This window comes from Dendrobates tinctorius, unplaced genomic scaffold, assembly GCF_039654945.1.
Source record: "Dendrobates tinctorius isolate UK_male_01 unplaced genomic scaffold, ASM3965494v1 ptg000005l, whole genome shotgun sequence".
Lineage (NCBI taxonomy): Eukaryota > Metazoa > Chordata > Amphibia > Anura > Dendrobatidae > Dendrobates > Dendrobates tinctorius.
The window spans coordinates 36,052,183-36,340,540 of NW_027361673.1; the positions used below are offsets into that span (position 1 = coordinate 36,052,183).

A 288,358-nucleotide genomic window follows, 5' to 3' on the forward strand; every position below is an offset into this window, starting at 1 on the left:
CTGAGCATGTACATAACGTACAGCACAGATTCATCTCTGCCAATAGGACATTTCATAACTTTCCCAAATTATTATGAAAAAATTTACAGCAAATCCTGCATTGTACTTCTGTACCCAATTTATTATATATTATAGGAGTCTGTCCATTTTATACTGACTCCACCAAAATAAACACAGCCTCATGACTCCACAGCCTTAAGCACCATAGTGTAGGGGCAGAGAATCTGATTCTAGGGATGTCACATACTGAGTTGTGTGCTGCTGTTTGACTACAGTAAGTGTTTTTTCAGCAGATTATCACTAAAGGACAACTGTCCTCGTGCCTCCTAGTCTAACCCTGCCCCCCAGCACTGACTAGCCGCTCTGTCACTATACAGTGTACACACAAAGCTGTGGCGTCGGCACGGTTACAAACAGCTCAAGAATTGAGCTCTGCTAGATCTGTGGCAGAAAACTGTTTCTATCACAACTGCTGCACCCAGTAAACTGATACATCCTTAGAATCAGATTAAATGGCAATAACTTGCTGACAGATTCCCTTTAAATGTTTGCATTGTTGTTTGCTTTGTTGTTTGCTTTGTTTTTACTGTTTCAACTATATGCGTTTTAAAAATAATCCAAAATGGTTTTTGTCTTCTCTAGTTGCCTGATGATTTCAGTGTCGCATTTGGAGAGGCACAAGGGGAATTATCAATCGGCGGTGTTTTCCTAAGGATTTTTATTGCTCAGCCCGCTTGGGTTCTGCGGAAGCCGAGAGAGTTCCTGGTGGCTCTGCTGGAGAAATTTACTGAACTGCTGGAAAAAAATAATGTCCATGTAAGATTGCTGGGCCGTGAATATCCGTTTCAGATATAAATGTTTTATATAGATCTATATTCTGCAGCATTGCTTGTTGGCAATACATTTCTTCCATAGGTTAAGTGAAATAAAACAGTAATTCTACACAATGATGGTGTTCCCATTGTTTAAATCCTCAAAGATCAGAGATTGATTGTGAAACAGGTAAAGAGGGATTTTTTGCTGTTCTACAATCAGCTGCTGATGCTGCAGCCGGGGTCCATAGCTCTGAAATCTTGTCAAGCTGATTAGCCCACTATGTTGAGGATGTGCTTTGTTTGTCCGACAAGATTTTGGAAGTACGGACTAGCACCAATATATAGAGAATTGCGTATTTCGTCACCCCCACATTATTACAATGCCAGAAGTTGATTTAACAAATGGGCCATTTTCTGATTACCTTTCTCTTTAAATAATACAAGTAAAAGTTTTAAATATTTATTTTTTTCCCATAGGGTGAAACCTTAGAAACTGTAACTACAGCAACAGTCTGTCTGTTCAATGCTCAGCCCCAGTTATTGGACCAAGTCCCACCTTTGGGTCACCTGCCGAAGATCCTCCAGGCATTGAACCACAAGAACAATGCTGTTCCAAAGTGTGCAATACGGGTCATCCACACCATGACGGATAATGAGGTATGGTATTACTTCAAAGAATAGTTTTCATTCCTTGTCACTTGACCTCCATGGAAGTAAACGTCCCTTTTGGTTTATCTCAGTTATGTGTTCGGGCAATGGCTTCGCTGGAAACAATTGGACCCTTCATGTGTGGGATGAAGAAACGTTCGGACATGATTGGAATAGCTTGTGAGGCTCTCAATAGGATGTTCCAGAAAGAGCAAACGGAGTTGGTGGCACAAGTGAGAACACGCCTGTCTTATAGATGCTTGTTGTGACTATGAGCTCCGTAATTGTCCATTTGTTTAATAGTGTGTTTGTGTCAACGTTTCATAGTATTGCTAGCCTTTGCTTCATAAACACTAGACATGTTACCACTTGATCAGGTGAGACTAGCATAGTATGGGATTCTAACCGCTAATAAGTCCTTTTTGGGGGCAAAATGAAAGGAGAAAAAGTGAATCCTTGAATGTAATAACTTGTAGATTTCCCTTTAGCAGCCATCACCTTCACCAGATATTTTCTGTAGCTGGAGAAAAAGAACGCCAATCTGAGCAGAAGAGGTAGCAGGAGGCAAAAGCAGGGCTCCAGCTATGGTGACAATGCACAAGAAATATATTTGTCATCTTTCAATCTCGAGGAGTGTTGGTTTAATAAATTTATTTCTATAGCGCAAAGTTATATTTGGTAGTTTATAAACTGGGGGTTAGGGTTTTTTCTGTCCATGTAAATACAAAAAAATTTCATGTCAAGACTGACAGTAAGTATATAATATCATTTATGTCTTCCAGGCACTTAAAGCTGATCTAGTTTCATATTTACTAAGGTTGCTTGAAGGACAAGGCCTTGAGAACCTAGAAAGTCCTGCGGCCACAAAGGCTCAGATAGTTAAAGCATTGAAGTCAATGACTCGTAGCCTACAGTATGGGGAACAAGTGAGTAATCTCCCACAGTAATGTAATTTATGCACCTACCTGTATTTAGAAGAAAAGTAAATGACTGTGTGTTTTCTAGGTAAATGAAATTCTGTCTCGATCCTCTGTATGGAGTGCCTTTAAAGATCAGAAACATGACTTGTTCATTTCTGAATCACAAACCGCAGGATACCTCACTGGTAAGCAGTCCTCTTTCACTGGGGAATCGGCTTCTTTTCATATGTATTGTTTTTATTCACAGAAAATGTCGCCTATCTTTGTAAATACAGGGCGACATGTATTGTCACAGATGTATTGCCTGCTCTGTAGATCAAAGCTACATTCACAAGTTACCTCACCTCTACATGCCCTATTAAGGGATATGGACACCTTGGAGGGATATTCCCCACTGAAGACCTCCTCCATTAGACTGATCAGAGATCTGCTGTAAGGAGCTGTTTTCTTTCAAAAAAAAAAAGCCAAAAACATGCAGATGAAAATACCACAAGGATGTGAAACAATCTATTACTCCAGCGAGTGTAATATGCCCCTACAATTAACAGGATTACACCTTGGTTATGTTGCCTGCATGGCTGCTACTCCCTTTTCATAATTTTATATGCATGGTTTTCTTCTCGGTTCTGGAGAAAAAAATGATAAACTGTGCATTTTTGTTTTAGACTAACATATTTTTAAAACTGAAGCTGTCACTCTGACCAACCTTCTTTAAAGGTGTATTCTCAAGTTATAAAATTGCTTTAATTCCTTAGAGAGCATGAAAATTAAGCAAGTTTGCAATTGACTTGCTTTTTCTATATGCTGTCATTATCCGACAATAAGAGCTTTTTCTTTCATTATATACAGCTGGTTTCCATGCTCGGCACCTACAGCCTGCCCAGACCCTGGCCGAGTGTGCACATTATTTATGTTCGAGGAGAGGGGTAAAATCCTAATATACCTGCCACCTTTCTCCTGCACATTGCACATTGATTTCTACGCAGCAGTTGCCCGCTCACCTCCCTCTCTGCTTCTGAGGAGCTGCTGTTACACATCTTGCAAAATCACATGCCCCACAGTTTTCAGAGCAGGTCTCTTAATCATGGCTCTCACTGTCTGGAGCTGTGTGTTTGTTGAAATGCCCTGTTCTCTCTATATGTAGATATAATTATAACAGTGTAGACTCCACAACCAACCATTGATGGCTGAATGTGTTCTAGCAGAACTTTTATTTCTACTAATGTTACAGTTCTGCTACTCACCAGAACTGTCACTCAAGGAGGAGAGCCCACATTGTCAGAAACTAGGGAGTAAAGCCCCCGTCACACACAGAGATCGCTGCTGAGTCACAAGCTTTGTGACGCAACAGCGATCTCATCAGCGAGATCGCTGTGTGTGACACTTATCAGCGACTGGCCCCCCTGCCGGGTATCGCTGATCGTGCTCGAATGGCCTGGACCTTTTTTTGATCGTTGGTCTCCCGCTGGCCAGCACGCATGCTGCGTGTGACAGGCTGGAGATCAGCGAGCTGGAGCTGGTAACCAAGGTAAATATCGGGTTTCTAAGCGCTGTGCAGCACTTAGAAACCCAATGTTTACCTTGGTTACCAGCTCCCTGCACCAGCGCGCTGGTATCTTAACGTACACTGCGGGTAACCAAGCGATGTGCGTCGCTTGTTACCCGCATGTCGCTGTCCTGATCGCTGGTGAAGCTGTCTGTTTGGCAGCTCACCAGCGATCATGTAGCGACACACCAGCGATCCTGACAAGTTCATATCGTTGTCAGGATCGCTGGTGAGTCGCTATGTGTGACGGGGCCCTAAGGAGACTGCATAACTCTGAGCTGTTCAAGAGATAACTTGAGACTACCCCTTTTTATCATAGCATCAGCTATGGGTAGCTTATCTACGGGTGAGTCCACACATGCCAACATTTGACGTTTTTCTGGCTAGTATCTCAACACTAAGCTGCCATAACAGCAGCAAGATCCACTTGTCACATTCAGATTGTGCTAAGAATTAACATTGTATTTTAGTTCTACACATTAATATGTCCACAGCAGAATGAGCACACCCTGGATTTAGAAACCCAAAGCAATGTCAATTTATCTTTTGTAAAAGCCTATGGCGTATCCAATAAACAGCTGGTTAATGAATGCCACAGGTAGGCATTCATCACTGCATCCGTTTCTCATGGAAGTTGGGAACTTTTCGTGCTTATATGTTTAAAAGGGTTATTTCCACAATCTGTCTATTGTTCACAAAGTACGTTTATCGTTAATATACAGCCCAAGCCCAACGAAAGATTCTTTTTTTTTTTCATCTTGATATTGCCCCTCTATATGTGCGAAACAGGACAGATTTAACAATAAGTTATATTGGCACAAATGAATAACTATTAGTGATGGGCGAGTAACATCGTTGCTTGGATCTCCCGGAGCATGCTCGGGTGTCCTCCGAGTATTTTGGCGTGCTCAGAGATTGTTTTTCGTCTCATCTGCATGATTTGCGACTTGTAGACAGCCAGAATACATGTGGGAATTCCCTAACAAACAGGCATTCCACACATGTATTCAAGCTGTCCAGCAGTCGCAAATCCTGTATCTGAGGCGACAAAAACTAAATCTCCGTGCATGCCAAAATACTCGGGGAGACCCGAGCAACGAGTATACTCACTCATCAATAATAACTATACATGTACATTATTATATGACCTGCATTGTGATTTTGGGAATAACCCTATAAATGGAGACATATGGGCTGTGCATTGCCATAGAGCTTTTGTACAATTATAAACATCCTTAACACAAATCCAGGCAGATCACTGTCAAGAAGAATCTACTCCTGATGAAGCTTCTCTCAGATTGGATGCATGACAGCTGTGTTAGGTTACTGTTGGATGAAGCACTATATCATATCATGGTTAATAGAAAAAAATTGGAGTCAGGCTCAACAGGACTCGATTTTCCTTTTCCTTTTATTTTTCAAAAGAAATTATATTGCATACAAAAGAAAAATGTACATGGTCGACATGACCCAGTCGACGCGTTTCGACTGCACTAAGCAGTCTTACTCATGACTGGGTGAGCTGGAATTAATATTTCACTATATCATATTTCACTACATCCCAAAGCTGTAGCAAACCATCACTTTTGGCCAAAAGTTACGGTAATAGATGTAAGAAAAAAAACAAAGTAGTAGTAGACCGTAGATAAGAAGGCACCGCTAAAGTTTCTGTATATGAAGTATTAATATTGGTTATTGAAAGCTGTACATGGTAATCTTCAAGAATGTCTACAGCTGAAATACAGAGCACGTGCATGGCATGCTGACATAACCCACTATGTGAATGTTTTGCAATTGTTCAATCTCTCAGTTTAATGAATGTTTGGATAGTTCTGGCATAAAAACTTGCTGCTATAAAGTGGTTTTCCTGGAAATAGGTATGTCCTCAAGGTTAGGAGGGTATTAGATATAATAGAAATGTTGACTTTGGTCATGTTCATATTAGTGGGCCTCTGTACCTCATGGGAGGAGATTTATACAGGGACAGAGAGGAGGCGTTGTCCATTGTAACCAATCGTATCCCAGCTCTCTAGTCCTTTATAAAGCTCATTGGAGGCAGAGTTGTTAAAGGGAATCTGTATGATTAATCCTCACCCAAAGAAAATCAAAACATTGACCTGCAGGTCTATGAAACCTTTATATCTTCTATCTTTTGCTGCATTCCCGAGTAATTAGCATTTTAATTCATATGAAAATTAGTTAAGTGGCACTTAAGTGGCCACTGCCTCTAGAGCTGGTTACCCAGCACGAACCTGTTTAGTATGGTTTAGTATGACGGATACAGTGGCTCACTGCCTGATCTCCTTGCCTGCCTTATGACGTCGCACAGTGAGCTATAAAGCAAATTAACCCCTTAACGACCGCCAACACACCTTTTATTAGCGGCAGTTAAGGGTACTTAAACCTCGGTGCCACTTTTTAACGGCACTGAGGAATAAGGGTATATCGCCCGCCGGAGTTGGAATTTTACCGGGGGTAGCTGAGACCCCCAGAGAACATATTCGGGTCAGTTTTTACCGACTCGCATGATGCGATCGTCGTTATTAACGATATAACAGCGACCGTAAAAAAGTCAGACTTTCCATTTAACTTCTCTCTCGCACATCAGAGGAGAGAGAAATAGGGTCCCCCGATACCTCCGTTGTCCCTGGATCTTTCTGCATTCCCCCCCCCCCCATGAAGACCCTATCACAGTGATCAAAAAAAAAATAGTAAATCAAACCCCCCTTTATCACTCCCTTAGTTAGGGGAAAATAGAATAAAATAAAAGTGTTTATTTCCATTTTCCCATTAGGGTTAGGGTTGGGGATTAAGTTAGGGTTGGGGCTAAAGTTAGGGTTGGGGCTAAAGTTAGGGTTGGGGCTAAAGTTAGGGTTGGGGCTAAAGTTAGGGTTGGGGCTAAAGTTAGGGTTGGGGCTAAAGTTAGGGTTGGGGCTAAAGTTAGGGTTGGGGCTAAAGTTAGGGTTGGGGCTAAAGTTAGGGTTGGGGCTAAAGTTAGGGTTGGGGCTAAAGTTAGGGTTGGGGCTAAAGTTAGGGTTGGGGCTAAAGTTAGGGTTGGGGCTAAAGTTAGGGTTGGGGCTAAAGTTAGGGTTGGGGCTAAAGTTAGGGTTGGGGCTAAAGTTAGGGTTGGGGCTAAAGTTAGGGTTGGGGCTAAAGTTAGGGTTGGGGCTAAAGTTAGGGTTGGGGCTAAAGTTAGGGTTGGGGCTAAAGTTAGGGTTGGGGCTAAAGTTAGGGTTGGGGCTAAAGTTAGGGTTGGGGCTAAAGTTAGGGTTGGGGCTAAAGTTAGGGTTGGGGCTAAAGTTAGGGTTGGGGCTAAAGTTAGGGTTGGGGCTAAAGTTAGGGTTGGGGCTAAAGTTAGGGTTGGGGCTAAAGTTAGGGTTGGGGCTAAAGTTAGGGTTGGGGCTAAAGTTAGGGTTGGGGCTAAAGTTAGGGTTGGGGCTAAAGTTAGGGTTGGGGCTAAAGTTAGGGTTGGGGCTAAAGTTAGGGTTGGGGCTAAAGTTAGGGTTGGGGCTAAAGTTAGGGTTGGGGCTAAAGTTAGGGTTGGGGCTAAAGTTAGGGTTGGGGCTAAAGTTAGGGTTGGGGCTAAAGTTAGGGTTGGGGCTAAAGTTAGGGTTGGGGCTAAAGTTAGGGTTGGGGCTAAAGTTAGGGTTGGGGCTAAAGTTAGGGTTGGGGCTAAAGTTAGGGTTGGGGCTAAAGTTAGGGTTGGGGCTAAAGTTAGGGTTGGGGCTAAAGTTAGGGTTGGGGCTAAAGTTAGGGTTGGGGCTAAAGTTAGGGTTGGGGCTAAAGTTAGGGTTAGGGATATGTTGTGGTTAGAGTTAGGGTTGGAATTAGGGCTGGGGTGTGTTAGGGTTGGAGTTAGAATTGGGCGGTTTCCACTGTTTAGGTACATCGGGGGTCTCCAAACGCGACATGGCGCCACCATTGATTTCAGCCAATTTTGTGTTCAAAAAGTCAGATGGTGATCCCTCCCTTCTGAGCTCTGCCATGCACCCAAACAGTGGCTTTTCCCAACATATTGGGTATCGGCGCACTCAGGAGAAATTGTACAACAAATTTTGTCGTACATTTTCTCCTGATACCCTTGTGAAAATAAAAAAAAATTTGTTCCAAAGTAAATTTTTTGTGAAAAAGGTAAAATGTTCATTTTTTCCTTCCACATTGCTTTAGATCTCGTGAAGCACTGAAGGGTTAATAAGCTTCTTGAATGTGGTTTTGCGCACATTGAGGGCTGCAGTTTTTAGAATGGTGTCACTTTTGGGTATTTTCTGTTATATTGACCTCCTCCCAAACTCACTTCAAATGTGAGGTGTCCCTAAAAAAGAAATGGTTTTGTAAATTTTGTTGGAAAAATAAGAAATTGCTGGTCAACTTTTCACCCTTATAACGCCCTAACAAAAAAAGTTTCCAAAATTGTGTTGATGTAAAGTAGACATGTGGGAAATGTTGTTTATTAACTATTTTGTGTGACATCACTTTCTGATTTAAGGGTACAAAAATTAAAAGTTTGAAAAATGCAAAATTTTCAAAATGTGTGCCAAATTTCCATTTCTTTCATAAATAAATGCAAGTTGTATCAAAGAAATGTTACCACTATCATGAAGTACAATATGTCACAAAAAAAATCTCAATCAGTGGGATCTGTTGACGCATTCCAGAGCTATAACCTCATAAACTGACAGAAGTGTAAAAATTGGCTTGGTCATTGAGTACCAAATTGGCTCTGTAGCTAACAGGTTAAATAGACTGGTGCTGGGAGGCTAAAGCCCCCGTCTCACATAGCGAGTTCGCTGAAGCGTCACGGATTTTGTGACGCAACAGCGATCTTGCTACATGTGACACGCAATGGCGACCCCCCTGCCGGAGATCACTCATAGTGCTCGAATGTCCTGGGCCATTTTTTCATCGTCGGTGTCCCGCTGGCCAGCACGCATTGCTGTGTTTGACCCGCCGAGCGACCTCATTGGCGACGCAGGCTGGAATCGTTCAGAAAATCTGCTGTGTGACAAGGTACCAACGCCCGCCGAGGATCGCTGGATGGTTGCTGCGTTGCTGAAGAGCTTGCCTGTTTGGCAGCTTCCTAGCGACCATTTAGCGACGCACCAGCGATCCTTACAGGTCGTATCGTTGTCGGGATCGCTGGTGAAACGGGACACTTAGGCTCTTAAAGTGCTGTGTTACACCTAGAGCACTTAACATGTCATTTTCATATGAATTACAATGTTAATTACTTGGTAATGCAGCAACAAGTTATAAAGATGTCATTGCATTTTGCTTTCATTTTCCTTTTAAAAGAGCAGGAAAACCACTTTAAACAACTATTTCTTTGTTTACCTGTGCAAACCCTGTATTTCATTCTTATTAGGGCTTTCGTACACTTTTCTGACATTTTTAGGACATATTACCCGTTACTGTTGTGAAAATGAGCTGCTGGACCAGTGGGCTTGTTTTGTTTTTAAAACAAAGCGGGCAGCTCCGTCCGTATGTGTGCAGATAACGACCAGGTCTTCAGCTATGGCTGTGTGTGGACAGGCATTATCAAAAAGACTTTTAGTAAGGAACAACTGCCAGAATTTGAGAGTGTCATGAAAAGTTTACTTGCGAGTGTCCATTAAGATGAGCATGGGACTTGTACTCCCTTATGCTTGTTGCTGTCTGCTTCCTTCCTAACCTCTTCTCCCTTGCCTTTTACTTTTCTTTTCTTCCTTCAGGTGTCTCTCCTTCCCTTCTTACTGGTAGCAGCCCCCTTCATCTCAGAAGTGGGCTTTAGATGCTTTCTTCCAGGCAGCTTGCTATCTGCTGTGTAGCTCTCTAACACAGGTACAATGCTTGTTGCACCTGCTGCATTCTTGCATCTTGTGCTCAGTCATGACTGTATATAAATTATTCCACCACCACTGCCCTCCTTTCTGTTGTGTGTCAAGTCTCCATCATTTACATTATTACGTTGGTCTATTCAATGTTTCTCAAATCTAGTCCTCCAGAAACTCCGAGCTGCTGATCTTCAGCAACAATTTAAAGCCCCCAGTGTGTTACCAGCATCCTGAATTCTGGTTTTCACTTATATCAGCTGTCGGGGTACAGTTCCCGTACACATTAGATTGACATTAAAAGGATTTTGTCAGCAGAAAATGACAGTTCAAACAAAGCACAGCACCTTATAGGGAACATAGCCGTAATAAAAAAAAATGTACCTTGGGTGTCCAAATCCGTTGCTATGTTTGCGAGAAATTGTTCTGATATGCTGATGAGGTGCTTGATACCCCCTTTTCGAGGCCAAGCATGTCCCCCACAAGGTAAAGTGCTTTGTTTGAATAGTCTTTCTGTACTGATAGACTCCCTTCAATGTAATGTGGTTGAGCAGCTTAAAGAGCATCTGGAACATCCTGGAAAAATTCCAGAGGTTAAAGGAGATCAAAATATGACCCTTTCTGAAATATATACAATTACCCGTAGGTGAATTTTAAAAATGTTGTCTTTAATTTTGTAACAAAAGCTTTGCCCATTTAATGGAGGGAAACTTAAGTTTGGCTCCTTTCTGTCTTACTATTGTGACAGATTGTAAGACTTCCCGCCTCAGAGCTGGGGGATGCCACAGTGTGTGGGTAGACTCTGCACACGTCATGCTTCATGTGATTATAGAAGAGTAGGGGAGAAGGAGTGTAGAAGCCACTACATCTCCCCAATAGTAGATTAATCCTTCACTAGCTCCTATCCTCTTGTAGTAGAGTAACCCTTTAGTGAGTAGCCATGTACTTTTCCAGCAGGTTAACCCTTTAGAAGCAGCTCTGCCCTCTTTCTTTAACTGTGCTGCAAATACACAGCTTATTACACAGCTCAAATACCGGTATATGAATATTTTATATGAAGTAAAGTTCAGATTCATGGGAGGAGGGAAGGTGAAATTTTTTGTCTGATTTTTCTTTTGGCTAATTTTCAGGGCATTGGAATGCATTGGTGACTTATTTCACCACATTTCTACTTTTGCATTTGGCCAAAAGCAAAATTAATTTGTTCACCCTTAATCCTGAACAGATCTGAGCACACGGCTCCATTTACCCTAAAGGGTCCTATATAAAAGAAATTATCAAAATGTATGGAGTTCGAATTGAGGGACACTCATCTACTCATGCAATATTGAATATCTACCATATATTGCTGTGATGCATCTGTCACCAGTATCTTATACCATGTAAAGCAGGCTATTTACATGAACGTCTGCTTTAGGCGTCTCAATTTGCTCTCAGTTTTCATGTGCAACTTGCATCAACATTTCCCAATGTCATTCATGAGTTTCTCAAATCCCTACATGTGCCCTAAATTTATCATGTTTTACCTTCATAGAGCTGCCACTTTCCTGTATGATTACCGATGAAACGAGTTGCCACTGGCATAAGCCATCATATCTTAAGTAAAGTTGTGTCCCTATCAACTATGATTGGTTTCCATGGTTGCACCCAGTGATGCTCATACGCTCAATTTTAGGGGGTTTTATCTTAAAAAAAAAAAAAAAAAAAAGCTTTGATTGTTTTTTATACTACTGTCCTTATCCATGCTATAAATAATATTTACAATTAGGTCCATATATATTTGGACAGACAACATTTTTCTAATTTTGATTCTAGACATTACCACAATGAATTTTAAACAAAACAATTCAGATGCAGTTGAAGTTCAGACTTTCAGCTTTCATTTGAGGGTATCCACATTAAAATTGGATGAAGGGTTTAGGAGTTTCAGCTCCTTAACATGTGCCACCCTGTTTTTAAGGGGACCAAAAGTAATTGGACAGATTAAATAATTGTAAATAAAATGTTCATTTCTAGTACTTGGTTGAAAACCCTTTGTTGGCAATGACTGCCTGAAGTCTTGAACTCATGGACATCACCAGACGCTGTGTTTCCTCCTTTTTGATGCTCTGCCAGGCCTTCACTGCGGTGGTTTTCAGTTGCTGTTTGTTTGTGGGCCTTTCTGTCGGAAGTTTAGTCTTTAACAAGTGAAATGCATGCTCAATTGGGTTGAGATCAGGTGACTGACTTGGCCATTCAAGAATATTCCACTTCTTTGCTTTAATAAACTCCTTGGGTTGCTTTGGCTTTATGTTTTGGGTCATTGTCCATCTGTAGTATGAAACGACGACCAATCAGTTTGGCTGGATCTGAGCACACAGTATGGCTCTGAACACCTCAGAATTCATTTGACTGCTTCTCTCCTGTGTCACATCAATAACCACCAGTGACCCAGTGCCAATGGCAGCCATGCATGCCCAAGCCATCACACTGCCTCCGCCGTGTTTTACAGATGATGTGGTATGCTTTGGATCATGAGCTGTACCACGCCTTCGCCATACTTTTCTCTTTCCATCATTCTGGTAGAGGTTGATCTTGGTTTCATCTATCCAAAGAATGTTCTTCCAGAACTGTGCTGGCTTTTTTAGATGTTTTTTTTTAGCAAAGTCCAGTCTAGCCTTTTTATTCTTGATGCTTATGAGTGGTTTGCACCGTGCAGTGAACCCTCTGTATTTACTTTCATGCAGTCTTCTCTTTATGGTAGATTGGATATTGATACGCCTACCTCCTGGAGAGTGTTGTTCACTTGGTTGGCTGTTGTGAAGGGGTTTCTCTTCACCATGGAGACTATTCTGCGATCATCCACCACTGTTGTCTTTCGTGGGCTCCCAGGTCTTTTTGCATTGAGTTCACCAGTGCTTTCTTTCTTTCTCACGATGTGCCAAACTGTAGATTTTGCCACTCCTAATGTTGTAGCAATTTCTCGGATGGGTTTTTCTGTTTTTGCAGCTTAAGGATGGCTTGTTTCACCTGCATGGAGAGCTCCTTTGACCACATGTTTCCTTCACAGCAAAACCTTCCAAATGCAAGCACCACACCTCAAATCAACTCCAGGCTTATCTGCTTAATTGAGAATGACATAACGAAGGGATTGCCCACACCTGTCCATGAAATAGCCTTGGAGTCAATTGTCCAATTACTTTTAGTCTCTTTAAAAACAGGGTGGCACATGTTAAGAAGCTGAAACTCCTAAACCCTTCATCCAATTTTAATGTGGATACCCTCAAATGAAAGCTGAAAGTCTGAACTTCAACTGCATCTGAATTGTTTTGTTTAAAATTCATTGTGGTAATGTCTAGAACCAAAATTAGAAAAATGTTGTCTCTGTCCAAATATATATGGACCTAACTGTATATTTAGATCACCATCGCTTCCATTGTGCTGTACATGTCAAATAGGGTAACATACAAAATACAAATATCAATTACAGTGAAAAAACTAACAATAACAGACCGGTACAGAGGGGACAGGGCCCGGACGTCTTGGGGCACAGAATTCCAGTGGTCTGGGGGATATTCGGGAGATATCTGGGAGAAGAGAAAGATCTTTAGAGGACCAGAGATTACACGTGGAAAGAGATTGGGAGATTAATTTGGTGATATGTGGAAGAGACAGATTATGGACGGCTTTGTAGGTCAATGTTAGTTTGAACTGGATACGTTGGGGAATTGGGTGCCAGTAAACGGATTTGCAGAGGGCAGAAACGCGGGAGGAGAGGTGTGGATAAGCCGGATAGCAAAGATAAAGGGGTATTCTCATAACCATGATTGTATCCTTATATGTGGTAGGTGTAATAATATTAGCAAATACCTCCAATTTGAAATGTATTATAGTTCTGCTGATTCGCTATTTCGCTTACCTCACATGCAGGACATTGCAGCAGCTTAGGTATCCATGGTATCACCACGAGCAACTAACTGTCATCATATGAGTGGTTGTAACCATGGATACCTAACCAACTGCAAGGTCCTTAAAAATCACAAAATTTAAAATGGGCAGATGCAAAATTTTGGGCACCCTGCATGGTTCTTGTTTGAGTGATACAGACAAGGAGTGCACTTTTCAATGCAAAGAATTTTTTTATTGAAGACACCACAGGGGATAGTGCGTTGAGGTAACGTTTCGACCCTATGTCGGGTTTTTTTCAAACCTCACTTAAAGCACAAGAGAAAAAGAAGCAATCACGGCAGTATGAATGTGCAGGAGGGGCTAAAGTGCCGTATGTAGAAGTCCGGTCTGGCAGGGACCAGGCAGAGGTCCTAAGATGAGCAGGAAATGTGGGGCAGCAAGCGCCGTTTGACCCTACACCACAGACGGCGCTTACTGCCCCACGCTTCCAGCTCATCTTAGGACCTCTGCCTGGTCCCTGCCAGACCGGACTTCTACATATGGCACTTTAGCCCCTCCTGCACATTCATACTGCCGTGATTGCTTCTTTTTCTCTTGTGCTTTAAGTGAGGTTTGAAAAAGACCCGACATAAGGTCGAAACGTTACCTCAACGCACTATTCCCCTGTGGTGTCTTCAATAAAAAAATTATTTGCATTGAAAATCAAAATTTCCCAGAGTACAGCTGTTTTCTCTTCACTGGTTCTTGTTTGAGGCATTTTCATCCATTCTTACAGTCCTGTGAGATTCCTGGATCGTCTTGCATGCACTGCTATTTTGAGGTGTAGTCGCAAATTTTAAATGATGTTCAGATCAGGGGACTGTGAGGGCCATTGTAAAACCTTCAGCTTGCGCCTTTTGAGGTAATCTATTGTGGACTTTGACGTGTGCTTAGGATCATTATCCATTTGTAGAAGCCATCTTCTTTTCAACTTCAGCTTTTTTACAGATGGTGTTATGTTTGCATCAATAATTTGTTGAAATTTCATTGAATCCATTCTTCCCTCTACAAGTGAAATGTTCCCAATGCCACTGGCTGCAACACAACCACAAAGAATGATTGATCCAACGCTATGCTTAATGGTAGGCGAGCTGCTCTTTTCCTGAAATTCTGTGCTTTTTTTTTTCTCCAGACATATTTTTTATAATTTTGGCAAGAGAGTTCTATTTTAACCTCATTAGTCCACATGACTTGTTTCAAAAGTCCATTAGGATTGTTTAGATGTCTTTTGCATACTTCTGATGCTGATTTTTATGGTGAGAATGCAGAAGAGATTTTCTTCTGATGACTCTTCCATGAAGGCCATATTTGTGCAGGTGTCATTTCTTAATTACATTTTCAAACTGAGGAAAGGACAACTTGAAAACCATTTACTATCTTCTTATAGTCTTCTTCTTTGTGGGCCTCCACCATTTTCAGAGTGCTAGGCAGCAGCTTAGAAGAATCCATGACTGCTGTTTTTGGCGCAAGTTTAGAGGAGGCTTGGTTTTTATAAAGCTGGGAAATTTCCATCACCTGGCCCTTCCTAACGATGATGGTGAACAAGCCATAACCCAAACAGTCTAATGTCTGAAACCTTGGTTAAAGTTATCTGAGCACACACACCTCCAAGAGTGCCCAAATTTTTGCATCTGACCATTTTCCTTTTTGTAATTTTTTTAAATGTAAAAACAAATATAGTGTAATTTATTCCATGTACAACAAGTACAATAATCTTGAGCAAGGAGACTAGGTCACGGATGTATGGAGGAGACAGGTTGTGGATGGTTTTGTATGCCAAGGTTTGGGTTTTGAACTTGAGTCTCTGGGCAATGGGAAGCTAGTGAAGGGATTGACAGAGAGGAGAGGCTGGGAAATAGCGGTGGGATGGGTGGATTAGTTGGACAGCAGAGTTTAGGATAGCTGAAGTGGTGCAAGAGAGGGAGGGTAGGCCAGAAAGCAGGAGGTTGGTTAGTCAAGGCTGGAGATGATGAGTGCATGCACTAGGGTTTTTGCAGATTCTTGGTTGAGGAATGTGCGGATCCAGGAGATATTTTTTAGTTGGAGTTTGCAGCAAGTGGATAGGGCTTGGATGTGTGAATTGAAGGCGAGATCAGCGTTAAGGGTTACCCTGAGGCAGCGAGCTTGTGGATCTGGGGAGAGTAGGCAGCCATTGATTTTAATGAATAGGACTAGTCTAGAGTTTATATGACAAAAATATATTGGGTTTTCTCCTTCGCCTCATTGGGGGGGGGACACAGATACTGTGGGTGTATGTTTCTGCCGCTTGGAGGCTGACACGAAGTGAAAAAAGGTTAGCTCCTCCTCCGCTGTAAACACCCTCGCCCTCATTGCGGGCGGAGTTCAGTTTTTTGCTTAGTGTCCTTTGGAGGCACACACGTCTGTTTTTCTCCAGACTTTTTATTTTCCTTTTTTCCACGAAGATGAGACAAGGGGCAACGGATCCTATTGAAAGGGTCCGATTTCCCCAAACCAGCAACGGGCGAGCACGTGTGAGTATCACCTCCACGTATCCTTTCCTGCACCGTGGGACATATCTGGGCCGTTTTCCCCACACATTTTTTTTTCTATGAAGATAAGATAGGGGCAACGGATCCTATTGAAAGGGTCCGATTTCCCCAAACAATCAACGGGCGAGCACGTGCGAGTGTCCCTCCACGTATCCTCTCCCGCGACGTAGGACATGATGCCGGACTTAGCCCTGACCACCCCTAGGTATTGAAACCATGGGCTGTACAGAGGCACAAGACAGTCCGAGCGGCCCCCACTGTTCCACCAACGCAAGACGGCGGTGCTGTAAGGCGGCGGACGGTCCCTCTCCTCACCCCCTGAAGGGGTTAGATGGAGCTAGGGTGCCTGCATCGTCCTATGGTTTGAGTCCCCCCTCACATACCTGAGCAAGAAGCTGAAGAGGATCGTCAGAGGAAGATGGCTTGGGCTTCTGGGCTCTGCGTGCCTGCTCCCATCAGGTGTGCAATTGCTAGCAGCTTAAAGCGCCGGGACCAGAATGGACACAAGCGGGCAAATCAACAGGTGGAGCCCTTAGCCGGCGGGCACACTGTGGGTAGTGCACGCCAGTTTTCGGCACCATGGAAGGTCCGCGCGCCCTACCAGTCGGGGGCAGTGGGTAAATTGAGGCCACGGCTTTAGCCGGAGCTAGGCCGCGGCCGGAAGTCCCGCCTCTGGGCCGCACGTCACTTCCGGGGGCCCGCCTCTCAGGCCTGGGCGGCGCTGAATAAATTTTGTCCCCGGCTTCGGAGCGCAGCTAGGCCGCAAAGCTGGAAGTACCGCCCTGGAGCGGTCCATATACTGGCAGGCCCGCCCCACAGCCGGGGCGTGCAATTTTGAGGTGAAGAGGCGTCCAGGATGCGTGGGGGCACAGGACTGGGGTAAGTGCTGCGGAACGCCATGCTACAGGAAAGACTAGGTGCTACCCCCTCCCCCTCCCCAGCAGCGGACAGATACAGCAGGTACGAAAAAGCAAAGATGCACACTTTTAATTTTTTTTTTACGCTGCATGCATCTCTGGTCGGGCTGCGTTTCCGCAGGCACAGAGCAAGCGATTATGCGAGGCCTGCGAGTCCGAATGCGCCCAGGAGCCCTCCCCTATGACCGCGACCGAGGTCCCGAACCCCCCCCCCCCCCCGAAGTGGGCCCTATCACTATCACAGTCCATGGCGTCGCTTACGAGGGCAACAGAGTCCCTTCAGGCCCCAGATAGGGGCAGGGACAGTGGGTGGCTCGCCGGCCTTAGAGGGAACCTCCACCTCACAAGATCCTTCGGCCTGCAGGGGCCGCTTTCATTCCAGTCAGACCCGAGGGGAAAGGAATCCACACGGTGTCGCCCAGCCCATCCGGTGCGTTGGCATCCGTAAGTTCTGCTTCCTGCTCCCCGTCACCAGTGGTTGATAGCGAGCAGACCTTAGATTTCGACTCAGTCGAGCCCCTTGACCCGGATACTCCAGGGTCACGTGAAACCGTGGACAACCTCCATAGAAGCCGTCAATCAGACCTTGGTGATTGGGGATGATCCCTCAGTGGCTACGGGGCATAAGGTGGCGTTTAAGCGAGTGAAGCGGCCACTTAGAATTTTTAGCCACTCATTCTGAGTTTGAGGACATAGTGCAGCGACACAGGAAACAACCGGACAGGCGTTTTTCGGGTCAAAAGGGTACTCGAAGCAAGGTATCCATTTGCCCTGGACCTTCATAGAAAATAGACGCAATCTCCGATGGTGGATCCACCGGTTTCGTGCCTAGCCACTAAAACCCTGTTACCCGTACCTAGTGGTTCCTCTATTAAGGATCCCACGGATCACCTCATAGAGAGCTTGGCTCGCTCAGTATAGGAGGCGTCAGGATCAGCGCTCTCTCCCTAGTTCGCAGCAACTTGGGAACAGGGTCGTGCAGGGGCAAGATCTACCGGCAGAGATATCTGAGATCACGATATCCGAAGACTACATAATCAATGCATCTGTGGATGCAGCCAATTGCGCGGCACTTGCTGCCGCTAACGCAATTTTCTATCAGAAGCGCTCTATGGTTAAGGACATGGCGGGCTGATTCTACATCCAAGAAGTCCTTGAATTCCCTGCCTTATCAGTACGGCCGTCTATTTGGAGAAAAGTTAGATCAACTTATCTCCAACTCCACAGGAGGAAAGAGCGGTTTTCTCCCTCAACAAAAGGTTAAACCGCCTTTTCACCACCCATTTCTGGCACGTTTCCGGGCCTTTCGCAACCCCGGGTGGACCACAGCGGCCAATTTGCCACTTCAAGCCGCCCCAACCAGGATAGGGAGCGGCAGGTCTCTTGTACAACCAACCTATTGGGGAGAATGCAAGCTCAGCAGCTCAGATCGAGGGGATCCAGATCCCAAAGATAGTCAGCCAAATGACTCAAGGCGTTTGCCAGATGACACCAGCAAGGGGGCGGCCGACTACTCTGGTTTCGCCATGTCTAGTTCAGGGTCGCACGTGACACATGGGTAAAGGAGTTGGTGGCCTCAGGTTACAAAATAATAATAATAAATTTTATTTTTATAGCGCCGACATATTCCGCAGCACTTTACATTTCAGAGGGGATTTGTACAGACAATAGACATTACAGCATAACAATAATCACATACAGTAGATTATAACAAATACCAAGAGGAGTGAGGGCCCTGCTCGCAAGCTTACAGTCTATGAGGAAAGAGGTAGACACGAAAGGTGGGTGGTAACAGTTGCCCTGATTGTATGGACCAGCCATAATGTTAAGTGTGTAACAGTACAGACACAGAGGGCTAATGGATGCATAAAGCATGTGGGAACATGATGCTGGGAACCTGGTTATGGTAAAATTTTTGGCTCTGCCACACAGGGATAGGTTAGGTTAATGTGTTGAGGCGATAGGCCAGTCTGAATAAATGCGTTTTCAGGACACGCTTAAAATAAGATTTGTCAGATACCCTCCAAGACGTTTTTTCCTTTCTCGTCTTCCCAGGGTGGATACCCAGGCAATAGCTCTGTTAGGAGCCATCGAATCACTCCAGGACAACGGGGTCATTGTTCCCGTGCCAGAGCACAAAAGGGCTCTGGGTGTTTATTCCGACCTGTTTGCGGTTCCCAAAAAGGATGGGCCTGGCGGATCGGTTTTTGGACCTGAGGTTTTTGAATAGATTCATCAGGATCAGGCTCTTTCCGGATGGCGTCTCTCCATTCAGTCATATCGGCCATGAAGCAGGGAGAATACTTGGTCTTCATTGAAATCCAGGATGCTTTATCTGCATTCCAATTGGTCCTCCTCATCAAAGGTTTCTAAGTTTCGCCATCAACGGTCGTCATTGTCAGTTCGTAGCGCCACCCTTCGGGCTAGCCACGACTCCCGGAGGTTCACAAAAGTTATGGCAGTTGTCATGGCCCTACTGCATGCTCAAGGCATAGTCATCTTGCCTTACTTGGATGACCTCTTGGTCAAGGGCCCTTCATTACGGGCGTGTGGGGAAGAATGTCAACATCACGCTAGATACTCTTGCCCGCTTAGGGTGGTTGGTCAATGCGAAGAAGTTGTCACTTGTGCCAGCTCAGAGGAGATCCTTCTCAAGAATTATCTTTGACACTTGTCGAGGGTCGGTAATTCTCTCTCAGGACAAAGCGCTAGTTCTCCAGCAGGGAGTCCGGACGCTTCACCAACCAGTCCCTCATGCCATCTGGTTCGGGATGAGGATTCTAGGAAAAATGGTGTCAGCAATGGAAGCGATACCGTTCACCCAGTTCCATTTTCGCCCTCTGTAGCACGCCCTCTTGTCTGCCTGGGACGAGAATCCTTTCACACTCGATCGTCAGTGCCGATTGTCCCCTCAAGTCAGGCGGTCACTCGGGTGGTGGAGAACCAGTTCCTCTCTGACCCAGGAGAAACCCTTCCCCCCCCCCCAGACTATTGGTTGGCTATGTCAACAGACGCCGGTCTCCTCGGCTGGGGAGCGGTGTTTCGCCACCACACGGCCCAGGGGCGATGGGCTCCGCAGGAAGCCCGCCTCCCGATCAACTTACTGGAAATACGAGCAATTTGGCTGGTTCTGCGACAGTTTCATCACTTCTTAACAGGCCGCCCCATCCGAATTCATTCGGATAACGCCACGGCGGTGGTTTACATAGATCACCAAGGGGGCACCCGCAGCAGAGCAACCATGCGCGAAGGGGGACATGTGCTTCAGTGGGCCGAAGCAAACCACGCAGTGAGTTTGGCAGTCTGTATCCCGAGCGTGGAAAATTGGGCGGCAGACTTTCTCAGCCAGCAGGGTCTTGCATCCGGAGAGGGGTGATTGTATTCCGAGGTCTTCCAGCAGAGTTGTCAACTGTGGAGAACTCCAGATGTGGACCTGATGGCTTCCAGAGGAACGCCAAGGTGCTCACATATGTTGCGCGGGCAGGGACCTGCAGGCAATCACTGTGGATGCATTGGTTCTGCTATGGAACCAATTCCGCCTCCCATATATATATTTCCCCTGCTGCCACTACTTCCGAGAGTCATCAAAGGGATAAGGACGAAAGGGGTTCCGACGATTCTGCTGGCCCTAGACTGGCCCCGTCGAGCGGGGTACGCAGATTTAATGCAGCTACTCGCCGACGTCTCTTGGCGTCGACCAGAGCGCCCAGATCTACTTTCTCAAGAGCCAATTTGCCACCCGAACTCAGGGGCCCTGTGTTTGACGGCATGGCCGTTGAATCTTGGATTCTAACCCAGGTGGGGTTTGGGCGCGAGGTGGTCGCTACAATGGTTAGCGCCCGGAAGCCTGCCTCGGCACGTTTTTATCGCACCTGGAAGGTGTTCTTTGCTTGGTGTCGGGTCCGTGTTTGTTCTCCACTGAGATTCTCTATCCCCAACATCTTGGCCTTTCTCCGGTCTGGCCTAGACTCAGGGTTAGCCCCAAGCTCCCTCAGGAGACAAATATCTGCTCTGTCCGTCCTGTTCCAGCGCAGAATTGCTACCAATTTGCAGGCGAAGGCTTTCATCCAGGGAGTCTCCCAATTGGTACTTCCCTATAAGGCGCCTATGGACGCCTGGTACCTTAACCTGGTCCTAAGTGTTCTGCAGGAACCTCCTTTTGAACCACTACAAGATGTCTCTTTGTGGTACCTTTCCTGGAAAGGGTGTTCCTAGTGGCCATAACTTCCATCAGGTGGGTCTCGGAGCTGGTGGTCCTATCCGGCCGAGCCCCGTTTCTCACTTTCCATAAGGAAAAGGTGGTGCTCAGACCAGCCCCTCCGTTTCTGCCGAAGGTCATTTCCTCATTTCACATTAATGAAGATGTTGTCTTGCCCTCTTTTTTTCCAGCACCGATATACCGTATGGAAAATGCTCTTCACATGTTAGATCTGGTAAGAGCCCTCCGGAGGTACGTGTCGAGGACGGCACCTTTTCGTCAGACGGATACGCAGTTCGTGCTTCCCGAAGAGCGCAGGAAGGGACTCGCTGCCTCGAAATCGACCATAGCCAGATGGATTCGTTTGCCTATTCAGGAGTCCTACCACATTGGAGGCGTGCCGATTCCAGCAGGGATCAGAGTGCCTTCTACTCGGGCAGTGGGCGCTTCGGCACTAGGCTTCGACGGAACAGGTTTGCAAGGCAGCAACCTGGTCCAGCCTGCATACATTTGCCAAGCATTATAATATCCATACTCAGGCCTCAGCGGATGCGAGCCTGGGTAGAAGGATTCTCCAAGCAGCAGTGGCGCACCTTTAAACAGGAGGTGCGTGTAGCTTGGATCGGTGAGTCAATCTCCCACCCAGGGACTGCTTTAGGACGTCCCACAGTATCTGTCCCCAATGAGGTGAAGGAGAAACATGGATTTTTGTGATAAACTCACCGTAAAATCCTTTTCTCAGAGACGCTCATTGGGGGTCACAGCACCCACCCTGATAGCCAAGTTGGCTTGTTTTAATTAATGCGCATTTATTTGTGATATGAGGGTGGTCTTTTTCTGGACAGGTGGTACCTGTATTAAAGGGGGTTTTACACTAAGCGATATCGCTAGCAATATCGCTAAAATGTCACTGGTTTTGTGACGTTATAGCGATATTGCTATGTGTGATACTTACCTCCGACCGGCTCCCCCGCTGTCTGTCGCTGATCGCGCGGCTCCATTTCTTGTCGGGCACTTCCTGCTGGGCTTCCTGCTGTGTGAGACGAGCGATGCGTCGAGGCAGGCGGGAGGACGTCAGGATCGCTGTGTGTGAAAGGTAAGTATCGTGCGCTGCGTCGCTGCTGCATCGCTGTGAGATCTTTCTGTGTGAAAGCTCACTAGCGATCATTTAGCGATGCACCAGCGATCCTGACCGGGTCATATTGCTGGTCGGATCGCTGGTGCATCGCTAAATGTAAAAGGGCCTTAAGGCTGATTTTGTTGTCCTCCTACTGCTTTGGCAGCAAACTGATTTCCGCCCGCAATGGGGGCGAGGGTGTTTACGGCGGAGGAGGAGCTAACCTTTTTTTTTTTAGTGTCAGCCTCCAAGCGGCAGAAGCATACACCCACAGTATCTGTGTCCCCCAATAAGCGTCTCAGAGAAAAGGATTTTACTGTGAGTTTATCACAAAAATCCATGTTTCTGGCCTTGGCAAGGACCAAAAAACAAAGGACTTTTGTTTTTAGCCCTTGCAGAACTGTTCACAAAAAGAGTAATTTTCACCAGGGGTACCTAAACTTTTACATGCCACTGTGTATGTGTGTGTATATATATATAAAGAGATTCAGATAGGCAAAGAATATGCAGATTATTTAAATATGGTGTACGTCTCTTGCTGAGCAGCAATTACAAGCAGCTTCTAAAGGAAAATGGATTGGGCAATGAAACAGCACTGTAGCATAGTATGTATGTTGTATGTACCCAAAGATGATGCCATTGGAAAACTCAATCTGTCCCACCAAAAGATAAGCCACATGTGGCTGCATCAGTAGAAAAATAGCTTTCAGAAAATGACTAAAAAGAAAAATCGCTTTGCCTTAAATATACAAAATAGATTGTTCCTCAAGGATTTAAGGAGGATTTAATGGCTCCCTGGAATGAAACACACTCTTGAGAAGTGCTACATGTAAGTGATTATTGAGTTTAATCTACTCATTCATTACTCGTTATTGTCAGCTTATTTTGGACATGTAAAAGTGCTTCTCAAGCTGCGTTCAAATGTTGCTGTGACTTTAAAAAAAATGATGTCCACGATGTTTGGACGCGGCTTAAGCTGTCTTTGAGTGTGCTGGCATTTTGATTATCTACTTCTATAAGGGAGGACTTTTAAGGAGTTTCCATTTTCAGGAAAGCGGATTCCAGACACACTCTAAAATACCTAAATTAACATAAAGAGCAAATGCTCGCCCTTCCCCAGTCCATCACCAGCTTTCGGCAGCTGCTTGGCTCTTAGTGTGTTGGCTGCAGCAGTAATGTCACCTTGACAGTGTGTTTCACCACTTTAGCCAGTGACTAAGCTTGGCAGGTATTCCGTTGTAGTGGGCACCATCCGCCAAGCTCAGTCATTGGCTATAATGTTGTCTCTTCTGCAGCCAAAACATGACAGTGTTTACGCGCGATATTAGGAAGGTGAGTACCTGCTTTATTTTTTGGGTGTTATACAGTGTTTGGGATCTGCTTTCCTGGAAGTGGAACACCCCTTTAAGTTTTCTGTGGAATTAGACTTTTGGCTAGGACTGCATACATATTGGCAAATGCTGATTGTTGGTTTTTTTTTTTGCAGTTTTACAATGTCACTTTCATCTTTCTTTCTCATTAGGAAATACTGAAATAGTGACTACCTTTTAATTTTACAATGAGTCACTATGGAGATCGTTTCAATCATAAATAATTTCTATAAGTCAGATGAATATTTTTGTATAATGTTTGTTATAACTAATCATAAGTAAAACTAACCTATTCTTTGTAATTTGTTCAGGGCCTGGCGTTGCTGGCTACCTTACTGCAGGGTCTTCATCCACAGTTATGCCCAACATGCCACCGCCGGTGGACCATGAAGTTGGAGATCTTGGTTAGTCAACACAGATGTTTCACCAATTAAGTCTCAAAAGGAAGAACTGCTTTTTGTTGCACGAGGAAAAGTGCTGTAACCCTTTTCCTTCCCCCCAGGGTTGATTCAAAGGACTTTACTTTCTGCCTTCCTTGTTTTAAAACAAAGTGTTATTCCTTTTTGTAATAAATATATTTTTATTTAGGGATAAAAAAAAAAGAAATACATGGATTTGTGATCTTGACAAAGCATCACTAAGTAAAATACACATAAAAGCACTCTGTGAATCAGCCGTCTGGTTCCACAACCTGTTCTGTTGTCTTTCCTTTTGTATGTAAGCACATTCTGTTCCGTTGTATTTGTTTACAAGACTGTGAATCAAAGTAATAATCTCCCTATTCTAAGTTTTATATTCCAAGAATCGGCAAAGCCGTGGTCTAGAATGAATGGGCATTGCCGTTCTCTGCCATCTTGGAAGTGGTTGGGCGTACAAAGTATGAAATCCCAATAGTGTTCAGTCTGTGAACTGTGTCCCTTACGAATCGTTAACACTATCCTCTCGGAAAAGAAGAGAAGATGATATTCCCATGTACAGCATAGCTTTACCAAATAATAAATAAAAGTGAATATCAAAATGTCAGCTTGTTATGTAAGAACCTAATGTATTAGTGACTTGATTCCTACATTATTCCCAATATATACAGCTTTCTATGAATGTACATTATACAGATCATTCATCCCTGTACAGAAAATTTTAAGAAAATAAAGGGAAATGATGACCTTACTAGAATTTCTGTCAGATGCTGCCATGTTGCCTACAAATTTTTATATTAAAACTATGATTCTGTTGTACATAGTATTTATTGCCACATATGAAAATCCCTTACCATATAAAAGCTTAAAGAATTAATTTTTTTTACATAATTTTGTGACACCTTATACATACCATTGATGGTTATCAATATTCAGAACTTAAAGCTTATCTGTTTTTTACAGAAAATTTGTAGAAAAGCATGGTCTCGCTGCAGTTATCCCCTACAAATTAAAGGGGTTCTTCGGCTTTAGTCTACAAGTCTGCAGTCTATGACTTCTCACATCATGTGTTTTGCGCACTGTTAGAATTCTCCAGAGCCGGGAGCGGCGATTGTGACTGTAAGTATGTGATTTACATACATGCGATCACGTGCCTACTAGATTCATGCAGCCTCGCTCAATACAAGTGTATTGGGCGAGGCTGGACATGTCTAGTCTTATTGTGGCCAAAAGTATGCAAATCGCATATTTGTAGTCATATGACCTCTGTTCCTATCACCTGAGTGTCCTCACAGCACGCAGTGCGCGTGATGTGGTGATTCAGATGTCTGTAGTCACATAGTGACTGTAGACTTGTATACTAAGGCTGGATAACGCCTTTAAAACTGGTTTGGGCGCATATACTGGTCTAATACACACGTGGTCAAAATTGTTGGTACCCCTCGTTTAATAACAGAAAAACCCACAATGGTCACAGAAATAACTTGTCAGAGTAATAATAAATCAAAAATCTATGAAAATGAACAAACGAAAGTCAGACATTGCTTTTCAACCATGCTTCCACAGAAAAAAATAAAATAAATAAAACTCAGGAAATAGGCCTAGACAGAAATGATGGTACCCTTAACTTAATATTTTGTTGCACAACCTTTTGAGGCAATCACTGCAATCAAACGATTCCTGTAACTGTCAATGAGACTTCTGCACCTCTCGACAGGTGTCTTAACCCACTCCTCAAGGGAAAACTGTTCCAGTTGTCTCGTGTTTGAAGGTTGCCTTTTCCAGACGACATGTTTCACCTCTTTCCAAAGATGCTCAATAGGATTTAGGTCAGGGCTCATAGAAAGCCACTTCAGAATAGTCCAGTGTTTTTCTCTTAGCCGTTATTGGGTGTTTTTAGCTGTGTTTTGGGTCATTATCCTGTTGCAAGACCCATGACCTGCGACTGAGACCAATCTTTCTGACACTGGACAGAACATTTCTCTCTAGAATCCCTTGATAGTCTTCAGATTTCATTGAACCCTGCACAGATTCTAGATACCCTGTGCCAGATGCAGCAAAGCAGCCCCAGAACATGTCTCCTCCATGTTTCACAGTAGGGACAGTGTTCTTTTCTTGATATGCTTCATTTTTTACTCTTCGCCACGACAGCACCCACTTGGAGAGAGGGATCCGCCCATAGGAACAGGAAACCTACAGAGATAAAAGAAGGCGGTCCGCCTCTCCCCCTCAGTTGGTTTCCTGTTCCGAAGGGGAACCGCAGGATACACTACAGTCTTACCTGGGCCAAGGAACCGCCTGTGCAGTGTCTGCGAGAAGGGTTCCGGTCCAGAAGCAACGACGGGGGAGTGCTGGAATCCGGCTCCCTCCTCGGCTGGTATGGATGACGGACAGAAACCCTGGTACCGGGTGGCGCCGACCGGGGTTCTTCTGTGGACAACATGACACCGGGCGGGAGGATCCATTCCGGTCCATGTGGGGGTGCAGGAACCGGAGAAACGGCAGCCTCCGGCGTTCCTAAAGGGCTTGAGCGTCCAGGAGGACGCACAGGCAGCGCGGCAGGAAGTGGTAAGGAGGAACTTCCGGGTTACCGGAGGTTCCTCGGCTCAGAGCGCACGCGCGGCTGGGCGGCGCTGCAAGCAGAGAGGCGCTCCCCACCCCCTCCAGAAGGAAAGGAAAAAAAAAAAGGAGCGATTCAATCTACAGAGCGCGGGCGGCTAGTCTCGGCGCTATAGCGAGGAGCCGCAGATGGGCGCACCTGGAGGGGGAGGTACCAGGATGAAGGGGCTTATAAAAGGCCTGGGGCACAGAAATATGGCATGCAATCATGTCTTCACCAAGGCAGGACATGCATCCCCAGGCAGGCGACGCAGCAGCAGCCAAGGACCACGCAAGACGAGGGTCCTCGGATCGTAGCCACAGAAGCCATGCCAACAAGCCTCCTGAGCCGGTACCTACAGCTTCTCTGGGTGAGTGGACGACGCTCTGCCTATCAAGCTGATAAAATGTCTGTCTCTCTCTCTCTCTCTCCCTCTCCCCTCCGTCATGATGTCTCTATCTCAGACTAAGAGGAAGGAAAAATCAAAAAATAAAGAATGTGCCCTGTGTACACGTCCGCTACCGGACTCGTACACAAAAAGACTGTGCAAAGGATGCATAAACGAAACGGCAAAGCAGGCGTCAACATCAGCCACAGACATAAGGGCTATAATTAGAGAAGAAGTACAGGCCCTAAATCAGTCTAGCAGGCCTACTAATATCGAAACAACTAGGCCAGCAGACGCCGTAGACACCGATGAGGGCGAAATAGCCTCGGATAGTTCTAATGCATCTACATCGGCATCCTCCTCAGAGACGGAGGGCCGTTGCTGTTTTCCATTAGATCATATGGATAATTTAGTAAAATCCGTGAGGAATACAATGGGTTGCACAGATACAAAAGAGCCGCAAACGGCTCAGGAAATTATGTTTGCAGGTCTAACAGACAGAAAGAGGAAAGTTTTTCCGGTTATTCCAGCAATAAAAGCTCTGGTTAAGAAGGAGTGGGAGAGATAGGACCAGAGAGGGTATCTTCCCTCAACTTCAAAGAGAAGGTACCCCTTTAACGACAAAGACTTGTCGACATGGGTTAAAGTCCCGAAGGTAGACGCGGCAGTGGCCTCCGCCTCAAAGCAAACAATCTTACCAGTGGAGGACTCGGGCGTGCTAAAAGACCCTCTGGACCGTAAAGCGGATGCCTCATTAACCCCTTCACCCCCAAGGGTGGTTTGCACGTTCATGACCAGGCGAATTTTTACAATTCTGACCACTGTACCTTTATGAGGTCATAACTCTGGAACGCTTCCATGGATCCCGGTGATTCTGACATTTTCTCGTGACATATTGTACTTCATGTTAGTGGTAAAATTTCATTCAAATAACGCGTTTATTTGTGAGAAAAACGGAAATTTGGCGAAAATTTTGAAAATTTCGCAATTTTCCAACTTTGAATTTTTATGCCCTTAAATCACAGAGATACGGCACACAAAAAACTTGATATCTAACATTTCCCACATGTTTACTTTACATCAGCACAATTTTGGAACCAAAATTATTTTTTTTTGTTAGGAAGTTATAAGGGTTAAAAGTTGACCAGCGATTTCTCATTTTTACAACACCATTTTATTTTTAGGACCACATCACATTTGAAGCCACTTTGAGGGGTCTATATGATAGAAAATACCCAAAAGTGACACCATTCTAAAAACTGCACCCCTTAAAGTGCTCAAAACCACATTCAAGAAGTTTATTAACCCTTTAGGTGCGTCACAGGAATTTTTTTGAATATTTAAAAAAAAATGAACATCTAACTTTTTTTCATAAAAAAAATACTTCAGGTTCAATTTTTTTTATTTTACCAAGGGTAACAGGAGAAATTGGACTGCAAAAGTTATTGTGCAATTTGTCCTGAGTACGCAGATACCTGATATGTGGGGGGGAACCACTGTTTCGGTGCATGGCAGAGCTCAGAATGGAAGGAGCGCCGTTTGACTTTTTCAATGCAAAATTGGCTGGAATTCAGATTGGACGCCATGTCCCGTTTGGAGAGTCCCTGATGTACCTAAACAGTGGAAACCCCCTACAAGTGACCCCATTTTGGAAACTAGACCCCCCAAGGAACTTATCTAGATATGTGGTGAGAACTTTGAACCCACAAGGGCTTTACAGAAGTTTATAACGTACAGCGGTACAATTAAAAAATCATATTTTTTCCACAAAAATGATCTTTTCACCCTCAATTCTTATTTTTCCAAGGGTAACAGGACCGTAAAAGTTATTGTGCAATTTGTTCTGAGTACGCTGATACCCCACATGTGGGGGTAAACCACTATTTGGGTGCATGGCAGAGCTTGGAAGGGAAGCAGCGCCATTTGACGTTTTTGGCTGGAATTGAGATCGGACACCATGTCGCGTTTGGAAAACCCCTGATGTACCAAAACAGTGGAAACCCCCCACAAATGACACCATTTTGGAAACTAGACCCCCTAAGGAACTTATCTAGATGTGTGGTGAGCACTTTGACCCCCCCAGTGCTTCACAGAAGTTTATAATGCCCGGGCGTGAAAATAAAAAATTCGTATTTTTTCCACAAACATGATCTTAATGTTAGGCGTCGGATTCCTGGCACTGCACAGCGGGAATCCAGAGCCAGACATCCTGCGGTCTCCCATTCTCCTCCGACCGCTCGGACTCCTGCTCAGCAATCTCGGCGAACCAGGCATTCCCCGCAGACTCGTTCTGTGAGCCTGGATGTTGCTGCCACCTCTGGTGCAGCAATGATAACGCAACCTGCTTTGCAGGGAACTGCTCTAGAGGCTAAGTCCTATCGCCGTGCGACTGGGCATGCCCGCAACTTGTCGTCTCAGTGGAGAGCAGGGGTCACATGTGAAGGTCCTATGTCGGATCTGATTGGTCCTTCCTATAGTACTGGAAGGTCCCGGAAGCGCATGGCTATAAAAAGCCTGCATGGCGGCTCGGCCATGCGCTAGTGTAGCATATTATGCTGTGTGTGTATGGTGATGGATGCATGGACTGGTGTCTGACTTATTATGAAACCCCTTCCCTCGGATATTACGAATGGTGACAGTATGTTGGGTTAGTCAGCTCCAGATTGTGGCAGGCTACACGCCACTGAGCCTTCCTCACCTACACTAGCGTCCGTCGGTGCCCGGCTCCTCCGGCATCGTTGCTTAGCGGCTTCAGTTAAGGCCGCGCTGCAGTAGTAGCAGCTTTTGGTGTTCGCGGCTGCGACGCCACACGCCGGCTGACCTGTGCAGCTAACAGGTTCAGCCTTTACGTCTAGTTCATACTTTGGCGTCTCTGTGACTAAACAGAGTCCGCTCTCAGGCTCTCGGGTGACGTTAACCCGAGCGCTGTATCGCACTTCTAGCGTATCTGCCATTGTCCAGCAGCGGTCTTGTCATCTACCGCACGGTGGACCCCGGGCGGCGAACGCGCCTTCCATTATTTATATCTGGTGCGTTCCGCCGACCCTAACATTACACTAGCGCCAGGGTCTGGCTGGCAATGGCAGACGTGCAGCAGCTGCAGCGCTACATTCGGCAGCTGGAGAGCAGGTTGGCGGCTATTGAGAGCACCAACTCAGCTGCGAATGCTGCGCTAGCTGCTGCTCAGACAGTCGCTGAGGCTGTCTCACGTGCGCCCACACTTTTGCCCCTGCCGACAATGTCTCGCCTCCCGCTCCCCGATAAGTTTTCGGGTGATAGTACCTCCTGTAGGGGATTCGTTAGTCAGTGCTCCATCCAGCTGGAGTTGCTGGCTGCACGGTTCCCTACGGAGCGGGCTAAGGTGGGATTTATTGTCTCTCTGTTGTCTGGCCGGGCATTACAGTGGGCCACGCCATTGTGGGAACGTGGTGATCCTGTGGTACAGGGGGCTGCTCAGTTCCTCGTGGCTCTGAAGCAAGTCTTCTTGGGACCACGGGTCACCCACGATACGGCTCTCCAACTGTTATCTTTAACACAAGGGTCACTTTCGGTTAGCCATCATGCTGTCCAGTTTCGGACACTGGCTTCCGAGTTAGAGTGGCCGGACAAAGTGTTGGTCCCGGTGTTTTGGAGAGGCCTGGCTGAGCACGTAAAAGATGCTCTAGCTACTAGGGAGATTCCCACCAGTTTGGAGGAGTTGATCGCCGTTTCCACCCGCATTGATCTCCGCTACACGGAGCGCGGGTTGGAACGAGCGCAATCCAAACGTAGGGTTAATTTGGCTCCCACCTTTACTGAGCCGCTGAAATTTCCCGCATAGGAGCACCTCTCCTCTGAGCCTATGGAGGTGTCTCGCACCGGCACTAAGTTGCGTCCGATGCGAACCTCTGTGCGCTGTTATCAGTGCCGACAGTTGGGCCACTCGGCTGGCACATGCCCTCAGCGGCCGAAAAGACGACCACGTTCAGTGGCCGTAGGTGGTGGTCAATCCAAGGTGGGACCCTTTTCACCCAAACCGGTGTTCCAGGGTACATTAGATAGTGGGTCCTCCTCCTGGGAGGCAGAGGTCACCCTGGATTCCGGGGCCGAGGGGAACTTTATGTCCTCGACTTTTGCCCAGAGACACGCTATCCCTCTGGTGATACTCCCCCAACCTCTGACCATCAGGGTGGTAAATGGGGCACCGTTACCATCTCAGGTGACCCATCAGACAGCCCCACTCGGACTCTCTATTTCACCCTCACATCGGGAGACTCTGTCCCTGCTAATTATGCCCAATGGCATCGATCAGGTGCTCCTCGGAGTTCCCTGGCTTCGTTGCCACTCCCCGCATATTGACTGGGCTTCAGGGAGGATACTGGGCTGGGGCAAGGACTGTGAGGGAAGGTGCCTGAGGGGCAGCGTTCAGGTGGCTTCCACAGAAGTGCCTGCGGATCTCTCCTCGCTCCCCAAACCCTACCACCATTACGCGGACGTCTTCTCTAAGAAGTCTGCGGAGACGCTCCCACCGCACCGTTCCTATGATTGCCCGATTGATCTCCTGCCAGGCACAGAGCCTCCCCGAGGCTGTGTTTACCCTTTATCACTCCCTGAGACGGAGGCTATGTCCCAGTATATCCGGGAGAACCTGGCTAGGGGTTTCATCAGAAAATCGGTGTCACCGGCTGGTGCCGGATTCTTCTTCGTACAGAAGAAGAACGGAGAGCTACGCCCCTGCATCGACTACCGAGGTCTCAATGCTATCACAGTTAAAAACAAATACCCCCTACCGTTGATCACGGAGTTATTTGACAGGTTGCGGGGGGCCCGGATCTTTACTAAACGAGATCTGCGGGGTGCATACAACCTGATCCGCATTCGCGAAGGAGACGAATGGAAGACAGCTTTTAATACCAGGGATGGCCATTACGAATACCTGGTTATGCCCTTTGGCCTTTGTAATGCCCCAGCTGTCTTCCAAGATTTTGTCAACGACGTCTTCCGCGACATGCTCTCTACCTCGGTGGTGGTCTATCTGGATGACATACTCATCTTTTCGCCAGATTTGACCACCCACCGGAGAGACGTCTGCAGGGTCTTTGACCGTCTGAGGGCGAACTCGTTATTTGCCAAGCTGGAGAAGTGCCAGTTTGAGCAGGAGTCCTTGCCGTTCCTGGGCTATATCATCTCGGCCCAGGGGCTGGCCATGGATCCGGCCAAACTACAAGCGGTAATGGACTGGCAGGAACCCCATTCCCTCAAAGCGGTGCAGCGCTTTTTGGGGTTCGTGAATTACTACCGCCAGTTCATACCACACTTTTCCACACTGGTGGCTCCTTTGGTTGCGCTCACCAAGAAAGGAGCTAACCCCAATGCTTGGTCAGAACATGTCTCCAAGGCTTTCTCGGCTATAAAATCACATTTTGCTGGCGCTCCCATATTACATCGTCCCGATGTGGATAAGCTGTTTATCCTTGAGGTAGACGCTTCTTCCGTCGGTGCAGGAGCAGTCCTTTATCAAAAGGATGCTCAAGGTCGGAAGCACCCCTGCTTCTTCTATTCCAAGACCTCACCGGCGGAGAAAAATTACTCCATCGGCGACAGGGAGCTGCTAGCCATGAAGTTGGCTTTTTCTGAATGGAGACATCTCCTGGAGGGAGCCCGGTTTCCCTTTCTGGTGTATACGGACCATAAAAACCTGGTCTATCTACAGACGGCCCAACGCCTGAATTCCCGTCAGGCCAGGTGGTCGCTCTTCTCACGATTCCGCTTCACCCTCCACTACCTCTCTTGAGAGAAGAACGTCCGTGCGGATGCTCTCTCACGTTCAGTGGTCTCAGCGGAGGAGGGAGAAGCTGAGCCTCGGTTAATTCTCCCGCCGGAGAGTTTTACGACCGTGGCTCCAGTTGCGCTCGAGTCGGTACCACCGGGCAAGACCTTGGTGCCTCCTCAGCTACGGCCGGAGGTCCTCGCCTGGGCACATGCCTCCAGAGTGGGTGGCCATTTTGGTAAAAAACGGACCGCCGAACTCCTGGCAAGGTCATATTGGTGGCCACATATGGCTCGAGATGTCAAGGAGTACGTGCAGGCATGTGTTTCGTGTGCTCGGAACAGACCCTCTAGACAGAGGCCGGCGGGGCTGTTGTTTCCCCTGCCAGTGGCGGATAGACCCTGGGAGATGGTTGGCATGGACTTCATAGTTGGCCTGCCCAAGTCTGGTGGCAGTACGGTCATCTGGGTGGTCACCGACCATTTTTCCAAAATGGTGCATCTGGTGCCACTCGCACGCCTGCCTTCCGCTCGAGGTCTGGCCACCTTGTTCATTAAACACGTATTCCGTCTACATGGCATGCCGGACAAAATCGTGAGTGACCGTGGTCCCCAGTTTGCGTCTCGGTTTTGGAGGGAGCTCTGCAGTTTACTCAGCATCGAGCTAAATCTATCCTCCGCTTACCATCCCGAGACGAATGGCTTGGTCGAGAGAGCCAATCAGACCTTGGTCACCTATTTACGACATTTTGTCTCTGCCAGGCAGGATGACTGGGCATCCTTGCTACCTTGGGCAGAATTTGCCCTAAACAATGCGGTGGCTGATTCCACTGGTCAGACGCCCTTTCTCCTAAACTATGGCCAACATCCACGTGTCCCTGTCCCGATGCCAGTGTCCTCCACTGACTCCAGGGTGGCAGACTGGGCAGTGGAGGCCCGGGACATTTGGGATCGCACTCAGGATGCTATCCGGGCATCTAAAGAAAGGATGAGGGCGTCCGCCGACATGCATCGGCGGCCTGCGCCAAGCTTCTCCCCTGGCGACATGGTATGGCTCTCCACCCGAAACATTAAACTGCGGGTTGAGTCTCCCAAGTTCGCACCGCGATACATTGGACCATTCAAGGTCCTCGAGCGACTTAGCTCGGTGGTCTACCGCCTGGCTCTACCTCCACATTTGGCCATTTCGGACGTGTTCCATGTGTCCCTCCTCAAACCAGTTCACATGGTCCGGTTTTCTGAGTCATCTGCCGGGTCATCAGACTTATCGTCTGATGAGTTTGAGGTTAACGCCATCGTGGGGCGCAGGTTTGTCCGTGGCAAAAAATTTTATTTGGTGGACTGGAAGGGTCATGGGCCCGAGGCTCGGACCTGGGAGCCGGTGGAAAATATTCACGCACCGCGCCTGATCGCGGCCTTTGAGCGCAGTGAGGCTCAGAGAGGGGGGGGCCCTAGGAGGGGGGGTAATGTTAGGCGTCGGATTCCTGGCACTGCACAGCGGGAATCCAGAGCCAGACATCCTGCGGTCTCCCATTCTCCTCCGACCGCTCGGACTCCTGCTCAGCAATCTCGGCGAACCAGGCATTCCCCGCAGACTCGTTCTGTGAGCCTGGATGTTGCTGCCACCTCTGGTGCAGCAATGATAACGCAACCTGCTTTGCAGGGAACTGCTCTAGAGGCTAAGTCCTATCGCCGTGCGACTGGGCATGCCCGCAACTTGTCGTCTCAGTGGAGAGCAGGGGTCACATGTGAAGGTCCTATGTCGGATCTGATTGGTCCTTCCTATAGTACTGGAAGGTCCCGGAAGCGCATGGCTATAAAAAGCCTGCATGGCGGCTCGGCCATGCGCTAGTGTAGCATATTATGCTGTGTGTGTATGGTGATGGATGCATGGACTGGTGTCTGACTTATTATGAAACCCCTTCCCTCGGATATTACGAATGGTGACAGTATGTTGGGTTAGTCAGCTCCAGATTGTGGCAGGCTACACGCCACTGAGCCTTCCTCACCTACACTAGCGTCCGTCGGTGCCCGGCTCCTCCGGCATCGTCGCTTAGCGGCTTCAGTTAAGGCCGCGCTGCAGTAGTAGCAGCTTTTGGTGTTCGCGGCTGCGACGCCACACGCCGGCTGACCTGTGCAGCTAACAGGTTCAGCCTTTACGTCTAGTTCATACTTTGGCGTCTCTGTGACTAAACAGAGTCCGCTCTCAGGCTCTCGGGTGACGTTAACCCGAGCGCTGTATCGCACTTCTAGCGTATCTGCCATTGTCCAGCAGCGGTCTTGTCATCTACCGCACGGTGGACCCCGGGCGGCGAACGCGCCTTCCATTATTTATATCTGGTGCGTTCCGCCGACCCTAACACTTTTAGTCACCATTTTTTTTATTTTCCCAAGGGTACCAGGAGAAATTGGACCCCAAAAGTTGTTGTCCAATTTTTCCTGAGTATGCTGATACCCCATATGTGGGAGAAAACTACTGTATGGGCACACGTCGGGGCTCGGAAGGGAAGTAGTGACGTTTTGGAATGCAGACTTTGATGGAATGGTCTGCGGGTGTCATGTTGCCTTTGGAGAGCCCCTGATGTACCTAAACAGTGGAAACCCCCCACAAATGACCCCATTTTGAAAACTAGACCCACTAAGGAACTTATCTAGATGTGAGGTGAGCACTTTGAACCCCCAAGGGCTTCACTGAAGTTTATAATGCCAGGGCATGAAAATAAAAAAATCGTATTTTTTCCAGAAACATGATCAATTAGTCCCCAATTTTTTCATTATCCCAAGGGTAACAGGAGAAATTGGACCCCCAAAAGTTGTCCAATTTGGCCTGAGTACGCTGACACCCCATATGTGGGAGAAAACTACTGTATGGACACACGTCGGGGCTCGGAAGGGAAGCAGTGACGTTTTGGAATGCAGACTTTGATGGAATGGTCTGCGGGTGTCATGTGCGTTTGGAGAGCCCCTGATGTACCTAAACTATTGAAACTCCCCACAAGTGACCCCATTTTGGACACTAGACCCCCCACGGAACTTATCTAGATGTGTGGTGAGCACTTTGAACCCCCAAGTGCTTCACAGAAGTTTATAACACTCGGACGTGAAAATAAAAAAATCATTTTTTTCCACAAAAATGATATTTCTGCCCCCAATTTTTTATTTTCCTAAGGGTAACAGGAGAAATTGGACCCCAAAAATTGTTTTGCAATTTGTCCTGAGTAGGCTGACACCCTACATGTGGGGGTAAAACACTGTTTGGACGCATGGCAGAGCATGGAAGGGAAGGAGCACCATTTGACTTTTTCAACTCAGAATTGGCTGGAATTCAGATCAGATGCCATGTTGCATTTGGAGAGCCCTTGATGTGCCCAAACAGTGGAAACCCCCAATTATAACTCCAACCCTAACCCCAACACACCCCTAACCCTAATCTGAGCCCTAACCCTAGCCCTAACCCTAAGGCTGTGTGCACACGCTGCGGATTTTGCTGCGGTTCCGCAGCAGTTTCTGCTGCGGTGTACAGTACCATGATTCCCTATGGGAATCAAAAACCGCAGTGCAGACTTTTCCGCGCGGATTATCTGCGGTTTTCAATCCGCAGAAAGAATTGACATGTCAATTCTTTCTGCGGATTCTCCTGCGGTTTGCCATCTCCTCTATTGAGGAGATGAAAAACCGCAGGACAAAACCGCAGAGCAATCCGCAGGTAAAACCGCAGGTCTTTTGACCTGCGGTTTCACCTGCGGATTTTACAAAATCCGCGCGGATGAATCCGCACCTAATCCGCAGCGTGTGCACACAGCCTTACCCTAACGGGAAAATGGAGATAAATACTTTTTTTTTAATTTTATTATTTTTCCCTACCTAAGGGGGTGATATCGGGGGGTTTGATTTACTATTTATGGCGGTTTTTATGTTTGGCGGCTGTCGCACGCTAAAAGACGCTTTTTATTGTAAAATAGTTTTTGCATCACCACATTTTGAGAGCTATAATTTTTCCGTATTTTGACCCACCGAGTCATGTGAGGTCTTATTTTTTGCGGGACGAGTTGACGTTTTTATTGGTACCATTTTCGGGCACGTGACATTTTTTGATCGCTTTTTATTCCTATTTTTGGGACGCAGAATGAACAAAAACCAGCGTTTCATGAATTTCTTTTGGGGGGGTGCGTTTACACCGTTCCGCGTGCGGTAAAATTGATAAAGCGGTTTTATTCTTCAGGTCAGTACGGTTACAGCGATACCTCATTTAGGTTGTTTTTTTATGTTTTTGTCGGTTTTATGCAATGAAAACTATTTTATATAAAAAATAATTATTTTTGCATCGCTTTATTCTGCGAGATATAACTTTTTTATTTTTTCGCTGATGATGCTGTGTGGCGGCTCATTTTTTGCGGGACAAGATGACGTTTTCAGCGGTACCATGGATATTTATATGCGTCTTTTTGATCGCGCGTTATTACACTTTTTGTTTGGCGGTATGATAATAAATCATTATTTTTTGCTTCGTTTTTTATTTTTATTTTTTAAGGGGTTCGCTAAAAGGGTTAACTAATGGGACAGTTTTATAGGGCGGGTCGTTACGGACGCGGCGATACCTAATATGTGTACTTTTGTTTTTTTTTATTATTATTTCCAAAAAATGGATTTATTGGGGGAATATTTTTTTTTTTTTTTCTAATTTGGCGATTTTTTTTTTTTTTTAATTATTTTTACACTTTTTTTTAATTTTTTTTTTACTTTATTAAATAGTCCCAGGTGGGACATCACTGTCCTGTGACAGATCGCTGATCTGTCACATCACAGATCACTGTGACAGATCAGCGATCTGACACAGGCACTGCAGAAGGCTTCCTCATGCCTGCGCTTTGCAGGCACTGAGGAAGCCAGCTTCCGAAGGCCCCCGTCGCCATCTTGGATTCGGGGGCCTGGAGGAAAGGAGTCCCCCGCAGCAGCGCTGCACATTGCGCTGCCGTGGGGGGCTCAGGGAAGCACGGAGGGAGCCCCCTCCCTGCCGATGCTTCCCTTTAACTCCCGGTACACCGCGATCATGTTTGATCGCGGTGTACAAGGGGTTAACGTGTCGGGGGCGGTCCGTGACCGCCCCTGACACATAGTGCCGGGTGTCAGCTGTGATAATCAGCTGACACCCGGCCACGATCAGCGGCGCTCACCACGTGGGCGCCGCTGATCGCGCCCGACGTACTATCCCGTCCATGGGCATAGGGGCCCAGGTCCCATGGACGGGATATACCGTCGGATGTCGGGAAGGGGTTAAAGAGGGCATGGGAGGCAGCTACCAGCACGTTCAAACCGGCAATAGCTAGTACTTGCACAGCTCGTTCTATGCTAGTCTGGATCGACCAACTAGACCAGCAAATAGACCAGAAGATCTCCAGAGACAAGCTACGTGCCGCCATACCTCTAATCCGCGGCGCAGCGGCATATATAGCTGATGCTTCGGCTGATTCCTTACGTTTGGCAGCCAGAACAGCAGGGTTGGCTAATAACGCTAGACGTAGCCTATGGCTAAAAAGCTGGAGAGAGGGGACACCCAGTCCAAAGCAAAGCTTTGTACCATTCCTTGCGAGGGTGAGTTCTTATTTGGGAAAGCCTTAGATGAAATCCTTACGAAGGCAAAAGAAAGGAAAAAAGGATTCCCTAACCCTCCTCTCCCATTTTATAGGAGGGCGTTTAGGAGAAGACCGTTTGGCTGAGGAAGGCCAGCAGAAAATCAAAACCGCTGGTCCACAAAGGAAGGAAAGGGCAAAGGTGCCATGTTTAGGGGATCCTCCTTCCGCAGGGACAGGAACTGAGGAGCCAGTCCCTCCAGTAGGGGGGAGGCTAAAAAATTTTTTTCGAGAATGGGAGAAAATTACGCTTAGCCCTTGGGTCCTGGGCATTATTAAAGAAGGGTTAAAAATAGAATTTCATCAAGTACCCCATAATTCGTTAATCATAACATCCTTCAGCTCGCCAATTCAACAGCAGACCCTGGAGGCTGAGATTTGGAGCCTTCTGGACAAAAAAGTTTTGGTCCATGTACCTAAAAGGCAGGAAGGGAGAGGATTTTACTCCCCTCTCTTTCTGATACCTAAACCAGACGGGTCATTCCGGACGATAATCAACTTGAAGAAATTAAATTCCTTTATAATAAATCATAAATTTAAGATGGAATCCATAAGATCCACGATTAAGCTCCTCTTCCCTAATTGTATGATGGCAGGCTTGGATCTGAAGGATGCTTATTATCATATTCCCATCCATTGCAGATATCAGAGATACCTCAGAGTGGCGGTCCTCCTCGATGGCACCATACAGCATCTCCAGTTCACAGCAATGCCATTCGGCATTTCCATCGCACCACGAGTATTTACAAAGGTGATGCTGGAAGTGATGGCTTTTTTACGCCAGAAGGACACACTAATAGTACCCCCTATCTGGATGATTTTTTGATAGGGAATTCAATTCGGCAATGTAATGAACGGGTTGCTGATACAATCTTGTCCCTACAGGCCCTAGGGTGGATAATAAACTTCAAGAAGTCCAGAATCGAGCCGCAGTCTGTTCAGTCCTTCCTATGTCTCGAGCTAGACTCCATACACCAAAAGTGTCTACTGTCTCAGGTAAAAATTTCAGCAATTAAAAAGAAAGTGAGGATAGCAATAGATCGGCCACACATATCTTTAAGGGAAGCAATGTCCCTCCTGGGATCCCTTACTGCCTGCATCCCCACAGTTCGCTGGGCCCAGTTCCACACGAGGGAACTACAACACCAAATTCTCTTAGAGGAATCCCGGGATCGGGGTAATCTGACAAAGAAAATCACGCTATCCCAGGAGGTCCTAACCTCCCTTACATGGTGGCTAAGGGATGATAACTTAGCGGGAGGAGTACCTTGGGTTATAACACCCTCCCGTATAATTATCATGGACGCTAGTCCCACAGGATGGGGAGCCCATATGGGAAATAGTTTTGCTCAAGGCCTATGGAATATAGGCGAAGATCAGGATTCGTCAAATTTAAAGGAACTAAAAGCAGTCTATCATGCATTGTCATTTTCTTCCACAGTTACAAGGGGAAAACGTGAGAATCCTTTCGGACAACACCACAGTAGTCGCATATCTGAACAGACAAGGCGGAATTCGATCAGTCACCTTAATGTCTTCCGCAAGAAGGATTTTATCCCTAACAGAAAAACAATTTTTGTCTCTCTCAGCCCTCCACATAAGGGGAAGAGACAATTGGGAGGCAGATTTTCTAAGTCGCCATACACTGCGACAAGGAGAGTGGTGTCTAAGCCGGAAGATATTCACACGCATCGTGGCACTATGGGGTCGTCCCCAAATAGATCTCTTCGCCACCAGAGAGAACAGACAGATGCGAAGATTCGCCTCTCTAAATATGACAGACAATCCGGAAATTCTGGATGCCCTCCAGGCCTCGTGACAATTCAAACTGGCATATGCGTTTCCCCCAATCATACTTCTACCGCAGGTGATCAGGAAAATCAGAGCAGAGGAAGCACGAATAATCTTAGTAGCACCATTCTGGCCCAGGAGGCCTTGGTTTTCTTGCCTGCAAGCAATGTCAGTGACAGACCCGTGGGTGCTTCCCTCAACCCCCAGGCTCCTCTCACAGGGGCCATTCTTCCATCCTCAAGTGGACAATCTCCACTTGACGGCTTGGAACTTGAAAGGGAAATGTTGAGATCAAGAGGTTTCTCGGAGGGATTAATCAATACACTCCTACAAAGTCGAAAAGTGACAACGACAAAAATTTACACCAGAGTATGGAGAAAATTCCTAGAGTCCCACGCAGAGCCGGATTTCGGAGAAATTCCGATTACAGCGATCCTAGAGTTCCTACAGAAAGGGAAGGAATTAGGGTTAGCTGTTAACACACTAAAAGTACAGGTGTCGGCGCTAGGGGCCCTCTATAGTTATAATGTAGCAGGCAATAGATGGGTAAGCAGATTCATCTCGGCCTGTGAGCGGAGTGAGCCAGTGCACATACCTAGAGTTCCTCCTTGGGACTTAAACCTAGTTCTGGAGGCTCTAATACGTCCTCCCTTTGAACCTTTAGATTCAATATCCCTTAAACACCTATCCTTCAAAACAGTACTACTAGTTGCACTAACCTCAGCCAGAAGTTAGCGACATACAAGCCCTTTCAATAGAACCCCCTTTTCTGTTGACATTTCAGGATCAGTTAATATTAAAACCAGACCCCTCATACTTACCAAAGGTAGCAGGGAAGTTTCATAGATCACAAGAGATCCACCTCCCTTCATTTTTTAGTAACCCTTCTACTCCAGAGGAAGAAAAGTTCCATACACTAGACGTTAGAAGAGCGGTATTACAATACATCGAAAGGTCTAGCAGCTGGAGGAAGAGTAGGGCTCTGTTTATTTCCTTCCAGGGCCAAAAGAAGGGACATGAAGTCACAAGGGGTACTTTGTCTCGGTGGATCAGAGACGCAATTGGGCTGGCATACTCCGAGAGCAATGAAAATCCTCCGGAGGGTATCAGAGCACATTCCGCCAGAGCTATGGCTTCCTCCTGGGCAGAGAGGGGAGACGTCGCAATCGAGTCTATATGTAAGGCGGCAGCCTGGTCTACACCCTCTACCTTTTATAATCACTATAGGCTTGATTTATCATGCTCATCCGACCTAGCCTTTGGTAGAGCGGTCCTCAGCACGGTGGCCCTCCCAGGTGAAAGTCTCTGAAAGTCTCTCCAAGTGGGTGCTGTCGTGGCGAAGAGTAAAAAGCCGGATTACTTACCGGTAATGCTCTTTTAATGAGTCCACGACAGCACCCGTTCACTAACCCTCCCTAGAAGTTAACATAATGTATATACACCTTCTTAGTTGTAAAGTTAATAAAATTAGAATATTGGATAATATAATGGCCTAATAATTGGCGGTCCTCCTGGTACTCTGAAATCCAACTGAGGGGGAGAGGCGGACTGCCCTCTTATCTCTGTAGGTTTCCTGTTCCTATGGGCGGATCCCTCTCTCCAAGTGGGTGCTGTCATGGACTCATTAAGAGAGCATTACCGGTAAGTAATCCGGCTTTTCTGTCTGTGAACATAGCGCTGATGTGCTTTGCCAAAAAGTTCCATTTTGTCTCATCTGGCCATAGGACATTCTCCCAAAAGCTTTGTGGCTTGTCAACTTGTAGTTTTTCAAATTCCAGTCTGGCTTTTTTATGATATTTTTTCAACAATGGTGTCCTCCTTGGTCGTCTCCCATGAAGTCCACTTTGGCTCATACAACGATGAATGGTGCGAACTGACACTGATGTTTCTTGAGCTTTATTAAAGTTCACCTTTAATCTGGTTATAAGTTTTTCTGGGCTCTTTTGTTACCTTTCGTATTATCCGTCTCTGATTTGTCATCAATTTTCCTCGTGCGGCCACGTCCGAGGAGGTTGGCTACAGTCCCATGGACCTTAAATTTCTGAATAATATGTGCAACTGTAGTCACAGTAAGGCCCCTTTCACACATCGGGTTTTTGCTGTCAGGCACAATCCGACGGATCCTTTGCAAATTGTGAAAAACGGATGCTTTTTTGATTTTTATTGCCCAGATGTAGTACTTTGCATTTTTCCCTGTTAAAAACCATTCTGTTAGTTGCTGCCCACTGCTCCAGTTTATTTATATCTTTTTGAATCCTCTCTTTTCTAGTATTAGCTATCCCTCCTAGCTTTGTGTCATCAGCAAATTTAATCAGTTTACCCTCAATTCCTTCATCTAAATCGTTGATAAAGATGTTGAACAATACAGGGCCCAGGACAGAGCCCTGTGGTACCCAACTTGAGACATTCTTCCAACTGGATGTGCAGCCATTTATGACCACTCTTTGGGTCCGATCACTAAGCCAGTTATGAATCCACCTAACAGTTGCCTTGTCCAATCCATACTTAGTCATTTTTTCAATAAGGATTGTATGAGAGACTTTGTCAAATGCTTTGCTGAAGTCAAGATATACTATATCTACAGCATTTCCTTGATCCACCCAATCAGTGATTCCATCATAGAAGGAAATTAAGTTAGTCTGACATGACTTATTAGTTACAAACCCATGCTGACTCTGTTTATTCACTTCATTCTTAATAATTTGTTCAAAGATCTTTCCTGGTATAGAAGTCAGACTCACCAGCCTGTAGTTGCCTGGGTCCACCTTCTTCCCCTTTTTGAAGATAGGAACATTTGCTCTTCTCCAGTCTTCTGGGACGTCTCCTGTTCTCCAAGAATTTTCAAAGATTATGGAGAGGGGTTCAAAAATTTCTTCTGCTATCTCCTTCAGTACTCTGGGGTGTAATTCATCTGGACCTGGAGACTTGAATTCATTTAGGTTAGCTAAGTGTTTCCTCACTATCTTTCTGTTTACAGATATCCTAGATTCTTCTATTCCCTTAATAGGACAGTGAAGAAAAGTTGATGTTACATTTCCTTTCTGAGAGAAAACAGACGCAAAATAGGAATTTAAAAGTTCAGCCTTCTCAACATCCTGTTTTACCATTTCATCATTTTCATCCTGTGAAAATCCTATAGCATCTTTGACTTTTCTTTTACTTTTGACATATCCCCAAAATCCTTTATTATTGCTTTTGACATCTCTTGCAAGCCTCAATTCATTTTCAGCTTCAGATAATCTGATTTGTGCCCTGCAGGTTCTGCAGACAGCATTATATTCTTCTTTAGATATGACTCCCTCTTTCCATTTTATTAAATTTTTTTCTTCCTTTTTAGCATGTGCTTAAGTTCTGTGTTCATCCATCCTGGTTTCCTTAAATGCTTCCTATTCTTCCCTCTTTTCGGAATTGTTAACTGTGCTTTGAGAATTTCATTTTTCAAGATTTCCCATCCTTCCTGGACATTTTTGTCTTTAAGGATATCCAGCCATTGGATCCCTCCAATTCTCTTTCTGAATCCCTTAAAATCTGCCTTTCTGAAATCTAACCTTGACGTCTGAGTCTTCACAGGTCTTCCGCCTCTAGTTATCCAAAATTCTAAAATAGCATGGTCGCTACCTCCTAGGGTCCCAGCCACTTTTACCTCCTCAACCATTTCCTCCCTGTTGTTGCTCAGATTCAACATTTGCACTTATTGTTAAATGTTTCCTTTTTTTCTCGTTATATTAGTTACTGTTTTTTGAAGTAAAATTCTTCAAACGGACTTTGGCACAAAGCTAAAAATGGTCTTTTTTTCTTGTCTTGAACTGCTTTTGCAACTTTTGGATGAAGGAAGAAGCGTGTTTTACAAAATGTATCAAATTGTCCCAAATACAGTTGTACTCAAAATTACGCCAGGATGGAACTGAAGTGGAGTTGTGCCACATTTTGTGACTTTTAAAAATTTGCAGTTGATGAATCATCAAAAACATTTGGAACTGCTAAAATCTGCAGATAAAAAAAGGCAAGAATATAAAGGAGACTACAAAAAGGACAAAAATAGAACAATGAATTGGGTGCAAACAAAATAAACCACGATAAATATAAGCTTTTATATGTAAAAATATTTGGTTTGTTGTATCCCTTTTACACAGACTGTCGCTCTGCATCTGACTTCAGGTCTCAGCAGTTTGCTTTGCAGACTTCTTCCTGGTCCTTCTGACCCTAGGACCCAGTGGCAACCTTCCCCCAGCTCAAGTTGCCACACCTGGTCTGGGGTCTTAGTAACTCCCAGCTTGCGGCTGGAATTTGATGGCGTTATTTCCATTTCCTTGTTGAGGCTTGGAGCAACAGTAGTCGGCTATCTTCCTCTTTGGTGTTTGGAGGACGTCTGTGTTTCGGAGTCTACTCAAGCTAATTGTTTGTGTATCCCATCTGCCTTTAGTTATAGTGGGGATTGAATAGTGCATCCTGTCTTTCCCTAAGCAGGACTTATTGCCAGGGTCAGGCAGGGGTTAGGTAACCTGCTCAGCGATAGGTGCAGAACCTATATAGGGACGTTATGGCAGACAGGGTGATGTTAAATCTGCCTAGGGGTCACCACTCCCCCCTTCCCTAGCGTAGGGTTTTCTTCCCCTTATCTCATTGATTTGCACTTAGCCTTTCCTACACTGTGCGTGGCACAGAATGTCTGCAAAATGTGGTTTTAACTTCTGGAAGTCATACCTACCTCCAGAACTAGGCCTAATTGTAGATGGAGAGGTGACCGAGCATGCACAACACTGCTCTCTGAAAGGTCCTACGATTGCAGCACAAGCATGTTGGCAAATTTTCGTTATTTTTATAGCAGCAAAATGGAGAATGATGCGTATGTGGGAAATGATGCTCTGGTCTTTACACTTGTGGGTTCCATGTTTCTTTAGCTCTATTTTTGGGTTCCAGATATGGGTTCAGAAAAGAGCAACAACATCCTGTTCAACAACAGTCTGTTAAATTAACTCCTGAGTGAGATGAAGCTCGTAGTGATATTTAAAAAAAACAAAAAAAAAAAACAAAAAAACAATTGTTCCAGCTCTATTACTTCAGCAACATGCAACTAGTAAAAAACAACACGATTCAAACACAGCGGGTGTTCTTAGTGGGGGACTAATACTAACTAAAAAACACGACACCACATAGGTCGGGGTTGTATGCTCAGTGTGAATGCACAGCAGCCAAACGTAACTTCACAATCAACGTTACATGAATAATAAAATAAGTCATTGACCTAATTAGCCATGATTCTCCAACATAAATGTAAAAACATTATGGCCCTTAATCATCAAAGCTTTTATGCTGGATTAAAGAGATGAAAAAAAACCTTTGAAAAGTTACAACATTTCTGCAGTGAGTGGAGCTGGGATGGAGTGCGCTAAGCCCAGCTGGGCACATTCATGACAAGCGGCAGCGTTCCTTGCATCAGAAATATTATGTAGTGACTGACATTGCTACTGTACTGGGAGAAAATTTGCATATTTATTTTCCCAGAGGAGCAGGCAAGGCGTTCCTGTCTCCCCATACTGGCATGCCACGCTCCTCTAGCAGAAACTTTACCCTGTAGAGCCAAATCGGATCTCATACTTTGCTCTGATGAGGGGGCAACATCACGAAACACAGTGTCTGCAAATTGACGATGATGCAAGGCTCATGAAAGGGATCGCTGGTTCCTATAGGTGGCGCTAGAGGTCTAGTTCTCTTCCTCTCTGAAGAGCCAATTTCCATGTAGTGAAGGAAGTAATTGTGGTAAGGAGCAGGGCTCTTCATGCCTCACCTGAGGAAAACACTGGAGTAATCCGACCGGTCACAACCAGCAGAACATGGTAGCTGAGAAGTGTGTTACTAGGGGCAGGGAACATGCAGGAGTGACACCACAACACCCGGAGGTGAAATAAACCCTGCCACAATAAACGCTCCTATCCGATGAGAGTCACTGCACTTCCATCCACAGCTGCCATGAACACAAGGACACGTGACCTCCAGTCACCGGCTTCTGTACCCAATGCATTTATCGCCTCCGTCCCGAACGCGCATTATATCCGCGCATGCTCGCAAAAAGGAGCAAGCGCCTCCCTCCCGTAACCAATCACAGATCTCCTCCTAAAGAGTAGTCGGGAAGCGTCTGTCAGCGGTGCTGCTATTGGCGGACTCGAGCGCTACGGTGATTGGTCGGCTGCTTGGCGCGTCCGACCGGAGCTGCCGGGCAGTTTGTAGTGGGTTCTGGTGTCCGCCTCCGTCCTGCTACACGTCCCTCGCCGCCCACCACGGGAGGGTGAGTATGGCAACTACCCACTTCCATGCCCGCTATTTGGGGTCACTCTCCTGCCAGCCGTGGTATTAGCGGCTGCTTTGGATTTCTGTGGTAACTTCTGGTCACCTGTTATCGTTGTGGCTGTTACATAAGACATTACAGCGCTATATATGAGTCGTCTCAAAGTGTTATGGGAATTGAGGTGCTCCTGTACAAGGTTCCCATTAAATAAAGGGGCAGTCCACCTGTGTAGTCATTACATAGGGTAGTAGTTGTATTAGCCTTTGTATTGTGCAGGTGTCACTGTCTGTATGGATAGGGACAGATCTGGTTATAATAGTGACCACCATTCCTATAGTATGTGCCCCCCGTACAGGGGTCAGGGTGGGCTGCTCACATTGTAGCAGCCCGGATTCTGCAGATGCAGGAATGTGACTAATTACACTGTGGTGTCCATAGTGGTCAGCTGTGTGATGTGGTGTGTTCTGGTGTGTACAGGGCTTAGCAGCTGATGGCTGACTGCTGTGTGATGTGGTGTATTCTGGTGTGTACAGGGCTCAGCAGCTGATGGCTGACTGCTGTGTGATGTGGTGTATTCTGGTGTGTACAGGGCCCAGCATCTGATGGCTGACTGCTGTGTGATGTGGAGTATTCTGGTGTATACAGGGCCCAGCATCTGATGGCTGACTGCTGTGTGATGTGGTGTATTCTGGTGTGTACAGGGCCCAGCATCTGATGGCTGACAGCTGTGTGATGTGGTGTATTCTGGTGTATACAGGGCCCAGCATCTGATGGCTGACTGCTGTGTGATGTGGTGTATACAGGGCTCAGCAGCTGATGGCTGACTGCTGTGTGATGTGGTGTATTCTGGTGTGTACAGGGCCCAGCAGCTGATGGCTGACTGCTGTGTGATGTGGTGTATTCTGGTGTGTACAGGGCCCAGCATCTGATGGCTGACTGCTGTGTGATGTGGAGTATTCTGGTGTATACAGGGCCCAGCATCTGATGGCTGACTGCTGTGTGATGTGGTGTATTCTGGTGTGTACAGGGCCCAGCATCTGATGGCTGACAGCTGTGTGATGTGGTGTATTCTGGTGTATACAGGGCCCAGCATCTGATGGCTGACTGCTGTGTGATGTGGTGTATACAGGGCTCAGCAGCTGATGGCTGACTGCTGTGTGATGTGGTGTATTCTGGTGTGTACAGGGCTCAGCAGCTGATGGCTGACTGCTGTGTGATGTGGTGTATTCTGGTGTGTACAGGGCCCAGCATCTGATGGCTGACTGCTGTGTGATGTGGAGTATTCTGGTGTATACAGGGCCCAGCATCTGATGGCTGACTGCTGTGTGATGTGGTGTATTCTGGTGTGTACAGGGCCCAGCATCTGATGGCTGACAGCTGTGTGATGTGGTGTATTCTGGTGTATACAGGGCCCAGCATCTGATGGCTGACTGCTGTGTGATGTGGTGTATACAGGGCTCAGCAGCTGATGGCTGACTGCTGTGTGATGTGGTGTATTCTGGTGTGTACAGGGCCCAGCAGCTGATGGCTGACTGCTGTGTGATGTGGTGTATTCTGGTGTGTACAGGGCCCAGCATCTGATGGCTGACTGCTGTGTGATGTGGAGTATTCTGGTGTATACAGGGCCCAGCATCTGATGGCTGACTGCTGTGTGATGTGGTGTATTCTGGTGTGTACAGGGCCCAGCATCTGATGGCTGACAGCTGTGTGATGTGGTGTATTCTGGTGTATACAGGGCCCAGCATCTGATGGCTGACTGCTGTGTGATGTGGTGTATACAGGGCTCAGCAGCTGATGGCTGACTGCTGTGTGATGTGGTGTATTCTGGTGTGTACAGGGCCCAGCATCTGATGGCTGACAGCTGTGTGATGTGGAGTATTCTGGTGTATACAGGGCTCAGCAGCTGATGGCTGACAGCTGTGTGATGTGGAGTATTCTGGTGTGTACAGGGCCCAGCATCTGATGGCTGACTGCTGTGTGATGTGGTGTATTCTGGTGTGTACAGGGCCCAGCATCTGATGGCTGACTGCTGTGTGATGTGGTGTATTCTGGTGTGAACAGGGCTCAGCAGCTGATGGCTCATAGATGTGTGATGTGGAGTATTCTGGTGTATACAGGGCCCAGCATCTGATGGCTGACAGCTGTGTGATGTGGTGTATTCTGGTGTGTACAGGGCCCAGCATCTGATGGCTGACAGCTGTGTGATGTGGTGTATTCTGGTGTGTACATGGCCCAGCAGTTGATGGCTGACAGCTGTGTGATGTGGAGTATTCTGGTGTGTACAGGGCCCAGCAGCTGATGGCTGACAGCTGTGTGATATTGTGCATTGTATATTTATCATGTGGATACGGTAATACAGCATTGTACTTTGTGTCAGGTTTCTCTGTGAACTACCTCCGTATAACTACTGTGGATCCCTCACACAAGGAACCTGTGACAGCAGCCTTATGTTACTGATGGGTGTCGACAGAACTGCACCAATATAGGTGATTCAGGAAATGCTCAATACAGTGTTAAGGGCCTGTCACACTAAGCGATATCGCTATAACATCACTGGTTCTTGTGACGTAGCAGCGATATTGCTAGCGATATCGCTATGTGTGATACTTATCTCCGACCGGCTCCCCCGCTGATTATCGCTGATCGTGCGAGAATGTCCTGGACCGTTTCTCGTCGTCAGCTTCCTGCTGGGCTTTCTGTGGCACCGACAAGCGACGCGTGGACGCGGGCGAGAGAACGTCAGGATCGCCTCGTGTGACAGGTAAGTAGCGACCCCCGACCGCTGCTATGTCGCTGGTGAGATCTGCCTGTGTGGCAGCTCACTAGCGACCACTTAGCGATGCCAAACGATCCTGACCGTGTCATATTGCTGGTCGGGATCGCTGGTGCATCGCTAAGTGTGACAGTACCTTTAAAGCTGCTTGTTGTTATCTCATGCCATTATGCTACCGAGCTTTGTGAGTTATGTGAGGCTCTGTTACATTTAGTCTGAGCCTTCCGAAAATGCATATCTCGAAAGAATTGCCCCACTTGTGCCACTGTGAGGCTATGTTCACACGTGCGGAATTTCCACGGAAATTTCTGCCGCAATTCTGCAACTCCCTGCCGCGGGAAATCCACATGCGGAATTCCCACGAAAAACTAGCGTTTTGCAAGCGTAATTAGCTTGCAGAATGCTAGCGTTTTCCAAGCGATCTTTAGCATCGCTTGGAAAACTGATTAACAGGTTGGTCACACTTGTCAAACATAGTGGTTGACAAGTGTTGGCAACTTTTTACTATTGAGGCTGCCTATGCGGCATCAGTAGTAAAAGATATAATGTTAAAAAAAATTAAAAATCATGATATTCTCACCTTCTGGCGTCCCCCGCAGCGTTCCCAGGCCCAGTTCCCAGCGATGCCTTGTGATAATCACCCCAGATGATGTAGCATCTCTCGAGACCGCTTCGTCATTACAGGTCATTGTCGCAAGGCATCGCTGGGAACGGGACTTGCTGGGAGTATCGCTGAGGCCTGGGAACGCTGCGGGGGCCGCCGGAAGGTGAGAATATCACGATTTTTTATTTTAATTTTTCTAAAAGGGATATGGTACCCAGGGCCCAGACCCTGTGTACCATCCGCACATTTTCCCCTTACTTTGCGCATGGTGGGCTTAGCCACATGCGGAAAGTAAGCTGATAAATGCATTCCTATGTGTGCAGAATCCCTGTGATTCCGCAAAAAGAATGAGCATGCTCCGTATTTTTCCGCGATGCGATTCCGCTGCTTAAAAATACGCAGCATTAGCACAGCATGTGCGGAATGAGATTGAATACAATGGGTTGCGGATTTTTAGCGTTTACGCGACAAAAATCGTGGCAAAAAGCGCTAAAATTCCGCAGCGTGTGCACACAGCCTAAGTATCATACATAGTGAAATAAATCAGCGATTGTCGAATAATTTGCCATTTAAGTGGTTTGCAAGAGGGAGTGGGACTACTTGCCACCCCATACCCCCAAAAAGCAATCTCACGATGCTGGTGGATTGTCATGGCAGTTGGAGTCTTATGGAAACACGCAGGGCTGCCATTTTAGGAAGATGTTGTTGATAGACCAATACAGTGAAATACATCTGTATTGTACAAAATTTCAGCTCTTCAAAGGCATTTGATAAAATGTTCAAAAAATGGTAAACTTGCTTTTCAAAAAGCAAGCCCTCATACGGCTACAATTAGCTCCAGAAATATTTGGACAGTGACAAGTTTTGGCATTTTAGCTGTTTACCAAAACATATTCATGATACAGTTATATAATCAATATGGGCTTCCACGGTGACGAAAAACCCTTCACAACATTCACCCAAATGAGCAACATGCTCCAGGAAGTAGGTCTATCAGTATCTAAGTCTATCATAAAGAGAAGACTTCATGAGCGCAAATACAGAGGGTTCACCACAAACTGCAAACCATTAATCAGCCTTAAAAAAGGCCAGGTTAGGCCGGTTTCACATTCGCGCTTTTGAGCGCAGCGACGGCCTGCGCACGGCCGCCGCTAAGCCCCGCCCCCCCGCCCCACCTCCACCGGTATCTCCGCCTCCGGGCGCATGACGTTGCATGCGTCGTGCGTCCCCTATCTTCATCACAGAGGGCGCAGGCCGTGCGCAGTCTGCGCACAGTCTGCGTTTGGCGGCGCATGCGTCCTTTTGACGGTGCGCCGAGCAGCGCCAAACGCAACCTGTTGCATTTTGGTTGTGCTCGGCGCACCGTCAAAAGGACGCATGCGCCGCCAAACGCAGACTGTGCGCAGACTGCGCACGGCCTGCGCCCTCTGTGATGAAGATAGGGGACGCATGCAACGTCATGCGCCCGGAGGCGGAGATACCGGTGGAGGCGGGGCAGGGGGCGGGGCTTAGCGGCGGCCGTGCGCAGGCCGTCGCTGCGCTCAAAAGCGCGAATGTGAAACCGGCCTTAGACTGTTAAAAAAGCCAGCCCAGTTCTGGAAAAGCATTCTGTGAACAGATGAAACTAAGACCAGCCTGTCCCAAAATGATGAGAAGAAAGTATGGAGAAGGCCTGGAACAGCTTAGGAGACAAAGAACACCACATCCACTGTAAAACATGGTTGAGGCAGTGTGATGTCATGGGTATGCATGGCTCCAAATGTCACTGGGTCACCAGTGTTTATTGATGATGTGACTGAAGACAGAAGCAGCCAAATGAATCCTGAAGTGTACAGGGCGATACTTTCTGCTCATAGTCACCCTAATGCAGGAAGGTTGATTGGACGGCGCTTCACAGTACAGATGGACAGTGACCTGCAACATACTGTGAAAAGTATTCCAGGAGTTTAAGGCAAAGAAGTGAAATATTTGGCAATGGCCAAGTCAATCGCCAGATCTCAATCCCATCAAGCAGCATATTACATTCTTAAAGGGGTTGTCCATCCACTACTAGAACAACCCCTTCTTGATCTAAATGTTTGGCTCTGATAAAATAAAAAACATCATGCCTCCCGTGCTAGCGCTGTTCAGTGCTGTCGGCACTCGCATTTCTTGGGCTATCGTGCGGTTAGGACAACAGAGCCCAATCACTGCTGGCATCCCTGACCCCTCCTTCATACAAATTGAACATGAAGAGGACGTCAGGACTGCGGCTACTGTCACTTCGTCTTCATGTTCAATTCGTATGATTGCGGGGCCAGTGAATACAGCTGATTGGGCGCCAGCAAATCGACATAGCAAATCAAAAAACTATACTAAATTTCTAATTGGAGGTGGTTGTTATTATTACACCTATTACATAATGGGAAACGCCAAAACACTGGAGCAATCAACATCACAGTACCAGTAATTCTAAGTATTAAAGGAGTATTTAATTCAATCATATAAATATTAAAATACAGACATGACATATATAATGCAGCAAAAAGTATATATAAAGCATAGAGATATTTGTACATAGGCCCGGAATGCCAGATAACAAAAAATCCTGCACAATGGGGTAGGGGCTGAAAAGTACACACTCCCAAATTGAAATCACTTCCCTAAATCTGACATATTGCCATGGGAAAATTCCCCTAAGTCTCCTGGTGCGGAAAAACCATTTACTAAGCGCGGGGTTCTGTCAGTGGTGAACAGTCTATATGATCTACTTGGGTTTGTCGCACTCCTGACTATACAAGGCAAGCTCCTGCTGAGATAACTCTGAGTGCATTAAGGATTGGGATGTACCACTCCCTGCGGACCAACAGCTAAGGTGGAAGTCGTGGAGAGAATCTCTTTGCGCCATGGATAAGATCCACATACCACGTTGTTACACTCCGGCATCCCTAGCTACGAGTCAAAGGAAAGAGATTCATGTATTCGCTGATGCTTCCACTGAAGCTATTGCCGCTGTCGCTTACTTGAAGGTTGTAGACTCTAACGATGCAGCCCATGTTGGATTTCTGTTTGGAAAGGCTAAACTGGCTCCTAAACCCGAGCACACCATACCCAGACTTGAGCTCTGTGGGGCTGTACTAGCCATAGAGATTGCAGACTTCATACAGAGCGAACTAGCTATTCACGTGGATGACACAAAATTCTACACAGACAGTAAGGTAGTTCTGGGCTACATATATAACCAGACGAAACGCTTCTACGTCTATGTCAGTAACCGCGTGGAAAGGATCAGGAAATCCTCTAAGCCCCAGCAATGGCAGCATGTCCCATCCCATCTTAACCCTGCGGACCTTGCTACAAGACCAGTGTCTATTGATGCCTTCGCAAGCTCTTCTTGGTTAACAGGACCAGGGTTCCTTCATGACCAATGCGAAGAGACTGCCGTTGAAGATAGCTTCAACCTTCAGGATCCAGATGTCGACCCAGAGATCCGTCCTGATGTCAGCATCTTCATTACCAAATTCAAGGAGAAGGTTGGCTTGGACTATCGGCATTTTGATCGCTTCTCAAGATGGAAGAGGTTGGTTCGTGCCATTGCAAGGTTAGTACACATTGTACAATGCTATCGCAATAAGGACAGTAACACTGATTGTCATGGTTGGCATATCTGCCATAAGCCACTCTCTGCAGAAGACATTGCTCTGAGTGAACTCTTTGTGATACGCAATGTGCAGCAGAATGTTTTTCACAAGGAACTGGAATATATACGTAAAAAACAAGACGTTCCTAAAAACAGCCCCATTGTCAACTTAAACCCAGTAATAGACGAGAGGTGTTTATTGAGAGTTGGTGATCGTTTAAACAAGGCTAAATTGGATGAGGCAGAAAAGAATCCTCTAATTATTCCTGGTCATCACCATATCACCACTTTACTAATACGACCTTACCATGAAAAAATCAAATATCAAGGCAGACACTTCACTGAAGGAGCCTTAAGAGCTGCAGGCCTCTGGATTGTGGGAGCAAAGAGACTGATTTCCCAATTAATTCATCATTGTGTTCAGTGTCGTAAGACAAGAGGAAAACTGCAACAACAACAGATGTCTGATTTGCCTGCCGATAGGACAAGCACAGAGCCTCCATTTACCTATGTTGGCTTGGACGTTTTTGGCCCATGGGCAGTCGCTACACGTCGTACCAGAGGCGGACATGCAGAAAGTAAACGTTGGGCGCTGTTGTTCACGTGCATGAGTGTACGAGCAATACACATAGAAGTGATAGTTTATGGATTCCTCCAGTTTCATCAGTGCCCTAAGACAATTCTTCTCCATCAGAGGACCAGTAAAACAATTAAGATCTGATTGTGGAACAAACTTTTTAGGGGCCTGTCGAGAACTACAACTGAATTCAACACCAGTCCAGAACTTCTTGACAACCAATGGCTGTACCTGGGTCTTCACTCCTCCTCATTCTTCCCATATGGGCGGATCATGGAAAGAATGATAGGCATTACTCGTCGGATACTGGAATCTATGCTGATGGACTCAAATCTTTCAAGACTCACTCAGAGACCTTGACCACTTTCTTACAGAAGTCTCTGCTATAGTAAACTCAAGACCTCTTGTACCCATATCTATGGATCCAGAATCTCCTACTATTCTCACTCTGACAACTCTCCTCACCCAGAAACTTGGAACTGTTCCTAACCCGCCTGAAGATTCTGTGTCCAGTGACAAATATCAGACACGGTGGAATCATAGAATCATAGAATCGTAGAGTTGGAAGGGACCTCCTGGGCCATCTGGTCCAACCCCCTGCTCAAAGCAGGATTCGCTAAATCATCCCAGTTAGATGTCTGTCCAGCCTCTGTTTGAAGACTTCCATTGAAGGAGAACTCACCACTTCTCGTGGCAGCCTGTTCCACTCATTGATCACTCTAACTGTCAAAAAGTTTTTTCTAATATCTAATCTGTGTCTCCTCCCATTCAGCTTCATCCCATTGCTTCTAGTCTTTCCTTGTGCAAATGAGAATAAAGTTGATCCTTCTACAATGTGACAGCCCTTTAGATATTTGTAGACCGCTATTAAGTCTCCTCTCAGTCTTCTCTTTTGCAAACTAAACATTCCCAAATCCTGCAACCTTTCCTCATAAGACAGGGTTTGCAGACCGGTCACCATTCTGGTCGCTCTTTTCTGAACTTGCTCCAGTTTGTTGATGTCTTTTTTAAAATGTGGTGCCCAAAATTGGACACAATATTCTAGATGAGGTCTGACCAAAGAGGAGTAGAGGGAAATTATTACTTCACGTGATCTAGACTGTATGCTTCTGTTAATACATCCTAGAATTGCATTTGCCTTTTTTGCTGCTGCATCACACTGTTGACTCATATTCAGTCTGTGATCTATTAGTATACCCAAGTCTTTTTCACATGTGCTGTCACTTAGCCCTATTCCTCCCATTCTATATATGCTTTTTTCATTTTTATTGCCCAGATGTAGTACTTTGCATTTCTCCCTGTTAAAAACCATTCTGTTAGTTGCTGCCCACTTCTCCAGTTTATTTAAATCTTTTTGAATCCTCTCTCTCTCTTCTCTAGTATTAGCTATCCCTCCTAGCTTTGTGTCATCAGCAAATTTAATCAGTTTACCCTCAATTCCTTCATCTAAATCGTTGATAAAGATGTTGAACAATACAGGGCCCAGGACAGAGCCCTGTGGTACCCCACTTGAGACATTCTTCCAACTGGATGTGCAGCCATTTACGACCACTCTTTGGGTCCGATCACTAAGCCAGTTATGAATCCACCTAACAGTTGCCTTGTCCATTCCATACTTAGTCATTTTTTCAATAAGGATTGTATGAGAGACTTTGTCAAATGCTTTGCTGAAGTCAAGATATACTATATCTACAGCATTTCCTTGATCCACCCAATCAGTAATACCATCATAGAAGGAAATTAAATTAGTCTGACATGACTTATTAGTTACAAACCCATGCTGACTCTGTTTAATCACTTCATTCTTATCCAGGTATTGACATACATGTTGTTTAATAATTTGTTCAAAGATCTTTCCTGGTATAGAAGTCAGACTCACCGGCCTATAGTTGCCTGGGTCCACCTTCTTCCCCTTTTTGAAGATAGGAACAACATTTGCTCTTCTCCAGTCTTCTGGCACTTCTCCTGTTCTCCAAGAATTTTCAAAGATTATGGAGAGGGGTTCAAAAATTTCTTCTGCTATCTCCTTCAGTACTCTGGGGTGTAATTCATCTGGACCTGGAGACTTGAATACATTTAGGTTAGCTAAGTGTTTCCTCACTATCTTTCTGTTTATAGATATCCTGGATTCTTCTATTCCCTTAATAGGACAGTGAATAACAGTTGATGTTACATTTCCTTTCTGAGAGAAAACAGATGCAAAATAGGAATTTAAAAGTTCAGCCTTCTCAGCATCCTGTCTTACCATTTCATCATTTTCATCCTGTAAAAATCCTATAGCATCTTTGACTTTTCTTTTACTTTTGACATATCCCCAAAATCCTTTATTATTGCTTTTGACATTTCTTGCAAGCCTCAATTCATTTTCAGCTTTAGATAATCTGATTTGTGCCTTGCAGGTTCTGCAGACAGCATTATATTCTTCTTTAGATATGCCTCCTTCTTTCCATTTTATAAACATTTTTTTCTTCCTTTTTAGCATGTGCTTAAGTTCTGTGTTCATCCATCCTGGTTTCCTTAAATGCTTCCTATTCTTCCCTCTTTTCGGAATTGTTAACAACTGTGCTTTGAGAATTTCATTTTTCAAGATTTCCCATCCTTCCTGGACATTTTTGTCTTTAAGGATATCCAGCCATTGGATCCCTCCAATTCTCTTTCTGAATCCCTTAAAATCTGCCTTTCTGAAATCTAACCTTGACGTCTGAGTCTTCACAGGTCTTCCGCCTCTAGTTATCCAAAATTCTAAAATAGCATGGTCGCTACCTCCTAGGGTCCCAGCCACTTTTACCTCCTCAACCATTTCCTCCCTGTTTATAAGGATTAGATCCAAGGTAGCAGTTCCCCTTGTTTTCTCCTTTACCTTTTGGAAGATAAAGTTGTCAGCAAGAGAGGATAAGAATTTCCTTGACCTGTTAGTTTTGCCTGAGAGAGATTCCCAACAAATGTCTGGATAGTTGAAGTCTCCCATGACAACTATGTCATATTTTTTGGAGAACTTGGCCATTTGATGCATAAAGAGTTCATCCATATCTTCAGCTTGCACAGGCGGCCTGTAGTAAATGCCTACAATGGTGTCCTTTCCATTGTTCTGTCCTTGTATTCTTACCCAAACAGTTTCCACAGAACTCCCAGTCTCTGAAGCTTCAATCTCTGTGCAGATATACGCGTTTCTAACATACAATGCGACACCCCCTCCTCGTTTATCAAGTCTGTTTCTTGCAAATAAGTTGTATCCTTCTAGTCTTGTATTCCAATCATGTGTATTGTCCCACCAAGTTTCAGTGATTCCAATGACATCATATTTCTTTTCCTGTGTTAGTAGTTCCAATTCTCCTTGTTTGTTGCCCATGCTTTGTGCATTAGTATAGAAACATTTTAGTTTGTGATTGGTTTCTCTTTCTCCAATATTTTTTTTAATTAGATTCTTTCGTCTTTGTTCTTCCTTTCCACTTCTAATAGCAGAGTTCTCAGTAGCATTTGTCAGGTGTATGGCTTTTTCTGGTCTTTTGCTTCCCTTCCCATGTTGTTCTAGTTTAAAGCTCTCCTTACAAGTGTAGCAAGGCGACTTCCAAATACCTGCTTTCCAGTCTTCGTAAGGTGCACCCCATCTCTAGCAAGTAGTCCATCGTATAAGTAGTTCACTCCGTGATCCAGAAATCCAAATCGTTGCTGACGGCACCATCGACGTAGCCAGTTGTTCACCTGCAGAATCTTATTCCACCTCCTTGTTCCATGGCCATCCACTGGGAGGATGGAAGAGAAGACCACCTGCACTCCCAGTTCTTTCACTTTCTTGCCTAAGTCTTCAAAGTCTCTGCAGATGGTTTCCAGGTCGTTTCTTGCGGTGTCATTTGTCCCCACATGTAGTAGCAGGAATGGGTAGTCATCTGTAGGTCTGAAGAGTCCTGATATCCTGTCAGACACATCTTTAATTTTTGCACCTGGAAGACAGCACATTTCTCTTGAAGTTATATCCGGTCTGCAGATAGCGGCCTCTGTTCCTCTCAACAGGGAATCCCCCATGACCACCACTCTCCGTTTCTTCTTCACAACATTTTTCTTTCTCCATCCAGGAGGACTCTGAAGGCGTACAAGGTTGCTGTTTGTTGGCAAAGTCTTATCCTGATGTATTTCTTCATCGTTTTCCTGCGTGAGAGCCTGGTACTGGTTTCTGAGCAGTATGGGTGCTGACTGCCTCCTGATCCTCCTGCTTCTCTGGGTCACATGTCTCCAATCCTCTGTTTCTTCAGGTGCACTTCGAATTTCTTCTCTTTCTGTAACATGAAGAGATAATTCTGCTCTGTCCAAGAACTCTTCACCTTCCTTAATGATCTTCAACGTAGCTAACCTCTCTTCGAGATTTTGCAACTTTTCCTCCAACAGGGTCACAAGCTTGCATTTGTGGCATGTGAAGTTTGGCTTTTCCACTGGTAAATCTGTGAACATGTAGCAAGAAATGCAGCTCACCAAATGGCTCCTGGCCTCTTCCATCTTGAGATTTCTTAAAAAGATGAAAGATGAGCCAAAATTCGCTCGCCGAGAGGCGCGCGGTTTCTCCGATTTCCTCTTTTCAGCTGCAACGGCCAAAACCCAGTGATCGTTGAGCTCGCGGAGACTCTTCACTTATCCCAGAAGGCACTGGGAATATGCAAATGATCTCCTCAAGACTCTTCCCCTGGTTTCTCCGATTTCCTCTTTTCAGCTGCAACGGCCAAAACCCAGGGATCGTTGAGCTCGCGGAGACTCTTCACTTATCCCAGAAGGCACTGGGAATATGCAAATGATCTCCTCAAGACTCTTCCCCTGGTTTCTCCGATTTCCTCTTTTCAGCTGCAACGGCCAAAACCCAGTGATCGTTGAGCTCGCGGAGACTCTTCACTTATCCCAGAAGGCACTGGGAATCATGTGCAACATCTGGCTAATTGTTTCTGGAAAAGATGGAAGGAGTACGTGACAATTCTCCAAAAACGAAGAAAATGGCAACAAGTAAAGTCAAATTTACAAGTAGGAGATATTGTTCTCATGAAAGACCAGGAGGAGGAAAGAAACACATGGCCTATGGGACTTATATCTAAAACCTTTCCAAGTGACGATGGCAAGGTAGAAGTGACAGTTGCTAAGCAAGGTGACCCCAAATCCTCCATTAGGCCTATATCAGACATTATCTTACTCATACCAGTTGGTGATTGATTATCCATCCAGTCAGTAGGAACTCTTTCAAGGAACTTAGACCTTTGGATTACAAATGGGTTGGAGACAGTTTGGCCTAGCGCGGCTACTCCAATTTGAAGATGGGTTATCCTTTGGATTACTTCAGGAACTCGTTAGACATTCGTCTATCTTGTTAAACAATATGTTATTGTCGCATTGCATGCATTGTTTTTTATCTTACAGGTTGAGGTATCCCTCCATGTACTTCAGGTAAACACTCCCAATTCGAGACTTGATATGTGAAATCCAAGGATTTCAGACAGGGAGTGTGCTGTTTCAGTTTATTCTGGTAGACTTTCAGCCATACATGGACATTTATGTAATGGTATATACTTAGTTTATCATCTATTGTATTTGTTATACTTTGCTGCCATCTACTGGCCATTGCTGTATTACACTGTAATATTTTGTTATGGTACTTTCCCATAATACCTCTCTGTCTATAGCTCCTCCTATCTTCCTTCTGTTTCCTGTTTTTGTGCTCCGGGCCATCTTGTAACACACATGCGCTGCAGAGCTGGAGAAAGGATTCTCTTGTTACCTCCAACCTGGAGCTCCTATCATCTCTAATCTGGTGCTTCTATAACAGCTCTAACCTACAGTCCTCACTCCTACCTCATCTCCATTTCTTCATCTTCCTTGACATCTCATCTCATCAAGATACTGTAATTAAAGCCTGTTGAATTCAACACTGCATCATCCTTCCGGACCACCACGCGCCGCTGATAGGGATTGGGAGCACAGGCTGGCGAGTAACGCTATCCGCCATTGTTTATATAGAGATTCGTGATCACATCCGTCAGACACATCTCATCCACGTATATCGGTGGCAGAATAGGCACTATTCCATCATTAATAAGATATTGTACCTTAGCCAAATAAAAATAAATAAGGTGTACAGAAGCACATCATGATTCTCAAATAATGATGAAATAGTAATAGGTGTTACGATAACGATGGTGTCAAGAGAATTTCGTTGATGGTCCATATAATCCAGATAGCGGGGAATTCATGGCAGAATCTCTAAGATAATTCCTTACTGTTAAAAGAGAGAGACACAAAACTAGAAACATGCAAAAAGTGATCGTCGGTCCAGAGATGATGTACTGATTTATAGGAAAGATGCAAAACTGAGCTGTTCATTGAGCCCCGCAGGAACCATAGTTTCCAATGTCACAATCCAGCGACACTCCTTCTGCATTAATACGGATATTGTCGCCACCACGGATCCCCATCTTAACATGATCTATTCCCCTAATTTTTAATTCACTCGTATTAGATTTGTGTTTTAACCTAAAATGTCTAGGGATAGTCTTAAGGGATCCCACATCATCAGCGTTGCGGGAGGCTTCTATGTCCCGGACATATTCACGAGTCCGAATACGTAGTTCTCGTGAGCTAAGGCCTATGTAGATGAGATTACAACTACATGTCGCGTAGTATACCACATGCGTGGTAGAGCATGTGATATATTCCCTTATCTCAAATGTCTTGAGGCCGTCCGACGACGCAAATGACGTGGCTCTGACAAATCTAATCCGAGTGAATTAAAAATTAGGGGAATAGATCATGTTAAGATGGGGATCCGTGGTGGCGACAGTATCCGTATTCTTATGCAGAAGGCGTGTCGCTGGATTGTGACATTGGAAACTATGGTTCCTGCGGGGCTCAATGAACAGCTCAGTTTTGCATCTTTCCTATAAATCAGTACATCATCTTTGGACCGACGATCACTTTTTGCATGTTTCTAATTTTGTGTGTCTCTTTTAACAGTAAGGAATTATCTTAGAGATTCTGCCATGACTTCCCCGCTATCTGGATGCATATTACATATGGACTATCAACGAAATTCTCTTGACACCATCGTCATCATAACACCTATTAATGATGAAATAGTATCGGAGAATCATGATGTGCTTCTGTACACCTTATTTATTTTTATTTGGCTAAGGTGCAATATCTTATTAATGACGGAATAGTACCTATGAACTTTTGACATGTATGTTTAACTGTTGCCCCTTATTCAGACTAGACGGAATCAAACTGTGTTCTGTAATGTATATCCCGTTAAAGTGCAAATAATATGGGCCTTATATTACTTTAAATTTAGGTACTGTTTGAAATCTATTTTATACCTTTTATGGGCAGCTCTATGATGTCTGAACCCCCTATGTCTTAGCTATTGGTCAGTGTAAGGCTAGTTTCACATTTGCGCCTTTTTGCGCAGCGTTTCGTGCGCAATAGAAACGCACGTAAAAAAACGTATCATGCGTTTTGCATGCGTTTGCGTTTTTTAGGCGCATGAGTTTTAACCAGTTTCTAGCCATGTTAACTCGTAAAACGCATGCATTTTGTAACGCAGGCGTGCGCATGTTAATGCGCACGCCTGCGTTCCCATAGACTGTAATGCATTATTTTGTCGCATTCCGTGTGCAAGTGTGCGCATGCGTTTTTTTTTTTATGCTGTTGGACGGACCCAAAAATGCAACAGGTTGCGTCTGGCGCACCTAGGCACACGCCTTAAACGCATGCGCACAAAAACGCATACGAACGTGTGCAAATGCAAGACCATGCGCCCCCCCATGTTAAACGTAGGTGCGCATGACGCATGCGCACGATGCGCTACGCTAAAAAAAGCTAATGTGAAACCAGCCTAAGGTGTTTTAAGCACAGACTTGATCTTTGTATTTATTAGGAACGGTGTGGGAACAGTTGCCCATACACAAAATGGCGCTGATGACGCTGCCTACCAGTGCACATGTTTTTTATGCTGGACCCGCCTCCGCTGCCTGCTCATGGCGTCTTCTCATGACCTGTGCGTTCCACTGACGTCAAATCTGTGCATCTGTGGAGCGCCTGGTCATCATGACGCCTGCTGTCACAATTTAGATGCGCCGCCAATGGTAGCAATGAATGGGGGATATAGATGGCAGTGAGGGGCACTTATGACAGCAAGGCCCCCCGAGGAAGCGACCGCGAAATGCAAGTAGGGGCGCGTTCCTGCACGTGGTTACGGACATGGCTAAGGTTAACCCCTCACTTAACCCCTCACTATCTCTTTTGTGCGCCGCATCTGGTCTCCTATCCCTGGGTCCTTTTATATCATATATGTGTGGTGACTACCAAGATTTACTACAGGGGATACCATTATGAAGAGACTTAGGGGAATTTTCCCATGGCAATATGTCATAGATTTAGGGAAGTGATTTCAATTTGGGAGCAGGGCTGTGGAGTCGGTAAGCCACAGTTGCGACTCCGACTCCTGGATTTTATCAGGCTCCGACTGCGACTCCTTCATAAATGGCCAATTCATAACAACAAATTTACTGTTGTAAAATATTAAACATCGTGCTTATTCAGTTTCTCACCATCATATAAGTAATCAGACCACTTAGAGCAAAAACTACATTTATTAGAATACAATTAGAATATAGCAAATAACTTTTCTCGTTCGCCTTATTGGGGGACACAGAGACCTTGGGTGTATGCTGCTGCCACTAGGAGGCTGACACTATGCACAAAAAAAGGTTAGCTCCTCCTCCGCAGTGTACACCCCACCAACCGGCAGAGAATTCCTCAGTTTAGCTTAGTGTCAGTAGGAGGTGGACACGGGTCTTTTATTAGACCCATATCTACCTCGTCGTGCGTCGTTCCTTTTCAGGTTCTACGGAGGGATACAGAGTGAAAAGTCACATCTGTACTCCCACATGGAGTCTGCAAGTACGGCGTGTACTGCCACCCCGTATCCTTGCAGTTCTCCGCGGCAGGACCAGCCAGACGGACGCCGACACCAAGACGTGCCAGCGACTCCAGGGGTCCTTGTCGCCAGTCTCCCTCCCACTCGCCTACCAGAGCCTGTCGGTTGGATGAGACGCAAGACTTCTTCAGACAAGTAACGGATCGTGGATGGGTGAGTATTTTTTTTTTTATTTTTTTATTTTCCTGGCTGCCCATTCCCGACGGTCGCCTCTTCAATGGTCACAGGGGAACCCCGGTTGTAGGCGCTGCGGTCGCTCGCAGTCGCCACAAGGCTATAGGCAGCTCAATGTTGCTGGGCATCCCCCCCTTCCCTCCCCCCCTTTCTGGGGACAGGGAGCACAGGGTTTCTTGCCATTGGGAGCGGCTTGCGACTGCGGCGTCCCACTTTTTCGGACCTCCGCGCCGACCCCCTGCTGACAGGCGGCCGCCGCAACTAATTTAGACCCCGGCTTCAGTTCTCGCCTACCGCTGCGTCGCGGCCACGCCCCCCGCCCCTTTCTTCTAAGCGGGCTTCTCTCCCGCTCTTCCCAGGCCCTCCCACCGCCTGTCCTTCACCTGCCCAGCCTGTTATTGGCTAGAGGGCGGTGAATTGTTAACCCTGCGTGGTGCTCCGCCCTTCCCTCCTCTCCTGAACGCGTGCTTTTTCTCAGGAAGACGCCATTTTCCCAGCCTGTTAGCCGGGCACCAGCTCCTCACTGGATAGCATCTTCTCCAGCTGGTTTTTTCAGGAGGTCTGTCGGCCGGATTTCGCTCTGACCTGCATCCACTGACAGGTCGCAGAGCATCAATTCTGGGGACACCGGACCGTGAGTAGCTCTGCACTGTAGACTGACCCTTCTCCGCCCTCTGTCCCCCAACCTTCCGGCATTACCACAGTTTTTCACTATGTCTAACTCTAAGTCTGATCGTACCCGCTCTACCGCCCCCCCTGCACTTTAGTCAAGTACTTTGCATGTTCTTCGTGCAATCGCAAACTTCCCTCAGGCCAGTCCACTCCCCTCTGCCTGGATTGTAGCAATCCAATTCAGCCTGACGCCGTCCAGGAGCCATCTGCGGCCCCAGGTGAGAGTGAGCCCCCCATGCCTGGCTGGGCCTCCTCGCTATCTCAATCAGTGGCAGACCTCACCAGGGTGTCTCAGTCCCTGGTGGCCGTTCTTGATAAGTTGCCCCTGGACTCTTCAGCAGGGCCAAGCAGGTCCCAAATTGTTCCATCTGAATCAGCCAGCGGTAGTCGCAAAAGACCCAGGCAAGATTCCCAGCCGGAATCCTCTCCTAGTCCCATCTCGCCGCATAGCCCTTCTCACCAGCCTCCCTCTCGGGCCTCTCCCGAGTCAGGGGAAGCGCTTTCGGACAGGTCATCTGAGGGGATTTTAGAGCTGGATTCAGACCAGGATGCAAGCATGAAGGTCACAGTGCAGGACCTCATTGCTGCGATCCATCATACCTTCGATATTGCTGACTCCCCTGCGAAATCCTCAGATCAGGAGGTTTCGTTCAGACGGGCAGAAACTCCCTCCAGGGTTTTTCCTTTTCATTCCGAGTTTGGGAAAATTTTTACCAAGGAAAGAGAGGATCCGACCAGACGCTTTCAAAGAGGAAAACGTCTCGGCATACTCTACCCATTTGCTAAGGAGCTCACGGACAACTGGTTGGCCTCTCCCTCGGTCGATCCGCCCGTGTCCAGGCTATCCAATAACACTGTTCTCCCGCTTTCAGGCGTGGCGTCCCTAAAGGATTCTAATGATAGGATTATAGAATCCCTGGCGAAGTCTGCCTTTGAAGCGGCTTCAGCGTCGGTGTGTCCAATCTTTGCTTCATCCTGGGCAGCAAAGGCCATAGCCACATGGGCAGACGACCTTCGTCAGGGCATCTTAGATAAGGCGCAACCGGAGCATTTGGCCGATCTCGCCAATCAGATCTCTCATGCTGGGGACTATCTTCTCTCCGCTTCCTTGGATGCTGCATCCTGTGCAGTTCAGGCGTCAAGCAACGTTGTTGCAATTCGACGTACAATTTGGCTAAAGGCATGGCAAGCGGACTTGTCTTCTAAAAAGTCCCTCACTAACCTGCCTTTTCAGGGGGTGCGCCTCTTTGGGTCCCAATTGGACCAGATTATTAAGGACGCCACCGGAGGCACGAGTTCACTCCTCCCTCAGTCCAAGCCTCGCAGACCCCCACTAAGGCGTCAGTTTCGACCCTTTCGGACTTTCCGCCGTTTCAATACGGCGGACAACTCCTCCAGCCAACAGAGACCGCAGGCTCGCCAGGAGAGAAAGACAGTTTCCTTCAGACCCACTCCTTCCTGGCGACCCCACTCCTCCCAGGGCAGACCGTCCAGATCTAGATCTGGACGGTCTACTTCAGCATGACTATCATCGGGCACGCGAGGGGCCTTTCCAATTGGGAGGTCAACTTCTTTCCTTCAGGGACGTTTGGCTGGCTGCCGTGGAGGACGCCTGGGTCAGGGAGGTCGTATCCTCAGGATACAAGATACAGTTCGTCTCTCTCCCACGGGATCGTTTCTTCGAATCCCGGCCTCCAAAGGATCCAGCCTTGATCCCGGGGTTCTCTACGGCTATCGCCGCTCTCCTCAGTTCCGGGGTGATTGTGCCCGTTCCCGAATCGGAGCGCTTCACGGGGTTCTACTCGAACCTGTTTGTAGTGCCGAAAAAAGACGGCGCAGTTCGACCCATCTTGGATCTCAAGCTGCTCAACAAGAGGGTCCGCCTTCGCCACTTCCGCATGGAGTCGCTTCGCTCGGTCATCGCCTCCATGGAGGAGCAGGAATTCATGTGCTCAATAGACATCCAAGATGCCTATTTACATGTTCCAATTTTCTCCGGACATCAGAAGTTCCTGCGCTTTGCGATTCGACAGCACCACTACCAGTTTGTCGCACTGCCCTTCGGTCTTGCCACCGCTCCCAGAGTCTTCACGAAGATCATGGCTGCGTTGATGGCTTTGTTGAGAGTCAGAGGCCTCGTTCTTTTCCCGTACCTAGACGATATTCTGATCAAGGCTCCCTCATTCCAACAGGCTCACCAAAGTTTGTCAATCGTCCTGGACACTCTTTCCAATTTCGGGTGGATCGTCAACAGGAAAAAGTCCTGTCTGGTTCCTACCCAACGCCTGGTCTTTCTAGGTCTTCTGTTTGACACTCGTCGGTCAAGGGTCTTTCTCCCACAAGAAAAGATTCTCTCTCTGCAGCAGGAAGTACGATCGCTGCAGACCTCGCGATTCCCATCCCTCCATACAGCCATGAGGGTTCTGGGAAAGATGGTGGCGGCGATAGAGGCAGTTCCCTTTGCCCAATTTCACGCCAGGCCTCTCCAGCAGGCCATTCTGTCGAAGTGGAACAGGTCGCCTCGGTCCCTGGATCGCCCTGTCCATTTTTCTTACCGGATCAAGCGGTCTCTCAACTGGTGGTTGTCGTCACCTCTCATTCTATCGGGTCGATCCTTCCTTCCCATTCGCTGGCATTTAGTAACCACAGATGCCAGTCTCCTCGGTTGGGGTGCTGTGTTCCGCAACCACACTGTTCAGGGTCGATGGTCGGATCGGGAATCAGCGCTGCCGATCAACGTTCTGGAGATTCGAGCGATCCATCTTGCTCTGGTCCACTGGGAAAGGCTCCTCAAGGGACTGCCGGTACGGATTCAGACAGACAACGCCACAGCGGTGGCATATGTCAACCGCCAAGGGGGAACACGGAGTGTCTCAGCCCTGGCGGAGGTGTCCAAGATTCTTCGTTGGGCGGAGATTTCTGTTCCGACAATTTCCGCTATTCACATTCCCGGCGTAGACAACTGGGCCGCCGATTTTCTCAGCCACGAGGGTCTCGCGGCGGGAGAATGGTCCCAACATCCGGAAGTGTTTCATCTGCTCTGCCATCGGTGGGGAACCCCGGATGTAGACCTCATGGCGTCTCGCCTCAACAGGAAAGTCCCACAATTCGTGTCCAGGTCTCGGGACCCTCTGGCAGTGGGCGCCGACGCCCTGGCCGTTCCTTGGTCCCAGTTCGAACTTTCCTACCTGTTCCCTCCTCTGCCTCTTCTTCCCAAGCTGTTGAAGATCAAGGCAGAAGGACTTCCGGTCATTCTCATCGCCCCGAATTGGCCCAGAAGGTCTTGGTTCGCGGACATTGTCAACCTTCTCGCGGACGCCCCATGGAAGCTTCCAGACAGAACAGATCTGCTGTCTCAGGGTCCGATTTGCCACCCCAATTCTCGGCCGCTCAATTTAACGGCGTGGCTGTTGAGACCGAGGTTCTGAAACGAGCAGGATTTTCCGACCACGTAATTCAGACCATGATCCGAGCCAGAAAGCCATCATCTTCCAAGATTTACTACCGTACTTGGAAGGCCTATTTCACTTGGTGTGAGACCAATGTCGTCCCGCCCATGTCCTTTTCGCTCCCTTCAGTCCTAGCGTTTCTTCAGGCAGGATTGGATGCGGGGCTTGCCCTCAGTTCCCTGAAGGGTCAAGTTTCGGCGCTGTCCATTCTGTTTCAGAAAACGTTGGCTTCCCGTCCTCAGGTTAAGACCTTTAGGGCGTGGCTCACACGGTCCCGCCTTACCGGGCGCCCGTGGATCCATGGGATCTTAATCTGGTTCTTGAGGTTCTGCAAGGTCCGCCCTTTGAACCCCTCAGGGATATTTCCCTTTCTCTCCTTTCTTGGAAGGTAGCCTTTCTGGTGGCCATCACCTCCGTCCGGCGCGTGTCGGAATTGGCAGCTCTTTCGTGCCGCTCTCCCTTTCTGGTTCTCCACCAGGATAAGGTAGTTCTGCGGCCTCCGCCCTCGTTCCTTCCGAAGGTGGTGTCCTCGTTTCACCTCAACGAGGATATCGTGCTACCGTCCTTTTGTCCGAATCCAACTCATCCCCGAGAGCGGTCCTTGAACAAGCTGGACCTGGTTAGGGCGGTAAGAGTCTATCTGTCTAGGACGACTTCCTTGCGAAAGACAGAGTCTCTTTTCATTATCCCTGATGGAGCGCGGAAAGGTCACCCGGCGTCAAAGGCCACCATTGCTCGCTGGATCAGATCGGCTATCCTGGAAGCCTACCGTGTTAAGCGTCGCGGAGCCCCTCCGGGTATCAGGGCCCACTCTACTCGGGCAGTGGGTGCCTCCTGGGCGGTGCGCCACAGAGCTTCCGCACTGCAGCTTTGCAAAGCTGCAACATGGTCATCGGTTCACACGTTTGTGAAATTCTACAGAGTCCACACCTACGCTTCGGCGGACGCCAGCCTAGGTAGACGGATTCTGCAGGCCGCGGTGGTGAGTCCGCTGGCCTGATGGAAGTTTGTTTCCCCCCCCAGGGACTGCTTTGGGACGTCCCAAGGTCTCTGTGTCCCCCAATAAGGCGAACGAGAAAACAGGATTTTTGGGTTGCTTACCGTAAAATCTGTTTCTCGGAGCCTTCATTGGGGGACACAGCACCCTCCCATGTTTTACAGCTCCTGTTCTTACTTTGGTTGAATGGTTACAGTTGAGTTGTTTATGTTGTCAACCTATTCTGTTACTTCTCCTACTGCTTTCTCACTAACTGAGGAATTCTCTGCCGGTCGGTGGGGTGTACACTGCGGAGGAGGAGCTAACCTTTTTTTGTGCATAGTGTCAGCCTCCTAGTGGCAGCAGCATACACCCAAGGTCTCTGTGTCCCCCAATGAAGGCTCCGAGAAACAGATTTTACGGTAAGCAACCCAAAAATCCTGTTTTATAAACTTTTCTAAACTGTAAGTAAATATGCAATAAATACTTTTATGCAGTTAATAAGAAGAAATCTATAAATTTGTCCTCAGAAAAAGTATTGCCTCTGTCAGATCCTCCTTCATGGATGCCCTCAAATCTGATCTAATTATTTTGAGAGCAGAGAACAACCTCTCTACACTAACTTGTGTTGGTGGCAAAGCAGTAACCACTCGGGCAACATCTCTGACAATGTCAGGATACAGAGGAATCGCTTGTTATTTTTGATGAACGGTCAAATTTCTCAATTTCTTTTAGTGCACATGAAAAATTCTGCTGAAATGTACTGGCTGTGTTCCTTGATGGGGATGACTCTTCTATGCGGGAACGCTTTGCACGGTCCTTGTGATCCAAATATTTTTCGAAATTAAATTCTTCATCAGTTGAAGATGAGGGTGAAGATGTGGCAGGACGACCAAATTCTTCTTGTTCCTCCTGACTGTTCTACAACCCTTTCATCCTTACTGCTATTTCAAACAGAGCTTCTTTTCCTTTACTTAGCTGTTGATCATCTAGAAGAATCCGATGCATTGGGTGTACATAAACAGCTGCCAAAAGAATGTTATTTTGTAATAGTAGCTCCTCTCTCCATTTCATTGATGTAGCAATGCCACTTGCAATTAACCCTCCTCTTTGGGACAGGCGAAACATCAGATTCTTCCACTCCTTTAAGAAAATACCTGGAGTTAAGTGCTCTGCTTGTAATTTTTTAGTCACTGTAAATGGGTGCTCTAGCAATTTTTCCAGCTCAGTCACCTGATTCCACTGACTTTCATTTAGCGTCAGTTGAGGGTTAGCCATGTCTACAAGAAAGGTTTTCAGTTCTACCAAGCGCTGAATCATTAAGTAAGTACTGCCCCATCGTGTGGCTTGATCAATAATTGCCCCTTTTCCAGCACGTCTCTTCAAAATTGAGTCAACTTTAGGGGTTCTGGCAACAGTAGCCAATTTTCTCACCTTGCCAATCAGTGCAGCAGCATGTCCTTCTTGCAGACTGTCTCTTATAGCCAGCTGTAGCGTATGCACAACACAGCGCATGTGATGAATGAAAGAACATATTGACACAGTTTCAACAAGATCATCTAAACTATCATGTTGCTGTTCATCTGAAGCAACTTCAGTTTGCTCCTCAGTTACAATACTGTGTTCCTCTATTTCAAACATTTCTGTGTCTGTAGACCCAGAATGTTCTTCTAGCTGCTGGTCACCATCATTACTCTCATTCATTAGCTTAATAATACTTATCATATTTGAAGCATTGTTAGTTACGACAGAAAGAACTTTCTCTTTTTTAAGTTCATAGTCTTGCAGAACCTTTTCCACCAAGACCTGGAGAAACTCACTGGTGTGATGAGCTTTGGTGTCTTTTACTGCCAATGTCTTGGTAACTATTTCATTTTTGTCACAAACAAATAGGACATTGATGGCAAAATAGTTCACTCTGTGACGTGTGCAGGCATCCATTTTAAGAAACAGAAAGCGTCCCTTGAGAGTTTTTTTAAGTTCTTCCTTTTGTTTAAAAGCTTCTTCGATTACTAATTTTCTAATACTCTCTCTCTCCAGAGAAACACCAAGCTTGCGGGCCATTTCCCCATTCAGACACATAAAAGCTGGTCGTGAAAATAATGAAATAGGCACACTATCCTTTACAACAAGCTCTATGATCTGTTTTTTAAATGTATCTACTGTCATTGTCACAGTAACTTTGTCACTGACAAAATCTCTTGCAACTGATGGCTGCAAAGTTCTCTGCTTTGTTTGGCTGGAAGAGCTGGGCACTGGTTCATTGGTTTGGATGCAGTCTTTCTCATCCACTGCTTTCGGTACTTCTGGATGAAAGCGCTGTAAATGTCTCTTTAGATTAGAAGCTCTGGTAGGAGCATTTTTATCTTTGCCTGAATATGCACTCATCTTGGCTTCACAGCATTTGTTTTCGTCTGGATCATTTGTCATACACTGACAGACATAATGTTTTCTATCTTGAGTGATGGTGAAATGTTCAAATACAGCTGATTTAATGTGATGCTTCTTTGACATTCTCAGGTTTTTAATTCTGCATTCACAATCCAAATGACAATTGTTTTTCCTAAAAACAATTGTACAAAATTATTGCCAGGTCGTACAACTGATATAGTGGTCAGTAATACTGTTATTATTCCTCATGTACTCACAGTTAACTGATGCAAAGTTTGTTGAAAGGATAATACTTCTTACTTCTTACAGTCTTCCTCTTCTGAGTAGCAGGCAGCTGTGAGATGCTTGGAAGACGCACACCTAGTATGATCTAGTCTAGAGGAGGAGCTTTACTACTAAGAATTTGCAACACATTTTCACTTTCAGTTTCATACATTGTAAGTAGGGGGGTTGGGGCAGCATGAGGTTAACCAAGTATAAGATTAGATAAGGGCAGTGGAGAACAGTGACACACAAGAAGTAAGAAATGTCTCTATCTCCAGCAGAACTGCTTATCACTGCTGTTCATAGTTTGATAGAACATATATATTTGAGTAACATTTATAAAATTCATATGAAAGTTTAATTATGAAATATTAATACATTTTTTTTAAAGCTGGAGTCGGTACATTTCTACCGACTCCAACCAAAACTAACTCAGACTCCGACTCCACAGCCCTGTTTGGGAGTGTGTACTTTTCACTCCCTACCCCATGTATGCCTATCTCATTGTGCAGGATTTTTTGTTATCTGGCATTCCCGGCCTATGTACAAATATCTCTGTTTCATATATACTTTATGCTGCATTATATAGGTCATGTCTGTATTTTAATATTTATATGATTGAATTAAAGACTTCTTTAATACTTAGAATTACTAGTACTATGGTGTTGATTGCTCCAGTGTTTTAGTGTTTTCTATGTGATAGGAGCTCCATATGGGATTTTCCCAAGTCATTCCAGTGTGACAAATGAGACATTACTATTATGTATTCTGTACTTGGGATTCTGTTGCCTGTTACATAATGGGGTAGGATCTTGGAGATGGGAATACCCCTTTTTAAGACAAAGACCCACACAAGCAACAACTGAAGTCAGCTGCAGTAAATGCCTGGCAAAGGATCACAAAGGAGGAAGATCACCATTCGGTGAGGTCCATAACTTCCAGACTTCAGACAGTCATTGCCTGCAAAGGATTCTCTACAAAGTATTAAAAATGAACATTTTATTTATGCTAAAGTTAATTTGTCCAAAGAAGAGAGGAGAATCCTCTTCATGATTAAAGGTGCCCAGTCACCTGAAACATGTAGATACCGCCTGTCATGTGAGCTGTACCGCTGATGAATAGTTTTATCCTTTGAAAATAAAGCCATTTCGCAGTCCATTGAGCTGGATTCGCCTCTCTTCTTTGGATTGCTTCATGCTTTGACGCAGTGTTCTCTGGCCTCCGGACACATCGAAAATGTCTTTGGCGGTTAGCTGAATTTATCTTCTTTTCCTTTAAAGTTAATTTGTCCAATTACTTTGAACCCCTGAAATGAGGAGGCTTTGTAGAAAAATTGTTGCAATCCCTAAACCAGGGTTCCCCAGCTCCAGTCCTCAAGGCCCACCAACAGGTCATGTTTTCAGGATTTCCTTAATATTGCCCAGGTGATAATTGCATCACCTGTACAATATAAGGGAAATCCTGAAAGCATGACCTGTTACAGGTGGGCCTTGAGGTCTGGAGTTGGGGAACCCTGCCTTAAACGGTTCACAGGATATTTTGTTCAACCCCTTTAATGAAACCTGAAAGTCTACACTTCAATTGCATCTCAGTTGTTTCATTTTAGTTTAAAAATAGTGTCATGTAGAGCCCAAGGTCACTGTCCAAATATTTCTGGACCTAACTGTATGCTGTCAGAAAGATAATAAAAAGGTATGGCTTTTGGAATGAAAAAGTCAACAATAAAATCGCCTTTTGAGTCAACAGTTATATCTTCACCTCATTTTTTTTTTTTAGTTCATTATGGCAAAAGGTGACGGTGACCCTTTTTTTGTGAAATTTGTGAAGACACCGAGCAATACGGATTTCTTTTATGAAGCCCATGAGGTAAGAACACCAAAATTGGAGAGGCTTGAAAGAAACAAAGTGTAGAGATGGGAGAATCTATTCACAAGACCACCGGTCTGCACTACATGTCTACTTACCCCCTGGCATTTTTGGCTCCTCTATTGATTACCCTGGCTGGCACAACGTCATTATGGCGTGATACGCACACGTCGTCACACCAGCCAAGCAATTCAGTAAAAATGCCGAAAAAAGGAAACTCTCAGGTCTCCTGTTCAGCAGTCACAGATTACTGACCTGGCCGATGACCTGGAGTCTGTGAATTAATTTTCCCATCTCTAATAAAGGGACCCTCATGATTGAGCTGCTTGTTGTGCTACCTTAGAGCATTAGATGTGTACACCACATTCCAAATTATTATGCAAATGCTATTTTTCTTTGATTTTTTCCTAAATGGTTAATGCAAATGAGTCAGTATAATGTTCAAATCAACAACCGATAGAGTACAAGTCAAATTTTATTGGACAAATCTCCCAATTATAACAGTATTTAAAAAAAAAAAAACATCAAAATGCCCTATGCCAAATTATTATGCACAACAGAGTTTCCAAACATTTTATAGGTTGTAAAATGAAAATGGTAATTTGTTGAATTTGCAGCATTAAGAGAGCACATTTACTGAAATGAAAAATATTGTAAGAGGCCAAGTTACATGTTAACATAGGACCCCTTTTTTGATCTCCTCTTCACAATTTTCACATCCGTATATATTGTGCGTTTTTGCTTAGGCTACTTTCACACATCAGTTTTTTGCCGTCAGGCAGGATCCGGCTATTTTTAGAAAAAACGGATTCAGCATAAATTTTGGAGAACTGTAGAAACGGATCCGTTTTTTTGCTGGATCCGTCTAGCAGGTTATATCTGTTCCTGGGGGCTGGCCAATTGGATCTGAGCATGCGCAGACTTAAAAAAAAACCGGATCCGGTGGCTGTATCCGTCTTTTTCTGGATCCGGCGCCCATAGACTTTCATTGTAGCAAAAAGCTGGAAGCGCCGGATCCGGCGCTTCCGGCTTTTTCGCCGGAGACAAAAAACGTTACAGTAGCCGTTTTTTCCAGACGCCGGAATGAGACAAGTGGCCGGATCCGGCAAAAAACGGATGAAACGCAATGCCATCCGGCGCTAATGCAAGTCAATGGGGAAAAACTGGATCCGGCATTGCATTTTGCCGGATCCGGTTTTACAAAAAAAAGCCGGATCGCGCCTGAAGGCAAAAAACTGATGTGTGAAAGAGGCCTTAGTTTATGCTTGAATCTCTATGCAAGATGTCAGAATAGCCTCCCAGAGCTGCTGTTTTGATGTGAACTGCCTCCCACTTTAATAAATCTTCTGCTTGAGGATACGCCAAAGGTTCTTAATAGGAGATTGAGGTCAGGTCAGCCAATGACGTAGAGGTATTCTTTGCAGCATGAGATGATGCATTGTCATGGATGAAGATGATTTTACTATGGATGGCACAGTTCTTCTTATTGTACCATGGAAGAAAGTGGTCTGTCAGAAACTCTATATACTTTTCTGGGTTCATTTTCATACCTTCAGGAACCCTACCAGCTCTCTCCCCATGATTCCATCCAAAAACATGACTCTACCACAGCCTTGTTGGGACATGGGGGCCATCCACTACTTCATACATCTGGACCATCCAGGGTTGCATGACACTTATCAGTTAAACAAGGCTGTTGTAAAAATAGTCGTCTTGTATGTCCAGGCCCACTGCAACAGTTATTGCTTGTGAGCACTGTTTACGGGTGGCCGAATAGTACATTTATGCACAACTTTAAGCTCTGAAGGGTCCTACATCTTTTAGGTTCAATGGACTCCAGAGGCACCAGCAGCTTCAAATCCCTGTTTGCTGCTTTGTAATTGTATTTTATCAGCTACTACCTTAATCTGATGAATTTGTATAGCAGAAACCTTCCTCATTATGCCTTTTTCTGCACAAACCCCTCTGTGCTGTGTATGGGCAACAAATGTGTATATATTGCTTAAGTTTCGTAAACTCTGTCTCCATACCTTGTCCAAGGCATTGCACTATATGCTTTTCTGCAGCAGAGAGATCCTTTTTCTTTCCCATTTTGCTTGAAACCTATGGCTGCCTAATAATGTGGAACATCCTTCTTAAGTGATTTTTCTTTAATTGGGCTCACCTGGCAAACTAATTATCACAGGTGTTTGAGGTTGATTTTAGTGATCCAAAGATCCCTGAGACACAAGCCCATCCATGAGGTTATTGGAAAAACAAAAAAATTACATATTATTATTTATTTATATAGCACCATTAATTCCATGGTGCTGTACATGAGATAGTTTACAGTAAACAAATTTACGATGACAGACTGGTTCAGAGGGGAGAGGACTATAGACAGAAGGTCAGGAGTGCAGCAGCTCTGGTGGTGGTGAGGCGGCAAAAATAGGTATTAGACCTACCGGTAATGATGTTTCCAGGAGTCCATCCTGACAGCACCATGGAGGACGTCCTCCTCCTCCTTACAGGGACAGGAAAAGCACACGAGAGGTTAAAATGTCATGTCCCACCCCCTTTCCCTCAGTGATTTAACAAGTACCACAACGTGGATAATGCAAGTTACAGTTTAATGAGACAATCATATTAAAGCATATGACATGAAATAATCGTAAGATAACATTAATAGGGAGGGAACTACCCGTGCTGTCAGAATGGACTCCTGGAAACATCATTACCGGTAGGTCTAATACCTATTTTCCAGGACGTCCACCTGACAGCACCATGGAGAGTACGAAAGCACCTCCTCAGGGTGGGATTACCGCCTGGAGATCTTTTCTCCCAAATGCGGTCTGTTGACCAGATAACACATCAAGCTTATAGTGCTTACAGAATGTATTAAGATTGGCCCAGGTTGCTGCTCTACAGATTTGATCGACCGAGGCCCCCGCCCGCATTGCCCATGAGGCCGATACTGCCCTCGTAGAGTGGGCCTTTACGGAATTTGGCGGACTGGCGCCTTCGGCTTGGTAGGCATCAGAGATTACTGAGGTAATCCATCGTGCGATGGAGGCTTTTTTTCCTTTATTTTTACCCCCAAAAAGGATGAACAGATTTGGGTCAATGCGCCAACTATTGGTGGCCTTAAGATAGTCTAGGACTGCGCGCCTCACATCCAGTGAGTGAAGATGCTGTTCCTTTTTATTACGGGGATTATCGCAGAAAGATGGTAACACTATCTCCTGGTTTTTATTTTTAGAAGACTCTACCTTTGGGATAAATGACGGGTCCAGTCTTAAGATTATACTGTCGTCTCTTATCTGGAGATATGGGTCCTTAGTGGACAGGGCCTGGATCTCCCCTAATCTTTTAGCCGTAGTAATGGCTACCAGGAAGGCCGTCTTACGAGTAAGAGAAGAGATGGTTATTTTCTCGCGGGGGGCGTAGGGGTCTGTACAGAGAAACCTGAGTACCAGGCCCAAGTCCCAAGGCGGGGTGAGCTGCCTTATTGTGGGGTGCATGCGCTGCGTAGCTCTTATGAATCTTATTACCCAGGGATGGAAAGCTAACTGGTAATCGAAGAAGGCACTCAAGGCCGAGATCTGGACTTTTAGAGTGCTAGGCTTAAGGCCTTTATTAAACCCTTAAAAATAAAGCAGGAATTTGCGCTAGTAATACCCACATGGAACCACTCTCTCTAAAGAAAGCAAAATAAATGCCAAAGAATTTTGATACACGTCTATATGCAACAATAGTAGTGATACCCCTTAATAACTGTGGGGGTGTATTATAAATATATATCTCACTGTAAAAATTGTATGACAGTCTAAAAAATACAACCAGTCTCACTGCCCAATATACATAAATGCGTCTGTAACCAGGGATAAGACATCATACTGACCGTCCAGGTTACTGTTCATACCATGGGCGATAATGGCAGTCTTGGGTTCAGCACATAGCAACTCCTCTCCTAATAGGCTTTGATGAATTCCAATGGTGGTATATTGCTCAGTCCAAAAAATGCACAGTCCGAAAAAATGCAGGCTAATACTGGGTAAAATCCAAAAAGGTCACCTCTACTATAATCACGGGCGATGCTCCGGCCGGTAGCAATCGCCCAATTCCCCCGTTGTTGCGCTGCCCGTTATTAGTGGGACATGCAGCGGGAGACGCGGTTAATGCCGGCAAGGTACAGGACCTTGCGTGACGTTACAGTAACGTGTTGATTCACGTGATCGGCTTAGAAAGACTGACAGAACCAACAACCAATCCTACGCGTTTCGGAGGCTTGCTGCTTCCTTCCTCAGGGTTGATTCCTGTCATAGAGGTGACACATTTATATACCCAGTCCGTATAATGTATTGGTCCTATTTATTAAAAGCAAATAATTCAATCTCGCTATTTAAGCCATTTGGTCTGAGCGTGTTCATTTTAAATATCCACTCACTTTCTACTTTTGACATTTGTTCAATGAAGTTACCTTTTTTCCAGCTTTTCTTAACTGTTTTAATACCGGTTACCGTAATTCCCCTAATAGAGCCTCCATGATGTGTAAAGAAGTGGTTAGAAAGAGGATGACCAGTAAATTTGTTAATAATATTGCGAAGATGTTCAGCAATTCGTACCCGCATTGGACGGATAGTTCTTCCAATATATAATTTACCACATGGGCAAGTTACCCCATAGATAACCCCTTTTGTGTTGCAATCAATAAAGTCAGTTATGTTATTCTCAATACCTTTATTGGTGATCATTTTTTGTTTTAGTATTTAATTTTTTACATGGTCCACATTTCTTACATGGGAAAAAACCACTTAGAAGGTTTCGTTCACCATTAGTTATACCATTTGGAACTCTTGGGATTGAAGGTGCTATCAAATTCCCAAGATTGTTTGCCTTCCGAAAAACAAATCTAGGGTGCGTAGGCAATAATTCCCCAATAATTTTGTCATTTTGTACGATATTCCAATGTCTACTAACAATATTCCTAATAATCCTGACATTGGAATTGTATTGTAAAATAATCGGAATTTCATTTTTAGCAAAAAAATCATTAGGAGTGCGTTCTTTTATAGGGTCCAATAGTTGGTCTCTTGGTATTTTTCTAACCATTTCTGTAGTTTTTTCCAATGATTTTACATCATAACCCTTATATTTAAACTTGATATTCATGGACTCGGCTTCTTTTTCAAAATCTTGCTGTTTAGAGCAATTTCTGTGCGCTCTAATAAGCTGACTCTTAGGAACATTAACATCTACATTCTATCTAGAGAAATAAAAATTTTTGAATCCGTGGGTTTGTGATATACTTGAGTCTGAATAGTATTCTCCTCAATAAAAATCCTCAAATCTAAAAAATTTAGCTCTTTATGACTAATATTTGCAGTGAAATTTAAAAAATAACAATTTACTCTGTCGCCTAATTGGGGGACACAGAACCTTGGGTGTTATGCTGCTGTCCACTAGGAGGCGACACTATGCATAATCTGAAAAAGATTAACTTTGGCTCCTCCTCTGCAGTATACACCCCTAGACGGCGTCAGCCTTCTCCAGTTTTTGCTTAGTGTCGCAAGGAGGCACACCTTTTTTCTTCCGTTTTTCCTTTTTTTTTTTCACGGAAATACAGATGAAGAAAAGTGGGTCTCCAGCGAGACTCCCGGCATGGCTCCCTCCTCGGTCCCCTATTAGGGGTACCCGGTTGAGGTGGTTTTTTCCCTATGTCGCTCCCTCCCCAGTCCCTCGGGTCCTGGTTCGAGGTCGAGACCCCCCTCCTTCCCCAACACCCTTAAGGGGTCTGGGTTGAGGCGAGGATGAAGACCCCCTGACGGTGACAGACGCACCCTCCCTAATCCCCCGCAGGGGGTATTAGGTTGAGACGCCTCAGGTAGGGTCGGAGATCAGGCAGCATTCCGCAGCTTCCAGGGACCCCAGGCCGGCTGAGGGATCCTGTAGGGGCCGGGGGAGGTGCGGACTGGATGGCACAGCAGAAACAGGGCTTTTGCTGCGTCCCTGTCTCTGCAGCAGCAGCGGCTCCATAGCCCTTCAGGGGCCCCCCATACAAAAACCGCTACCCCTGCTACCCCCACCGCTATCCAGTCGACCGTTCTGGGGGGGTCTGGTACAAATCCGCCCCCCCCCGGACTACCGCGCCGCTCTGGAGCCCTCCTGGGCATCAGGCTTCAAATTTAGACCGCGGCTTCGGCCTAGCTGAAGCCGCCGCCTTTTCCCCACCCCCCGGCCCGCCCCCCGGATGACCAAAATGACACACTGGAGTGTCATAGAAGGGGCGGATTGAGGCAGAAAGGGCGCGTTTTTACACAGCCCAGCGCGCCCTTTTCAGCTCTCCGCCCCCTCCTCCCTCTCCTCAGAGCCCCGGTGGCCATTTTTTCTGGATGAGATCCAGGAGAGAAGCATCACAGCGGTCTCCGGGGGGCACAGAACTTGGATCTGTCGGCGCTGGACCTAGGGGCACACCGGTGGGGTAAGCTCACAGCTGGGTTCTCATTACTCAGCTGTGAATCTATACTTCCTATAAGGCTTTCTGTGGGTTCCCTCTGCGTAGCCACCCCTGTACGATCCCTTATAGCCAGCCTCTGTGCACTATGCCGGGCTCAAGGAAGAGAACCAGGCAGGAATGTTTCTATGCATTCTGCACAGCCTGCAAAGCCACGCTCCCTAGTGGCAGCACGTATCCGCACTGCCGGGACTGCATCCAGAACTCTGGGTCAGAACCCCAGGGAGTCCCTACTGACGCTTCAGTGTCACAGGCCACGCCGGAATGGGCAACTCAGATGTGTCAGTCTATGTCACAGTCCATAGACAACCTAACTGCTACATTGCTGCAAGCTCTGCAGAGTCGGACCCCGGCTATGGACGGTACACAGCAAACGGACAGCTTGTCTCAGGAACATGCTGCTTCCGACTCTCACAGACGTAAGCGGACTCACAGGTCTCGATCACCTGAGTCGCACTATAGCACAAGGTCGTCCCCCTCTAGGGAGAGACAGCGTCATTCCAGGTCTCCTGGGCAGTCCCCTGCCACAGACAGACAGTGCAATTTACCACAGGGATCCCCCACCACAGAAGACCCCCGCCCCAGGTCGCCCTCCAGGGATCACCTTAGTAAGGCACAGGATTCGGAGGGCATCTGTGACTCCGACTCAGATAATGAAACGGTCAGGTCCGTGGTACCTTCTCCCCCTAGCAATACAGCGCTAGTTGAGGACATAATTTCTTCTATTCATCGGGTGCTAAAAATTCCAGAGTCGCCCCCGGAAGTCCCAAAACATAGGATTTGCTTCGAAAGTGTTCAAAAACCACCTAAGGTCTTCCCTAATCACGATGAGTTTGAGAAAAAATTCGCTAATCGCAAATATCTGGAAGCGAAGTACCCCTTCCCACAGGAAGACACTAAACAATGGGCAGATCCACCTGAAGTGGACCCTCCGGTTTCTAGGCTAGCAGCGCAGACTTTACTCTCTCTGCCGGATAGCTCAACCCTTAGGGACGCAGCAGACCGGCAAGTAGAACGCATGGCTCGTTCTATTTTCTAAGCGGCAGGCTCCTCTCTGGGCCCTGCGTTTGCTTCAGTTTGGGCAGCCAAGGCCATCCTAGCTTGGGCCAAAAGACTACAGGAGGGTCTTCAGGCTTCAAATCCTGAACTCTCGGACCAAGCGGTCCAGATGGCAGTGGTAGCAGACTACATGATTCATGCAGCCCTGGATTCCGCCAGAGGTGTAGCGAGAATAGCATCAAACGCCATCACGATCCGACGCATCCTCTGGCTGCGAGAATGGAAAGCGGATGCGGCCTCAAAGAAGTCCCTCACGCGACTTCCGTATTCTACTGGTAGACTTTTCGGCGAAAAGTTGGACACCATGATAGCCAATGCCACCGGGGGTAAGAGTACCTCTCTCCCTCAACTAAAACCGAAACGCACGTTTAAACGAAGAAACCAGACGCGATTCCGATCCTTTCGGAATTCCTCGGGCTGGTCCGTTTCGCGCCCAGTGCAAAACCGCAACCGTTCTCCACGCAGAGACAACCCACGGACGCAGCAGCGACCGGACAGGGCTTGGCAGTCGAAAGCAGGCCAAGCGAAATCCAAGGGAGGAAAACCTCAGAACTTCACTTCATCATGACTCGAGACCTCCGGAAGACACCCCACCAGTAGGCGGCCGACTTTTACTCTTTCAGCAAGTCTGGCTGCCTATTACAGAAGACAGGTGGGTCAGGGAAATAGTGTCTTCCGGATACAAGATAGAGTTCACTTCCGTTCCACCGAACCGGTTCTTCCTTTCTGTTCCTCCAACACCACCAGAAAAGGCTCGTGTCTTCCACCAAGCGGTTTCCTCTCTCCTTCAATCAGGAGTTGTGGTGCCGGTTCCCGCGAACGAGAGATTCCGAGGATTCTACTCAAATTTGTTTGTAGTCCCCAAGAAAGGAGGCGGCGTCCGACCCATACTGGACCTAAAACAGCTCAACAATTACGTACGGGTCCGTCATTTCCGCATGGAGTCCCTCCGGTCCATCATTGCATCCATGGAGCAGGGAGAATTCCTCGCCTCCATAGACATACAGGATGCGTATCTCCACATACCAATTGCTCCCGCCCACCAAAGGTTTCTCAGGTTCGCGGTCAACCAAAACCACTACCAGTTTGTCGCCCTTCCGTTCGGACTCGCCACGGCTCCAAGAACGTTCACCAAAGTCATGGCGGCCACCATGGACGTCCTGCACTCAAGAGGCATCCTAGTCGTCCCGTACCTGGACGACCTCCTCGTCAAGTCTCCCACTTTCAAAGACTGCGAGGTCAGTGTCTCAATCACTCTAGACACTCTGAGTCGCCTGGGATGGCTAGTCAACCTACAGAAATCGTCGACCATCCCAACTCGGACTCTAACATTCCTGGGAATGGTATTCGACACCACCAGGGGCCTGGTGCTCCTTCCCAAGGACAAGACACTGGCCATCCGTCTGGGAGTTCGCACACTCCTTCGCAGTCCTCCTCGATTTCTCCGGTTTGCCATGAGAATCCTCGGAAGGATGGCAGCAGCAATAGAGGCAGTGCCATTTGCCCAGTTTCACCTCAGGGTCCTTCAGCTAGCCATACTCAGATCTTGGGACAGGAACCCCTTCTCCCTCGACAGGGAGTTCAGGTTGACGTCATCAACCAGGAGGTCCCTGCATTGGTGGCTCAAACCAACCTCGCTTACACGAGGGAAGCCATTCCTCTCAGGACAATGGAAGATCCTGACTACCGATGCAACACTGACAGGCTGGGGGGCGGTACACCTACATCACAGGGCACAGGGCAAGTGGTCACCGAGGGAAGTGACATTGCCCATCAATGTTCTGGAAATCAGGGCCATTCTCTTGGCACTGAGAGCCTTTCATCACTTGCTTGCAGCCTCGCACATACGGATACAGTCGGACAATGCCACGGCTGTGGCATACGTGAATCACCAAGGCGGGACCCGCAGCGCCCAGGCGATGAGAGAAGTGGCTCATATCCTCCGCTGGGCGGAAGACACAAGGTCGGTACTTTCTGCGGTACACATTCCGGGTGAAGAAAACTGGGAAGCCGACTTCCTCAGCAGGCAAGGAATGGACTCGGGGGAGTGGTCTCTCCATCCCGAGATTTTTTACCAGATCTGTCAACGATGGGGAACCCCGGATGTGGACCTAATGGCATCCCATCTCAATGCCAAGGTTCCCAATTTCATGGCCAGGACACACGACCCGCGGTCGCTCGGAGCGGATGCCCTGGTCCAGGACTGGTCCCAGTTCCGACTCCTGTACATTTTTCCACCCCTCCCCCTAATAGCCAGGGTCGTGAGGAAGGTCAAGCAAGAGGGAGTTCCGACCATCCTCATCGCGCCAGACTGGCCCAGATGTACTTGGTACGCCGACATCGTCCAACTTACGGCAGACGCCCCCTGGCGTCTACCCGACCGCCACGACCTTCTGTCTCAAGGTCCGTTCTTCCACCAGAATTCAGGGGCCCTCAATTTGACGGCATGGCCCTTGAAACCTGGATTCTAACCCAGGCAGGTTTTTCACCGGCAGTCATTGCAACTATGATCAGGGCAAGGAAGCCTGCCTCCGCCAAGCTCTATTATCGTACCTGGAGAGCCTTCTTTTCTTGGTGCGAATCTCATGGACAAGTCCCACTCCCTTATTACCTCCCAAAGGTATTAGGTTTTCTTCAATCGGGCCTAGATGCCAAGCTATCCTTAAGTTCGCTTAAGAGTCAGGTGTCGGCGCTTTCAGTCCTTTTTCAAAAGCGCATTGCTATTAAACCGCAAGTAAGGACTTTCATCCAGGGAGTTTCCCGATTGGTTCCTCCCTACAAACGTCCGATGGATACGTGGGACCTCAATCTGGTCCTGACAGCATTGCAAGCTCCACCCTTCGAACCTCTTAGAGAAGTTCCACTCTCCATTCTGTCTCAGAGTGGTTTTTCTAGTGGCTATCACCTCGTTACGCAGAGTGTCGGAATTGTCAGCACTTTCCTGCAGACGACCTTTCCTAGCCTTTCACCAGGACAAGGTGGTTCTCCGCACGGTACCATCCTTCCTTCCGAAGGTTGTGTCCAACTTTCACCTTAACGAAGAGATTTCACTGCCTTCCCTTTGCCCGGTTCCGGTCCATAGAGTGGAGAAGGCTCTGCATACGCTTGACCTAGTCAGGGCATTGCGGATTTACGTGTCCAGGACTGCACCTTTCCGGAAATCCGATTCCCTCTTCATTCTTACGGAAGGTAGTCGCAAGGGGTTGCCTGCTTCCAAGGCTACCCTTGCCAGGTGGATCAAGTCCACCATACATGAGGCCTACCGACTTAACAGTTCCCCTCTTCCGGCCGGTATCACGGCACACTCTACACGGGCAGTAGGGGCCTCCTGGGCCATTCGGCATCAGGCTTCGGCACAACAAGTGTGCAAGGCGGCCACTTGGACTAGCCTACACACGTTTACGAAACACTACAGTGTTCATACCCAGTCCTCAGCGGATGCGAGCCTGGGTAGACTGGTTCTGCAGGCGGCAGTACCCCAAGTCTAGGGGACTGTCAGCACAATATTCGTCCACTGCTTCCCACCCAGGGACTGCTTTGGGACGTCCCAAGGTTCTGTGTCCCCCAATTAGGCGACAGAGTAAAGGAGATTTTTGTGTACTCACCGTAAAATCTCTTTCTCTTAGCCTTTAATTGGGGGACACAGCTCCCACCCTGTTGCCCTTGCGGGCCGTTGTTTCCTGTTGAGTTCTCATATTGTTCTTGAGCTCGTACATAGTAGCCTTCTTACAGGCATGGTTATGTTATTTGGTTACGTTCCTCCTTATGCTTTGGCACAAAACTGGAGAAGGCTGACGCCGTCTAGGGGTGTATACTGCAGAGGAGGAGCCAAAGTTAATCTTTTTCAGATTATGCATAGTGTCGCCTCCTAGTGGACAGCAGCATAACACCCAAGGTTCTGTGTCCCCCAATTAAAGGCTAAGAGAGATTTTACGGTGAGTACACAAAAATCTCCTTTTTATTTAAATCACTTAAAAATTCATTTAATAAAATATCACCCCCTGACCAAATGAAAAAAATATCGTCGATAAAGCGACGCCAGAGCACCAAATTCGCCCATAATTCCCCATCCATATAAATGGTCTCGAGTTCCCATTTTCCCATATAAAGGTTGGCATAGCTAGGGGCAAATCTTGTGCCCATAGCTGTGCCCCATTTCTGGGAGTAGTAGTTCACCCCAAATTTAAAATAATTGTGCGTTAGGATGAATTCGATACAATCCAGAATAAATTCTCTCTGTTCCTTGGGTATCGCACTATCCTTTGCCAAGAAAAACTCAGCTGATTCACACCCTTTTTTGTTTTGTATCACAGTGTATAATGAAGTGATATCCAGGGTCCCCATAATGTAGTGGTCCTGCCACACCACATTTTTTAAAAGTTTCAGAATATGGGTACTGTCCTTTAAATACATAGGGAGAGTGGGAATCAATTTTTGTAAATGACAGTCCACATATTTCGATAAATTGGATGTGAGACCCCCTATGGCTGATATGATACGTCTTCCCGGTGGGTTAGTTGGGTTCTTATGCACCTTTGGTAAGTAATAGAAATATGGAACCCTTGGAAATGGGGTGTTAATAAAATCCCTCTCCTGCTTATTTAGAAAGCCTTTTTCAAAGCCACTTCTTATAAGCTCACCCATTTCTTTAATGTAGGAATCTGAAGGGTCATTTCCCATTAGTCGATATGTCCGTGTATCTCCTAAAATCCGCAAGGCTTCATTTTGATAATCTATCGTGTTCAAAATCACGATACCACCCCCCTTATCGGCATGCCTAATAGTGATGTTTTTGTTATTCTGTATTTGTCTAATGGCCTTCTCTTCTTCCTTTGACAGATTGTGCTTAAATTTGTTGCACCTCCTGTTTGAAACCTTCCTAATATCTTGTATAACATTATTCTGAAAGGCATCAAATGCCTCAGAATACTCCTGAATAGGATTAAAATTGGATTTTTTTCTTAATCCAGTATGTATGTATGCATTTGCTGTAGTTGGTTGATCTACCGAATCAGTACCGGATAGTCTTTTTTTAATGTAATATTTTTTTATGGCCAATTTTCTCATAAACATTTTAATACCAACAAATGCCTGAAATTTATTGAATCCTACACTAGGAGCATATTTTTCAAATCTCATTATCCCCAAGTGTATGATCACTGAGATTAAAATTTTTTTGTTGATGAGGAGCAGGAAGAGTTATTTGCGATGATGGTAGTTTATTCTTTTTTTTGGTAGATTTCCCGCCCCTACAACCTCTTTTGCGCGGTTTTTTTGGGCCAACTGAAAAAACGGAAGATGGCTTTGCTTCGTTTTCAGCTGTGCCCTCTTAGGATCTTTGATACATGTAGCACTATTGCTATTTGTCTTTTTCATTAAAGGCGATTGGTAAATCTGCTCTTGACCGAAACTTGAAGCAACCATCTCCATATTCCCTAACGTTGAAAACATATTATGTGTGCTAACTGAAGGCAGCGGTGTAGAGTTAGCTGAGGGGTCTTTTACATTGTTCATATTTTCTATATTAGAATCCATACAGTTATTGTTCTCAACAATCGCACTATTCGTCGGTTGCTCAAAATTGGAAGTTAAGTGTATAGAAAATCTGTCACTTGAAGATAGAAAAGAATTCTCAACCCCCTGTGTCTCATCAAGAGTTACCAATAAACTGGGGGATTTAGATGGGGGGTTATGACTGTCTTTGTGCAGAATATTACCAGCAGTCATAAAATCCCTCCCGAATTTTCTACGTTTCCTTTCTATAATTTCTTTTTCCTTGGATTTTATCCTTTTTCTGATATTGTTAGATAAATGAATAATTTCTGGATGTAACTCATGAGGTTTTAAATCTTCAAAGAGTTTAGAGATTTCCTGGCGGATCGTCATCAAGCCAGTTTTTCTCTTCTCTATTATAAATGACACGGTGCGTTTAGAAAAATCCTCAAACATAGCGTCCCACTCCAATTTAGTATCTGGATCACCTATATCACCTGTTAAGGGCTTATAGACCACTAAACCTTGGGGTATGCAATTAAATGATAAATAGCTCTCCAATGTGGCTATTTCCCACAGATCTCTCATTTCTTTAATTAAGTATTGTTCCAAAGACTTTAGTTTTTTAATAATCAAATCAAGATCTTCTTTTGTAGAAACAATGGGTGAATCTTGTTGTGGTAAATGAAAGAATTTCTGTATATTATAGATCCTTTCCTTCCTATCTGACCACAAATTAGTCATTTTTAAAACCTCAAAAGGGTAAACAATATAAATAATAAATATATGAAAAAAAATGAAAAAAATAAACAAATAAATACACAGTAAATAAATGAAAAATAGATAAAAACCCAGCTGCCTGGCTGAAATAGTGGCAAATTATCATAAATAAAAAAATAATTTTTAACAACCAACGGCGCTGTGTGGGGGTATAACAGCTGCAAATTAACAGACTATGCCAACTATTTGTCTGGATGTTAAAACAATTAAAAATAAATCAGGAATTTGCGCTAGTAATACCCACATGAAACCACTCTCTCTAAAGAAAGCAAAATAAATGCCAAAGAATTTTGATACACGTCTATATGCAACAATAGTAGTGATACCCCTTAATAACTGTGGGGGTGTATTATAAATATATATCTCACTGTAAAAACTGTATGACAGTCTAAAGAATACAACCAGTCTCACTGCCCAATGTACATAAATGCGTCTGTCACCAGGGAGAAGACATCATACTGACCATCCAGGTTACTGTTCATACCATGGGCGATAATGGCAGTCTTGGGTTCAGCACATAGCAACTCCTCTCCTAATAGGCTTTGATGAATTCCAATGGTGGTATATTGCTCAGTCCAAAAAAAGCACAGTCCGAAAAAATGCAGGCTAATACTGGGTAAAATCCAAAAAGGTCACCTCTACTATAATCCCTATTGCAAAACCCTGACTGCAAAAAATTTAGTATGCTAGGGAGGTCAGGGGTGCCTGCCACGAGATCGGACCTGCCACCCTCCAGACAGAATCTTTTCCATATCTTTCGATAGATTGCGGATGTCACCGGTTTCCTACTGGCCTGTAGGGTGTATATGACCTGATCCGACAACCCCTTTGCCTTCAGGATGTCCCTCTCAGGATCCAAGCCGATAGGTGGAGTCTTGCTGGGGTCGGGTGGTGGATCGGGCCCTGGTGAATGATGTCCTTCCACAGGGGTAGTTCGACTGGATTTCCTACTGCCATGGCTCCTAGCAGGGAAAACCAGCTCCTCCTCGGCCTGTATGGAATGATCAACATCACTCTTGCGTGGTCCTTGTGTATCTTCCTGAGCACTGCTGGTATGAGAGCCAGTGGTGGGAACGCATAAGAGAGGTGTTCTCCCCAAATCTGGCTCAGGGCGTCTACGGCCTCCGGATGATCTGCCGGATTCAAGGAGTAGAATCTGGGGACCTTTGAGTTCTTTCGGCTTGCAAATAGATCTATACTGGGGGTCCCCCAACGCTGACAGAGATGGTTGAAGATTTCCCCGTTCAGTTCCCACTCCGTCGGGTGGATCTGTTGTCTGCTCAAGTAGTCTGCTACTTCGTTCTGGGAACCTTCTAAGTGTACTGCGGTCACTGAGCTGACCGTTCTGCCCAAGCGAATATTCTTCCCGCCAGGGCCTGCACTGGTTGATGTCTGGGTCCTCCTTGGTGCTTCAGGAATGCCACTGCCGTTACATTGTCGTATAATATGCGAACGTGACGATTCCTTAGTAACGCCTGGTTTCGCCGCAGCGCTTCCCAGACCGCGTAGAGCTCTCTGAAATTGGAGGATCTGGTCCTGATGACTACTGGCCATCTTCCCTGGAAGATCTTCCCTCCTATGTGGGCTCCCCATCCCCACGTACTGGCGTCTGTGGTGACTACCACGTATGGAGAGGTTGTCCATAGTACGCCCACCTGAAGGTTTCTGGGCTGTGTCCACCACCGTAAGGACTTCTTCACCCGTTCTGGCAGCCATAGGGGTTTGTCGAGCGACGTCTGCCTTCTGTCCCACTTTGCGAGGGTCTCCCTCTGTAATGATCTCAAGTGTAACTGCGCCCAACGGACACATGGGATGCAGGCTGTCATGAGGCCCAAAACTTCCATTGCATTTCTTATGGAGCCTTGCCTCTCCAACAGGTCTCCAACCCTGGCCTGAATAGATCTCTGCTTCCTCTCGGGTAGCCGGGATAGTCTGCTGGCCGAGTCTAGAAGGACTCCGAGAAATACTTTTTGTCTCTGGCCTGCGGTCCGACTTTGTCCAGTTGATCACCCAGCCGAGGGACTCCATTACGGTCGTTGCTCTGTTTCTGTCTCGAATGAGCGCTTCTTCTGATCTTGCCACCAGTAGGAAGTCATCTAGATATGGAATGATCACGACACCTTGATCCCTCAGGTAGGCCACCATCTCCACCACCAGCTTTGTAAAGATTCTGGGAGCTGAAGCTAACCCAAATGGAAGGCACTAGAAGTGGCAGGTCCGGGCTGGCAAACTGACCGCAAACCTTAGTAGCCTCTGGGATGAGGGATGGATAGGGACCTGATAGTATGTCTTCTTTAGGTCTAGGGTGCGCATGACTGCGTCCCTGTCTATTAGGAGTATTGCGGATCGGATTGATTCCATCCTGAATCTCTTGTACCTGACCCAGGCATTTAGTGGCTTCAGGTTTATGATGGTGCGGGCCTCGCCGGATGGTTTTGCGATCAAGAACAGAGAAGAGTAATGCCTTCTTCCTCTTTCCGTCGGGGGAACTGGTACTATCACTTTTGAGTTGACCATGTCCAGAAGATCCGTCCACATTGCGGAGTCCGCCTGGACAACGGTGGGGGCAATATATCTGTCGGGGGGAGGAGAGTAGAGCTCTATACTGTAGCCCTCTGCGATGGTTCTGAGGAGCCACTGATTTTGGGTGATACGGGACCAGTTTGCTGCGAAGTGGCAGTCTCCCCCCAATACCTATGGCGTCATTGCCTCCTAGATGTGGATGTTGACGTGAACAGGGAACCCTTGTTCCTCCCACCTTGGCTGTAAGAGCTCCTATATGAGTCTCTATTGGACCTAGCCTGACCCCTGAAGTCAGTCTGTCTCCTAGAGAAGGAGCCTCTCCAAAAGGACTGGGGCCACTTGGGTTTTTCCTCTGGGAACCCTTTATTTTTGTCGGACACTAGCTCTAGAATGTTATCTAGGGCTGGACCAAATACCCTCAGGCCCGAGAAGGGGATGGCGCATAGCTTTGTTTTAGAGGTGTTATCCCCCGATTAGGATTTAAGCCAGGCTGCTCTTCGGGCTGCATTAGATGGGGAGCTGTTTCTGGCTGCAAACCTCACTGACTCCGCCGACGTATCCGACAGGAACGCCGTGGCCGATTTCATAAGGGGAAGTGATGCTAGGATCTCTGATCTAGGGGTCTTGTTGGTTAGGTGCTCCTCCAACTGCCCCATCCACAAAAACATAGACCTGGCCACCGAGGTGGCTGCTATGTTGGCCCTAATATGAGCCGCCGACGATTCCCATGTTCTTTTTAACAAGACGTCCGCCTTCCTATCCATCGGGTCTCGGAGACTTGACGAGTCCTCAAATGGGATGGCCGTCTTCTTGGTAACCCTGGCTACTGGAACGTCTATTTTAGGGACTTCGTCCCATGCCCGTGTTTCCTCGGGATCAAAAGGCAGTCTATTCTTAAAGTCTCGGGAGAGTATCAACCTTCGTTCTGCCTCCTTCCACTCCTCCTGGACCATCTGTCTCTGAGCCACCAGTCCTCCAAACATTAAGTCCCGTCTGGACTGCGGTTTAGCGATTTCCTCCATTTGCATAGTATTTCTGACTGCCTGGACCAACTCGTCCATGTCCTCCAGTCTAAACAATTACTTCCTGCCCTGATCTTGTCTATCCCCCGGGATCTCGCCTTCTTCCTCCTGATCTGAATCACGGAAGTCGGACTCATCGCTAGGGCTTGCTTCCGAAAGTGGATCTGCTTCCCACCTTGGGCGTTTGCGGCTCGGCCCTGGGCTGGGGGACTGACGCCGTGCGAGGCTGGCTCTAGAGGCCTGGACTTCCTCTTTTATCAATGATCTCATCTCGGAAAGGAGGGATGGTTGTTCCTCGCCTATGACCCTTGAGGTACAAGGCCCGCATAGGGTCTTGTTATAGGTGTCTGGCAGCTTTACCCTGCATACAGGGCATCGGACCGACTTGGAGGTGGCTTTAGCCGGGTCCTTCACCCCAGAGGGGTAACAGTCTCAGTCCCGGGCTACAGAAATGGGTATGGGGAGGGTGGTCTGCGCCATGCGCACTTACCCCTCAAACTGCCGGAGCGTTTCCTTCCATCCTGCGTGAGATCTGTGCTTCCAGAGCGATGTGGGCCTCTGGGGCCCGCACTGGAATTCAAACCCAGCGTGAGACGTCACCGGACATGACGCACAAATTCTCGCGATAGGTCGCCTCCTTCCACTTCCTGCCCGGGCTGCACCTGTTCTCCTGCCGCCGGTGCCCACTCGGCCACCCGCCTGCGGGGAGCCGACCCCCGCCTGCTATGGCGGACTGCAGGAGCTGAAAGGCAGCCTCCTGTTCCTGCGCCGACCGCGCTGTCTTTCTGTCGGTGCCCGCTCGGCCAGCCGCCTACGGGAAGCCGACCATCGCCTGCTATGGCGGTGTATCCTGGACCCGAGAGCCTCCCACAGGGAGGAACGGCTCCCTCCAGGAGCGTCGTCCTGCTCCTGGCCTTTGGAGCAGAGGGACTCCCCCTCGGGGAGTTTCGGCCCCGGGACCTCTTTACAGGAGAAGGATTGGACTGGCCGCACGATCCCCTGAGCCCCTCCGGTAAGTTCACAGCGGTCTCTCGTGTGTCCCTCCATGCAGGGACAGGAAAAACACTGAGGGAAAGGGGGTGGGACATGACCTTTTAACCTCTCGTATGCTTTTCCTGTCCCTGTAAGGAGGAGGAGGACGTCCTCCATGGTGCTGTCAGGTGGACGTCCCGGAAATGGTTATTGCAGGCTGTAAGCTTTCATGAAGAGATGGGTTTTCAGGTTCCATCTGAAGGACTTAAATCCAATTTGCATAATAATTTGGAACTCTGTGTATTGTAGTCATGGATGCAGTCTTTAGGTTTGAATGATGGCTTTCAATCTAGTAAATATTGGCCTAATCACGTGCGGCATGTCCCGGGTTGCCCCATCAAATGGGCGGAATAATATTTCAGGTAGCGCACCTATTAGCTGGACTCTGTCCATTACCACTATTTAGTACCCACCATTTTAATATTAGCCACACCTCCTGTCGAGGCCACGCAGGTGAAACGTGCATTGAGGCACTTCCAGCATCTCCTCCTGTGTTCCGACGTGCATGTACATCTTGTCTCATGGTATTACAGCTAGTCATTTATTTACACTTGCCTATTGGTCAGGGGGGAGGAAGAAATCCAAATGACAACCAAAGGTCCAATATATAAAATTGCTTTATTTATAGCAGGGCAAGAAAGCAGTATCAAATGCTAAAACACCAGTAGTCATCCACAAACGTAGAAAGGGCACAATGGACCATGAATGCCCTGATTATATAGGGTGTCGGGATCAAAACACAATTCTAATGCAGGTGAACGTATTCATAGAATAATATATCTTAAAAGCTATGGAAATAGAATGAATACAAGCCAGCAAATATCCTAAATAGTATCAAATTGAACACATTATCACAATTAGAAATAATGTAATATCTGGCACAAACATCACCTGATGTGCCGGCAGACAGAGGATCCACGTGCCCGCCCCAACGCGCGTTTCAGAACACCTGACTCCACAGCCCTATGTGTACACGTTGCAAATTTTGTGCGGTTTTTCCTTGCAGATTTTCTAGATGAGCCTGAAGCAATCCTGATGCCAGCAAAGTGAATGAGAAACCTGCAGTTTCTTGCACACGTTGCTTATTTTTTACTTGATTTGATGCAGAAAATAATCTGTAGAATGTCAATTCTCTATGCGTTTTTGGTATGTGTTTTTCACCATTGACTTCACTCATCTGTCAAAAACGCAGGGCAAAAACGCAACATAATGCCATACGCGGAGCTCATCTGATGAATTGTCAGGACTGTTCTTTTAGCCATTTCTTGACTTTCTAAGCCTGAAGTGGTTAAAAGATGTTACAAAAGCCGAAGGATATGTACAGCAAGTAATTTTGACTGTGGTTTGCTACGTGTTCGTTGGGGCATACGTCCGAACCCTTTGCAAAATGGGATTCGGTTGGATGCGACAACTGGACCATAGACTATAATGCTGCACTCTGCCTTGCATCATTTTCGGGCGTATATGCCTACTTTTGGCGGACACCCAGGTTTATTAGACTGTCTGGGTGTCCTCTTCCAGTAAGAGTATACAGCTGAAAATGATGCACGACAGAGCGCACATTGATTGTCGCCATCATTACATTCTATGCACCTGTCGAGGCATACGCCCAAATCCCGTTTTGCAGGGAGTCTGGACGGAAGCCCCGACTGAATCAACGCATGGGTGACAAAGCACACTGGTATATATTATTTTATGGTATTTGTACAAAATGGTAAAATGGCATAGTCTACTACACTTCAGTGCAAGAAAATGCAAATCTAAGGGTCTACTGGCCGAGTAGAGGATGGACTGACACTCTTCTAGGTTTTGTTTCGTGAATGGAGCCTAATAAATTTGCCGTTTATATGGAGGGCTTTTCCTAACATACCTAGAGTAGGATCCAAACGTGATTGACATGATATATGTATGAAAATGTGCTATGAGGTGGTTTGCTTTTTGTTATATAATTTCATGCTCTCCATTGTTCTTTTTTCGTCTCCTGCCATTAGACGTAGTAGCCGTAGCTATTGACTGCGTTTTTTCTCTGTGTTGATACAGGAAATCAAGGCATTTCAGTCTGATGAATATCTCCACTTAATTGATGAAAAAGAAGCTCTCAGCTTAAAAGAAAAAGACAAGTCTCTCTACATATGTGATCCGTTTAGTGGTGCTGCTTTTAACCATCTCGAGAAGGTTTGTCATCTTCATGGGTGTCTCCTATTACACTCTTCTAATATTTTGTTCTTCGATGTGTATTACGATATTGTAAATCTGACCTATGACTCTAGTAACAGTTGTTGCTTCAGCTTGGTTGTAGAATAGTTGGACCCCAAGTTGTTATATTCTGCATGAAACATCAGAGATGTGTTCCCCGAGCTGAATACCCCGTCTTCAACATGGCAATGGCTGATATCACAATTTCATGCACAAGTCTTGACAAAGAATCCAGGGTAAGTGTTCTTTCAGCAGTTGTTATAAGACTATTGGTGACTTCTGTCCTGAAAGTTGGTTTATTTGCTTCCGAGATGCAAAATGAGACATTTTTTGTAAACTGACTTCATAAATATTTCCTGCCACATTGATGCTTTGGAATCTGTTACTCCCTCACCTAGCTGCGTCTGACATACTGTAATTTTCAGAATATTACATGTAGCATAGCCCATGTTTACATAGCAATGTCACTGGGTTACAGTCATACTGTTGTGCATGCTTTTTTGGTGTTTTAGGGTAGAAGAGGGGGGCTAAACATTTCACGTTTAGCTGTAGCACAATCCATAGTCCGCAAAGGAGACATTATGCCTCAACAGCATAAGCTGCACTAGTATTACATATGTTATAGTCAATGTGTGCAGAATGCCAAAGAGGCTGTAGGTGACAAGTCGGAGGCACTATTCACAGGGAGGAATTGTGTGGGCTTTTCCTGGACCCTGTTATGTACACTTATACACTCAAGGCCCAAACGTCTGTGTGCCTGGTATAATAGATCTGGTGGAGCTGCTGACGTGGCAGATTTAACTATTTGCAGACAGACTACAAAGGTATAAGACTAGTGAAGAAACCCAACATGACCAAAAATTAGCCAAGTAGGTATTTCATATTCAATGCAGTAAAATCTTCATGTTAGCAGGGTTTACCGCCTTTAAGCTAATAACAGTGCTGCATTTGTCTCTTTTCGTACTGATTCACAATATGCCCATTATTTAGCAAAAGTTTCCTGCATTTTTGCAAAAATCAGTAATTGGTGCAGCCTATTACAATTACCTGGGTCAAGAGACGTCTAGCAAATCCTGCCGGTATCCTACCCATAGACGCATGATTGAATTCCCTCACTTCCTCCTTCCTTCATGTGGTACAAATCCTACACATGCCCTGTGGGAAGAGTAGAAGGATCATTGCTGGAAAATCAGTAATCCAAATATGGGCAGGATGTTAGAAGAATAGTCTAGTTTGTAAAGCACTGAGCGCACAACATTTCTTTTGGTCCAGGTAATTATAATGTGTAGCAAAATTATATTAAATGACATGAAAGCATGAAGAATGCATCCTGGTCAATAGTACCTGGCTGCTAAACAGGAGCTCTGCGAATCTCTTAACTTCCTGCATCCCTGGGGCAGCTCTTGATGCCGAAGAGTAAGATTCGTGAGTCTTCCATGTAGCTGCCAGGTACCACTGACCAGGATGCTGGACAAATTAATCAGCTCATCGCTACTTATTTCACACGTCCAATTAATTGTCTGAGTTAAAGAGCTCATCCTCAATAATAGATTTTATGTAGAGGAGACGAAAAAGTGTCACCTGTTTGATAAGACATTTCTGTTTTTGTTTAGTTTCTCTTCTTTTAGAGGGGGGGTTGAGTTGTAACACTCAACCCCCCTCAACACTTTAAATGGCTTGCTTGCCAGGAACCCTTCAGAATTGCCTTATCATGGCTGCTGAGTACACATGAGTGGCCAATATATCTGCAAAGTATTCTCAATTTTTCCAGTTTTCTAGACCAGTAATGCAGTTCAAATGTCATATATTTAATGTTTCCATGCTATAGTGCTACAGAGTGCTACTTTATTTGTTGGTTATATTTGGAGATGGCTCTCTTAGTGAACACCTGTGCACACCTGTTTTTTGTTTAGGAAGGGACGGTCAGTGTATTGATATTTGAACCACTTTAAGGCAGGCCGCTTCATAGCTCTGACCTGGTTTTGTAAGCAATGCCTGTTTAGTTTAGAGATCAAAGGACTGCTGCAACATTCAGGTGACAAGAATAGCTTGAGATATCGCTCAGATGATGTGCTCTTCTAGTCACTTGACCACTGCAGCAGTCCTAATGAGGCAGGCATTGTTTCTGGAGCCACTGATGCAGACCTATGGGGTGGCCTGGATCCACAGGGCCACACTGTAAGGGGAGTATACCACAGTTTTTTTTGGTTTTGTTTTTTTTTTATTTTAATTGAACCCATGCCTGTAAAAAGAAAAAAAGACTGTCAGACAACCCGTTTTAAGGTAATTTTTCATATTCCTAATAAATTGCTCTGCTTATAGGAAGAAGTTCATCAGTGTGTGCAGTTGATGGGTGGTTGTGTCTACAGAGACCTTAATGTTTCAGTCAGTCACCTAATTGCTGGGGAGGTTGGCAGCAAAAAATATCTTGTAGCAGCCAGTCTAAAGAAGCCTATTCTTCTGCCTTCATGGGTAAAAGCCCTCTGGGAGAGATCACAGCAGAGGTAACCACCTATAAATGGCTATTCCATTCCTTATGTTTATTTTTTTTTGCTAACTTTTTGTTTTTGTCTGAAAGGATAATTAGCCACACAGATGTCGCCATGGAGGAATATTTATGTCCCATCTTCCTTGGCTGTACCATCTGTGTGACTGGATTAAGCAGTCTGGACAGAAAGGAGGTTCAAAGACTTTCTTCACTTCATGGAGGCCAATACACTGGCCAGCTCAAAATGAACGAGTCCACACATCTTATTGTGCATGAGGCCAAAGGTATGTTTGTTCTTAGTAGGAACCTTAGCTGATTAACCATTATTACTGTGTATGGCTAAAGGTACTGTCACACTAAGCGATATCACTAGCAATATCACTATAACTTGTGATGGTATAGCGATATTGCTAGCGATATCGCTGTGTCTGATACCTCCGACCGCTCCCCCGCTGGTTATCGCTGATCGCGCGAGAACGTCCAGGACCGCTTCTCGTCATCATCTTCCTGCGGCGCTTCCTGTGGAGAGACGAGAGTGGAGCCGGGCGGGAGGACACAGGATCGCCTAGTGGGACAGGTAAGTAGCGACCCCCGTCCCCAGCGATGTCGCTGGTGAGATCTGCCTGTGTGGCAGCTCACTAGCGACCACTTAGCGATGTACCAGCGATCCTGACCGCGTCATATCGCTGGTCGGGATCGCTGGTACATCGCTAAGTGTGACAGTACCTTTAGTGTCACACTCTCTTCTAAGATACTGACGTAGGAATGAATGTCTCCAATTTATAATGGCATCCCCTATACTCGCACTCGCTCTGCAGTCTCTTCAGCTCATGTCATACCGTAGCAGGTGTATGCAGGGCTCATGTCAAGATTTGCATCTCCCCAAATCATGCACATTATTTTTCACATCTTTTATAGGTACAATAGTTAGGATGATGTTATTGAATTTGGAGAGTTCGACTTGTTCCTGATTTTCTTATTTTTACTGCTTCTACGCTATCCAGGATTTACTCTCCCTGATAGAATAAATCTATGTAATTGGTTTCAAATCTGTAATACATAATTAGTTGATTATTTTTTTTTATTATTATTATTAAGGTCAGAAGTACGAGTGTGCCAGAAAATGGAATGTGCAGTGTGTCTCAATCCAGTGGTTCTTTGACAGTATTGAGCGGGGTTTTTGTCAGGATGAGAGCATGTATAAGATGGATCCTGTGTTCTCTTCAAAGACTATGCCAGAGACCTCCACCCCAACAAGTACCAACAAAATAGAAAGTAGGTAAACTGAAGATCCATTTTGTAATCATTCTGAATCTGATTTTCATCAGGTTTTGAGCTTTTTGCATGTTTTTGTCATCTGTTTTTCTGATTTATTTATTTTCATATAATGAGGTTTCCCAAGCTTTCCCTAGCCATCGGTGAAAATTTGACAACACATGTTTACTTACATCAAACATCTGTCTGCTATAATTCTGCATTTCAAATTCAAACTTGCCTTAACCTGACCCCGCTTCTTGTGCAAACGTTTTCCTTTGATTTAAAGCATACCTTAACTGTTTAATGAAAAACTTATAGTGGAGACTTAGTATAAATTATTTTCTAAATCGCTTTATTTGAGGTTTTTGCTGTTAACCTGCAGTACAGACCACTCTAAACTAGGCAGCATACTACTACTGCTGCAAATCTACTGCCTTCATTACCATGCGGAAGTGAGGATCATAGCATTTGACAGCAGTCACTCCTGCTCTGAAGACAATGGCCTAGCAGCAGGATCGAGGCCCTGCCTACTTTGGTGTAGCTACTAGCCCAGACCTCAAGTGGTGCATGCTGCAAGTTAACGGCTAAAACCTTGAAAAGAGTGATTCAGAAAAATAATTTCTTTATCGCCTTATTGGGGGACACAGATTACCATGGGTGTATGCTGCTGCTGCTGCTAGGAGGCTGACACTATGCAAAAAACAAGAAAATTGACTCCTCCCCGGCAGTATACACCCACCGACAGATACCAAGTACCCCAGTTTGTGCTTAGTGTCTGTAGGAGGCGGACCGGGATCTCCCCAGATCCGCATCTAACCATTTTCTTTTAGGTTTTTGTGTGTGTGTATTAATCTTTTCCCATTTATTTTCCAGATTCTACATCGGGAAACAGGGGGTAAATGTTCACCCTGCTTTCCCATATCATGCAGCTGAGCGAGCAGTGTGGTGTCGCCCACATCGCAACTCTCAGTACCGCAGGCAGGACTTTTTCCATATCACCATTCGGTGCTATGGGCGGACGACAGGTGGCCGGTCCTTGCCAAAACAACTCCTCATCCCTTTCCTAGGACAGGGCTGAGAGGAAGACTGTAGTCGCCATCGCTCCCAACAAAAGGATGCCGTCTTCTACGTGACACGGATAAGAGGACCTCTCCCAGCGGCCTGTCTGCTATGCATGCCCCTGCGGTCATCCTCTTCAGGGACGTCAGGTAAGACCCTAACGATCCCTTTAACCCCGTATGTCTTCACAAGCAGTGGTTTCAAACTTTGAATTTCCCGCCTCTACTCCCCCACTGCAGCCGCGCGCATCACATCGCAGCCACGCTCCGGTTATACTAGGATCAGGGGGAGAGGCACACAAGGTCTACTAGGACACAGGGTCCTTGTAAGCAGCGGTTCAACGCAAGCTCACCTTTTATTATCGGCGCCGCGGGCATCCGTACAAGAGCTCGGCGGGGAGGGAGACATGGTTTCACTTTCGCTTTCAGCGCGCTCCCTCCTCCCTGTTCGGAGCGCGCTCCCCTTTTCTCTGGGTGTGAATTTCCACTCTGGGCGCGCTTTTTCTCGCGCCCATTTCACACCAATCACAGCACTACTTTCTTTTTAAGGACATCAATCTCCATTTTTACCGCACCCCTCCTCTGCCATTGCCTAGTCTCGTCACGACGCCAAGTGCCGCCCACCGAGATCACAGCCAGCTTCCTCCTGCAATTTCACTGGCTTCCTGCGCTGCTTGGGGGACACGTCAGGGTCCAGCTCGTCAGAACTTCGGTAGGCTCGGCGCTTAATGGAAAAATTGTCTCTCCTCTGCAGCCCTTCTATTTAGTGCAGCCTTTAGTGCAGCCATAGTGCTCAACATACCTATGTTTAACCCTTCAGCGGCGCTATCTTTCAAGCCCACCGTTATCCACTACGCTTGTGCACGCTGTAAAAGAAAGTGGGCGTCAGGTCAGTCGTCTCCCCTCTGCCTGTCCTGCAGCCCTACAGCTATGTCGGCCTCTCAGGAGCACACCGATTCCCGGGATGAGGGCACTTCCCCTCTCCCAGAATGGGCCGTTGCAATGTTCCAGTCGGTCTCCGATCTGACTAAAGTCTCTCAGTCCCTGGTCCAGGTCCTAGAACGTTAGCCTCAGCTATCTACAGCCACCTGTGCACCGACCGCCTCTCAGGGTGAGTCGTCCGCACCTGACCGCGACCTTCAGAGGGACAGGCCGAGTAGGATTTCTAGGAAGCATGTCCTGTCTGACTCGTCTTCCAGTTCGCTAGGCCCGTCGGCTTCTCCCAGGTGTCCTTCTCCGTCTTCAGAGGACGACCCTAGGTCTGACAACAATCCCCAATCGGGATCTAGTTCAGAAGCAGATAATATATCTAAAACGTGGAATATGGTCGATAGTCTTCTTTCTGCCCTCTTCCAAACCTTGGAAATTAAGCAGGATGAACCTCCTCAGGAATGTTCTGTTCCTTTTAAACGAGCGAGGCCTCCATCCCGAACCCTTCCAAACCACAAGGAGTTCAATACTACTCTAACCAAACATTGGGAGCACCCTGAACAACGCTTTTCAGGCCGCAGGTACTTAGATGTCCTGTATCCCTTTGCTGTAGATCTGCTCACAAAATGGACCAAAGCCCCCGAGGTGGATCCTCCCGTCTTTCGTATAGCCTCTAAGACGGTTCTATCCCTTCCGGAAGGGGCATCGCTTAAGGATCCAACAGACAGGCAGATAGAATCTCTGGCTAAGTCTATTTTTGAGGCATCCGGCGCCTCTCTCTGTCCTATTTTCGCTTCCTCCTGGGTGTCAAAAGTCATTTTAGCTTGGGCAAAAACTCTTCGCAGAGGCATCTTAGCGCCAGCTCTCCAGGACGAGCTGACAGATCTAGCAGATCAAATTAATCATGCGGGTAAATACCTCTTAGCCGCCTCCTTGGATGCGGCTGAGTGCGTAGCAAGGGCTAACGGCAACATAGTAGCCGTACGCCGAGTCCTTTGGCTAAAGTCATGGAATGCAGGTACCACCTCCAAAAAGTCGCTTACCAATCTGCCTTTCCTTGGTTCCCGGCTATTTGGAGCCAAGCTAGATCAAATAATTTTGGATGCCACTGGTGGTAAGAGCACTTCTCTCCCTCAGTCTCGGCCAAAACGCTTTTTTAACAGAAAGGGTTTCTGGCCGTTTAGACCCTTTTCTGCCTTCTCGTCCACAGAAAAATCTACCCAGCAGGGTTCTCCTCCAAGTGGCGGGTCACCCCCACCTGGAAGTTTTTTTCCAGGGTGGGAGGCAGACTTTCCTTTTTCGCGGACACTTGGCTGTCTGTTGTCGACGATGCTTGGGTCAGGGAAATCATCGTATCCGGATACAAGATCGAATTTGCTCCCAGCCAAACAGACGTTTTTTCCTGTCTCGACCCCAAGACAGCGGTCCCACGATCCAGGATTCTTTCAAGCCGTCTCCTGCCTTCTTTCCGCCGGAGTGATTGTCCCCGTTCCCTCAGACGAACGGTTTTCAGGGTTCTACTCAAATTTTTTCGTAGTACTGAAAAAAGATGGGACCCTTCGACCAATCCTGGACCTCAAGTTGCTCAATCCAGGGCTGTGGAGTCGGTAAGCCAAACCTGCGACTCCGACTCCACGACTCCGACTCCGACTCCCACACATATTGCTTATATTTAAGTGAAAAATTTATTGTAGTACAATGTGAACCTCAGACATTTAATCATTTTTATGATCCAATAATCAAGATATTTATATAGAACAGAATATATATTGGTGTACTACCCGGTTTTCATTCTTTTTGGTACAGATACGATATGGATAGACAGATATGGATAAATGGATAGATAGAGCAGATTTCTAATCTGCTTTTGCTATTGAAAACATTATCTATGAGCTCAAAAACCTTTCAGGTGATGCAGTTTTTTAAAAAGATCAGCTTTTGCAGCTGAAAAACGTATCCTCAAAAAACACAGGAAAAACGCTGTGTGTGAATGTAGCCTTAGATCAGGAATATAACAGCCATTTATAGGACATTTCATAACTTTCCCAAACTCCTATGAAAAAATATTCAGCACATCCTGCATTGAATTACTGTACCCAATTTATTATATATTTTAGGAGTCGGTCCATTTTATACCGACTCCAACTCCGACTCCACCAAAATGAGCACCGACTCCGACTCCACGACTCCGACTCCACAGCCCTGGCTCAATCGCCATGTGAAGATTCTCCACTTCAAAATGGAGTCTCTTCGATCAGTGATAGCCTCAATGGAACCCGGAGAATTCCTCTGCTCTGTGGACATACGGGATGCTTATCTTCACATCCCTGTTTGTTTGCAACATCAGAAATATCTTCGGTTTGCGATTCAGGAAAATCACTATCAATTCACGGCTCTTCCCTTCGGCCTAGCCTCTACTCCCCGTGTTTTCACGAAGGTAATGGTGACGGTCATGGCCATCCTTCGATCCAGGGGGATTCTCATCATCCCTTATCTGGACGATCTCTTGTTCAAAGGCTCGTCCCGTCAAGACTGTCTCCTGAGTCTTCACATAACCCTGGATACCCTCGGCCATCTCGGATGGTTAGTCAACAAAGAAAAGTCTATTCTCAGACCCACTCAGGGTCTGACCTTCCTAGGCATGGAATTCGACACGAATCTGGCCCGGGTGTTTCTTCCGAGGGAAAAATTTGCGTCTCTGTCCAAAGAAATTCAAGCTCTCAAACGGCCGAAACCCATTCCCCTTCGGCTCTGCATGAAAGTTCTCGGGAAGATGGTGGCTTCCATGGAGGCAGTGCCTTTTGCACCGTTTCATCTTCGCCCCCTTCAGCTGTCCCTCCTCTCATCTTCGGACAAGACGACGTTGTTCTTAGACCGCCCCATTCTCCTCCCTCTCAGAGTGAGGCATTCCCTGACTTGGTTGGCAATGCCTACGTCAGTCCTCCAGGGGAGGTCCTTCCTCCCGCTCCAGTGGCAAGTCATTACCACCGATGCCAGCCTTCTAGGTTGGGGAGCGGTTTTCCATCAGAGAACGGCCCAAGGACGCTGGATTCCACAGGAAGCTCTGCTCCCTATTAATCTTCTCGAAATCAGAGCAATCTTCCTGGCCCTTCTTCGCTGGCAACCTCTTCTCGTCGGCAAGCCGGTCCGCATTCAGTCGGACAACGCCATGGCTGTGGAGTACATAAACCATCATGGTGGCACGCGCAGCATCCAAGTGATGTCAGAAGTGGCCAAGATACTGCGCTGGGCAGAACAGTACGTTCCAGCAATCTCCGCTGTTCTAATTCCAGGGGTGGAAAACTGGGCAGCCGACTTTGAGTCGCCAAAGCCTAGCGTCAGGCAAATGGTCTCTCCATTCCACTGTCTTCGATCAGATATTCCAGCGCTGGGGTTATCCGGATGTCGACCGCATGGCATCTCGGATGAACCACAAGGTTCCGCGTTTCGTAGCCAGGTCCAGGGACCCTCTATTCGTCGCTTGCGACGCCCTAGTTATTCCGTGGTCCCAGGTCCAACTCCCTTATCTGTTTCCACCTCTTGCCTTGATCCCAAGAGTGGTCAAGAAGATAAAATCGGAAGGCGTGCCAGTGTTTCTTGTGGCTCCAGACTGGCCAAGAAAGCCTTGGTATGCGGAACTGGTGAACATGCTCGCCGACGTCCCCTGGAGGCTTCCAGACCGTCCGGATCTTCTCTCGCAAGGCCCCCTTTACCACAAGACTTCTCGGTTTCTGAATTTAATGGCATGGCCGTTGAGGCCGCAACCTTAAGAGAATCAGGTTTTCTTCCAACCAGATGTTTCAGATGATGGTCAAAGCCAGGAAACCATCCTCTTCCCTCATCTACCATGGGCATTGGAAGGCCTTTTTCCGTTGGTGCGACGATAAGAGCCTTTCCAATGTTCTTTTCCATTCCGTCCATACTGAGTTTCTCCAGCCTGGCTTAGATTCGAGTCTGTCTCTCAGTACCCTCAAGAGCCAGGTTTCCGCTTTGTTTATCCTTTTTCAAAGGAAGCTCGCTTCTTTACCGCAGGTTAAGACATTTCTCCAAGGAGTCGCTCCTGTGGCTCCTCCTCATCATTCACCGATAGAACCGTGGGATCTCAATCTCGTTCCTAGCGCTCTCCAAAAAAAAAGCGCCGTTTGAGCCCATCCAGGACATTCCTTTGTCTTTTCTTTCATGGAAGGTAACCTTTCTGATTGCCATAACATCCATCAGAAGAGTTTCTGAATTAGCGGCCCTGTCATGTCGTTCTCCTTAGCTGGTACTCCATCAGGATAAAGTCGTCCTCAGGCCTGTTCCTTCATAGAATCATAGAATCATAGAATCGTAGAGTTGGAAGGGACCTCCTGGGCCATCTGGTCCAACCCCCTGCTCAAAGCAGGATTCGCTAAATCATCCCAGTCAGATGTCTGTCCAGCCTCTGTTTGAAGACTTCCATTGAAGGAGAACTCACCACTTCTCGTGGCAGCCTGTTCCACTCATTGATCACTCTAACTGTCAAAAAGTTTTTTCTAATATCTAATCTGTGTCTCCTCCCATTCAGTTTCATCCCATTGCTTCTAGTCTTTCCTTGTGCAAATGAGAATAAAGTTGATCCTTCTACAATGTGACAGCCCTTTAGATATTTGTAGACAGCTATTAAGTCTCCTCTCAGTCTTCTCTTTTGCAAACTAAACATTCCCAAATCCTGCAACCTTTCCTCATAAGACAGGGTTTGCAGACCGGTCACCATTCTGGTCGCTCTTTTCTGAACTTGCTCCAGTTTGTTGATGTCTTTTTTAAAATGTGGTGCCCAAAACTGGACACAATATTCCAGATGAGGTCTGACCAAAGAGGAGTAGAGGGAAATAATGACTTCACGTGATCTAGACTGTATGCTTCTGTTAATACATCCTAGAATTGCATTTGCCTTTTTTGCTGCTGCATCACACTGTTGACTCATATTCAGTCTGTGATCTATTAGTATACCCAAGTCTTTTTCACATGTGCTGTCACTTAGCCCTATTCCTCCCATTCTATATATGCTTTTTCCATTTTTATTGCCCAGATGTAGTACTTTGCATTTCTCCCTGTTAAAAACCATTCTGTTAGTTGCTGCCCACTTCTCCAGTTTATTTAAATCTTTTTGAATCCTCTCTCTCTCTCTTCTCTAGTATTAGCTATCCCTCCTAGCTTTGTGTCATCAGCAAATTTAATCAGTTTACCCTCAATTCCTTCATCTAAATCGTTGATAAAGATGTTGAACAATACAGGGCCCAGGACAGAGCCCTGTGGTACCCCACTTGAGACATGCTTCCAACTGGATGTGCAGCCATTTACGACCACTCTTTGGGTCCGATCACTAAGCCAGTTATGAATCCACCTAACAGTTGCCTTGTCCATTCCATACTTAATCATTTTTTCAATAAGGATTGTATGAGAGACTTTGTCAAATGCTTTGCTGAAGTCAAGATATACTATATCTACAGCATTTCCTTGATCCAACCAATCAGTGATACCGTCATAGAAGGAAATTAAGTTAGTCTGACATGACTTATTAGTTACAAACCCATGCTGACTCTGTTTAATCACTTCATTCTTATCCAGGTATTGACATACATGTTGTTTAATAATTTGTTCAAAGATCTTTCCTGGTATAGAAGTCAGACTCACCGGCCTATAGTTACCTGGGTCCACCTTCTTCCCCTTTTTGAAGATAGGAACAACATTTGCTCTTCTCCAGTCTTCTGGCACTTCTCCTGTTCTCCAAGAATTTTCAAAGATTATAGAGAGGGGTTCAAAAATTTCTTCTGCTATCTCCTTCAGTACTCTGGGGTGTAATTCATCTGGACCTGGAGACTTGAATTCATTTAGGCTAGCTAAGTGTTTCCTCACTATCTTTCTGTTTATAGATATCCTGGATTCTTCTATTCCCTTAATAGGACAGTGAATAACAGTTGATGTTACATTTCCTTTCTGAGAGAAAACAGATGCAAAATAGGAATTTAAAAGTTCAGCCTTCTCAACATCCTGTCTTACCTTTTCATCATTTTCATCCTGTAAAAATCCTATAGCATCTTTGACTTTTCTTTTACTTTTGACATATCCCCAAAATCCTTTATTATTGCTTTTGACATCTCTTGCAAGCCTCAATTCATTTTCAGCTTTAGATAATCTGATTTGTGCCCTGCAGGTTCTGCAGACAGCATTATATTCTTCTTTAGATATGCCTCCCTCTTTCCATTTTATAAACATTTTTTTCTTCCTTTTTAGCATGTGCTTAAGTTCTGTGTTCATCCATCCTGGTTTCCTTAACTGCTTCCTATTCTTCCCTCTTTTCGGAATTGTTAACAACTGTGCTTTGAGAATTTCATTTTTCAAGATTTCCCATCCTTCCTGGACATTTTTGTCTTTAAGGATATCCAGCCATTGGATCCCTCCAATTGTCTTTCTGAATCCCTTAAAATCTGCCTTTCTGAAATCTAACCTTGACGTCTGAGTCTTCACAGGTCTTCCGCCTCTAGTTATCCAAAATTCTAAAATAGCATGGTCGCTACCTCCTAGGGTCCCAGCCACTTTTACCTCCTCAACCATTTCCTCCCTGTTTATAAGGATTAGATCCAAGGTAGCAGTTCCCCTTGTTTTCTCCCTTACCTTTTGGAAGATAAAGTTGTCAGCAAGAGAGGATAAGAATTTCCTTGACCTGTTAGTTTTGCCTGAGAGAGATTCCCAACAAATGTCTGGATAGTTGAAATCTCCCATGACAACTATGTCATATTTTTTGGAGAACTTGGCCATTTGATGCATAAAGAGTTCATCCATAGCTTCAGCTTGCACAGGCGGCCTGTAGTAAATGCCTACAATGGTGTCCTTTCCATTGTTCTGTCCTTGTATTCTTACCCAAACAGTTTCCACAGAACTCCCAGTCTCTGAAGCTTCAATCTCTGTGCAGATATACGCGTTTCTAACATACAATGCGACACCCCCTCCTCGTTTATCAAGTCTGTTTCTTGCAAATAAGTTGTATCCTTCTAGTCTTGTATTCCAATCATGTGTATTGTCCCACCAAGTTTCAGTGATTCCAATGACATCATATTTCTTTTCCTGTGTTAGTAGTTCCAATTCTCCTTGTTTGTTGCCCATGCTTTGTGCATTAGTATAGAAACATTTTAGTTTGTGATTGGTTTCTCTTTCTCCAATATTTTTATTAATTAGATTCTTTCGTCTTTGTTCTTCCTTTCCACTTCTAATAGCAGAGTTCTCAATAGCATTTGTCAGGTGTATGGCTTTTTCTGGTCTTTTGCTTCCCTTCCCATGTTGTTCTAGTTTAAAGCTCTCCTTACAAGTGTAGCAAGGCGACTTCCAAATACATGCTTACCAGTCTTCGTAAGGTGCACCCCATCTCTAGCAAGTAGTCCATCGTATAAGTAGTTCACTCCGTGATCCAGAAATCCAAATCGTTGCTGACGGCACCATCGACGTAGCCAGTTGTTCACCTGCAGAATCTTATTCCACCTCCTTGTTCCATGGCCATCCACTGGGAGGATGGAAGAGAAGACCACCTGCACTCCCAGTTCTTTCACTTTCTTGCCTAAGTCTTCAAAGTCTCTGCAGATGGTTTCCAGGTCGTTTCTTGCAGTGTCATTTGTCCCCACATGTAGTAGCAGGAATGGGTAGTCATCTGTAGGTCTGAAGAGTCCTGATATCCTGTCAGACACATCTTTAATTTTTGCACCTGGAAGACAGCACATTTCTCTTGAAGTTTTATCCGGTCTGCAGATAGCGGCCTCAGTTCCTCTCAGCAGGGAATCCCCCATGACCACCACTCTCCGTTTCTTCTTCACAACATTTTTCTTTCTCCATCCAGGAGGACTCTGAAGGCGTACAAGGTTGCTGTTTGTTGGCAAAGTCTTACCCTGATGTATTTCTTCATTGTTTTCCTGCGTGAGAGCGGGGTACTGGTTTCTGAGCAGTATGGGTGCTGACTGCCTCCTGATCCTCCTGCTTCTCTGGGTCACATGTCTCCATTCCTCTGTTTCTTCAGGTGCACTTCGAATTTCTTCTCTTTCTGTAACATGAAGAGATAATTCTGCTCTGTCCAAGAACTTTTCACCTTCCTTAATGATCTTCAACGTAGCTAACCTCTCTTCGAGATTTTGCAACTTTTCCTCCAACAGGGACACAAGCTTGCATTTGTGGCATGTGAAGTTTGGCTTTTCCACTGGTAAGTCTGGATATCCTCCTTCCACATCAACGAGGATATCGTTCTTCCATCATTTTGTCCTGCTCCTTCTCACCCTCTTGAGAAGTCACTCCACAAACTGGACGTTGTTAGAGCCTTGCGTGTTTATCTCGCTAGGACTGCTTCACTTCGTCAATCCCATTCATTGCTGGTCATCTCCGGTCACCGGAAAGGGCTTCCGGCATCCAAATCCGCGATCGCTTGCTGGATTCGTTCTACTATTCTGGAGGCATACCGTCTTCAGGAACAACGGCCGCCTCCGGGAGTGAGAACTCACTCACTCCTCCCGGGCGGTGGCAGCTTCGTGGGTCGTTCGACACCAGGCTTCGGCTCTGCAAATTTGCAGGGCCGCGACCTGGTCTTTCTTGCATACGTTTGCGAGGTTCTACAGAATTCATACCCAGGCTTCGTCTGATGCAGTCGTTGGTAGGAAGGTCCTGCAGGCGGCGGTGGCGCATCGGCCGACCTAAGCCCTTCCTGTTCTTTCATTTCTTATTGCTGTTCCCGCCCTTGGGACTGCTTTGGAACGTCCCATGGTAATCTGTGTCCCCCAATAAGGCGATAAAGAAAGATGGATTTTTGGTTCTTACCGTAAAATCTCTTTCTTGGAGCCTTCATTGGGGGACACAGCACCCTCCCTGTCTAAGTTGTACCGTGTTGGGTCCTTGAGTCCCTTGTTGGGTTGGTACATATGTTTATAGTTCCGTGGCTTCTCCTACTGCTTTCTCACCAACTGAGGTACTTGGTATCTGTCGGTGGGTGTATACTGCCGGGGAGGAGTCAATTTTCTTGTTTTTTGCATAGTGTCAGCCTCCTAGCAGCAGCAGCATACACCCATGGTAATCTGTGTCCCCCAATGAAGGCTCCAAGAAAGAGATTTTACAGTAAGAACCAAAAATCCATCTTTATACTGCAAAGTCCTGCACTATAATCTGTTTTCTTGATTGACTTTAAGGTTTTATAATCTAGCAAATGGCTTTTCATATTTTTTATTTTCTACAGACCGGGCATTATCTGATGTCAGCCATATTTCTAACATTAGTACCAGTTGTGTGAATGAGTCTGCCTTTAATTCTGTGATGAGTACAAGACTTGAGCCTCCGTCGGATACTCTAGAAAACTTGGATATTAGTTCACTACAGGCTCCAGATGATCTGCTTGATGGCTGCAGGGTGGGTATAAAAGACTTTTATCAATGTCACTTTATATTATAGGTTGGTTCTATCAAAATTTTTCTTTGCATTTTAAATTGCTTGTCTCCACATTTAAAATTTAAAACGTAAAATTTAATTTAACAGGTGCTAGAAATAAACAATGAGCCTTGTGTATGAAAAGAGGTTCAGGCATAAATCCTTTCCCAACACTGAACATACCTATACAACTAAATGATTATGCGGGCACAGGAGGGGAGAGCTTAACTTAAGTGATAGCTGTTACAGCAGGAGTTCGGCTAGAGCCAATGCCAGCACCCACCCTGGCCATTGAACTATTAGCTATCACAGTATTTAGAAGATTGTGAGAGGGAGGGAACTCCCGCCCTCAACCCATCTAGCACCCAAAGGCCAAACTATGGGCCCCGTCACACATAGCGATCTCGCTAGCGAGATCGCTGCTGAGTCACAAGTTTTGTGACGCAACAGTGATCTCACCAGCAAGATCGCTGTGTGTGACAGCGATCCGCGACCGACCCCCTGCCGGTATCGCTAATCGCTCTTGGAAAGCCCTGGATATTTCTTTGATCGCTGGTCTCCCGCTGGCCAGCACGCATCACTGTGTGTGACAGGCGGGAGACCAGCGATCAGCTGGTAACTAAGGTAAACGCAGGGTTTCTAAGCACCGTGCGGTGCCTAGAAACCCTCTGTGTACCTTAGTTACCAGCGCGCTGATGCAGGGAGCTGGTAACTAAGGTACACATCGGGTTTCTAAGTGACGCACGTCCCTTAGAAACCCGATATGTACCTTAGTTACCAGGTCCCTGCATCAGCGCGCTGGTAACTGAAGTACACAGCGACGCCGGGCGCTCGGCGTCGCTGGTGAAGCTGTCTGTTTGACAGCTCACCAGCGATCACATAGCGACTCACCAGCGATCCTGACACGTTGATATCGTTGTCGGGATCGCTGGTGAGTCGCTATGTGTGACGGTACCCTATGACCTTAGGGTATTTTGTCAGTGTATTTTTTGTCAGCAGCTCCACTTCAAGTCCAGCATAGGATGGATTGAACAGTCATTTATGGGAATGACAAAAAGGTTTGCATCAAAACCTTTGACCTGTTCCTGGGTAGGAACTGGAACAATGACGCCTGATTTGGATAAGGGAGGAAGTGACATGTAAAAAAGTCCCCAAGGAGGGAGTCTTTGGAGAATGAGATAGGGAACAAAAATGGTCTTAAAGAGCAGTAGAGAATTCTAAATTCTAACCGGAGGAGAATATTTCTGTGACTCAAGCGTTGTTGATTGCGGGAAGCCACACTTCCTGCAACAGGAGGCAGTTGCCTTCCATTCAAAGAGGGATCCATGGTGAGGGGTGTCCCATCATGCAGAGGAGAACTTGTTGCTTCTATTGCGTGAAGACTTGGAGGGCTCTGTGTGTGTGGACACCTGGAAGGAGCCTGCTTGAAAGATGGTCTCTTATTTTCTTGAGGGACAGCAGTCTCTCCTGGTGAGTAGGCGGGAACTGACGAAAAGAGCGAAACTGATGAGACCTTCGATTGGGCAAAGAATGGTCTCTTCTGCGGAAGCAGGGTTCTCTTCCCACCAGTGGCATTTGAAATTCTTTCCCAACTTCTCTGAAATGCGAACTGTGGAAGGGTAGCATCGTGAGGGACTGCTTGGATGTGTGGTCTTTGTTCCATGCCTTGAGCCAAAGGATGCAGCGGATAACCACCAGGTTGCTTGAAGCGTGTCGTGAGCAACCAGCTGCTTCAAGAGGCAAAACATGGGTACTTGCCCGCATGGGCGATCTAGTCTGCCAGCTCCAATGGAGTTACCCTGGAGATTCTTTGGCGAGGGTGCTTTGCCTGGGCCATGACTTCCTAGGCCGTGACTTGCCAGAGAATATGGGAAGCAAGATGTGCCACAGTCCGCGCTGCTGAATCCACAAAATCACCTGGGATGCAAGATGTAGTAACAAAGTACTTCGTTATTCCTTCCTACGCGTTTCGGCACCCTTCCTGGCACCTTCCTCAGCAGCGCGGACTGTGGCACATCTTGCTTCCCATATTCTCTGGCAGTTTTTCCACTTTGGAGTGGTCGGTGGAGGTCCTGCAGCAGCTGATACTGTGTTATGTCTTCAAGCCAGTTGTGGGTCACACAACTGGAATAGGTGAGTGGAACTGCATTACACCACTCACATCGTAGTGTCACTAGTGATAGGGCACTATTGCGCCTCTTGTTCCCCCACCCTTTTTGTATTGATTTAGGCCGTGACTTGGCGGCTCAGATCATAGCGAAGGATGGACGCAGAGATGAACCTGTAGCTTCAAAGGTGGACTTGTTTAATAATTCTACAGGCCATTCTGTGGAGTCCTTTAGAGATACTTTGTCGGCAATTGATAGGATCACGGTCCTTGTCAGTCTGGACACCGGAGGATCCTCCACATTTCTGTGCATGAAAATGTCATTTGGGATTTGCCCACTCCTTATCCAATACTTCACTGAATTTAGAGTGGTTGGAATAGCACTTGGCAGGAAGTCTAACCCTCCTAAAGGATGCAGAATCTATAGGGGGGCGAGAGGTCCAATTCTTTCACATTGAGGGTTTGATTTATAGCATAATCAAGACTGTCAATCGTGTCTGCTTAGAAGTCTGAGCGAAATTCAGGTTTGGATCTGAATCAGAATGGTGATCCGATACTTGAGATGACCAAGTCTCGAGGGAGTTAGAGCATAATGGTGAGCTCTGTCTCGGAGTCGTTGAGAGAGACGGAGACCCGGATGAACAACTTACTCTGGGACACATGGACTGCAGACATTCTCTGCCATGCTGATGCTGATTGGTTAGTGAGTTTGACTTACTCTGGCAAATGGTAGTGGTACCTGGTGCAGAGGTAGAAATGGTTAGATATTCCATGATATTGACCAGGGTATGGGATACCGTGATCAAATCTTTAACAGACAGAGAGGTTAATGGCCCAGGCCCGGAAGTGGTGTGTGGAGGGGGGGAAATCTTGTCGCAGGCTGCAGGAGGCTCCTGGGTCAACCGCAGGGTGCAAACAGCACTGGTCACCATGGGTTGGCCCAACTAGAATTTTTTTCTTGCAGGATACATGAGCAAAGTACACGACCAGCAAGGGCTATGAGGACGTGTATGTGTGTCTTTGTTTCTATGGAGCTTGACATGTTTGAAAGATATAAAAATAGAAGAAAAATGGAGACAGGCAAGGAGGGGGTTAAGGAGTGCCATATGAGGATGAGCCTTAATCGGGGCGGCCTTTGTATGTGATCCCAGGGCAGGCAGGATACCAGACCTGGAGACCTGTGCTGAGGACCTTCAGAAGCGCTGGAGGAGAGGTATTGATGACAAGCAGAGAACCCACAGGAGTTACTGGGGTGTCCATGGAGCACAGCAGAATGCAGAAAATGGCACTTCCCGGGAAGGAGGAGGGGACGCTGATCCATACCCCTCAATGTGGAATAATGACCTGCTTAAATATCTGATTGAACGAGGAAGGAGGCCAATGGAAAGGAATGGGAACTGGTGCAATGCAGCAATATACGGTAAGAAGATCGACTTGCCTGTCCTGAAAAATGGATGTTGGATTCTTTGGAAGGCTGGTGTTTGGCTTAGTGTTGACTTAATGCACGCATCTGCTCTGTGGGACGAAGCAGGCAGGAGAAAAGGGTCAAGGACCGTACACACCAGTACCAGAATATCGATTGAGTTGGAAGAAGAATTACTTATTTCAGAGAATTTGATGGAAAAGCCGATGTAGTTGCTCAGTGTAGAGCACAGGACAAATTGGAATCAAGCCTTAAAATTGATCCAAAATGTTATTTGCTCCAAAATGCCACTAATACGTGTCAACTCCAAAAACAAGTCCAGTAATCTGTTAACTGAAGTAATAGGGGGTTTCCATGTTACTGGTATTACAAAAAAGCTCTGGAAAAGTGACATGGCTCCCCGCTAACCTGAAATTCAGCTAAAGCTGCCCTCCAAAATGGGGGAGAATCCACTTAAAGAAGCACTCCCATTAATATTTAGTTTTCATTAACTGTGTAGTGTGTGTATATTATTATACTCACCTACTGCTGCTCCACTTCTCGGTGATATCACCAATCTACAGACTCTCTTGGTCACACTGCGTTCTACATGACCTGGAAGTGGCTTTTACAATGTAAGTCTATGGCGTGTTAGAAGGAGGCTTCATAGGATTACATTGTAAAAGAGACTTCCTGGAAATTATAGGTCGGCAAGTTTAACCTCTACTGTGGGCAAAATCCTTGAGGCTTTTCTAAGAGTTGCTATTCTGAAGTATCTCAATAAGAATAATCTCTTGACCCTACACCACCACGGGTTTATGAGAGATCAGTCTTTTCTCCTTCGCCTCATTGGGGGACACAGGTACTGTGGGGTGTATGCTTCTGCTGCCTGGAGGCTGACACTAAGTGAAAAAAAGAGGTTAGCTCCTCCTCCGCCGTATACACCCTCGCCCCGATTTGCGGGCGGAAACCAGTTTTTTGCTTAGTGTCTGTTGGAGGCACACGTTGGTCTGTCTCAAGACTGATTCTATTTTTTTTTTTTTTTTCATTTTCCCCATGAAGATAAGACAGGGGCAACGGACCCTATTGAAAGGGTCCTCTCTCCCCAAACCAACAACGGGCGAGCACGTGTGAGTGTCCCTCCACGTATCCTCTCCCGCACCGTGGGACATGATGCCGGACTTAGCCCTGTCCACCCTAGGGTATTGAAACCTTAGGCTGCACAGAGGCACAAGCGGCCCCCACTGCCCCACCAATGCTAAGACTGCAGTGGGGCAAGGTAGCGGACGGTCCCTCTCCTCACCCCTTGAAGGGGTTAGATGGAGCTAGGGTGCCCGCACCGTCCTTACTTCATATGGCCCCCCTCCCCTCTACCTGAACTGAGCGGAGGTGGATGACCAGGGAGAGCTCCTGCAGCGTCTGGCAGTGGCGGATCCGGTCCCGGCCGTCACTCTGGGGTCCGGCGGTATCGAGGCCGCGGCTTCAGCCGACGCTAGGCCGCGGTCGGAAGTCCCTGCCCCGGGCATCGCGTCACAGCCAGAAGGCACTCGAGGCGAAATATCCTTTTGTCCCGGATCTCGGTAAAAAGTGGACGGAATCCCCAACGGTGGATCCACCTGTGTCGCGCTTGGCTATACGTGCCTAGTGGTTCTTCTATTAAGGATCCCACTGATCGTCTCATAGAGAACTTGGCTCGCTCAGTGTTTGAGGATCAGGATCAGCACTTTCTCATTCGAAGCAACATGAGTAGCCAAGCCCATGATTTCTTGGTGATAAACTTTGATTAGAGCCTTGCAGGAGATAGACCTATCAGCGTAAGTATCAGAAATCACAAATCAGATAGCCATGGCGGGGGACTACTTGATTAATGTATCTTTATATGCGGCCAACTGCGCGGCACTTGCGGCCGCAAATGCAATTTCCATTAGGAGAGCGCTATGGTTAAGGACATGGCAGGCCGATTCAGCCTCAAAAAAGTCCTTGACAGCGCTACCATACTAGTGTGGCCGCCTGTTCGGAGAGAAGTTAGATCAGCTCATCTCCGACTCCACAGGAGGCAAGAGCGGTTTTCTTCCTCAACAAAAGGTCAAACCGCCGTTTCATCACCAGTTTTAGGCGCGTTTTCGGGCCTTTCGCAAACCCTCTTGGACGACAGCGACTAATTTCGCCGCATCAGGGCGACTCAACCAGAATAGGGACCGACAGGTCTCATATAGAACCAACCCATTGGGGAGGATGCGTGCTAACCAGTCCAGGTCGAGGGGATCCAGGTCCCAAAGATCCTCAGCCAAATGACTCGGGGCATTTGTCAGGCGACACCAGCAAGGTAGGCGGCCGCCTACTCCAGTTTCACCATGCCTGGCTCAATGTCGCACATGACACATGGGTGAGAGAGCTGGTGTCCACAGGGTACAAGATAGAATTTGTCAGGTACCCCCCAAGACGATTTTTTTCTTTCCCGTCTTCCCAAAGTGGATACCTGGGCAAAGGCTCTACTAGGAGCCATCGATTCGCTCAGCCACAACGGAGTTATCATTCCGGTACTGGAAAGCGAGAAGACGCAGGGCTTCTATTCCTATCTGTTCGCAGTCCCCAAAAAGGACGGGACTGTCAGGCCCGTTTTGAATCTAAAGCTCCTGAACAAATTTATCAGGATCAGATATTTCCGGATGGAGTCTCTCCGTTCGGTCATATCGGCAATGGGGAAGGGCGAGTACTTGGCCTCTATCGATATTCAGGTTGCAGCGCTGCCCTTCGGGCTAGCCACTGCCCCCAGAGTGTTCACAAAGGTCATGGCAGTCCCCATGGCCATCCTGCACTCCCGGGGCATAGTCGTATTCCCCTACTTAGACTACCTCTTGGTCAAGGGCCCTTCATGGCGGGCATGTGAGGAAAGTGTCAGCATTACGCAAGATACTCTTGCCTGCTTAGGGTGGTTGGTCAATGTAAAGAAGTCATCCCTTGTGCCAGCTCAGAGAATTTCCATTTTAGGGATGACCTTTGACACTTGCCGAGGGTTGGTAATTCTCCCTCGAGACAAGGCCCTAGACCTCTGGCAGGGAGCGCGGGTACTGCGCTAACCAGTCCCTCACACCATCTGTTTCTGCATGAGGATCCTAGGGAAAATGGTGGCAACGATGGAAGCGATCCCGTTCGCCCAGTTCCATCTTCGCCCCCTGCAGCACGTCCTCTTGTCAGCCTGGGACAAGAATCCATTCACGCTCGATCATCGGTGCCAGTTGTCCTCTCAGGTCAGACAATCACTAGAGTGGTGGACAATCAGTTCCTCCCTTCTTCAGGGGAAACCCTTTCCCCCAGAGCGGTGGCTGGTGGTCACAACTGACACCAGCCTTCTCGGCTGGGGAGCGGTTTTTCGCCACCACACGACCCAGGGGACGGTGGTTGCCGCAGGAGGCATGCCTCCCGATCAACTTGTTGGAGATACGGGCGATCCGGCTGACTCTGCAGAGGTTTCATCACCTTCTAGCAGGCCGCCCCGTCCGGGTTCAGTCGGACAACGCCACGATGGGGGCTTACATAAATCACCAAGGGGGCACCCGAAGCAGGGCAACTATGCGCGAGGTAGAGCACGTGCTTCGCTGGGCCGAGAGGAACCGCTCGCTGATATCGGCAGTCCACATCCCGGGGGTAGAGAACTGGGCGGCTGACTTCCTCAGCCGGCAGGTTCTTGCGTTCGGGGAATGGTCACTACACCCAGAGGTCTTTCAGCAGATTTGCCAAAGGTGAGCAATCGCCGTGGATGCGCTGGTTCTGCCATGGAATCAGTTTCGCCTCCCATACCTATTTCCCCCCGCTGCCACTACTTCCGAGGGTCATCAAGGCAGAAGGGGTGCCAGTGATTCTGCTGGCCCCAGACTGGCCTCGTCGGTCGTGGTACGCAGATCTAGTGCAGCTGCTCATCAACGTGCCATGGCGACTGCCGGAGCGCCCAGATCTACTTTCTCAAGGGCCGATCTGCCACCCGAACTCAGGGGCCCTGTATTTGATGGCTTGGCTGTTGAATCTTGGATTCTGACGCAGGCGGGGTTTGGGCGCAAAGTGGTTGCTACGATGGTTAGCGCCCAGAAGCCTGCCTCAGCACGAATTTACCACCACACCTGGAAGGTGTTCTTTGCATGGTGTCGGGGCAAGGGTTGTTCACCACTGAGATTCTCCATCCCTAATATCTTGGCTTTTCTCCAGTCTGGCCTAGACTCAGGCTTGGCCCCCAGTTGTCTCAGGAGACAGATATCGGCTTTATCAGTCCTTTTTCAGCACAAGATTGCTACCAACTTGCAGGTAAAGACTTTCATCCAGGGGGTCTCCCACTTGTTACCTCCCTATAAGGCACCTATGGACGCCTGGGACCTTAACCTGGTCCTAAGTGTTCTGCAGGAATCTCCATTCGAGCTGCTGCAGGATATCTCTTTGTCATACCTTTCCTGGAAGGTGGTGTTTCTGGTAGCTATAACATAATTCAGGCGGGTCTCGGAGCTGGCAGCGTTATCTTGCCGAGCCCCGTTTCTGACTTTCTACAAAGACAAGGTGGTTCTTAGACCAGCTCCTCCTTTTTTGCCAAAAGTCGTTTCCTCGTTTCATATTAATGAGGATATTGTCTTGCCCTCTTTTTGTCCAGCACCGGTACAACGTGTGGAAAAGGCCCTGCATATGTTAGAAAACAGAAAGCAAAAAACACAATATCCTGAACTAAAAAGTAAAAAAATAAACTGCAAATAATGTATAAAGGTAATAATAATAATAACGGTATTTAGTAAACATAATTTTGAACAAAACAATGTACAAGCCATCCCGCCACGTCACGGCAACCCTTGTGGGACAGTCCCTACTCTAGTATTTAAAACCTTTTCACTTGCCAAGTGACGTGAATGTGAACAAGGATCGAGCAGCTGAACCACTAGTCAAAGTAGGGCCAGACAGGATGGTTTTCCCAGCTCAGAAAGAGAGCGATCACACCCATATATGCACTGAATGCACAATGAAATGAATAAAAAACGGATCTGAACTGAGGAAAAGTAAGTTAATGTGTATGTACAATGTAAGTGCATATTAACACATGACCATTAACCATACGTTAGACCTGGTGAGAGCACTCAGGAGGTACGTGTCGCGGACGGCACCCTTTCATCAGTCAGACGTGCTGTTCGTGCTCCCTGAAGGTCGCAGGAAGGGACTCGCTGCCTCAAAATCGACCATAGCCAGATGGATCCGTTTGGTTATTCAGGAGTCCTACCGCATCAGAGGCGTGCCGATTCCAGCAGGGATCAGAGCACACTCTACACAGGCAGTGGGCGCCTCTTGGGCGCTTCGGCACCAGGCTTTGGCGGAACAGGTTTGCAAGGCAGCAACCTTGGCCAGCCTGCACACGTTTACTAAACATTACAATATCCATACTCTGGCTTCGGCGGATGCGAACCTGGGTAGAAGGATTCTCCAAGCAATAATCAAGATATTTAGATAGAACATAATATCTATTTATTGGAATATAACTTTAGAACACAAAAAACTGTAATAAATTGTAAATATGTAATACACTGTATACATGTACATGTATACGGTACAGACCAAAGTTTGGACACACCTTCTCATTCAAAGAGTTTTCTTTATTTTCGTGACAATATGAAAATTGTAGATTCATTCTGAAGGCATCAAAACAATGAATTAACACATGTGGAATTATATAAATAAAGTGTGAAACAACTGAAAATATGTCATATTCTAGATTCTTCAAAGTAGCCACCGTTTGCTTTGATTACTGCTTTGCACACTCTTGGCATTCTCTTGATGAGCTTCAAGTGGTAGTCACCAGAAATGGTCTTCCAACAGTCTTGAAGGAGTTCCCAGAGATGCTTGGCACTTGTTGGCCCTTTTGCCTTCACTCTGCGGTGCAGCTCACCCCAAACCATCTCGATTGGGTTCAAGTCTGCTGACTGTGGAGGCCAGGTCATCTGGCGTAGCACCCGATCACTCTCCTTCTTGGTCAAATAGCCCTTACACAGCCTGGAGGTGTGTTTGAGGTCATTGTCCTGTTGAAAAATGAATGGTGGTCCAACTAAACACAAACTGGATGGAATAGCATGCCGCTGCAAGATGCTGTGGTAGCCATGCTGGTTCAGTATGCCTTCAATTTTGAATAAATCCCCAACAGTGTCACCAGCAAAGCACCCCCACACCATCACACCTCCTCCTCCATGCTTCACGGTGGGAACCAGGCATGTAGAGTCCATCCGTTCACCTTTTCTGCGTCGCACAAAGACATGGTGGTTGGAACCAAAGATCTCAAATTTGGACTCATCAGACCAAAGCACAGATTTCCACTGGTCTAATGTCCATTCCTTGTGTTCTTTAGCCCAAACAAGTCTCTTCTGCTTGTTGCCTGTCCTTAGCAGTGGTTTCCTAGCAGCTATTTTACCATGAAGGCCTGCTGCACAAAGTCTCCTCTAAACAGTTGTTGTAGAGATGTGTCTGCTGCTAGAACTCTGTGTGGCATTGACCTGGTCTCTATTCTGGGCTGCTGTTAACCTGCGATTTCTGAGGCTGGTGACTAGGATGAACTTATCCTCCGCAGCAGAGGTGACTCTTGGTCTTCCTTTCCTGGGGCGGTCCTCATGTGAGCCAGTTTCTTTGTAGCGCTTGATGGTTTTTGCCAATGCACTTGGGGACACTTTCAAAGTTTTCACAATTTTTCGGACTGACTAACCTTCATTTCTTAAACTAATGATGGCCACTCGTTTTTCTTTACTCGGCTGCTTTTTTCTTTCCATAATACAAATTCTAACAGTCTATTCAGTAGGACTATCACTTGTGTATCCACCAGACTTCTGCACAACACAACTGATGGTCCCAACCTCATTTATAAGGCAAGAAATCCCACTTATTAAACCTGACAGGGCACACCTGTGAAGTGAAAACCATTTCCGGTGACTACCTCTTGAAGCTCATCAAGAGAATGCCAAGAGTGTGCAAAGCAGAAATCAAAGCAAAAGGTGGCTACTTTGAAGAACCTAGAATATAAGACACACAGTATTTTCAGTTGTTTCACACTTTTTTGTTAATTATATAATTCCACATGTGTTAATTCATAGTTTTGATGCCTTCAGAGTGAATCTACAATTTTCATAGTCATGAAAATAAAGAAAACTCTTTGAGAAGGTGTGTCCAAACTTTTGGTCTGTACTGTGTGTGTGTGTGTGTGTGTGTGTGTATGTATATATACCGTATATACTCGAATATAAGTAGAGATTTTCAGCCCAAAAAATTGGGCTGAAAGTCCCCCTCTCGTCTTATATTCGAGTCATATACAAAGGGGGTCGGAGGGGGCGGGGGTGTCAGGTCATTCTTACCCGTCCTGACGCTGTGTCTTGAGCCCCCAGCTTCTCCCCGTGCTCTCTTCCTGCCTGCGCATATTCATGAGTTTTAATGAGCGGTACCACATGTCCGCTGAAGGCAGGAAGAGAGAGCGCGGAGAAGCTGGGGGCTCAAGACACAGCGTCAGGACGGGTAAGTATAGCGATACTCACCTGTCCTGCGTCCATGGCTGCTTGCTGCTGTCTGTCATCGGTCAGTGACTTCAGACAGCAGAGGGTGCGGTGAAGTGGTTAGTGTGCGCCGCGCCCCCTGCAGTCTGAACGTCACTGACTGATGACGTGGCAGATAGCGGTGAGCAGCCATGGACGCAGGACAGGTGAGAATCTGACACCCAGCGACGGAGAGGTGAGTATGTCATTTTTTTTATTTTTACATGCAGCAGCATGGGGGCAGAATATGGGGGAACAATCTATGGAGCTTCTTATGGGGGCAGCATATGGGGGAACAATCTATGGAGCTTCTTATGGGGGCAGCATATGGGGGAATAATCTTTGGAGCTTCTTCTGAGGACACCATATGGGGGAATAATCTATGGAGCATTTCCCACCCTAGACTTATACTCGAGTCAATAAGGTCTCTCAGTTTTTTGTGGCAAAATTAGGGGGGTCGACTTATACTCGGGTCGACTTATACTCGAGTATATACGGTACGTGTGTGTGTATATGTGTATGTGTGTATATATATATATATATATATATATATATATATATATATATATATATATATTGTGTGTGTATATGTATATATATATATACACACACACACACACACACACACACACACACACACACACACACACACACACACACACGAAATCCAGCAAGAACTCAGCAAACCAGGATTGGAGTAAAATGATGCTTTTCTTTATTTCTTCCACAAGGTATAAAAACGACCCACAAGAGTCAGAAACCAGAGTACATGGCAGAAATTAGCGCAAATCGTCCCATTTGCGCTAATTTCTGCCATCTACTCTGGTTTCTGATTCTTGTGGGTCGTTTTTATACCTTGTTGAAGAAATAAAGAAAAGCATCATTTCTCCTTTGTCTCATTGGGGGACACCGAGACTGTGGGTGTGTGCTTCTGCCGTCTGGAGGCTGACACTAAGTATACAAAAAAAGAGTTAGCTCCTCCTCCGCCGCATACACCCTCGCCCCCAGACCGGGCGTAACTCAGTTTTTTGCTTAGTGTCTGATGGAGGCACACGCAGTCTGGAGCTCCAGACTAGGTTTTTTTTTTTTTTTTTTTCTATGAAGATAAGACAGGGGCGACGGATCCTATAGAGAGGATCCGATCTCCCCAAATCATCAACGGGCGACCACGTGTGAGTAACCCTCCACGTGTTTCTCTCCCGCACCGAGGGACACATCTGGGACTTTTTCCCCAGACAACCATTTTTCTTTTTTATTTTGAAAGAGGTGGCAACGCATCCTGATAAGAGGATTGCGGTTTCCCCATCGTCCCCAACGGGCGAGCACGTGTGAGCGATCCTCCACGTTGTTCTCTCCTGCAACGTGGAAATGCCCCTACTACCCCTAGGTAGTGAGTCCAGGGGTGGAGTTGGAGGCGCAGGTAAGCCAGGGATTGAAGCGGAGAGCGGTACAGTAGCCTCCCCCTCCCTGCCCAGGGATGGGGTTGAGAAGCACCTCCAGAGAGCCCCCACGGCGGCCCGGCTCACCTTTTGTTGATAGGCCGGGACCAGGTAGTCCGCCTCTCACCCGGCGCTGCCCCCGGCGGGTAACGCCGCACGCGGAGCGTGGCCGGAGCCCCGCGGGCGGCCGCGGCCCCCGCTGTATGGGGAGATCCGTGAGCGCGCGCCCGCCGACTTCCGGGGATGGCCGGAAGCCCCGCCCACTAACTTCCGGGGGCGGAGAGCGGCGGGCGCGCACAGTGACCGGGGAGCTCCCGCCCCCTCCCTCCAACGCCGCACGTGGAGTGCGGCCAGAGCCCCGCGGGCGGCCACGGTCCCCGCTGTATGGGGAGGTCCGGAGTCCGCGCGCCCACCCGCCGACTTCCGGGGATAGCCGGAAGCCCCGCCCACTAACTTCCGGGGCGGAGAGCGGCAGGCGCGCACAGTTACCGGGGACCTCCCGCCCCCCTCCTTGCATTTCCTCGCCGAAGTGGGGCCGGAAGCCGCCCCCTATCTCCCGGAGTGCGAGTGCCCCGGCGGGTAACGCCGCACGGAAGAGACGCAAAGTTGGGCCATTACCGGTGGGTAAGTGCATCCCCGTTGCGAGTGCCGCACTAGTAGTCAAGTAAGGGGTTATCCTCCTCCTCCTACCCTACCTTGCAATATGTCTGGCAAAGGGAAAGCTCACTCTTTCCTATACGCTGTTTGCGTTTCCTGTGGGGTCAGGCTGCCTAAAGCACAGCCGGGTAAATTTTGTGAAGCCTGCGAGTCGGAGCGAGCCCAGGAGCCCCCCATTGTTGCAGAGCCCAGAGGTCAGGACCCTCCAGAATGGGCAGTGTCTTTATCAAACTCTATGATGTCCCTTACAAAGGCAATTGAGTCTCTCCAAGGCCCAGGCAGGGACAAGGATGGTGGTCTGCCAGCGGAAGACAGCTCGTCCACGTCTCAGGACCCTCCGACCGTTAGAGGCCGCTCCAGCACCAGACAAGCTCATAGCAAAAGAGCTCGTTCCCCGTCGGCCGGACCCTCTGGGGCTTCGGTGGCGGGTATTAGGGTATCTCGTTCCCCGTCGCCGAGCTCAGGAAGCGAGCAGGATGAGGGCGAGGAGGAGGAGGAGGCCTGGAATCCAGAAAGCCTGGGATACCAAGACTCGGTGGACAGCCTCATTGAGGCAGTCAACCAGACTTTAGAGATCGAGGACGATGTGTCCACGACCTCAGGTCACAAGGTCTCCTTCAAAAAGACCAGGCGACCGCATAGAAGGTTTGCCACGCATCCGGAGTTCGAGGAGCTAGTTCAGAAACATAGGGAACACCCGGATAAGCGTTTTGCAATGCAAAAAGCGCTGCAAGCTAAGTATCCGTTTCCTCCTGAACTCCATAAGGGATGGGTGGAGTCGCCAGTAGTGGACCCACCGTTATCACGTTTAGCGTCAAGATCGCTATTGTCGATACCCAGCGGTTCTTCTATCAAGGACCCAACTGATCGCCTTATAGAGGGGCTTGCCCCCTCGGTGTATGAGGCAGCGGGGTCGGCCCTAGCCCCCTCCTTTGCGGCTACTTGGGTGGCTAAGGCCATGGTTTCGTGGGCGGACGCTCTGCAGAATGCCCTCCAAAACAGAGACCTGCCTGCGGAGGTCTTGGAGGTGACAAATCAGATCTTAGGGGCAAGTGATTTTCTCGTCAGCGCCTCTCTGGACGCGGCCGAGTGTTCTGCGGTGGCAGCAGCAAATGCGATCGCCATTAGGCGAGCATTATGGCTGAGATTGTGGAAAGCGGATTCTATCTCCAAAAAGTCCTTGACCTCATTGCCTTTTCAGGGCAATCGGTTGTTCGGTGAGAAGCTTGATAAGCTTATCTCAGAAGCCACAGGGGGGAGGAGTAGTTTCCTCCCGCAGCAGAGGACTTGGCCAGCATTCAGGCAGACACATAGGCGTTTTCGGCCTTTTCGTAACCCCTGGAGGGGGACTTCGGCCAGAGCATCCACCTCCGCAAATGATGGTCAGATTAGGGAAAGGCAAATCTCTTACAGAGCCAATCCGCTGGGTAGAGGCCGAGGCCGTTTGCCCAGAACAAGGAGGGCCAGATCCCAAAAGCCTCCAGCAAAATGACTCGAGGTGCTTCGTACCTACGGACGACAGAGTGGGCGGACGCCTACTAAGGTTCAGCCACGTTTGGGTCGCAGTGGCACGCGACGCTTGGGTGGCAGAATTGATATCGTCCGGGTACAAGATAGAGTTTCTCGGACTCCCGCCACGGCGATTCTTCCGTTCCCGGCTTTCCGGAACAGAGTCGCAAGCGGAGAGTTTGTTACAGGCCATAATGACGCTACAGCGCAACGGGGTCATTGTCCCAGTACCGAAAAGCGAAGAGACACAAGGTTTTTACTCCAACCTGTTTTCGGTCCCCAAAAAGGACGGGACAGTAAGGCCAGTATTAGATCTAAAAATCCTGAACAAATTCATCAGAGTCAGGCGGTTCCGGATGGAATCCCTCCGTTCGGTCATTGCAGCCATGGATCCAGGGGAGTTCCTGGCCTCGATCGATGTGCAGGATGCATATCTGCACATTCCGATTTTTCCTCCACACCAGAGGTTCCTGCGTTTTGCGATCGGAGGGCGACATTTTCAATTTGTTGCTCTGCCCTTCGGTCTGGCCACTGCTCCCAGAGTCTTTACGAAGATAATGGCGGTGGTTATGGCCATCCTGCATGCTCGGGGCATAACGGTACTACCTTACCTGGACGACCTTTTGGTAAAGGGTCCGTCGTTTCAGGCGTGCCAGGAGAATGTCAGTATCACGCTGGATACCCTGGCGCGTCTAGGCTGGTTGATCAATCGGAACAAATCGTCCTTGGTTCCAGCCCAGAGAATCGTATTCCTAGGCATGGTTTTCAACACCTCCCGGGGGCTGGTGATCCTCCCTCAGGACAAAGCGCGAAAGATCAAACAGGGGGTACGGAACCTTCTACAGCCAGGCTCCAGATCCATCCGATACGGCATGAGTGTGTTGGGCAGAATGGTGGCGGCGATGGAGGCAATCCCGTTTGCCCAGTTCCATCTCCGTCCGCTTCAGCATGCGCTCTTGTCAGCATGGGACAGAAGGCTGCTATCCCTCAGTCATCGGTGCAATTTGTCTCCGCTGGTCCGACAATCACTCCGATGGTGGACTCGCGACTCGTCTCTGGTCCAGGGGAAACCCTTTCCCCCGGAACAGTGGTTGGTGGTGACGACCGATGCAAGCCTGCAAGGTTGGGGAGCAGTTTTCCAGAGTCACACAGCCCAGGGGCGGTGGTCCATTCAGGAGATAATTCTCCCGATCAACATTCTGGAGATACGGGCAATACGATTGGCCCTGCAACATTTTCAGTGTTTCCTGAGACACCGGCCGGTGCGCATTCAGTCGGACAATGCTACAGCAGTAGCATATGTCAACCATCAGGGGGGCACGCGCAGCCAAACAGCCATGCGCGAGGTTGGACTGGTACTGCGTTGGGCCGAAAAGAACCACGTGGTAATTTCAGCGGTGCACATTCCGGGAGTCGAAAACTGGGCGGCAGATTTTCTCAGCCGACAGGGGGTCGCGGCAGGGGAATGGTCCCTGCACCCCGAGGTTTTTCAACAGATCTGCCAACGGTGGGGGACACCAGACGTGGACCTTATGGCATCCAGAGAGAACGCCAAAGTGCAAAGGTTCGTCGCTCGATCCCTCGACCCGCAGGCGATCGCAGCAGACGCTCTGGTGCTTCCATGGAGCCAGTTTCGTCTCCCATACTTGTTCCCCCCGCTACCTCTGCTTCCAAGGGTCATCAGAAAGTTAAGGAGAGAGAAGGTTCCAGCAATTCTGCTAGCGCCAGACTGGCCTCGGAGGGCCTGGTATGCAGATCTGGTTCAGCTAGTGGTGGACGTACCCTGGCGTCTACCAGATCGACCGGACTTGCTGTCCCAGGGGCCGATCTACCATCCGAACTTAGGGGCCCTGTGTTTGACGGCGTGGCCATTGAATCTTGGCTGTTAACACAGGCAGGATTCAGGCACGATGTGGTGGCCACGATGGTGAGTGCCCGAAAACCTTCCTCGGCGAAGGTATATCATCGGACTTGGGAAGTTTTTTTCCGTTGGTGTAGGGATCGCGGAGTGGCTCCTCTGGTTTTTTCAATCCCCAACGTACTGGCTTTTTTGCAGGCAGGGCTGGACGCAGGGCTGGCTCCGAGTTCGCTCAGGACGCAAATCTCGGCCCTGTCGGTCCTTTTTCAACGAAAGGTCGCTTCGGTCTGGCAGGTTAAGACGTTTATGCAGGGGGTCGCACATTTAGTACCCCCCTATAAGGCGCCGACGGAATCATGGGACCTGAACTTGGTGCTCAGGGCCCTTCAGGAGCCCCCCTTCGAACCCTTACAAGAAGTCTCCTTACCTTACCTGTCCAGAAAGGTCGTTTTTCTGGTAGCTATTACGTCTATTAGGCGGGTTTCGGAATTGGCGGCTTTATCTTGTAAACCGCCGTTCTTGACCTTTTATAAGGATAAGGTAGTTTTAAGGCCAGCTCCCCCTTCTTGCCGAAGGTTGTCTCTGCATTCCATATCAACGAAGACATTGTCTTACCTTTGTTTTGCCCGGCACCGGTGCACAGGGTAGAAAAGGCTTTGCACACACTGGATCTGGTAAGAGCTCTTAGGAGGTATGTGACAAGGACAGCATCTTTCCGCCGGACAGACTCTCTATTCGTGATCCCAGAAGGGAGACGGAAGGGGCTTGCTGCGTCCAAAGCGACTTTGGCCAGATGGGTTCGCCTGACGATTCAAGAATCTTATGAAATCAGTGGCACGCCGGTTCCGGCAGGGATCAAGGCACACTCGGCTCGAGCAGTGGGTGCCTCATGGGCACTGCGACACCAAGCTTCAGCGGAACAGGTGTGCAAAGCAGCTACCTGGTCCAGTTTGCATACGTTTGTCAAACATTATAACGTACATACCCAGGCATCCTCGGATGCAAGCCTGGGAAGAAAGATTCTTCAGGCAGCAGTTGCGCACCTCTAATCAGGGGCGCAAAATAGCATGGATTGGGTGAGCTAAGATCCCGCCCAGGGACTGCTTTAGAACGTCCCACAGTCTCTGTGTCCCCCAATGAGACGAAGGAGAAACATGGATTTTTGTGAGTACTCACCGTAAAATCCTTTTCTCCGAGACGCTCATTGGGGGACACAGCACCCACCCTACTAGCCAGTTGGCTTTTGCTTATTTTAAGTTATACCAATCCTTATGTAAGGATCAGGGTGGTCCCTTTTCCAGACGTATAATTTCTTGCCTGAGTTTAAGGCGCGTTCTCCTACTGCTTATGCACTAAACTGAGTTACGCCCGGTCTGGGGGCGAGGGTGTATGCGGCGGAGGAGGAGCTAACTCTTTTTTTGTATACTTAGTGTCAGCCTCCAGACGGCAGAAGCACACACCCACAGTCTCTGTGTCCCCCAATGAGCGTCTCGGAGAAAAGGATTTTACGGTGAGTACTCACAAAAATCCATGTTTTACTACAATCCTGGTTTGCTGAGTTCTTGCTGGATTTCCTTTTTGTTCTCTTATTGAAGGATTTACTCCTAATCCAGTCCGTGCAAGTACTTGATTACCAGATGGAAAGACCCAGGAGTCTCATTGCTGCAGCTGGACACTGACACACTATATATATATATATATATATATATATATATATTATACACACACACTATGACTTATCTCGGCTAAGATAAAGCCTAGATGCTCAGGCTACATTCACACTTTGGGCGTAGCCAGGAGCAAGCCTGGGGGGGGGGGGGCGCAGAATCTCATACTGTTCCTCAGAACCTCATACTGCACACCTCAGCTGCTGCAGAGCCTCATACTTCACACCCCTACACTTGAAAATAAAGCCTGCACCTTAAGAAGATGTGGTGATGAATGCAGTCTATTCATTCCAACTATCAGTTGATGTTACTGAAGACGAGCAATGCCTGTCCTGGGCGTCCTTTTGGGCAGCTATGAGGTGTACCTGACTGGTGCTAAAAAAAAAAAAGGAGTGTTAGTCTGTGTGCTATCCGGCTTTCATTCTTTTTGGTACAGATATGATATGGATAGACAGATATGGATAAATGGATTTATAGAGCAGATTTCTAATCTGCTTTTGCTATTGAAAACATTATCTATGAGCTCAAAAACCTTTCAGGTGATGAGGTTTTTTAAAAAGCTGATCTGCTTTTGCAACTGAAAAACGTATCCTCAAAAAACGCAGGAAAAACGCTGTGTGTGAATGTAGCCTTAGATCAGGAATAGAACAGTCATTATAGGACATTTCATAACTTTCCCAAATTCCTATGAAAAAATATTCAGCATATTCTGCATTGAACTACTGTACCCAATTTATTATATATTGTCGGAGTCGGTCCATTTTATACCGACTCCGACTCCACCAAAATGAGCACCGACTCCACAGCCCTGCACAGAACCGTGGGTGTTATGCTGCTGTCCACTAGGAGACGACACTAAGCATGATCTGAAAAAGATTTAACTTTGGCCCCTCCTCTGCAGTATACACCCCTGGACGGCGTCAGCCTTCTCCAGTTTTTGCTTAGTGTCACAAGGAGGCACACCTAGGAGTTTTTACTCCGTCTTTTTTCCCCTGGATTTTTTTTCCAACGGGCTACAGATGAAGAAAAGCGGGTCTCCAGCGAGACTCCCGGCATGGTTCCCTCCTTGGTCCCCTATTAGGGGTGCCCGGTTGAGGTCGAGGTGGCTATTCCCCATGTCGCTCCTTCCCCAGTCCTTCGGGTACTGGTTCGAAGTTGAAAACCCCCCTCCCTCCTCAGTTCCTTTTCGCTCTGGGTTGAGGTTGAGCCGACGACGAAGCCCCTGACGGTGACGGCAGCACCCTCCCTAATCCCCCTCTGGGGGCATTAGGTTGAGACACCGCAGGTAGGGCCTGTACCAGGCATCATTCGGACGCTTACAAGCCCAGGGACCCCAGTCCAGCTGCAGGCTCCTGTTGGGACCGGGGGAGATGCAGCAAGGCTTAGCACTTGTCAGAGACCAGACCCTGCGCCCTGTCTCTGCAGCAGCACCAGCTGCACAGCGCCTCAAAGGGACCCTCCACAGGGACCAGTGCGCGTTCAGACCCCACTGCTAGCTTTCTTTTTCATTCCGGGGGGGTCTGGGTTAAATCCAACCCCCCAATGGGAAACGCGCTGTCCTGGAGCCCTGCTGGGCATGTGGTCTCAAATTTAGGCCGCGGCTTCGGCCTAGCCGAAGCCGCCCTATTCCCAACCCCCGGATGACGAAAATGACACTCTGCAGTGTCATAGAAGGGGCGGATCGAGACAGGAAGGGCGCGCTTTTACATAGCTCTGCGCGCCCTTTTCAGATCTCCGCCCCCTTCTCCCTCCACCTCAGAATTCCCGTGGCCATCTTGCTGCACCAGAAGAATAGCTGAAGGCAGCACAGTGGTCTCTGGGGGGCACAGGACTGGGATTTTTTGGCGCTGGACCTAGGAGACGCACCGGTGGGGTAAGATCACTGCTGGGTTCTCTGTACTCAGCTGTGAGTTCATATATCCTATAACGCTCCCCTATCCTTCTCCTCTGCGCAGATACCCCTGTAGGGCCTCTGCTAATCAGCCTCTGGGCACTATGTCGGGATCAAGAAAGAGGACCAGACAAGACTGCTTTTATGCAGTCTGCACAGCCTGCAAGGTTACTCTCCCCAGCGGCAGCACATGCCCGCACTGCCGGGACTGTACCCAAAACACTGGATCAGAACCCCAAGAAGTCCCTACCAACGCTTCTGCGGCCGCTACTGCGCCGGAATGGGCTACTCAGATGTCGCTGTCTATGACAGTCTATAGATAACCTGACCTCCACACTATTGCAGGCTTTGCAGGGTCATGTCTCGGCTATGAACGTTACCCAGCAAAGGGAGATCCGGTCTCGGGGACATGCCGCTTCCGACAGTTTGAGACGTAAGCGGACCCACAGGTCGCGTTCATCAGCATCTTCACATAGCACTAGGTCGTCCCCTTCCATGGAGAGACACAGTGGCTCCAGGTCTCTTAGACCGTCCCCTGATAGAGAAAGACAATGTGGATCTCCACAACGATCCCAGACCACAGAACACCTCCGCCCTAGTTTGCCCGCTAGGGAGCTCCTTAGCGATGCGCAAGACTCGGAGGGCATATGTGACTCTAACTCAGATAACGAAACAAAGAACGCTCTGCTCCCTTGTCCCCCTAGCAATACAGCGCTAGTTGAGGATATAATCTCCTCCATCCTTCGGGTGCTGGACATTTGTGATCCAACCCCAGAAGCACCAGAACACAAAATTTCCTTCGAGAGTGTTCAGAAACCATCTAAGGTCTTCCCTAATCACCAGGAATTTAAAAAAATACTTTCTAAGCATTTTTCGCAGCCTGAGAAAAAATTTGCCAATCGCAAATACTTAGAAGCAAAGTACCCCTTCCCACAGAAGGACACTAAGGAATGGACAGATCCACCTGAAGTGGACCCCCCAGTCTCTAGGCTAGCAGCACAAACCCTTCTCTCACTGCCGGACAGCTCAACCCTCAAGGACGCAGCAGACAGAACGCATGGCTCGTTCAATCTTCGAAGCGGCAGGTGCCTCTCTGGCTCCCGCGTTTGCTTCAGTTTGGGCAGCCAAGGCCATTATGGCCTGGGCTAAACTATTGCAACAGGGCCTCCAAGCTTCAAATCCTCAGCTGGCGAACCAGGCGGTGCAAATTGCAGTAGTGGCAGATTACTTGGTCCATGCAGCGTTGGACTCTGCAAGAGCCGGGGTAGCGGGAATAGCATCAAACGCCATCATGATCCGGCGTATTCTCTGGCTGAGAGAATGGAAGGCAGATGCGGCCTCAAAGTCTCTGACAAATCTCCCGTACTTCAGTGGGCGTCTTTTCGGTGAAAAGCTGGATACAATGATATCCAGTGCTACCGGGGGGTAAAAGTACTTCTCTCCCTCAACTAAAACCAAAACGCACGTTTAAAAGGCTTAATCAATCTCGTTTCCGATCCTTTCGGAATTCTTCAGGCTGGTCCGTCTCGCGCCCAGCACAAAATCGTAACCACTCCCCCCGCAGAGACAACACACGGGCGGCACAGAGGCAGGACAGGAACTGGCAGTCAAAAGCAAACCAGGCTAATTCCAAAGGAGGAAATGCTCAGACTTTCCCCTCATCATGACTCATGGCCTCCGGAAGTCACCCCACTTGTAGGCGGACGACTGCTACTCTTTCAGCAGGTCTTTCTGCCTATTACAGAAGACAGGTGGGTCAAGGAAATAGTGTCTTCAGGATACAAGATCGAGTTTACTACCAGCCCACCGAACAGGTTCTTTCTCTCCGTTCCTCCAAAACCTCCACTCAAGGCTCGAGCCTTCCATCAAGCGGTTTCTTCCCTCCTTCAAGCAGGAGTTATAGTACCAGTTCCAGCAGATGACCGCTTCCGAGGGTTCTACTCCAATCTGTTCGTGGTGCCCAAGAAGGGAGGCAGCGTCCGACCCATACTAGACCTCAAGCAACTCAACAAGTATGTTCGAGTTCGTCACTTTCGCATGGAGTCCCTCCGGTCAATCGTTGCGTCCATGGAGAAAGGAGAATATCTTGCCTCCATAGACATACAGGACGCATACCTGCATATACCAATTGCTCCCGCCCATCAGAGATGCCTCAGATTCGCAATCAACCAAGACCATTACCAGTTTGTGGCCCTCCCGTTCGGACTCGCCACGGCTCCCAGAACATTTACAAAGGTCATGGCAGCTACCATGGATGTTCTACACTCCAAAGGCATAGTAGTCGTTCCATACCTGGATGACCTTCTCATCAAGGCCCCCACCTTCGAGGACTGCAAGGTCAACGTCTCAATCACAATCGGTCGCCTGGGATGGTTAGTCAATTTGCAGAAGTCACCAACTACCCCGAGTCAGTCTCTGGCCTTCCTAGGGATGCTATTCGACACCTCCAGGGGTCTGGTGATCCTCCCCAGGGACAAGGCACTAGCCCTCCGTTTGGGAGTTCACACTCTCTTCCGCAAGTCCCCCCAATCTCTCCGGTATGCCATGAGAGTACTCGGCAGGATGGCAGCAGCAATGGATTCGGTACCATTTGCCCAGTTTCACCTCAGACCCCCTTCAACTGGCCATCCTCAAGTCCTGGGACAGGAATCCGTTCTCCCTCGACAGGGAGTTCCGGTTATCATCGAAAACCAGGAGGTCCCTGCACTGGTGGCTCAAGCCAACCTCACTTGCAAGGGGAAAATCCTTTCTCTCAGGTCAATGGAAGGTTTTGACCACCGACGCAAGGCTGACGTGTTGGGGCGCGGTGCACCTACATCACAGTGCAAGGCAAGTGGTCACCAATGGAAGCGAACATGCCCAACAGCATCCTGGAAATTCGGGCCATCTTCCTGGCATTGAAAGCCTTTCATCACTTGCTAGCAGACTCTCATATCAGAGTACAGTCGGACAATGCCACGGCGGTGGCATATGTGAACCATCAAGGCGGGACCCGCAGCATCCAGGCAATGAACGAAGTAACACGTATCCTACACTGAGCGGAGGATGCGATGTCGGTACTCTCTGTGGTCCACATTCCGGGTGTGGACAACTGGAAAGCCGACTATCTCAGCAGACAAGGAATGGACTCGGGGGAGTGGTCTCTCCATCCCGAAATTTTTCGTTCGATCTGCCATCGCTGGGGGACCCCGATCATAGATCTAATGGCATTCCATCTCAATGCCAAGGTTCCCAATTTCATGGCCAGGACGCGCGATCCGCGGTCACTCGGAGCAGATGCCCTGGTTCAGGACTGGACCCAGTTCCAGCTTCTGTACATTTTTCCACCCCTCCCGCTGATCTCCAGAGTCCTGAGAAAGATCAAACAAGAGGGAGTTCCCACCATCCTGATCGCGCCTGACTAGCCCAGGCGTACATGGTACGCCGACGTCGTGCAACTCACAGCAGACGCCCCCTGGCATCTCCCCACACGTCCCGACCTTCTGTCACAAGGCCTGTTCTTCCACCAGAACTCAGGGGCTCTCAATTTGACGGCGTGGCCATTGAGACCTGGGTTTTGACCCAAGCAAGTTTTTCACCGGACGTTGTTAAAACCATGATCAGGGCTCGAAAGCCAGCTTCAGCCAGGATTTACTATCGTACCTGGAAGGTTTTCTTTACATGGTGCGAATCTTGCGGACAGATCCCACTCTCCTACTCTTACAAAGGTCCTCGGTTGCCTTCAGTCGGGCTTGGACGCCAGGCTATCCCTGGGCTCGCTTAAGAGCCAGGTGTCAGCACTCTCTGCTCTTTCAGAGGCGTATTGCTAACAAGCCGAGAGTGAGGACTTTTCTCCAAGGGGTTTCCCGATTGGTTCCCCCCTACAAACATCCATTGGAGACGTGGGACCTCAACATGGTCCTTACAGCATTGCAGACACCTCCTTTCGAACCCCTTAAGGAGGTCTCACTCCACCTTCTATCATAGAAGTTGGTTTTTCTGGTGGCAATAACCTCGCTACGCAGGGTGTCCGAACTTTCAGCACTTTCCTGCAGACAACCTTTCCTGGTTTTCCATCAGGACAAAGTGGTTCTCCATACAGTCCCATCCTTCCTTCCGAAGGTTGTGTCCAGCTTCCACCTCAATGAGGAAATCTCACTACCATCTCTTTGCCCGGTTCCCGTTCATAGAGTGGAGAAGGCTCTGCATACGCTTGACCTTGTCAGGGCATTGCGTATTTGCGTATCTAGGACTGCTCCCTTCCGGAAGTCCGATTCACTTTTCCTTCTTCCAGAAGGCGTTCGCAAGGGCCTACCGGCTTCCAAAGCCACCCTTGCTAAGTGGATCAACTCCACCATTCAAGAGGCTTACCACTTTAACAATTCTCCTCTTCCGGCCGGTATCACGGCACACTCTACGCGGGCGGTAGGGGCCTCTTGGGCCATTCGGCATCAAGCCTCGGCACAACAAGTGTGTAAGGCAGCCACTTGGACTAGCCTCCACACATTTACAAAACACAGAGTGCATACCCAGTCCTCTGCGGATGCGAGCCTGGGTAGAAGGGTCTGCAGGCAGCAGTACCCCAAATCTAGGGGACTGTCGGCACAATATTCGTCCACTGCTTCCCACCCAGGGACTGCTTTGGGACGTCCCACGGTTCTGTGTCCCCCAATTAGGCGACAGAGTAAAGGAGATTTTTGTGTACTCACCGTAAAATCTCTTTCTCTTAGCCTTTAATTGGAGGACACAGCTCCCACCCTGTTGCCCTTGCGGGCCGTTGTTTACGGTTGAGTTCTCATATTGTTCTTTGAGCTCGTACATAGTAGCCTTCTTACAGGCATGGTTATGTTTCTGGTATATTCCTCCTAATGCTTTTGCACAAAACTGGAGAAGGCTGACGCCGTCCAGGGGTGTATACTGCAGAGGAGGGGCCAAAGTTAAATCTTTTTCAGATTATGCATAATGTCGCCTCCTAGTGGACAGCAGCATAACACCCATGGTTCTGTGTCCCCCATTTAAAGGCTAAGAGAGATTTTACGGTGAGTACAAAAATCTCCTTTTTTCACTTGGTGTCAGCCTCCAGGCGGCAGTAGCATACACCCCACAGTACCTGTGTCCCCCAATGAGGGTCTCAGAGAAAAGGATTTTACGGTGAGTTATCACAAAAACCCATGTTTCAAACTGATTTGATCAACTTCTATATGAAGATGCAAGTTCAAGACTGGAGGCAGTTAATGTTGTCTATATTGTCTTTTCAAAGTTGTTTTGTACGATGCCACATGAATCATTGGCACATTATATGAGGATACTGAGTCTAAGGGAAAATATGCGTAATCGAGTTAATGGACTGAGTGATGGGAAGCAAAGGGTGGTTATTAATGGAACACACTCAGATTGGACACAGTTAACAGTGGGGTTACCACAGGGGTCATTATTGTGCTCTCTTCTTTTTAATAAAAATATTAGTGAATTTCAATATTTGCAGATGATACTAAACTCTGTAGAGTAATAAACACTAAAAAGAATAATTAAATGTTATAGAGGGCTTTATGTAAGCTGGAGGATTGGGCTGAGAAATGGCAATTGAAGTTTAATGTAGATAAATGTAAGGTCATGCAGAGGAAATAAAATGTATAATTATGTACTAAATTGTGTAACACTGGGTAAAACTGTCATAGAAAAAGACTTGGATGTATGGGTGGACGGAAAACTCAACCTCCATGACCAGTGCCAGGCAGCTTCTGCCAAAGCAAATGAAATACGATAAGAGAATGTTTTGCCACTATACAAGTCACTAGTGCGGCCACAATTGGTAGTATACCGTGTACCATTTAGGGCTCAAGTATATAAGAAGGACATAACTGAACTAGAGCTCGTAGAGAGAAGAGAAACCAAGGTTATTAAGGGAATTGATGGACTGATATGAAGATCGGTTATAAAACTTGGGGTTATTCAGTTTGGTAAAGCGAAGGCTTTGGGGAGATCTTATTACAATGTAAAATTATGAGGGGACAGTAAAGTGATCTTCATAATGATCTTTTTACACCTAGACCTGCTACTGTGACAAAAGGGCATTTCCAGTCCTCAAGAGCCTCCAACAGGACATGGTTTCAGGATTTCCTTATTATTGCACAGGTGATGGAATTATTGCCTGGCAATACAAAGAAAATCCTGAAAACATGACCTATCGGTGGCTCTTGAGGACCATAGATGGGAAACCCTGCCTTACTCTGAGATCAATGAGACTATAAAACTCTCTGCCACACAATGTTGTAATAGTTGATTCACTACAAAAGTTCAAGAAGGGCCTGGATATATTCATTTATAGGTACATCATTCTGTGATGGGACAGTGATCCAAGAAACTAGCCTGATTGCCATATGTGGAGTCAGGAAGCATTTTTCTCCTAATATGGAGCCATTAGCATGGGTTTTTTTTTACCTTCCTCTTAACCAACATATTAACTATAGGTTGAACTTTATGGATTAAAGTCTAACTTCAACCTTTAAAAGAAAAAAAACAACAACTGGGCACTACAATGTTTGGGCACTACATTGGAATATTTGCAGTTTTTACTCTGCATCATTTAGTGTTGCTTGTCTCTAGAAATCATCCATGGATTCAAAATTGCCACTTCACTTGTAGATGAATTCCCAGAAGGGTGTAACTTCCAAAATGGGGTAATTTGATAGGGGTTTCTGCTGTTTTGGCCGAACGCTTGGTGGCTCTGCAAATGGAGTTCTGCTCACTGCAACCCGACATATAATTTATTGAGGGTTGTAGTTTGTTGAATGAGGTAACTTATGGGGAGTTCTGCTGTTCTGGCACCTTAGGGGTTCTGCTAATGTGATATGACACCCACAAATCATTCCAGTAAAATCTGCACTCCAATATGGTGCTCCTTCTCTTCTGAGCTGTGCATTGTGCCTGAAAAGTAGTTTCCGACCACATTTAGCGTACTAAAGAGAAATTGCATAACAAGTTTATATGTTCCGTTTTCTCATATTAGCCCTTTTAAAAATGAAAAACTTGATGCTAAAAAAACATTTTGGTGAAAATTTAAATTTTTCTTCACGGTCCGTTACAGTAAAATTCAGTAAATCGCCTGTAGTTTTTAACTCACTATACCTTTTTAGATAAATTCCTTGAAGAATTTTTTCAAAATGTGGTTCCTTGTGGGGAATTTCTGCTCGTTTGGCATCTCGAGGGCTTCTCTAAGTGCAATAGGGCGTCCCAATTTGTTTCAGCAACTGTTGCTCTCCAAAAGTTACAGTATACTCCTTCCCTTCCAAGCCCTGCTACGTGCCAGATCAGTAGATTGTGAACACATACAGTATCTTTGTATTAGGGAGAAATTGCACAACCAATTGCAGGATCTATCTATTCTTCACCCTTAACCCTTGTGAAAATGGACCATATTGATTTTTGAGCTAAAGCGACATTTTTGTTAGACAAAAAAAAAAAATTAACTAGTCATTTTTTTTTCCTTCCAGTTTGCGTTAATTCCTGTTACGCACCTGATAGGTTAACCAACTTACTGAATGCAGATTTACTTGATTGTGCACAGTAACTTACACACAGTGTAGCACAAAAACCCATAAAGGTAAAAATGGCACAACTCACTACAATGATCAGTCACAAAAAGAAAAAAACAGTATAGCATGCCAGTAAGATAAATTCTACTTTATTCAATGAATTTGTAATAAAAATAGTATACAAAACATTGATTCATAATTTCAAGGTCACTACTGAAACCTCATAGGAGTGAACAACGCCAGAAGCCCGACCTACTTGTTATGCAAATCAGTGCACATTGTATTTCACAGACATGGCCATAAAGAGATCTACTTTGGCTTAGTATTGGCTATCAGTACAAAGACTACTGTTGTATTGCCGGTCGTGGCACCTGCGCTGCAGCATAATCGTATGGTTACTGTGCACTTAATCCCTTTTGCAGATTTACTTGCGCAAGAAAAAGTCATTTTGAAAATGGCGCCAGGGCACCTGCGCACTAGCGGTTTGTATATTGATCCGATAGCTGCTGTTGCGCAGGCATTGGCGGCGCCATCTTGCAGGAGAAAAAGAAAAAAATGTCCTCCACCAAGATGGCGCCACCCGCGCATGCGCAATAGCTGCTGTTGGCGATCTCCAAGAGCTGCAACTGTGCAGTCGCGGGCGGCACCATCTTGGAGGAGGACATTTTTGTTTTTTCTTCTCCAGCAAGATGGCTCCGCCTGCGCAACAGCAGCTATTGGATCTCTATACAAATTGATAGCTGCTACTGCGCAGGGGCGGCGAGCGCCATTTTGAAAATGATTGTTTTTTTTCCCCTCAAGTAAATTTGCAAAAGGGATTAAGTGCACAGTAACCACCTGCCTGCAGAAGCTTTTTTTTTTTATTTTCAGTATGTGATGGTATTATGCAAACTAGGGGGCAGGTCAGTGAGGGATCAGAGACCTGTCAGCAGTCTGCATTATGAATATCTAATCAGAGCACCACATACATGAACCCAGCCTTAGGACACAAGAATCTCATTAACACAAAACTGAAAATAAAGATTAAGAAACAGCCACAAGGCGGATTTCATCAACCAAGGTATCATTTTATTCAGAATTACGGCGCCGACCTGACACTGTGTGTAGCTTGATGTGCACAATCCTGCTGACAGGTTCCCTTTAAAAGTGAAGTGGTTCCTAAGAATACAGGATTTGTACATTTCATTGAAAAAATGCTGCTAAAGTTTTAACCCTTCTAACTTTTTATCAAGCAAAATAGTTTTAAAAAAATGATGCTAATGTAAAGTAAACATATGTTAAATGTTTAAATGTTGTTTTAACTATTTTGTGTGGTTTCAAGGGCATAAATAGTTCAAAAATTGTGAATTTTTCTAAAGTTGTCATTTTAAATATTTTCAGAAGCACAAAGTGTTGACCTAAATTTACCGCTATTCTAACATAAAGTGTGTCATGAAAAAAGTATCAGAATCATAGAGATATATCAGTAGAGCTACAGAGTTATTACCACATAGTGGCACTAGTCAGATCAGAAAATTTTGGCCTGGTCAGAAAGGTGACAACAGGCTTTCGTGGTAAGGAGTTCGAGAGAGTAGTTGCTTAAAGTGGTTACTTAGCGAATAAAACTTTTTATATATTATGTATACTACTCTTTTTCTTTTTTTTCTTTTTTTTTTTTTTTTCAACTATTCAATCCTTGCAACATTACCTCATGGTGTTGGATCTCTTTTTGCACTGCACAATTTTCAGTCTTTTTGTTCTTCTGCAGTCACTTTTCTTGCATTTTTGGTTTGCTTTTTCTTTTAACAATTTTGTGTTCACTCATAGATATACGTGTGTGGATTTGGAGGAAGAAAACTAGATAAGCTGAGGAGGCTCATTAACTGTGGAGGAGGAGTACGGTTCAATCAGCTCACTGGCGACCTTACCCATGTGATCGTTGGAGAAAATGATGAGGAACTAAAGCAATTTTTAAACAGGACTGATCACAGGTCTGGATTGAACTATCTTAAGGTTCTTGCAACTCTGAGGCCACGTTCAGATGTTCAGTATTTGTAAGCCAAATCCCAGCGAAAAATGCAGAAGTGGTGCTCATGTTAATATTATACCTTTTCTCTTGTTAACTCCTTATTTTGGCTTCTAAATACTGATGTAAAATATTTGCCAAGTACTGAATGTGTGTACGTGGCCTTGCCCCTTCCTGACAGAGCTACCGTATTTTCATTTCTCCTACGCCTCATTGGGGGACACAGAGGCAGTGGGTGTTATGCTGCTTGCCGCTAGGAGGACACTAAGTAAACCAGAAAAAAAAAGTTAGCTCCTCCCCTGCAGTATACACCCTCTCGCTGGATAAGATTTCTCCAGTTCTTGCTTAGTGTCTATAGGAGGCACTTGGGTCTGGTTTCAGACCCCACCATTTTTTTTATTTTTGATTTTTCTGTAAATTTTTATTTTTTAATGGAGTGAAGGGGGCGACGGTACCTTTCTACGGTCCGCTCTCCCCCGAACCAACAACAGGCAAGCACACGGAGTATACCTCCTCGTACACTTTCCTGCAACGATTGGGGCTGATTCCTCTGGCGATGATCTTTACTGTCCCGGTAATCCACGGATACGAGGGCAAGTGCAATGGAGAAGACTGGAACAGCGCTTCCGAATGCGCTGAATCAGCCCCATAGCTCTCCATCCCCCTGCCATAGGGAGGATCGATTGAGCATACCCCTTTACGAACTCCTCCAGCTCTGCTTCATCAGCCAGGAGAATGAAAAGACCTGCATGGATGGCCCCGGATAGTGCGGCCTGCCGAGCACTGGAGTGGAGGTATGGGGGTCGGGTCCTGGCCCTCAGGGCAAGAGCTGACAGCGTCAGCGGCGGTGCATCGGTGGCCCCCCCCGCTCGCGGCGCACGGGTAGGCCAAAAATTTAGTCCTCGGCTTTTCCTGCCTACTAGGCCGCAATTTGAATGGCGCCGCCCACTAGCGCTGCCCCCTCCCGGCGCCTACCGCGGGTAGGCCAAAAATTTAGACCCCAGCTTTTCCGGCCTGCTAGGCCGCAATTTGAATAGCGTCGCCCGCGCTAACGACGCCGCCCCCTCCTCTTGTCGTCTCTCATTACTTACGAGACGCGCAATTCTAATCTCGGGGGCCATGTCTTTTACCTCAGCCTGCTCTGGACACGAGCTGTGAGGCGTGCAGGATACCGGGGGACACAGCACAGGACCATGGGTAAGCTGCATCTGCCCTCAGATTAAAGCTTAACCCCTTCCCGGCACATTCCCTGCAGCTGCAGACACTCTGCCGTTAACCCTTTCAGGAGCGCTATGTCTCAATCTAAGGAGGCTAAACGGGTTGCTAAGAAGCACACTGCGTTTTTTACCGTGTGTACCACTTGCAAGTCTGCCTTACCTGTATATCTTTCCCCTTCTTCCCTTGCTTCTGAGGGTCATCAAGAAGATCAGAGCGGAGGGAGTACCAGTGATCCTAGTCGTGCCAGATTGGCTGCGCCGAGCATGGTATGCAGAACTAATACAACTAGTCGCCAACGTCCCCTGGCGACTTCCAGATCTCATGGATCTACTCTCACAGGGCCCGATTTTACCACCAGAACTCCGGGGCCATGTCTTTGACGGCGTGGCCGTTGAATCCTGGATTTTATCACAGGCTGGGTTCTCTCACGACGTGATTTCCACCATGATTAGTGCTAGGAAGCCTGTGTCCATGCGCGTCTATCACCGCACCTGGAAAACCTTCTTTTCATGGTGCAAGAATCATGGTCGATCCCCTCTGGTGTTTTCTTTAGCAACCTTCCACGACAGCATAGGAGGAGGATGTCTCCACGCCCTAATGGGGGACAGGAAGCACGAGAGGTTAAAAGGTCCCTCCCACCTCCCTCTCACCAGTGACTTTCCTGTCCCCATGGGGCATGGAGATGTCTGGTATGCTGTGTGGCCGGCTGCTGCAGCGTACCTGGAAGATTCAAAAAAGCCGGGCAGTGGTGGTCGGTGGCGCCGCTTCCCTTCCTCCGATCTGCTCCCGTCTTCTCACGAATTCGGGACAGTTTCCTGGCCCTCCCGCGCTCCCCCATGGGGAGTAAAGCGGGCCAGTGATCCCTGACCGGAGGCCTCCCGCAGCTTTCTGATCTCTCCTCCTCCCCCTGTGTGCAGTGCGATACCGGAAGTGACGTCACGCGCGGGTCACTTCCGGGGTATGTGGAGGACGCGCTGTCATGGCGGCTCCCATCCTATTGCCGGCGTGTGGAGCTCGCCAGCGCTTGCTGTGCCTGTTCCGGGACCCAGGGAGGAGGAGGGGGAAACAGACGACTGCACTGAGGGCGTAGTTAATCCCATATTAACCCGCCGGAAGACGCCGACCGGTAAGATGAGATCCCCTGTTAGCATGGACGGGTCTTCCTGCCCTGCGTCTGCAGAGCCCAGCGCTGCCACAGTAAGTGTCATGGGGTGGGTCCTAGTGGTGGGTCAGGGCATGGATCCTCAAAATGCTTCTCCCCCTTATGTCATAGGGAGAAAAGTCTGCCCATAAGAGCACCAATACATCTAGCAAGTCGGTCAAATGTGCCATTTGCAGCACAAAACTTCCCTCAAATTGGGAGAAGCTATATCAAGCTTGCACGGATAAGGTGGTTAGGGCTGAGCATCCGTCATTGATTGACGAAATCCGCAGCTTGGTTACCCATCAGGTTCAAACCTCCTTAGCTGCCCTGCCCCCACCTCCACCACCTTCACTCCCTTCGATTGTGGGTTCACCACCCCCTAAAAAACGGAAGATTCAAATAGAGGAATCAGGATCAGAAAGATCATACAATTCGGGAACCGAAAATTGGGAACAACCAGGAACCTCTAGGTCAGTGGACACTAGAAGGTACCTCCTTTCCACGGAATATGTGGAGGAGCTGGTCAGTGCAGTACGTGCCACTATGGGCCTAGAGTACGAACCCGTCACGCAGACAGCACAGGATCGTATGTTCGGAGGATATGAAGGGCCTAAGCGAACAGGTTTTCCAGTTCACAGGAGTGTAGCAGATATGATTTCCCAGGAATGGGAGTATCCAGAAAAACGCTACTCGGCCCCTTCAGAACTCCGACATAGGTTTCCCCTAGAGGGAGAGGAATTTAAGTGGGACATCCCGAAAGTAGATGTCCAGGTAGCAAGGGTGGTAAAAAAGACGGTTCTGCCGTTCGATGATGCATCCCAGCTTAGAGACCCTATGGACCGTAAAGCAGAAAGCCTCCTAAGGAAAGCCTGGGAAACCCCTGCCTTCAATCTATAATCAGGAATCGCATCCACTTGTGTCTCTAGGTCCCTCTTCCAATGGATTGAGGAGCTGGAAAGCCATATTTCTCGTGGTACCTCAAGGAGTGATCTCCTTAACTCTCTTCCTATCCTGCAGAGAGCTACAGGTTTCCTGGCGGATGCATCGATGGAGATGCTCCGTGCCTCCGCCAGGGCTATGGTCCAGTCAAATTCCGCCAGGCGGGCCCTCTGGCTTAAAACATGGAGCGGGATGTTACATCCAAAGTTAAACTCTGCTCTTTACCCTTCAAGGGCGAACATGTTTTCGGCCTGGCCTTAGACGAAATTCTAGAAAAGGCCACAGATAAAAAGAAGGTGCTTCCAGAGCAAAGTACCACAAGAAAGCGTCTTTTTCGAGCCCCCCCAAAGTCAGTCTTCCCAACCGCGAGGAAAGGGAAAGACTGGAAGATGGAGCTACGCTAAAGGGAGAGGCAGGAACATCCTGGTCCCCCAGCAGCAGCAGCAATCACAAGAAAAACAATGACTCGACCCCGGTTGGGGGAAGGCTTTCGAGGTTTTTTCTTGCCTGGCAGTTGATCTCCAAAAGCCCCTGGGTCCTCAGTGTGATCAGAGAGGGCCTGCTGCTAGAGCTCGAATCCTCCCCCCCACGGGGTATAAGAGTTACCTCCCTACCACCTCGGGAGTCCCCAGCTCTAAATTCCGGCATTCGGCTTCTCCTACACTCAAATGCCATCTCTCGGGTCCCTGTGGAGGAACAAGGAAAGGGGCATTATTCCAGATTGTTCCTAGTAAAGAAAAACCCACAGGGGAGGCAAGGATAATAATAAATCTGAAGGGCCTCAACCGACACATTGCATACCGCAAATTCAAGATGGAGTCAGTGAAGACCGCCATTCCTCTGATAGGGCCATCTTACTTCATGGCAACTATAGATCTGAAGGATGCTTATTTCCACATCCCCATACATCCTTCCCACAGGAAGTATCTGAGGTTTGCGATTCGTCAGGGTCCGGAAGTCAAGCACTTTCAATACATTGTGCTTCCCTTTGGAATATCCTCTGCCCCTCAAGTGTTTTCCAAAATTATGACAGCGGCCGTGTCCTACATCAGAAGTCGGGGAAATATGTATTGTACCTTACCTGGACGACCTACTGATAATAGGGTCCTCCTATCAAGCCCTGGAAGACCAGGTAGCCCAGACTCTGGACATTCTCCAATCTTTGGGGTGGATCCCAAATATAAAGAAATCGCAAATTCAACCCTCTCAAGAGGTAAAATTTTTAGGAATCCTGCTAGACTCGAATCAAATGTCCTTCCTCCCGGAGGAACATCAAACATCCATAATGTCAAGAGTCTCAGATTTCAGGGAACAGAGGTCCCCAACCCTCAGGTCAGCCATGTCTATACTAGGGTTAATGACCTCCTGTATCCAGTCAGTGCCCTGGGCGCAGGCCCACTCCAGAACACTCCAGTCTCATATCTTAAGAAACTGGAACAGGGATCACACCTGCCTGAACAAAATGGTCCAGACCCTGGGAACAGTAAAAGCTTCACTAGCATGGTGGATGGACCGCGAGAACCTGGGCAGGGGAATCAACTGGTCCCAGATCCCCCTGGTTACGGTAAAAACAGACGCCAGCAAAAAAGGCTGCGGAGCTGTAGTGTCTTGACAGCCATTCCAGGGGTTATGGAGCCAGAGAATGAGTGCAAGATCCTCAAACTTCAGGGAGCTGAAAGCAGTGGAGGAAGCTCTCCTGGCAGCAAGACACCTGGTCCAAGACCAACATATCAGAGTCTATTCGGACAACATAACAGTGGCACATCTCAGGCACCAGGGTGGCACAAGATCCAGCAACCTGTAGGGCCTCTCAGGCTAAATATTTTTTTGGGCCGAAAGACACCTTCACTCCCTGACAGTGGTCCACCTGAGGGGTACGGACAATCTTCAGGCAGATTTCCTGAGCAGAAAACGCATCCAGCCCGGCGAATGGGCCCTGAATGGAAGAATCTTTCAAACACTAGTCAGCAGGTGGGGCCTCCCGGAGGTGGACCTTCTAGCCTCAGGAGAGAATGCTCAAGTGAGAAACTACTTCTCCCTGAATCCCAGGGACAGATCCCTGGGAGTGGACACCTTTGCCCACAGGTGGAGGTTCCGTTTGGCATATGCCTTCCCGCCGGTTCCAATCCTTGCTGCAACCCTGAAGAAAATCCGGGAAGATCAGACCCCAACAATCCTAGTAGTTCCGCTATGGCCAAAGAGAAGCTGGTACTCTCTAATAACAGAACTACAGTTAGACGGGCCATTCATCCTACCCATGAAGGACGACCTTCTCTTACAGGGCCCTCTACATCACCCGAACCTCGGGGGAATGAAGTTAGTGGCCTGGTTTCTGAAGCCCAGATCCTGAGGGCCAGGGGGCTATCAGAGGCGGTAATTAAAACCCTCCAGAAATCTCGGAAGCCAGTCACCATTGCCATATATAATAAAATATGGAAGAGATTCTCCTCATGGTGTCTACCAGACCTGCCCGACCCTGACAACCCCAGCATTTCCCGTATCCTAGATTTCTTACAGAGAGGGCTGGAACTAGGTCTAAAACCTAGCACACTTAAAGTACAAGTATCAGCGTTAAGCTCTATGATTGACTGTGACTTGGCTAACCACAGATGGATAAAAAGATTCATGACATCACCCGCTAGGCTACATCCGAAAAAACTAGTTTCTGTTCCACCATGGGACTTGAATGTGATGCTTACGGGACTCACTCAATCACCTTTTGAGCCTCTATCATCCTGTACTTCTCAGCTCCTCACCTAAAAATTAGCCTTCCTTATAGCAATAACCTCAGCAAGGCGAGTAGGAGAGCTCCAAGCTCTCTCAATCAAGGAACCCTACCTAACAGTTAGACGATTCCATAGTTCTCTCCCTTGATCCATCTTTTCTACCAAAGGTTGTGTCTGACTTTCATAGGTCTCAGAATATAATTCTTCCTTCATTCTGTCAAAACCCAGCAAACCCCAAAGAGGAGATGTTTCACACGCTGGATGTAAGACGTATAATTCTCCACTACTTGGAGTATACCAAACCATACAGAATCAACCACAACCTATTTATCTGTACCTCTGGTCCAAACAGAGGAAGGAAGGTGGCAAAGAACACCATTGCCAATTGGACTAAAAAGGCTATCTCTGAAGCATACCTAGCGCAAAATATCACTCCCCCTGCGGGGATCAAAGCGCATTCAACACGATCTACCTCTACTTCATGGGCTGAGAGGGCAGGCGCATCTTCAGAGCAGATTTGTAAGGCAGCAACCTGGTCCTCCTTACATACCTTTACTAAACACTATAGATTAGACCTTGTGTCCAACAGGGATCTGGTCTTTGGCCAAAAGGTTCTTCAGGCCGTTGTCCCCCCCCCCCCCCCCAGTGCAGTATAGGCTGTTATGCCTCCTATGCTGTCGTGGAAGGTTGCTAGAGAAAATAGAATTAGACTTACCGGTAATTCAGTTTCTAGAAACCTTCCACGACACCACTATTTCCCTCCCTGCATTCTTGGACAAATTCTGAGAATCCTAAGGTAACCGGTGCTATGGTAATGAGTTATAAGTCACTGGTGAGAGGGAGGTGGGAGGGACCTTTTAACCTCTCATGCTTCCTGTCCCCCATTAGGGCGTGGAGACATCCTCCTATGCTGTCGTGGAAGGTTTCTAGAAACCGAATTACCGGTAAGTCTAATTCTATTTTTCATTCCGGCCATATTGGAGATCCTTCAACCCAGATTAAAATCAGGCCTCGCACTTAGCTTGCTCAAGGGCCAAATTTCGGCCTTGTCAATGCATTTCCAGCACAAAATTGCCACCAAACTTCAGGTCAAGACATTCATTCAGAGAGTTTCCCATGCGTCGCCTCCTTATAGAAGGCCATTGGAATCATGGGACCTTAACCTGGTTCTCGGAGCCTTACAGGAGGCTCCTTTCAAAATGCTGCTGGACGTGTCACGGACCATCCTCTCTTGGAAGGTGGTCTTTCTAGTGGCAATTACGTCAATCAGACAAGTTTTGGAATTGGCAGCCCTGTCCTGCTGTTCTACGTTCCTGAATTTTCATCAGGACAAGGTAGTTCTCAGGATGTCTCCGTCCTTCCTGCCCAAGGTCGTCTCCTCTTTCCATCTCAACAAGGAACTTGTTTTGCCTTCCTTTTGTCCGGCGCCAGTCCATCACATTGAGAAGGCCCTCCACACCCTGGATGTGGTTAGGGCGCTGAGACGGTACATCTCGTGGACGGCTCCCTTCCGCAAGTCAGATGCCCTGTTCGTGCTTCCAGAGGGGCATAGGAAGGGTCTAGCCGCTTCAAAAGCAACGCTAGCCAGGTGGATTCGCTTAGCGATTCAGGAATCTTACCGTGTCAGGAACGCGCCTGTCCCAGCGGGGATTAAGGCACACTCCACCCGGTCAGTGGGCGCTTCTTGGGCCATTGGGCAGAACAGGTCTGCAAGGCTGCGACTTGGTCCAGTCTGCATACTTTTACAAAACATTACCAAATTCATTCTCAGGCCTCTGCAGATGCAGCTCTCGGCAGACACATCCTGCAATCGGCAGTACCTGAGTGTTGACTCAGTGGTACATGGGGTATTAGCAGATGTATGCTCCCCACCCAGGGACTGCTTTAGGATATCCCTCTGTCTCTGTGTCCTCCAATGAGGCGTAAGAGAAATAGGGATTTTTTGTGTACTCACCGTAAATTCCTTTTCTCCGAACCATTCTTTGGGGGACACAGCACCCACCCTGTTTAGCCTACTGGCTCATTGTAGCATTCTTAGGTTTTGACATAGTTATCATTATTGTTGACTGTTTAAGCTCCTACTGCTTTTTTCACCAAACTGGAGAAATCTCATCCAGCGAGAGGGTGTATACTGCAGGGGAGGAGCTAACTTTTTTTCTGGTTTACTTAGTGTCGTCCGAGTGGCAAGCAGCATAACACCCACTGTCTCTGTGTCCCCCAGTGAATGGCTCAGAGAAAAGGATTTTACGGTGAGAACACAAAAATCCCTATTTTGTTTCTTTCATCCCATTTTTCAAAAATGCTTCACTACACCCGCGGCTGTCAAAGGCACATGATGACTGATTAAATCAGCAGTCATGTGCTGGGAAAGATGCTGGCTCGGCATGCGAGGTCACATAATAGTCAGAGAGACGCATCATATGATGTACCAATGCTTCTTGTATTGGTTAGGGGTTAAAGGGAATCTATCAGCAGGTCTTTGCTGTGTAATCTGAAGACAGCATGAGGTAGGGGTTAAACACAGATTTCATTAATGCCTCTTGTCGAGTGCCAGGTTTTGTTTGCTTACAATGATTGTTTTAGTACCATTAGCTTATCATTGCTGGGACTAGCTGGTGTGTGAGCCCTGGTCCGACACACCCCCTCCTATGATAGTCACCACACTGTCTATGGACGTTTTATATACAGAGCCTGGTGTGGGCGGCGGAATTTTTTCAGCTGTGCTTCATTTCTAAATCTAAAAGCTCTGGTTGTGTCAGAACAGCTGCACACCGTAATTGAAGTGATAAATCATTGGATTCAGATTATGTTTGCCTACATCAGACTGCTCTCACTTGAGGTAGCAAAAACCTGCTGACAGATTCTCTTTAAGGCCTCTTTCACACATTCGGCTTTTATAATCCGGCACAATGCGGCGACATTTTTCATAACCGGATCCCGTTTTGTCCCATAAGCTTTCATGGTCGCCGCATCGTGCCGGATGGTTGTGTCGTGTCTGGTTGTTGCTGGACACGGCAAAAATTAGCCGTCCGGCATCTGCAAAAAACGTTCTCTGCAACGTTTTTTGTCAGCGCCGGACCGGCTTTTTCCACAGCGCATGCCCGGACTCTGTGAATGTTAACCTCACAAGTGCCCGGCGAGAGAGAGATCTCTCTCTGTCACCCGGACACTTGTGAGAGATCTCTCTCGCCGGGCACTTGTAGGGTTAACACTCAGTGTCTGGGTGAGAGAGATCTCTCTGTGGGGTTAACCCCACAAGTGCCCGGCAAGAGAGAGATTCTCTCTCCTGGACACTGAGTGTTAACCCCACATGTCTCTCTCTCTCCACCCCCCTCTCCTCTATCCTCCCCTCTCCTCCCCTCCCCTCCCTTTCATCAGCTGTCTCTCTCAGCGGCTGCCTCTGTCCACCTCCTCCTGCGGCTCCTTTAAATCATGTCCGAGCCGTATCGTCTCGCCGCATACACATCCGGTGTCACGGCTGCAGGCCGGATCCGGCGGCCCGGCTTTTCGCCGCACGCCGCCGGACCTCACACACCGGATGTGTGAAAGTAGCCTTAAGTAGTTGTCTGAGCAAAAAAGACAAGTTTCCAGGGGGTTTGGACCTGTAAAAAAATAACAAACTAAATGATACTCTTACTGGCACCCACCTGGATCCAACGCAGGCTCCGTAGAAGAGGTGACGTCACCATTCCACTAGCTGTGATTGGCAGCAGCAGCTGGGTGACTTGAGCAGCACTCATCGGATATTTTTCTAATTATGCAGTGCTCGAGCCATCCGACTGCTGTGGTCTTGCTGCTGGTGGAATGATGGCGTCTCCTCCTCTTGTGTCAGCGCAGACCAAGGAGCAGCTGGAGCTGAGTGTCAATTCGTTTATTTTTTACAGATCCAAGCTCCAAACTTGTTACACTACTCTTTTTTTTTTTTTTGCCCTGGTTTTCAGTATTTTTAACAAGGGTAGCCATCAAGAGTACCGTAAACACTAGGGGACTTCATCATATAACTGGTTCTATGATTGGCAATCCTTTTTGGACTGCTTCGAAGAGAAAAAAAAAAGATTTGGCAAAATAAAGTTTGGTGTGGTTCCTGAGGAGAAAGATTAAATTCCTGTGTGATGTATGCAGTAAGCATAATGCATTACAACCTATATATCAAGCTAAATGCCCCAGAACTATACTTTAAGGGTGTGTGCACACGCTGCGGATTCTACTGCGGTTCCGCAGCGGATCCGCAGCAGTTTTTGCTGCAGTGTACAGTACCATAATATCCTATGGATATTAAAAACCACAGTGCAGACGGTGCGGATTTTTCCGCGGTTTCAAAACCGCAGAAAGAATTGACATGTCAATTCTTTCTGCGGATTCTGCTGCGGTTTGCCATCTCCTCTATTGTGGAGATGAAAAACCGCAGGGCAAAACCGCAGGTCTTTTGACCTGCAGATTTACCTGCGGATTTTACAAAATCCGCGCGGCCAAATCCGCACCCCATTCCGCAGCGTGTGCACGTACACTAAATTTGCTCAAGGAAAAAAAATCTTAACTAATAAATCATGTAAAAGTTTTGCTAAATAGTCTTAAAATTTGCTAGATTTATCAAGTGGCATGAACTACTATGATAAATTTGATGCATTTTAAAATTGTCTTTTCTAATTTTGCACTATATAAGATCTAGACAGTACTGATAAATATGGCCCAATGTATCCTTTAGTAAAAAGTACTCCTTTAATTTGCTTAACCTCTTTCACGCCCTGTAACATGCTATGAAGTGAGTCAGTGTTCAGAGCAGGCTCAGGGGTTGAGCCTGCTCCACACAGGGCTGAAGGCACCTACATTATATATCTGGCATTTCCCTTTAAAATTAGCAATCTGCTGTTGCTATCCTCTTAAATGCCGCTGTCAATCAGTGCTAGCGGCATTTCAACGGTATTCTGTAAGCAAAGAATGACCGTTCAAACTAAGCTTCCGCCACTCTGTGCTTCACGGCAGGGACAGTAATTTAAATGCACCTTCCCACCTGTTTGTTTTCCCTCTGATATCCCCCCTTTGATTGACAGCTCTAACTTCATAGGGCCAGAAAAGCGTGGAGATGTTTGCAGACGAAGCAGGTGGGAAGGTGTAAATAAATGATTGGCCCCACCATGGGGCACTGAGAACCTGTACTTTGTGTGAACAGTCATTCTGTGCTATCAGAGTCCCTTTAAGCACTGTGATCCAGCCAGGTTGTTTGTTCACATGCCCATCGATCCACTTCGACTCCGGTCTCTGAGAGCCGATGGATTGCTGTGACAGCCGGGGTCTGAGTGAAGGACCTCGTGTTTTTAAAAAAAGCTGTCCGACCTTCACATTACACAGCAGTAGTTATATTATTTCTCGTTATGTTATATTTTTTTTTTGTAGGCCTTATGTTGTTACTGTAAAGTGGTTATTGGACAGCTTTACAAAGGGGTGCCTGCAACCGGAGGACACTTACTTTCACTCCTCTTATACGCCTGCTGATTTCCGATCACCAACTCAACCTGTTCTCCATTCTTCTAAACGAAAGACAAGTGGTAATGTCCCACTAAAAACAGCCGACCATACCCGTAATCATGAGGCTGATGAAGACCTGCTGTCTCAATACGTAGAACATGATTCTATCCTAAGTAAGATTTCTTAGGAGTGTCGTTTTGCACTTTACAGCAAAAGGAAACTTTCACTTGACATAAATGGAATAATATTACTTGTGGTTTTGTGTTATTCAGCAGATCCTAAGAGCCCTGAGGCTTCAAACCAACATACCTTATCCCAATTAAGTGTACAGGGCGACCTGCCTACTTACAGCAGCCAAAATGGTTTTGGGGACACTTCTACGATCATTGAAGGTGGATTATTCAGTAAGAAAAGATTTTTGGTGTTAGGATTTGTTGAGGAGGATGAAGGTTGCATAACAGACATCATAAAGAAGAATGCTGGTAAAGTGCTGTCTGCGCAGAAGAGGATTATTGCAGATTATGCTGTGGTGCCTTTACTGGGCTGTGATGTGGAGGCCACAGTTGAAGAAGTAGTGACTAATGCCTGGCTGGTAAGTGTATAATAAGAAAAACATTATGCTTCAGAATACAATTTGGCAGCTGCAGAACTTTTTTGAATAGAAATCTTCAAGTCCATAACAGAATACCCTAAACCTCTCTGTAAAATAAGGAGCATCAATTTCTAAACCTGTTTTAACTGTGAATCCAGTATAAAACCTTGACTTATCATTTATGGCCATGTCTTTTATTAGTGGGTTTTTTTTCCTGTCTTTAGGGAATGTGTATTGAACAGGAAAAGCTCCTGGACCCTCATTCTAACGCTCTCTTCACACCAGTGGTGCATGTGGAAGGCAGTACACCGCTAAAAGACTGTGTTCTCTCTGTGAGCCAGTTTATGGGTGCAGAAAGGGATTCATTGGTTTACCTTGCAGGCCTTCTTGGAGCCAAGTAGGTTTGCTTTTTTCTTCTGACTTGAAGAAGTTCACGATTCCAGCAAATTGCCCTGTTAACAGTTAGATTACTAAACAGCTTTCCAAATCCGTGTTAACATTTTAGGCTATGTTCACACGTTACGTTTTTGCAGCCTTTTTCTCAGCCCAAATTTTCTCTCTTGGCAGTAAAAACGCTGCATTCAAATGTCTAATTTTTGTAGTTTTCACAGCATTTTTTTTTGCCACTTTTTTGGTGCATATTACTTGTACTGTAGACAATTCACACAGTACATATTTAATAAAGGTTAGTCAACGAAAACATTTATCGTAGTTTTTTTTTATTACTTTCTATGGGTGAAAAAACGCTGCAGAAAGATTGAAAGAATTGACATGCTGCTGATATCACAAACGCTGCAGTTTTGTAATACAGTCAAGAAAAAAGTGTGCACTTGAGATTTCTGACATCTCCTAGCTTTCGCTGGTGCTGTAAAAAAGCAGCTTTTAATTTTGCATTAAAAAACACAGCAGAAGTGTAATGTGTGAACATAACCTTATGTAGACTAGCAATTTTCAAAATGGTTTGTCCAGTTAAAACAAGGTATCACATATCTGTAAGATAAGCGATAACTTGATTGGGGGTCCTAATGCTGAGACCCTCATCAATTGGCCAGAAAGGGGAACTTTTATCCTCATTAGAATAGAGTAGCAGTGTGCATGCTCGACTGCTGTTTCATTCACTCCCTTAACTGTTTCCCGAGTTCTAAGGTTGGCTTTTTCTGGCAGCTCCAGAATGAATGGAGCTGCAGTTGGGCGTTTTATCTGCCGCTCAGTTTTTTAATTGGTATGAAAGTTCCTGGTCAGGGGAAAAAAAAAAAAAGTTCCTCAATGTGCTGGTCTAAGCTGTGGGAGGCTTGGCGATCAACATGTTTACCCCTATCTGGTCAACCCCTTTTTAAGGCTGCAAAAAAATGCAACTCCTATTAAGATTTAATTGTAGAGCAGGTCTGGTGTATCTAGTAAAGTGTTATTTACAGTGTGTAAGAGTTTTTCCAGACCCATCTAATATTTTACAAGCAGCTGACAATGATATAAAATAATAGAAACGAGTCAACATTTCCAATCTTATCCTCCAAGAGTATAAGCTGAATAGTCACATTTTACGGCAGTTACTTTGAAGTATTGGTTTGAACTTTGAATTTTACAGAGTGCAAGAGTTTTTTGTAAGAAGGGCAAACCCCAAGAAAGGCATGTTTGCCAGTACTCACCTTGTTCTCCGAGAACCAGAGGGCTCTAAATATGAGGCAGCTAAGAAGTGGAGTCTGCCTGCAGTAACTATGGCATGGCTTCTTCAATGTGCTAGAACTGGCAAAAAAGCCGATGAAAAACGTTTTCTTGTGGAGAATGCCTGTGATGATGGTAAGATGTTATATTTGTTTTGCTTTCTACAAACTTCTTTGAAAACCTAACTTTTAGCAACATACCATGAAAGAGAAATAAGAGCCATTGGCGAAATATAGTGGCGGTGAGTATAACTGTCAAACAATTAACATGTAGAAAAGTCTGATCCTGGCTGTTCAAGGGGGCCCATTTAGTCCTTAACTGTTTAGTGACCATTACTTTTGAGATCTACCTTAGATTAGAGGCATCAGAATTTGTGCTAAGTGTACTTTTTGTGTACTAGTGATTTCAATATGTTGGGAGGAAGGGCTCTGTTTTCAGTCTTCCCTCTTAGAAGCACAGGACTGCTTGTTTCAGAATCCTGACATGCAATACGCAACATGAAAACTGCAACACAAAAAAGTTGTAGCGTTATGGAAATCACAGGATAGATAGACATATTAATCTATAATATATATATATATATCTATCTCTATCCAACAATGTAGACCAGCTCACTCCTGTGAACCACCTGGAACCTCAGCTGATCTGGTTAACTCCGTTGTGCCCGGATCTGGATGTAGGAGTCCATCCATACAAATGTGAACAACGACAAAGCAAAGTCCAGCAATAACGTGAGCAATCCAGGATGCTGTTAAAAAATTTTTTCTTTTTATTCATAAATCCATTAAAATGCAATGGTCCAAGCAGTTCAAAACAGCAATAACGCAGGAAAGTCGTGCAGATAGGACTACGCGTTTCAGCGGTAGAACCCGCCTTCTTCACGGTCCAGAATCTAATCTGCTTTCCAAACATGGAACCTTATATACATCCCACTCCCATCAGGGTAATTATAAACATATGCAGGGCTGTGGAGTCGGAGTCGTGGAGTCGGAGTCGGTGCTCATTTTGGTGGAGTCGGAGTCGGTATAAAATGGACCGACTCCGACTCCTAAAATATATAATAAATTGGGTACAGTAATTCAATGCAGGATGTGCTGAATATTTTTTCATAGGAGTTTGGGAAAGTTATGAAATGTCATATAAATGGCTGTTATATTCCTGATCTAAGGCTACATTCACACACAGCGTTTTTCCTGTGTTTTTTGAGGATACGTTTTTCAGCTGCAAAAGCTGATCATCTTTTTAAAAAACTGCATCACCTGAAAGGTTTTGGAGCTCATAGATAATGTTTTCAATAGCAAAAGCAGATTAGAAATCTGCTCTATCCATTTATCCATATCTGTCTATCCATATCGTATCTGTACCAAAAAGAATGAAAACCGGGTAGTACACCAATATATATTCTGTTCTGTCTAAATATCTTGATTATTGGATCATAAAAATGATTAAATGTCTGATGTTCACATTGTACTACAATAAATTTTTCACTTAAATATTAGCAATATGTGTGGGAGTCGGAGTCGTGGAGTCGGTGTAAGGGAAATTGAGGAGTCGGAGTCGCAGGTTTGGCTTACCGACTCCACAGCCCTGAACATATGTGAGAGACTTAAAAACATGTGCTATAAAAGCAGATCAAACATATAAACTATCCACATATTGATCAGTATACAACATGCATAAAGATTATAAGGAAAGAATTCAACATATTGGAGAAAAGTACATTAGGAATGTCCAATAACCTGACCATAAGATTTAAGGCCCTGTGCACACAGTGCAGACTCCGTGCAGTTCCGCAGCAGATTTGGCCCTGCAGAACCGTAGCAGAAAAGCAACAGAACAGCACGCGATGCACAGTACCATTTAAGGCTATGTAAAACAAAAAAGGCTGTGCACATGCTGCAGATTTTTCTGCGCAGATCTGGTGCAGAATAAAAGAAGCAGCATATCGCTTCTCCTGTGCGGCTCTGCTGCAGCTCTCCACCTGCTCCATTATAGAAATCTGCAGGCGGAAACTGCACGGAGTCTGCACTGTGTGCACAGGGCCTTAAATCTTATGGTCAGGTTATTGGACATTCCTAATGTACTTTTCTCCAATATGTTGAATTCTTTCCTTAAGGGGGTTTTACACTAAGCGATATCGCTAGCAATATCGCTAAAACGTCACTGGTTTTGTGACGTTATAGCGATATTGCTAGCGATATCGCTATGTGTGATACTTACCAGCGACCGGCTCCCCCGCTGTCCATCGCTGATCGCGCGAGAATGTCCGGCTCCATTTCTCGTCGGGCGCTTCCTGCTGGGCTTCCTGCTGTGACGTCCAGCGACGCGTGGAGGCGGGCGGGAGGACGCAGGATCGCTGTGTGTGAATGGTAAGTATCGTGCGCTGCGTCGCTGCTGCATCGCTGTGAGATCTTTCTGTATGAAAGCTCACTAGCGATCATTTAGCGATGCACCAGCGATCCTGACCGGGTCGGATCGCTGGTTGGATCGCTGGTGCATCGCTAAATGTAAAAGGGCCTTTATAATCTTTATGCATGTTGTTGTATACTGATCAATATGTGGATAGTTTATATGTTTGATCTGCTTTTATAGCACATGTTTTTAAGTCTCTCACATATGTTTATAATTACCCTGATGGGAGTGGGATGTATATAAGGTTCCATGTTTGGAAAGCAGATTAGATTCTGGACCGTGAAGAAGGCGGGTTCTACCGCTGAAACGCGTAGTCCTATCTGCACGACTTTCCTGCGTTATTGCTGTTTTGAACTGCTTGGACCATTGCATTTTAATGGATTTATGAATAAAAAGAAAAAATTTTTTAACAGCATCCTGGATTGCTCACGTTATTGCTGGACTTTGCTTTGTCGTTGTGTATGTGTATATATATATATATATATATATATTGTGATAAAACACTCCGGGATCGCCTTTGCTGGGGTCAAAGGTCACGTGTGTTCAGCATTAAACTCAGGCGCAGAGCTGGGATTCGGGTATAACTGACATTGGGTCAGGTTTATTAATGGTGAAAGCAATGCATAAAGAAATAAAACATAAAACAAATCCTGGCCTGTCCGGCACTAACTAAACATAGTACAACCTAACTACCAACTGGCGGGCTTCTCCCGTCCAGCCAAACCACAGTTGCCGTGGGCACTGCTTCCACTCACGTGTGTGTCTCTCACACAGACAGGCTCTCTGTGTTCCCAGGCTGAGACACTCACACAACCACCTGGCATCCTTTTATATCCACCTCCCATTATCCATTAGTAAGCAGGTGCGATACTGACCAGACTAGGCCACATAGGAAAGGAATCTGGGCGAGATATACCTGCCCTCATCCACTATTCCCACATGATTCTCACATATCCCCCCCTTCTGCTCAGACCACTCCGGTCGAGCAATGACACCCGCCAAACAGTGCACTCGGGACAGGGCATCTGCATTTCCCATCTGTACCCCTGGACGGTGCTCCACCGTAAAAGTGTAGGCCTGCAGGGCAAGGAACCACCGGGTCACCCGGCTATTCCGTTCCTTGTTCAAGTGCATCCACTTGAGAGGGGCATGGTCAGTGATCAGCCTGAACTTTCGGCCCACCAGGTAATATTTGAGGGCCTCTAGAGCCCACTTAATGGCGAGGCACTCTTTCTACGACGGCATACCTTTGCTCGTGTTTATTCAGCTTCCTGCTGAGATAGAGGACTGGGTGTTCCACTCCGTCCCTCACTTGTGAGAGTACAGCCCCGATACCGGTATCAGAGGCATCCGTTTGTACCACAAACTCACTGCGGAAGTCCGGAGTCACCAGTACGGGCTGAGAGCAAAGTGCCCGTTTTAGGCTATGGAAGGCTTCTTCAGCCGCTAAACTCCATTTAATCATGACTGAGTCTTTCCCTTTTGTAAGATCCATCAGGGGGGTAGCGATGGCTGCAAAATTGGGTATGAACCGGCGATAATAACCGGCGATCCCCGGGAAGGCTTGCACCTGCTTCTTGTTGACAGGTTGTGGCCAGTCCTGAACCGCCTGAATCTTATCAACCTGGGGTTTAACAACACCCCTCCCAATTACATACCCCAAATACCGGGCTTCTTCTAGCCCGATGTGACATTTCTTGGGGTTCGCGGTTAGACCTGCCTCCCACAGGTCGTCAATCACAGCTTGTACTTTCTGGAGATGAGTCTCCCAGTCCAAGCTGTAAATGACAATGTCATCCAAATAGGCCGAAGCATACCGCCTATGTGGCCTCAAGACTCGATCCATCAGTCTCTGGAAGGTCGCCGGTGCCCCGTGCAGTCCAAACGGCATATACACATACTGAAATAAACCTTCCGGCGTAGCAAATGCTGTCTTTTTTCTCTGGCAGCCTCCACCAGAGGGATCTGCCAATACCCCTTTGTTAGGTCTAGGGTCGTAATATACCGGGCTTTTCCTAACCGATCTATTAACTCGTCGACCCGGGGCATGGGGTAGGCATCAAATTTTGAGACCGCATTCAGTTTCCTGAAGTCATTGCAGAACCGGATGGTGCCGTCCGGTTTAGGAATTAGCACAATCTGGCTGGACCACGCACTGTGCGATTCCTCAATGACTCCTAACTCTAACATTGCCTTTACTTCTCGGGAAACGGCTTCACGGCGCGCTTCCGGATTCGGTAGGGCTTTACGTGAACTGTGACACCAGGTTCCGTTACGATGTCATGTTTCATTAGCATAGTCTGCCCGGGTTTTTCTGAGAAAAACTTTTGGTTGTGAAGTAGAAACTGCCTGACTTCCGTCTTTTGCCGCTCCGAGAGAGTCTCTGCAACCCGTACCTCCGGTACGGTATGCGAGCAGACAGGACGGGCCAGCTCCGCTGACAAGGCAGACCGATCCTTCCAGGGCTTTATCAGATTCACATGATAAATCTGTTCAGGTTTCCGTTTACCTGCCTGGTATACTTTGTAGTTTACTTCACCAACTCTTTCCTTGATCTCAAAGGGGCCCTGCCACTTTGCCAGGAACTTACTGTCCACCGTAGGGACCAGGATCAACACCCTATCTCCGGGTGCAAACGTATGGATCTTGGCGCCCCTATCATAGATTCTTTTTTGGGCTCCTTGAGCCTGTATCATGTGTTCTTTGACGATAGGCATAACAGCCGCAATACGGTCCTGCATTTGTGTGACGTGATCTATCACTGTTTTAAACGGAGTGACCTGACCCTCCCAGGTTTCTTTTGCAACGTCTAACAGTCCGCGAGGACGTCGGGCGTACAATAACTCGAAAGGCGAGAATCCCGTGGAAGACTGGGGTACTTCCCTGATGGCAAAAAGCAAATACGGAAGTAAATAGTCCCAGTTCTTCCCATCCTTGTCTATCACCTTTCTCAGCATCTGCTTCAGAGTTTTATTGAACCGTTCGACCAACCCGTCTGTTTGAGCGTGATACACGGATGTGCGTAACGGTTCAATTTGTAACAATCGGCAGAGCTCCTTCATTACCCTGGACATAAAGGGGGTCCCCTGGTCGGTGAGTATCTGTTTTGGTATACCGACCCGACTAAACACATGCACCAGTTCCTTGGCAATCGTCTTGGTGGCCGTGTTACGCAAAGGGATGGCCTCCGGGTAACGAGTGGCATAATCCAAGATGACCAGGATATGTTGGTGTCCACGTGCAGACCGTGGAAGGGGCCCAACTAAATCCATCCCAATCCTCTCAAACGGGACTTCAATAATAGGTAGGGGTACCAAAGGGCTACAGAACCGGGGCTTAGGTGCAGAGGCTTGGCAGTCAGGACAAGACTCACAATATACTCGAATATCGTGATGCATGCCTGGCCAAAAAAAACAGTGTAATATCCTTTCGGTGGTTTTCTGGACTCCCAGGTGACCTCCCATCACATGTCCGTGGGCCAGGTCCAGCACCTGCCGCCGGTAGGGTTTTGGCACGACTAATAGTTGCACTGTATCTTCCCCCTTTTTCTCTATCTGATAGAGTAAATCATTCTCCAGAACCATGTAAGGATATGCCAGCCTAGAGCCAGGTTCAACGGGTACCCCATTTATCACTTTTACATTTGTCCTAGCCTGAGAAAGGGTAGGATCCTTTATTTGCTCGCTTTGGAAGTCATCTTTCTGAACTTCCAAATCCGGCAAACGGGGAGGTGGACGGCTGTTGGCCTCCTCCTCTTCCCCGGTCTCCTCCGTATCACCCGCCATGACTGAAAACGGGAACTGTAGGTCATTTCCAGCAGACTCTTCCCCCGAGTCTTCCGGGGAGACCTCTTCCAGGGGTTCGGGACCCACACGCGCCCTGGGAGAAGAATCATGTACACTATTACCCGAGGGCATCAACTGATTCTCCCACAATTGCCAGAAGTGGGGAAAATCCCGGCCCAGGATAACATCACGCAATAACGCCGGGACGAGTCCCACTTTATGTTGCACAGACCCATAGGAAGTAGTAATGCATATGACCGCGGTGAGGTACGAACAGGTGTCTCCATGCACACATGTTACAGAAAATTTGTCTGATGGTCCAGTCGGGGCTGACACCAGACTGGCCTTCACCAGAGTCACCACACTTCCCGAGTCTTACAATGCCACCACATTTTTGCCATCAACAGTTAAATCACACAAATGTTTTTCCACATCTTTTTGACCGGCATTCACACTCACTACCCGTGCCACCATAGACATGCGGTTTTTAGAGTCTGTGACGTCGCACTGCATGGGTTCAGTAGTGACCGGACAGTTCGCAGCAATATGTCCCATCTCTTGGCAGCGGAAACACCTAACGGGCCCCTTGCTTAGACCATAGTTAGTTACTCTCGGCCTCGCAGTACGGGCAGTCCCATTTTCCTCCCCCACTATCTTAGGGATTTTTCCATCTCCCCTACTCCCTGGAACAGTCTTACCGGTTCCACGTGGAGATGATGAAGAACGAGGTGGGGTAACGTCGTCTCGGAGTCCTTCCGCCACGGAGTAACGTTCAACCAGATCCAGCAGTTGATCTGCCGTCGTAGGATTTCCATGGCTTACCCACTTCCTCAGGGCTGGCGGTAGAGCTCTTAGGTACTTGTCCATGACGACTCTCTGGATTATCTCTGGCGCTGTCAGCACCTCGGGTTGTAGCCACTTCTTCGTCACGTGGATCAGGTCGAACATCTGTCACCGCGGTGGTTTATCCGGCTGATAAGTCCATTGATGCACTCTCTGTGCACGGACAGCGGTCGTCACTCCCTGCCGGGCCAAGATCTCGGCTTTCAGTTTGTCAAAGTCCTGTGCAGCTTCAGGCTCTAAGTCATAATAAGCCTTTTGGGCCTCACCGGAAAGAAACGGGGCAATCAGGCCGGCCCATCGTGCCTTCGGCCATTTTTCTCGTACCGCCATCCGTTCAAACGTGGTCAGGTATGCCTCGACGTCATCTTCGGTCGTCATCTTCTGCCAGTACCGACTCACGTGAATCACTCTCGACTCGGCTTCCAGGTTAAACTCCTGTAGGCTTGCCAGGCGCTGCGCCACCTGCTGGAGAAGCGAACGATCGGTAGCTGTCATGTCCACCAACTCCTTCAGCTGGGCCATCATCACCCGATTAGCTTCTTGCTGGACGGCGGTGGACTGTACCAGCGCTTTCACCACGTCCTCCATGCTCATGCTTGCAACGTGATGCCCGCGTTCTCCACCACAATGTGATAAAACACTCCGGGATCGCCTTTGCTGGGGTCAAAGGTCACGTGCATTCAGCATTAAACTCAGGCGCAGAGCTGGGATTCGGGTATAACTGACACTGGGTCAGGTTTATTAATGGTGAAAGCAATGCATAAAGAAATAAAACATAAAACAAATCCTGGCCTGTCCGGCACTAACTAAACAAAGTACAACCTAACTACCAACTGGCGGGCTTCTCCCGTCCAGCCAAACCACAGTTGCCGTGGGCACTGCTTCCACTCACGTGTGTCTCTCACACAGACAGGCTCTCTGTGTTCCCAGGCTGAGACACTCACACAACCACCTTGCATCCTTTTATATCCACCTCCCATTATCCATTAGTAAGCAGGTGCGATACTGACCAGACTAGGCCACATAGGAAAGGAATCTGGGCGAGATATACCTGCCCTCATCCACTATTCCCACATGATTCTCACAATATATATATATATATATATATATATATATATATATAATATATGTGTGTGAATGCATGTATGTGTGTGTGTGTGTGTGTGTGTGTGTGTGTGTGTGTGTGTGTGTGTATCACCAACCAATCACGAAGCATCTTTTATTTCACCAGAGCTGTTTAAAAGAAGCTGCGCCGTGATTGATTGCTATGAGCTACAGTTTTCCTTGTAACTAATCACTAAGCATCTTTCATTTCACCAGAGCTGTTTAAAAGAAGGTGAGCTGTGTTTGATTGCTATGAGCAACAGTTTTCCTTGTAACTAATCACTAAGCATCTTTCATTTCACCAGAGCTGTTTAAAAGAAGCTGAGCTGTGATTGGTTGCTATGAGCAACAGTTTTCTCACTTCACAACACCTCAACAGACACTGAGCAGGTGGGAGAAATCTAGCATCCACAGGAACATAAGCTCCCAGCCATTGTCTGCCCCCCAGAAAGGAGCACAGCGCACATGATAGAAATTAATCCCCCCTCCATCCCATAGGCACATCTTCCCTCTTAAAGGGATCATTGGTATGAAAGTCAGGGCAAATCCCTCAGTGTTCTGATACTGACCCCAGGCCTCTATTAAAGGGATCATTGGTATGAAAGTCAGGGCAAATCCACTCAGCGCTCTGGTTCTGACGCCAGGCCTCTCTTAAAGGGATCCCCGGTATGGAAGTTAGGGCCATTCCACTCAGCGCTCTGGTTCTGACCCCAGGCTGACGAGATGATGTGGGATATTAGGAGTAGTAGACCGGTGGCTCTGGCTGATGGGATGATGTGTGATATTAGGAGTAGTGGTCCTGTGGCTCTGGCTGACTGGATGATGTGGGATATTAGGGGTAGTAGTCCGGGTATTCATTATAATTTGTTGTAACTAACCGTAGTTACTATGCCTGGGCAGCGCCGGGCTCTTCAGCTAGTGATATAATAAAAGTAACAAGATGGAAACAAAATTCTCAAAATATATCGATTTAGAGGGACTTAATGGTTGTCTGAGGAATGTTCTGCCACGCTAAATGCACTTGGGCACACAAATCGTCAAGATCCGCTGCTGGCAGCTTTCTTTGCAATTGCCGATCAGTGATGTTCCAGATGTGATCGATGTGAGACGAGTCTGGAGACAATGGTTGCACGTTTAGGCCATTCAGGCTGCTCACAGTACTAGCAACATGTGTACTGGTGAAACTATTAGGTATGTAATCTGTTTGTATAGTTTGGTCAGGCTTATGTATGGAATTTGAGAAGTTTATATTATGCTATTTAAAAAAAAAAAATGAATGTCTTTTTCCAGTAAGATAGGTGTTGATGATATAGATTTGTTGAGCATTGAAATATTTATTTGTGATGTAATTTTATTGCCAGAAGAATATCGACAACTAATAGCAATAGCAATTCACTGTCATAGTGAAAAAGAGTTGTCACACAAGTCATGTAAAAAAGTATCGGCAGTATAGACAGTTTTTATGTCTTCGAAGCATATGTAATAAAATGTGACCTTTATCAAACCGTCAGAACATGGTAATAGATTAATCAGTCAAAGGTATACACCAAAAACTAGGAGATTTTTCTAGAACTAAAATTTGGATCATAACTCACTTTTGATTAAAAAAGGCTGTATAAAGGGTGTTGAGGAGAGAAATACAGCATGATGGGGCTCTGTATAGAAGGGCTGAGAGGATGGGTCTCTGCATAGAGGTGCTGAGATTAGATGGTCTGTTTGTTGCTTGGCTGCTGAGACCAGTGATGTCAAACTGAAAATAGTTCTCCATTGATGCATAGAACAGAATTTCCTTCTGTTCTATTAATCAATAGATCAAGATTTGCAGTTTCATAAAACTGATCTGTCGGCAGCAGGCAACAAACACAATTTTGTACTGCCATTGTGGAGGAGTGCAGGAGAGTGGAGCTCTGTTATAACTAGGTAACGATGTATAACCACAAATGCTGCTTTTTTGCTGTAGATGGCAGAATTTAAAATTGGCCAGGCATGGTACTGTACAGGAGCAGATAGTGCTTTGAAGCATAAGGTGCCATGTATACTTTTATTAGCTTGATAAATTAGAGAGGTGGGGCTAGTTGGGACCAGACAGGAGAGATTGTGGGGCCTGCAGCACTGAAGAGGAGCAGGTACTGCTGGGAAATGTAGTTATAGCAGATAAGAATATGACCACCCATTCTGCCATGTGAAGCTGGATTCACCACCAAGTGGCAGATAAGATGGTAAAAAGGTACAAATAAATTTTTGTTTGGCTAATTTGTATGTTAACAGTAAGTCTGTATTAATGAGATTCTGGGAATAAACCTTTAATTGTGCATTTGTATGTGTATATTTTTCTTTTATTATAGATAAAGAAGAAAGTTTTGTAAGTCAGTCATTTAGACCAACAGTAGCCAGACCTGCTTTAGATACTCCAGATCGTCAAGTGAATTGTCCAGAAGCCTTGAAAAAATCTGCAGTAACCCCATTAGATATGAATCGCTTTCAGAGCAAGGCATTTCAGTCTGTGTTGTCCAGACACAACAGAAATGTTCCAACCCCTGGTGTGGAAAGTAAACTCCCTGCGAGAGAACCATCTTTGCATCTTGACACACCATCCAAATTTTTATGCAAAGACAAACTTTTCAAACCTTCATTCGATGTTAAGGTACTGTTTACTTAAGTAATTTTTTAGAATGTACAATACCCCACTGTACCACGGCCCTTACTTATAACCAGTGTATGTCCGCTGATGAATTTTAAGCAGTGGTGTATAAATAATTGACTTTCTGATGGAATTGAGAACATACTAAAAAAAAAAAATTGTCTTTCTCAGTCCCTATTTTATATCCTCGTGACAACATGCCTGTCGGATATGCTGCAGAATATCACTTTTAAGGCTGTGATAAAACACTCTGGGATCGCCTTTGCTGGGGTCAAAGGTCACGTGCGTTCAGCATGAAACTCAGGCGCACAGCCGGGGTCCTGGTATAACTGACACTGGGTCAGGTTTATTAAAGGTGAAAGCAATGCATAAAGGAAATAAAAACATAAAACAAATCCTTGCCTGTCCGGCACTAACTAAACAAGGTACAACCTAACTACCAACTGGCGGGCTTCTCCCGTCCAGCCAAACCACAGTTACCATGGGCACTGCTTCCACTCACGTGTGTCTCTCACACAGACAGGCTCTCTGTGTCCCCAGGCTGAGACACTCATACAACCACCTGGCATCCTTTTATAGCCGCCTCCCACTATTCATTAGTAACCAGGTGAGATACTGACCAGACTAGGCCACATAGGAAAGGTATCTGGGCGAGATATACCTGCCCTCATCCACTATTCCCACAAGGCAAAAAGATTCTTAATATGACATCATACTTTGCGCTAATCCTGTACCTGCTCAGTTTATTTTAAGGCTGGGTATAATGGCAATCCATATGATATGCGGTTATTTATAATTTTATAGTATATAATCATTTTAGATATTTTACTAGTAAAACACAGTATTACGTAGTGCACAGCACATCTGTGGCTCTAAACAATTAATTTTCATAATGATCTTTATAAAATCCCTACAGGATGCCCTTGCTGCATTGGAAACACCAGGTGGAGTCAACCAAAAGAATAGGAACCAGAGTACTCCTTTATCTGAAGTCATTGGCAGAAATTTGCAACTGGCCCTTGCAAACAGTAATCGTCAAACTGTTGCTAATACTGCTAGCCCTCAGCTAAAAACTGCTGCGAAAAAAGATGTAAGTGGTATGATTTATGTGCCATGCTTCCACCTGTTACCTATATTATTAGCCATACCAGAAAAAAATTGTGTATGCTGTAGTTCCAGTCATAAGTTTGGTCACAGCTGTCCAGGTAATGGTTTTCTTGTTCTTGGAATGTGCACATTGTAGATTCAAACAGAAGGCAGCAAAACCACGAAGTAACACTTAAGGGCCTGTCACACTAGCAATATCGCTATAACGTCACCGATTTTGTGACGTTATAGCGATATTGCTAGCGATATCGCTATGTCTGATACTTACCTCCGTCCGGCTCACCCGCTGCTCATCGCTGATCGCGCGAGAGCATCCTGGGCCGTTTCTCGTCGTCCGCTTCCTGCTGGGCTTCCTGTGACGTGGACGCGGACGGGAGGACGTCAGGATCGCCTCGTCTGACAGGTAAGTAGCGACCCCCGACCCCTGCTAAGTCGCTGGTGAGATCTGCCTTTGTGGAATCTCACTAGCGACCACTTAGCGATGCACCAGCGATCCTGACCGTGTCATATCGCTTGTCGGGATCGCTGGTGCATCGCTAAGTTTGACAGTACCTTTAGTGAAGCAAAGCAGAAAGTCTTAGCTTCCCCAATGTATCCCCCCTCTGGTGATGGCCGTACACAACCTTGACATTCTCTTAAGCAGCTTCATCAGATCATTGCCTTGAATAGCTTCAAATGAAAAGCTATGCCTTGTCGAGAGTTCATTTGTGGAGTCTCCTGACTTCACAAAGTTGTTGCAGCCATCAGGTGTGTGTTACAGAAGCTCTGTTGGTACACAGCTCTATACAGTGCTAAGCCAGAATATAGCATGAAACACTCAAGTAAAGAGAAACGACTGTCCGTCATCACTTTCAGACTTGAAGGTCTATCACTCTGGAGAATTTCCATTCCGTGAAGGTATCTTCAAGCATAATCATGAAAACCATCAAATTTTAGGATTAAACTGGATCTTGTGAGGCCTACCTCAGGAAAGGAGTGCAAAGATTTGACTCTTCTGCAGTGGGATAAGCTCATGAGTTGCCAGCCTCAGAAACCACGAATTGACAACTCGTGTGATAACAGCCCTCATAAATCAAGCATAGACATAAAGTAGCAGTCAGATCTTGACATGATCTGTCAAGGGGAGACTTTAAAAAAAAAAAAAATGGGCCTTTGTTATTGTAGTCTTCAGTCGTGGCAGCAATACAACAATGTATTTGTGAGAGACAGTAAAGATGATCAGATGTTTATTCTTCATGTGTGGTGCATAAAGCTTGGAGGGGTAACAATGTGATGGTGAGGGAGTGCTTTGCGGATGACCATGTTGGTGACTTATTCCGAATTGCACATTTAATTAGCATAGCTACCACAGCACTCTGCAATTACATTGCCATCGCATCTGATTTGCGCTTCGGCATCTCATCATTTGTGTTGCAACAGGATGGTAATAATAATCTTTATATGGCACTAACATATTCCGCAGCGCTTTACAGTTTGCACACATTATCATCGCTGTCTCCGATGGGGCTCATAATCTACATTCCCTATCAGTATATTTTTGGAATGTGGGAGAAAACTGGAGTACCCAGAGGAAACCCACGCAAACACGGGGAGAACATACAAACTCCTTGCAGATGTTGTCTTTGGTGGGATGTGAACCCAGGACTCCAGCGCTGCAAGGCTGCAGTGCTAACCACTGAGCCACCGTGCTGCCCTGGATAATGACGCAAAACACACCTCTGGCCTATGTAAGAGTACTTGTGATCAAGAAGGAGAGGCAGAATCAGATGACACTGCCGTTACAATCGCCTAGATTCAAACCATTTGGATGAGTTGGACTGCAGTTTAAAGGTAAAAGAGGAAAAGCAGCCAACAAATGCTCAAGTCTGGGAACTCCTTCAAGACTGTTGAAAAGCTGTTCTAGGTAAATACCTGATGAAGCTGCTTGAGAGAATGCTAAGGGTGTGTAAACCTGTTATCAGACTAACAGTGGGGGTTCTTTAAGGAATCAAAAGTTTAACGCATATTTTGGTATATTTCACATGTGATTCTTTACACCTTGTTTCCATATGTCTTTCTTTTGTGGTTTTGTTGCCTTAAGTCTGATTCTACAATGTGTGCATTCTAATAAGAACAAGGAAACCTTTGCATGAACAGTTGTGTCCAAAATTTTTGGCCACAAAACCAGAGCGTGCAGCAGCGTACTGCATGTACCAGGATGCATGCAGACATTAAATAAGTTAAATTTAAATTGCTTTCCTGCTATTTAGAATATGCTTTTAAAATTGAGGTACTTGGCGCACTCTTCTCATTCTACGGCTGTTTTTAATTAGTGCTGGATCCTATTTGCAATTTAAATTTTGTAGGCTTTGACCCAAGAGAAGTATGTCTGATAACAAAAGGGTTGGGGTCACATCAAACAAAGATATGTCTTGTCCTTGGTTGGTGGTCACAAAATTAGTTGGCCAATTTGTGCTCCAAGTACCTGAATTTGCGAAGTCTAGTCTATATAGAATATAAAAACAGTTACAAATTCATTTTTACTCTGTCGCCTTATTGGGGGACACAGAACCGTGGGTGTTATGCTGCTGTCCACTAGGAGGCGACACTATGCATAATCTGAAAAAGATTAACTTTGGCTCCTCCTCTGCAGTATACACCCCTGGACGGCGTCAGCCTTCTCCAGTTTTTGCTTAGTGTCGCAGGAGGCACACCTAAGATTTTTTACTCAGCCTGCAAGGCCACTCTCCCCAGCGGCAGCACGTACCCGCACTGCCGGGATTGTACCCAAAAAACAGGATCAGAACCCCAAGAAGTCCCTACCAACGCTTCTGTGACCGCTACTGCTCCGGAATGGGCGACTCAGATGTCGCAGTCTATGACACAATCTATAGATAACCTGACCTCCACATTACTGCAGGCTCTGCAGGGTCATGTCTCGGCTATGAACGTTACCCAGCAAAGGGACGTCCGGTCTCATGATCAGGGCGCTTCCGACAGTTCGAGGCGTAAGCGGACCCACAGGTCGCGTTCATCTGCGTCCTCACATAGCAATAGGTCTTCCCCCTCCAGGGAAAGACACAGTGGCCTCAGGTCACCGAGGCCGTCCCCTGATAGAGAAGGACAATGCAGATCTCCACAACGATCCCAGACCAGGGAAACCTTCGCTCTAGTTCGCCCGCTAGGGAGCTCCTTAGCGATGCGCAGGACTCAGAGGGCATATGTGACTCCAATTCAGATAACGAAACAGAGAACGCTTTGCTCCCTTGTCTCCCTAGCAATACTGCGATAGTTGAGGATATCGTCTCTTCCATCCTTCGGGTGCTGGAAATTTCAGATCCAACCCCGGAAGCACCAGAACACAAGATTTCCTTTGAAAGTGTTCAGAAACCATCGAAGGTCTTCCCTAATCACCCGGAATTTCACAAAATCCTTTCTAAACATTTTTCGCAGCCTGAGAAAAAATTCGCCAATCGCAAGTATTTGGAAGCAAAATACCCCTTTCCACAGAAAGACACCAAGGTTTGGACACATCCGCCTGAAGTGGAACCTCCAGTCTCTAGGCTGGCAGCACAAACGCTTATCTCGCTGCCGGACAGTTCAACCCTCAAGGACACAGCAGACAGACAAGTCGAACGCATGGCTCGTTCAATCTTTGAAGCGGCAGGTGCCTTTTTGGCTCCCGCATTAGCTTCAGTTTGGGCAGCCAAGGCCATCATGGCTTGGACTAATCTATTGCAAAAGGGCCATCAAGCTTCAAATCCTCAGCTGGCGGACCAGGCGGTGCAAATTGCAGTGGTGGCAGATTACATGGTCCATGCAGCGTTGGACTCTGCAAGAGGAATAGCGGGAATAGCATCAAACGCCATCACAATCCGGCGTATTCTCTGGCTAAGAGAATGGAAAGCGGATGCGGCCTCAAAAAAGTCCCTAACAAATCTCCCGTACTTCAGTGGCCGTCTTTTCGGTGAAAAGCTGGATACAATGATATCCAATGCTACCGGGGGCAAAAGTACTTCCCTCCCTCAACTAAGACCAAAACGCACTTTTAAAAGGCGTAATCAATCTCGTTTCCGATCCTTTCGGAATTCTTCAGGCTGGTCCGTCTCACGCCCAGCACAAAACCGTAATCGTTCCCCCCGCAGGGACAACACACGTGCGGCACAGAGGCCGGACAGGAACTGGCAATCAAAGGCAAGCCAGGCAAAACCTAAAGGAGGAAAACCTCAGGCTTTTCCCTCATCCTGATTCATGCCCTCTGGAAGACACCCCACTTGTAGGCGGACGACTGCTACTCTTTCAGCAGGTCTGGCTGCCTATTACAGAAGACAAGTGGGTCAAAGAAATAGTGTCTTCAGGATACAAAATCGAGTTTACTACCAGCCCACCGCACAGGTTTTTTTCCCTCTGTCCCTCCAAAATCCCCGCTCAAAGCTCAGGCCTTCTGTCAAGCGGTTTCTTCCCTCCTGCGAGCAGGAGTCATAGTGCCAGTCCCAGCAGAAGAGCGCTTCCGAGGGTTCTACTCCAACCTGTTCGTGGTGCCCAAGAAGGGAGGCAGCGTCCGACCCATACTAGACCTCAAGCAACTCAACAAGTATGTTCGAGTTCGTCACTTCCGCATGGAATCCCTCCGGTCAATCGTTGCGTCTATGGAAAAAGGAGAATATCTTGCCTCCATAGACATACAGGACGCATACCTGCATATACCAATTGCTCCCGCCCATCAGAGGTTTCTCAGATTCGCAATCAACCAAGACCATTACCAGTTTGTGGCCCTCCCGTTCGGTCTCTCCACGGTTCCCAGAACATTTACAAAGGTCATGGCAGCTACCATGGACGTTCTGCACTCCAGAGGCATAGTAGTCGTTCCATACCTGGACGACCTTCTCATCAAGGCCCCCACCCTCAAGGACTTGCGAGGTCAACGTCTCGATCACAATCGACACTCTGACGCGCCTGGGATGGTTAGTCAATTTACAGAAGTCCTCGACTACCCCGAGTCAGTCTCTGACCTTCCTGGGGATGCTATTCGACACCTCCAAGGGTCTGGTGATCCTCCCCAGGGACAAGGCACTGGCTCTCCGTCTGGGAGTTCACACACTCCTCCGCAAGTCCCCCAGATCTCTCCGGTATGACATGAGAGTACTCGGCAGGATGGCAGCAGCAATGGAGGCGGTACCATTTGCCCAGTTTCACCTCAGACCCCTTCAACTGGCCATCCTCAAGTCCTGGGACAGGAATCCGTTCTCCCTCGACAGGGAGTTCCGGTTATCAGCAAACACCAGGAGGTCCCTGCACTGGTGGCTCAAGCCAACCTCGCTTGCAAGGGGAAAATCCTTTCTCTCCAGTCAATGGAAGGTTTTGACCACCGACGCAAGCCTTATGGGTAGGGGCGCGGTGCACCTACATCACAGAGCGCAAGGCAGGTGGTCACCAAGGGAATCGACCATGCCCATCAACATCCTGGAAATTCGGGCCATCTTCCTGGCGTTGAAAGCCTTCCATCACTTGCTGGCAGACTCTCATATCAGAGTACAGTCGGACAATGCCACGGCAGTGGCATACGTGAACCATCAAGGCGGCACCCGCAGCATACAGGCGATGACCGAAGTAACGCGTATCCTACAATGGGCGAAGGCTGCAAGGTCGGTGCTCTCCGCCGTCCACATTCCGGGTGTGGACAACTGGGAAGCCGACTATCTCAGCCGACAAGGAATGGACTCGGGGGGAATGGTCTCTCCATCCCGAAGTCTTCTGTCAGATCTGTCATCATTGGGGGACCCCGGACGTGGATCTGATGGCATCCCATCTCAATGCCAAGGTTCCCAATTTCATGGCCTGGACACGCGATCCGCGGTCGCTCGGATCAGATGCCCTGGTTCAGGACTGGACCTAGTTCCAGCTTCTGTACATTTTTCCACCCCTCCCCCTGATCTCCAGAGTCGTGAGGAAGATCAAACAAGAGGGTGTTCCCACCATTCTGATCGCTCCAGACTGGCCCAGGCGTACATGGTACGCCGACGTCGTGCAACTCACAGCAGACGCTCCCTGGCGTCTCCCCACACGTCCCGACCTCCTGTCACAAGGCCCGTTCTTCCACCAGAACTCAGGGGCTCTCAATTTGACGGCGTGGCCATTGAGACCTGGGTTTTGACCCAAGCAGGTTTTTCACCGGACGTTGTTAAAACCATGATCGGGGCTCGAAAGCCAACTTCAGCCAGGATTTACTATCGTACCTGGAAGATTTTCTTCACATGGTGCGACTCTCGTGGGCAGATCCCACTTCCCTATTCTCTTCCAAAGGTCCTCGGTTTCCTTCCGTCAGGCCTGGACGTCGGGCTATCCCTGGGCTCGCTGAAGAGCCAGGTGTCAGCGCTCTCAGTGCTCTTTCAGAGGCGTATTGCTAACAAGCCGCAAGTGAAGACTTTTCTCCAAGGGGTTTCCCGATTGGTTCCCCCCTACAAACGTCCGTTGGAGACGTGGGACCTCAGCTTGGTCTTTACAGCACTACAGTCACCTCCTTTTGAACCCCTTAGGGTGGTCTCACTCCGCTTTCTATCACGGAAAGTGGTTTTTCCTGGTGGCAATCACCTCGCTACGCAGGGTGTCTGAACTTTCAGCTCTTTCCTGCAGACAACCCTTCCTGGTTTTTCACCAGGACAAGGTGGTTCTCCGTACAGTACCATCCTTCCTTCCGAAGGTCGTGTTCAGCTTCCACCTGAATGAGGAAATATCACTACCCTCTCTTTGCCCGGCTCCCGTTCATAGGGTAGAGAAGGCTCTGCATACGCTTGACCTTGTCAGGGCATTGCGTATTTACGTGTCTAGGACTGCTCCCTTCCGGAAGTCTGATTCACTTTTCCTTCTTCCAGAAGGCGTTCGCAAGGGCCTACCGGCTTCCAAAGCCACCCTTGCTAGGTGGATCAAGTCCACCATTCAGGAGGCTTACCGCCTCAACTATTCTCCCCTTCCGGCCGGTATCACGGCACACTCTAAGCGGGCGGTAGGGGCCTCTTGGGCCATTCGGCATCAAGCCTCAGCACATCAAGTGTGTAAGGCAGCCACTTGGACTAGCCTGCACACATTTACAAAACACTACAGAGTGCATACCCAGTCCTCAGCGGATGCGAGCCTGGGTAGACGGGTCCTGCAGGCAGCAGTACCCCAAGTCTAGAGGACTGTCAGCACAATATTCGTCCACTGCTTCCCACCCAGGGACTGCTTTGGGACGTCCCACGGTTCTGTGTCCCCCAATAAGGCGACAGAGTAAAGGAGATTTTTGTGTACTCACCGTAAAATCTCTTTCTCTTAGCCTTTAATTGGGGGACACAGCTCCCACCCTGTTGCCCTTGCGGGCCGTTGTTACGGTTGGGTTCTCATATTGTTGTTTGAGCCTGTTTATAGTAGCCTTTTTTTACAGGCATAGTTATGTTTCTGGTATATTCCTCCTAATGCTTTTGCACAAAACTGGAGAAGGCTGACGCCGTCCAGGGGTGTATACTGCAGAGGAGGAGCCAAAGTTAATCTTTTTCAGATTATGCATAGTGTCGCCTCCTAGTGGACAGCAGCATAACACCCACGGTTCTGTGTCCCCCAATTAAAGGCTAAGAGAAAGAGATTTTACGGTGAGTACACAAAAATCTCCTTTTTTTTTTTCTTTCTGCGCATTGTTGTGAACCTTAGAATCTGTGGTGTGTTGGCTGCTGCTATCAGGAGGTTTAAAGTATAATAAGTCTGCTACTCTTCTGCAGGCTTCTAACCCCTTTTTTCTTGTAGGCTGGAAATCGTAGCGAAACAGGCCGCTTTGATAACCTACTGCAGATGGAGGGAACACTGTTGAATCAATCACACGTTCTCCCCGCCATTCCAGCCTTCAGTACCATGATACCTACATTTCAGGCTCTATCACCACTATGGCAGTTGGTCCCTGCCTTTACTCCTGCCTGCCCATCTGCAGAGCATGTCATGTACCAATGAGCAAACATGTGACGCAACTAGAGTCCCATGCAGCACAGGTGGCTGTTTCCCTGAACCTCCTACCCACTTTTTTTTGTAAATTAATAAACTTTTATTTAACACCAAATAACATAGTTTACAAAGGAATAATTATTTGACATGTTATCAAACAGTACATATACAGGAATAGTACCTATATAAACCAATTGTTCATTCAATGTCATTCAAATAACCACCATATAGTTCTCATCTTCCCAACCCATTACTAACATCCACCCTCTCCCACAGTGTTAATTACAATAAAACCATACCCATACTTAAATAGTTGTTACTTTTAGGCTGTGTGTCCACGTTACTTTTTTTTTAAGCGATTCCACCGCGTTTTTCCCGCAGCGGAAACGCTTAAAAAACGCATTCCCATGCAATCCTATGTGTTTCCGCAATTGCTGTGCCCATGCTGCGGATTTTCCCGCTGCGGAATTGCATAGCGGTAAAATCTGCAGCATGTCCATTATTTCTGTGGAATCGCTGCGATTCCGCCGCCATAGGATTGCATTGAAACGCTCACTTTACGCATGAGGCTATGCCCACCATGCGTAAAGTGAGCGCTTCATGTGCAGATGGTAGCCAAGGTCTGGAGGAGAGGAGACACTCCTCCATGCCCTGGGTACCATATTTCTGTAAAAAATAGAATTAAAATAAAAAATAGTGATATAGTTACCCTCTGATGGCCCCCGGAGTCCTCCCACCTCTCAGCCACTCTGCCAGCATCTTCTGTTCCCAGGGATGCATTGCGTGAATCACCTGAGATGACAAAGCGGTCTCGCGAGCGTGACGTCACAAAGGTCCTTCGCAAAAGCATCCCTGGAAACAGAACATACCGGGAGCGCCGCTAAGGACATCAGGGGCCGTCAGAAGGAGAGAATAACAATATTTTTTATTATTTTTACCATTCTATCTTTTACTATTGATGCAGCATAGTGCTTGACAAGTGTAGCCAACCTGTCAATCACTTTTCCAAGTGATGCTTCATATCGCTTGGAAAAGCGCAAGCATTCTGCAAGCTAAAAATGCTTGTGTTTTGCTGGAAAACGCATGCGAATTTTGCATGTTTTACCCGTGGCAGGGAGTTGCGGAAATGCGATCATTTCCGCAGCATTTCTGCAACGTGGGCACTTAGCCTTAGACTTATAGACAAGTATATCATCCTACTACCCAGACAGGTGATGATCATATTTTACAGGATCAGAAAATTACACTAAATAAGCCCTCTTTAGCCAGCTCCTCCGAAACCACAGCTCAGCTGCGCACCTAATCCAGTCTCCCCATACTTTACAAAATTTACCAACCACCCCCTCTTGACATTACTATTTTAATGGAAAATAATGTTTGCGTTAAGAGCTTGGACCACCTCTTCTACACAGGGAGGTCTAGTTGTCAGCCAGTGTGTAGCTATGGATTTTCTAGTGTGGTAAAATATTTTAGCAATAGCTAATTATTTCTGGGGAGATCCTCCAACCTCCCCCATTAATCCTAGCATACAGGTTTTTGCACTAAGATTGGTTTGAATATTAATATTAAACACTTCTGATATTAATCTACCAACCCCCCTTCCTCAAAGCTCCATCAGTCCTGGGCTTGTCCAAACATGTGCATCAGGTACACATTTTCTTCCCTGCAATGTAGAAAAGTCATCAGTCTTTAGGCCCATTCTATACAAAACCTTGGGGGTTCTATAAACTCTATGAACTAGAAAGAGTTGAGATGTTTGCGTCGTGTTTATTGAAAGCAACTCTAGAGATTACAGCACCTCTTCCTATTCCTATGTAGAAATGCTACCCACATCCACCTCCCACTTACTTGGACCTGAGCCATTGGTCACGAAAAATCTTCCGAAACAATGAGTTGTACACCAGAGAAGTGATTCAGTTGTTGATTTTGCCTGTACTACGAAGTCTAACAGCCCATTAGAGGATACAGAAAGATCAGAGTTGGCTTCCTGAGCTCGTATTGCGTGTCGTACTTTCAAGTTTTTAAATAACTCTGAGTTACACAAATTAAACTCCTCTTTCAGCTGTTCTAACAACTTAAGATGGTTATCAGAGTATAGCTGATGCACATATTTCAATCTTCAATTCTTCCATTCTCCAAATCCCTCCAATCTCCACATCTCCTTAAAGTTATCCCTGATAGGGGTGTACTCTGAGCAGTCTGTCATCCCAAACAGTCTTTAACATGTCCAGCAAATTTTATGGACCAGTGACCGGTTAGGGTATGTACGTGGGCCACCTACAAATTTGTGTGATTCCTGTAAATTCTCCCCCCCCCCCCCCATTCAGTGTCCAGCCTCAGAAGTGCTGAAATTGGGACGCTAACTAGTACCCTCATATATCAGGCAAAATTTAACCCCCCTCCCCCTCTCATTTTTTGGTAATTGCAGTTTTTTTAGTTATATTCTGGGCGTCCCTATTTTCCCACACCGAGTCTCTAAAGATGTTTGTGCATTTTCCTAAACCAGTATTTAGGAATCCAGACAGATGAGTTATATACAGTGGCATGTAAAAGTTTGGGCACCCCTGGTCAAAATTACTGTTATTGTGACCAGTTAAGCATGTTGAAGATGGAATGATCTCTAAAAGGGCTAAAGTTAAAGATGACACATTTTCTCTGTATTTTAGGCCAAAAAAATTATATATTGTAATTTTAAAAATTACAATAAGGAAAATAGGCAAATGCAAAAGTTTGGGCACCCTGCATAGTTAGTACCTAGTAGCAAATCCCTTTTAAAAATATCACAGCTTGTAAACGCTTTTAGTAGCCAGCCAAGAGTCTTTCAATTCTTGTTTGATGGATTTTCATCCATTCTTCCTTGGAAAATTCTTCCATTTCTGTGAGATTCCTGGGTCGTCTTGCATGCACTGCTATTTTGAGGGCTAGCCACAGATTTTCAATGATGATCGAATCGGGGGACTGTGAGGACCATTGAAAAACCTTTAGCTATCGCCTTTTGAGGTAGTCTATTGTGGATTTTGATGTGTGTGATCATTATCCATTTGTAGAAGCCATCCTGTTTTCAAATTCAGCTTTTTTACACATGGTGTTATGTTTGCATCAAGAATTTGTTGAAATTTCATCGAATCCATTCTTCCCTCTACCTGTGGAATGTTCCCTGTGCCATTGTCTGCAACACAACTCCAAAGCATGATTGATCCATCCCCATGCTTAATGGTTGGAGAGATGTTCTTTTCCTGAAATTCTATGCAATTTTTTCTCTGCACATACCTTTGATCATTGCGACCAAAGAGTTTTATTTTAACTTCAACGATTCACAGGACTTGTTTCTAAAATGCATTGGGCTTGTTTAGATGTTCTTTTGCATACCTCTGATGCTGAATTTTATGGTGAGGGTGCAGGAGAGGTTTTCTTCTGATGACTCTTCCATGAAGGCCATATTTGATAAGGTGTCTCTGAACAGTAGAACAATTACCACAACTCCAGAATCTGCTAAATCTTTCTGAAGGTCTTTTGCAGTCAAGTGGGGGTTCTGGTATGCCTTTCTAGCAATCCTACAAGCAGCTCTCTCTGAAATTTTGCTTGGCCTTCCAGACCTTATCTTGACCTCCACTGTTCCTGTATACTGCTATTTCTGAATTACATATTGAACTGAGGAAAGGACAACTTGAAAACGCTTTGCTATCTTCTTATAGCCTTCTCCTGCTTTGTGGGCCTCCACCATTTTCATTTTCAGCGTGCTAGGCAGCTGCTTAAAAGAACCCATGGTGGCTGTTTTTTCGCACAAGGTTAGAGGAGGGAGGCTATGTGTTTCTAAACCTGTGGAATCTGCATCAGCTGGCCTTTCCGAACATTGAGGGTGAACAAGCCATAACCCTTACAGGCTAATTAAGGTCTGAAACCTTGGTCAAAGTTATCTGAGCACACAAATCTGAAACTTTAGCATTGGACCATTTTTCTTTGCAATTTTTAAAATGTGAAAAAATTACAATGTGTATTACTTTTTAGCCTAAAATACAAAACAAATGTGTCATCTTTAACTTTAGGCCTTTTAGAGATCATTTTATCTTCAACTTGCTTAACTGTTCACAATAACAGTAATTTTGACCAGGGGTGCCTAAACTTTTGCATGCCACTGTACAAGTACAAAATGCATGTCATTATGCACATCTTAAAGAGGTTTTCTCTACCCAGGGCGGACAGGTAGTTTTTCCCATATACACACTTTGCTCCTCATTTTAATAACCAGTGAACTTAGATTTAAAAGAATAAACCCTGTTGTTCATTAGTAATGTAAATCCACAGATACTTACATTTTTGAACTACTGCAATATTGAACAGACTCTCCCAAATATCAGTACTCCTGGAATACAACGGAAGAAGAGCAGATTTAGACCAGTTTATTGACCGGCCTGAAAAGGTCCCAAATCTCTCAATTGTGCCAATTATATTTGGAATAGAATTATCTGAGTTCTTAATGAATAGGTAATCCGCATATAGAATAATCTTTTCTTCTTTGTTCCCATACTTTTAAACCCCCTGTCCCTTGGTGTCTTCTAATAATTCAAGCTAACGGTTCTACTGCAATTGCAAAGAGAAGCGGTGATAGCGGGCAGCTTTGTCTAGTCCCCCTGAAAAGGTCAAATAGAGATTTGACCTTTTCATTCTTTTGACCTTTCATTCTGACATTCTCCCATTAGCCCTTACTTTATTCTTTGAGGATTTGTATAGTATCTTAATCAATTTAGTGAAATTAGGACCGAATCTGATCTCCCACTCCACACTATCAAATGCCTCAGTGGCATCAAGGGAGACTAAAGATTTAATGGACGGGTTATCTTGTGCCGCTTACAGCTTAAAAATACTATTCGCAAGTTAATGGCCTATGGTTTTGAAGCATGAACCTGGCCTGATCAGAGTGGATAACTGAGGAGATGACCAAATTGAACCCGGTGGGCCGAATTTTTGCTAGAATCATGATGTTGGATGTCAGCAATGATATAGGCCTTTATGCAACTGGGAGATCTTTCTCCTTCTCATTTGGAATCGTTACAATTGTTTCTACAGCACTTCCTCAAACCGCTTATAGAGTTCTATGGACAGGCTATCTGACCTCAAGGCCTTGTCAATAGGCATCTTCCCCATCACCTGCTGCACTTCTTCCAAAGAAATTTTAAGTATTTTCCACCATCTCTTGGTTCTTCAGATGTCAGTGCCCTCTCTGGCTTCTAGTTTCTTCCAAGCCATTGCATTCTTCCTTTTATTCAGGTGACATGGTACCCTTTCATCCTCTGCAAAGATCCACTGGTTTTTATACAGACCTGTTTGTTGTCCCCCAAGAAGTACTGGGCTGTCAAGCCCATCCTGGACCTGGAACATCTCAACCAGCAAGTTCAACTTCAGCATTTCAGAATGGAATCCCTATTTTTAATAGCCTCAATTTGGAGCCAGTTCCTGTCCTTGCTGAAATTCTAGGATACTGATCTCCATATCCCAATCTTTCCCTTGGTCAGAGGTTCCTCTGCTTTGCAATTCACAATGCTAGATTTCAGTTTCTATTTTTCATTCTCTAGTTGAGCATGGCTGCTTGCATGTTCACGATATTCATGAACACTGTCATAGCTTTTCTGTGTGCCAGGGAGGTTTTGGTCATCCAACTATCTGGAAGACATTCTTATCAAGGTTTCTTCTTCTTCGTCCAAGAACAAGGAGTATCTGCAGATAATCGTGAAACGCATTTTCAACAGACCACCATGCTCCTTAATCCTGTCCCAACACCTCCAGTTTCTAGAGGTGATGTTCGACATTCCCTCAGCAAGAGAATTCCTCCTAGAGGACAAGAAGGGGGGGACCCTTCAGACTAGCATCTGACTTCTGAGAAGTACTTCCCTGATCCCTTGTTGCTTCTGCAGGATGATCCTGGGCAAGATTGTAGCATCCATAGAATCCATTCCCTTTGCCCAGTTCCATTCCAATTCCCTCCAGCCTGCTCTTTCCTCAATATGGGACTAGTCTCGCCTTTCCATGGATTACTCTGTGGTCCTGCCCCACGCAATCCAACAATCCCTCTCCTGGTGGATCTCTTCACCTCTGACCCATCAAGGCTGCTCCTTCCTCCCCTTTCATTAGAAAGTCATGAACACAGAAGCCAGTCTACTCAGTTGGGGAGGCTGTTTTCCACCCAGATCATGCGTCAGGGACACTGAAACAAATCAGGAAGCCTGGCTATCAACATATTTGAATCTCTGGGACACTTGGAGGTTCCTTCCCCATTGGCAAGAGAAGATTTGGGGTCTTTCAATAAATATTTACAGTCATCGTATAAAGCAACCATCAGTGTGGAACACTCAGCAGACTGTCTATTCTCACCTGGACAGAAAGCAGATTCCTGGCCATTTCAGCAGTCCATGTACCCAGCATAGACAATTGAGCCTGACTACCTTGGTAGCAAACCACTGTCTGCAAGAGAGTGGTTTCTTCAGCTCGACAATTTCCTTCAGACCAGGCAACAATGGGGTACCCTAGATGACCTGACGGTGTCCAGAATTAATCACAAGGCTTTTCAGTTTGTATCCAGGATTTGCGAAATTCTAGCTTTCACCTCCTGGCGAATCCATAGTCTTGCTTCTCTATTCATTATGACCATCTCTCCCCTCTTTCCTTTGCTCCTCCAGTCTCTTCAAGATGATCATGATCAAGGCATAGACGATTCCAATCAGACCTTGTGACCTTCTAGATCTTCTTTCCAAGGGTCCCCTCTCAACCCAAATTCAATCACTGACTTTAATTGCATGACTGTTGTGGCCACCACACTGAAGGCCGCTGGTAGTCTGAACTACTTAGATCAGAAATATCAGGGCTCTGAATCCCCCTAGCATAAACCATTGCACCAGGATGTCCTTTTTCTTGATGGTGGGAATCCAATCATGTTGCACTTATGGTCTTCTTTTTTTCCAATCTTGGCTAGAGGTGAGCTTGCAAAAGGGCAAAATTTCTGCCCTGTCTATTCTCTTTTAAGAGTAACTTGGCCTCAAAGGGTCAAGTTAAGACTTTCCTCCAAGAGGTCATACACTCAGTTGCTCCTTAAAGACTCCCCTGTACCTCATTTAGGATCTTAGCCTCTACAATCTACTTAATTCAAGCCTTTTAAGGAAGTATTCATGCAATTAATTTAGTGGAGAGTGGCTTCTCTCATTTAAGTCATGGTCATAAGGGTTTTTGAGCTGCATTTTTTTAATTCTCCACAAGGACAAGGTGATCCTGTGACCAGTATCCTCTCTTCCAACCTCAAGGTGGTCTCCTCCTTTAACATCAAGAACAAAGAGGGAGTGTTTTGCTTTCATTTTGTCTTTTTCCATGCTCATCTTGGAGTGAAATCTCTCCATAAAATAAACCTTTGCAGAGCCAACCATCTCTACCTGTCTGTTGCTGCCCTATTCAGGTGTTTGGTCTCTGTCATCCCATAGGGTTCTTGCAGGGGCCTGCCTGCCTTAATGGCCACCATCTCTTCCTTTATAAATTCTGCCATTATGGAATATTATCAGTCAAGAGCCAGGACTCCCCCCATACCGAGTCATTGTCCACACTACTTTAGTTGGGGGGCTTTTTGGGCAGTGCGCCATTAGGTGTTAGTGCTTCAAGTTTGCAAGGCCTTCTTCCATTCATTTATACATTTTGCAAAGTTATGCAGGGTGATACCTTTGCATCTGCAAATGGCAGCGTGGCAGAAAGGTGCTGCAAGGTTTATTGAAAAAAATAGATAAATTCAGTGCATGATATTCACAAACAGCAACACGTTTCGAATGCACACAGCGTTCTTTGACTGGTACAGTCATATGTAAAAGTTTGGGCACCCCTATTAATGTTAACCTTTTTTTTTTTTTTTTTTTTATAACAATTTTTTGTTTTTGCAACAGCTATTTCAGTTTCATATATCTAATAACTGATGGACTCAGTTATATTTCTGGATTCAAATGAGGTTTATTGTACTAATAGAAAATGTGCAATCTGCATTTAAACAAAATTTGACCTGTGCAAAAGTATGGGCACCCTTATCATTTTCTTGATTTGAACACTCCTAATTACTTTTTACTGACTTCCTGAAGCACTAAATTGGTTTTGCAACCTCATTGAGCTTTGAACTTCATAGCCAGGTGTATCAAATCATGAGAAAAGGTATTTAAGGTGGCCACTTGCAAGTAATTCTCCTATTTGATTCTCATATGAAGAGTGGCATCATGGGCTCCTCAAAGCAACTCTCAAATGATCTGAAAACAAAGATTATTCAACATAGCTTTTCAGGGGAAGGATACAAAAAGTTGTCTCAGCGATTTAACCTGTCAGTTTCCACTGTGAGGAACATAGTAAGGAAATGGAAGAACACAGGTAGAGTTCTTGTTAAGCCCAGAAGTGGCAGGCCAAGAAAAATATCAGAAAGGCAGAGAAGAATAATGGTGAGAAAAGTCAAGGACAATCCACAGACCACCTCCAAAGACCTGCAGCATCATCTTGCTGCAGATGGTGTCACTGTGCATCGGTCAACAATACAGCGCACTTTGCACAAGGAGAAGCTGTATGGGAGAGTGATGCGAAAGAAGCCGTTTCTGCAAGCACGCCACAAACAGAGTCGCCTGAGGTATGCAAAAGCACATTTGGACAAGCCAGTTACATTTTGGAAGAAGGTCCTGTGGACTGATGAAACAAAGATTGAGTTGTTTGGTCATACAAAAAGGCGTTATGCATGGAGCCTAAAAAACACTTGCTACCCACAGTAAAATTTGGTGGAGGTTCCAACATGCTTTGGGGCTGTGTGGCCAATGCCGGCACCGGGAATCTTGTTAAAGTTGAGTGTCGCATGGATTCAACTCAATATCAGCAGATTCTTGACAATAATGTGCAAGAATCAGTGACGAAGTTGAAGTTACGCAGGGGATGGATATTTCAGCAAGACAATGATCCAAAACACCGCTCCAAATCTACTCAGGCATTCATGCAGAGGAACAATTACAATGTTCTGGAATGGCCATCCCAGTCCCCAGACCTGAATAGCATTGAACATCTGTGGGATGATTTGAAGCGGGCTGTCCATGCTCGGCAACCATCAAACTTAACTGAACTGGAATTGTTTTGTAAACCGGAATGGTCACAAATACCTTCATCCAGGATCCAGGAACTCATTAACAGCTACAGGAAACAACTAGAGGCTGTTATTTTTGCAAAAGGAGGATCTACGAAATATTAATGTCACTTTTATGTTGACGTGCCCATACTTTTGCACCGGTCAAATTTTGTTAAAATGCAGATTACACATTTTCTGTTAGTACAATAAACCTCATTTGAATCCAGAAATATAACTGAGTCCATCAGTTATTAGATATATGAAACTGAAATAGCTGTTGCAAAAACCAAAATTGTTATAAAGAAAAAAGGTTAACATTTATAGGGGTGCCCAAACTTTTACATATGACTGTATATGCTGTAAAATCATGAGACGTAAACTTTCAGAATTTTTTAAAAATCATCAAAAAAAGTGAAAGCTTACATCTCACAATTCTTTTTTGTAAATTATTCTTGTCACGATCTTCTAAGCACAGGCTTCATAAAGCCATATATGTGAAACTGTATTATGATTCTTTACGTTGACTCCTTATTTTCTAACTTCTGTTTTTTTACAGGTAGATCAAGAGCCTAAAATACTTAATGATGTGGTAATATGTGTGAGCAAAAAGCTCAGCAAGAGACAAGGGGAACTTAATGGTATAGCCGCCTCACTTGGGGCAGAATACAGGTAATTTATGCCTTCAGGAGCACTAAATTGTTCAGGAACAGAGGTAAAAAAAAAAAAAAAAAGCAACATAACAATTGCCACTGTTTGTCACTCATTCCTTCTGGGTTGTTCATTTTATAGGTGGTGTTTTGATGAAAGTGTAACTCACTTCATTTATCAAGGAAAGCAGAATGACACCAACCGGGAATTCAGATCCGTAAAAGAAAAGACAGGAATTCACATAGTTTCTGAATATTGGCTATTGTGTGTATGTATCTTTTTAGTTTTTATTTCCTTTGTAAGCATCTAAAGCATTTTCAGATAGTATATTATACTCCGTTACGCCACCAGGAAGTAATAGTAATTATAATTCACTAGATATTATCTTAAAACTACACAAACATTAAGACGCTTTTACAGTTAAATTAGGTTTTTAAAGAGGTATTTTCAAGATGTCAGTTCTAGTGATAGTAGAATTGTAGTATTGGTAGAACTATAAAGCTCAGCACAAGTTCTGCTGTAACACATTCGGCCATCAGTGGTTTATTCTGGTGGTTGCACAATTGTCACTATATTTACACATAGATGTAACTGCGTTTGAGCAAGCAGACGGAGCCGAGCCATGATTAGACTTGCTGTCTAAGCTGCATAGATGGTGATTTATAACTGCATCTCCTCAGAGGATGAGAGGAAGGTGAGCACCTAATTGCGGTCTAGGAATCAAGGGGCTGGAGAGATGTGACTGGTATGTTAGGAAGGTAACTACTGTCCACGCTCACCCAGGATCTTGGGGCCAAACTCCACAGAAGCCAGCTGTACACTACAAAAAATAAATGCTGTCTTTGCAGTTAATGATAGTAGATAGAAAAGGCAAGTCAGTTGAAAACCTTATGTGCATGCTCAACTAAAGCAATTTTAGAACTCAAGAACACCCCTTTCAGTCAGTTATGCTTTTGGGAGTTTAGGTCTCTATTACAGCTATGCATCCGACATCTGTGATTCCTGTAGAAAATGCACATTGTTTTTTTTAATTCAGTGTAATGTGGTTTTTTTTGGTGTACTTCACATTTTAATGTCTCATTTTGTTTTTTCTGGCTAAAAAGTGTGCAGAAGAGCAAAGGAAACTCCCAGAGTGTCTCTACCCTCACACGTACAATCCAAAAATGATCCTCGACATTGGTGCTACACAAGATCGAACGAATAATAGCAGAAAGTTTTCTACAACAGTCTCTAAACATGATGAGGTATGATATAATCAGTAACAAAATAACATCATTTTTTTTTTTTTACCTTCCAACCCGTCGTAATGGTTTTAAAACAAGCTTATTATTGTTTTATTTATAATCTGTGTAATTGGTGTCAGCACAAGCTGTCCCAGATGCTGCTTGCTGTAGTTAGTCTCCATTACAATGAAACGAATCCAAGTAGGCATTGTGGCTAATGGGAAAGTCAGCTATTCTTTCTGCAAAGACTTGAAGAGTCTTGGTTGTTGGTCTAACCCAACCTTTTACATTCTACTGGCATCTCTAAGTACCTATTGCTGAATTTATTAACTTCTATTTATTATGAAAAGGACTATGATCAATCAAAGCAAATTGAGGGTGCCTTACCATTACTAGGGCTAGTTTTAGTCTTTTGCATTAAGTACATCTCTAGCAGGCAATCCTTTGCATTTTGGATAGATTTTCTAACTTGTGTATTTTATTTTTGTTAGAAAAAGCAACTAACAGATGAAGATGATCAAATAGCTGAAATTTCACTTGTAAGGACAAGTAAAGCTGGAGATGCTCAAAGTGAAGGGAATGAAGTAAAAGGAGGTGAAAATATATATGCATGTTTACAATAGCTATGTAGAGCAATGAACCGCGGTCAGGAGGGCGCCAAGGAGTAGTGGGGAATTTGTTTGATGTCTTTATTCCACAACGCGTTTCAACAGCTGTCTTCCTCAGGAGGGTACATGATTAGATAGGGAGGCGGGGGTATATATATAAATGGGGAACTAATCACAATTAAGAATCAATTCAAATTAATATAAAACAAAGTGGAAACACAATAAAATCACCATAAAAAACGGCGCCCTCCTGACCGCGGTTCATTGCTCTACAGTTACTGTCCCTCAATGAGGGTCTGCGGCTGGTGCTGCCTTGGGCTTGTCATCTACCGCCCCCCCCCCCCCCCCCCCACTGGTGTGGCTCACGCCAGCTCTCCATGGAGACCGCTTTTCATTTTATCCATTTACAATATCTATGTGACACATGGCACTCATAAAACCTTCCCAACCCCTTTCCTTATTCCAGATCTTCAGTTAAAAGTACCTGGCTGTCCATTGTCTGATGTAAACAATGGACGTTGGCGGTGTCTGCATCTATAGGATTGGAGATGTGATGGCCTCTTGATTTGTCAGCATGCCAACTTTTCCGCTGCTTCACCTTTTTTGCTTTGGCTCTGAACAAGTATAGGAGACTCTGTAGATTTTATTTGTACGAGTTGAACATGTTCCTGCACTATTCGGTGCCGGCGCATAAAAGGAAATGCTTGGAATGATGTAAGTAAATCGCGTAACTTCCGCCATCTGCGGACGTGTTAACAGAAGCTGTTCTTTGGTTACAAAGCTGACATATGGCCAGCCAGGGCCTTTAAAGGTAATCTGTCACCAGGTGTGTGCTCCTAAATCTGAGGGTAGCATTAATTGGGGGCAGGGACCCTGATTCCAGCATTGGATCATGTTCTTGGATTTTTGTTGTACTGTTGGTGAAATTACTTATTATTTACGGTTTATGTTCCAGTTCTGCTACCGCTCTCAATGATGAGTTCTGGCTAACCCCAGCCCCAGACTTGACTGAAATCTTACAATGCAAAGCTGCTTTTCTCTAGTTGGGGCAGGGATAGTACAAGCTCATGAATATTGAGGACTACACTGCTGGAGCTCATCATTGAGAGGATTATCGGAGCTGCAGCAGAGGGCTGGCAACAGCATTGAGAGGACTGTCAGAGCTTCAGCAGTGTTTTATCAAAAATACGGAAAAGAGCTCAGTAAGTGACACTGTTTGGAGTCAGTCTCGCCCTGATTTGACAAATTAGGGGTAAGAAGTAGATTGAGTTGCCAGCATAAGAACATAACACAAATGACTTGTGTAATTATTCAGGAATGTGTTCTTTTTATGTTTTTTATTTATGTAATTAGCACTTACTCAGACGCTAGAGATGAGGGAGAATTTCCAGCGACAGCTCCAAGAGCTGATGTCTGCTACATCAATGGTGAAGGCACAAGGACAGAGGACGTCATTAAGCAGGGCAGGGTTTGATAACTCCCCTTGCACTCCTGAAGGCGTTCGTTCTAATAGAAATGGCCGTAGCCGGGTGCTGGAAGCAAGAAGGTATTGCAAAAAGAGATTTTCGTTTGCTTAGTATCCAAGAAAATGCCTTGTCTGTTGTATTATATTTCCTTCTGTAATGATTTAATTTATTCACACCTAACAGTATATGATACTATTTTTAATGTTTAGGTTATTACTTTTTAGAATATATTATGTTTGGTCTTTTGTTTTTTACAAAAGTTGTTCTACCGTACTTTTTAGAAATTCTCGCCAGCCCACAGCAGATCTCAATACAGAGCCATCTCAAAATGAGCAAATTATTTGGGATGACCCCACAGCAAGAGAGGAGAGAGCCAAACTAGCCAGCAACCTGCAGTGGCCCAATAGTCCTTCCCAGTATATGGAGCCACAGCCTGATGTGAAAACCGAAAATGATGAAAGCGTCCAGAATTCCTTAACCGACACAGATATAGCTGCAATGGGTAAGACAATGGTATCGGTATCTGCATGGCCTGTATTGCATGTATAAACTTAATTTTCGTTATTGATTTTTAGTCATATTTACTTTTTAAAAATGTCTAGTTTGCTGTGAGAACTGCATTTGCTTTCCCTTTTTTTTTGCAGTTACTCCAGAAAACTAACATAGACACATTAGTTTATTTTATTTCCAACTTAATTGTCAGGAAAATTAAAACTGGCTAATGCTAATCTTGTGTTTCAGAGGCCTGTGAAATGGATGACACTGCAGCTCAGGAAGCACTTAGCAAAGGAAAAGATCTCCAGTCTCCAGCTAAAGATCAGCTAATCTCCACTCCACAGGCTCCCAGCATTGCATTCCCTCTAGCCAAGCCCATGGTGGCTCCACAGCCAAAGGAAACAGTTAGTTTGGATTCTCATTGGCATGCTGCTTCGATTGGTCTTTGCACTGATTCTTTGCACTGATATGAGAGCTCTGGTGCTTCCTCGGTTACCTTGTGGGCTCAGGGGTATCAGGGATCCATCCTTCCCTCTGTCAAGAGGTCCAGGACTGACACCCCCTGTAGGGGGGGTTCCTCAGCCGCATGCCCAGTCGAGCAGGGTCTCCGGGCTTGAAGCCTCTTCCCTCCCAGCGAGGGCTCTTTGTTTCCACCGCCGGTAGAGGAACGCACTCGTCATTTCCGGACGCCAAATGGAGGACTTCCAGATGCGTTCCTGGATCGGGTTGGGGGCAGATATACAGCATTATGGAATGCTGTATATGAGCCCTGAAAGGTGGTGGCCATATCTCTTATTGGTCAAACCTGGTGAAAGGTTCCCTGTAAAGTAATTCTGTCTTAAAACAATTTGGTCTGTAACATGAATTGACATCCAAATTTGGTAATTCATATCCATTCATGGTAAATACAGTGATGAGATTGACTCTATTTAATGCCGGCACACTAAACATTAATTTTATTCTTGTAATCCATGCCAGGTATTTTTGTCGTAATAAAATTATTACCTTTCTGGACTTTACATTACAGAATGAAAACGCAGTCATGGATGATAAAGATAAAGAACGTCGATTCCAGCTTTCTTCCTTAAATCCACAGGAAAGAATTGATTACTCCCTCCTCATAGAGGAGCTAGGTAAATGTGTTCCACTGTATATTTTACTCTGTTTTTATTGCACGGCATGATGTGGCTCTGATAATCTAAATGATCGCCTAATAACTAGCAAGAAAATAAAGAACATTTCCCTCATTTGTCTGTCCACAGCATGTGAAAATTAAACCTTGGCACTCCAATATTCGGTGCCCCAGTAGGATCCTATCCCCTTTAGGTATGTAAAGTAAACTGGCACTCGGATGTGAAAACGGTAGATATTTATTTGTGCAGCCTGCCGTTTTCACATCTGAGTGCCAAGTTTACTTTACATACAGCATGTGAAGAGCCACGTGTCTGCATTTTAACCTGATATGCTTGCTTGCAGGTGGAATAGTGATAGACAAACAGTGTTTTGACCCAAGCTGTACACACATTATTGTTGGACATCCTCTCCGTAATGAGAAGTATCTTGCCTCAATGGCAGCAGGGAAATGGGTCCTTCATCGATCGTACCTTGAGGCCTGTCGAGCAGCAAAGCGTTTTGTTAAGGTTAATACTACTACTAATGTAAAATGGAAGCTTAATATGCTTACTGTATATAAAGGATTAGTTAGTCACCACTACTGTAAGGCCTGCTTCAAGATAATATACTCCTAGTTTTTGCATGTGGGTTAGATTGCTGTTACTTCCATGTTATAGCACGCTCAAGCGTTAGTTTAGAGGATGTTCTAAGAGGGAATAAAAAAAAATTTATATAGGTTGTCCAGGCTTGGGACTAAAGTCTGCAGTCACTCTGTGACTGCTGACTTGTGAGTTCTCACAGCCTGCACACTATGTGCTGTCAGGATTCTCCAGGAGCGGGCGATCGAGGTCACGCATATTTAGTCGACAAGTGACAGCATATATTCAAATTGCATACTTGCGATCACATGGCCACCTTCTTCCAACATTAGAGAATTTTAACAGTGCGCACAATGCGTGCATTGAGGATTCGCAAGTCTGTAGTCACATTGAGACTGAACAACACCTTTTAGGCTTCTAGACAACCCTCATTCCTGCACAATAGCAGGAATCGTTCTGCTGCCCATGTACATAAGGATTCGAGCAGTGAGGCTGAGCATGTGTGACCATCAGTACTGAACAAATCATGTGGTCATTCTGAGAGAGCATGAAAAGAACAGCAGGGGGCAGCATAACAAGTGCACAATAACAATGTTTACGTTCCTTTACAGATATGTGTGATTATTTACATGTCCGTAAAATGGTTGTTTTTTTTTTATCACTGTGCCAGATCCAGTTTTCATCAGTATTTGCTCTGTGGCTTCAGTTTTACCATGTTTGTCATACTGGTCTGACAACAAACCAGGACATGTGAATGAAACTTAACACTTTAAGTAGTGGGACAACCCTTTAAAAGAAATATTGAATGGGAAGGAAGTGTTTGTGCTACTGAGTATGTGGAACAAGTTGATTTAAGCTTAAAATGCTTGTAAAGGTTTACTGCTTTTTGCATGCTATTCTCACGGAAATTGCTGCATTCTGTCTTAAAGCTAATATGCAATATTCATCTTTTCTTCCATTATTGGTGACTGTGACTAAATGTTTGTTCTCACAGGAAGATGATTATGAATGGGGAAGCACAGCCGTATTGAATGCTGTTAGCGGCATTAATCCCCAACAACATATGCTGGCTGAGGCAGCGATGAGGTGGAGGAGGAAGCTGCAGAGCATAAAGCAAGATATTAGTGCAGAGGCGAGTATATCCACATTCTGGGAATGGTGAACTAAAATGTTTTAATTTCTTGTGAAGTGGTAATTGTGAGAGCTCCAGCATCATTAGCACATGCATAACCGTAAATTCCACTGTCGCTTCCTATAAAATTCAGAATGACTGACTATCCTTTTTACAATGAGATCATTCAAGATCTTGTTGAGTGTTAGCGGAGTTCTCAAGTTTCACATATTGCATTACAGTAGAACTTCAAATTGCACTTCAGCATTTCTTATGGCATCTAAGCACAGTTGTCATTGTGTTAAAATTGTGTTTTAACCCTTTCAGGGAGCTTTCAGTGGATGGAGAGTTATTCTAAATGTTGACCAAGCAAAAGAAGCTGGATTTAAACGTCTTCTGCAGTCTGGAGGAGCAAAGGTGTGTCTCCTTATACAGTCTTGTTTCTTTTTAATAAGTTTCCCTCTAAATACAGCGTACAAGTCCCAGTGTTAAAGGCCCTCACAAAACCTTACCATTCAGTTCATATTAAAAAAAATTCTGGCACCTAATGTGAATAAATATGAAACATGTAAATATGTATCTATATTAATGTTTGTGTATGTAATGTGCAATATTTAATATCTCCGGGCTGTGGAGTCTGAGTCGGTATAAAATACACCGACTGACTCCTAAAATATATAATAAATTGGGTTCAGTAGTACAGTTCAAGATGTGCAGTAAATGTTTTCATAAGAATTCCGAAAGATATGAAATGTCGTATAAATGTGTGTACTGTTCCTGATCCAAGGATCTAAGCTTTTAGTTGAGATGAATCTGTGCTGCACTTTATGTACAGACTCAGTAGTGAGGCAGTGCTGTGGAGATGAATCTGTGCTGCACTTTACGTATATGCTCAGTAGTGAGGCAGTGCTGTGGAGATGAATCTGTGCTGCGCTTTATGTATATGCTCAGTAGTGAGGCAGTGCTGTGGAGATGAATCTGTGCTGCACTTTATGTATATGCTCAGTAGTGAGGCAGTGCTGTGGAGATGAATCTGTGCTGCACTTTATGCACATGCTCAGTATTGGGGCAGTGCTGTGGAGATGAATCGGTGCTGCACTTTATGTACAGGCTCAGTAATGAGGCAGGGCTGTGGAGATGAATCTGTGCTGCGCTTTATGTACATGCTCAGTAGTGAGGCAGTGCTGTGGAGATGAATCTGTGCTGCGCTTTATGTACATCAGGGGTCCCCAACCGCCGGTCCGCAGCCCAGCACCGGGCCGCTGCAATGCCCTTGCCGGTCCGCGGACACAAGGGGAGCCAGGGGCGGTCAGTGGCGTAGCGGCGGCCAGGGAGCGATCCAAGCAGATCCGCTGCCTGCAAGAGGGAATAGAAGGAGCGGAGCTGCAAGGACCCGTCCAGCTTCCTGCCTGCCGCCCGCGCTTCGTGTCTCTGACTGACACAGAGAGGAGCGCGGCCGATGCTGCGGACAGGTGAGAGGAGAGAGGTGGTGTCTGTGTGTATGTATAATGTGTGTGTGTGTGTGTGTGTGTGTGTGTGTTTGTGTCGGTGGAGCCTGGCCCTGGAGGAGATGGGGACATGAGGAGAAGACCGTGATGGGGAGAGAAGGCCATGATGGGAGTGATGGAGAGACGGCAGTGATGGGGTGAAGGCAATGATGGAGAGACAGCAGTGATGGGGTGAAGGCAATGATGGGGAGATGGGAGTGATGGGGTGAAGGCAATGATGGAGAGACGGCAGTGATGGGGAGAAGGGAATGATGGGGTGAAGGCAAGGATGGAGAGACGGCAGTGATGGGGAGAAGGGAGTGATGGGGTGAAGGCAATGATGGGGAGAAGGGGGTGATGGAGCACTCATTCAAAACCTATGGTGAGTTGAGTCATATTATAAATGTTATTTAATTATAAGTATGCACTGCTACACTACAACCGCGTCCATAGCCCCGCCCCCTTATGACCGAAGCCCCGCCCCTGCCACGCCTCCATCCCCGCCCTGCCGGGCCATGGAACAATGGTCTTGCTTGAAACCGGTCCCTAGTGCAAAAAAGGTTGGGGACCACTGATGTACATGCTCTGTAGTGAGGCAGTGCTGTGGAGATGAATCTGTGCTGCACTTTTATGTACATGCTCAGTAGTGAGGCAGTGCTGTGGAGATGAATCTGTGCTGCTCTTTATGTACAGGCTCAGTAGTGAGGCAGTGCTGTGGAAATGAATCTGTGCTGCGCTTTATGTACATGCTCAGTAGTGAGGCAGTGCTGTGGAGATGAATCTGTGCCGCACTTTATGTACAGGCTCAGTAGTGAGGCAGTGCTGTGGAGATGAATCTGTGCTGCGCTTTATGTACAGGCTCAGTAGTGAGGCAGTGCTGTGGAGATGAATCTGTGCTGCACTTTATGTACATGCTCAGTAGTGAGGCAGTGCTGTGGAGATGAATCTGTGCTGCTCTTTATGTACATGCTCAGTAGTGAGGCAGTGCTGTGGAGATGAATCTGTGCTGCACTTTATGTACATGCTCAGTAGTGAGGCAGTGCTGTGAAGATGAATCTGTGCTACACTTTATGTACATGCTCAGTAGTGAGGCAGTGCTGTGGAGATGAATCTGTGCTGCACTTTATGTACATGCTCAGTAGTGAGGCAGTGCTGTGGAGATGAATCTGTGCTGCACTTTATGTACATGCTCAGTAGTGAGGCAGTGCTGTGGAGATGAATCTGTGCTGCACTTTATGTACATGCTCAGTAGTGAGGCAGTGCTGTGGAGATGAATCTGTGCTGCTCTTTATGTACAGGCTCAGTAGTGAGGCAGTGCTGTGGAATTGAATCTGTGCTGCGCTTTATGTACATGCTCAGTAGTGAGGCAGTGCTGTGGAATTGAATCTGTGCTGCGCTTTATGTACATGCTCAGTAGTGAGGCAGTGCTGTGGAGATGAATCTGTGCCGCGCTTTATGTACAGGCTCAGTAGTGAGGCAGTGCTGTGGAGAGGAATCTGTGCCGCGCTTTATGTACAGGCTCAGTAGTGAGGCAGTGCTGTGGAGAGGAATCTGTGCTGCGCTTTATGTACAGGCTCAGTAGTGAGGCAGTGCTGTGGAGATGAATCTGTGCTGCACTTTATGTACATGCTCAGTAGTGAGGCAGTGCTGTGGAAATGAATCTGTGCTGCGCTTTATGTACATGCTCAGTAGTGAGGCAGTGCTGTGGAAATGAATCTGTGCTGCGCTTTATGTACATGCTCAGTAGTGAGGCAGTGCTGTGGAGATGAATCTGTGCCGCACTTTATGTACAGGCTCAGTAGTTAGGCAGTGCTGTGGAGATGAATCTGTGATGCGCTTTATGCACAGGCTCAGTAGTGACCAGTGTTGTGGAATCAGAGGTTTGGCTTACCAACTCCACAGCCCTGATAGACATCTCTCTAATTGTGCAATGTTATGGTTGGAAATCAGAATACTTGTATCGCCCTAAGTTGCAATGTTCATACTATGCAAATAATCTCTTCAGAGAGGAAGAGGACTAGAACTCTAGTGCCACCTATTTGAAGTAGCAATCCTAAAAGTTAGTGTCGACCCTTTAACGAGCCTTGTCACATGACTTAGGATAAAAGCCAAACCAGAATCTCAATCGTAATTCTTGTTTGGCTTTTATCCTAAGTCATGTGACAAGGCTCGATAAAGGGTCGACATTGACTTTTAAGATTTCTACTTCTAATAGGTGGCACTAGAGTTCTAGTCCTCTTCCTCTCTGAAGAGATTATTTGCATATTTCACAGAGGAGAAAGTAGAATTTTTTTTAGCAGTAAGCAAACTAGTGACTCCAGAATATATTCATCTAAAGTGCACATCAAAACGAGTCCCAGGATGTGGAGAAATGCATTACTGAGAGACTTTATACTTCCAGTAGATTCATAGAATGGTAGAGTTGGACGGAACCTCCTGGGTCATATGGTCCAACCTGCTTAATGCAGGATTCGCTAAATCATCCAAGTCAGATGTCAGTCCAGCCTCTGTTTGAAGACTTCCATTGAAGGAGAACTCGCCGCTTTTCGTGGCAGCCTGTTCCACTCATTGATCACACTGTCAAAAAGTTTTTTTTAATATCTAATCTGTGTCTCCTCCCATTCAGTTTCATCCCATTGCTTCTAGTCTTTCCTTGTGCAAATGAAAATAAAGATGATCCTTCTGCAATGTGACAGCCCAGTAACATACATTACAAACCTAATTCAATGGAAGAGAGATATAAATTAAACAATAAGTGGGCAATTCATCAAGACCAACAACTCTCTTGCCAGTCTTGACAAGAGGCCGTGTTGAAGCAGACACTCCTAATTTATTAAGAGGCGTACGCCAATGGCGGATCTTAATAGGGGCGGATGGGGCGGTCGCCCCGGGCCCAAGGTTTTTTGGGGGCCCAGGGGCAGGGGCGGGCTGGGCCGGGTGGCAGAGAGGCAAATGCCCCCTGGACCGCTCCCCCAGCACCTGTACAGGGCCAGCCGTGCCCTGTGCTGTGACGCCGCCGGCAGCAGACAGCCGCCCGCGTCACATTCTATGAGGGGCCGGGAGCTGTGCACGGCCGTCACCTTGACGGCTGCTCAGCTCCGGCTCCCTCCGGCTGTACTTCCGGGTCAGATGTCGGGCGTGCGCGATGACGTCATCGTGCACGCGCCGACATGTCTCGGAGGATGCAGAAAGCAGAGGCGCTGCTTGGGGAGAGAGCCGGCTGTGAGGTAAGTATGGGGAACTTTTTTTATTTTTTTTTTTATTTATAAAATGAATTAAATGGGGGAGGGGGTGAGTGGGGGCTGTACACAATGAAGGGGGGGTGAGTGGGGGCTGTACACAATGAAGGGGGGGTGACTGGGGCTGTACATGATGAAGGGGGGGTGACTGGGGCCTGTATATGATGAAGGGGGGGTGAGTGGGGGCTGTACACAATGAAGGGGGGGTGACCTGGGGCTGTACATGATGAAGGGGGGGGTGACTGGGGCCTGTATATGATGAAGGGGGGGTGACTGGGGGCTGTACACAATGAAGGGGGGGTGACTGGGGCCTGTATATGATGAAGGGGGGTGACTGGGGCCTGTATATGATGAAGGGGGGTGACTGGGGCCTGTATATGATGAAGGGGGGGTGACTGGGGGCTGTATATGATGAAGGGGGGGTGTCTGGGGCCTGTATATGATGAAGGGGGGGTGACTGGGGGCTGTATATGATGAAGGGGGGTGACTGGGGCCTGTATATGATGAAGGGGGGGTGACTGGGGGCTGTATATGATGAAGGGGGGTGACTGGGGGCTGTATATGATGAAGGGGGGTGACTGGGGTTGTACAGGATGAAGGGGGTGAGTGGGGGCTTCACAGGATGAAGGGGGGTGAGTGGGGCTGCACATGATGAAGGGGGGGTGAGTGGGGCTGCATATGATGAAGGGGGGGTGAGTGGGGCTGAACATGATGAAGTGGGGGATAAGGGGGACTGCACATGATGAATTAAGGGGTAAGTGGGACTGCACATTATGAATTAAGGGGTAAGTGGGACTGCACATGATGAATTGGGGGTAAGGGGAACTGCACATGATGAATTAAGGGGTAAGTGGGACTGAACATGATGAATTGGGGGTAAGAGGGACTGCACATGATGAATTGGGGGTAAGGGGGACTGCACATGATGAAGTGGGGGTAAGGGGGACTGCACATGATGTGGGGGTAAATTAACTGCACATGATGATGGGGGAGTGGGGCTGCACATGAAGTTGGGGGGGAAGGGGACTGCACATGATGAAGCGGCACTGCAGATGAAGTGAGTGGGTGATAGGGGACTGCAATGGATGAAGTAAGGGGACTTCAAATTAAAGTGGGGACATTAAAGTGGATCCCCTATGGCCAGGATCACGTTGGGCGATTTTGTGCGTATTGGCCGTAGGCCTACAGCTTATGTGCAACGTCTTTTTAGGCCATGTCCACACGTGGTGGAATGGTGGCGGGTTTTCCGTATGGACCCGCAGCAAACCAAGTGCTGTGGTCCGTACGGCTGTCAGTTCCCGCTCGGGGACCACAGCGCTCAGGTGGGAAGGGGGGTACAGGGGCCCAGGTTTTATGAACAGCCCCGGGCCCATAGTCGACTTAATCCGCCACTGGCGCACGCCTTTTAATGAATCAGGCGAAACGTAGTGGTGTGTGCTGCTATATGCGCCTTGCCACAAATTTTACTCCAGCCTCTACTGAAGTAAGATTTGTCCCGTAGCGAATGTCTCGACTCGTGAATTTGATGAGCTGCAGTTGTCATGTCGCAGCTCAGCCTACTTAGTCAGAGCTGGGGTGAGAGAGGTTTGAAAACGCCAAGAGACTCGTTTTGATTGTGCAAACTTATATGCGACTTACTCTGTCGCCTTATTGGGGGACACAGAACCGTGGGTGTTATGCTGCTGTCCACTAGGAGGCGACACTATGTATAATCTGAAAAAGATTAACTTTGGCTCCTCCTCTGCAGTATACACCCCTGGATGGCATCAGCCTTCTCCAGTTTTTGCTTAGTGTCGCAGAAGGCACACCTAAGATTTTTTACTCCGTCTTTTTCCTGGATTTTTTTCCAAAGGACTACAGATGAAGAAAAGAGGGTCTCCAGCGAGACTCCCGGCATGGCTCCCTCCTCGGTCCCCCATTAGGGGTACCCGGTTGAGGTCGAGGTGGCTATTCCCCATGTCGCTCCCTCACCAGTCCCTCGGGTACTGGTTCGAGGTCGAGACCCCCCTCCTTCCTCAGTTCCGTCCGGCTCTGGGTCGAGGTCGAGGCGACGATGAAGCCACCTGACGGTGACAGCAGCACCCTCCCTAGTCCCCCTCTGGGGGTATTAGGTTGAGACACCGCAGGTAGGGCCTGTACCAGGCACCAGGGACCCCAGTCCACCTGTGGGCTCCTTTTGGGACCGGGGGCGTGCAGCGAAGCACGGTACTTATCAGAGACAGGGCTCCCTGCGCCCCGGTCTCGGCAGCAATGGCGCCCCAAGGGACTCTCCACAGGGCCCCAGTCACATACATGGCCCCACCGCCAGCCCTCCTTTCATTCTGGGGGGGTCTGCTTTAAATCCGACCTCCCCCCCCCGCGCGGACGACCGCGCCGTCCTGGAGCCCTGCTGGGCAGGAGACCTCAAATTTAGGCCGCGACTTCGGCCTAGCCGAAGTCGCCGCCCCATTCCCGCCCCCCGGATTACAAAAATGACACTGTAGTGTCATAGAAGGGGCGGATCGAGGCAGGAAGGGTGCGCTCTTACATGGCCCAGCGCGCCCTTTTCCAGCTCTCCGCCCCCTTCCCTCTCCACCTCAGCATCCGGTGGCCATCTTGCTGCACCTGGAGGAACGCAGCACAGCAGTCTCCGGGGGGCACAGGACGTGGGACTTATCAGCGCTGGACCTAAGGGGGAGCACCGGTGGGGTAAGATCACAGCTGGGTCCTTGGTACTCAGCTGTGAATTCCTATACCCTATAGCGCTCTCCTACTCCTTTCCTCTGCGTAGATACCCCTGTAGGGCCTCCACTAATCAGCCTAAGTACTATGTCGGGCTCAAGGAAAAGAACCAGGCAAGACTGCTTTTATGCAGTCTGCACAGCCTGCAAGGCCACGCTCCCCAGCGGCAGCACGTACCCGCACTGCCTGGATTGTACCCTAAAAACAGGATCAGAACCCCAAGAAGTCCCTACCAACGCTTCTGCGACCGCTACTGCGCCGGAATGGGCGACTCAGATGTCGCAGTCTATGTCTATAGATAACCTGACCTCCACATTACTGCAGGGTCATGTCTCGGCTATGAACGTTACCCAGCAAAGGGACGTCCTGTCTCATGATCAGGGCGCTTCCGACAGTTCGAGGCGTAAGCGGACCCACAGGTCGCGTTCATCTGCTTCCTCACATAGCAATAGGTCTTCCCCCTCCAGGGAAAGACACAGTGGCCTCAGGTCACCGAGGCCATCCCCTGATAGAGAAGGACAATGCGGATCTCCACAACGATCCCAGACCACGGGAAACCTCCGCTCTAGTTCGCCCGCTAGGGAGCTCCTTAGCGATGCGCAGGACTCAGAGGGCATATGTGACTCCAACTCAGATAACGAAACAGAGAACGCTTTGCTCCCTTGTCCCCCTAGCAATACTGCGATAGTTGAGGATATCGTCTCTTCCATCCTTGGGTGCTGGACATTTCAGATCCAACCCCGGAAGCACCAGAACACAAGATTTCCTTTGAAAGTGTTCAGAAACCATCAAAGGTCTTCCCTAATCACCCGGAATTTCAAAAAATCCTTTCTAAGCATTTTTCGCAGCCTGAGAAAAAATTCGCCAATCGCAAGTATTTGGAAGCAAAATACCCCTTTCCACAGAAAGACACCAAGGATTGGACAGATCCGCCTGAAGTGGACCCTCCAGTCTCTAGGCTGGCAGCACAAACGCTTCTCTCGCTGCCGGACAGTTCAACCCTCAAGGACACAGCAGACAGACAAGTAGAACGCATGGCTCGTTCAATCTTTGAAGCGGCAGGTGCCTCTTTGGCTCCCGCATTAGCTTCAGTTTGGGCAGCCAAGGCTATCATGGCTTGGGCTAATCTATTGCAAAAGGGCCTTCAAGCTTCAAATCCTCAGCTGGCGGACCAGGCGTTGCAAATTGCAGTGGTGGCAGATTACATGGTCCATGCAGCGTTGGACTCTGCAAGAGGAATAGCGGGAATAGCATGAAACGCCATCACAATCCGGCGTATTCTCTGGCTAAGAGAATGGAAAACGGATGCGGCCTCAAAAAAGTCCCTAACAAATCTCCCTTACTTCAGTGGCCGTCTTTTCTGTGAATGATATCCAATGCTACCGGGGGCAAAAGTACTTCCCTCCCTCAACTAAGACCAAAACGCACGTTTAAAAGGCGTAATCAATCTCGTTTCCGATCCTTTCGGAATTCTTCAGGCTGGTCCGTCTCACGCCCAGCACAAAACCGTAATCGTTCCCCCCCGCAGGGACAACACACGTGCGGCACAGAGGCCGGACAGGAACTGGCAATCAAAGGCAAGCCAGGCAAAACCTAAAGGAGGAAAACCTCAGGCTTTTCCCTCATCCTGACTCATGCCCTCTGGAAGACACCCGACTTGTAGGCGGACGACTGCTACTCTTTCAGCAGGTCTGGCTGCCTATTACAGAAGACAAGTGGGTCAAAGAAATAGTGTCTTCAGGATACAAAATCGAGTTTACTACCAGCCCACTGCGCAGGTTTTTTCCCTCTGTCCCTCCAAAATCCCCGCTCAAAGCTCAGGCCTTCCGTCAAGCAGTTTCTTCCCTCCTGCGAGCAGGAGTCATAGTGCCAGTCCCAGCAGAAGAGCGCTTCTGAGGTTTCTACTCCAACCTGTTCGTGGTGCCCAAGAAGGGATGCAGCGTCCGACCCATACTAGACCTCAAGCAACTCAACACGTACGTTCGAGTTCGTCACTTCCGCATGGAATCCCTCCGGTCAATCGTTGTGTCTATGGAAAAAGGAGAATATCTTGCCTCCATAGACATACAGGACGCATACCTGCATATACCGATTGCGCCCGCCCATCAGAGGTTTCTCAGATTCGCAATCAACCAAGACCATTACCAGTTTGTGGCCCTCCCGTTCGGTCTCGCCAAGGCTCCCAGAACATTTACAAAGGTCATGGCAGCTACCGTGGACGTTCTGCACTCCAGAGGCATAGTAGTCGTTCCATATCTGGACGACCTTCTCAAGGCCCCCACCCTCAAGGACTGCGAGGTCAACGTCTTGATCACGATCGACACTCTGAGGCGCCTGGGATGGTTAGTCAATTTACAGAAGTCCTCGACTACCCCGAGTCAGTCTCTGACCTTCCTGGGGATGATATTCGACACCTCCAAGGGTCTGGTGATCCTCCCCAGGGACAAGGCACTGGCTCTCCGTCTGGGAGTTCACACACTCCTCCGCAAGTCCCCCAGATCTCTCCGGTATGCCATGAGAGTACTTGGCAGGATGGCAGTAGTAATGGAGGCGGTACCATTTGCCCAGTTTCACCTCAGACCCCTTCAACTGGCCATCCTCAAGTCCTGGGACAGGAATCCGTTCTCCCTCGACAGGGAGTTCCGGTTATCAGCAAACACCAGGAGGTCCCTGCACTGGTGGCTCAAGCCAACCTCGCTTGCAAGGGGAAAATCCTTTCTCTCCGGTCAATGGAAGGTTTTGACCACCGACGCAAGCCTTATGGGTTGGGGCGCGGTGCACCTACATCACAGAGCGCAAGGCAGGTGGTCACCAAGGGAATCGACCATGCCCATCAACATCCTGGAAATTCGGGCCATCTTCCTGGCGTTGAAAGCCTTCCATCACTTGCTAGCAGACTCTCATATCAGAGTACAGTCGGACAATGCCACGGCAGTGGCATACGTGAACCATCAAGGCGGCACCCGCAGCATACAGGCGATGACCGAAGTAACACGTATCCTACAATGGGCAGAGGCTGCAAGGTCGGTACTCTCCGCGGTCCACATTCCGGGTGTGGACAACTGGGAAGCAGACTATCTCAGCCGACAAGGAATGGACTCGTGGGAATGGTCTCTCCATCCAGAAGTCTTCTGTCAGATCTGTCATCGTTGGGGGACCCCCGACGTGGATCTGATGGCATCCCATCTCAATGCCAAGGTTCCCAACTTCATGGCCAGGACGCGCGATCCGCGGTCGCTCGGAGCAGATGCCCTGGTTCAGAACTGGACCCAGTTCCAGCTTCTGTACAATTTTCCACCCCTCCCCCTGATCTCCAGAGTCGTGAGGAAGATCAAACAAGAGGGTGTTCCCACCATTCTGATCGCTCCAGACTGGCCCTGGCGTACATGGTACGCCGACGTCGTGCAACTCACAGCAGATGCTCCCTGGCGTCTCCCCACACGTCCCGACCTCCTGTCACAAGGCCCGTTCTTCCACCAGAACTCAGGGGCTCTCAATTTGACGGCGTGGCCATTGAGACTTGGGTTTTGACCCAAGCAGGTTTTTCACCAGACGTTATTAAAACCATGATCAGGGCTCGAAAGCCAACTTCAGCCAGGATTTACTATCATACCTGGAAGGTTTTCTTCACATGGTGCGAATCTCGTGGGCAGATCCCACTTCCCTATTCTCTTCCAAAGGTCCTCGGTTTCCTTCAGTCAGGCCTGGACGCCAGGCTATCCCTGGGCTCGCTGAAGAGCCAGTTGTCAGCGCTTTCAGTGCTCTTTCAGAGGCGTATTGCTAACAAGCCGCAAGTGAAGACTTTTCTCCAAGGGGTTTCCCGATTGGTTCCCCCCTACAAACATCCGTTGGAGACGTGGGACCTCAACCTGGTCTTGACAGCACTACAGTCACCTCCTTTTGAACCCCTTAGGGTGATCTCACTAAGCTTTCTATCACAGAAAGTGGTTTTCCTGATGGCAATCACCTCGCTACGCAGGGTGTCTGAACTTTCAGCTCTTTCCTGCAGACAACCCTTCCTGGTTTTTCATCAGGACAAGGTGGTTCTCCGTACAGTACCATCCTTCCTTCCGAAGGTCGTGTCCAGCTTCCACCTCAATGAGGAAATATCACTACCGTCTCTTTGCCCGGCTCCCGTTCATAGGGTAGAGAAGGCTCTGCATACGCTTGACCTTGTCAGGGCATTGCGTATTTACGTGTCTAGGACTGCTCCCTTCCGGAAGTCTGATTCACTTTTCCTTCTTCCAGAAGGCATTCGCAAGGGCCTACCGGCTTCCAAAGCCACCCTTGCTAGGTGGATCAAGTCCACCATTCAAGAGGCTTACCGCCTCAACAATTCTCCCCTTCCGGCCGGTATCACGGCACACTCTACGCGGGCGGTAGGGGCCTCTTGGGCCATTCGGCATCAAGCCTCGGCACATCATGTGTGTAAGGCAGCCACTTGGACTAGCCTGCACACATTTACAAAACACTACAGAGTGCATACCCAGTCCTCAGCGGATGCGAGCCTGGGTAGACAGGTCCTGCAGGCGGCAGTACCCCTAGTCTAGGGGACTGTCAGCACAATATTCGTCCACTGCTTCCCACCCAGGGACTGCTTTGGGACGTCCCACGGTTCTGTGTCCCCCAATAAGGCGACAGAGTAAAGGAGATTTTTGTGTACTCACCGTAAAATCTCTTTCTCTTAGCCTTTAATTGGGGGACACAGCTCCCACCCTGTTGCCCTTGCGGGCCGTTGTTACGGTTGGGTTCTCATATTGTTGTTTGAGCCTGTTTATAGTAGCCTTTTTTTACAGGCATGGTTCTGGTATATTCCTCCTAATGCTTTTGCACAAAACTGGAGAAGGCTGACGCCGTCCAGGGGTGTATACTGCAGAGGAGGAGCCAAAGTTAATCTTTTTCAGATTATGCATAGTGTCGCCTCCTAGTGGACAGCAGCATAACACCCACGGTTCTGTGTCCCCCAATTAAAGGCTAAGAGAGAGATTTTACGGTGAGTACACAAAAATCTCCTTTTTTAAAGGTTTTCTCACCTGGAATCTGGCGAAATAAGTACTGAATTGTCTTCACACTTAAGCAGCTACCCAAGTACTGAATTGTCCTGTATATGATTAACCAGCGTCCTTGAGAGTGACAGTGGCTACTATCATTGCCTTTTTCTGCCACTACACATAGTTCATATTCAGATCCCTGGTATAGTAAATGTGCTCCCGGCAACTGATGTACCAATTGGTACATGATTGATTTATTTATTTTTTCACACTTGTCTGAATATCTCTCTTCTTTTTATAGTCTTCTAAAAATCTTTATGCTCCTTCTTTTGATGTATTTCTAGGTATTTGCCGGCTATTCTCCCTCTTTGTTTAAGGAAGCAACGCACTTGTTTGCAGATTTTAGTAAGCTGAAACCTGAAGATGCTAAAGTCAATATATCTGAAGCTGCCGTACAAGGGGTGAACTGTTTAAAGCCAGAGTATATTGCAGACTACCTAATGAAGGTTTGTTGACTCTGGGGTTATTCTGAAAATAATTCCTAACTCAAAGTTTGTTGGAACTGTGTTCTATGGTGTCCCTCAAGTATTCCTCCTCAGAGTGTTTGGAAAAAAACGTGACAACTGTGTGTATGTATAGATTTATATTTTATTATTGCGCACTGGCACACTGTGATTAATGAATACATGATTTTCACTGTCGCTATGCATGTAAAAAAAAATGTAAATTACAAAAAAATGTAAATTACTTGGTTAAATCCAGAAATGAAAAAACATTCATCTACATCAATGTGTACCATTTAGGTGCCCCACACCCGCCAACCCAGCAGCATTCACATTTGTGTTCCTGAATTCCCTGCCTAACCAGGGAACCTAATGTTATTCACTTAATCAATGTTTAAGCTCCACTTTTTGTATGCTAAAAAGGCCTTTGACTAGTCGATGGGATGTTAGGCTGTGCCCATACTGCGTTATGCAGTCTGTTTAACGGATTGCGTTACACCGCGGCATAACGCGAGCTACCAGCGGAAGATTCCCCATAATGAGGTAGATGGAGGCACTGTGGACAGAGTCTGACTTGTGATCCTGCGATGTCCTTCTTTTTATGCGTGCATAAAAGTGCCATGTGCCACAGTTTTGTGCACTTCTGAAAAGGACACCGCTGAACAGAGGCCAGATGTAGTCCAGAGTGATTCTGCTGCCTCATTATAGTGAATGGATTCTTCAGGGATTTCATCTGAATCACGTCACTCAGATTTAGAGCGAAATCCCGATATAAATGCTCAATGTAGAGCACAAGATAAATGGGATCCCAAATGTTACATAAAATGCTTTTAACAAAAGATTCAAATCCACAAAAAAAACAAGTCCCACTCAAATCAGTCATCTGTCAATGGAAATAAAGGGGACTTCCATGATACTGATGGCACAAAGGCTCTGGAAAAGCAAAATGGCTCCTCGCCCAAAACCCCCCCCCCCCCCCCCCCCAATAAAATTCAGCTAAGTCTGCGTTCTCAAATGCCCCATAGTGTGCCTAAGCCACATTTATCGTCCACATGTTTGGTAGGTAGTCTACCTAATTTACGGGTGCGTGTTTCCATAAGAGCACTACCACGTACTGGTGACTACAACATTCTGGTCACTACAATGGCAGTTTGCAATTTTTATTCATCCAGAAACAAGCAGTGGATATTGCTAACGCCTATGGAGTCAAAATCATCCCTACACCTATAGATAAACTCCCAAAGGGGTATAATTTCCAAAATGGGGTCACAAATCTTCGCTCCAGAAGGCAAATAGCACTCTGTCACTCCCGAATCTCGCCATATGGCTAAGCAGTAGTATTATATAGCCAGATGTGGGGTATTTCTACATTCCGCAGAAATTGTTGTGGGACAACTTTGTGCCATTTTTCCCCATTTCAGCATGTGAAAATGTAAAATCTGGGGCTAAAACTAAATTTTGGTGGTTAAAAATGTAATTATTTTTTTTTTCGCTGCCCAGTGGTATACAACTTTTATGACACCCGTGGTGTTGATATGATCACTGCATCCTTGGATGAATTGAGAGATGTAGTGTGTAAAATGGGGTCACGATTGAGAGGTTCTGCTGTTTTGGCTCCTCAGGCGCTCTCCCAGTGGGTCATAGCACCCGCACGTCATAACAGTAAAATCGGAACTATAATATGGCGCTCCTTCCCTTCTGAGTTTTACATTGTGCCTAGAAAGTATTTCCCGATTATATGTAGGGTATTGGCGCACTTGGGAGAAATTTTTAAACTTGCGTCCATCCATTTTTTCCTATTAGCTATTTATAAAAATTTGGGTCGAAAACCATATTTTAGTGGTAAAAATGTAATTATTCTTAACTGCCAAATGGTATAAAATTCTGTTAGGCACACGTGGTGTCAACATGCTCACTGCACCCCCTAGATGAATTCCCTGGGGGGGGTGTAGTTTGTAAAATGATGTCACATATGGGGATTTTCTGCTGTTCTTACACCTCAGGGGCTCTGGCAATGTGACATGGCACCTTCAAGCAATTCCAGCAAAATCTGAAATCCAATATAGCTTCTTCCCCCTCTGAGCTTTGCACAGTGCCTCAAAAGTAGTTTTTCCCTTCACCCATGAGAGCACCACCTGAGAAGAGGGATCCGCCCCGCCAGGACAGGAACCTACTGAGACATAAGGGGCGGCACCTCTCCCCCGCTTCAGTTGGGTTCCTGTCCTGGAAGGAACCCCACAGTTGGCGGTGCCTGTCATGGGCGAAGAAAATGGACCCAGCCTCGTCCCGGCGCAGGAAGTACAGGTGTCTCACCTGCAGCGACGGCCGTTGGGTGCTGGATGCGCAGTCCCCGGGCCCTCCGGGGTTCCGGGTTCGTGCGGGCGGTGGGATCCCTGGAGTCTGCGGGAAGCCCCCACCACGCCGCCCTCCCCTCGCGCACGCCGCATCTCGATCCCCATAGCAGGGGAGAGACGCTGGCTTCTTCCGGCCGCTGACGTCAGCGGCGCATTGCATGCTGGGTGCGCCGGCTGACGTCAGAGAAGGGCGACGGTTTAATGGCGCCGGGTGCGACGCCGGCTTTCTGAAGCGGCGGCCGGCGGTCGCAGGGGGGAGGGGAGAGACGCTCACCGGAGCGGAGGCGCGGTATTTAAAGAGGAAGGCGGCAGCAGACGGCGGTGCAACATAGAGTCAGAGCAGGAACGTTCAGCGTCCCTGCCTCCCTCTCAGCCCTCTGGCAGAAAGCATGGAAGCCATTCCAGCAGCAGTTGCCCCAGCCGCAGGTCGGGGGATTCATCAAGATCCAAAGAACGCAGGTCACGTGCCCCGACGCAGCCTCCGAGTCCGGTACCCTTGATTTCGGGTGGTGAGTGACCTTCGTGAATGTTAGCATTTATGTTAATAGGGCTTCTGTTGTATGCTTCACCCTGTAGGAAAGGCCTAGGAAAGCGGGAAGCAAGAAGAACAATAGGGATTGTGCTATATGTAAATCTCCCCTAGCAAGAGATTGGCAAAAAGATCTCTGCGCTGCGTGCATTCAGCGGACTATGGCGGAGGAAGCGCCTAGTTTCGCAGCCAATCTGATATCTGCCCTAAGGTCAGAAATGGAAGGCTAGTTCCCCCTCGGATTCCGCGTCAATGTCATCTCAGGCGGAAAAATCATCCTCCTCTGACTCCTCAGACAGCGACATGGGGGGTAAACCATGTTTCCCTGTAGAAGACACAGACGCCCTCCTAAAGGCCATCAGAGCTACAATGGGCCTACAGGAAGAGAAGGCGGCTAAAACCCTAGAGGATGTTATGTTTGGGGGGCTTCAGGAGAGGAAAAAACGGACCTTTCCGGTAAACGAGAAGATCCAGGCACTTATTGAGAAAGAGTGGAAAAAGCCCGAAAAATCGGGGTCCCTTCCATCCACTTCCAAGAGACGATATCCCTTCGAGCATAAGGATGCAGAGATATGGGACAAAATCCCCAAAATAGATGCAGCGGTGTCCAGATCCTCCAAAAGGTCGGCCCTGCCCCTGGAAGACGCAGGGGTTCTTAGAGACCCACTAGACAAAAAGGCGGACTCATATTTGAGGCACGCATGGGAAGCGACAGCAGGAGGACTAAAGCCGACAATAGCGGGTACTTGTACGGCACGCTCCCTCATGATCTGGCTGCAGCAGTTAGAAGAAAAGCTGGCTTCAAGGGTCCCAAGGGAGAAAATCTTATCGGAGATGTATCTCTTGCACGGGGCAGCAGATTTTTTGGCCGATACCTCGGCGGACTCTATGCGGATGACAGCCAGGGCAGCGTCACTATCAAATGCTGCTAGACGCGCGTTATGGCTTAAGGGCTGTCCGGGTGACCTTCAGTCCAAGGCCAAATTATGTTCTCTCCCCTGCGACGGTCGATTCTTGTTCGGCAAGAACTTGGACGATATACTGGAGAAAGCAGGCGATAAGAAAAAAGGCTTCCCCAGATTTCCTATGGATCAGAGGAGACAGCCCTTTTGGAGGGGAAGATTCAATAGGGGGCGCCCTCCCGCTGACAGGAGAAGATGGGAGGATAAAAGAAAAAAAGAATCGGGATTTATGTTTGGTGGAGGTACCTCCACCTCAAGAAAGTCGCCACAGTGACGCCAGTGTTCCAGTGGGGGGGGGGGATTGGCACTCTTTTTCCAAACCTGGGAGAAGATCTCCTCCAACGCCCGGATCCTAACCATCCTAACACAAGGCCTGAAAATTCCCTTCATCCGTCAGCCAAAATCCGTAGTCGTCATCACACCCATCAGGAAGGTGACCGAAGAGCAGGTGGCCTTAGAAACAGAGATCCTGAGCCTGATAGACAAGCGGGTACTCTCCGAGGTACCACGCCTACAGGAAGGGAAGGGGTTTTATTCACCCCTTTTTCTGATAAAAAAAACCCGATCAAACCTTGAAGACAATCATAAATCTCAAACGGCTCAATCTATGCATAAGGAACTCGACCTTCAAGATGGAATCAGTAACTACGGCGGTGAAGCTGCTACACCAAGATTGCTTCATGGCCGTGGTCGATTTAAAGGATGCGTATTATCACATCCCTATCCACCCAGATTTCCAGAAATACTTGAGGGTAGCACTTTATATTCAAGGCACGCTAAGGCACTTTCAATTCAGGGCTCTTCCGTTTGGCATATCTATAGCCCCGAGAGTTTTCACCAAAGTCATAGCGGAAGTGACTGCCTTTCTCCGGATTCACGACACGGTCATAATACCATACCTGGATGATTTTCTCATAGTAGGCAGCTCAGAGGACCACTGTACAGAGCAGTTGACCCAGGTGATCAACACCTTGCAGGAATTAGGGTGGATAGTCAATTTCAAAAAATCAAAATTGCAACCCCTAAACCAACAGACCTTCTTAGGATTCGTACTAGACTCAGAAAAGCAACAGTGTCTGCTCCCAGAGTCCAAAATAGAAAAGGTGCAGAATCTGGCCTTCACGGGCCAAAACCAACCACGTATGACCTTAAGAAGAGCAATGTCCCTGCTAGGTACCCTAACATCCTGTATTCCGGCGGTCAGGTGGGCTCAGTTTCACACCCGGCAACTCCAGTGGGAGATACTAACAGCACAAAGATCGCTAAGAGGGCGTTTAGAAGGAAAGCTGAAGCTTTCCTTAAAAACCAGAGACTCTCTCAATTGGTGGCTGGACAAGAAAAATCTGACCTTGGAAATATCGTGGGACAGACAGACGTCAGATATAATCTTAACAGATACAAGCTCCTCGGGGTGGGGGGCACACCTAAGGGGCATCATAGGTCAGGGTTCCTGGACGCGTCAAGAAAGGGAAGCTTCCTCCAACCTGAGAGAACTGTGGGCAGTGAGCAAGGCCCTAAGTCACTTCATTCCGCTACTCCAGGGTCAAAACGTACGCATCATGTCAGACAACAAGGTAGTAGTGGCATACATCAACCACCAAGGAGGGACAAGATCACACTCGTTAATGGAAGCGGCGACAGACTTTCTGAGCAGAGCAGAAGAACACCTACACTCCTTGACAGCCTTACATATAAAAGGGGCAGAAAACATAGAGGCAGACTTCTTGAGTCGCAATACCCTGAAGCAGGGGGAATGGGCGCTAAACCGGTCCATTTTTCAGAAAATAACTCCGCTTTGGGGGAAACCGGTGATAGACCTCTTTGCGAACAAACACAACAGGCAAACAGAAAGGTTCTGCTCTCTAAACCCGAGAGAAAATCCATGGGCAGTGGACTCGTTGCACATCCAGTGGAACTTCAGACTAGCTTATGCGTTCCCCCCCAGTGGCTCTGATCCCAACAGTTGTCAGGAAAATCAGAAACGATCAGGCCAGGGTGATTCTAATAGCTCCATTTTGGGCAAAAAGTCCCTGGTTTGTGCTACTACGAAGGATTTCCCTCTCCGATCCATGGGTTCTACCAGAAATCCCGGACCTACTAGCTCAAGGTCCAATATTCCACGCTCAGGTCAAAGGATTCCATCTGACGGCATGGAATTTGGAAGGTCGCTTTTAACGGATAGAGGGTTCTCCCCCGGGTTGGTGGCCACCCTGCTAAAGAGTAGGAAACCAGTGACGACTAACATCTACGGCAGAACATGGAATAAGTTCCTGCAGTTCTTAGGTAGGCCGTTAGGGAAAGATCCCCCGATTAATGCCATCCTGGAGTTCTTACAATCGTGGTTGCAGATGGGGTTAGCAGTGAACACACTTAAAGTTCAGGTGTCTGCACTAGGGGCGCTCTACAACTGCAAATTGGCATCAAATAGATGGGTAGCCATATTTATTAAATCCTGCCATAGAGCTAGGCCTATCCCAATACCCCGGATAGCCCCCTGGGATTTAAACCTAGTGCTAGAGGCCCTTACAAAAGATCCCTATGAGCCATTACATCAGCTACCCCTAAAGTTTCTGACCCTAAAAACAATCCTGTTAGTGGCCCTCACGTCAGCCCGCAGGATAAGCGATTTACAGGCTCTCTCAGTAAATCCACCTTATACGCAAGTCTTTCAGGATAGGGTAGTGTTAAGAACAGACCCCGCTTATTTGCCCAAAGTAGCATCAGATTTCCATCGGGGCCAGGAAATTGTCCTTCCATCTTTCTGCGAGAACCCAAAAAATCTGGGGGAGGAAAAGTTCCATAATCTAGATGTTAAGAGAGCTCTTGTAGAATACATATCTATGACTAGCCAGTGGAGGAGGTCCCAGTCCCTATTCGTAGCTTTTCAGGGTGCCAGGAAAGGCTATGGGGTTTCAAAAGGGACTATTGCTAGATGGATTAGGGAGGCCATTAGTGTAGCCTACACAGCTAGTGGTATCCCGATTCCTGACGGCATCAATGCTCATTCCACCAGATCCGTGGCGACCGCCTGGGCCGAAAAAGCAGAGGTATCGATTGAACAAATTTGTAAAGCCGCTACCTGGGCCTCACCTTCAACCTTTTTTAAGCACTATAGATTAAATCTATCCTCCTCTGCTGACTTAACCTTTGGTAGAAGGGTGCTGCAAGCGGTGGACCCTCCCTAAGGTGTTTCGAAGTCTCCAAAAATCTCAGGTGTGCTGTCATGGGTGAAGGGAAAACCACCATGGTTACTTACCGGTAGCCGGTTTTTCCAGAACCCATGACAGCACCCATATATTCCCCCCCCTCCCCTTTTCACCGTATGGGTGTGCACGATTAGTAGGGTGCGTTTGTGTGATGTGGTGTTGGATTAACATGTAACTAACCGAGAAGTCCTCTCAATGCTCTGTAATCAACTGAAGCGGGGGGAGAGGTACCGCCCCTTATATCTCAATAGGTTCCTGTCCTGGCGGATCCCTCTCTCAGGTGTGCTGTCATGGGTTCTGGAAAAAACGGCTACCGGTAAGTAACCATGGTGGTTTCTGAGCCCTGACGTGCCCCCAAATGGTAGTTTTCCCCCACATATGGAATATCTGTATACTAGGGAAATTTTGGGATCCATTTTCTCCTGTCACCCTTGCTAAAATAAAAGGATAAAATTTTTGTTGAAAAATCGTGATTTTTTTTTTTTCATTTTTTTGTTTCTTTTGACAATTTAACGTTATGAACTTCTGTGAAGCACAATTGGATTCAAGTTAAATTGGAGACATTTATTGAGGGGCCTAGTTTCCAAAATAGGTTCACTTTTAGGGGTTTCCACTGTTTAGGCACATCAAGGGGGGGTATCGACCTACTTAGAAATTTTTGGGTCCATTTTCTTCTGTTACCCTTGTGAAAATAAAGAGAGGCTAAAGTAAAATTTTTGTGAGAAGTCAAATGTTGATTTTTTTTTTTCTTCCACATTGCAAAAATTCCTGTGAAGCACCTGAAGGGTTAATAAACTTCTTGAATGTGGTTTTGAGCAGCTTGATTTGTGTAGTTTTTAGAATGGTGTAATTGTTGGGTATATTATGTCACATAGGCCCCTCAAAGATACTTCAAATATGATGTGGTCTCTAAAAAAAAAAAAATTGTTGGAAAAAGAGAAATTGAATCACTGGTCAAATTTTAACTCTTCTAACTTCCTATTTTTTAGTTTCAATAAATTTTTTTTAGAAACTTATTAAACCACATCCAAGTTATGAACTCCCATGCAAAGGAGTGTAAACTAACAATTTAACATACATTCAATAAACTTCAAATAATATAAGGGGAGACAGGACATAGACAGGGGTAGGGAAAGGCACATAGGATTTAATTATACAATATCCAATAATCTATAATGGTATCATCAATAACCAATCCAGGGCGTTTAAAGCAGTTATGCAACCCACTATTGTAGGATCATATATGAATCCCGTCCCAGGCCGTGATCAGTTCTCAATTGGCTACGGAGAGAGCCTCAGTGCCTGATCCAGTCGAGTATCTGAGTGAAGCTTCATCCAGGGATGCCAAACCCTGAATAAACAATCCCACGTGTCGGTTCTAGTTGCTTCTATTCTTTCATATAACATAATGTCGTTCATCTTCTCTTTCACCATAGATATTGACAGTGAGGGCGACTTCCACTTTGCCGCAATATGGATTTTAGTAGCCATACATAATAGTTTACTAGCTTCTGAAGGCTTTTTGGAAGCCAGGAAGGCTTAGGTCCGAGTAAAAGGGTAGAAGGTTCCAGAACAACCGGTCCACCATACTATCATGCTATCAGACACTTCACCTTCTCCCAAAGCCCAGAAACCACCGTACAAGACCACCAAATATGTTTCATGTCACCAGATATTCCACAGCCCCTAAAACAGTCTCCCGAGACATTAGGAAAAATGCTCTGAATTTTTTCCGGTACATAATAGACTCTCTGCAAAAGTTTTAACGAGGTCTCCACAAAGGAAGTCTGGTGACTAACTTCCGATAGGGTGTCACAGCTACGATACCATTCATCAATTGACTGTTCAAACCCCAGATCCTCCTCCCATTGTAACATATACTTCAATTTTTTATCATCTTGTGGAGCATTTATAGCATAGTAGATCAATTAGATTGTTCCCTGCCCAAAGGGTCATTTAGACATTTATTTTCAAAACTCGTTGCCCTGAGAGTAGTACCGCTTGGGAGGATCTGCTTTGCAAAGTGGAAGATCTGGTTTAATCACATTACCTCCCTAACTGGAGGTTCAAATTTTTGAACAAATTCCTGTCTGTCAAGTAAGATATTAAATGGGGAACACAAATGTTTAAGTATACGAATATGTTTCAGCTTCCACCAAGAAAAAATTTGTGACTCACGGCCTGGCAGGAACATGGTGTTTTGTAATATAGCTGTTAGGGGAGAAGGGCTTGATTGTAAGTTATATTTAAACCGGACTTTCCTCCAAAGAATCAACAAGTGGACTGTAAAAGGAGCCACGTTCATTAACCCCCATGGAAGCTAACTTTCTATATTTTTATGTTTTAAAAATTGTGCTGATGTAAAGTAGGCATTCGGGAGATGTTATTTATTAACTATTTTGTGTGACATAACTCTCTGGTTTAAGGCATGAAATTAAAAGTTTAAAAATTGCTAGATTTTCAGAATTTTTGCCAAATTGCTGTTTTTTTGTTGTTGTTTGTTTGTTTTTTTATCATGAAGTACAATATGTCATGAAATAACCTCGGAATCAGTGGAACCATTGAAGTGTTCCAGAGTTGTTACCTCCAGAAAGTGACATTGTTCAGAATTGTAAAATTTGGCCTGGTCATGAGGGTGAAAACAGGATTTGGTGGGGTGGAGTTAACGGAGCATCAACAATTTCCCGCTGTCCAATCTCATAATGTCTACTTGTCAGTTTATTTATACATTTCTAGGAGGAATAACAATAGCACAAATTTTGTTTTTATATAACCACCTATACCATTTTGTCCTGCTACTCAGAAATGAGTAGTATTAGATTTTTATTTTTTTTAAGCAATAAATATTTTTGCACTGTTTATAGTTTTACCTTTTTTTTCCCGTCCTCATTTTCTTCATTTTTTTCATTTTATATCATTCCTAGGAACCACCACCTCCTCCCAACAATTACTGTCTCCCAGATGCTGTCCCCTATCTGCAGACTGCAATCGCCACAATGTCCAATAAGCGGAAAAACTCTGGAGAAATCAAAGACGTGAAAAGGTCTAGGTTGTATTAAGATTAGCATTTTTATGAAATGTTATGTATAATTTGTCTTTTTAGCAATTGTGTTGAATTGATTTGTATAAAAAAACACAATTTTAATATTAACAATAATAAAATAGCATGTAGCTGTGCTACCCTTTGCATTTTTAATACATCCTTCTTTTTACTAGTCAGACTCGTACTATTGTTACTAGATGTTATTATATTGTGCACACAGTAGGATTGCAGAGTAATCCTGCTGCACATCATCTGTGTGGTACATGAGCACCATCTATGAATTTGTATTTTAAGAATACCCCTTTTTTTCCCCATTCTGCTACTGTTCATTTTTGGCAATTACTGTCTAGGAAATTTTGCTTTACAAAATAAAAAAACTACCTCTTTACTCTGAATTTGTTAAATTTCAATTTTATATTCAATTAGTGATCAGTTTATTGAAATGAATAGTATATCTAACTCGTGGAGTGCATTGTTCACACAAACCTTTCTCATTTGTGTTGGTTGTAAACAGACCTGTCAAATTACTGTTCTAGGGTTAAATTGGTTCAGCCACGAAAACCGTTTAACTTAACTAATTTACTGTTGCTGAAAACGAATATGAGCCTTCAGTATTCTGTCATCTTAGGGTGATCAAAAAAACGCCAACTCTGCTTCAGTGACGTAAACCTATTTACAGTTGCATCACCTACTTTTATGAATACTCTGTGTAAAGGCCCCGTCACACTAAGCGAGATCGCTAGCGATATCGCTTAAGCGTCACCGATTTTGTGACGCAGCAGCGATATTGCTAGCGATATCGCTATGTGTGATACTTACCTCCGACCAGCTCTCCCGCTGTCTATCGCTGATCGCGCGAGAACGTCCTGGGCCGTTTCTCGTCGGCCGCTTCCTGCTGGCGCCGACGCGTGGATGCGGGCGGTAGGACGTCTTCATCGCCGCGTCTGACAGGTAAGTAACGACCGCGACCGCTGCTGCATCGCTGGTGAGATCTGCCTGTTTGGCAGCTCACTAGCGACCATTTAGCGATGCACCAGCGATCCTGACCGGGTCGTATCGTGGTCGGGATCGCTGGTGCATCGCTAAATGTGACGGTACCCTAAGGTGTACAGTTTTTAGGATTTCTTGGTTTCTTAGCATATTGACATGGTTCTATATGTTTTTACAGATATTCTTCATTCTTGCGTTAATAGAGCAGATAGTTTTTTACTACATATGTGGAAAAGTGACTTTTGCGTCACAAAGGCGAAACTTGACTACCATGATAAGGAAAGCCTACAACTTGTATTTTGCCTGTAGAATAGGAGATCAGGACAAGAGTTGAGCTACACACATGCTGCAATAGATGTACATCACATCTTATCCAGTGGTTACGTGGGAAGAGGCAATCTATTCCTTTTGCAGTTCCAATGATCTGGAGAGAGCCATCTGATCACACCAATTGTTCTGTATAGTGCCCCCCATTAGGAAAGAAGTTTCAAGAAAGAAAGGGACTTTACAGTATCTAAACTTTCTCCTTCCCCCATGACGGCACCACGGAGAGAGGGGATCCGCCCCACGGGGACAGGAAACCTACTGATAAAAAGGCGGTACCTGTCTCCCGCATCAGTTGGTTTCCTGTCCCCATAGGGAACCTACAGACTTACCAGATGCTGGGGCCGACCAGTCTGGAGGATGGCAGTGGGAGCCCCCTGTCCCAGCTGGGGCGGTTACCCGAGGCACCACCGCTGGGGTCAGCGGGCCTCCAGGGTGTGCGGGGGGGGAGAGGCGGCAGCAAGAAGATCCGTCCTCCCTCAGGATGGCGTCTTCCATGGCGGCCGGAAGCGGCCCTGGGCCGGAGCAGGTACCGGGGTGGGAGAGCGCCAGCGGGCGCAGGTATCCCCCATGCGCGCCGGCAACCGGGGGAGACGCTGCCGCCCACGCAATGCACCACTGGGAGCCGGCGGCGGTGCACGGGGTGGAGTGCGTGACGTCACACAGGGGCCGGGGGAGACGCCGCTGCCCGCGCAATGCACCACTGGGAGCCGGCGGTGGTGCGCTGGGCGGAGACGTCACACGCGTCGGAGGGCAGGGGGAGACGCTGCTGCCCGTGCAATGCACCACTGGGAGCGACGGTGGTGCGCGGGGCGGAGAGTGCGACGTCACACGTCGCAAAAAAGCTGGCCGGGTGCGACTGGGGGGGGGGGGGAATGTTTTTTTGGAAACTTGCCCCTCACTTGGCTTAAAAGCGCACAAGGGGTATAGCACAGCCTGTCACCTGGAGCCATGAGCACAGAGCCAGAAGAACAGCAGCTGTTGGACGCGTCCTCAGACACAGGACACTAGCAGCAGCCACGGAAGTCACCGCAGCAGCACCATAAGAAGGAGACCAAGGAGCAGTCACAGCGACACAGCAGTAGCAGCCGTTCGGAGTCCCAACGCAGCAAGGAGTCCGGTGGGGCAGGGGTCCCAAAGTACAAGCCGCGTGCAGATCCGGGGCCCACGTCTGATTCGGTATCCTCCTTCGGTCTGGCGGGTAAGTGGACTATGTTAACGTATATGCTGTAATTAGGGCCTGTCCTCCTTCTCTTATAGGGGAAGAAGTGCACACAGAAGTCCAACTACAAGATTTGCCCACTTTGTAAGGAGGAGCTCCCCACGGCATGGGAAAAAAGGCTCTGCCAGTCCTGCATTGAACATACAATATGCAAGGAATCCCCAGGGTTCGCTTCTGACCTTAGAGCCCTAATTGCCCACCAGGTAGAGAACACCGTCAAAACCCTTCAGGGAAAAAGCATAAGAAACCCAAAAGAAAGGAACCCGAGTCAGATCCTAGTGAAAGGGAGAGTGGATCTTCTTCATCAGACACAGCCCGTCATCCGGCTCCTCGTCCTCTGCGGATGGAGGTCGCAGCTGCTTCACTATAGAAGAGACGGATAACTTAATAAAGGCTATCAGAACCACTATGGGGCTATTAGACACCAGGCCTAAAAGAACCATCCAGGATTCCATGTTTAGTGGGTTGGAGCAGAAGAAGAGGCTGTCTTCTCCCATGAACGATAAAATCCAGGCGCTCATACAGAGGGAGTGGAAAAGGCCAGAGAAAAAAGGCCTCCTAGCACCAAAAAGGAAATACCCCTTTGAGGAGCCAAGCTGCTCGTTTTGGGACAAGGCACCGAAAGTGGATGGAGCCATAGCAAAAGCCTCGAAAAAATTTTCTCTGCCGTTCGAGGACATGGGGACACTGAAAAACCCTATGGATAAAAAAGCGGATACATTCCTAAAAGGAGCCTGGGAAGCAGCCTGAGGTGGACTAAAACCCGCTATAGCTGCCACTTGCACAGCCAGAGCCCTGATGGTGTGGCTGGACCAGCTGGGAGACCAATTAAGGAACAAAACGCCAAGGGGAGCAATCCTGGACTCCGTCCCGTTAATGAGAGAAGCACCGGCATTTCTAGCGGACGCATCCGCGGATTCAATCAGGTTAACAGCCAGGGCAGCCTCATTCTCGAATACAGCACAGAGGGCTCTATGGCTCAAGTGCTGGACAGGAGACCTGCAAGCAAAAACAAAGTTGTGCTCCATCCCCTTGAAGGTGAATTCCTTTTCGGGCCTACACTGGACGATATACTTGAGAAAGCAGGCGATAAAAAGAAGTCTTTCCTTAACCCACCCAATTTCCCCTTCAAACGGTTTCGGAGCAGGAAATTTATCCAAAGGAAGCCACCTAAAAACTCCCAGGACAAGTGGGAAGATAGAAGAGGCAAAGGGAAGGGGTTCATGTTTGGGAAACCGGCAGACAAGAAGCAACCCCGATGAAGGTGTCTCCCAGGTAGGGGGAAGATTGAGCCTCTTCTTCCCGACCTGGGCAAAGATATCAAGCAGTTCCTGGATCCTAAGCATTGTAGAAACAGGTCTCAAAACTAAAATTCCACACCTCACCCAAACCCTCTTTCGTAGTGACCCCACAGAGGCAGTCGATAGAAGAGCAAGTTGCAGTACAACAAGAGATTCAGACCCTGGTGGAGAAAGCGGTGTTGCAGGAGGTTGCCCACCAAGAAAAAGGAGAAGGCTTCTATTCCCCTATCTTCTTGCGGAAGAAACCAGATTGGACGTTCAGGACGATAGTGAACCTAAAAAGGTTTAACAAATGCCTAGTGATTCCCCCATTCAAGATGGAAACAATAAAATCTGCAGTAAAGATATTGTTTCCAGCTTGTTACATGATGGTACTCGACTTGAAAGACGCGTACTATCACGTACCCATACACACGGACTACCGCCGGTTTCTCAGAATAGCAGTCACAATAGGGGGAGAAATAAAGCATTACCAATTCAAAGCCCTCCCATTCGGGCTGGCCATCGCCCCAAGAGTATTCACGAAAATCATATCTGAGGTTATGGCACACTTGAGAGAACAGGACATCCTCCTAATAGTCCATACTTGGACGACTTCCTATTAGTAGGCAACTCCCCCGGTCATTGCAGAGACCAGTTGAACCAGACTATGAAATCTTTGTCCAACCTAGGTTGGCTGCTGAACCTACCGAAATATCGGTTAAGTCCAAGCCAAGTGCAAGAATATTTGGGCATAACCATAGATTCCATCAGGCAGGAGTGCCGCCTCCCCGAAGGGAAAAGGCTACACATAGAACAGCTAGCAACAGGAGCAATAACACGGACACTAATGACGCTCAGGAAGGCCATGTCCTTGCTCGGCTCAATGACAGCCTGCCTACCAGCTGTCCAGTGGGCCCAAGCTCATACAAGAGATCTCCAGTGGGAGATACTAGAGGCAGAAATTTCTCTTCACAGGAATTTAGAAGGGCAGTTAAACATCTCACCCGTAACAGCTCGCTCTCTACAGTGGTAGACGAAACCATCCAACCTATCCAGGGGGGTTACTTGGGTGATACCGGTCTCTCAGATCCTTACTACAGACGCAACCCCCATGGGGTGGGGGGCTCACTGGGACAACCAGGTAGCACAAGGAGCCTGGCCAGAAAATGAAAAGACAGCCTCCTCAAATATGAAGGAGCTATTAGCAGTGAAGCGCGCCCTCTTATATTTTCTAAACTCCCTCAGAGGCCACCACGTAAGAGTGTTCAAGGACAACAAGCACTGTAGTTGCTTACTTAAATCATCAGGGGGGCACGAGATCTCGTACCCTTATAGACGTGACAAAGTCAATTTCCACTTTGCAGAGGGAAACCTAGGCTCACTGACTGCATTACACATAAAAGGGTCAGACCATGTGATGGCGGACTTTTTAAGTTGCACACAGCTAAGACAGGGCGAATGGGAGCTGAACCAGGAAGTTTTCAATCATATCACAAAGCTATGGGGGAAACCCAACATAGACTTATTCGCCAACAAGACGAATCGGAAAGTGAAAACATTCTGTTCCATAGACCCATCCAGGGACCCGATAGCCCTGGACGCCCTTATGATCCCCTGGCACTTTCCCCTTGCATATGCGTTCCTGCAAATAGCCTTAATTCCATCAGTTCTGAGGAAGATTCCGGAGGACAAAGCAAGGGTAATATTAATAGCCCCCTTCTGGCCAAGAAGGACGTGGTTCTCTTGGTTGAGGAGAATGTCCATCTCCGATCCTTGGATCCTCCCGCATATCCCGAACTTATTCTCCAAGGGCCCAGTACTGCACCCTCAGGTGGAGAACCTACACATGACGGCCTGGAATTTAAAAAGGCTCGATTAATCAACAGAGGCTTCTCCCAAAATTTAGTATCCACCCTACTACGAAGCAGGAAGCCGATAACCACTAAACAGTACGGGAGGGTCTGGAGGAAGTTCCTTTCAGTATCAAAGGCTAGTCTAAAGGGGAAGGATACCCATATCAAAGATCTTAGACTTCCTACAAAGGGGCTTAGAGCAAGGCCTAGCTACCTGCACACTAAAGGTTCTAGTGACAGCCCTGGGGTCCCTATACAACTGTGACTTGGCAGGGAATCGTTGGGTGTCTAGGTTCATTAAGGCAGTCAGTAGATCCAGGCCCGTGTCTTCCCTAAACACCCCTCCCTGGGATCTAAACTTGGTACTCTCAGCCCTGACTAAGCCCCCCCCTTTAAGCCTTTGCAGGAAGCACCGCTAAAATTAATATCTCTCAACACCTCCCTCTTGTAGCCCTCACATTGGCCCGTAGAATTAGCGACATCCAGGCCCGGTCAGCCTTTCCTCCATTCACACAGATTCTGGATGACAGGATGGTACTTAGGACAGACCCAGCCTATCTGTCGAAGGTAGCGTCCCGATTCCACAGAACTCAGGAAATCTCCCTCCCCTCCTTTTGCCCCAATCCCAAAAGCAAGGGAGAAGAGAACTTGCACACATTAGATGTCAGGAGTTGCCTAATGGAATACTTAGCGGCAACCAGGGAGTGTAGGAAGGATAGGTCTCTTTTTGTCTGCTTCCAGGGGCCAAAGAAAGGGCGAAAGGCATCAAAGAGCACGCTGGCGAGGTGGATAAGGGATGCCATCACCTTGTCGTACTCGTCAGAAGGCGCGGACATCCCAGGCAGAATAATGGCCCATTCCACAAGAGCGGTGTCAACTTCCTGGGCAGAGAGAGCAGGCGTCTCCATTGAGCAGATATGTAGAGCCGCTACTTGGTCTTCTCCTTCAACTTTCTTCAACCGCTATCGGTAGGACCTAGCCACCTCCTCAGATCTAACCTTTGGTAGAAGGGTGCTGGAGGCAGTGTTCCCCCCCTAATAAATAGTCTCTGCAATTCTCTCCGTGGTGCCGTCATGGGGGAAGGAGAAAATTGTAGTTACTTACTGTTAACGGTATTTCTCTGATCCCATGATGGCACCCGTAAATTCCCTCCCTACACGCGTGGGGTGCGCACTTATTGTAAATATAGTTTAGTCAGAAAGTCACGTGGTGTCTCCTCTACGCAGTTTAATAATGATAGAAATTCCTTTTTCTTAAAGTGTTATGTTGGTATTAGGCTGAAGTTCCATTAATGCTCTGTAAAACAACTGATGCGGGAGAGAAGTACTGCCTTTTTATCGGTAGGTTTCCTGTCCCCGTGGGGCGGATCCCCTCTCTCTGTGGTGCCGTCATGGGATCAGAGAAATACCGTTAACGGTAAGTAACTACGATTTTCCATCTGCAACACGCCCAGTACCACATACAGATGAACTGCTGGTTCCGAAAGCAGTAGAAACCTTTTCAGTCAAGTGAGTAATAAGAGGGCACTTGGTGTCATGAGAAGCATCTTTCTCTGATTTTCTGTCAGCTACCTCAATTGAACCACAGCTTGTAACACAAAATGAACTGAACTCCCTTGCTAAAGATTTGGATCTGCCAAAGAGTAAGGCTGAGCTCTCTCTGGTTCCAGGCTACAGCAGTGCAATCTGCTAGTAGGCAATGTTCAGATTTCTTTGTTCTACAACAGAGGTTTTTCCATACACCGGGATCCATGAAAGCGTTCCAGAGTTATTACATCATAAAGGGACAGTGGTGAGAATTGTAAAAAATTGGCCCGGTTATTAACATGCAAACCACCTTCGGAGGGGTTAATATTCAGAAAATTATTTTCCATGTAGATGGAACAGTCTTTTTTTCTTCATCCCAGCAGTATAAGCACCAGAAAATGTCAACATCACCTTTAATCCAGAATGTTAGCATTGTTTTGTGCGTTTGATCAAGTTCAACCAATCATTGGCTTCTGAAGGAGACTGAAAGAATAAAGATTTATCACCTAACACCTGTAATCAGGCTGGAAATGCCATGGAATAATACATTTGCAACTCCCTGAAATGTTTTTTTGTCATTCATAAATTAAGCTCTTGTTTTTTGCAGAGCTGCAGAAAAATCAGTGACAACCGCAATGGTTGCGTTATTATAGATGATCTCGTCTTTGGGGCGTGTGACCTCCAAGATGGTGTTTCTAACTCTGCTGCTAAGTAAGTGTGCCAGGAGGGGGTCTGGGCTGTGATCCTGGCAGGGGAGGACGGGCTGGGATTCTGGACTCTCTCAATGCTTGCTAATGCTGATGATAGTTTAGTGTCAGGAAAGGTGGATTTAATTCAATTCTCCATAAATATACAGGGATCTCCTCCCTCAGCACATTCAGGAAAGCTTAGGATTGTTAATTTATTACGACAGAGACAATTTTCTAAGTCCACAGCCCTCTGGGACCACATATTGACTGCTTTCTCAAGAGATGACCGCCTCCGGAGCTGACGTATTCTCCAGTGCTGATACCAAGGTCTCAACCCCCCTTCACCCGCTCCCGAAGATTTTGCAGATCGAGCCGTAGCAGCCCACGTCTATTTTTAACTCATCTATTTTGCTGGTAAGAGAGAAAGTGGAAGCTTGTACGACAGTAGCTGAGTGGATACCTGCGTAAGCATGAGTTCGGGCCCCTCCTGTGTTGTTTCCTTTAGTGTCTTCCCGCAGTGTCTCCGTCTTCTCCTGTTGTATTAAGGGGCTGGTGCCATTTTGTGACAAGGGCCTGGCAAACCTTGGAGCTTCTCCACCTTTTCCTGGGCATAATGTGTTCCGATAAGCTTCTCTCAATATAAGGTATCTTTGGATGCTATTCTTACCCAAATTTCGTCATTATGGTTAGTAAACTGAGTTCAACATGGAGCTCTATTCAGATGCGTCATCCCATTTTAGCAGTTGGCCGCGACCCCAGCTGTAACATGTTTTTTAAAGATGTATTTCTTACATTCACATCTAGGCTGCCTTCCACCAAACTGCGAAGCCGTGAGCGACCAGCATGGTGAGAGATTTCACCAACATATTGTGGTTATGGAGAAATGATATTAAGGAAAATGGAATCCATCAATGCTTGCAGGATTACTGTTGGACAATTGTAAGATGATCTTATGCAGGAATACAAGAGTCAAGCAAAAAAAAGTTGTCACTGAATGAAGACCAAATTTTAGTGCAATTTCTGTAACTTATTATAATACGCAATAGTGTTTAGACATGTTTTAATTATTTAAGTTGTTGCTAAGTTTTCGCTAAATAAACATTAGAAAATTGTCAGGACAAATTATTCTACATCCTAATATTAGCAAAAATAATGTTTCTAAGTACTGAAACTTTTGTGCATTAATTATATGTAGCAGTAGAAGGAAAACTCTTTGATATCATAGAAACAAGAGCCAACTAAGTATTTTCAGTAACAAAGTTGCACTCTGTAGTGCTAAGCATGTAAATATGAATATGATTAACATTACTGCTTTAGGTAATACGAAGAAATGGGGGGTACTTCGCACATAATTTGGCCATTTCATGCATGCCAAGCAGCCAACGACAGGGCGATCTCCAGTTTTGCTGGGAACCTACGTGTCTAGTGTGAATACCTCTCTTAGGCTAAAACCTGAATTTATGGGTAGGCAGGATCCTGCTGCAATTAAAACTGCCACAGACTGAAGGGCTGAGTGCTCGGTCTGAGAGCTAATGTACAAAAAACTGACTGGCACTTCCAATTCAGAAAACTGGTGTGTACAGGTGTGAACTACGAGTAGCCATCTCAATATATAAAAATTTTATTTTGATACATAAAAAAATCAGAACCACTGAGGTATATTTTAAAAATATATAACAGGTGAGAACAACACATATGAGGAGAAAAGGTGGCACAGCCTGGACACGGTATACTAAAAGGTAATATAAAATAGATATACAAGTGAATTTCAGGCAATTAATATTAAGAAATGTATAGAATGCCCCGTGGTGACATAACTATAGATTAACAAGGTGCTATAGATATTAATAGATATTGACAGTCGGCAGAGCATTCCATTAACTTAATCTGTATATAGGCATATAAAAACGTAAAATTGTTACATATAATCCTACATAAAAGTACATTAAGGCATAGTGCAGTTGTAGGTATGTAATATCTAGCACCCATAAACAGATAAGTTGTCAGTAGGACGGCTAATAGATAAGTCCCATATATTAAGTAATATCCAAGAAGTATCATTTCTCCTTGCGGAGAATGACATGCTAAGCATGTCGAGATGAGGAGACTTAAAGCCTCAATGCTCCTCTGGGAAATATGCTAATTATGCAAATTGTCTCTTCAGAGAGGAAGAGGACTAGAACTCTAGTGCCACCTCTTGGAGGTAGCAATCCTAAAAGTCAATGTCGACCCTTTAACGAGCCTTATTACATGACTTAGGATAAAAGCCAAGCCAGAATATCAATTTGCAGACAGTGTTTTGGGGTACTGCCCCTCGTCAATGCAGAGTGTGAGATCTGGTTTGGCTGTCAGAAAGGCGTCTGAACGATATCCAAGAAGTATCATTTTTCTCCTTGCGGAGAATGACATGCTAAGCATGTCAAGATGAGGAGACTTAAAGCCGCAATGCTCCTCTGGGAAATATGTAAATTATGCAAATTGTCTCTTCAGAGAGGAAGAGGACATTACATCCTCAGCACTCTCAGCCATGTTAAAGCAGAAGGTGCCAACACAGGAGTATCCAACCAGGGCGCCCACATATCTTCCTACTTCTTAATTGTCCGCCGCTTTTGATATACATACTTTTCCATATCAATAGTATTATTGACTGCATTAGTGACCGTGATTGTAGCTACAGAGGATCCCCTCCAATGAGTCGCCACCCTCTTACGAGCTTGATATAGTATACGTGAAATTGCCAACTGGTGCCCCTCCGAAAGTGGCAAGTTCGCCACCTGACCCAAAAGGGCCATTTTAGGGTCCAGTATCATATGACATTGATAAACACTAATAAGTAAATCAACCACATCTCGCCAAAATCTACGTAGCCGGGGACAGTTCCAGGTTGGATGAATCAAGTCTGCATTAGGCATACCATATTTCGAACAATCAGCCTCTCTAGCATAACCCATTCTCAACAAGCGTACAGGGGTTTGATATACCCGGTGAAGCAAAAAAAGATGTGACACTCTCTGTGCCTCATTAACCGACACTTTCGTGACTTCTTGCAGTATATCTTCCCACTCATCGTCTGTGAAGTCTCCCACATCAGCTTGCCATTTAGTCTTCAAAGCTTCCAGATTTGCCACTCTCTTTTCTGACATCTCTGCATATATCATGGATATAATGCCTCTTGATCCCCCTCTCATCACTATTCTAGCCAATAAAGGGGTTCTCTCGCATCTATTAAGCGGGGTGAGTCGATGTTGTGTTTCAAAAGCATATGCCGTAGCTGCAAATATTGAAAAAATCTTGCATTAGGAATGGAAAATGTCTGTTTGAGATCTTCAAAAGATCGAAGTTCCCCGTCTGAATAAAGTTGCGATATTAATTTAAGGCCTTTCCTTTCCCACAACTCAAAGCCCTCTAATTTATTGAGCTATGCACAGGTCGAGATTCTACAGATCAGGGCATGTCTCTTAACCCCATGTATACCAAGTAGTTTCTTGGCCGTATTCCACACCCTATCCATACAGTTCATTGTTGGAATATTGAGAGCCAGACCCTGACGAAACCGCCCATTAATTTAGTTTAAAAAGGGCTGTAAGCTGTTATGATCATTTAGACCAAATGGAGAGATGGTATTCAATTTGAAAATCCATTTGATTTCCTTTTGTGCCAAGAGGCGCTTCCAATTACCTCCATGTGGCCCAATGAATACCCTGTCAATGCCCTTTAAGTGTAATTCAGTGGGGGTCACAATTATGAACTTCCTTGAAATCACGCGGAATAAGCTTCAACGTGGAGATGTCATTGATATCTTTGGCTACCTCTCTGTCCAACACATGTTCCTGAATACGTCTTCTAAATTTTCTCGTCATGCCCACGTGTATAAGGCCACACAAACATTAGGAGTGGTAGACTACGGCTCTTGTAGTGCAATTTATGTTATATGTAATTAAATATTTCTTGCTGAAATCTGAGTTGGTAAATGCATTTTCCACATGGGAAACAACCCCATGCTGGACCTTTAGATCCAAAAATAAATCTTGTTCTATCCCCCTTATGATGTCTGTGTAAGAGTTGGTCAGGTCACGTAAATTATGTGCTCTCCTGTAGGTCACAGCAGGGGAATTGCCAATGAAGTCAGTGTCTTATCAAGTACCAGAACAGACCAATGTTCCTGTAATATTTTGTACATTTCATCACTACAGGAGTCAAAGGGAACCTGTCATCACATTTTTGGGCTACCAGCTTAAAATATCCTTTAATTTAGTGTCACCTATGCATTACAGAACTAGTTTTGAAACCCCCTGACTCCCCATGTATCATCCCGAAATACCTTTTTTTTTTTTTTTTTATTCCTCCTGCGCTGTATGTAAATCTGTTCTGTCTGGTCCGATGGGCGTCGCTTAGTTTCCTTCTCTTCCCTCCCTCCTCGGCTTGCTGTAGGTATTCCGTTCTTTGAATATCAGAGATCGCACACAGTTTTCACGCGTGCGCATTGAAATGGCATCTCACGCGTGCGCAGTACGCTTTGCCCAACTGTGGGCAAAGCGGAAAATCAATATTGTGCATGCATCGGCATACGCGATTGCTTTCTCTGTCCCGGGAGTATTTCACTGCCATTTTTCTGTGTTCCCTGCAGCGTCAGTTTTCCGGCGTCAGGGAACACAGAAATGGAAGGGAAATGCTTCTGGGACATATAAAGCAATCGCGTATGCTGGCGCATGCGCAATGCTGATTTTCGGCTTTGCCCACAGTTTGGCAAAGCATACTGTGCACGCGCAAGATGCCTTTAAAATGCGCATTCACGAAAAAATTACACCATCGCCGAAATTCACCGCAACGAATGCGTTGAGCAAGTGAGGACGGGTGGAGAGACGGAGACTAATCCACTCCCATCGGACCGAACCGAACAAGTAACATACAGCGCAGGAGGAATAAAAAAGGTATTTCTGGATGATACATGGGGAGTTGGGGTTTCAAATCTAGTTCTGTAATACATAGGTGACACTAAATTAAAATATATTTTAAGCCTGTAGACCAAAAATGTGATGACAGTTTCCCTTTAAAGTTCAAAATGCATCGTACCTTCAAATTGCCTTCTCATTCTTAGATTTGCTTCTCAGGAGATCATTGCGGTCACTCATACGAGCCCTAGTCTATGCTTGACAGAGGCATTTTCTGCCATAGCCACGTTATTTGAATCTTGTATGAAGATCTTCAGCCTGTTCACTCTGTCGCCTCATTGGGGGACAAAGAACCATGGGTGTTATGCTGCTGTCCACTAGGAGGCGACACTATGCATAATCTGAAAAAGATTAACTATGGCTCCTCCTCTGCAGTATACAACTCTGGACGGTGTCAGCCTTCTCCAGTTTTTACTTAGTGTCGCAAGGAGGGACACCTAAAGAATTTTTTTCTCTGTTTTTTTTCTTCCGGATGACAGATGAAGAAAAGTGGGTCTCCTGTGAGACTCCCGGCATGGCTCCTTCCTCTTCCCCCTATTATGGGGTGCCCAGTTGAAGTTGAGATGGCGGTTCCCCATGTCGCTTCTTCCCCAGCCCTGCGGGTGCTGGTTCGAAGTCGAGACCCCCCTCCTTCCCCAATTCCTTTTGGTCTTGGGTTGAGGTCGAGGCAAGTAAGAAGCCCCCTGATGGTGACAGCAGTACCCTCCCTAATCCCCCTCTGGGAGTATTAGGTTTAGACGCCTCAGGTAGGGTCTGTACCATGGCAGTCTGCACAATATCCAGGGACCCCAGCCAGCTGCGGGCTCCTGTCGGGGCTGGGAGGAGTGCGGGCAGGCATCGCACATACAGACACAGGGCTCCCTGCGCCTCTGTCTCTGCGGCAGCATCAGTTCTATAGCGCCTCAGGGGGACCCATCACAGGGCCCCAATTATGATTGAGGCTCCACCGCTAGCCTGCCTTTCAATCCGGGGGGTCCGGTTAAAATCCGACCCCTTCCCGGACTACCGCGTCGGCCCGGAGCCCTTTCTGGGCATCAGTGTCTAATTTAGGCCGCGGCTTCGGCCTAGCTGAGGTTGCCGCCTCCTCTCCACCTCCCAGCCCGCCCCCAGATGACAAATATGACACTCCACAGTGTCATAGAAGGGGCGGATCAAGGCAGAAAGGGCGCGTTTTTACACATCTCTGTGCGCTCTTTCTCAGCTCTCCGCCCCCTTCTCCCTCCTCATCCTCTCGGCGGCCATTTCTGACGCAGGCATCAGCAGCACCACCCCAGCCAGTCTTCGGGGGGCACAGGACTGTGGATCTTCGGCGCTGGACCTAGGGGCACACTGGTGGGGTAAGATCACAGCTCGGGTTTTTGTGCTCGGCTGTGAATCTGGATTCCCTGTAAGGCTCTCCCATAGGTTCCCCTGCATATCCACCCCTGTGGGGCTCTCTCATAGCCAGCCCTTCCGCGCTCTGAGCACTATGCCAGGCTCAAGGTACAAGAGAACCAGGCAGAACTTCTTTTATGCATTCTGCATAGCCTGCAAAACCACTATCCCCTGTGGCAGCACGTACCCACACTGTCGGAACTGTATCCAGAATACTGGGTCAGAACCCCAAGAGGCTCCTACCAATGCTCCAGTGGCTGCTACCACGCCAGAATGGGCTACCCAGATGTCACAGTCTATGACACAGTCCATAGATAACCTAACCTCCACATTACTCCAGGCTCTGCAGGGTCATGTCTCGGCTATGAGCGTTACCCAGCAAAGGGACAGCTCCACTCAGGGACAGGCAGTTTCTGGCTCTCCCAGACGTAAGCGGACCCACACGTCGCGTTCCTCTGTGTCATCCCATAGCACACGGTCATCCCCCTCCAGGGAGAGACACCGTAGTTCCAGGTCGCCTAGACTGTCCCCTACCAGAGACAGACAACGCAGATCTCCGCAGCGACCCCAGTTTACAGAAGACCTCCGCCCCAGCTCACCCACCAGGGAATGCCTCAGCGATATGCAGGATTCAGAAGGCATCTTTGACTCAGACAACGAGACGGAGAGGTCTCTGGTCCCTTGTCCCCCTAGCAATACAGCGCTAGTTGAGGACATAATCTCTTCCATCCATCGGGTGCTGGACATTTCCGATCCAACCCCGGAAGCCCCAGAACACAAGATTTGCTTTGAAGGTGTTCTGAAACCACCTAAGGTTTTCTCTAACCACCCGGAATTTCAGACTATCCTTACTAAGCAGTTTTCGCAGCCTGAGAAGAAATTCACCAATCGCAAATATTTGGAGGCTAGGTACCCCTTCCCACAAAAGGACATCAAGCAGTGGACAGATCCACCCGAAGTGGACCCCCAAGTCTCTAGACTAGCAGCACAGACCCTCCTCTCACTGCCAGATAGCTCAACGCTCAGGGACGCAGCAGACCGGCAGGTAGAACGCATGGCTCGTTCAGTTTTTGAAGCAGCAGGGGCCTCCCTGGCCCCCGCGATCGCTCCAGTTTGGGCGGCCAAGGCCATTCTGGCTTGGGCCAAAACATTGCAAAATGGCCTCCAAGCTTCAAATCCTGAGCTGTCGGACCAAGCGGTTCAAATAGCAGTAGTAACAGATTACATGCTTCATGCAGCCCTTGACTCCGCAAGAGGTGTAGCGGGGATAGCAGCAAACGCCATCACAATTCAGCGTATCCTCTTGCTGCGGGAATGGAAAGTGGATGCGGCGTCAAAGATGTCCCTCACGCATCTCCCATACCTCAGTGGACGGCTTTTCGGTGAAAAGTTGGACACAATGATATCCAACGCCACTGGGGGTAAAAGTACCTCTCTCCCTCAACTAAAACCTAAACGCACGTTTAAACGGCGTAACCAAACACGATTCCGATCCTTTCGGAATTCTGCGGGCTGGTCCGTCTCGCGCCAAGCACAAAATCGGAACCGCTCTCCACACAGGGACAACCCACGGGAGGCGCAGAGGCCGGACAGGACCTAGCAGTCAAAAGCAGGCCAGGCGAAACCCAAGGGAGGAAAACCTCAGAATTTCGCCTCATTATGACTCACGAACTCCGTAAGACACCCCACCCGTAGGCGGACGACTTCTACTCTTTCAGCAAGTCTGGCTGCCTATTACAGAAGACAGGTGGGTCAGGGAAATAGTGTCTTCCGGATACAAGATAAGAGTACACGTCCAGTCCACCGAACCGGTTCTTCCTCTCTGTTCCACCAAAACCGCCAGACAAGGCTCGAGCCTTCCACCAAGCGGTCTCCTCTCTCCTTCAAGCAGGAGTCGTAGTACCGGTTCCCGCGACAGAACGCTTCCGAGGGTTCTACTCCAATCTATTCGTAGTCCCCCAATAAAGGAGGCAGCATCCGGCCCATACTAGACCTAAAACAACTCAACAAATATGTACAGGTCCGTCATTTTCACATGGAGTCCCTTCGGTCCATCATTGCGTCCATGGAGCAGGGAGAATATCTCGCCTCCATAGACATACAAGACGCATACCTGCATATACCAATTGCTCCCGCCCATCATAGATTTCTCAGGTTCGCGATCAACCAGGACCACTACCAGTTCGTGGCTCTCCCGTTCGGACTTGCCAAGGCTCCCAGAACATTTACAAAGGTCATGGCAGCTACCATGGACGTTCTGCACTCCAGAGGCATAGTAGTCGTTCCATATCTGGACGACCTTCTCATCAAGGCCCCCACCCTCAAGGACTGCGAGGTCAACGTCTCGATCACGATCGACACTCTGAGGCGCCTGGGATGGTTAGTCAATTTACAGAAGTCCTCGACTACCCCGAGTCAGTCTCTGACCTTCCTGGGGATGATATTCAACACCTCCAGGGGTCTGGTGCTCCTTCCCAGGGACAAGGCACTGGCTCTCCGTCTGGGAGTTCGCATACTCCTCCACAATCCTCCCCGATCTCTCTGGTTTGCCATGAGAGTCCTCGGCAGGATGGCAGCAGCAATGGAGGTGGTACCATTTGCCCAGTTTCACCTCAGGCCTCTTCAACTAGCCATCCTCAATTCTTGGGACAGGAATCCCTTCTCCCTCGACAGGGAGTTCCGGCTGACATCATCAACCAGGAGGTCCCTACACTGGTGGCTCATGCCAACTTCGCTTGCAAGGGGAAAATCCTTTCTCTCAGGTCAATGGAAGGTCTTGACCACCGATGCAAGCCTGACAGGTTGGGGTGCGGTGCACCTACATCACAGGGCACAAGGCAAGTGGTCACCAGTGGAAGCGACCTTGCCCATCAATATCCTGGAAATTCGGGCCATCTTCCTGGCACTGAGAGCCTTTCATCACTTGCTGGCAGCCTCTCATATCAGGATAGAGTCAGACAATGCCACGGCGGTGGCATATGTGAATCACCAAGGCGGGACCCGCAGTACCCAGGCGATGAGAGAAGTGGCACATATCCTCCACTGGGCGGAAGACACGAGGTCGGTACTCTCTGCAGTCCACATTCCGGGTGTGGACAACTGGGAAGCTGACTTCCTCAGCAGACAAGGAATGGACTAGGGAGTGGTCTCTCCATCCCGAAATTTTTCACCAGATCTGCCCTCGCTGGGGGACCCCGGACGTGGATCTAATGGCATCCCATCTCATTGCCAAGGTCTCCAATTTCATGGCCAGGACACGTGACCCGCGGTCGCTCAGAGCGGGTGCCCTGTTTCAGGACTGGACCCAGTTCCAGCTTCTGTACATTTTTCCACCCCTCCCCCTGATCTCCAGAGTTGTGAGGAAGATCAAACAAGATCGCGCCGAACTGGCCCAGACGTACATGGTACGCCGACATCATACAACTTACAGCAGACACCCCCTGGCGTCTCCCCAACCGTCACGACCTTCTGTCACAAGGTCCGTTCTACCATGGGAACTCAGGGGCTCTCAATTTGATGGCATGGCCCTTGAAACCTGGGTTCTAACCCATGCAGGGCTCTCACCGGATGTCATTATGACCATGATCAGGGCAAGGAAGCCAGCCTCCATCAAGATTTATTACCAAACCTGGAGAGCTTTCTTTACCTGGTCCGAATCTCGCGGACAGGCCCCACTCCCTTATTCCCTCCCGAAGGTACTCGGTTTTCTTCAATCGGGCCTGGACGCCAGGCTATCCCTAGGCTCGCTTAAGAGCCAGCTGTCAGCGCTTTCAGTGCTTTTCCAAAGGCGTATTGCTAACAAGCCGCAAGTAAGGACCTTTCTCCAGGGAGTTTCCCGATTAGTTCCCCCCTACAGACGTCCATTGGAAACGTGGGATCTCAACCTGGTCCTGACAACATTGCAGGCACCACCTTTCGAACCCCTTAAAATCGTCCCACTCTGCATTCTGTCACAGAAGGTGTTTTTTCTGGTGGCAATCACCTCGCTACGCAGGGTGTCTGAATTGTCAGCACTCTCCTGCAGACGGCCTTTCCTAGCCTTTCACCAGGACAAGGTGGTTCTCCGTACAGTACCATCCTTCCTTCCGAACGTTGTGTCCAACTTCCACCTCAATGAGGAAATTTCACTGCCATCCCTTTTCCCGGTTCCGGTTCATAGAGTGGAGAATGCTCTGCATACGCTTGACCTAGTCAGGGCATTGCGTATATACATATCTAGGACTGCACCCTTCCGGAAGTCTGATTCCCTTTTCCTTCTTCCGGAAGGCGTTTGCGAGGGTCTGCCGGCTTCCAAAGCTACCCTTGCCAGGTGGATCAAGTCCACCATACAAGAGGCTTACCGACTTAACAATTCTCCTCTTCCGGCTGGTATCACGGCACACTCTACGTGGGCAGTAGGGGCCTCCTGGGCCATTCGGCACCAGGCTTCGACACAACAAGTGTGTAAGGCGGCCACTTGGACTAGCCTACACACGTTTACGAAACACTACAGTGTTCATACCTAGTCCTCAGTGAATCGAGCATGGGTAGACGGGTTCTGCAGGCGGCAGTGCCCCAAGTTTAGGGACCTGTCTGCACAATATTCGTCCATTGCTTCCCACCCAGGGACTGCTTTGGGACGTCCCATGGTTCTGTGTCCCCCAATGAGGCGACAGAGTAAAGGAGATTTTTGTGTACTCACCGTAAAATCTCTTTCTCTTAGCCTCTAATTGGGGGACGCAGCTCCCACCCTGTTGCCCTTACGGGCCGTTGTTATGGTTGAGTTCGCATATTGTTCTTTGAGCTCGTACATAGTAGCCTTCTTACAGGCATGGTTATGTCGTTTGTTACGTTCCTCCTAATGCTTTTGCACAAAACTGGAGAAGGCTGACGCCGTCCAGGGGTGTATACTGCAGAGGAGGAGCCATAATTAATCTTTTTCAGATTATGCATAGTGTCGCCTCCTAGTGGACAGCAGCATAACACCCATGGCTCTGTGTCCCCCAATTAGAGGCTAAGAGAAAGAGATTTTACGGTGAGTACACAAAAATCTCCTTTTTCAAAATAATCGTTAGAGCAAATCCTGCTGTCCCTCAAAAATTGTCCAGTTGGGATGTTATTCAGTAAGTGTCTTTGATGCCGGGAGGTTGCATGTAGCAAGGTATTGACCACAGTGCTTTTGCAGAACAGATCAGTCTGAATATTTCCAGAATGATCTACTTGAATGGAAACATCCAAGAACTCCATATACTGTCTACTGCTTTTGTAGGTCAGTTTTATATTGAGTTCATTAGCATTCAAGTACCATAATTAATAAAAAAAAAATGTAATTCATCCCGAGTACCTTGCCAGATAAGAAGCACATCGTCTATATAGCGCCACCATGCAACCGCTCCGGAACTCAAATGTAAGGTTCCCAGTAAACCGGAGACCAACTTGTCTTTGGCCGCTAGGCATGCATGAATTAGCACATAATTTAGCCAATTATCTACATTTTTTTCTTATGAATAGCATTACTGCTCTAGATAATATTTTATATACTTCATATTTACATGCTTTAGCACTACAGAGTGCCACTTTATTATATATAGAGATGACTACTCCTAGTTCACACTTGTACACACCAGTTTTCTGATTTGGATGTGCCAGTCAGTTATTTGTTACTTAAAAATTTTCTTTGTCAGATTTGATTTCAGGAGGTCAAAACCATTAAAGGGAATCTGTCACCCCATTTTCGGCCTATAAGCTGCGGCCACCGCCATCAGGGGCTTATCTACAGCATTCTGTAATGCTGTAGATAAGCCCCCGATGTAACCTGAAAGAGAAGAAAAACAAGTTAGGTTATACTCACGGGGGGGTGCGGTGGGTGTCGCAGTCTGGTCAAGCGTCCTCCTTCTGCCATGGCTCCTGCGCAGGCATACTTTATCTGCCCTGTTGAGGGCAGAGTAAAGTACTGCAGTGTGCAGGTGCTGGGAAAGGTTAGAGGTCAGGCGCCTGCGCACTGCAGTACTTTAGTCTGCCCTCAACAGGGCAGAGAAAGTATGCCTGTGCAGGAGCCGCGGCAGAAGCAAGAAGGAGGACGTCATAGCTAGAAGATGGGAGGCGCTGGACAGGATGCCCGGGTGAGTATAATCTAACTTGTTGTTCTTATTTTTCAGGTTACATCGGGGCTTATCTACAGCATTACAGAATGCTGTAGATAAGCCCCTGATGGCTGTGGCTGCAGCTTATAGGCCAAAAATGGGGTGACAGATTCCCTTTAAGAAATAGCTCATTTCATAACTGGACCTGACAACATTTGAAAATATATAGAACCGTGTAATCGTCTAGTGTAAATGTACAGTAAATCTTCAGTTGGAACAACTCGGCCAGAGGTGAGGTCCAGGACCAACTGAAACAGAGAATGATCTGATATGTCCCTTGGGAGATAAGATATATAATTTGCCAATAAAAGGAATTTTGCAGATCAAAAACAGAAATCAATGTGAGTAACTATGCAGATGAGAATGGCACTGCATCATGCTGTTGCCATAGTCTCCACACCTACTGGAGTAAGGGGGGCAGTAATGCCTGTGAGCTGAGCTCTGACTTGGGGCGAGCTCCCCATTGCCTTTTTTGTGACCTGCTTCAGCCGGCAATGGTACCTCCATGAGAATGTCATTGTGCTGGCGTCAGCATGTCGCCACACCGTCATGTACTCTTCAGCCACAAGAAGTGGAGCTGCGGGGATCATATGGAGAGGTAAGATTATTTTTTTTTTTTTTTCAATTAAATGGGGTTGTGGGAGAACAATTGATAAGAAATTGATGGTGGGGTAAAGAAAATGATAATGAATTTAGTGTGGAGGTGGGAGAGGAAATTATAAAGGAGAGGACATTACCATATATCATAGTGAATTGGCGGTGGGAGAGAGCATTTGACCTATTGAATTTGGGGGAGAAGGGCATTTAAATATGAATTGGACGGACATTATAATGAATTGGGGAAGTGGGAGGGGCATAATGGTGGGGCATTAAGGATGCAGGAGAGCGACTGGTAATGAATTGCGGGAAAAAGTACAGGGGCTAAATAATCTATATATTGGGTGGGAAAATTAGCAGGGTGCACAGTGGTGTATTATCAAGACTTCTGCAGTGACTCATAACTAATACTGTGAAAATTCATGTTTCTACATAGAGCTTAGAAGGATTCTGCTAGACACATTTTAATCTTGTGATGTCATAGACCTAACTCTAATGGAAAACAGAAGGGTAAAAGGGCAAAATGAGCATTTGTAAGTACACAGTGCCATATATCATAGAATGGTAGAGTTGGAAGGGACTTCCTGGGTCATCTGGTCCAACTCCCTGCTCAAAGCAGGGATTCACTAAATCTCCCAGACAGATGTCTGTCCAACTTCTGAAGACTTCTATTGAAGGAGAACTTGCCACCTCTCATGGCAGCCTGTTCCACTCATTGATCACTCTAACTGTCAAAAAGTGTTTTATAATATCTAATCTGTGTCTCCTCCCATTCAATGTCATGCCATTGCTTTTAGTCTTTCCTTGTGCAGATGAGTATAAATATTATCCTTCTACAATGTGATAGCCCTTGAGATATTTGTACACTGCTCAAAAAAATAAAGGGAACACTTAAACAACAGAATATAACCTCCATGTAAGGCCTCTGTCACACATCAGTATTTGTATGCCAAAACCAGGAGTGTCTCCAAAACAAAGAACAGACATCAGGCTTTCAATTATATTTTTTTCTTGGTAAGTTCCATTCCTGGCTTTAGCATACAAACACTGATGCAAAAATACTAACGTGTGAATGAGCCTTAAGGGCCTGTCACACTAAGAGATATCGCTATAACTTGTGACGTTATAGCGATATTGCTGTGTCTGATACTTACCTACAACCCGCTCCCCCGCTGGTTATCGCTGATCGCGCGAGAACAGGCAGGACTGTTTCTCGTCGTCAGCTTCCTGCTGTGACGACGAGCGACGCGTGGAGCCGGGCGGGAGGACGCAGGATCGCCTGGTGTGGCAGGTAAGTAGCGACCCCCCCCGTCCCCAGCGATGTCGCTGGTGAGATCTGCCTGTGTGGCAGCTCACTAGCGACCACTTAGCGATGCACCATCGATCCTGACCGCGTCATATCGCTGGTACATCGCTAAGTGTGACAGTAGCTTTAAATCAAACTTCTGTGGAATCAAACTGTCCACTTAGGAAGCAACACTGATTGACAATCAATTTCACATGCTGTTGTGCAAATGGAATAGACAACAGATGGAAATTGTCAATTATCAAGACACAATAAAGGAGTGGTTCTACAGGTGGGGACCACAGACCACATCTCAGTACCGATGCTTTCTGGCTGATGTCACTTTTGAATGTTGGTTGTGCGTTCACACATGTGGTAGCATGAGACGGACTCTACAACCCACACAAGTGGCTAAGGTAGTGCAGCTCATCCAGGATGGCACATCAATGTGAGCTGTGGCAAGGTATGTTGTGTCTGTCGGCGTAGTGGCCAGAGGCTGGAGGCGCTACCAGGAGACATGGAGGGGGCCATAGGAGGGCAACAACCCAGCAGCAGGATCGCTACCTCAGCATTTGTGCAAGGAGGAACATGAGGAGCACTGCCAGAGCCCTTCAAAATGACCTCCAGCAGGCCACAAATGTTCATGTGGCTACACAAACGGTTAGAAATTGACTCCATGAGGATGGTCTGAGTGCCTGACGTCCACAGATGGGGATTGTGCTCATAGCTCAACACCATGCAGGATGCTTGGCATTTGCCACAGAACACCAGGATTGGCAAATTCGCCGCTGGTGCCCTGTGCTCTTCACAGATAAAAGCAGGTTCACACTGAGCACGTTTAATAGTCTGGAGATGCCGTGGAGAGCAATCTGCTGCCTGCAACATCCTTCAGCATGACTGGTTTGGCAGTGGGTCAGTAATGGTGTGGGGTGGCATTTCTTTGGAGGGCCGCACAGCCCTCCATGTGCTTGCCAGAGGTAGCCTGACTGCCATTAGGTACCGAGATGAGATCCTCCGACGCCTTGTGAGACCATATGCTGGTGTGGTTGGCCGTGGGTTTCTCCTAATGCAGGACAATGCTAGACCTGATGTGGCTGGAGTGTGTCAGCAGTTGCTGCAAGATGAAGGCATTGAAGCTATGGACTGGCCCGATTGAGCACATCTAGGACATCATGCCTCGCTCCATCCACCGTCATGTTGCACCACAGACTGTCCAGGAGTTGGCGGATGCTTTGGTCCAGGTCTAGGAGGAGATCCCTCAGGAGACCATCCGCCGTCTCATCAGGAGCATGCTCTGGAGGTCATACAGGCACGTGGAGGAGGCCACACCCACTACTGAGCATCCTTTCCTTGTCTTCCAGCATTTCTACTGAAATTGGATCAGTCTGTAATTTGATTTTCCACTTTGATTTTGAGTATCCTTCCAAATCCACACCTCCATTGGATATTAATTTTGATTTACATTGATCATCTATGTTTCATTGTTCTTAATGAATGCCACTATGTAACGAATAAAGATTTGCAACTGGAATATTTCATTCAGTAATATCTAGGATGTGGTATTTTAGTGTTCCCTTTATTTTTTGAGCAGTGTAGATAGCTATTAAGTCGTCTTTTTTGCAAGCTAAACATTCCCAAATCCTGCAACCGTTCCTCATAGGACATCGTTTGCAAACCGGTCACCATTCTGGTCGCTCTTCTCTGAACTTTCTCCAGTTTGTTGATGTCATTTTTAAGATGTAGTGCCCAAAACTAGACACAGTATTCTAGATGAGGTCTGACCAAAGAGGAATAGAGGGCAATAATGACTTCACGTGATCTAGACTGTATGCTTCTATTAATATATCCCAGAATTGTATTTGCCTTTTTTTTTGCTGTTGCATCACTCTGTTGACTCATATTCAGTCTGTGATCTATTAGTATATCCAAGTCTTTTTCACATGTGCTGTTGCTTAGCCCTATTCCTCCCATTTTGTATATGCTTTTTTTCATTTTTTTTTTTTCCCCAGATGTAGTACTTTGCATTTTTCCCTGTTAAAAGCCATTGTTAGTTGCTGCCCACTGATCCAGTTTATGTATATCTTTTTGAATCTATTCTGCTCTCTAGTATTAGCTACGAGCTTTGTGTCATCAGCAAATTTAATCAGTTTATCCTCAATTTCTTCATCTAAATCATTGATAAAGATGTTAAACAATACAGGGTCCAGAAAATAGCCCTCTGGTACCCCACTTGAGACATTCTTCCAACTGGATGTGCAGCCATTTACTACCACTCTTTCAGTCCAACCATGAAGCCAGTTATGAATCCACCTAACAGTTGCCTTGTCCATTCCATACTTAGCATCTCACACCATCCTTAATGAAAAAATGACTTTGTCAAATACTTTGCTGAAGTCAAGATATACTATATCTACAGTATTTCCCTGATCCACCCAGTCAGTAGTCCAGGACCCGTAGAAGCGAATAATTGCGAAACGGCCGTTGTCCGGCACCTCCCTCCCTAGCATTCCTCTAATGTCCTGCATGTCCACATATCTGTTGATGGAATTCATGTGAAATAAAGACGCACAGTTTTTCAGCTTTATTGGTGAGTGCTGCATATTTCTTTTTTTTTTCATTTCACATTGAAATATTCATGTTTTTTCATGCAAGCACCTCCGTTTTTTGACTGAAATATATACCGCAATACTTCAAATAGCTCCGTCTGTTAATGTGGTGATTTGTGTGCCCTAGTTTGCCGTTCATCTGTTTGCTCTTTGCTGGTATCATGGACCTGTACTTTACCCCAGATGGGTGACTTTGCCCTTCCCCCCGGGGCTACGATCACTTCTGGTGACCTTTTTGTCATCCCCCCAGATCTGGAGCTAGCATCCATATGACGCTATCCCTCCAATTAGATGTGGAGGGGTGGAGTAAACTATGGCTGCCCTCACTCTTCAGCTTCATCCCATCCATGCTTGCTGCTGCCGCCGGCTCCATCTGCATCGCCTCAGCCCCCCCCCCCCCCCCCCCCGTGATCAACCCCCTGCTGCTGCTGCCGCCGCCTCCATCTCAGCCCCCTCCTGCAGTAGAAAGTTTCACCAAACACTTGCACATACACACGCATACTCTAATAAAGTGTTTGTTTTTTTACACATGTGCACACACAATGTCCAACTCATCCCAGTCATCAAGGGTGTACTCAGCTGAAAAGGCATATGACATTATTGCCTCCGAAACTGATAGTGAGAGAGGACCCCACTTTTCTCTATTCCTCCCACTCTTCCTCCTCCAGTGACAGACTTACACCACCAAGATGTCGCAGGACGAGAAATCGTCCGGAGCCCAGGGAGGAAGAGCCAGATGCCGGGGAGAAGACCCACAGCCTAGTGGTAGTCACTCCCAACCTAGCACTAGTGCCCCCTTCCTGGATGCCTGATTTTGTTCCCCAATCAGGAATCCAGTTCGAGACTGCCAAGTTCAGGGGAAATAGACTTTTTCAAAGTCTATTTTTCAGAGTCAATTGTCAGTCTTATGGTGGAGCAAACAAACTTGTACGCCCAGCAATTTTTTGCCCAAACCCCAAATTCATTTTCTACTTTGAGTTCTGTTGACTCTGTAGAAATGCTGATATATTGGGGACTGGTCTTTCACATGGGGATTGTGAGGAAACCATAAATTCACCAATACTGGAGTACTGATATTTTTTATCAAACTCCAATATTTGGCATGGTTATGTTTCGCAAACGTTTTGCAGCGATTCATAAGTTTCTCCATTTTAGGGACAATACTGACAACCTTCCCTGTGATGACCCGAATTTTGATAGACTGTTCAAGTTTGCTGAAGTGTACGTTCCCCAAAGGAAAATTTGTGTGGATGAATCCCTCATCCACTTCAAAGGGAGGCTTCAGTTCCATCAGTACCTACCCAGAAAGAGGGCAAGGTACAGGATAAAACTCTAAAGCTGTGAGTGTACCCTGAGGTACTCGCACACAGCTTATAGAGTTTACCAAGGGAAGGACAGCAGGATTCAGCCCCCCAAATGTCCACCTGCTCTGGGGGTGAGTGGGAAAATAATGTGTGATTTGGTCCACCCACTGCTTGATAAAGGTTACCATCCGTTCATTGATAACTTTTACACAAGCATCCCACTCTTTCAATCCCTCTGCGCCAGAGCTACCGCAGCTTGCGGTACTGTGCGCAGAAACCAGAGGGGTCTCCCTTTGTTGCTAATTGAGCAGACTCTCCCAAAGGGTGAGAGCTGAGACCAATGTAGCAGCAACATGGTTGTGGTCAAGTTCAAAGGCAAAAGAGACATCTTTTTCTTAATCCATGGTCCCAGCACCACGGCCACCACCTTTCGAGGTACCCCAGCACAAGTCCACAAACCAGACTGTGCCCTGGGGTGCAACAAACACATGGGGGAGTTGATTTTTCTGATCAAGTCCTCCAGCCCTATAATGCCATGTGGAAGGAGGAGGTGTAATATAAAAAAAACTAGCTGTGCACATCGTACAAATGGCACAGTGATAAAGGCCCTGATGTTTGAAGACGATGAAGGAGCGGGCCCCAGCACCCCTGGAACTCAAGTTTCCCATATGGTACCAGGAAAACATTTTCCCCATGAGGGGAGAGCAAAAAAAAAAAAGTGCCGGGTTTGCTATAAAAGGGGGATAAAAAGGGAAACTTTTCCAATGTGAAACATGTCTTGACAAACCTGCACTATGTTTGACTGCTTCAGAATTCACACGTCCGTGGACTAAACACATCCTGACATTCCCCTACAGAACTCACCAACACCAGCCTGCCACACACACCAATCTGACATAGTGTGTCAGGTTTGTGTGTGGTGTATACTACACCACACACAGCAACCTGATGTACACTACACCACACACACACCAACCTAACGTAGTGTCAGGCTGGTGTGTATGTGGCGCAGTGAACGTCAGGCTGGTGTGTATGGCGCAGTGAACGTCAGGCTGGTGTGTATGGCGCAGTGAACGTCAGGCTGGTGTGTATGGCGCAGTGAACGTCAGGCTGGTGTGTGTGGTGTATACTACTCTGCAACATCAAGATCATACAGGTGGACAAGATGACTGAAAGGAGACTCCGCTCGGCTACATCCATAGTCTATTCATACAGGAAATAGATCAAAAACACACTCAGCTCCTGCTACATCTGTACTGGTGTAGCAGAGCTGACCAATGATTCTGTCACTTCATCAGCATGCACCCAGGAAACCCTGATCTCCTAAAGCTGTGTAATCTGAACATAAAACACATTCTGGTTTGCTACATCTGAAGTGCACAATCCACAGACTTTGGCAGAGGATAAATCTAGGTCCACTCTGTAAATGGTGCGCCTTCCACAGTGCAACATTTTAAAAAAAAAATTCTTAAATAAATGTCCACAAACAATCTCCAATGCGACAAAGCATCCGACCAACAAACTCTGTGTGCACTTGTTGCATACATTTCTCCAGAACACTGACCAAGGCTACATTCACACTATCAATATTTGGTCAGTATTTTACATCAGTATTTGTAAGCGAAAACCAGGAGTGGCGATAGAGAAGTGGTGATGTTTATTATACTTTTTCTCTGACTGTTCCTCTCCTGGTTTTGGCTTACAAAAACAGGTAAAAATACTGACCAAATACAGATACTGTGAATGTAGCATAAATGTCGCGTACTGACCCCCCCCCCCCCCCCCCCCAAGATGACCAGCCCGTTGTCGCCAGGACAAGCAGGAACAAACACACTGTAGAAGACTTACCAATCTTCTATTCAGTTCTTCTAAACTCATGTAGAGTACAGGACCTGTGGTGACCATGATGTCACCAAAGGTCCTGAGGCACTTTAAGCATCAGAAACTACATGGATATCACTAATCTCCCAGGTTGCTACCCCCCTCTTCCCACCCAACACCGACCCTAGTTGCAGCTAGACTCAGATTAGTCAGTTATGGCCACAGACCCAAAGTATGTAACATTTTGGTGTATTTTCTCCATCTAGGAAACAGGATGACCAGAAATTGTGGTTCAATCTTTTAAGAGTTATGAAGAACACATCTTTCCCCTTCAAGTGAGGCTTGAAAGATATACGTATTAAGGCGGAAACAAGAAATCACCTCGGGCAAGGAGGACACTGCTGGGCCAACCATCACCTTGTCCTGGAGGAAGATAATGAACTCACGACAGGACAACCAGCACAGACGTGAGACTGAGCGAGAGATGTCCAAAAGGTGAGGACTACAGCGGATTAAAGAGCAGATTTAGGTTCCACAGAGGTGTGGCAGTCATTTTGTACTAAACTGGGGAAAGTTTGGTTTAGAGCAGTGTTCCCCAACAGCCACCAACAGGTCATGTTTTCAGGATTTCCTTAGTATTGCACAGGTAGTAACTGCATCACCTAGACAGGCAAGAATTCAAACACCTGTGCAATACTGAGGAAATCCTGAAAACATGACCTGCTGGTGGCTCTTGAGGACCGGAGTTGGGGAACACTGGTTTAGAGGCTAATGGAAAATGAAACAGGGCCAATCCAACTTATAGGCCCTCTTTGAAAGAAGATTAAACATTAAGAAGTGCAGTGGATGCGGACTCCTTGCTTCACATCACCATAAGTGAGGGTTCCATGTGCGGTAAAATTCTAGAGGAGGGTGGTTTTTTTGGCCTACCACATATTAATTGAACTATGATCTGAGAAAGCACAATCTCTCAAAATTGTGTCTTCAACAGACACCAATATTTGGAGTTGCTACATTTAATAGTGTTAGGCTATTTTCACAGGCAGCATTTTTGCGGTGGTTTTCTACAGCCAAAACATGCTCTCTGGGCAAAATGCTGCATTCAAAACTCGATTTTTCAGAGTTTTTTTGTTGGGTGCAGATTGTGTGCTGGTCTTCAGGAAATGTTTACTAAAGTTAGTTAATGAAAATCACTTAAAAAATGCCCTGAAATTCCACAAAAACTCTTTTGTAACATTTTTCACTATTGCTTTGTATGGTTGGAAAAAAAAAAAAAAAAAAAGGCTGCAAATATGCTGAACTAGTTTACATGCTGCAGTTCTCAAATTCAATCAGGAAAAATAAGTGTGTGCATGAAATTTCTGAAATCATGTGGCTTTTACTCGTACTGTAAAAAGCAGCTTTAAATTTGTGTAAAAAAAAATTAGAAAAGACACTGCATGTGAACAAAGGCTCACATTTGTGTCAAAAGAGCCAATGGCCAGTCAGAGCACTGCAATGTGATAGTCGTCCATGTTATACAGCCGTCTGACTGCGCCTATAATCACATAGATCAGAAGAGCAGAGAGTGGACAGTACACAGCACTCTGGCCTCAAGCCTCCTTTCATTTAAAATAAGCTCTGGAGGCAGATCCTCAGGCAGATCAGTGTCCGGCCCATTGTACTTAACAGCTCATTTACATATAAGAAAACCGTGGATTTCTCTGGAATGACAGCAGATCGCAGGTATCATTTCATTCAGCTTCCTATGACCTACATGCCCACATAGACAGCTTAGGATTGTTGCTCCTACTGCCTTAACCCTGTGAAGGAGAGGAACAGTAGAGAAGAGGGAGAGCAAGGGTCAGTGTTTGGGGCCAGCTCCGAATTCAGAACTTTTTGAACCAAACCAGGAGGAATGCACCAGATGGCAATTCCATCTATCTTTTCCAAACAGAAAAGACAAAATGAAAAGTGAATCCTTAGCTGCAATCAGAATATGTTTAGGGATTCTTGCATATTGTATTGCCTGTAAATCAAATCAGGAGACTATAAATATTTCAGAGTTTTATTAAGGTCGTCTTTTTGCCCAATCCATGCCCAAGACCCTCTTTATAGACAGTCCACTCTCCCCATCACACAGCATGATAAAAACCCTATAGATTCACATTTTGTAACAGTTTTCTAAAATGTAAATCGGAGTTGGCAAAAAAAAAAAAAAAAAAACAATTCTTGAAATATATTATAGGTAAGGAAACTCTTGCAGTCTTTCACACATTCCACATGAATACCTTTTCAGCTTTTTCTTCTATGAATTATATATCAGCATGAAAGAGCTAAAGTTGTGTGTTAGAAATTCTGAATAGTGACCATCCTTATGCTGTGGCGTCCCTACGTTTACTTGTTGGAGACTAAACCTTTTAGAAAGAAAGTATCGACAGAGACGAGAAGCCCTACGGTCAGACACATTCAACAACCATCAACCAGAAAACTGGTATATATAAAATGGTGTTCTATTAGTAGTAGACAAAATCAAGCAGATTGTGCTGGAGAAGCAGACTAAGGATTTTTTTTTGTTTAAAAAGTGTAACATTAATCTAGTGGATCATCTCATTCACAGTTCAAAGAATACCAACTTGCACATGAGATTTAGAACATCTCATCCCCATACCTGCTACTGTAAACTCTATTTTACCTGTGCAAACCCACACACAAAGTTTGCAACATGTCCGTCCTTCGTGAAACGGCACACTAAACCAAGCACCTGGATACACGGTCACTCCATGACAGTGCTGGAGACTGTCTAGATGAAGACTTGACCTGTGATGAGTCCAGATAAACCCTTGTACAGTTTGACTGTGTATGTCATCACCTTATTACCAATATAATGAATTAGTAAATTAAGTGACCCTATAAAACGGTCTTAAAACAGAACATTAGGGTAGACATTTATCAGAAATACAGAGCACTACACCCAGGGGCCTGTGCCAAGCGTGAACTGACTGTACATACTAACTGTATTCAACTGCACCACAAGGAATTTTATGTTAGCACCCCTAGAAAATTATAACCTCAATCCCTATTACACATTTATTATTTTGCCAGGATTCAAGCTTTTATTGATAATGGCACTGTGAAATGACCATATAATGTGTAATCAATATCTGAGAGTGGACTAATCCTTTAAATCAGAACACCCCCAAGTAAAGTAGCTAGGTCAAGCTCTTGGCCGACTTTGAACAGCACAAAAACAACCTGTCACAAAATTCTTTATCTTTGAATTCAGAAACTCACAAATTTCAAGTATTCAGAAAGTTCATAATTTCAACACCAGTTATATATACTTTGAATATGAATACTTAAGGGGGGTTACTTAGGCCTTTAAAACCAAGTCTTAGGATATACTATCAGCATTAGATTAGTGCCAATGTTAATGGGATAATTAGGACCATCCCAATCTTATATTTATAGGCTAATCAATAGGATAGTTCAGTAATTTTAAAGAATCTGTCAGTGATGCATGGTACCCTAAAATTCCCTTTTAACCACTATGTAGCAGAAGCAAGCCAGAGCCAGGTGTACTATACACACGGCAAAGCTAGAGATAGAAACTCAGGCAGCGGAGCTTCATAAGTGTACTGAAGAGACAATATCACAATATAATAGTTATGAGAGTTCCCATTTATCTGGTAAATGGACTGCTTTAGTCTGGTAAGTACTTTTACCCTTAAAAAAAAAAAAAAGTAACAAACTACAGCTTTGCACTAGATATTATGAAGACCCATGTATCAGTTACCAATCTACAGAAAAACTATAAAGAAAGCCATTAAATAGCCTACACTAAATCCCTTTAAGGTCACTTAACTGATTGACACATGAAACAGGTGATGTAAAAAGGTGAAGTGATCTTGTCTCAGTAGGTGTACCAAAACGGAAAGGGAAATCTGGCAACCCCTCCACTTCCTGTCCCAATACAGCATGTGAAACAAACGTACAATCTCTGGTTGTGTGTAAGATGGTCATCCACATGGTGTCTACTATGGGCGTAGCAAAACTGAGGTAGTCAACCTTGGTGAAGGCTCAGCATAAAAAGATTTTAATAACTACTGAAAGCTGCTTCCCCCCCCCATTCTCCACTCTAGATGTGTAACGTTTACAACAAAATTCTTGTTCAATTCCCACAGCCTCATGTGTTCCCATATTCAAAAACAAAAAAAAAAACACCAAGAGGGTTTGGGGTGGGAGGAAGGGGTTCGGCAAGAGAAAAACAAAAAGGAAAGTTTTTAAATTTGGAACGTTGGAGGATCCAGTCATCTGTTCCATCCAGTGCGCAGCGGAGAAGATCAGACAGTTCAGATGATCTCAAGTCCAACAGCTGTAGTTTGTTTTCTCTATGGGCAAGTTCACAAAGGTTGTGGTAAATGTTTTTGCGGATTTATTGTTCACCAAGAACAGCGTACTGGTTGTCTAGCTGAAGCTGAAGGGCCTGATTCTTTGAAGCTTCTTCTCTGGCACGGTTTTTATGTTTTACAGTTTCGAAAGTCTTCTCCATTTCTTTCTCCCTAGTTTATTAAATAAATCAATACAGAAGGTATTAAAGTTTTGCATATAGAACAGGATGCACCATACAAGGTCACGTCAGACAGGATCATTAGCCTTACCATTTCATACAGGTGATATGTATCAACATTATGCACACGTCCCATGTAGTTAGCTATATGACTATTAATTGCCGGGTCACAGCTGTGACAGAGGAGCAGTGCTCCTCAGGGAGGACAGTTCAGGATTTTTTTTTGTTCCCTCACTTCATTAACACCCCATCTTCTGTGGCAAACAAGCTTTGGTTAAAATGTAGTGGAAAACCCGTGTAAAAGGATATTGACACATTGAGTTTTTTTGTAGATGAATGTATTTCTGGATAAAACAATTTTAATTCTAAGCTATGGCTTCTACAGCTGCTATGCATCACTGTACATAGCTGAAGAATAAGTTACCAGTGCGTCTGTCAGTGAACTAGTTTTGACAGCAGTTTATAAAGCTTCTCTTCTCCTGAACTCTGATGGAATCTTAGGTTGGCAAAATTGAATTGATCTTTCACCCTTCCCACCGTGAACAATTTTAATGAATTCTATTTCATCTCCCCTTTTCAAAAGCCATAACTGTCTGTCGACGTGGCTGTTTGAGGGCTGGGTTATTGCAGGATGAATTGTAGTTCTAAATGACACCATTCATTTTGCTAGATAATTTAGTCAAAAATGGAGAAAAAAAAAAAACAAAACATTTCAACCTTTGCCATTTGATTTGCCTTCATAATGTTATTTGCAAGGTAAAATTGTACAATTATTGTATTACAGGAAGAGTGTTTTCTTATGGCACAAGCTGAGGTTTCAGCAGTACCAATTTTGGGGAACATACAAAGTTGCTTTATCTGACTTTTTGCCAGATGAGATAAGAAAAACAAACATATACATTTAATTTTTGGATTGGGAACAGAGGGTGATTTGATCTTTTTCTTTTACTTATTCTTTTTTAGTCCATTAACTGAAATCTCCATAATACTTTTTAACCTTTGTATTATTGATACTATGCATGGTCAATAATAATGGATACACTTATTGTGTACTGAATTTTTCCATTTATTGTTTGCTTTTGTGTCTGCGGATGTCTGTTCAGACTCCCCTGTGGGTCTAAAGGCCGCGTTACACAGCGATATCGCTGATTTTGTGACATCAGCGATATCGCTGTGTGAGACATCCAGCAGCGACCGGCCCCCCGCCGGGTATCGCTGATTGTGCTGGATCATCCTGGGCCGTTTTTTCCATCGCTGGTCTCCCGCTGGCCAGCACGCATTGCTGCGTGCGGGAGCCAGCGATCAGCAACGCTGCATGCTGGTATCCAACGTAAACATCGGGTTTCTAAGAGCAGCGCGGCTCTTAGAAACCCGATGCTTACATTGGAAACCAGCTTGCTTGCTGGTTCTGATCGCTGGCGGGGCTGTCTAACATGTCCCAGTGATCCCATCCGTGTCGGATCGTTGGTGGGATCGCTGGGACATCGTTATGTGTAACGGGGCCTTCAGTCCCCTGTTGGTAACCAGACTTTACAAATCCCTTGAGCACTTTTAGGATTTGTTTAGCGGCCATAGCAGCTTTACAGTAGGGTCACTCAGGAACATTCTACAATGTGCAGGGGCGTCACATTATCCTAGTGCGCCATGTTCTCTCTGGTTAGGAAGAGATTTTAAGGCTACGTTACCTCCCACTCCCCCCTTCCCATGTACCAACATTGCTTTCTTATTACCCCATTGTATTGACCTTTTCAGCCTTTTGGCCCTTGTTAACTATTGTTTTGTCTTGCCTTGTTTTTAATACACAACTTAAAAAAAACAGACAAACATAATGATTAAATAACCTGAAGTAAATATGATCGTGCACAAAATATACAATACTTCGTTCACATGCTTTTTTTATGAAAAAATGAGAAAGCCATCCCACCTCTTCACGGACAGTCTTAACACACTTACATGCACACCTGTTTATACCCCAGTTAATACATTTTTCTGTTTGCATCATGTGCATATAAAGGTGTGTCTTGCCTTTTCTTTGAGCTGGGCATTATATTGACGTGGTCTCCCCTGGCTGTGTCCCACTTGCTGGGCCCAGTCCTCAGCCTTTATCTACATGCACGTCACTTGACAAACGGTAAGGTTTTTAATATTAGTATCAAGACTGTCCCAGACGGTCACCATAAAAAGGCAGAATGGCTTTTGCATATTTTTTTTTCAAATAAACATTCTAACTAAATACCCTAAATTATTTTCATGCTATTTACTGCAGGGTATTTAATTTTTTTTTCTGTTCCGTGTGAACGTGCGCTTAGGCTAGTTTCACACTAGTGTTCGGCAGAGCTGAGGGCTGCGTAGTTTTTCCGTTGAGCTCCGCCCACTCCCGCACATCTTCCATCAGCTCCGCATATATCTGCATGCGCCATGCTTACCCTAACATTGGGTATGCAGGCCATGAGGATGCCTGCGCTTGCGTCATTTTGACGATGCGCCGACCGCAACAAAATGCAAAATGTGTTGGGCGCAGCATCAAAACGATGCATGCACAGGCATCCAAATACATTCACATGGCCTGGGTACCCAATGTTAAAGATAGGGTATGTAGGACGCATTCGGACATAGGCAGAGCTGAAGGAAGAGGTGCAGCAGTGGGCGGGGCTTAACGAAGGAACTAAACAGCTCTGCCGATCGCTAGTGTGAAACTAGCCTTACATGTTGCATGCACACCAGTTATACCTTTGTGTTTTTTTACTTAAGATGTTTTGGTTATTCTGATTGTTAGTTTATAAGAACCCCTTCGTTACTGTGTTTTTCAGACTACAAGACACTTTTTTCCCCAAAAATTTGCAGGGTAAGTGGGGGAGCGTCTTATAGTCATATTTGTACTTAGAGTTAGCATGGTGGCAGCAGGAGTCGGGCAATTCTTCCAGTGGTCTGATGCTGTAGGACGACGATCTCCCTCCCATTCCAGCCTGGTGCAGCAGATTTGGAGGTGCTCATAGCAGCGGGGGGCTCCGGCGACATTATGTGAAAGCCTGAAGCTCCCCACAGTTCTATTGCCTCGATGCTGTGGCCTCTGGTAAAATGGCCACTGGAGGCGGATCATGTGCAAATTGAGATCTCTGCTGGGATGGGAGCGAGATCATCGCCCTGCAGCGTCGGACCACCAGACAGAAGAATTGCCCGACTCCTGCTGCCACCAGCACTGCTGATCCCCCACCCGTGTAAGATGAATTCAGGAATGTAATATGGACCCCCATTTGACGCTTTAACTTTTTCCCCTATTCTTTCTGAAAATTTGAGGCGAGTCTTATGGTCCGGTGCGTCTTATATACAGGGAAATTACTGATCTCCTTTGAAGTCCAAGGTACCAGATGGCGGTAATGGGTGCCTTCAGTCGGCACCCAGCTTTCATGCACCCAGTCACCAATGCCAACTGAAACCTTTTAAATAACACAGAAGGCACACAGTATGCAGCAGGCTTAAATGCCCCTCAAGGTGTAAATTTTTTTTTTTTTTTTTTTTTTTTTTTTAGTCAATGGATCCAGAAACATCTACAAACGTTATTTTATAATACTATGTTGACTATCTACAGATTTATACTCAGTCTACTATACACAAAATACAATGCCATGACTACACGGTTAACACACACATATTGCAAACGTAAAACCCAATGGGGGTGTCATGTTTAGCTACTTGCCTGCGTGATTCTATATGCTTGGCAGTGGCTTGTAGAGATGGAAACTGGGTATCACTAAAAATTTCTGGTGGACCTTGTGGTTTTTTCTGTGGAGCAGACATTCTGGCAGCAGGTGGTCTATATACACCAGAGGGCTGTGCAGGCTCTGCGACTTCTGAAACTGAGAAGAAAAAGGGATGGATCAGAATTTTATGCCAAAACGAAAGCAAAGTATCAGAAAATAAGAGAGAATCTACATTAAGTTACCAGCACTGGAGATCCAATACATTTGTGGACTACATAATACAAAACATTTACACCTCTCTCTCACTCAGGCGGGTAAACGTGAAATCTGTATCAAATCACAGCAGTCTTAAAGCAGATATGTAAGGAACCAGTTCGAAACTTAAAAAGAATTTTTTCTTTTCCCAATATTCAGACACTCATTAGGAAAATAATTTTCGAAAATTATGAATAAAATGCAAATGGCACACACCAACACTTATAGGAGCTTGAGCAGGGGCAGTTTTATTCCAGGGACCTGAAGTCTTGTCTGAGCTATAGCCTCCAGCTTCTTCCCAATCCGCACCCTGTTCTTCCTTTTTTTCATATTCATCATCTTCCTTTTCATTGCTACAAGCAGAAAAAAACTGATGCTTTACAGAAAGCAAGCAAGGTATAAGAAGGCCTTACAGTGCACAAGGAAAAAAAAAAAAAAATCCATGAGTGGTTGGCCCAAAGGTGTAGCCAAAGGGTTTTTTTCTGGTCCTGTTCCATCTGTTGCAAATCAGCGCACAGATGTAGGGTACAGAATACATTATAGAAGATAGAGAAGGTTTGTGAATAAGCTGCCATCAGAGCGGTAAATGCCGCTGCACATAGGGTCATGTTCACGCATGTTGGCTTTGGAAAATAAGAAATTGATTTTTGTAGGGGGTCCACAGTAGATGTGCCGGTGGATTAGCCCAATCATTACTTAAAGCGTGTTTTTCAGGTGTCAGAAAGCCTGTACCCATACATAGTGCTTTACTCAAACAAGCAATGTTAAAAAAAGAAAAAAAAACAAAAAAAAAAACAAACAAACAAATATTCTCCCCGGTTCCAGCTTTGAGACTCCGATGTCTGGTTTTGTCCACAACACTGACGTTACATGGATAGTGCTGCAGGCAATAACTGACCTCAGTGGAACTGGTCAAGTAAACCACACGAGCCGCTGATTGACTGCAGTGTTGTAGACGTGACGTCAGTGCTGCGAACAATAAAAGACGACGGAAGAAGCAGCAGACCCATCGATGGACTGGGGGAGGCTGAGTAAAGCTCTATAGAACAAAATTATCACTTGCTCTCATATGTGCTCTTGAGTTCATAAGACAGAATTCAGCAAGACATTACCTTATTTGCAATGACTGAAGCCTCAGACCACTGTAGTCAACTTCTTTTTGCTCAAATTCTTTCCATTCATCATCTTGCTGCAAAGAGATATGATACACATTAACACTGCAAAAAACTAAGACTAGAGACTCAAAACAAGGTAAAGTAAAGTACTCCCCATCTATGGGGCATGATCGCTGGTGTACGTCACATCAGTATGTCTGCTGGGGGTGAGACCTTCACAGCCATGCTCATAGACAAGATGATATCCAGCGAGAAGGGCAGTATAACAAAGCTATCTGTTGTAGACCCTAAGGGTATGTGCACACGATACAGAGTTGCTGCGGATTTGATGCTGTGTGCTTATGGAGCGTCAAACCCGCAGAGTTCAGATGTTGCAGCATAGTGGATGGGATTTCAAGAAATCCCATGTTCAATATGCGTCCAGACGCCCGCGGAGACTCACAAGCAGCACGTCTTTCTGGACCGCAGCATGTCAATTTCTTGCGTCTCCGCAACAGAAATTTCACCCATATTGGACGCAGTGAATCTGCACAGTTCAGTGAAAACATGCGGATTCACCTGCGTTCAATAGACGGCAGAACTTTGGAAGCAGCGAACACGCAGTGTGTCCAAAGCACTGTTAGTTCTGGATTGAGGGCCCCCGGCCTAAGGAAACTGCACTTTCACCAGAATCTGGGTTACATAAAGTGACCTGAAGGCGTTGTTTCCTTTCAATTAAGTTTCTGCCCTGGCTGCAGTGAGTTATAAAACAAACTCTTACCCCAGATCCACCAGAGAGTCTCCGGCACGGTGCGGACATCTAATTGACAGCAGGACAGCCAATTAGCCAGCTCAGTGGCTGTGCCAGTCTAGATAGAGCGCCCCCTTCAGAGCCACAGTGCTCACTGATTAGCTGCCGTTCCGTCAATGGTACGTCAACGCTACAGCCAATGCAAGGCATGAGGACCGGCGACAGAGACTCGCTGGTGGTTCTGGGGGGAGTACAGCATGATTTATTGTTTTATAACTGCAGCAGGGGAAGAAACTGAATTGAAAGGAAACAACGCCTTTAAGTCACATGTGCAGGTGGCAACATTAATGGTTTGACAATTAACTATTACATTCTTACAGAGGTCTGAACCTCTCAGTACATTACCCTGAGCATAATTAAGAATAGATCCGGCCTCTATAAGATTTCAAGCTCTGCACCATAACAGATAAAGCATTCTCATACTCATCCACACATGTATACTTTATACTGCCAGGTCTAAGCACAAATACAAGCTGTTCTTTAACAAACTTTGCATAAATCAATAGTACAAGCGAATGTATGAGACTTCCCTCCTACATGCCACCTGAACTTATCACTAAAGAGAAAAACAAGTAAAATCCACCTTGGTCAAAAGAAGAGAAGCCAGCACAACAGACAGCAAAATACAGATGTCTATTCTAGTCAATGAAGATTGGAGGGGAAGGAGGATTAGAAGAGAAAAAAATAGAGGGAAACAGACACAAGGTGCTGCAGCTTTCTAGTAAGTGTTTATTGTACTCCAGAGCTAAACTGCTAAGAGCGACTGTAGAATGTCCTACACTCAAGTGCTGCATAGACAAGAGCAACAACGCTCCAGGTCTGTATGTAGGAGACCTCAAATACATATATACTGGTGTATTCAATTAATGGGAACATCCATCCTAAGAAGTGTTCACAAGGTGGCACAGTGGCATTACTGCCCTGCAGCTTTGGGGTCCTGGATTCAAATCCGACCAAGGGTAACATCTGCATAGATTGTATTTTTTTTGTTTGTTGGGTGGGTGTCCTCTGGGTACTCCTTTTCCTCCCACACAGAAACACTGGTAAGTGATTGAGATGTCCGGGTGAAGACAATGTCTGTAATTCAACTAGAATGAAATCCATCTTGTGGTTGTTTAATCTTTATTTTCAGTGTTTTTTTCTTTCGGAATTTATGGATACCATCAAAAAGAGTAATGCAAATTATACAAACATGGTACAGCGCTGGCGCATGCCTGCAGACGGGGATTAAAAAAAAAAAAAAAAAAGAATATTCATTATGTAAACTAGGGGGCAGGTCAGTGACCTGTCAGAAGCCATACTGGTGAATACCTAATCAGAGCACCACACGAAGACCCGCCCCCCCCAGAGCACAAGCATATCATTAACCAAAAACTGAAAATAAAGATTAACAACCACAAGATGGATTTCATCAACCAAGGTGTCATTTTAATCAGTATAATGGCACCAACCTGACACTGTTTAGGTTACTGTGCACAATCCTTCTGAGAGGTTCCCTTTAAAGGATTATGCTATGGAACATGATATTGTATAGTGTAGAGACAGAGACCTTGATTCCAGCAATGTATCACCTACTAGACTAGTCGAACCTTAATCATCTCCTGGTGATAAAACACTCATTGTATTCAAAGTACAACACATACCCTAATAAGTGACATTCCTGGATTCAGGCTCTCTTTTCCTACCTTATGCTGCTCTTGCATTAAATGGCAAAAACCTGCTGACAGATTCCCCTTAAGGGTGTGTGCACACGTAAGCGGGTTTTTTTTTTGCGGCAAAAACGCTTACAAGAAGCATCCCATTCATTTTAATGAATTCTGCACTTTGTGCATATTGATGCGTTTTTACTCTGTCACCTCATTGGGGGACACAGAACCATGGGTGTTATGCCGCTGTCCACTAGGAGGCGACACTATGCATAATCTGAAAAAGATTAACTATGGCTCCTCCTCTGCAGTATACACCCCTGGACGGCGTCAGCCTTCTCCAGTTTTTGCTTAGTGTCGCATAGGAGGCACACCTAAAGAATTTTTTCTCTTTTTCACTCCGTTTTTTTCTGGATGACAGATGAAGAAAAGTGGGTCTCCTGTGAGACTCCCGGCATGGCGCCTTCCTCGGCCCCCTATTATGGCTATTCCCCATGTCGCTCCTTCCCCAGTCCTGCGGGTGCTGGTTCGAAGTAGAGACCCCCCTCCTTCCCCAATTCGCACGTACAGACACAGGGCTCCCTGCGCCCGTCTCTGCGGCAGCACCAGCTCCATAGGGCCTCAGGGGGACCCATCACAGGGCCCCGCTTCCGATTGTGGCCCCACCGCTATCCTGCCTTTCTATCCGGGGGGGGGGGGGGGGGTCCGGTTCAGATCCGACCCCCTCCCAGACTTACGCGCCAGCCTGGAGCCCTTTCTGGGCATCAGTAACTAATTTAGGCTGCGGCTTCAGCCTAGCTGAGGTTGCCGCCTCCTCTCCGCCCCCCGGAAGACAAATATGACACTCTACAGTGGGGCGGATCGCGACAGAAAGGGCGCGTTTTTACACATCTCTGCTCGCGCTCTCTCAGCTCTCCGCCACCTTCTCCCTCCTCATCCTCTCGGCGGTCATTTCTGACGCAGGCATCAGCAGCACCACGCCAGCCAGTCTCCGGGGGGCACAGGACTGTGGATCTTCGGCGCTGGACAAGGGGCACGCTGGTGGGGTAAGATCACAGCTCGGGTTTTTTTACTCGGCTGTGAATCCGGATTCCCTGTAAGGCTCTCCTATAGGTTTTTCCCTGCACAGCCACCCCTGTAGGGCCCTCTCATAGCCAGCCCTTCCGCACTCTGTGCACTATGCCAGGCTCAAGGTCCAAGAGAACCAGGCAGGACTGCTTTTATGCATTCTGCACAGCCTGCAAAACCATTCTCCCCAGTGGCAGAACGTACCCGCACTGTCGGGACTGTATCCAGAATACTGGGTCAGAACCCCAAGAGGCTCCTACCAACGCTTCAGCGGCTGCTACCACGCTGGAATGGGCTACCCAGATGTCACAGTCTATGACGCAGTCCATAGATAACCTAACCTCCACATTGCTCCAGGCTCTGCAGGGTTATGTCTCGGCTATGAGCGTTACCCAGCAAAGGGACAGCTCCACTCAGGGACAGGCAGTTTCTGGCTCTCCCAGACGTAAGCGCACCCACACGTCGCGTTCCTCTGCGTCATCCCATAGCACACTGTAATCCCCCTCTAGGGAGAGACACCGTAGTTCCAGGTCACCTAGACCGTCCCCTACCTAAGACAGACAACGCAGATATCCACAGCGATCCCCGACGACAGAAGGCCTTCACCCCAGCTCGCCCACCAGGGAACGCCTCATCAATACGCAAGATTCGGAAGGCATCTGTGACTCAGACTCAGACAACGAAACGGAGACGTCTCTGGTCCCTTGTCCCCCTAGCAATACAGCGCTAGTTGAGGACAATCTCTTCCATCCATCGGGTGCTGGACATTTCCGATCCAACCCCGGAAGCCCCAGAACACAAGATTTGCTTTGAAGGTGTTCTGAAACCACCTAAGGTCTTCTCTAACCACCCGGAATTTCAGGCGATCCTTACTAAGCAGTTTTCGCAGCCTGAGAAGAAATTCACCAATCGCAAATATTTGGAGGCTAGGTACCCCTTCCCACAAAAGGACACCAAGGAGTGGACAGATCTGCCCAAATTGCACCCCCCTGTCTCTAGGCTAGCAGCACAGACCCTCCTATCACTGCCAGATAGCTCAACCCTCAGGGACGCTGCAGACCGGCAGGTAGAACGCATGGCTCGCTCAATTTTCGAAGCGGCAGGGGCCTCCCTGGCTCCTGCGTTCACTTCAGTATGGGCAGCCAAGGCCATTCTGGCTTGTGCCAAAAAATTGCAAACTGGCCTCCAAGCTTCAAGTCCTGAGCTGTCGGACCAAGCGGTTCAAATAGCAGTGGTAGCCGATTACATGCTTCATGCAGCCCTGGATTCCGCAAGAGGTGTAGCGGGGATAGCATCAAACGCCATCACAATTCGGCGTATACTCTGGCTGCGGGAATGGAAAGCGGATACGGCCTCAAAGAAGTCCCTCACGCATCTCCCGTACCTCAGTGGACGGTTTTTCGGTGAAAAGTTGGACACAATGATATCCAATGCCACTGGGGGAAAGAGTACACCTCTCCCTCAACTAAAACCTAAACGCACGTTCAAACGGCGTAACCAAACACGATTCCGATCCTTTCGGAATTCTTCGGGCTGGTCCACCTCGCGTCCAGTACAAAATCGTAACCGCTCTCCACGCAGGGGCAACCCACGGGCGGTGCAGAGGCTGGACAGGACCTGGCAGTCGAAAGCAGGCCAAGCGAAACCCAAGGGAGGAAAACCTCAGAACTTCGCTTCATCATGGCTCATAAACTCCAGAAGACACCCCACCCATAGGCGGACGACTTCTACTCTTTCAGCAAGTCTGGCTGCCTATTAAAGACGACAGGTGGGTCAGGGAAATAGTGTCTTCCGGATACAAGATAGAGTTCACTTACAGTCCACCGAATCGGTTCTTCCTCTGTTCCACCAAAACCGCCAGAATAGGCTCTTGCTTTCCACCAAGCGGTTTCCTCTCTCCTTCAAGCAGGAGTCGTAGTACAGTTTCCCGGGGCCAAACGTTTCCGAGGGTTCCACTCCAATCTATTCGTAGTCCCCAAGAAAGGAGGCAGCGTCCGGCCCATACTAGACATAAAACAACTCAACATGTATGAGTTCGTCATTTTCGCATGGAGTCCCTTCGGTCCATCATTGAGTCGATGGAGTAAGGACAATATCTCGCCTCCATAGACATACAGGACGCATACCTACATATACCGATTGCTCCCGCCCATCAGAGATTTCTCAGGTTCGCAATTGACCAGGACCACTACCAGTTCGTGGCTCTCCCGTTCGGACTCGCCACGGCTCCCAGAACATTTACCAAGGTCATGGCTGCCACCATGGACGTTCTACACTCCAGAGGCATAGTAGTCGTTCCATACCTGGACGACCTCATCAAGGCTTCCACCTTCAAGGACTGAGGTCAGTCAGCGTCTCAATCACAATCGACACGGAGTCGCCTGGGCTGGTTAGTCAACTTCTAAAAGTCATCGACTACCCCGAGTCAGTCTCTGACCTTCCTGGGGATGCTATTCGACACCTCCAGGGGTCTGATGTTCCTTCCCAGAGACAAGGCACTGTGTTGTGAGTTCATTTTCTGGTCTACCAGTTGAGTTCTCCTTCCAGGCTCCCTCTGGTGGTAACAGGAGGTAGTGAGGCTGATTTAATCAGTGGAGATATGCCACCTGAAAAGGAGGATGACGATTGGACCTCAGGAATCTCAGACTGGATTTAAGACAGCTGACGCCCTATTCTGGTGCTGGTGATTCCTTTTGGTTTGTCAGGTCTTGGTTCTCAGCTCTGTTCCAGTCAGCTCAAGCTAAGTTTTTCTGCTAATGTTCACACTTGATTTTGTTGGTCTATTCAGTTTTTTGTGTGGTCAGCCAGCCCCGGCTGGGGCTGTGCTGAATTTCCACTCTTATCTGTATTTGCCAATTTGCTTTTTTGTCCCTTATTAGATTGGCCTCTTTTTGCTGTCTCAGAATATTTCAGAGTGCTGATATAGTGGGAGAAGTCTAGTGACTTCAGGGTTAATTTTGTTATCAGAAGTGTTGGACATTATTTTTGTAGGGTTTTTGGCAGATTACAGACAGTGTCTTTCCTTTCCTATCCTTTCTAGTTAGTTTGGGCTCCATCGTTTGCTCAGCCTATTTTCCTGCCTGTGTTTGTTTTCATCTTGTTTCACCGTCAATACATGTGTGGGGGCTGTCTTTCCTTTGGGGTCTGCTCTGGGGCACTTAGTTTTCCCCTTTTCTTGCTTTAGGCTTATTTAGTCCTCCAGCTGTGACGAAGCGTCTAGGTTCATCGTAGGAACGCACCACGGCTGCTGCTAGTTGTGTGGTTAGGATCAGGGATCTGCAATCTGCATAGTTACCAACCTCTCTGGTTTTCTGTGACTTAGCTTGTTTTGTTTTTTCCTCCTCGGTGACCCATTCATAACAGCACTGTATCTCCGTCTAGGAGTTCGCATACTCCTCCGCAACCCCCCGATCTCTCCGGTTTGCCATGAGAGTCCTCGGCAGGATGGCAGCAGCAATGGAGGCGGTACCATTTGCCCAGTTTCACCTCAGGTCTCTTCAACTAGCCATCCTCAAGTCCTGGGACAGTAATCCTTTCTCCCTCGACAGGGAGTTCCGGCTATCGTCGGCAACTAGGAGGTCCCTGCACTGGTGGCTCAAGCCAACCTCACTGGCAACGAGAAAATCCTCTCAGGTCAATGGAAGGTCCTGACCACCGATTCGAGCCTGACAGGTTGGGGTGCAGTGCACCTACATCACAGGGCAAGTGGTCACCAGTGGAAGCGAACATGCCCATCAATGTCTTGGAAATTCAGGCCATCTTCCTGGCATTGAGAGCCTTTTGTCACTTACTGGCAGCCTCTTATATCAGAGTACAGTCGGACAATACCACGGCAGTGGCTTATGTGAACCACCAAGGCGGGACCCGCAGTACCCAGGCGATGAGAGAAGTGGCACATATCCTCCATTGGGCGGAAGACACGAGGTCGGTACTCTCTGTGGTCCACATTCCGGGTGTGGACAACTGGGAAGCAGACAAGGAATGGACTCGGGAGAGTTGTCTCTCCATCCCGAAATCTTTCGACAGATCTGCCATCACTGGGGGACCCCAGACGTGGACCTAATGGCATCCCATCTCAATGCCAAGGTCTCCAACTTCATGACCAGGACACGCGATCCGCGATCGCTCGGAGCAGATGCCCTGGTTCAGGACTGGACCCAGTTCCAGCTTCTGTACATCTTTCCACCTCTCCCCCTGATATCCAGAGTCGTGAGGAAGATCAAACACGAGGGAGTTCCAAACATCCTGATCGCGCCAGACTGGCCCAGACGTACATGGTACGCCGACGTCGTACAACTTACAGCAGACGTCCCCTGGAGTCTCCATGACCGTCCCGATCTTATGTCACAAGGCCTGTTCTACCACCAGAACTCAGGGGCTCTCAATTTGACGGCGTGGCCCTTGAGACCTGGGTTCTAACCCAGGCAGGACTCAACGGACATCATTAGAACCATGATCAGGGCACGGAAGCCAGCCTCCGCCAAGATTTATTACCGTACCTGGAGAGCTTTCTTCACCTGGTGCTAATCTCGCTGCCAGATTCCACTCCCTTATTCCCTCCCAAAAGTCCTTGGCTTTCTCCAATCGGGCCTGGACACCAGGCTATCCCTGGGCTCGCTTAAGAGCCAGGTGTCAGCGCTCTCAGTGCTTTTTCAGAGGCGCATCACTAACAAGCCGCAAGTAAGGACCTTTCTCCAGGGGGTTTCCCGATTGGCTCCCCCTACAGACGTCCACTGGAAGCGTGGGACCTCAACCTGGTCCTGACAGCATTGCAGGCACCACCTTTCGAACCCCTTAGGTCTCTTTCACACTTCAGTTTTTTGCATCAGTCAAAATCCGCCAAAAGGACGGATGGCGGATCCGTTTTAGTACTTATGAGAACGGATGCCACCTGTCCGTTTTTAAGAGAGAGAGAGAGAGTGAGAGAGTGAGAGAATGAGAGTCTGGAGGATCCGCCAGAGGAAAAAACGTTGCAAGCTCCGTTTTGAAACCTTTGAGGATGGTGACGGACAGCAACTTTTGGAGGATCCTCAAAAAAAACGGATGCAACGGACAGCAATCCGTCACAATCCGCCATCAATGGAAGTCAATGGGGAAAAAAAACAGATCCTCAAAAGAAAATTGAGGATCCGTTTTTTTCAAAACCTGGCGGATTGTGACTGAGTGTAAAAAACTGAAGTGTGAAAGAGGCCTTAAGGAAGTCCCACTCCGCATTCTATCACAGAAGGTGGTTTTTCTGGTGGCAATCACCTCGCTTCGCAGGGTGTCTGAATTGTCAGCACTCTCCTGCAGACGGTCCTTCCTAGCCTTTCACAAGGACAAGGTGGTTCTCCGTACAGTCCCATCCTTCCTTCCGAAGGTTGTGTCCAACTTCCACCTCAATGAGGAAATTTCACTGCCATCCCTTTGCCCGGTTCATAGAGTGGAGAAGTGTTATGAATGGGTCACCGAGGAGGAAAAAACACCACAAGCCAAGTCTCAGAAAACCAGAGAGGTTGGTAACTATGCAGATTGCAGATCCCTGATCTTACCACACAACTAGCAGCAGTCGTGGAGCGTACCTACGATGATCCTAGACGCCTCGTCACAACCGGAGAGCTACATAAGCCTAAAGCAGGAAAAGAGGAAAACTAACTGCCCCAGAGCAGACCCCAAAGGAAAGACAGCCCCCCACATGTATTGACGGTGAAACAAGATGCAAACACAAACAAAGGCAGAAAAATAGGCTGAGCAAACGATGGGGCCCGACTAACTAGAAAGGACAGGTAAGTAAAGACACTGTCTGCAATCTGCCAAAAACCCTACCAAAATAATGTCCAACACTTCTGATAGCAAAATTAACCCTGAAGTCACTAGACTTCTCCCACTACATCAGCACTCTGACATTCTGAGACAGAGCAAAAAGAGGCCAATCTAATAAGGGAACAAAAGGCAAATACAGATAAATAGGAGTGGAAATTCAGCACAACCCCAGCAGGGGCTGGCTGACCACAAAAAACTGAATTGACCAACCAGAGCAAGTGTGAACAATAGCAAAAACAATCTTAACTTGAGAAGACTGGAACAGAGCTGAAGTCCAAGACCTGAGAAGCAGACTGAATCACCAGCACCAGGATAGGGCGTCGGCTGTCTTATATCCAGTCTGATACTCCAGAGATCCAATCTTTATCCTCCTCATCAGTTGGCAGATCACTACCAATTAAACCAACCTCACTACCTCCTATCACCACTAGAGGGAGAACGGAAGAACTCTGAACTGGTGGAGCAGAAAATGAGTTCACAACAGAGTAGGCTCTGCATACGCTTGACCTCATCAGGGCATTGCGTATATACGTGTCTAGGACTGCACCCTTCCGGAAGTCTGAATCCCTTTTCCTTCTTCCGGAAGGCGTTCGCAAGGGTCTGCCAGCTTCCAAAGCTACCCTTGCCAGGTGGATCAAGTCCACCATACAAGAGGCATACCGCCTTAACAATTCTCTTCCGACCGGTATCACGGCACACTCTACGCGGGCGGTAGGGGCCTCCTGGGCCATTCGGCACCAGGCTTCGGCACAACAGGTGTGTAAGGCGGCCACTTGGACTAGCTTACACACGTTTACGAAACACTAGAGTTCATACCCAGTCCTCAGCGGATGCGAGCCTGGGTAGACTGGTTCTGCAGGCGGCAGTGCCCCAAGTTTAGGGACCTGTCTGCACAATATTCGTCCATTGCTTCCCACCCAGGGACTGCTTTGGGACGTCCCATGGTTCTGTGTCCCCCAATGAGGCGACAGAGTAAAGGAGATTTTTGTGTACTCACCGTAAAATCTCTTTCTCTTAGCCTCTAATTGAGGGACACAGCTCCCACCCTGTTGCCCTTACGGGCCGTTGTTACGGTTGAGTTCTCATATTGTTCTTTGAGCTTGTACATGGTGGCCTTATTACAGGCATGGTTATGTTATTTCTGTTAATTTCCTCCTAATGCTTTTGCACAAAACTGGAGAAGGCCGACGCTGTCCAGGGGTGTATACTGCAGAGGAGGAGCCATAGTTAATCTTTTTCAGATTATGCATAGTGTCGCCTCCAAGTGGACAGCGGCATAACACCCATGGTTCTGTGTTCCCCAATTAGAGGCTAAGAGAAAGATTTTACGGTGAGTACACAAAAATCTCCTTTTTTCTGCGAAAAAAACGCATTGCGGTAAAATACGCAGCATGCTCAGTAATTTTGCGGAAAAATCCGCATTTCTAACTATTTTCTATGAGACTGGGAACGCTCAGGAAAAACGCAAAAAAAGTGCGTTTTTTATGCAAAAAAAACACGCGTTTTCTGTGAAGGAGTCCGGTTTTCAGTCAGGAATTTTCTGCATACGTGGGTACATAGCCTATAGGCGTTATGCAACCTAAAAGAAAAACTGCAGTCAAGGTTGATACTAATGTAAAATATCATATCGGACACCCTAACCCTCCATTCTCTCAAGTTCACCAAATCAAGATCAGAAGTGATGGTGTCTCGTTCTTCCAAGATGCGTATCCAATAATGCACCGTTTCACCCAGCCACAAAGCCCAGCGGTCAGAGAACCTTCTGGTCCTAATGGAGAGGTGGATTGGCCAGGCCAGGCGCTACGGGGATGAGCATGTCTGATTTGGTTGTATGGTTGATTTATGGTTGTACTCCCTCCAGGTGACTGACAGTGCTGACTTGCCTCAGCTTTCTCTGCAGACAGCTCTCGCTGCAGGCAATCCAGCGCTGTCAGTCAGGCTATGTGCCCATGTTGCAGAAATGCTGCGGAAATGTCCGCAGCATTCCCGCAACTCCTTGCCACGGGTAAAATGCATGCGGATTTCGCATGCGTTTTCCTGCAAAACACAAGTGTTTTTAGCTTGCAGAATGCTGGCGCTTTGCCAAGCAATTTGAAGCATCGCTTGGAAAAGTGATTGACGGGTTGGTCACATTTGTCAAGTATAGTGCTTGACAAGTTTGACTCAACTTTTTACTATTGAGGCTGCCTATGTGGCGTCAATAGTAAAAGATAGAATGTTCAAAATAATTTTAAAAAATATGGTTATTCTCACCTTCCAACGGCCCCCAATCTCCTCAGCGATGCTCCCGGTACGTTCCGGTCCCAGGCATGCATTGCGAGAATCACCCCAGATGATGTCACGCTCGCGAGACCGCAATGTCAACTCAGGTGATTCGCGCAATGCATCCTTAGGACCGGAAGATGCTGGCAGCGTGGCTGAGAGGCAGGAAGGACTCCAGGGGCAGCCGGAGGGTGAGTATATCACTTTTTTAATTTTAATTCCATTTTTTTACAGGGATATGGTACACAGGGAATGGAGGAGAGTCTCTGCACATGAAGCGCTCACTTTACGCATGGTGGGCATAGACACAAGCGTAAAGTGAGCGTTTCAATGCAATCCTATGGTGGCGGAATCGCCGCGATTCCGCAAGAATAATGAACATGCTGCAGGGATTTGACCGCTATGCTTTCCGCAGCGGTAAAATCCGCAGCATGGGCACAGCAACTGCGGAATCCTATAGGATTGCATGGGTTGCGTTTTAATAGCGTTTTGTTAAAGATTTCCCGCTGCGGAAAAAAAGTGGCAAAAACGCTTTAAAAATGCAACGTATGCACACAGCCTCACTGGTGAGGGAGGTGGAGGTATTCACAACCAGCGGGCAGAGCAATGCTCAGGGTGCACCTTTATTACCGAAGTTCATAAAAAATCATTTGGTGAAGAACAGAAGCAAAGAATAAGACACTAAGGTATGTTGGGTTTTTTTTCTGCTCTCAGGCTAGTTTCACACTAGCGTTTTGGGCCGCAGCGCACGGCTGCCGCTAAGCCCCGCCCCCTGCGGTCATCTCCGCCTAGTATCGCACACGGCTGCATGCGATCTGCACACCCTATCTTTAGCATAGGGTGTGCAGACCGTGTGCTAGTAGAATTTTGCAGGCGCTGCGCCCTTTTGACGGTGTGCCGAACGCACCATGTTGCATTTTGGTGCGCTCGGAGCACCGTCAAAAGGGCGCAGCGCACGCAAAATTCTACTGGCGCACGGTCTGCACACCCTATGCTAAAGATAGGGTGTGCAGATCGCATGCAGCCGTGTGCGATACTAGGCGGGGATGACCGGAGGGGCGGGGCTTAGCGGCGGCCATGCGCTGTGGCCCAAAACGCTAGTGTGAAACTAGCCTTAGCAATAAAATATGCTGCGTTCAAAATGACCATTTTTTTAGTTCATTTCTTTGTGATTTAGTTACAGTACATGTTTAACAAGGCTGTGAAGTCGATAAGCCAAACCTTCAACTCCACAGCCCTGACATTGCTTATTAAAGTTAATTTCATTCACCAAAAATGCTGTCAAAATCACAACTAAGCATCTCTGAATTCTCAATACTTTCTACTGCCCAACAATTTGCCTGCAGACTATTGGGAGGCCCCCATACAGAATAGACTATCTGCTGATCCACCCCCAAAACCTTCATGTGTATGCAGGGGACAGATATCAGACCAATATCTAAACCCACCCATACACAGATGGCCGTCAGATGCACGCCGACCATCCAGCCATCCCTCCCATACACAGATGGCCATGGCCATCAGATGCACGCCGACCACCCAGCCATCCCTCCTGTACACAGACGGCCGTCAGATGCACACAGGCCATCCCTTCCGTACACAGACGGCCATCAGACGCACGCCGATCATCTGGCCATCAGATGCACGCCGACCATCCAGCCATCTATCCCATACACAGACGGCTATCAGATGCACGCTGACCACCCAGCCATCCCTCCCTTATACAGACGGCTATCAGATGCACGCTGATCATCCTTCCATCCCTCCCATACACAGATGGCCATGGCCAGATGCACGCCGACCACCCGGCCATCCCTCCCGTACACAGACGGCCGTCAGACGCACGCCGATCATCTGGCCATCCCTCCCATACACAGATGGCCATCAGATGCATGCCGATCATCCAGACATCTCTCATTGCCATACACAGACGGCCGTCAGATGCACACAGGCCATCAGATGCACGCCGACCACCCAGCCATCCCCTCCCATACACAGACGGCTGTCAGATGCACGCCGATCATCCCTCCCATACACAGACGGTTGTCAGATGCACGCCAACCATCCGGCCACCTCTCCCATACACAGACTCCCGTCAGATGCACGCCAACCATCCGGCCATTCCTCCCATACACAGATGGCCGTCAGATGCACGCCGACCATCCGGCCATCCCTCCCATACACAGACAGCCGTCAGAGGCACGCCGGCCATCCCTCCCATACAGATGGCCATCAGATGCACGCCAACCATCCGGCCATCTCTCCCATACACAGACGGCCGTCAGATGCACGCCAACCATCCCTCCCATACACAGACGGCTATCAGATGCACGCAGACCATCCGGCCATCCCTCCCATACACAGATGGCCGTCAGATGCACGCAGACCATCCGGCCATCCCTCCCATACACAGACGGCCGTCAGATGCACGCCGACTATCCGGCAATCTCTCCCATACACAAATGGCTGTCAGATACACACCGGCCATCCAGCCATCCCTCCCATACAGACTGCCATCAGATGCACGCCGATCATCCCTCCCATACAGACGGCCATCAGATGCACGCTGACCATCCCCTTCCATACAAAGATGGCCATCCCTCCCATACACAGACGGCTGTCAGATGCACGCCAACCATCCCTCCCATACACAGACGGCTATCAGATGCACGCAGACCATCCGGCCATCCCTCCCATACACAGATGGCCGTCAGATGCACGCAGACCATCCGGCCATCCCTCCCATACACAGACGGCCGTCAGATGCACGCCGACTATCCGGCAATCTCTCCCATACACAAATGGCTGTCAGATACACACCGGCCATCCAGCCATCCCTCCCATACAGACTGCCATCAGATGCACGCCGATCATCCCTCCCATACAGACGGCCATCAGATGCACGCTGACCATCCCCTTCCATACAAAGATGGCCATCCCTCCCATACACAGACGGCTGTCAGATGCACGCCGACCATCCCTCCCATACACAGACGGCCGTCAGATGCATGCCTCCCATACACAGACGGCCGTCAGATGCACGCCGACCATCCCTCCCATACACAGACGGCCGTCAGATGCACGCCGACCATCCCTCCCATACACAGACGGCCGTCAGATGCACGCCGACCATCCCTCCCATACACAGACGGCCGTCAGATGCACGCCGACCATCCCTCCCATACACAGACGGCCATCAGATGCACGCCGACCATCCCTCCCATACACAGACGGCCGTCAGATGCACGCCGACCATCTCTCCCATACACAGACTGCCATCCCTCCCATACACAGACAGCTGTCAGATGCACGCCGACCATCTGGCCATCTCTCCCACACACAAATGGCTGTCAGATACACACCGGCCATCCAGCCATCCCTCCCATACAGACTGCCATCAGATGCACGCCGATCATCCCTCCCATACAGACGGCCATCAGATGCACGCTGACCATCCCCTTCCATACAAAGATGGCCATCCCTCCCATACACAGACGGCCGTCAGATGCACGCCGACCATCCCTCCCATACACAGACGGCCGTCAGATGCACGCCGACCATCCCTCCCATACACAGACGGCCATCAGATGCACGCCGACCATCCCTCCCATACACAGACGGCCGTCAGATGCACGCCGACCATCCCTCCCATACACAGACGGCCGTCAGATGCACGCCGACCATCCCTCCCATACACAGACGGCCGTCAGATGCACGCCGACCATCCCTCCCATACACAGACGGCCGTCAGATGCACGCCGACCATCCCTCCCATACACAGACGGCCGTCAGATGCACGCCGACCATCTCTCTCATACACAGACTGCCATCCCTCCCATACACAGACAGCTGTCAGATGCACGCCGACCATCTGGCCATCTCTCCCACACACAAATGGCTGTCAGATACACACTGGCCATCCAGCCATCCCTCCCATACAGACTGCCATCAGATGCACGCCGATCATCCAGCCATCTCGCCCATACACAGACGGCCATCAGATGCACGCCGATCATCCAGCCATCTCTCCCATACAGACGGCCATCAGATGCAAGCCGATCATCCAGCCATCTCTCCCATACAGACGGCTATCAGATGCACGCCGATCATCCAGGCATCCCTCCCATACACCGACGGCCATCAGATGCACGCTGACCATCCCTCCCATACACAGACAGCAGTCAGATGCACGCCAACCATCCGGCCATCTCTCCCATACACAGACTGCCGTCAGACACACACCAGCCATCCCTCTCATACACAGACGGCCATCAGATGCACGCAGATTATCCAGCCATCTCTCCCATGCACAGACAGCCATCAGATGCACGCTGACCATCCCTCCCATACACAGACAGCCGTCAGATGCACGCCAACCATCCGGCCATCTCTCCCATACACAGACTGCCGTCAGATACACACCAGCCATCCCTCGCATACACAGACGGCCATCAGATGCACGCCGACCATCCGACCATCTCTCCCATACACAGACGGCCGTCAGATGCACGCCGACCATCCCTCCCATACACAGACGGCCGTCAGATGCACGCCGACCATCCCTCCCATACACAGACGGCCGTCAGATGCACGCCGACCATCCCTCCCATACACAGACGGCCGTCAGATGCACGCCGACCATCCCTCCCATACACAGACGGCCGTCAGATGCACGCCGACCATCCCTCCCATACACAGACGGCCGTCAGATGCACGCCGACCATCCCTCCCATACACAGACGGCCGTCAGATGCACGCCGACCATCTCTCTCATACACAGACTGCCATCCCTCCCATACACAGACAGCTGTCAGATGCACGCCGACCATCTGGCCATCTCTCCCACACACAAATGGCTGTCAGATACACACTGGCCATCCAGCCATCCCTCCCATACAGACTGCCATCAGATGCACGCCGATCATCCAGCCATCTCGCCCATACACAGACGGCCATCAGATGCACGCCGATCATCCAGCCATCTCTCCCATACAGACGGCCATCAGATGCAAGCCGATCATCCAGCCATCTCTCCCATACAGACGGCTATCAGATGCACGCCGATCATCCAGGCATCCCTCCCATACACCGACGGCCATCAGATGCACGCTGACCATCCCTCCCATACACAGACAGCAGTCAGATGCACGCCAACCATCCGGCCATCTCTCCCATACACAGACTGCCGTCAGACACACACCAGCCATCCCTCTCATACACAGACGGCCATCAGATGCACGCAGATTATCCAGCCATCTCTCCCATGCACAGACAGTCATCAGATGCACGCTGACCATCCCTCCCATACACAGACAGCCGTCAGATGCACGCCAACCATCCGGCCATCTCTCCCATACACAGACTGCCGTCAGATACACACCAGCCATCCCTCGCATACACAGACGGCCATCAGATGCACGCCGACCATCCGACCATCTCTCCCATACACAGACAGCCGTCAGATGCACGCCAACCATCCGGCCATCTCTCCCATACACAGACGGCTATCAGATGCACACGGACCATCTGGCCATCTCTCCCATAAACAGACGGCTATCAGATGCACACGGACCATCCGGCCATCTCTCCCACACAGACAGCCATCAGATGCACGCCAACCATCCAGCCATCTCTCCCATACAGACAGCCATCAGATGCACGGCAACCATCTCTACCATACACAGACGGCCATCAGATGCACGCCGATCATCCGGCCATCTCTCCCATACAGACAGCCATCAGATGCACGCCAACCATCCGGCCATCTCTCCCATACACAGACAGCCGTCAGATGCACGCCAACCATCCGGCCATCTCTCCCATACACAGACTGCCGTCAGATACACACCAGCCATCCCTCGCATACACAGACGGCCATCAGATGCACGCCGACCATCTCTCCTATACACTGACGGCCGTCAGATACACACCGACCATCTGGACATCTCTCCCATACACAGACAGCCATCAGATGCACGCCAACCATCCGGCCATCTCTCCCATACAGGCGGCCATCAGATGCATGCCGATCATCCGGCCATCTCTCCCATACAGAAGGCCATCAGATGCATGCCGATCATCCAGCCATCTCTCCCATACACAGACTGCCATCAGATGCACACCGACCATCCGGCCATCTCTCCCATACAGACAGCCATCAGATGCACACGGACCATCTGGCCATCTCTCCCATACACAGACGGCTATCAGATGCACACGGACCATCCGGCCATCTCTCCCATACAGACAGCCATCAGATGCACGCCAACCATCCAGCCATCTCTCCCATACAGACAGCCATCAGATGCACGCCAACCATCCAGCCATCTCTCCCATACACAGACGGCCATCAGATGCACGCCGATCATCCGGCCATCTCTCCCATACAGACAGCCATCAGATGCACGCCAACCATCCAGCCATCTCTCCCATACACAGACAGCCGTCAGATGCACGCCGATCATCCGGCCATCTCTCCCATACAGACAGCCATCAGATGCACGCCAACCATCCGGCCATCTCTCCCATACAGAAGGCCATCAGATGCACGCCGACCATCTCTCCCATACACAGACGGCCATCAGATGCACGCCGATCATCCGGCCATCTCTCCCATACACAGACAGCCGTCAGATACACACCAGCCATCCCTCGCATACACAGACGGCCATCAGATGCACGCCGACCATCTCTCCTATACACTGACGGCCGTCAGATACACACCGACCATCTAGACATCTATCCCATACACAGACAGCCGTCAGAGGCACGCCAACCATCCGGCCATCTCTCCCATACACAGACAGCCATCAGATGCACGCCAACCATCCGGCCATCTCTCCCATACAGGCGGCCATCAGATGCATGCCGATCATCCGGCCATCTCTCCCATACAGAAGGCCATCAGATGCATGCCGATCATCCAGCCATCTCTCCCATACACAGACGGCTATCAGATGCACACGGACCATCCGGCCATCTCTCCCATACACAGACGGCTATCAGATGCACACGGACCATCCGGCCATCTCTCCCATACAGACAGCCATCAGATGCACGCCAACCATCCAGCCATCTCTCCCATACAGACAGCCATCAGATGCACGCCAACCATCCAGCCATCTCTCCCATACACAGACGGCCATCAGATGCACGCCAACCATCCAGCCATCTCTCCCATACAGACAGCCATCAGATGCACGCCAACCATCCAGCCATCTCTCCCATACACAGACAGCCGTCAGATGCACGCCGATCATCCGGCCATCTCTCCCATACACAGACAGCCGTCAGATGCACGCCGATCATCCGGCCATCTCTCCCATACAGACAGCCATCAGATGCACACCGACCATCCGGCCATCTCTCCCATACAGACAGCCATCAGATGCACACGGACCATCTGGCCATCTCTCCCATACACAGACGGCTATCAGATGCACACGGACCATCCGGCCATCTCTCCCATACAGACAGCCATCAGATGCACGCCAACCATCCAGCCATCTCTCCCATACAGACAGCCATCAGATGCACGCCAACCATCCAGCCATCTCTCCCATACACAGACGGCCATCAGATGCACGCCGATCATCCGGCCATCTCTCCCATACAGACAGCCATCAGATGCACGCCAACCATCCAGCCATCTCTCCCATACACAGACAGCCGTCAGATGCACGCCGATCATCCGGCCATCTCTCCCATACACAGACAGCCGTCAGATGCACGCCGATCATCCGGCCATCTCTCCCATACAGACAGCCATCAGATGCACGCCAACCATCCGGCCATCTCTCCCATACAGAAGGCCATCAGATGCACGCCGACCATCTCTCCCATACACAGACGGCCATCAGATGCACGCCGATCATCCGGCCATCTCTCCCATACACAGACGGCCATCAGATGCACCCCGATCATCCGGCCATCTCTCCCATACACAGACTGCCGTCAGATACACACCGGCCATCCAGCCATCCCTCCCATACACAGACGGCCATCAGATACACACCGGCCATCCAGCCATCCCTCCCATACACAGACGGCCATCAGATGCATGCCGATCATCCAGCCATTTCTCCCATACACAGACAGCCGTCAGATGCACGCCGATCATCCGGCCATCTCTCCCATACAGACAGCCATCAGATGCATGCCAACCATCCAGCCATCTCTCCCATACAGACAGCCATCAGATGCACGCCAACCATCCAGCCATCTCTCCCATACAGACAGCCATCAGATGCACGCCAACCATCCAGCCATCTCTCCCATACACAGACGGCCATCAGATGCACGCCAACCATCCGGCCATCTCTCCCATACACAGACGGCCATCAGATGCACACCGACCATCCGGCCATCTCTCCCATACACAGACAGCCATCAGATGCACGCCAACCATCCGGCCATCTCTCCCATACACAGACTGCCGTCAGATACACACCGGCCATAAAGCCATACCTCCCATACACAGATGGCCATCAGATGCACGCCGATCATCCCTCCCATATACAGACGGCCATCAGATGCACGCCGATCATCCGGCTATCTCTCCCATACACAGACTGCCGTCAGATACACACCGGCCATCCCTCCCATACACAGACGGCCATCAGATGCACGCTGATCATCCCTCCCATACACAGACGGCCATCAGATGCACGCAGATTATCCAGCCATCTCTCCCATACACAGACGGCCATCAGACGCACGCCGATCATCCGGCCATCTCTCCCATACACAGACGGCCATCAGATACACACCGGCCATCCCTCCCATATACAGACGGCCATCAGATACACGCCGATCATCCAGCCATCTCTCCCATACACAGACGGCCATCAGATGCACGCCAACCATCTGGCCATCTCTCCCATACACAGACAAGCTCGTTCAGCAGCTCGCTCCCGTGTTCCCTAGGGGAAGCCGCTGGCAGACATATTGGCCGATGTTTTGTCTGAGAGAACGATGTGATCGGCGGTCCATAATCAGATGTGCAGAGCAGACATCTCCCACCAGTCAGCCGCACCCATCGATATCGGCGGGTTCAGCAGACAGTGGTCTAATGTGTGTAAATCTCCCACAGATGACTGAAATCCGTCTCATCTGACAGAGCAGCTCTGACGTGTGCGGCCGTCTGCCAATCACACGGCGCCTGACCGATCAGGGTAGGCCGCTCAGAAGCGCCCGGCTCAGCGCTCCTCCCGTGCAGGTAGGGGGAGAACTAGAGCAGCTGCACAGGAAGCGGAGGCGCAATGACCGCCGGTCACATTACTGGGCATGCACGCTGCTGCCAGCTGTGCCCACACGTGCGGAGCAGCCGGCGTACACCGCCTACCTTCTCCTGCTGAGCCTCCTGCGCCTCGCTCCTGCCGGACTTCTCCTTCCTGAAGCTCTTGGCAGGCGCACTCAGTGACGTTAGTGTAGCCTGTGCCCCGTCCGCCGGCCTCGCTGGCCCTTTGCCTCCGGCCGCGCCGCCAGAGCCTCCCTTCTCTTTCTTCTTTTTCTTGTCTCTTTTGGCGAAGAAGTCGTCCAGGCTCCTCTCCTCGGGCTCGGCCATGTTGGTGACACCTAGGCACACGCTGCGTCTGACACAGAGACCACTAAGCGCTGCACGTACCGGTCACACCAAGTGACTGAGTGGAGCGGTGAGACCGGAAGCGCTACCCACACCCGGGAGCAAACCATCCCCAGCTCATTCATAGGGGGTGGTGTAAGTAACAGCTAGCTGTTCGCATAGTGCGCACATGATCACGTCTGCACGCCCCCCCCCCTTTCTTCGAAGTGGTATCGCCCGCCCGCCCTTACTCAGCATGGGACGTGTCTGGCCGCTGGAGTTCGATTATTTTTTTCGCAATAACTTTATTGACAATGTTATCCTTCTCGGCTGGCTACTGGCTGCCGCGCACAGAGATGGAGTTAACGTTTGTATACTGACGAGGCTGAAGTTGGTTTCTTTATTCCTCAGTTTCTTAAATTCTGCAGTTTTTTCTTTTCTGTTTTTTTTTAGCAACACAAATAAGCCTCACAATAATAACGTACAATGCAGCGAGGCGCCCTGATGCGAGTACGCTAACAAAAAGCTACAAAAGCTATTAGGGTATGTGCACACGTTGCGGATTTGGCTGCGGATTTTTCCATGCAGATTTTGCTAAATCCGCAGGTAAAATGACCTGCGTTTTACTTGCAGATTTAGTGCAGATTTTCTGCAGATTTCCCCTGCGTCTTTATACCTTTTTATATAGACTTTAATGGTACTGTACATCGCAGGAGAATCCGCAACGTGTGCACAGACCCTAAAACTGGCACAAAAGTGGGCACTGAAGGGCGTTAATGAAAGGGTTAAATGACTGTGGGCCACTGATATTACTCTGCAGACATATAGAACAGGGAGCCCCTCATCAAAACCAGGACCCTCCAAATTGGTTCTGGGCATCAGAACTGGCATCATAGTGGGCAGAAAGTCAATTTTGGCCATTTGAATAAGTAATGTTTTTAAGGGGTTAAATGACTTTGGGCCACTGATCTCACACTAAGGGTACATGCACACGCTGTGGATTGGGGTGCGGATTTGGCTGCGCGGTTTTTGTAAAGTCTGCAGGTCTAAAGACCTGCGGTTTTACCTGCGGATTGCTCTGCGGTTTTGCCCTGCGGTTTTTCATCTCCACAATGGAGGAGATGGCAAACTGCAGCGGAATCCGCAGAAAGAAATGACATGTCAGTTCTTTCTGCGGTTTCAAAACCGCTCGGAAAAATCCGCACCGTCTGCACAGCGGTTTTTTATTCCCATAGGGAATAATTGTACTGTACACCACAGCAGAAACTGCTGCGGACCCGCAGCGGCCAAATCCGTGTGCACACACCCTAAGAATATATAGTGATGCCCTGCATCAAGCCCAGGTCCCCCTAGCCTGGCCCAAATAGGTTCTGGGCATCAGAACTGGCATCAAAGTGGGCAAACTGCCGATTTTCACAGATTTGAATAAGTAACTGATGTTTTTAAGGGGTTAAATGACTTTGGGCCACTGATCTCATACTAAGAATACACATCTGTGTGGCCACTCTTTATATACAGAGCAGTGACTGGGAGCTGAACACTGCTGGGGGAAATAAAGTTAATTTCCTCCCGGCAATGGTGCTCTCAGTGCCGGCGCCGCACATTGTCAGAACACTATTAACCTGCATGTTAAATCCGTACCTCCAGGTTAATAGCATTATTCCACATGACAGCTTCCCTTTAAGGAACCGATTCGTCAAACAGTTTTCACCAGTTTTCTGGCATAAAATTGCTTATTGAAATGTTTTTGTACAGCTTGTAGCGACACGACATTTTGCAATTTTTGGCATTTTTAGTCCCTTCCTGTTCCGCCAAGTTTTTCAAAAGTACTTGAAGCTCGGCCAGAAAGGAACATGGCTGAATGAGGCCGGACAAAGTCCTAATGATTTATGCCAAAAAAAGTGGTGTGAATTGTGATGCTGACTGGGAACATTACTTACTCTGGAGCACTGCAGCTAGAAGATGTAAATTCATTAGGAGGCGCACAGCTCTTAATTTGCTCGCGTATCTTACTGAGTTGCACTCTTCATCAAGTCTGGTGAACAAGACGCTATTCTTGATGAATCAGTGCCTAAGTCTCTTATTCTAAATCAACGTCTAATCACCCTGCTGTAATAATTCTCATTTTATAAATTCATTCACTTTACTCTCTGTCCTAAAGCTTTAGCCCCAGCAGTGATTGGTTGTTTTCACATTTCATTGTGTCCACAGCGACATACGTGCATACGGATCAGCAGGAGGAAAAGTTTGAGATGATATAATGTATTAGTATTTTGTATTGAGGTGACGGAATATAAATAGGTAAATGAAAGACATTGTACCTCCTAATAAGGCCGGGATCACACATGCGAGAAACACGGCCGAGTCTCACATGTTAATACCCGGCACTGCCACCGGCACTCGGATCTGAGCGTGCAGCCGCATATCAACACATGGAGCCGCACGCTCCGCTCCTGAGTGCCGGCAGCAACGCTGGGTATTAACATGCCAAACTTGGTTGCTGAAAACTGGACTCAAACATGCTGGACTTGTTTGCAGATCAGTTGGACTCAAGCATGCTCAACTGTTATGATTGAGTCACCGTAGGAGGCAAAAACAAAAATGCTAGCTAAGTCCAGAAAACCAGAGAGGTTGGCAGCTATCGGATTGCAGACCCCTGATCCTATCACGACAACTAACAGTAGCCGTGGGGGGTTCCTACGATGCCCTAGACCCCTCGGTCACAGCCGGAGAATTAAATAGGCCTAAAGAAAGAAAGGGGAAATCTAAACTGCCCCAGAGCAGACCCCAAAGCAATAGGCAGCCCCCAAGATATAATGACGGTGAAGCAAGATGAAAACACTAACACAGACAGAAAGATAGACTGAGCAAAGACGGGGCCCAAAACTACCTAGATAGGAAAGGACAGGAAGGCTGCTGTCTGCAATCCGTGAAAAACCCTATGAAAATAAGAGCCAACAGACTGACAGTGAAAAAGGCCCTGAAGACGCTAGGCTTCAAAAAAGCTATGTCAGTACTCAGGAATATTCTGAAGACAGAGCAACAGGCAAAAGGAGATTCAGCTCATCCCAGCAGGGAATGGCAGAATCCAGAAAAGCAAGGAAAACAAACACAAAACATAAATGCAAACAGGCAAAGCAGAAACTTAGCTTTAGGGAAGCAGGAATCAGATTGGTGTCCTAGAAGTCCACAGAGAAATCACCCGCAGGGCAGAAGGGCGTCGGCAGCCTTATATCCAATCAGTGACTCCACTCAGCCAGTCATCCTCATTAGGCTCAGGTGCCTGATAATCAGGCTCATTACCTTCCTTTACCAGAATAGGGAGTTCCCCAGACCTCAGTGACGAAGGGGAAAATGAACTCACAACAGTACCTCCCCCTTGAGGAGGGGTCACCGAACCCTCAACCACGCCACCAGGGCGATCAGGGTGAGCCCGATGAAAGGCACGCACCAATCTTTTGGCATGAATATCAGAGGCAGAGACCCAGGAATTATCCTCCTGACCATAACCCTTCCACTTAACCAAATACTGGAGTCTCCGTCTAGCCAGACGGGAATCCAGTATTTTCTCTACCTCATATTCCATGTTACCTTCAACCAATACAGGGTCTGGAGGTGCCACCCCAGGAACAACTGGTTCAACAAACCTCTTCAACAAGGACTTATGGAACACATTATGGATTTTAAATGTGACAGAAAGAGCCAAACGAAAAGAGACCGGATTAATAATCTCCAAAATCTTGTAAGGTCCAATAAATCTAGGCTTAAACTTAGGAGAAGCCACCTTCATAGCAATATTTTTTGAAGATAACCACACCATACCACCAATCTTAAACTGGGGACCAATGGTCCTATGTCGATTGGAAAACCGCTGGGCCTTTTCCTGGGAGAGAGATAACTTATCCACCACTTGGTCCCAGATCTGGTGCATTCTCTCCACCACAGTGTCAACACCTGGGCAGGCAGAAGGCTCCACCTGCCCTGAAGAAAATCGAGGATGAAACCCAAAGTTACAAAAAAAAGGTGACATCAAAGTGGCAGAACTAGCTCTATTATTTAAAGCAAATTCGGCCAAGGGCAAAAATGAAACCCAATCATCCTGATCAGCGGAAATAAAACATCTCAAATACAACTCCAAGGTCTGGTTTGTTCTCTCTGTCTGCCCATTGGTCTGAGGGTGAAAAGCAGAGGAGAAGGACAACTGAATTCCCAGCTTGGAACAGAAAGTCCTCCAAAATCTAGACACAAACTGAACTCCTCTGTCAGATACAATGTTCTCAGGAATCCCGTGCAAGCGAACCACCTGTTGCAAAAACAGGGGCACCAACTCAGAGGAAGATGGCAACTTAGGGAGTGGTACAAGATGAACCATCTTAGAGAACCTATCACAAATCACCCAAATAACAGTCATTCTTTGAGAGACCGGCATATCAGAGATGAAATCCATTGAAATATGGGTCCATGGCCTCCTGGGGACCGGCAAAGGCATCAACAACCCACTAGAGCGAGAACAAGATTTAGACCGGGAGCAAGTCCCACAGGACTGCACAAAATTCCTGACATCATGAGACAAGGTGGGCCACCAAAAAGAGCGACTCACCAGATCTCTAGTACCAAAAATACCTGGATGACCAGCCAATGCAGAGCAATGAACTTCAGACATCACTCTCTTCTTCCACTGGTCAGGAACATACAACTTTCCACTGGGACAACGCTCAGGTTTGTCCTCCTGGAACTCTTGCAGAGCAAGTCTCAAATCGGGCGAGATGGCAGAAAGAACTACCCCTTCAACTAAGATGGTAGCAGGCTTGGTCACCACAGGAGAATCAGCAAAGAAACTCCTAGAGAGGGCGTCTGCCTTCACATTCTTAGTTCCAGGAAGAAAAGAAACCACAAAATCAAAACGTGTAAAAAACAAGGCCCACCTAGCCTGTCTAGGGTTCAAGCGTTTAGCCGACTCTAGGTAAATCAAATTCTTGTGGTCAGTGAGGACCACAACTTGATGTTTAGCTCCCTCCAACCAATGTCTCCACTCCTCAAATGCCCATTTCAAGGCCAACAGTTCCCGATTCCCCACATCATAGTTACGTTCAGATGGAGAGAACTTTCGGGAAAAGAAAGCACAGGGATTCATTTTAGATGTTACAGGATCCTTTTGGGACAAAACAGGTCCTGCACCAATCTCAGAAGCATCCACCTCTACCTGGAACGGGAGTGAGACATCCGGTTGCCGCAAAACCGGGGCGGAGGTAAATCTTCGCTTCAGCTCCTGAAAGGAAGCAACAGCCTCCGGAGACCAATTCAACACATCAGCACCCTTCTTAGTCAGATCAGTCAATGGCTTGGCAATACTAGAAAATTTTGCTATAAATTTCCGATAAAAATTAGCAAACCCCAAAAACTTCTGGAGGGCCTTCAAAGAAGTGGGCTGAACCCAATCATAAATGGCCTGTACCTTGGCCGGGTCCATTTCAATAGTTGACGGAGACAAAATAAATCCCAAAAATGAAATCCTCTGTACTCCAAAAAGGCATTTCGATCCTTTGACATACAGGGAATTCTCCCTCAAGATCCGGAACACAGTCCGAATATGTTCCACATGAGAATCCCAATCCTTGGAGAAGATCAAAATATCATCCAGATAGATAATCAAAAATTTATCGACAAAGTCTCGGAAAATATCGTTCATGAAGCACTGGAAGACAGAAGGGGCATTAGTGAGCCCAAAAGGCATCACCAGGTACTCAAAATGTCCCTCCGGAGTATTAAACGCCGTCTTCCATTCATCCCCTTGCTTAATGCGGATAAGATTATACTCCCCCCTGAGGTCAAGCTTGGTAAACCAGCAAGCACCTCTAACTCTAGAGAATAGATCCGAAATCAGGGGTAACGGATACTGATATTTAATAGTAATTTTATTGAGGGCACGATAATCAATACAAGGCCTTAAAGAACCATCCTTTTTGGCCACAAAAAAAAACCCGGCACCTAAGGGTGAAGAGGATGGTCTAATATGACCCTTCTCCAACGCCTCCTTAATATAGGACCGCATAGCCTCGTGCTCGGGTACAGATAAATTGAAGAGCTGACCCTTGGGAAATTTACACCCCGGGCTTAGTTCAATTGCACAGTCATAACTCCTATGAGGAGGCAAAGACGCAGACTCATTCTCACTAAATACATCATAAAAATCCGCCAAATAGTCAGGAACATCATGCGACTGAGGAGAGGTGGAAAAAACCGGAGCCTCACTAAAGGCACACCGACAACCCCAACTCACCACAGACACAGACTTCCAATCCAAAACTGGATTATGAATTTGCAACCAGGGAAACCCCAGAACAACGGCATCATGCAGACCATGCAACACCAAAAATCTGCAATTTTCTTCATGGTCTGGGGCGACCCGCATGACCACCTGGGTCCAAAACTGAGGTTTATTTTTAGCCAAAGGAGTAGCATCAATCCCCCTCAAAGGGATAGGCGTCTGCAGAGGTGTCATCGGAAATCTACAACGTTTAGCAAAATCCAAGTCCATTAGGTTTAGCGCTGCTCCCGAATCCACAAAAGCCTTGGTGGAAAATGTGGACAGGGAGCAGATCAGAGTAATTGCCAGAAGAAACTTAGGTTGAACACCACCAACAGAAAACGTGTGTGCAAAGCGTTTCTCTCGTTTAGGAGAAACAGAAATAATATGCGAGGCATCTCCACAGAAAAAACACAGCTTATTACGCCTTCTGAACTCCTGACGTTGCGCCTTAGACAAAACTCTCACATTGCATAGGTTCAGACGTCAGTTCAACCGGTGGCAACACCTCTCGTGCAATCCTGCGTTCACGTAAACGCCGATCAACCTGAATGGCTAATGACATAGAATCGTCCAGACCAGAGGGAACAGGAAATCCCACCATAGTATCTTTTACGGCTTCTGACAAACCCTTCCGAAAGAGAGCAGCCAAGGCATTATCATTCCAGGTAGTAAGGACCGCCCACTTTCGGAACTTTTGACAGTACAACTCTGCAGAATCTCGACCCTGGTTTAATGCCAACAGGGTCTTTTCAGCCTGATCAATAGCATTAGGTTCGTCATACAACAACCCCAAATCTTGAAAGAATGCGTTCACATTAGTCAGAATAGGATCATCTGGTTTCAAAGAAAACGCCCAATCCTGGGGATCGCCACGCAGCAAAGAGATGACAATTTTAACCTGCTGCACGGAGCTCCCTGATGAGTTAGGCTTCAAGGCAAAAAATAATTTACAATTATTTTTGAAACTCAAAAATTTAGATCGATCCCCAAAAAATACATCAGGTGTAGGGATCTTTGGTTCAACAGCATGTGAACGAGCAAGGTAGGCGGAAATTCCCAGCACTTCCGCAGCGAGCTGCTCCACACGATCAGACAATTGCTTTATCTCCATTGAGAGAAAAAAAAATTCCCCCTACGGCCTCAGAGATATAGAGGAAAGAATATACACACACTTTTTTTTTTTTTTTTTTTAAACAATTCTTTCCTGCTATTGAGTACCCTAGGATCTGCGGTATGGCGGGTGATTCTGTTATGATTGAGTCACCGTAGGAGGCAAAAACAAAAATGCTAGCTAAGTCCAGAAAACCAGAGAGGTTGGCAGCTATCGGATTGCAGACCCCTGATCCTATCACAACAACTAACAGTAGCCGTGGGGGGTTCCTACGATGCCCTAGACCCCTCGATCACAGCTGGAGAATTAAATAGGCCTAAAGAAAGAAAGGGGAAATCTAAACTGCCCCAGAGCAGACCCCAAAGCAATAGGCAGCCCCCAACATATAATGACGGTGAAGCAAGATGAAAACACTAACACAGACAGAAAGATAGACTGAGCAAAGACGGGGCCCAAAACTACCTAGATAGGAAAGGACAGGAAGGCTGCTGTCTGCAATCCATGAAAAACCCTATGAAAATAAGAGCCAACAGACTGACAGTGAAAAAGGCCCTGAAGACGCTAGGCTTCAAAAAAACTGTCAGTACTTGTGATACAAATGGGATATGCATGAGTGAGAGACTGGTATAGATAGGCATCCAGTCAATAAGGTAGTGATTGCAGTACATTGAAACATCCATTTGGATACTATGGATTGTGATCGGAATCTGAACTTTTCCTACCATGAGGAGAGCACACACTCAGGAATGTGAAAAGCAACCACCTGCTCAGGCATTGTTGTGGGAGTTGGAAGGGAGGAATGTGAGAACCAAACCAACTGAGATAAAGGAGGAATGTGAAAAAAAACAAGTTACTGCGCATGACAGCGCGTGATCAAGGTGAAACCTGATTCACTGCGCATGTCAGTGCGTGATCATTCCAATTAATATTATAAAAAGTACTGACCTCCTCAGCTGGTAGGGACTTTCCAGACGATTCAAGTGTACGCACTTAGTCTGTGATGCTGACCGAGGAAAACCCCTTCCCGCTGATCGAGGTCCCCCGATGTGAAGGGTGATGCTACAATAACTCGGTAATTATTATTGATGCTGAAATCTTTCACGTCATAACTGTCGTTTTTAAATCAATGAGACTATTCATGTGCTATGTAAAACAAAATGATTGCTTGCTAAAATAAAAGATTGTCAATAATCTTTGCCTGGTTGGGATGCCAGTGAGCGCTACGTAAGTTAAGGTAAATAACCTAATTTGGGAGAAAATTTAGCAAGACATAAATTGGCGTAGTCGGCAGGATTCTTGAATTTATATATATGTATATGTATATTGCATATAGATATACGGATTTGGAAAAAAAAAAAAACCATAATTGTTATTACTATCATTGTTGAAGATGTTTAGAAAAAAAGAAAAGTCTAAAGTGACTCATACGGAGATCCCCGGCTGGACCGAGGCTCCATATAATATAATAGCACATGAGTTGGCTCATTGTGGCTTGGCAGAACCATGGAAGGATAAGCTCAAGGGTTGTGAACCTACCGATGTTGTTTCTGTACTCGGTAGTGTCCCTGCGAAGTCAGGTGATGTTGTGGCGCTAGGGCGCCGTATGTGGATTCTCTTAAATGCATATCGAGGAATGCACGAGAGGAATAAAAAATTACAGGCAAAATGCTCTCAGTTAGAACAAAAGACCATTGAGCTGGGAGGTCAGAAGACAGTGTTAGACTGTAACACCCGATTGCTGAAAGATAAGTTAGAGCATTACCAGAATATTGCAGAAAAGGCAGCTGTAAAAATAGCCCAAAATAAATATAAGAAGAGGCGAGGAAAAATCAATAAGACTAAAGTACACAAAATGATTGCATCAGCTGCAGTAGATTGGGATCCTGAAAGATGGGATGGGGATGTGTGGGATTCTACCTCATCATCGGATGATTGGGAGGACCCACCGTCTCCCGTAATTAATCCACCCAAAGGGGTGAAGGCCAACCCTATCAAAAAGAGGTCAGAAAGGTTGGAGCAACAAGTTACCCATACCCAAGCCGTAGATGGGCAAGGAAACCCTCAATTTGATGAGGACGGGAATCCTATTATGGTAACTAATGAACAATCCCTTCCTATTCGTACTAGAGTAACCACGGAGGATTACTCACAAAATGAAATTGATGACATTCTCAAACGTTTTGGTCAACGCACCGGAGAAAGTGAATTGGAATGGATGGTAAGAATCCATGACAATGGGGGAGCGGGATACAAATGGATGCAGGAGATATAGGAAAGTTTATCTCCTTGTCCAAAGATCCTGCTATCTCCCGCTCTATGAAACATTATTTCACAGAGAATAATGCACATTCCATGCAAAGTTTGAGTGTTATACTGGCATCGGCCATTATGGACAAATATGCTACTGAGGCAGATATTCCAATAAGTGACAAACAATGGTATACATTGCGAGACGGAATCAAACGTCTCAAAGAAGAAGCAATGAGAACTGCCTTGCCCGTAATGGGAGCGGAGGATGATTATTTGCAATACCCTCTCACCGCTAGTATGAGGAACAGGATAGTTAAAACAGCTCCCCCTGCTTATAAAGCTGTGATTTTAACATTAACGGTGGCAATGACAGGAGAACCTTGCCATATAGTAATAGCCCGTATGAGGGAACTACAAGATATGGGGGATTGGGATCAGCCCCCGCGAACGGGACAAAAACCCCAAGGTCCTCATCCAGGTAATAAGAGTGCCTACAATCCCGACTGGAAGGGTAATACTGGAGGGGATGGTAATCGAGTATCAAGAAGGGAAATTTTTCAAGCCCTCTTGAAAGCAGGGGTTGAGAAAGATAAAATAGATAGAAAGGATACACGGGATTTGTGGAAATTATACAAACAAAAAGTATTATCTGCCAAAAAGGTGGACAAATCTGAGGAATCGAAAAAAGGAGTAGTTAAGCCCCAAAAGAAGGAGAAAGAAGAGGAAAAACCAAAAAAAGTTTCATGGGAAGATTTTCAGAATATCTATCCATGGGAAGAATTGGCCGCTGCTGTGGCTACACGGGTCCTTCCCCAAAATAGATCCACTTTGGGGCACAATCCATCACCATCAGAGGAAGATAATGATCAGCTATAGGTAGCGAGCCAAGCCCCCGTTTGGATTAAAAGGGACGTACGTCCCTATGTCGATCTTAGCATACATTGGAAAGGAGGGAATGTACAAAGAGTTCCCGCTTTGATTGACACGGGGGCGGAGGCTACCTTGATATATGGAAATCCTAATAAAATAAAAGGTCCAAAAGTAAAAATTGCCGGGCTCGGAGGACAATTGATCACCGGAGTCCAAACAAAAGTTGCACTTAAAATAGGTAATCTTCCTATTAGAAAATATCCAGTGTTGATAGTGCCCATCCCAGAATATATTTTAGGCATAGATATACTGAAAGGAATGACATTGAACCTTTCTAGAGGAAAATTTTCTTTTGGAGTAAAAACTGGCCATGTTCAAATGAGGCCAGTTACAGTAGGGAAAGTAAAAATGCCCCCAGTTCATGTGCCTCCTGCCACCAAAATGGTAGCAATGAAACAATATCGAATTCCAGGAGGACACAAGGAGATAGGGGAAACAGTGAAAGAACTAGTAGAGGCAGGGGTAATGCGCCCTACCACTACTGCATGGAATAATCCTGTATGGCCAGTAAAAAAGAGCGATGGCTCCTGGCGCATGACTGTGGATTATAGGGAGCTAAACAAACATACTCCCCCCTTGACTGCAGCTGTACCGGACACTATCACCATTGTCGAAAATATTCAAACCCATGAAGGGACGTGGTATGCAGTGATAGACTTGGCTAATGCCTTCTTCACCATACCAATAGAAGAAAAGGCACAAGATCAATTTGCCTTTACCTGGCTGGGTAGACAATATACCTTTACCCGGTTACCACAAGGATGGTTACACAGTCCCACCATCTGTCACCGGACGGTGGCAGAACATTTGGATGAGTTAAAACTACCATCAGATATGCAATTTTCTCATTATATTGATGATATAATGATTCAAGGAACATCAGAAGAGGCTGTAAGAGAACAGCTTGCCATTCTATTGGCCCATATGAAACAAAAAGGCTGGGAAATCAATGAGGCAAAAATTCAAGGACCGTCACAGACGGTTAAATTTTTAGGCATACAATGGAACAAAGGGCATCGGGAAATCCTCCCGAAGGCTCGACAGAAGATACTTAATTTCCCAGTTCCAAAAACGAAGCAAGAAACACAATCCTACATTGGTTTGTTTGGATTTTGGAGGCAACATATTCCCCACTTGGGACTTATGTTGGCCCCTTTGTACAAAGTTACTCGTAAAAAATATAAATTTCATTGGGGTGAAGAACAACAAACGGCCTTTGAGATGGTAAAAGAAGCAATACAACAGGCTGTAGATTTATGGCCAATGACTAATGGGCCAGTGGAATTACATGTCACTGTTCAGCATATGTATGCTAACTGGTCCCTTTGGCAAAAACAAGGGGGGAAAAGAGTTCCCCTTGGATTTTGGAATAGAAAATTGCCAGATGCGGGAGAAAAATATACCCCATTTGAACAACAATTGTTAGCCTGTTATTGGGCTTTGGTTGAAACAGAACAGTTGACATTAGGACATGAAGTCCTACTCAGACCGTTGATACCAATCATGCAATGGGTCTTGTCTAATCCGAAAACCAACAGAGTGGGCCATGCCCAGGAACAAAGTATTATCAAATGGAAGTGGTATGTCTCTGAAAGAGCGAAAAAAGGGGAAGGCGGGACCGCCACCCTCCATGAGAAAGTTGCAGAAATTGGGGATGACATAGTCAACCCACTTGAAAAAGCATCTATGATGGAGGAATCCCCTGTAAAATGGGGAAAAACCTATGAGGATCTAACTGCAGACCAGCAAGAGCATGCTTGGTTTACTGATGGTTCAGCTAGGTATGTAGGAGGGAAGAGGCTATGGAAAAGTGTTGCTTATAATCCAAAGTTGGAAAAGCATCTCCAAATGGAAGGAGAGGGAAAAAGTAGTCAATATGCTGAACTATATGCTGTTTTCCTAGCAATAGCTTTTGAAAAAGGGAGACAATGTCATGTTTTCACTGACTCATGGTCAGTGGCAAATGGTTTAGCAACATGGATGATGGGATGGAAAAAGCATAATTGGATGATTCATGGTAAAGAAATTTGGGGTAGGGAAGTGTGGCAATATTTGGAGGAAATGGTGCAAGAGACACCTACCACTGTCTTTCATGTTGATGCTCATATGCCAATTGACTCACTTGAACGTTTGTTTAACTCTGAAGCAGATAAAGCAGCTGCTATTCGACAAAATACTACTGAGATTGATGCTGGAGAAAAAGAAGCATGGCTGCAAGGTACAGCCGTTTGGGCTCATCAGAAAAGCGGACATCTTGGAGAAAAAGCCACTTACAGGTGGGCCCAGGAGAGAGGTGTGCCTCTGACACTTGACATAATAAAACAAACTATACAACATTGCCCAATATGTCAACATTCACAAAAACGAGAGGTACCACACACCGTAATGGGACACATAGGCAGAGGCCAGTTACCTGCTCAGATATGGCAAATGGATTTCATCGGCCCTTTGTCAGAGAGTAGGGGGTGTAAGTATGTCTGTACTGCGGTAGATACATATTCAGGACTGATGGTGGGCTTTCCGTGTAAAGCAGCCACCCAATGGAGCACAGAGCGGACCTTAGAGATAATAACACAGTATTATGGGGTCCCCTTACAAATTCAAACTGATAATGGATCTCATTTCACTGGAGATGCCATTAAAAAATATGCTCAGGACAACAATATACAATGGGTATATCATATACCTTACTATCCACAAGCAGCAGGTTTGGTGGAAAGAATGAATGGATTATTAAAATCCACATTGAGAAAACTTAATCAATCTGATACACAGTATGGACAATGGAGAGACAATTTGAGTGAGGCTTTACAGATAATTAACAACAGGCCTATCACAGACTCTATGACTCCTCTCATGAGAATGCTTACACCCAATCTCACCATACATGAGGCACACCTGATAAGGTCCGTCATATGGTGGAAAACTGATCAAGAAGCACGAATACCGGAACGAGCAACTCCACATTCAGCAGGTTTGGATTTGAGTGCATTGGAAACTGTTGTGATCCCACAGGGGAAAGTAAAACCAATAGCTACAGGATTGGGGTGTCAGATTCCAAAGGACCACTATGGACAGATAGCCACTAGGTCTAGTTTGGCATTAAAGGGGGCCATGGTGGTGGGAGGAGTCATAGATGCAGATTATCAAGGAGAAATCAAAGTATTAATGATAAATTTGGGGAATGAGCCTCTAATTTTGGAGAAAGGACAGCGTATTGCGCAAATGCTTTTGATTCCAATAAATTTGTCAGATGTGCAAGAGGGAACAGCCCCTTCAGAATTAATGATCAGAGGCTAAAAAGGTTTTGGCTCTTCTAACATCACTAATGTGGGAGCCAAAATCTGGGTTCAAAATACCCAAGGACCGCCTTCAGAGGCTGAAGTGATAGCAATAGGCAAAGACCATACCCTGTTAATTATGAGGCCAGGAGTGGAAAAATGGGAATATATCCCACAAGAAAAATGTTATTTGAGAGAATAATGTTGATTATTGATTTTATAGATTCCAAATCTTCAAATATGGTTAAGTGGAATCCTTGGGCTCGCGTGTTTGGACAGCATCGGTGCCTGGACTCCTGGAATCTGTCTGACTACAAAATTCAGGAAGGAGTACGTTCCGAGGCCAGGAGATTGGAAGGAATACAACCGAACCACCCCGAATGAAAATGCCGGATGTGGAGGTTGGGGAAAACTCACCACTCAAGTGATTTTTGACGTTAATCTCACCATAACTGCAAAATATCCCCGACCATGGTATTATAATGGGACTAAGTCTACTATATACTTAGCTGATAGTAAGGACACTTTGAATATTCAAGCTGAAGATCATATTATTTGTTGGACGACTGAACAATTAACCTTTGATCAGTCGATATGGGATAATTGTAGTTCAAAAGGGGAGAATAAAACTGAGTTCACTTTTACTTTAAACAAAACTATGATTATATTTTGTGGTAATGCCACCAATCGTCAGATGGTAGCGATGACAGGACAGAAATATCCGCCTTGTAATAATCACACGGGAACCTATAACGGAACAGGACTATGCTGTGGGATACCTAGTTTATCATGTATATCATGGAGAAGGATACTCCGGGTGTATCTGATGTCACAGACTAAAGCTGATCCAGGACAGATGAAGAAGATTCCCACATCATGTGTAAAAACAGGAACTCAATCGCAGAAGACTGTTGTTGCAGCCAAAATAATCTTCCCACCTACTCCTGCATGCCATTATAGGGGTAAAAGGGCATGGTATGATACAGTATTGGGAGGAGTCGGGGCTGTGACTGGGACTTTGAACTCATTTGATATTGAAACTTTGGCAAATAAAATGCATAATGCCGGAAAAGATATCCAAGATGCTTTGACTATACAAGGTAGATGGATGCCTACTATTTGGCGTCCTTGGAAGCAGGCATTACAAATGGATACTTTTCTTTTACAAATGAAAAATGTTTCAGATACCTTAAATTTAGAAATTAATACTAATGTTAGCATAATAGTTAACTGGACAATATGTACGCTGCAAGCTATATATCAAATTCAGCAGAAAAATAATATGCAAACTCAACTTATGACCGGGAATGAGTTAGTCTGGAGGACCGTATTTAAAAATACAATCCCCAAGGTTTCCTGGTTAAGAATAGAAGCTCCTAAGATGGTTTGCAACGACACTTTGTGTTCAGGACTATTGATTGTTTATAATGTAACCAATCAACAAGTAATGTGTAGATTTGTAGTGATGCCATTATTATTAGGTATTCCTGGACAACAGTGGTTATGGATGCCCAAGTTTAATGGGTTATATATTGATAAAAATAATCCTACTCATGATTTAAGTTTATGTGAGGATACTTTAGAGGGGAAAATTTGCAGGTTACAATCAGCCGTATATGAACCATGTTTGTTACAAAATACTATGAATGTATGTGAATTCATCATTTTGCCAACCTCATATAGAATGTTGATTGAAATAGCCCCACAAGAGGTATGTGTAATAACGGATGTTCCAATAATCTCTGGAATGCTAGTACCTTATGTGGGATGCCTAAGAAATGTAACCGCACTACAATGGGAAAATCGAACTTTTCTGTTAAGCTCAGATGTAACAACTGCTGCCACTATTGAGTGGGAACCAACAACATTAGAAATCAATAATTGGGAGGTAAATTTAACGAAATTGAAACATATAATTGAACAATCAGAAGAAGGAAAATATATGATTACTCAATTAAATAGAACTATACAAATGCATGTCATAAGCACCACTATTATAGCAGATAAGATTGTAAAAATGGGATCGATTATTGCTGATGCTACCTCTCATCATTGGTATGATATTTTTCTAGGGTATTCGCCCTCAGCTACCAAATTATTGAATTGGCTGATTCATCCCGTGTTGGTGATGGCTATTGTAGTGATTCTATTATCCATATGGAATTGCTATATAGCTTACAAAATGTGTTGCAAGAAACCACAAGTGCTCATGGTGTCCTATAAAGATGGTGTTTAAAAGACTGCAATCAAGGACCGATTGTGATACAAATGGGATATGCATGAGTGAGAGACTGGTATAGATAGGCATCCAGTCAATAAGGTAGTGATTGCAGTACATTGAAACATCCATTTGGATACTATGGATTGTGACCGGAATCTGAACTTTTCCTACCATGAGGACAGCACACACTCAGGAATGTGAAAAGCAACCACCTGCTCAGGCATTGTTGTGGGAGTTGGAAGGGAGGAATGTGAGAACCAAACCAACTGAGATAAAGGAGGAATGTGAAAAAAAACAAGTTACTGCGCATGACAGCGCGTGATCAAGGTGAAACCTGATTCACTGCGCATGTCAGTGCGTGATCATTCCAATTAATATTATAAAAAGTACTGACCTCCTCAGCGGGTAGGGACTTTCCAGACGATTCAAGTGGACGCACTTAGTCTGTGATGCTGACCGAGGAAAACCCCTTCCCGCTGATCGAGGTCCCCCGATGTGAAGGGTGATGCTACAATAACTCGGTAATTATTATTGATGCTGAAATCTTTCATGTCATAACTGTCGTTTTTAAATCAATGAGACTATTCATGTGCTATGTAAAACAAAATGATTGCTTGCTAAAATAAAAGATTGTCAATAATCTTTGCCTGGTTGGGATGCCAGTGAGCGCTACGTAAGTTAAGGTAAATAACCTAATTTGGGAGAAAATTTAGCAAGACAGTACTCAGGAATATTCTGAAGACAGAGCAACAGGCAAAAGGAGATTCAGCTCATCCCAGCAGGGAATGGCAGAATCCAGAAAAGCAAGGAAAACAAACACAAAACATAAATGCAAACAGGCAAAGCAGAAACTTAGCTTTAGGGAAGCAGGAATCAGACTGGTGTCCTAGAAGTCCACAGAGAAATCACCCGCAGGGCAGAAGGGCGTCGGCAGCCTTATATCCAGTCAGTGACTCCACTCAGCCAGTCATCCTCATTAGGCTCAGGTGCCTGATAATCAGGCTCATTACCTTCCTTTACCAGAATAGGGAGTTCCCCAGACCTCAGTGACGAAGGGGAAAATTAACTCACAACACTCGACTTTTTGGCAGAAGCTGGACTCATCTTTGGGACTCTGTTTACTGGGCAGCTGCAACTGGTGGTGGACTCTGCTCCAAGGCTGCACTATGGTGATGGATCCAGGTGGAGGAGAAGATGCACGCAGGTGGTGGGCTCTGTTGCTAGGAGCGTACGCAACAGAGCAAAGCTAAGTGGTGTTTCCTCATGTGTGTTTAGTGCAGTGGTGGGATTATTTTCTGCACCGATCAATTCCCTAGTGAGGGTTTAGGTGCAGGGCGAGTCAGGGTTTGAGGTACGCGTGCGTCGCCCGGTGCGGAACCGGCATAGGGAACGTTAGGAGTGCAGGGACACTGGCTCAGGAGAGTACAGGAGGTCTCCACGTCCCTATTCCCTATCGCAGGGCCCACCATTGTTATTGTTACCCAGGTTTCCCCTTTATTATTTAAATTCGCCTTACTGCAGGCAGGGTTTCCAGACTACTGTATATATAACGTGTATTACTTAAATTCGCCAGTTGGAGGCGGTGTATCCAGCTGCACGTTTTATTATTTAAATTCGCCCTACTGGAGGCGGTGTATCCAGGGTCACGTGTGTCATATGGGTTCGCCTTGTGGTACTCGCTGCGTCCAGACACACGTAACCGTGACAACAACACAAAGTGGTGCTTGTGTCTCCTAGTTTTTTTTATTACTGAGAGCTAACTACATTTTGTAAAAAATGGGTCAACCTCATAGCATGTGACATATTTCTCCATAAATAGTTTTACACCTGCACCTCTGAATGATCACATGCTTGCTCCTTGATACTGTCATTTATATAAGTGACAGGTGGAAATAACCAATCAGCTGCTTGCTTTGTTTTCTAGAACTTCAGAGTGACACTTACAACCAACCAATCAGCTGCTTTCTTTCTCTGCCACTTGTGACACGGCAGTTGGAATGTGTCGGTTGGTTCCGGTGAGGAGCTTCTTGCTATACCTGACCCCAGCCCGGCACTGGTCAGATATGGGACATCACGTGTCGTCTCTTCTGGGATGGAAGTGACAATATATCATTTCTTCCATAGGGACAGTGTCTTGTACAAGCTGATATGTGAAATTCATAAGAGTCCTCATTCCAGCAGAGATCTCAGCACAAGGACCCAGCGTCTACCGCACAAGTCACTGTCCAATGATTTGCTGTTACTTTCAGGTAATAGAATC

At 46.8% G+C, this 288,358-nt stretch overlaps 3 protein-coding genes and 1 long non-coding RNA gene across 9 annotated transcripts in view; 3 read left to right on the forward strand and 1 right to left on the reverse strand.

Moving 5' to 3' along the window:
* DNAJC13 (DnaJ heat shock protein family (Hsp40) member C13) overlaps positions 1–25,010 on the forward strand; it is a 288,549-nt gene extending 263,539 nt beyond the window's left edge. For 3 of the 4 annotated variants that reach the window (XM_073569478.1, XM_073569468.1, XM_073569471.1), the window contains 6 exons: positions 643–816; positions 1,293–1,472; positions 1,556–1,696; positions 2,246–2,389; positions 2,469–2,568; positions 24,087–25,010. In XM_073569478.1, coding sequence (XP_073425579.1) covers positions 643–816; positions 1,293–1,472; positions 1,556–1,696; positions 2,246–2,389; positions 2,469–2,568; positions 24,087–24,184 — 837 coding nt within the window. In that variant the 3' untranslated portion in view covers positions 24,185–25,010. Of the gene's footprint in view, positions 1–642; positions 817–1,292; positions 1,473–1,555; positions 1,697–2,245; positions 2,390–2,468; positions 2,569–9,637; positions 9,747–24,086 lie in introns of all 4 variants that reach the window. The other variant, XR_012231076.1, reaches the window with a different exon arrangement.
* Positions 25,011–46,433: 21,423 nt separating this feature from the next.
* TOPBP1 (DNA topoisomerase II binding protein 1) lies at positions 46,434–211,692 on the forward strand. Of its 2 annotated transcripts, none has more exons than XM_073569494.1 (28): positions 46,434–46,633; positions 72,877–72,966; positions 93,409–93,543; positions 93,657–93,800; positions 95,887–96,068; positions 96,143–96,336; positions 97,151–97,327; positions 108,524–108,693; positions 138,097–138,260; positions 149,717–149,961; positions 150,061–150,380; positions 150,605–150,777; positions 151,966–152,177; positions 162,532–162,830; positions 163,744–163,917; positions 181,556–181,668; positions 181,789–181,915; positions 182,751–182,891; positions 183,362–183,464; positions 184,832–185,024; positions 185,226–185,446; positions 185,686–185,843; positions 186,467–186,572; positions 186,916–187,079; positions 188,146–188,287; positions 188,594–188,679; positions 201,045–201,206; positions 211,179–211,692. In XM_073569494.1, exons 2-28 carry the CDS (start codon positions 72,883–72,885, stop codon positions 211,311–211,313), a joined length of 4,524 nt encoding a protein of 1,507 aa, XP_073425595.1. In that variant the 5' UTR covers positions 46,434–46,633; positions 72,877–72,882; the 3' UTR covers positions 211,314–211,692. The 2 variants fall into 2 exon arrangements, with proteins under 2 accessions (XP_073425595.1, XP_073425601.1); XM_073569500.1 differs by having other exon boundaries at positions 150,064–150,380.
* A 1,802-nt stretch (positions 211,693–213,494) lies between these two features.
* LOC141084677 (uncharacterized) lies at positions 213,495–220,296 on the forward strand. The gene is made up of 2 exons (XR_012231081.1): positions 213,495–219,828; positions 219,989–220,296. It is a non-coding gene; the product is annotated as an uncharacterized lncRNA (long non-coding RNA).
* A 20,982-nt stretch (positions 220,297–241,278) lies between these two features.
* CDV3 (CDV3 homolog) lies at positions 241,279–270,137 on the reverse strand. 2 transcript variants are annotated; one of them, XM_073569529.1, is made up of 5 exons: positions 269,777–270,137; positions 248,863–248,939; positions 247,967–248,103; positions 247,488–247,651; positions 241,279–243,782 (listed from the first exon to the last, which is right to left on the reverse strand). In XM_073569529.1, exons 1-5 carry the CDS (start codon positions 269,996–269,998, stop codon positions 243,660–243,662), a joined length of 723 nt encoding a protein of 240 aa, XP_073425630.1. In that variant the 5' UTR covers positions 269,999–270,137; the 3' UTR covers positions 241,279–243,659. The 2 variants fall into 2 exon arrangements, with proteins under 2 accessions (XP_073425630.1, XP_073425622.1); XM_073569521.1 differs by having other exon boundaries at positions 241,279–243,786; positions 247,492–247,651; positions 269,777–270,132.
* Positions 270,138–288,358: the final 18,221 nt, after the last annotated feature.

Coding starts and splice junctions, on each gene's coding strand:
- CDV3 (XM_073569529.1), bottom strand. CDS start 269,998: ATGGCCGAGCCCGAGGAGAGGAGCCTGGACGACTTCTTCGCCAAAAGA. Junction 248,104..248,862: donor CTTCAGTCATTGCAAATAAG/GTAATGTCTTGC, acceptor TTCTGCTTGTAG/CAATGAAAAGGAAGATGATG. Junction 243,783..247,487: donor ATATAGAATCACGCAGGCAA/GTAGCTAAACAT, acceptor TAAACTAGGGAG/AAAGAAATGGAGAAGACTTT.
- TOPBP1 (XM_073569494.1), top strand. CDS start 72,883: ATGGCAAAAGGTGACGGTGACCCTTTTTTTGTGAAATTTGTGAAGACA. Junction 182,892..183,361: donor CAGTCTCTAAACATGATGAG/GTATGATATAAT, acceptor TATTTTTGTTAG/AAAAAGCAACTAACAGATGA. Junction 186,573..186,915: donor CCTCCTCATAGAGGAGCTAG/GTAAATGTGTTC, acceptor GCTTGCTTGCAG/GTGGAATAGTGATAGACAAA.